Source organism: Choloepus didactylus, chromosome 3 (assembly GCF_015220235.1).
Source record: "Choloepus didactylus isolate mChoDid1 chromosome 3, mChoDid1.pri, whole genome shotgun sequence".
Lineage (NCBI taxonomy): Eukaryota > Metazoa > Chordata > Mammalia > Pilosa > Megalonychidae > Choloepus > Choloepus didactylus.
The window spans coordinates 16,240,701-16,526,957 of record NC_051309.1 but is presented as its reverse complement, the minus strand read 5'-3'; the positions used below and the strand labels follow the sequence as shown (position 1 = coordinate 16,526,957).

Below are 286,257 nucleotides of genomic sequence, written 5' to 3'. Positions count from 1 at the left end.
AAAAAAATGGGAGCGGCTGTGTTCTAATCAAACTTTATTTACAATAGCAGACAGTGGGCTCAATTTGGCCCATAGTCAGAGTTCGCTGACTAATGGCAAACTGCTCTAATGGCAGGTGCTTCTTGGCAGTATCCTGGACAATTGGGCATCTTCTAATGATAAAATACCACCCCAAAAGGAAAATGTTCCTGATTCGTGTTCAAGTCACAAGACTGAGTTTATATTCATGTACGTGAAAAGAATAGATCACAATGCAGATATTGTTGGTTGGCAATATTCAACGTGACTTATGCACAACAATAGGCTGCAGTGTCAACCACGGCAATAGCTGAGCATGCTGATTGGCTATTTCAGGGTAGAAGAATGTTCTCAGTCTCTAATGTCAGAGGCAACAGAGCTTCATGGAAAAAGATCTACTTATTTCAGACCGTAAGAAATTTCATGTTTAAGCGCATCAAACAGGGAGGCAAAAGAGTTTGTCCTGGTCTCAGCACTGGATGACCATAGAGAATCACATAATCCTTCTATGCTTCACTTTCCTCATCAGCAAAATGAGGGTTTGGATCATTCATTGAATCCTTTCCTTGATGGCCCTGACACAAGTAATGTTTAACTGGAACCTTTAAAAAGACTTCATAACAGCCTATGACACGACAAAAGGAAATCCATGCAAAGAGTAATATGGACTAGATAACCTATTTTACAGGATAGACTCATTGTCATCTTGCTTTCCATTACAGAAGCCATTCCCTTCATCATATCCATTCTCAGAAAAGCCTTCATAAATACTGAGACTCCACAAGTCCAGGCGAGGAGGGAAAGAAGAGAATGTGGGAGAGAGGTTACCGCAAGCTCACTCTCTGAGTTCACTTCTCTGTTTGTTGATCCAGAGCAAGCCACCCGGATGACGAATAGATCCCTGCCCCCAAGGAGTGCCACCGGGGGACACTCAAGTGAATATAGACTTATAGTACAATAAGGGGAGTGCTAAAATGGACCTACTAACTCACTGGGAAGAAAACTCTAAGCTCTCTTCTAACCCAAAGTCTGTGCTTCTGGAGCCCACAGGAGGTCACACTTTATATTTCCAGCTATGACAGTGGCAACAAGGGCTAATTTATTGGAATGCTGGGTTTCCTTCTTGGTCATCTAATTCAAAAGACAGCAGCATACCTAAGAAGTTCACTTTTGTGAATTTATCCTAAGGAAGGATGGTCTAAACTCCAATTTCTTCTCAAAAAATGTGTCTTTCAAACTACCACCTATTCAATTATCTGAACTCCTCTACTTCCATTTTCCCCTCTTGCTTTTTTGTAACACTGACATTCTTGTGACTTTGAAGGGTGCCATTTTCCATGCTGATGCTCTTAGTACTCAGGTATTTGGCATTTGGCTCTGGAGGCTGGATTGTGTCCTGCCTCTCGGCTTCCACAGTATGACTCATTTTATTCTATCAGACCTACTTTTTTTAGCAGGTCTGGTTTCCATCATAGTACTACAGTTTGTGAAAGATCATGTTACTTGGGTTTTGCATTTCAAATAAAAATATAAGTCAGAACTTTCCCTCTACATTGTGTTAAGAAAATCAATGTCAGTCATTATTGGGACATCTTCCCCCACAATCCCCAGGAGATCTTAAGCTGTCTAGAATATTCAAGGATACCTTCTGATCCTTTGTCCACTGTGATGTTTTCATCCTCTAATGCCACAAAATTCATAGCCATGTGCCCAGAGCTTCTGCATCAGCCTTCAGCTACAGATCTTTGCAGATGCAAATTTTATAAATTTGCAAAGAACTTGTATTGAAGGACAAACAGCAGTCTTCCATAGTGCTTACCAGCTACTTCTTAATTTTGCAGTTTTAGACATTACTTTCCTTCTAGGAATTTAGTTCTCTTCTTCCCTACACATATACACACTCATTCTCTCACCTTCCCCTTCTCTCATCCCCAATGTAGTTATATAGTGATGTCTGGTTTACTCAATAGTTAAGTGTTTGACTGATTTCATGTAAATATTATTCATAGCTTATTAGATTTCCCTTCTTGAGAAACTTTTTTATCACCCCCTCAATGCTTTTTATTGCCTTATATTTAACTTGCTTAATTCTACAGGTAATTGTGATAGTTTGGAGGCTATATGTACCCCAGAAAGGATCACATTCTTTTGTTTTGTTTTGTTTTTTTCCATAGTAAGGATTTTTTTTTATTGAGATTGTTCACATACCATACAATTATCCAAAGATCCAAAGTATACCATCAGTTGCCCACAGTACCATCATACAGCTGTGTATCCATCACCACAATTAATTTTTTTTTAATTTTTAGAACATTTTCATTAGTCCAAAAAAGAAATAAAGACAAGAAAAGGAAACTCAAATCCTCCCATACCCCTAACCACTCCCCCTCCATTACTGACTCATAGTACATTTGTTACGGTTGATGAAAGAATGTTAAAATACTACTAACTGTAGTATATACTTTGCAATAGGTATATTCTTTCTCTATATGCCCCTCTGTATTCACTTCTAGTTATAGTGTCATACATTTATTCTAGTTCATGAAATAGATTTCTAATACTTGAACGGTTAGTTAATCATGGACATTGCCCACCACAGGATTCACTGTTTTATACGCTCCCATCTTTTATCCTCCAACTTTCCTTCTGGTGACAATACATGACTCTGAGTCCCGCTTTCCACCACATTCATGCACCATTCAGCACTGTAAGTTATTCTCACAACATGTTACTGTCACCTCTGTCCGTTTCCAAACACTTCAGTTCAACCTACTTAAACATTCTGCTCATAATAAGCAACTGCTCCCCATTCTTTAGCCTCGTTCTATATCCTGGTAACTTATATTTCAAGTCTATGAGTTTACATATTATAATTAGTTCGTATCAGTGAGACCCTGCAATATTTATCCTTATGTGTCTGACCTATTTCACTCAATATAGTATACTCAAGGTTTCTTCATCAACCTATTTTTTTCTAAAGATAGTTTTATTCACACACCATACATTCTGTACTAAGTAAACAATCGATGGTTCCCTGTATAGTCATGTATTTATGTATTTACCACTATCACCACTATCTGTATAAGGACATCTCCATTTCTTCCACAAAGAAGGAGGAAGAGTCAAAGAATATAGAGAGTCAAAAGAAAAAGAAAAAAGAAAGAAAAAAAAACATGACAGCTAAAAAGCAACAAAAGAAAAGACATCATTAAACTAAAGTAGAATAAAAGAGTCAGACAGCATCACCAATGCCAAGAGTCCCATACCCCTCCCTTATGTCCCCCATTTATATGCATTTAGCTTTGGTATATTGCCTTTATTACATTAACGGAAGCATAATGCAATGTTTCTGTTAATTATAGTTTCTAGTTTGCATTGATTGTATTTTTCCCCCAATACCACCCTATTTTTACTACTTTGCAAGGTTGACATTCATTTGTTCTCCCTCATATAAAAACATATTTGTACATTTTATCACAATTGATGAACACTCTAGGTTTCACTGAGTTATACAGTCTAGTCTTTATCTTTCCTCTTTCCTTCTGGTGTCCCACATGCTCCTAACCTTCCTCTTTCAACCATACTCACAGACATCTTTGTTCAGTGTACTTACATTGCTGTTCTACCATCACCCAAAATTGTTTTCCAAACCTCTCACTCCTGTCTTTTCCTATCTGTCTGTAGTGCTCCCTGTAGTATTTCCTGTGGAGCAAGTATCTTGTTCACAAACTTATTGTCTGTTTGTCAGAGAATATTTTAAACTCTCCCACATATTTGAAGGACTGTTTTGCCAGATATAGGATTCTTGGTTGGCAGTTTTTCTCTTTCAGTATCTTAAATATATCACACCACTTCCTTCTTGCCTCCATGGTTTCTACTGAGAAATCCTCACATAGTCTTATCAAGCTTCCTTTGTAGATGATGGATCACTTTTCTCTTGCTGCTTTCAGGATTCTTTCTTTGGCTTTGACATTTGATAACCTGATTATTAACTGTCTTGGCATAGGCTGATTCAGATCTATTCTGTTTGGAGTATGCTGCACTTCTTGGATCTCTAATTTTATGTATTTCATAAAAGATGGGAAACTTTCATTGATTATTTCTCTATTATTGCTTCTGCCCCCTTTCCCTTCTCTTCTCCTTCTGGGACACCATGACACATACATTCATGCATTTCATGTTGTCATTCATTTCCCTGAGCCATTGCTCATATTTTTCCATTCTTTTCCCTACCTGTTCTTCTGTGTGTAGGATTTCAGGCATCTTGCTCTCCAGTTTCAAGTGTTTTCTTCTGCCTCTTGAGATCTGCTGTTGTATGTCTCCATTGTGTCTTTCATTTTGTGTTGTGCCTTTAATTTCCATAGATTCTGCCCATTGTTTTTTTTGAACTTTTCGATTTCAACCTTATGTTTGCCCTCTGTTTTCATTACATGCTTCATCTCTTTTGCCATATCTTCCGTAAACTTTTTGAATTGATTTAGCATTAGTAGTTTGAATTCTTGTATCTCAGTTGAAGTGTAAGTTTGTTCCTTTGACTGAGCCATAACTTTATTTTTCTTAGTGTAGGTTGTAGTTTTCTGTTGTCTAGGCATCTGGTTTCCTTGGTTACCCCAATCAGGTTTTCCTAGACCAGAACAGGCTCAGATCTCAGAAGGGGAAAATACTTAGTATTGGGTTTCCCTGAGGGTGTGTCTTAGAAGATTGACATACCCTGTGAGACCTCTAGCCATTGTGCTTTTCCTAACCTGCCCAGTGGGTGGCTCTTGTCAGCCTGTAGCTCCTGACTGGTTTAAGGAGGTGTGACCCCCTTAGTTTCTGTTTTGGCTGTTTTCTCCCAGGCTCTGGGGTCTGGTTCTGAATGGAACGTGGGTAGTAGGGCTGGGCACCACATCCTTCCTCTTAGGGAAGATACATCCCCTAGGGAATGATCATCAGCATTTAAATCGATTCTTTGTCTCTATCTATGACTCTGCTATCTCCACCTTTGTCTGGGCCAGAGAGCTGTGAACTGAAAATGGCTGTGGGTTTCTCTACTGAGCCACCCAGGTTGAGAGAGGGAAAAAGGAACAGAAAGCCCCCCTTCAGGGTCAGTTCTTGGTCCCCCAAGCTTGCCCTCTGTTTTCACCTGGTCCTCTGGGCTCCCCCTCCCAGGACAGAGAAGTCCTCCACCTCTTTAAGGTCAGTCATCACTAAAAGCCTCTGTCTGCTTGTTGGGGATTTGTAGCTTGTATTGAGCAGTCCACATTTATTAATTAAAACCATAATATATTTGCTTGTTCAGAGAGTGCTGCTATCACAGTGAGGTTTTGCAGTTCAGGCTGCGATGGGGGGAGGGGGCTCCCAGCTTGGGTCCATAGTTTGTCCTTACAAATTTTATGCTGCTATCTCAGGCATTCCTCCCAATCCAAGTTGGTGTACAATGTGTGGACAGTCACGGTTGTCCCCCAGTAGTTATTCCAGATTACTTACTAGTTATTCCTGGTTGTTTATTAGTTGTTCCAGGGGGACTAACTAATGTCCACTCCTCTCTATTCTGCCATCTTCTTGGTCCTCCCTTATGTTCTTTTAAACCATTCCTCTGGGTGTAAACCTATTGTAGGTGGGGCCTTTTGATTAGGCTATTTCAATTGAGACGTGACCCACCTCATTCAAGGTGGGTCTTAATCCTCTTACTGGAGTCCTTTATAAGAGGATAAAACACATGAAGATGACATTAAGAGAACCTCACAGAAAAGAACCCCCTGGAGAGGCTAAGAGAGGACCCACAGAAAAACAGAGAGGAAGCCATTGAAGCCAGAAGCTGAAGGCAACAAAACCCAGGAGAGAATGACCAGCAGACTGGCCATGCACCTTCCCATAGGACAGAGGTGTCCCAGATGCCAGCAACCTGTCTTCAGAGTCCAGGTATCATCCTGTTGATGCCTTGAGTTCAGCATTTTCATGACCTAAGAACTGTAAATTGTAAGTTAATAAATGCTCATTGTAAAAACCAACTCATTTCTGGTATAGTGCATTTCGTCAGCTTTACCAAACTAAAACAGCATCATAAATTCTTTATCCCTCTCAATATTTCCATCAATTGTATTTATGTTGGAGACCTCTTTATCCATAGTTCCCTTTCAGTTCCAATCTGGACTGGGAGTTTTCTAAGCCTGTTGCAAAACAGTCCTCCCTAGATATCTCTTCCCACCACCCTGGGAACCCCTCCTCGCTTTGCTGAATTAAATGGACTCTCTCCAGAATCCTATATCTCTACCTTCATACTTTATTCCATTTTTGTTGTGAATCACATCTTTCTTAGAAAGGGTGCATGGGAGATAAGATTTTTCAGATCTTGAATGCCTGAAAATATCTTTATAGCATACATTTGGATAATAATTCACAGGATATAGAATTCCAGGGTGGAAGTAATTTTTTTTCCAAGTTATAAAGTAGCTCCATTGTCACCTAGAGTCCCAAGTTTGATGTCATCCTAATTCTAACCCTCTCTATGTGTACTGATTTCTCTCTCTGAAAGATTTTAGGATTCTCTCTTTTTCTCCAATGTTCTGAAATTTCATGGTGATTTGCCTTAATGAAGGTCTTTTTATTATTATTAATTTATTCTTTGTAGCAGGCCTTTTTAAATCTGGGAAATTTTGTTACACTGTTTCCATAGTTTCCTTCCCTCTTTCTCCTCTGTTCTTTCTTTCTGGAACTTGCCTCATTTAGATGCTGGATCTTCTGGATTGATTTTCTTATTTTTTACCTTTTCTCTGCTTTTTCCACTACCTTGTCTTTGTTCTACTTTCTGGGAGATTTCTTCAATTTTATCTTCCAACAGTTTTATTGTATTTTTAGCATTTGCACTACCGTATTTTTAAATTTTCAGGAGTTTTTAAAATATTTTCTGAGTATTCCCTTAAAAATAATTTCATATATGTAATATTTTGTCTTACTTTCCTAAGGAATTATTATGATTGCAGTTTAATTTTCTTCCATTTACTCTGTTTTCTTTCTTTCTTTCTTCCCATTCTTTCTCCCTTTCTTTCTTTCTTCCCTTCCCCTCCTTTCTTTCTTTCTTTTCTTTCTTTTTTTCTATGTCTGTCCTTTTCTTTCCTCCCTCCCTCCCTTCCTTCCTTCCTCCCTCCCTCCCCCCACCCCCTCTCTCTTTCCTTGTTTCTGCTTGTTTTGGCCCCTGTCTTTCATATTAGATGTTTTCCACAAATGTCAGACAATCCTCATTTGAGAGTGAGGCATTGAAAAGCTGCCTGGGGCCTCTGAACATGGGCAGGGCTCACCAAGTGGTGGCTTTACTAGGAAGTGCTGGGGCTTGGACCTGTCCATTATGGGTGGGGGGGAGCTCTGCCAACTCTCAGTATCTGTAGAATTCTTCCTTTCCCTGGGGCTTGCTGGTTTCTTCCCAGAGAACTCCTCCAATCTCCTGTAAGGGTCTATAAATTTGGCTGCCGGCATTCTTAGCATAGTTGGGAAAAGAAGCTGGGAATCTCTCAGTTCATTATATGGGCTCCCAGTTAACTCCCCATTGTTTATTATTATGCTCCTACCTGTGCCCACCCTGTGTTTCAGGTCCCAGAGCCCAGAATCTGTCTGGTAACTTCTCCAGAGATTAAAACTGCAGCCTTCTACAGAGGTGGGGCAGGATACTTGCCTAGTTGGGGAAAAGATCTAGGTCTCTAACCCAGCTTCCCTTAGGGCTTTGCACACTTCTTGCTGTCAGCTCCATGCATTCCCTGCCTTCAGTGCTACCTGGGCCTTCTCTCCCTGAGCCTTTCCAGGGTTCTGTGACATGGACTGCTTCCTTCCTATCTTGCTCCCTGCAGGCACTTAGTGTCTGGCATCCTTGGGCTACGTAAGGCCATTACCATCAGTAAATCTGCCTTTTAGTCTTTAGGACTGTGTTGATATCTCTCGATCTGCTTCAGTTGCCCATCTCATTCTCTTGGATACTGTAATTTCATGCCTTTAAAAAAATCCCCTTAAAAAAAAAAAATCCCTTTACTGTCACTTTACTGAGAGTTGGGAAAAAAACAGTGTAAATACATATAATTGATTTGTTACATTAAAGTTGAAATTTCTACAGACATCATTTTTAACAGTTCCATAACATTCATCAGGAGATACATTACATTTCCTCAACCATTCCTCAGTTGTTGGACAGTTAAAGTGCTGCCCATTTTTCACCACTAAAAACAACACTTTTGTGAATCTCTTCATGCATGAAGCTGTTTCCAGTTTGGAAAAAAAAATATTATTTTTAAAGATAGATTTCTGGAAGTATAATTAATGGCAAATTTCAAAGGCTCTTCACAATAACTTTTCAAAATAGTTTTATCAGTGAACATACCCGAAAGCAGAGCATGAGAGCACCGCCTCTCTCCAAACTCACTAGCGTGATTCTTGCTAATTATCCCTCTTATTTTAAATTAGGGCCACATTAGAATAGAAAGTGTTTTTGGTATCTTCTTAAAACAAGATTCTCTCCATGGGAGGAATCAAAGGTAGAAAACCTGAAGTACAAGAAAAATTATGTGAATCGCTTGGATGACTTAAAGAAGTGCTATGAAATCAACAAGGTGCAGAAAACAAATCCTGTTCTTAAAAGAAGACTGAACAGTAAGCCAGTTTTGTTTTGTTTCTTCAGACAAGCAGTTTGACAAGCCCTAATCAGGCATAAAAGGCTAATGAATGAGACTGTATAGGAAGGTAGGTGCATTGCCTAGAGCCCTATTTTATGCTGCTTCTCTCAATTTTGAAGGGGTTTTCCAGAGGCAACTAAAAAGCCTGGACCTTAAGTATCAGTAAAGCCCAGGGGCTTTGCTACTATTCCTCCCACCTGTGGCTCCCGAGCCTCAGTTTTCCCATCTGTAAAATGGGATTACCGATACTTTCCTCATAGGATTACTATAGACATACAAGAGACAATGTCAGTGAAGGCTTCTTGCTCAGGGTTTTGCTTATGAAACTGAATGATCACTTAGCCCCTTTGCTTTCCCTCCTCAAGGATGTTTAGATTTGCAAAGAAAGAGAAACTCAAGCCCCATTTAAAATAACTATCATTGATCCAGTGATTCCTTTGATTTTAAAAAATCAATGTCTATAATATACTGGTATCTTAAAGGATTCGTTTTTCCTTTCCCCTCTCATTTTCAGAATGCCACTGCAACACTTTACTTATAAATTAAAAGATTTTGCCCCCAGTTTCAGACATTCTCCAGTTTTTATCACGTGTCAGTGAATTTATTAGCAGGCCACTCCAGGCTTGCTTTTGCTATTTGGTTTTGTTGTTGTATATATAGTGAACAAGGCAGCAAGGCACAAAACAATAACGTGCCTGAGTTTCCTTCTCAGAGCTCAGGAAACCACAACGATGGTGTGCCAGGAGTGTTCTGAGAAGCTAGAACTTAGAAGGCTTAAATCAGATGTGGCTTTAAAACCTCCTATTAAATTTCACTTGAGTTATTTAAAAAGTAAACTGTAAGTCTACCATGCCAGAGAAAGCAGTATTTTATCAGGAAGCCTAAGGCAAACACCCAGATCACTCAAGCACAGCTGGGAAAGCCTGAAATATAAATGGCCAGATTAGATACTACTATATCATAAAGATTGTGGTGCATTTCCAAGCTAAACATGGCAAAAGGCTCTGGGCACCCAGGAGTTAACAGAGCTGGATGTGAAGGAAAATATTGGTAAAGACAATTTTTATGAGCAGTAAAAGACACTGTGTAATTCCTGGCATGAGACATGATAGATGGACTTGTTGGAAGATTTATATGGCTAATCCTGAGCTGAAGTAGAATATTCAAGTACTTGCTGGCCATGGAATGAAAAACTTTTTTGCCAAATTTAGATATAATTTTTATGTGTATTTCATATACATACTAATTTATGTAATATCGTATCTTGTATCAAGGCTTGCTACCCAAAATCAAGTATATAATATAAAATGCAGGGGGATTGTTCTCATTAAAGCAACCAATAGAGTGTGTGCTCCCCATCTTCACCCCATCCATACACCACCCCTCTATCCTTTTGGCAGGCAGAACTCCCAGGATGGAGTCTTTGTAAAATCTTCCTAAGTCCACCTAGAGCTTTGCATGTGGATTGCTATTTATGAGCTTAAGAGAAAGAAAGAGAAAGAGAGAGAAAGAAAGAAAGAGAGAGAGAGAGAGAGAGAGAGAGAGAGAGAGAGAGAGAGAGAGAGAGAGAGAGAAGGAAAGAAAGAAAAGAAAAGAAAAGAAAAGAAAAGAAAAGAAAAGAAAAGAAAAGAGAGAGAGAAACAAAGAAAGGCTCAATAACGTACAATCAGAAATGTCTGCTGGAGTCTCCCAGAGTCCAAATCTTGATAAGAATGAAACCTGTGTTTCATGATCTATAAAAATCCAAAGCTTTCAAAAAATTGAGGGGCAATAACATTCTTCACCCAGACAAAACCTCTGCTTCTGCTTAAACAGTGTTCTGCACCAGCCTAATCCAGATGTGCAATTCAAACCTTGCTCAGTTTCAACAGCAATGACAATGACAACAAAACAACTCACATGAAATATTTGTGAGTGCATGCATATTTAGAATGGTTTATATCATGGAAAAACAAGCTATTTCAAATTGACATTGGACCGTTTTTGGTTTTAGGATACCCTTTGGCTATTTCAGCACCATGGAATTTTCTCTGTTTACTTCACCCCTTGCTGTCACTCTGACTGACTCCTCTCTCTCTGCTCTCCTTCCTTACTCCTCTCCTTCCCATATTTCAATTTTTGAATTCTTCCACTATTGTGCATGCAATCCTACTGTCTCCATTCCTGACTTTCAAAGTCAACCCCAGGTAAATTTTACACATGCAAACTCATCATATAGGACCCAGTTCTTGCTTCCCTGGAGAGGGGTTATTCCAAAAAGCATCATACTCATTCTAGTTAAGTGAGCAGCCCATCCTGGCTGGCTGCCATCCAGTCCCAGTAGAGCCAGGCAAACCACACACAAAAGACACTCTCAAAGAAACTCACCTGCATGCTGCTCTCTTCACACCTTGCTTCCCTTGTTACTCATGCTTTCTCAAACTCCAATCCCTCTTCTGCCTTTCCCCTTTGGCTCAGTGCACCAGTTCTCTTTCTTCAAGCTCATACACTGTCTTTTTCTTTCTATACCCCACACTGATCTCATGGACCCACATGGTCTAGCCTAGTCTCAGTGTCACATCTAAACACCTTATGGCTACAAAAAATAAATGGGTTTAATTCTAATCATGCATCTTTTAAAGAACTTTAAAAATTATCATATTCGCAGCCTATTTCCGTGCTTTCTAAAATGATTTTCCTTCCCTTCTCTCCTCTCTGTTACTCTCATACTGTCCCCTCCTGAGTATTCCAGAGTATGTGAGTCTAAAATCCTTAATGCCAACTCTCTGCTCAAATACTTTGAAAGCCACAAGGCTCTTTTATTTATTTTCTTTCCCTCCTACTTCTAGGACTTGTTTCTTTCTTGCCATTTCTACAACACAGAATCTCAGCAAATCAGCCGATGTGATGGTTTGAAGCTGTATGTACTCTATAGAGATCATGCTCTTGAAGCGGGTCCATTGCTATGGTGGGCGGGACCTTTTGATTAGGGTATTTCAGTTGAGGCTTGCCCCAGGTGGGTCTTAATCCTCTTGCTGGAGTCCTACATAAGAGATGAAATTCACAGATGCACAGAGAGAAGCTGAAGGAAAAAAGCCAAAGAAGCTTAGAGAGAAGGACAAACAAAAGTTAGGAGAGATAGATGCTAAGAGAGAAACATGCAGACGCTCAGAGAGGAAGCCACTGAAGCCAGAAGCTGGAAGCAATGAAACCGTGGAGAGAAGGGAGAGACCACAGATGCACCGTGTGCCTTCCCACGTGACAGAGGAGCAGAGGATGCCAATTCTCGTCCTGCTGATGCCTTGATTTGGACATTTTCACAGCCTCAGAGTTGTTAACTTGTAAGTTAATAAATCCCATTGTAAGAGCCATCCCATTTCTGGTATATTGCATTTCATCAGCTTTAGCAAACCAAAACAGTGGGCAACAAGAACACTTCTTAAAGGGTGGAGAAGGAGAGATAGGCTGGGTTGCATTCTCCATTTGGGTTTCTGCCTCTCTATCTCTCAGTCCCATAGCCCTGGCATTTTTTTTAAACACAGAAATTTAATTAATCAGTTTATTTTTTAAATATTTTTATTTTTAATCATAAACTTTATTTTTAGAGCAGTTTTAGGTTTATAGAATATGCACATGGAGTCCCTATCTCACTTCCTCACCAGCCAGTTTCTCCAATTATTAACATCTTGCATCAGTGTGGTACTTACGTTAAAAGTCATGAACCAATGTTATTAACTCATGTTCATAGCTTACATTATGGTTCAGTCTTTGTGTTTTATAGCTCTCTGGGTTTTTTTTAATTCAATTTTATTGAGATTGTTCACATACCATACAATCATCCGAAGATCCAGAGTACGCAATCAATTGCCTGTGGTTCCATCATACAGCTGTGCATCCATCACCACAATTAATTTTTTTTATCAAATTTTAGAACATTTGCACTACTCCAGAAAAGAAATAAAGACAAAAAAGAAAACTCAAATCCTCCCATACCCCTAATCACGCCCCCTCCATTACTGACTCATAGTATTGGTGTAGTACATTTGTTACTGTTGATGAAAGAATGCTAAAATACTAACTGTAGTACATAGTTTGCAATAGGTATATTTTCCCCTATATACCCCTCTATTATTAACTTCTAGCTATAGTGTCATATATTTGTTCTAGTTCATGAAAGAGATTTCTAATATTTGTACAGTTAATCACAGACATTGTCCACCACAAGATTCACTGTTTTCTATATTCCCATATTTTAACCTCCAGCTTTCCTTCTGGTGACATCATGACTCTAAGCTTCCAATTTCCACCACATTCACACACCATTCAGCACTGTTAGTTAATCTTACAATATGGGCTACCATCACCTCTGTCCTTTTCCAAACACTTAAGTTCAACCTAGTTGAATTTTCTGCTCATAATAAGCAATTATTTAGCTTCATTCTATATCCTGGTAACTTATATTTCATGTCTATGTGTTTACATATTATAATTAGTTCATATCAGTGGGACCATACAATATTTGTCCTTATGTGTCTGACTTATTGCATTCAATATAGTGCCCTCAAAGTTTCTTCATCAACCTATTTTTTAAGACAGTTTTGTTCACCCATCATACATTCCATCCCAAGTAAACAATGATTCCCTGTATAATCACATATTTATGCATTCACCATCATCACCACTATCTATACAAGGGCATCTCTATTTCTTCCACAAAGGAGGAGGAAGAGTCAAAGAAGGTAGAGAGACAAAAAAAAAAAGAAAAAGAAAGAAAAAAAAGGGCTACTAAAAAGCAGCAGAAGGAAAGATAGAATTAAACTAAAGTACAATAAAAGAATCAGACATCACCAATGCCAAGAGTCCCATACCTCTCCCTTATGCTCCCCTCTTATAGGCATTTAGCTTTGGTATACTGCCTTTGTTACATTAAAGGAAGCATAATACAATGTGTCTGTTAACTACAGTGTTTGCATTTGTTAGTTTTTTCCCCAATACCACCCCATTTTTAACGTCTTGCAAGGTTGACATTCATTTGTTCTACCTCATGTAAAAACATATTTGTACATTTTATCACAATTGATGAACACTCTAGATTTCACTGAGTTATACAGTCCTAGTCTTTATCTTTCCTCTGTCATTCTGGTGTCCCACATGCTCCTAACCTTCCTCTTTCAACCATACTCACAGACATCTTTGTTCAGTGTACTTACATTGCATGCTACCATCACCCAAAATTGTTTTCCAAACCTCTCACTCCTGTCTTTTCCTATTTGTCTGTAGTGCTCCCTTTAGTATTTCCTGTAGAGCAGGTATCTTGTTCACAAACTCTCTCATTGTCTGTTTGTCAGAGAATATATTGAACTCTCCCTTATATTTGCAGGACAGTTTCACCAGATATGAGATTCTTGGTTGGTGGTTTTTCTCTTTCAATATCTTAAATATATCACACCACTTCCTTCTTGCCTCCATGGCTTCTACTGAAAAATCCCCACATAGTCTCATCAAGTTTCCTTTGTATGTGACAGATTGCTTTTCTCTTGCTGCTTTCAAAATTCTCCCTTTGTCTTTGATGTTGGATAATCTGATTAAGTGTCTTGGTGTAAGTCTATTCAGATCTATTCTGTTTGGAGTACGCTGTACTTCTTGGATCTGTAATTTTATGTCTTTCGTAAGAGACGGGAAATTTTTGTTGATTATTTCCTCTATTATTGCTTCTGCCCCCTTTCTCTTCTCTTATCCTTCTGGGACATCCATGACATGTACATTCATGCACTTTATTTTGTCATTCAATTCCCTGAGACATTGCTCATATTTTTCCATTCTTTCCCCTATCTGTTCTTTTGTGTATAGGATTTCAGGTGTCTTGTTCTCTAGTTTCTGAGTGTCTTCATCTGCCTCTTGAGATCTGCTGTTGTATGTCTCCATTGTGCTTTTCATCTCTTGTGTTGTGCCTTTCATTTCCACAGATTCTGCCAGTTGTTTTTTCAAACTTTTTATTTCTACCTTATATTTGCCCAGTGTTTTCTTTATAGCCTTCAACTCTTTTGCCATATCTTCCCTGATTTGGTTTTTGATTTGATTTAGCATATTTCTTTGAAAATCTTTGTTTTTTCATTAAATGAAACAGTATCTCAACTGTATATTAATTGAGGTGTAAGTTTGTTCCTTTGACTTGGCCATATCCTCACCCCTTCCAGTGTAGTTTGTAGTTTTCTGTTGTCTAGGCATCTGATTTCCTTGGTTACCCCAATCAGATTTTCCCAGACCAGAACAGCTCAGGTCTCAGAATGGGTTATATTCAGTGTCAAGTTTCCTTGAGGGTGTATCTTAGAAGATTGACAGACTTTCCTGTGAAGCCTCTAGCCAGTGTGCTTTTCCTAACCTGCCCAGCAGGTGGCACCTGTCAGCCTGTTGCTCCTGACTGGTGTAAGGGTGTGTGGTCCCTTTAGTTCTCATCTTAGGTTGTTTTTGTTTTGGCTGTTTTCCCCTGGGCCCTGGGGTCTGAGTTCTGAAGGGAAGGCCAGAAGTAGAGGTGGACCCCACCTCCTTCCTCTTAGGGAAGATACACGCACCTAGGGAGTTATCCTCTGCATTTGAATTGCTCCTTTGTCTCTTTGACTCTGTTAACTCCATGCCTGTCTGGGTCAGAGCACTGCTAACTGAAAATGGCTGAGGTTTCCTGCACTGAGCCACTTGGGTTGAGAGAGAGAAAAAGGGAAAGAAAGCCACCTTTCAGAGCCAGTCCACAGTCACCCTCCCCACCCCCCCAAATGTTTTGCCTATTTGTCAGAGAGAGCACCTAGTCTTCTGGGCTCCCTTTTCATGGGCACAGGCATTTTCTGACTCTTTAAGGACAGTCATCTCTAAAGGCCTCTGTATTTTTCCTTCTTTTTAATTAATTTTTTTTTTCTGTCAGCCCCACCTCCTCTCTACTATGAGCAACCTTGGGGTACTTTGCTCCTTGTTAGGGGTTTGTCTGTGTTTGTAGCTTGGATTCAGCTGTCCAAATTTGTTAATTAAAACCCCAGTTGGAGTTGGGCTGAGCTATGTTCATTTGCTCCAGGACTGCTGCTTTCTCCTACAGTGAGGTCTTGCAACTCAGCCTGCCATGGGAGGAGGGGGATCCCAGAGCACTTCCACAGTTTTTACTTACAGATTGTATGCTGCAATCTCAGCCATCCTACCCATTCCAGGTTGGTGTGCGATCTGTGGACAGTCATGGTCACCCCCCAGAAGTTGCTCCAGATTATTTGCTTGTTGTTCCTGCTTGTTTATTAGTTGCTCCAGGGGAGTAACTAAATTCCACACCTCTCTATGCCATCATCTTGACCCCCCCACCACTGGCCTTTTCTTTTGATCCTACAGCACTCCTCCATATCCTTCACAGAAAGCCCCTTAAGCTAAGGCCCAAATCATTAGCAAAAGCAAAATTTGCCTTTCATTTCTGCATTTAGAGAACACTAAAAACACAATACCTTATCATGTAGAGCAGAAAGAATGAAGGAAGGGGTGGAGGAAGAAAATAAGTTACTCATTTATATACTTACCCATTACTAATGACCCTCACATTTGGTAGGAAGTGGGGACTGCCCATGTGTGCTCTGGATCCCTGGACAGGGACTTCCTAACACCTGTGAATTGTTCCATTGAGTGTGTCCTGGCCCCACAGACAGACCCAGAAATTAAGAGCCTGCTTCAGAAGCTTAGCAATGGAATGATAAGGTCTTCCTAGGGTGGTAAAGGGATGAGGGGCAAAATTTCTTTAGTAAAAGGCGCAACTGAACTGGTTCTTGTATGAAGAATTCAGTTCACCAGGTGAAAAAGTGAGGCCAGCGCATTACAAGGAAAGGTGATTTTCTTTGCGGGAACTGTAAAGGGAGAAAAGATCCCAGTGGGTGGCTGACAGGTGCCATGGGTCCCACTTGGACAAGTGGTACCCTTTGTGAGCTCAATAATTCCCTGGACATTTGTGTTCTCCCAACATGAGAAGACTGCTCAGGATTCTGCTTTCTTTTGTCCCTCATTGTTCTCCCTTGCTATTTTTAGCAAAAGTGTGCCCATTTGGTGGAAACATGGAGAACTGCAATGGAAGAAAGTGTATCAGTGAAATGTGGTTTATCAGGTTAGTTTGCATAAATCATATTTGAATCAGTAGTACTGATTTAGAACTGGTTGGGAACTTGGCAAGCATCTTAACCAACTCCCGGTCCTCCTGGGGCTTTGGAGATGGGCAGAACTGGACTGGAATCTCCAACTCCCACCACTGGTCATGTGACCTGATGTAAAATCTGTAAAATAAGAACAGTGATATCTAATTCACAGAGTCTCATGAGTGCCCAATCAGAAAATGAATGCCAAGGGTTTAGCACAGCTCCTGGCACAAAGTAAATGCTCAGAAAAATGGCGACCTTGCCCATGACGTCATGACCTTTTAAAAGATGAGATAATGGAGACCCCATTAGGTAGCTCATTTACCTTCTAATGAACACCCATCCAACCCACTGTTCCTGAAAAATTCTCCTTAGAGATGTGTTCCAGTGAAGAGCTGATATGGTGAAAACCGACTCCTCCTGATTGGAGTCTTCTGTGATGGAGTCCACTACTCTACTCCAGCAAACACAAGAGCAGAGATGTGGGGGCCCAGAGCTCCTGCTCCACCTCCCTGCTCTGCAATGGAGGTGAGGCAGCCACTGAGCAAGCTGGAGTTCATGGATTCCTATTGAGGGGGCGGGGGGAAGACATCCTGGGCTGCTTGCAGAATCTCTATTGTTGCTTGCAGATAAGAGCAAGGGCAAAAGCAGACTCAAATTTTCTTAAAACTTCCCTGAGAAACACAATCCTCTTCTCCTCGAGTTTCTCATGCAGGAAGGAAAGCAAGAGTATCCCACAAGGAGTAGGAAGGGAGTAAGAAACTGAAGCTGTAATGGGAACTTGCAGGGAATTTAACTTGATCTTGTGTCTTTCAACATCTCTCCAGGCCTACGGAGGCTCTCACAGCCTTCCCACCGAGGCTAGTCTGTATTTTATTAAACCAAATATATCCAAGCTCCGGAAGAAGAACTGCTCCCCGGCAGAACGCAGCAGTGTGCAATGCACAAGGCGGAACCTCTTCCTTTCTGGGAGCGACTTTGTGAGGCAGCACCAAAGGAGACAGCAAGGAAATGTTTATGATTTGTGTTTATCTGTGTGTTTGCACCCTGCCTTGTTTCACAAGGGATTTGAAGCAGCTCACAGCAAATATATATATATATATGATATATATATTTATATATGTAAAAGAAATAAAAGAACACAGTAATGCCAACAAAACAGATCTTATAGAAATAGGAATTGAAATATTGAAATGGAAGGTCAGAACAGATGTAAATTGGAAGAATTCAGGATGATAGAGACAGGGGATTGAATACACATCACTGGGCATAAATACCACCACAGACAGCCCAGAAGCTTCTTGGAAAGCGCTTGCAGCTGCCCCCTTCTTTCCTCACTGACTGCTTTCTCTCTCCTGCTGCTTTCTCTTGCTTTTGTGAGATACCAGTGGGACACTGTGGTAAGGTGGCAAAAGCCCTGGATGCTCTGCCCTTTTGTAGTTAACTCTCTGGGCCTCAGTTTCCTCGTTTGTAAAATGTGTGAGAAAATCAAGAATAAGGGAAGCCAAAAACTTTGCTCACATTTTGATGAACCTATTTTCCTCCCCAAGAGATCCGAGAGAGAAAGAATGAAAGGGACACCTCCCTTCTCCCCCACTCCTCCCAGGAAGGCACACTCCCTGTGTGCCTAGTTTCCAGCTCCCCAGGAAGTGTGGGGGCAGAAACAAGAATGTGGAATGTGAATCCCTCTGAATTAGAGTGGGCTGCCTGGCATATGCCACCCTTCCCTTGCCCTGGCTTTTCATTGTAAAGTCTAGGGGAAGGGACTGAGCAGGCAGCAGCGCTGTCCAATAGAAATATAATGCAAGTCATACATGAGTTTTACATTTTGTAGTAAATGCACTTTTAAAAGTAAAAAGAAACAGGTAAAATTAATTCTAATGTTATATTTATTTCACCCCAGATATGTAAAATTTTATTTCAAGCATAAAAGTAATCACTGACATATTTTGCATTTTTTCATACCATGTTCTCTAAAAATGGTGCATATTTTTACAGTTAACCCAATCTGGACTAGCCTCATTTCAAGGGCTCAGTACCCACTTATGGCTGGTGACTTCCACATTGGACAGAGCAGGTCTCACAGGAAAGAGGATGAAGACTTCTGTGCTCCGAGGGGACAAAGAGGAGGAGCTGGACCACACACGACACCAGGGGAGGAAGCTGTGGTCCCCTCTCAGATATTTTTCCAGAGATGGCAGCTCCTTGGATGGAGCTGTGTAGGGACTCAGGGAGAGAGCCAGGCACAAAGCCCTGGGACTTCAGGGGGCTCAGGGAAGGTCTTGGGGTGCTGCATTGATGTAGTGGAGGGAAATACGTGCTGTGAAGCATGTCTCTGGGGTTCCCTGGGAACAGTGATGCCCTAAAAGATATTGAAGGGACAGCATTTGGCCTCACATCATTATGTGCTGAAGAAGTGTGATTAGAACAGCAAGCAGCGTGGGCTGATGACTTCTCTCCTCCCCCTTGTTTATATGTCCTGAAGCCCCAGGATGTTCCAGGGTGAGCCCTGTGAAGCAGCTGCTGTTGGACATCTCACCAACCCTGGCTGACTGAATTTAGACAAATTTAGAAACGTGTGACATTTTATCCACCTCAGAAGTTACAGAGTCATTTATACCTGTTGTATATCCTAGAGTCCCCTCTCACATCTTTTTTCTTTTTTAATCCACAAAACAGGAAGCTTTCTGTGGATAAGATGTGCAGCAGGCCACTCCCACCTGACACCAACTTTTGGTCACGCCCTGCCTTCCTCAGGAACTCTTCACCTCAAATGTGTCGAAACACTAAAAGCATTGAGGACACTTGGCATTCATGGGTCTCTCATGGCTCCACATTTTTCCTGCTACTTTTATTTCATACAAGATGAGGGGAGTTAGAGCAGCCACAGAGTAAGTGGTGCTCAAAGAGTGGAAGAGAAACGGCCAAGGTAGGACGTAAGGCCTGAAATTAAGGTTCAATATTAGGGGCCGCCTTGACATCCACGAATGGCCTAACAAGTGCCCCTGCCCACTCCTCTCCTGTGGATGAGGTTCCCTGTTCAAACAAGCCTCCTTATCAAATGGACCAAATGCAGATCCTGCTTATCCCCAAGTAGCGGGTTCCATGTGCCTGCCAGCCACAGAATTAAACAGCTGAATCACATCCTGTCACGGGAACCAGAGGGCAGCTCATCCTCTTGTTTCTATATAGCCTGCCTCTCCTGTTGGTTTACTCTATTTCTGAGTGCATCCTCCCTGCCCCCCAAAGCCATACGCATGATTCATAAACTGCTGCCAATCTCTTCTGTCTGGTGTCAGATCTCATGTGTTCAGCCATCCCCATAACTTAGGGCAGGAATCCCTCCCTCACCAATGGGATGGAGAGGGGATGATCAAAACAAATGGTGTTGAATTCCCTGTGCCTCCACCAGCCACCTTCTGTGGTTGCAGCCATCTATGGTGAGAGAATAGTTCAGGCAAAATCATTCTTCCCTTTTAGCTAGAGATCTGGTCCTAAAGGCTTGTAGGAAATTCTCTACTGGTAAGCTGGAGTGAATGAACCTGGAATGAATGCTGACATTCTCTTACCCTATTATCTTAAGGCCTAGATGAGTGGTTTTCAAATCTGCACGCACAGTAGACTCACTTGGGTAACCTTTAAAAGATACTGGTCCCTTTTTCTACTCCCCAGAATTCTGGCTTGATGGATTATTTTGGGTTGAATTGTGTTCTCAAAAAAGATATGTTCAAATACTAACTCCATGTACCTGTGAATGTGATTTTATTTGGAAATAAGGTCTTTAAAGATGTAGTCAGTTAAGAAGAGGTCAGACTGGATTGGGTTGGGTCCTAGTCCAATAGGTGTCCTTATAGGCAGAGGGAAATTTGGACATAGAGAGAGACAGAGTGGAGAAGGCCATGTAAAGATGGAAGCAGAGATTGGAGATTGGCTGCATCTACATGTCAAAAAAAACACTAAGGATGGCTGACAAACTAGAAACTGGGAAGACGCAAGGAAGGATTCTTGCCTGCAGGTTTCAGAGGAAGCATGACCCAAACCCTTGATTTCAGACTTCTAGCTTCAGAACTGTGAGACCATACAGTTCTGTTGCTTTAAGCCACCAAGTTTGGGGTACTTTATTCGGCAGCCCTGGGAAACTAAGACATTGGTCTTGAGGTGATTTTAATGAGTGACCAAGGCTGAGAACCACTGATCTAAACCCAAAGCGGTGGCCTGCTCCTTTCTCTCACCCTTGTTCTTACTAGCTTTCCTCAAAACAAAAAAGCAAGAGTGACTCCTCCCAAATGGATGGAGTCCCGGATCCATTTTACATCGGTGACCAAGAGGGTTAATGAATGAGAATAGTGCTTCTCAAACTTTAACGGACATACAAATCACATTCTGCTACAACTCAGCAGGCTGGGTTGGGAGCTAAGAGTCTGCAGTTCTCACAAGGTTCTAGCTAAGGCTGATGTCATTGGCCCACACTTCATATCGCATCAGGGTACATCCCATGGAATAATGCATCATCTTTCTCTTCACAGTCAAAGCATCACTCATTCACATTCTGACCCAGTTGTGCCTTTGGCTTTGAACATGTCAGAGCAGTCCTACTCAGGGTTGATCTAGAGAAGTTCCCCTGGATTTTCTAAGGGGAAAATTTTCTAAACTCAGTAACTTTACTAAAGATTGTACTGGGTCAGAGCTGGAGGTTGCATCCACAGAGCACTGCATTGGCCATCTCACAGGTCCATCCACCTTTCTCTGTCATCTCCTTGCACCATCCCCAATCCCACACACAAACTCCAGAGTCATGGCCAAGTTCTTCCCTGGTCTCAGCCAAAACAGTTTCACCCATGTTCAGCCCACTTCAAGATCTGCCTGGCTTTCTAGCCCATGGGCTTCCCCATAGTCCTTCCCAAGAGAAAATCAGGTCCATGGCGTTCTCTCTATCTTGTTGCACATATGGCAGAGCAGTTCCGGTGGAAGGAGGAAAAGAGAGAGGGGGCAGTGGAGGGGTGAGCTGAGCCACCACCACTCTCTAAAGCTCCAGTTAACTCTGCAGAGGCCCCTAAAGGTGAGGAAAATTTCCCCTTCAATAGAGTCATGGCTAATACTTGCTCTGTGTGGTGCCAGGCTGTGGTCTAAGTCAGGGCTGCATTATGACTTTTGCCTTCATGGACCCCTTCCTCCAAAAAAATTCCTTTCATCCAATTATACTTACCTGATTAAAATTATATATATATAATATTTATATACAAAATTTTATTTTATGACTGCATTGGTATAAAGATGACTGTATTAACATCAAGAATGAAAACATTTTTTCAACCTAAAGGTTCATTTTTTCCCTTCTGATTTTAAAAGAAATGGAAACATTTTCCTGGGTCCCTAAAAGCATTGCAGGCACGAGGCATGTGCCCGGTGACTCTAATGCATCAGTTGACCTGCTTCAGACACATCCGTGCTCCTAATCCTTGCAACGAGCCCATGTGGAAAGTTCTGGGGATGTCCCTATTCTACAGGTGAGAAGACAGAGCACAGAGAGGGTGTCAGCTGCCCCAAGTCACACAGTAAATGGTGGAGCTGAATTCAAACTCAGGCAACCTGGCCCCAAGGTCCCAGTCATAACTGCCTCTCTCTTCCAGGTGGTAGGGACAGTTCTTGTACCTTCACTTCCTATTTTCCAATAAACTTTCCCAGGACAGCATGGTGTTGTGATGCACGATAGAAACCCAGACAAAACCCAGACTTGTGTTCTATTTTTGCCCCAAAATAGCTGCTTTAGTTCTCCCCCAAAAAGCCAACTCACTAGGATTCTTGGTTGTTTGATCTGTCCAGTTGGCACAGGGAAATGTCCCATCCCTTTATTCACGAGGTCACTGTATGGATCACAGTAAATGAGCAAATGATGGCAAATACTCCCAGTATATTACAGCTACCAATAAATGTTAGTTGACTTTGAGCTGATGTAGGGTTGCTTTGCAAGGCATATTCATAACAATAGGAGTGACAGTGACAACTGCTATTTATCAAGCGCCTTATATGAGCAGGTGTGGCACTGCCCACGTGACCACATCCACTCTTTAAAGCCTCACAATCACTGAGTCGGGTGTACATATCACAGTTACACCTCCACTTTCACAGATGAGGAAATAGAATTTGGGAGGGGTCGAGGGAAGCTGTTCAAGGACATAACATGGAGAGCAGGGCCAAAATTTAGATCCAAGCCTGGTGTCCCAGATCTCTTCACTTGACGGCACTGAACTGCATTTGGACATTATCATTATTTGAGAAAGCTGCAGTCATACTACTAATCATGTCTAACTTGTGCATAGGGTTCCTACTTGCCAGGCACAGCTTTCCATGCTTTATTTACATGGATTAACTCGGGGGATCCTCACACCAAACCTACAAGGAAGTTGCTGTTATTATCCCCATTTGTCAGAAGAGGAAACTGAAGCACAGACATTTAAGAAGCTTGCCTTCTCCAGTCAGGCTCCCCAACAGCAGACCACCCTGAAATGAGGATTCATGGGCAAGGGATTTATTAAGGAAATGCCTCTCGGAAAGCCAGTGGGGAGGGGCAGTCAGACCTGGGACGGGAGGGAATCTAACCAAGGGTAAGCAACAGGCAGAGTCCTGCAGGGCTGGCGTCAACCTGATGCTCTTCTGGCCTGTATGTTAGCTCAGAGTTGTCCCAACCCAAGACAAAGAGGCTGTGGTTTATACCCCCACACTCATCACCCAGGGGATCCACTTCAAAGGGTGTCCAGGCCTGGGGCAGGACACCAACCTGCTCCCTACCCTTGCCCAGTTCTGAGTAGTGCAGCCAGGATTTGGGACCCAGGCAGCCTGGCTCCATGGTCCATTATCATAGACGCTGTTAAATTTATCTTTAAAGAAGAAAGGCGAGGAAAAAAATAGAACTAATACTAAGTGACAACTCTGAAACATGGGCTGCCCTGTCTTGGTGGCCCACGCATGAGCACCTGCCTAGCCTGCTGCCCTGAGCTCATTAAGAAAGAAAAAGAAAAAAAAAAAAAAAAAAAAGTTGAATTAATTGAATCCCACAGAACTAAACAGCTATGGCGCGGGGCGGGGGGGGGGGGGGGGCGCTCCTAATTTATTTATGCAGATTATATGTTTCTGCAACTGCTAGCATAGCACCAGCAGACTTAAGCATTTATTCAAACAAACCTGTGTTTTAGAGTTGTTACAATACCTGCAACTTACAAGATGAGCATAATTATCCTATTTTTACAAACTCTAATATGATTTCAATTGATGTCACTAAGTTTTGATTGAATTTACTGCTGATTAGAGTTGATGATCTCTTTGAACAACAAGAAATTATGTCTCATTCAGTTCATTAGCAAGACTGGTATTCAGTTTATGAGCCATAGCACCAGTGGCAATTATCAAGAATAATTGATTTCTAATGTGGATATATTAATTACATAGATACAGGAAAATTAAAATATTTTACCCTGCCAAATACTATTGTGAAAAATAAACAAGCTGTAGACCTTGGACAAGAAAGTTAGCTTACTCTGCCAATTTCCCTTCATTCTTCCTGGGCAAAGCGTGCATCCCGATTTTGTGGTATGGCACAGGGATACTACAGAGAGTGGCCCTAGATGGCATGGCTTGGAAGAGTGACCCCCCAAGTGTGGTAGATTGAATTAGTACCCCAACAAAAAGACCTGTTCTTAATCCATGTTCCTATGGATGTGAACTCTTGTGTAAATAGGACCTTTTGAAGATGTTACTTTTAGTTAGTATGGCCCAACTGAAAGAGGGTGGGTCTTAACCCTATTACTGAGTCTTTTAGAAGCAGAAGAAAGTTGGACACAGTCACAGAAGGTCACATAGTAGCCTAAAGCCAGACGTCAGCAAGTGTCATTTGAGTGAACCCATTGTGTGTATTTGTCATAGCAACCTGGCAAACTAAGACAGCGAGGGAAAGTGAAGGTGACCCTGAAGAGGGAGGTGAGGAAGAAGATGGATATGGGAAGAGAAAAAAATTAAGGTCTCCATCTCAGCCAAAAACTAAAAGGATTGTGTCATGTGGAGGCAGCTCACAGGAGAAGTCATTCCAGCATGCGTTCATTCAGCAAATATTTATTGAGCACTTACTACGTTGGAGACTGGGGTTAAAGTCCTGACATGCAGCTGCCCTCATATGTTTACAGCTTAAGGGAAGTCAGGAATCACCCATAGAAATACCTAAATAAGTATATAAATCTAAGTACTGTGAAAGAAAAGGATAGGCTTCTATTAGAGGGTGACAATATTGAGATTGGATGTGGGGGGTCAGACAAGGCCTCCCTGGGAAAGTGACATTTACTCTGAAACTTGAGGGCTAAGAGGAATTTGATAGGTGAAGAGAGAGAAGGGGAGGATTGTGAATGAAAGTGGGGAAGACTTTGGAGAAAATAAAAAAAAAAAAACTATTGGAAATGTAAAAAGGAGAAGGGAAGTGCCCCCTTGATGAGCTTGCAAGGTTGTGGCTATTTGGCACTTACAAAGAGGGCACTGTGGCTCTTTAAAATTAAATTATTAAATTATGCGGTCGCAGTTGACTCGTCTGGGGGAGGGTGGCGGCCGGTTGCTAAATCCTAGGCTCCCAGGATTGCTCCGAGGGTACCGGCGGCGGGGACTCTTTCCCGGAGGCGAGGGCGAGGCGGGGGACTTGGCCAGGTCCCCGGCGGGAGGCGTGCAAAGTATGGAGGGCGGCGAGAAAGGAACAGGCGGGACACGTTTCTTTTAGGATGAAGAAAACCAAGAGAGAGAGCTTTATTGGGGGAGAGTACAAGCTTATATGGGGCGGTTTAGAGGGTGGGGTAGCTGTAAGGGTTAAAGGCTTGGATTGGTTCTGAGAGGACGCGGAAGCTGTTTGTCACGGGCAGGAGTTGCTCTGGCAACGGTGCATGCGCACTGGTGGTGGGGGAGTTGCACTGGCAACGGGGAGTGTCCGGGCAAGATAAGGGGGTGGGGAAAAGGCGGTTCCCTCCGGCAAGCCTCCCCTAACATTGGTATTTTGGGTGAGGAAATGGGGCCTGCCTCCGGCCTCACTTTCCCAGGCCCGGGGGGCTGTGGAGGGCGCTGTCACCCGTACCCACTACCCTCCCCAGGGGTGGATCCGGTCCCCCAGCCCAGGCCCGCCAAGTTGAAGCACGTAATCAGTGTCCCGCAAAATTATTTAATTTACTTTTAGTTAATTTAAATTTAAATAGCCATCTGTCACTAGAGGCTACCATACTGGACAGTAGCCTTAGAGGCCCTTGTACCAGTTTGATGTATTATGTCTCCCAAAACCATTATCTTTGATGCAATCTTGTGTGGGCAGACATATTAGTATTGATTAGATTTTGGAAGCCTTTGGGTGTTTCCATGGAGATGTGATTCAATCAACTGTGGACAAGACTTTTGGTTGGATGATTTCCAGGGGGGTGTTGCCCCACCCATTCAGAGTGGGTCTGAATAAAATTACTGGAGCACTATACAAGCTCAGACAGAAGGAGCAAGCTTGCTACAGCCAAGAGGGACACTTTGAAAAATGCACTGGAACTGAGAGAGGACCTTCAGCTTACAGAGACATTTTGGAGATGGCCTTTGAAAGCAGACTTTTGCTCTGGAGAAGCTAAGAGGGAGCAAATGCCCCAAGAGCAACTAAGAGTGACATTTTTGAGGAGCTGAAGCCTAGAGAGGAATGTCCTGGGAGAAAGCCATTTTGAAAGCAGAACTCTGGAGCAGACACCAGCCACATGCCTTCCCAGCTAACAGAGGTTTTCCAGATGCCATTGGCCATCCTCCAGTGAAGGTATCTGATTGTTGATGTGTTACCTTGGACACTTTATGGCCTTAAGACTGTAACTGTGTAACCAAATAAACCCCCCTTTTATAAAAGTCAATCCATTTCTGGTGTTTTGCATTCCAGCAGTATTAGCAAACTAGAATAGCCATGATAAAGACTGTGAATTTTATTCTAAAAGTGGTGGGACAACCTGAAGGTTTTGTAAGCTCAGGAGTGCCACAGTCTCATGTATTTTTCAATACAATTTTATTGAGATATATTTACATACCATATACTCCTTCCAAAGTATGCAATCAGTGGTTCACAGTATCATCACATAGTTGTGCATTCATCACCACAATGGTGTATACTTTTAAAGATTGCTCAGTCCTTGGAGACAGCTAGCCAGCTGACTCACTCACAGGGCCACTCACTCTTTGGGAAAATAGAAAGGGGCATTGTCAGATGCCTCTATCAACCAAGGATACCATATTATACTGCATGTTTGTTGATCTAAACTTGTGCCTATAAGGAGAGAATATGGCTTAAGTTCATTGCCTGACTGTAGTGATTCAAGTATAGTGATGCTCAGGTGAAATGCAAACTGGACAAAAAAAATGCATTTTTGTGTTGTCCTTAATCTCAACTCTTCAGACCAGGGACAGAAGGCAACAAGGCCCTCCACATTTTGCAATGATGCATCATTCTGGAAAATGAAGAGGTGCATTTTAACCCAGGTTTACATTTTTGAGCCCACAAATGCCTTGACATGTGATGAATCAAGATGCCTAGTAGTGGACTTCATGTGCAGGTACAGCCCAAGTTCGACCTTGGTCAGAAAGATTGAAATGCCCCAATTTAGTGGTCAAATGATCCATAATGGAGTCCTTCTGGATTCAAATCTGGACAATGCCAGTGGGATCCACTAGCAGGTAGCTGAGCCCAAGAGACAGGGCTAGTGTCTGGACCTCAATTTCAGCAATGAGATTAAGGGAGACAATAAGGCCAAGCAGGAACCCAAGGCCCGGGGGTGGGGGTCAGGGGTGATTTGCCAAGACAGGCACTTGGACACTGGATCTAAAAAACTGATTTAAAGGCATGTTATATGGCTTCTGATGATTATGTTAGCAAACAACTGAAAATCCAACTCAATGTTGTATAAGCTACTAAGAAACTGCTTAGTTCATAGAAGCATAACTCTGGTGGGGAAGGGAAGATTTCATTGGATCCTGCAACTCATTGATGTCTTCTTGGATCCAGGCCTCACTTTAAGGTTAATTCCCCTTATTGTCACAGGATAATAAATATGGCAATAGTTCATATTTATTGAGAGCTTACCAAGGATCTCTAAGCACTTGACATAGAAATCCAACATATACTAACCCATTTATTCCTCATAATGAGCCCATGGGTTGTTACTGTTAGTGATCCTATTTTACAAATGAGGAAACTCAAAAGCAGAGAAAAAATATAAGTAACTAGCTCAAGGTAACAAAGCTAATAAATGATCTTGATAAATGATAAACCTGGGCTCTCTTCCTAAGCTTGGCTGCCAGTAGCAAGTGGGCCTGTTTAGTTTTCTGACTGTAAAGCAAATTCCATACAATGGGTTGGCTTAAACAACAGAAATGTATTGGCTTTTGGCTTTGAGACTAGGAGAAGTCAAAATCAAGGCATCATCAAGGTGATGCTTTCTCCAAGAAGATTGCGGCATTCTGGGAGATTTTTGGTCCTTAGCTTTTCTGTCACATGGCAATGTACTTGGTGGTCTCTCCTGTATTTTCAGTTCCATTGACTTCCAGCTTTGGGCTGGTCCCTTGTAGCCTTCCCTCTCTGTGTGCTTCCCCATAAGCCCTCCAGTAATGTAATTAAAGCCCATCTTGAATCAGTTGGTCCACATCCGAATTGAAGTTACAATATCAAAAGGTCCTACGTACAATGGGTTCACACCCACAGGTATGGATTAAGCCTAAGAACATGTTTTTCTGGGGTACATAGCCCCAAGCCACCACAGGGCCATCTGCTTCTTCATTTGTGTCTGGTGGGAGAGAGAAAGTAAGACTCCTAATGGCTCTTTCTCTTAAAGACAAGGAAGAAATTTCCCAGAATCCTCCAGCAAATATCTTTCCCCATTCTTCAGGCATAATTTGGCCACATTCTCATCTTAACTTGTCATTGGCAAGAAGGGAACAATATGTGATTGGCTTGAACTAATCAGGAGCTGCCTTTAGAGGTGGAATGATACAGTTATTAGGGGGTCCACCCAGTGTCCACTAAGGTGGGCTTCAAATGGGAATTTTTATTATATGACCACAATAATCTGGTGCATCAATAAAATTTCTCTTCTTCTTTGGGCTTGCCTTCATTTAGAGTCCTTAAGAGTTTCAAGTACTTAAGAAAAAAGTAACAATCAAGATCATTTATAATTCTAAGGTTTTGGTGATCTCATTTTCTAATACCCCAACCAGGAACTGTAATTTCATCATGCTTGTTCTTACAAACAAAAGCATGTTTGAGATTGAAACCATTGGGGAAACTCCAAGACGTCTGGTCACAAACTTGTTTTGTGACAAAACAAAATAAACTTGTTTTTGCAAAGAACCTTCTGAGTAAGTATATAGACACAAATTGGTGGTATGTCTTGCTAGCTCCTACTTATTTTGGATAACAATTCCCCCAGCTCTACCCCAGATAATAGCTAATAAGCTTACACTCTTATATAGCATGCACTATGTGTCAGGCACAGTTTTAAACAATGAGGATAATAGTAGTATTGACGTTGTGACATCATGAAAATAAGCATTATACATACACACACGCATATACATACATATGTATATAGAGAATTTGTGTATATATGTAAATAAATTTCTCACAATGTTTATATTATTATTATTCCCATTTTCAGAGTTTAATAACTTTTCCAAAGCCATACAGCTAATGAATGGCCCCAAGTTCTGTGCTTTTAATCACTGGGCCATATGGTCTCTACAATTAATGTTCCAAAAAGGAGATGCATGAACTTAGCATATTGGACACAATGGTCTGAGGGTAGGTCTCTAAGCCAGACTGGCCCAATAATTGAACCTCAGTTTATGACCATTATGTGGATCAGACTGTATGGATGTCATCCAATTTGGGGTAAATCAGAATCTTTCCCAGGAGTTTTTGTCTCTTTAGAGGCCAGGGTGAGACAAAGCAAACCAAAGAACTTTGCAGTAGGAGAGAATGATTCCCAAAGGCAGAAAGAACAACAACAACAACAACACACACACACACACACACACACAAAACAAAAAACAAACAAACAAAAAAAAAACAAGAGGGAGAACGATGGAATCTTGGTGGAACTCAGATCCCTCAGTCCAGTCCCTGAGGGATTTGCTCTTCCTTCTCAAGGCCTGGATTCCAGCTCTTCCTGTGATTCTGAGAGCAACTCCAGAATCTTAACCTGGTTCCAACTGGGTTCATGTCCTTTATAACCAAAGGTTGCCCTATAGGAAGGTGACTGACCGGAATCCTGCAGGCCCACAGAGTGATATGGAGTGCTGAAAGTCATATTAATTAAGTCTAAATGCTTTTGCTCCCTGAGGGACTTTGAGTATGGTGATTAATGTTCCTAGGAGTCATTCCCTCAGCAGCTTCATAACATTTGGATATTATCTGAACTCATTGAATTTACGTCTTCAATATTTAATTTGATCCATTGCCCTCAATGGCACACAACAGAAGGTAGATGTTTTTCCACCTTCAATAAGCTTTTCATTAGCTGCCCATCAGTCTGCATTTTTCAGTGCTACCCCATTGCCCTCTGGACCTTTCAACCAGGTGCCTACTTAACTTTAATTTTTGGTAATGACATGTCTATAATTAAGAGGCTATATAAAAATCTGGAATATCAAGGGGTGTTCTAGTTTGCTAATGCTGCTGGAATGCAAAACACCAGAAATGGATTGGCTTTTATAAAGGGGGGGTTTATTTGGTTACACAGTTACAGTCTTAAGGCCATAAAACGTCCAAGGTTATGCATCAACAGTTGGGTACCTTCACTGGGGGATGGCCAATGACATCCGGAAAATCTCTGTTAGCTGGGAAGGCATGTGGCTGCCATCTGCTCCAAAGCTCTGGTTTCAAAATGGCTTTCTCCCAGGACGTTCCCCCCTAGGCTGCAGTTTCTCAAAAATGTCACTCTTAGTTGCTCTTGGGGTGTTTGTCCTCTCTTAGATTCTCCAGAGCAAGAGTCTGCTTTCAAAGGCCGTCTTCAAACTGTCTCTCATCTGCAGCTCCTGTGCTTTCTTCAAAGTGTCCCTCTTGGCTGTAGCTCCTCTTCAGAATGTCACTCACAGCTGCACTTCACTGAGTTCCTTCTGTTTTTCAGCTCATTTATATGGCTCCACTGATCAGGCCCACCCTGAAAGGGTGGGGCCACACCTCCATGGAAATTATCTCATCGGAGTTATCACCTACAGTTGGGTGGGGTGCATTTCCATGCAAACAAAGAATTCCAATCTAAAGGGCAGTGATAACATCTGCCCACATAAGTTTACATCAAAAATAATGGCGTTTGGGGGACACAATATATTCAAACTGGCACATTCTACCCCCTGGACCGCAGAATGACATTATCTTTCCATATACAAAATACATTCACCCCACAACAATATCACAGAAACTTAAATCATTTCAGTAACAATAGTTAAGTACAAGATCCCATCAAAATCAATTATAGGTGTGGTCAGTCCAAAAGCATAATTCCCCTCTAGCTGTGGATCTGTGAACTTAGAACAAGTTATGTGCTTCCAATATACAAAGGAGGGACATTCATAGGATAAACATTCCCATTTTCATAAGGAGAAAGAGTAAGGAAAACAGGATTAACAGGACCAAAACAGTTCCTAAAACCTGGAGAACAAACTCCATTAGATTTCACAGTCTGAGAGTCATTTACAGAATGACACTGCATCCTTGGGGCTTGAGAGAACGGGAGTCTAACCCTTCCTAAGGGCCTTTGTGGCAGCCCTTTCCTCTCCAAACCCTTAGATGAGTACTCCAACATATCCACACATTGGGGAGACCACCTTCTCAGCCCCACCCTCCTCAAACATCAGGGCAGCTCCCAGATTCCCTTCCATCTCTGGGGTACACGCTCAACCCCTTCAGAACAGTGAGGTGGCAGCCAGGCTCTCCCCAATTCCCTGGGAATGTGCTTCACCCTCTTTGGGGCTTGGGGTGGCAGAACATTTCCTGAGCATCAAGGCAGAAGGCCCGCCCTCGACCTCCAGGGCAAACTCACCCTTTCTATGCATGTGGGCTGCTCCGCTCTCCCAGCCTGACACCTCTTGATCCCGGACCTCAACCTCCATGGTTCTGTCTTTGAAGAAAATTTTCCTTCAGTTTATTCCTTGTCTGTCTCCTCCAGTCCAGACCAGCAGCATCTCTGCCTATAAAGATCTAGCAAAAATTCTGTTGGCTTCACATGAAGCATGCAGGGGTCAAAGTCGTCAATCAGACTTTCCACAAATCCTTTCTGCTTAACTCCTTTTCCAATCTTGGCTTGTACTGAAATGGCAGCTGGGATCAATGTTTGGTTACGTCTTCACGTTGGGCTGTAGCTTCTGGGATTCCACCCCCTGGAAGCCTGTGATTTTCCAAGCCATCTGCTTCTGGTTTCTTTGAACTCAAGAGTTCAGTTCTAAGTTTATCTCTTTCTGCTCATATTTTACTATAAGCTGCAAGGAGAAGCCAGGGTACATCCTCCACACGTAGTCTGGAGATTTCCTCAGCTAAGTATTCCAGGTTGTCACTTTCAAATTCTTCCTTCCATCTGACACCAGGGCTCAATTTTGTCAAATTCTCTGCCTCTTTAAAACAAGGATCACCTTTCTTCCAGTTTGCAACAACACATTAATCATTTCTGTTCAAGGCCTCGTCAGAAGTATCTTTAGAGTCCATATTTCCACAAAGAGTCTCTTCAAAGCAGTTTAGGCCTTTTCTATCAAGCTCCTCACAGCTCTTCCAGAATCTTCCCCTTATCCAATTAAAAAGCCATTGCAACATCTTTGTATTTGCAAACTCAGCAGCACCAGCGCTCCACTTCCAGTACCAAAATCTGTTCTAGTTTGCTAATGCTTCCAGAATGCAAAACACCAGAAATGGATTGGCTTTTATAAAAGGGGATTTATTTGGTTACACAGTTACAGTCTTAAGGCCATAAAGAGTCCATCAACAAAGGGTCCCTTCACTGGAGGATGGCCAATGGTGTTTGGAAAACCTCTGTTAGCTGGGAAGGCACGTGGCTGCCATCTGCTCCAAAGTTCTGGTTTCAAAATGGCTTTCTTCTCCCAGGACGTTCCTCTCTAGGCTGCGGTTCCTCAAAATGTCATTCTTAGTTGCACTTGGGGTGTTTGTCCTCTCTTAGATTCTCCAGAGCAAGAGTCTGCTTTCAAAGGCCGTCTTCAAACTGTCTCTCATCTGCAGCTCCTGTGCTTTCTTCAAAGTGTCCCTCTTGGCTGTAGCTCCTCTTCAAAATGTCACTCACAGCTGCACTGCACTGAGTTCCTTCTGTTTGTCAGCTCATTTATATGGCTCCACTGATCAGGCCCACCCTGAAAGGGTGGGGCCACACCTCCATGGAAATTATCTCATCAGAGTTATCACCTACAGTTGGGTGGGGTGCATTTCCATGCAAACACTCAAAGAATTCTAAACTAATCAGCACTGATAACGTCTGCCCCCACAAGATTACATCAAAGATAATGGCATTTGGGGGACGCAATATATTCAAACTGGCACACTCCCCAAGTCTTGATACCCTAATGGGGAAGTAACCAGAGGCAGAAAATCCTCATGAGATAAAAAGGAAAACTGACCTGCTGTAAGACAGGAGGGTCCCAGAGCTGAAAAGTGTAAGGAAAACAGGACACTAAGTGAGGGAGAGAATTTAAACAAATCATAGGAGCTGCAGAGAAAATTCTGCATAAAAACAAACAGAACATGTCAGGATTCCCAGAGAAGGAACAGAGGAAAAGCTTTCTTCTGGAGGTGAAACAATTGCATATAAAAATGGCAGTCTTAAAAATCATACCACATGTCCAGAGCAGAAAACCTGAGAAAACCCAAAATATTAAACATGGGCTATTCTCAACATTCAGAAAAAGTTGGACCAAGCATTAAAGAAGATTCTTAACACATAACCAATCTACAGTAAAACCCTAGGCAGGAGGGAGACACTGACATTCAGAGTTACCACATCAGAATAATCAGATGCCCAGACATTAGCAAAAAATTACAAGTCATACTCAGAAACAAGAAGACATGGTTAAGTCACTGGAACAAATTAAAACAACACAGACCTTGGGACAACTAACCAAAGAGGTTCAAACAAATCTTCTAAATTAATTCAAAGATATGAAGGAAAATGTGTATAGAAATAAACCAAATACAGATATAGAGCTAAAGGATATTAAGAAGACAATGTGTGAACAAAAAGAAGAATTAGAAAATTTAAAAAGAAACATTAAAATTATGGGGATAAAAAGCACAATAATGGAGATAAATAATACACTAGAAGCATACAACATCAGATTTGAACAGACAGAAGAATCAGTGAACTAGAAGACAGGGTGATATATATCACACAGTCAGAAGAACAGATACAGAAAAGAATAGAAAAAAATGAGCAATGTCTAAGCAACTTGTGTGACAGCATGAAGCATATCAACATGGGCATTCCATTAGAAGAAGAAAAGGGAAAAAGGGTGGAAAGAATATTTGAGGAAATAATGGCCCCAAGTTGCCCAACTCTTATGAAAAATATAAATATATATGGGTCCAAGAAGCACAACATACTCCAAACATAAACCATAATAGACCTACTCCAACACATCCTAATCAGAATGCAAAATGCCAGAGATAAAGATAGAATTCTGAAAGCAGAAAGAGAAAAGTGATTAGTCACATACAAGGGATACTCAGTAAGACTAAGTGCCAATTTCTCAACAGAAACCTTGGATGTGAGAGGGCAAAGTCATAATCTATTTAAAGTACTGAAAGAGAAAAACCACCAGCCCTAAATGTCTTATCTACTAAAACTGTCCTTCAAGAAAAAGGAGAGAGGATCTAAGATGGCAGCGTAGAGAAGAGTGGAAGCTAGTTAGTGCCCCTGGAACAACTAATAAACAGCCAGGAACAATGAGTAAATAATCTGGAATAACTGTGGGGGGACAAATGTGACTGTTCGCTCATACACCAACCTCAATTGGAAGGAATGCCCAAGATTGCAGCATAAAATCTGTAAGTAAAAACTGCAGATCCAAGCTGGGAGCCCCCTCCCCCACACAGCCTGAGCTGCAAAGCCTTGTGGTGCTAGAGAGAAGCTCTCTCCCAGCAAGCAAATATAGCCCAGCTGAGCTCTCACTGCAGTTTTAATTACCAAGCATGGACTGCTCGCTACAAGTTATGAATCCCCAACAAGCAGGCAAAGGCTTTGGGTGACAACTGACCTTGGAGAGGCAGAGGGTGGCTGCAGACTGGCCCTGAAGAGGGCTTTCTGTCCCTGTTTCAGCTCAGTGGAGAAAGTCTCAGCCAAGGGTGGAGATAGCACAGGCAGAGTCTATTCAAATGCTAATTACCTCTCCCTGAAGGCTTATCTTCTCAAAGATGAAAGGGGTGGGACTCAGCTCTACTACCCACCTTCCATTCAGAACCAGATCCCAAAGCCTGGGGGAAAGGAGCTACAGGCCACATCTCCTTACACCAGTCTGGAGTTACAGGCTGACAGGCACCACCTGCTGGGCAGAAGAGCACAGTGACTGGAGGCATCACTGGGTGTACCAATTTTCTAAGACACACCCTCAGGGAAACCAGATACTGAATATTTCTTCCTTCTGGGACCTGAACCTGTTCTGGTCCGGGAAAACCTGATTGGGGTAACCAAGGAAACCATGCCTAGACAAAAGAAAACTACAACCTACGCTAAGAAAAACAAAGATGGAGAGAACCTAAGATGGTGGCTAGGAGAGACAGGGCAAAAAACACCTCCATGAAAAATACTAGATAAAAGCCAGAAAGTGACCCAGAACACCAGCAATGCATCAGCTGGACAAAGTCTGCTAAATCCACGGGGACCATGCACTTGGTGAAACCGGGAGTCTGGGTTCTGAAACGAGTGAGTAAGCCTGCTGAATATCCAGCAGCCATGCTGCAGTTTGGGGAAACCATGGGTTGGTGTTTGGAGGCAGACTGCTTCTTTTTTAAAAAACCCAAAAGCACTGCAGTTATAGCAGTGAGAACTGCCCAGTGAAGCATGGCAGGAATGGGCTGTGTGAATGCCTCAATATCTGGAGTAGAATATAACCTTTCGCACACTCACTGCTAATTGTCTCAGACTGAGGAAGGCAGCGGGGAGCCAAAAGGGGAAACTAACCACATCCCTTGCAACCATCTTCCCAGTGGGCTGGGAACGCTCCTGCCTGGCACTGGCGCCGCAGCCCAGAGCCATGCCAAAAAACCACGTGTGACAGGAAGTGTTTCCAGCAACACACGCACATGCCACAATATCAGGTGTGGACAATAGCCTTTCGCATACCCACAGCTAATTGTCCCAGAGCTGGAAAGGTGGAGCTGTATGAAAAGAGGGAAATTAACACACCCCACACAGCCATCCTTACAGCAGGCTAGGAATGCCCCTACACAGCCCAGTGGCCCAGAACTTCCCTTGAGGGATGGTGCATACTTGTGATGTAGCACAGCCTTCCCTCAGCAGAGGCACTAGAAAGGCATGGCTTGGAAGAGGGACCTACTCAGAAATCCCAGGGACCATATGCCAACCAAGGACTTGTGGTTTAGCGGCAGAGACAATCTGTGGTGAGACTGAAATTAAGGTTTAGACTCTTGCAACAGCTTTACAACTTGAGGAACACCTGGGAGGTTTGATTGTTAAAGCTGCCCTCCCTCCCTAACCACTCAGACACATGCCCCACATTCAGGGCAGACAGCACCAACAACACACCCAAACTTGTTGCACCAATTGTACCCCACAAGAGTCAGACCCCCACACACCACAAAGACAAACTTGGGGAGAACTGACTTGAGGGGAATAGGTGACTCGTGGACACCTTCTGCTGGTTAGTTAGAGAAAGTGTGCACCACCAAGCTCTAGATCTGACAAATCAGAGATTAGTCTTCAATAATTCTATGTATCCTAAAAGAACCCTATCATTTGCTATCAAGTAAAGCAAATGCCAAGAGGCCATAAACAACAGAAAATTTTAAAGCATATGAAAAAAACAAACAATTTGGATAACCCAAATCCAAACACCCAAATCAAAAGATCAGAGGAGACACAGTGCTTGGAGCAGTTAATCAAAGAACTAAAGACAAACAATGAGAGCATGGCATAGGACGTAAAGGACATGAAGAAGAGCATGGCACAGGATATAAAGGACATAAAGAAGACCCTAGAAGAGCATAAAGAAGAAATTGCAAAAGAAATAAAAAAAATAGATGATCTTAGGGAAATAAAAGAAACTGTTGACCAAATTAAAAAGATTCTGGATACTCATAGTACAAGACCAGAGGAAGCTGAACAATGAATCAGTGACCTTGAGGACAACAGAACAGAAAATGAAACAACAAAAGAAAGAACGGGGAAAAAAATTGAAAAACTTAAAATGGACCTCAGGGATATGATAGATAAAATAAAATGTTCAAATACAAGACTCATTGGTGTACCAGAAGGGGAAGAGAATGGTAAAGGTCTAGAAAAAGTATTCAGAGTAATTGTTGGGGAAAACTTCCCAAATCTTCTACACAATATAAATACACAAAGCATAAATGCCCAGCAAATTCCAAATAGAATGAATCCAAATAAACCCACACCAAGACATATTCTGATCAGACTGTCAAATACTGAAGAGAAGGAGCAAGTTCTGAAAGCAGCAAGAGAAAAGCAATTCACCACACACAAAGGAAACAACATAAGACTAAGTAGTGACTATTCAGTGGCCACCATGGAGGTGAGAAGGCAGTGGCATGACATATTTAAAATTCTGAGAGAGAGAAATTTTCAACCAAGAACGCCAACCAAGAATACTTTATCCAGCAAAGCTCTTCTTCAAATTTGAGGGAGAGCTTAAATTTTTCACAGGCAAACAAATGCTGAGAGATTTTGCTAATAAAAGACCTGCCCTACTTGAGATACTAAAGGGAGCCCTACCAACAGAGAAACAAAGAAAGGAGAGAGAGAGATGGAGAAAGGTTCAGTACTAAAGAGATTCAATATTGGTTCATTAGGACAACCTAAGATGGTGGCTAGGAGAGACAGAGCAAAAAAAATGCCTCCATGAAAAATACTAGCTAAAGCCAGAAAGTAACCCAGAACACCAATTCTAGCAATGCACCAGTGGACAAGGTCTGCTAAATCCACAGGGATGTGCTCTTGGTGAAACCAGGAGTCTGCATTCTGAAATGAGTGAGTAAGCCACTGAATAGCCAGGCAGCCATGCTGCAGTGACGGGGAAACCGACGGTTGGTGTTTGGAGGCAGACTAGTTCTTTTTTTAAAAAAAAAAAAACCCAAAAGCAGCTGCAGACATGGCAGAGAGAACTGCACAGTGAAGCATGACAGGAATGGGCTGTGTGAATGTCTCAATATCTGGTGCGGAAGATAGCATTTTGTGCACCTGCTGCTAATTGTCTCAGAGCAAAAAAGGCAGAGGGGGAGCCAAAAGGGGAAAAAAACACACCCCTTGCAAGCATCTTTCTGGTGTGCTGGGAATGCTCCTGCCTGGCACCAGAGCCACAGCCCAGAGCCATGCCCAAAATCCAAGTGTGACAGGAAGTGTTTCCATCAACACATGTACATGCCACAATATCGGGCATGGACAACAAACTTTCATGCACCTGCAGCTAACTGTCCCAGAGCTGGGAAGGCAGAGAAGTGTGAAAAGGTGGAAATCAACATGTCCCACTCAGCCATCTTTACAGCAGACTGGGAATGCCCCTACATGGCCCAGTGGCCCAGAACTTCCCTTGAGGGATGGAGCACACTTCTGATGTAGCACAACCTTCCCTCAGCAGAGGCCCTAGAAGGGCACAACTTGGAAGAGGTACCCACTCAGAAATCCCAGGCACCATATGCCAATACCATGGACTTGGGGGGCAGCGGCAGAGACAATCTGTGGTGAGACTGAAATTAAGGTTTAGACTCTTGCAACAGCCTTACATCTCCAGGAAAACCTGGGAGATTTGATTGTTAAAGCTGCCCTCTCTCCCTAATGCTCAGACACATGCCCCACATTCAGGGCAGACAGCACCAACAACACACACAAACTTGGTGCACGAATTGTACCCCACAAGAGTCAGACCCCCACACACCACAAAGACAAAAGCTGGGGAGAACTGACTTGAGGGGAATAGGTGACTCACGGACGCCATCTGCTGGTTAGTTAGAGAAAGTGTACACCACCAAGCTGCAGCTCTGACAAATTAGAGATTCGTCTTTGAATAATCCTGCATATCCTAAAAGAACCCTATCAAGTAAAGCAAATGCCAAGAGGCCATAAACAACCGAAAATTTTAAAGCATATGATAAAACCAGATGATATGGATAACCCAAAACCAAACAACCAAATCAAAAGATCAGAGGAGAGACAGTGCTTGGAGAAATTAATCAAAGAACTAAAGACAAACAATGAGAGCATAGCACAGGATATAAAGAACATGAAGAAGAGCATAGCACAAGATATAAAGGACATGAAGAAGACCCTAGAAGAGTATAAAGAAGAATTTGCAAGAGTAAATAAAAAAATAGGTGATCTTAGGGAAATAAAAGAAACTGTTGATCAAATTAAAATGTTTCTGGATACTCACAGTACAAGACTAGTGGAAGCTGAACAACAAATCAGTGACCTCAAGGATGACAGAATGGAAAATGAAAGAACAAAAGAAAGAATGGGAAAAAAATTGAAAAAAATCGAAATCGACCTCAGGGATATGATAGATAAAATGAAACATCCAAATATAAGACTCATTGGTGTCCCAGAAGGGGAAGAGAATGGTAAAGGTCTAGAAAAAGTATTCAGAGAAATTGTTGGAGAAAACTTCCCAAACCTTCTACACAATATAAATACACAAAGCATAAATGCCCAGCAAACTCCAAATAGAATAAATCCAAATAAACCCACACCAAGACATATTCTGATCAGACTGTCAATACTGAAGAGAAGGAGGAAGTTCTGAAAGCAGCAAGAGAAAAGCAATTCATCACATACGAAGGAAACAACATAAGACAAAGTAGTGACTACTCAATGGCCACCAAGGAGGTGAGAAGGCAGTGGCATGACATATTTAAAATTCTGAAAGAGAGAAATTTTCAACCAAGAACGCCAACCAAGAATACTTTATCCAGCAAAGCTCTCCTTCAAATTTGAGGGAGAGCTTAAATTTTTCACAAATAAATGCTGAGAGATTTTGCTAATAAAAGTCCTGCCCTACTTCAGATACTACAGGGAACCCTACTGACAGAGAAACAAAGAAAGGAGAGAGAGATATGGAGAAAGGTTCAGTACTAGAGAGATTCAATATTGGTTCATTAAAGGACAATAAGAGAGAGAGGGAAAAAATATACCTGACAAACATAAAACAAAGGATAGGATTGCTGATTCAAGAAATGCCTTCACATTAATAATGTTGGATGTAAATGGATTAAACTCCCCAATTAAAAGATATAAATTGGCAGAATGGATCAAAAAATATGAACCATCAATATGTTGCATTCAAGAGACTCATCTTAGACACAGGGACATAAAGAAATTGAAAGTGAAAAGATGGAAAAAATATTTCATGCAAGCTACAGCCAAAAGAAAGCAGGAGTTGCAATGTTAATCTCAGATAAAATAGACTTTAAATGCAAGTATGTTATGAGAGACAAAGAAGGCCACTACATACTAATAAAGGGGGCAATTCAACCAGAAGAACTAACAATCATATATGTTTATGCACCCAATCAAGGTGCCACAAGCTACATGAGACAAACACTGGCAAAACTAAAGGAAGCAATGGATGTTTCCACAGTAATTGTGGGAGACTTCAACACATCACTCTCTCCTATAGATAGATCAACCAGACAGAAGACCTATAAGGAAACTGAAAAGCTAAACAATCTGATAAATGAATTGGATTTAACAGACATATATAGAACATCACATCCCAAATCACCAGGATACACATTCTTCTCTAGTGATTACAGAACTTTCTCCAGAATAGGTCATATGCTGGGATATAAAACAAGCCTCAATAAATTTAAAAAAATTGAAATTATTCAAAGCACAGTCTCTGACCACAGTGGAATACAATTAGAAGTCAATAACCATCAGAGACTTAGAAAATTCATAAACACCTGGAGGAAACAACACACTCCTAAAATAAATGGTTTCTAATGTAGAATGTAGGGGAACTAGTGATAAAGAGCAATTAATGAAGGGGGAACGATAACCCAATAAGAACAGATAAGCTATCATGGGTAAATTTAACATTCTGGGAATGCCCAGGAATGACTACGGTTTGTTAATTTCTGATGGGTATGGTAGGAACAAGTGCACAGAAATGTTGCTATATTAGGTTATTTTCTTGGGGTAGAGTATGAACATGTTGGAAGTAAAGTAGTTATTTTAGGTTAGTTGTCTTTTTCTTACTCCCTTGTTATGGTTTGTTTGAAATGCTTTTTTATTGTATATCTTTTTTAAAAAAATGTTTTATATAGTTAATTAAAAAAGATAATTTAAAAAACAAGTGAAAAAAATATTCAGCACCCCCTTGAGCTGGTGGAGAATTGCAGGGGTGTTGGGCTTCCCCACCTTGATGGTTGCTCATGTGCTCACAGGCATAGGGGACTGGTGGTTTGATGGGCTGAGCCCTCTACTATGGGACTTGCCCTTGGCAAGACTGTTTCTGCAAAGAAGAGGCTAGGCCTGCCTATAATTGTGCCTAAGAGTCTCCTCCCAAATGCCTCCTTGCTGCTCACATGTGGCCCTCTCTCTCTAGCTAAGCCAACTTGGCAGGTGAAATCACTGCCCTCCCCCCCTACATGGGATCTGACACCCAGGGGAGTGAATCTCCCTGGCAATGTGGAATATGACTCCCGGGGAGGAATCTAGAGCCAGCATTGTGGGATGGAGAACATCTTCTTGACCAAAAGGGGGATGTGAAAGGAAATGAAATAAGCTTCAGTGGCAGAGAGATTCCAAAAGGTGCCAAGAGTTCACTCAGGTGGGCACTCTTATGCACAATATAGGCAACCCTTTTTAGGTTCTAAAGAATTGGGGTAGCTGGCAGTAGATACCTGAAACTATCAAACTACAACCCAGAACCCATGAATCTTGTAGACGATTGTATAAAAATGTAGTATAATGAGGGGTGGACAATGTGATTGGGAAAGCCATATGGACCACACTCCCCTCTGTGCAGTTTATGGATGGAGGAGTAGAAAAATGCAGGGAAAAAAAAAGAAAAAAAAAAAAAAAGGAAGGCACCCAGTGTTCTTTTTTACTTTGGTTGTTCTTTTTCACTTTGGTTTTTATTCTTATTATTTTTTGTGTGTGGTAATGAAAACGTCAAAAATTAATTTTGGTGATGAATGCACAACTATATAATGGTACTCTAAGCAATTGAATGTACACTTTGTTTTTTATTACTGCATAGTATCTCAATAAAAAATGAATTTAAAAAAAAAGAAAGAAAAACAAAGTTATGGCCCAGTCAAAGGAACAAACTTACACTTCAACTGAGATACAGGAATTGAAACAACTAATAAGAAATCAGTTCAAAAAGTTTAAGGATGATATGGCAAAAGAGATGAACTGTATAATGAAAACACTGGGCATACATAGGGTAAAAATTGAAAGTTTGAAAAACCAACTGGCAGAATCTATGGAAATGAAAGGCACAACACAAGAGATGAAAGACACACTGGAAACATACAACAGCAGATCTCAAGAGGCAGAAGAAAACACTCAGGAACTGGAAACAAGGCACCTGAAGCCTACACACAAAAGAACAGATAGAGAAAAGAATGGAAAAATATGAGCAACATCTCCAGGAACTTAAGGACAAAATGAAAAGCAAGAGTGTATGTTTCATGGGTGTCCCAGAAGGAGAAGAGAAGGGAAAAGGGGCAGAAGCAATAATAGAGGAAATAATCAAAGAAAATTTCCCATCTCTTATGAAAGACATAAAATTACAGATTCAAGAAGCTCAGTGTACTCCAAACAGAATAGATGTGAATAGGCCTATGCCAAGACACTTAATAATCAGATTATCAAACATCAAAGATAAAGAAAGAATCCTGAGAGCAGCAAGAGAAAAGCAATCCATCATATACAAAGGAAGCTTGATAAGACTATGTGTGGATTTCTCAATAGAAACCATGGAGGCAAGAAGGAAGTGGGTTGGTATATTTAAGATACTGAAAGAGAAAAACCACCAACCAAGAAGCCTATATCCAGCAAAACTATCCTTCAAATATGAGGGAGAGCTTAAAATATTCTCTGATAAACAGACAATGACAGAGTTTGTGAACAAGATACCTGCCCTACAGGAAACACTAAAGGAAGCACTACAGACAGAAAGTAAAAGACAGGAGTGAGAGGTTTGGAAAACAATTTGGGGAGATAGTAGCACAGCAATGTAAGCACACTGAACAAAGAAGACTGTGAGTATGGTTGAGAGAGGAAGGTTGGGACCATATGGGACACCAGAACAAAAGACAAACGATAAAGACTGGGACTGTGTAATTCAGGGAAAACTGGGGTGCTCATCGATTATAATAAAAGGTACAAATATATTTTTACATGAGGTAGAAAAAATGAATGTCAACATTGCAAGGTGTTAAAATAGGGTGGGATTAGGGGGAAAATACAATCAATGCAAACTAGAGACTATAATTTACAGAAACATTGTATTATGTTTCCTTTAGTATAACAAAGGCAATATACCAAAGCTAAATGCATATGGGGAGGTGGGGAATAGGGGAAGGGTATGGGACTCCTGGCATTGGTGATGTTGTCTGACTCTTTGTTCTACTTTGTGTTGATGCTCTTTCCTTTTGTTGCTTTCTAGTGTCAAGTTTTGTTTTTTTGTTTGTTTGTTTTTCTCTCTTTCTCTTTTTTTTTTCTTTTGTCTCTCTGCCTTCTTTGACCCTTCCTCCTTGTTTGTGAAGGAGGTAGAAATGTTTTTATATAGATAATGGCAATGGTGCTGAATACATAAATACGTGATTATACAGGGAACCAATGATTGTTTACTTAGGACGGAATGTCTGGTGTGTGAGCAAAACCATCTTAAAAGAAATGGGTTGAGGAAGCAACCTTGAGGACACTATATTGAGTGAAATAAGACAGACATATAAAGGCAAATATTGCAGGGTCTCACTGATATGAACTGATTATAATATGTAAATTCATAGACATGAACTATAAATTACCAGGATACAGAATGAGGCTAAACAATGAGGAGCGGTTGCTTATTATGAGCAGAATGTTCAACTAGGGTGAACTCAAATATTTGGAAATCGACAGGAGTGATTGTAGCATGTTGTAAGAAAACTAACAGTGCTGAAAAGTGTGTAAAGGTGGTGGCAAGGGTAAGCTCAGAGTCACGTATGTCACCAGAAGAAAAGTTGGAGGTTAAAAGATGGGAATGTATGAAACAGTGAATCTTGTGGAGGACAATGTCTGTGATTAACTATACAAATATTAGAAATCTCTCTTATGAACTAGAACAAATGTATGACAGTATAGCTAGAAGTTAACAATAGAGAGGCATATAGGAAAAATATATATACCTATTACAAACTATATACTACAGTTAGTAGTATTTTAACATTTTTTCCTCAACATTAACAAATGTACTATACCAAAACTATGAGTCAATAATGGAGGGGGGCATGGTTAGGGATATGGGAGGATTTGAATTTCCTTTTTTTGTCTTTATTTCTTTTCTGGAGTAATGAAAATGTTCTAAAAGTTGAAAAAAAATTAATTGTGTTAATGGACACACAGCTGTATGATGATACCATGGGCAATCGATTGTACACTTTGGATTTTGAATAGTTGTATGGTATGTGAACAATCTCAATAAAATATATATATATGTGTTTGTGTATATATACACATATATATATGCATCTATATATAAAAGGAGCGTTTAAAACAATCACAGATAAACAGAAAATGAGAGCATTTGACATCAAAAGACCTGCCCTATAAGAATTACTAAAGGAAGTTCTTCAGGTTGAAGGGAAAAGACAGGTAAAAGTGGCTGGGAGTAGTGTGAAGAAGTGAAAATCTTTAATCAAGGTAATTAAATGTGTAAAAGCAAAACCCAATAGTGCTGTACCCTCAATATATAATTCTACTCTTTAATTCCCTTTAAGAGTTAGAATGCAATTGAATAAGAAATAATCATATTTCCTGATAATGAATATTCAAAGAATAAAGAGATAATGTGAGACAAAAACAACATAAAGAAGGGAAATGGAAGGATATAGGAGCAGATAATGTGTATGCTGTTGAAGTTAAGTTGGAATCTTTTCAAATTAGTAGGTGATAGACTTAGAAGGCATAATACAAACTCCAAGATATCAACAAAGAAAATATCTTAAAAATATACCTAAACAGAAATGAGAAATGGATCAATGAGATACATCACAAAAGATCAACTATGCAGAAAAGGAGACTGCAATAAAGGAAGAGAGATACCAAAAAAAAAAAAAAAAAAAAGATCTGTAAGACATATAAAAACCAAAGGACAAAGTGGCTGAAGTAAGTACTGCTTTTATGGTAATAATATTGAATATTATTGGATTGCATAAAAAGGCATGATCAACCATATGTTGTTTACAAGAGACTCACCTTAGACTCAAAGACATAAATATGTTGAAAATGAAAATATGGAGAATGATAATCCATGCAAATAGTATTCAAAAGAGAGCTGGGGTAGCTATACTAATATTGACCAAACAGATTTTAATCAAAAGTTGTTACAAGAGACAAAGAAAGACACTATAAATTAATGAAAGGGTCAATCCACCAAGAAGAAATAGAATAGATATTTATGCATCTAAGTGCAGTGCCTCAGAATACATGAGCAAACACTGGCAAAACTGAAAAGAAAAATAAGAATCTTCTACAATAATAGTTGGGGATATCAATACACTACTTTTATCAGGAGACAAAACATCTGGACAGAAGATAAAGAAACAAAGAACTTTAATAATATGATAAATGAACTAGCCCTAAGTGACTTATACAGAACCCTAAAACAGCAAGATACACATTCGTCTCAAAGTTCACATGGATCATTCTCCAGGATAGACTACCTTCTGGGTCCAAAACTAGTCTCAATAAATTTAAAAAACATTGAAATTATACAAAGCACTTTATTTGACCATAATGGGATGAAGCTGGAAATCAAAAACAGGTGGAGAACTGGAAAATCCACAAATATATGGAAGTTAAACACTGCACTCTTTAAAAAATCAATGGATCAAAGAAGAAATCACAAGGGAAATCAGTAAATATGATGAATGAAAATTAGAACACAACATATCAAAACTTACAGGATGCAGCAAAGACAGAGGGAAATTTACAGCCCTACATGCTTACATTAAAGAAGAAGAAAAGGCTGGTTACTGCAAAGGAGAGGCTATGTCTCCTTATAATTGTGCCTAAGATCTCCCCCAGAGAACCTCTTTTGTTGCTCAGATGTTGCCTCTCTCTCTCTAAACCCACTCAGCAGGTAAACTCACTGCCCTCCCTCCTAAGTGGGACATAACTCCCAGGGGTGTAAATCTCCCTGGCAACGTGGGACATGACTCCCTGGGATGAGCCTGGACCCAGCATCATGGGATTGAGAAACTCTTCCTGACCAAAAGGGGGAATAGAAATATCTGAAACTGTAGAACTGTAATCCAGTAGCCTTGATGATTGTGTAACTATATAGATTTTATGATGTTACTGTGCAATTGTGAAAACCTTACAAGTGACACTCCTTTTTTCCAGAGTATGGACAGATAAGTAAGAAAATGAAGACAAAAATAAAGAAACAAATTCCATTTATTTCTCACACAATCCTTTGAGGTAGTTCTATGATTATCTCTCATTTTATAAATGAAGAAATAAAAGTTTAGTTACTACATGGAAGAGTTCAAATCCAGTCCTGACTGATTTCACAGGTCAACTCTTTGCAACTCTGCCCACCTTCAAGGAATGAACTTTGACATCTCCACCTCATAAATTCTCCCCTAATCTTATTCCAGTCCTCACATGTAACCTCATTAAAAGCACAAATCAGAGCAGATAAGTCTCCAGCTCCAAACCCTTCCAGGTCCTCCCATCACGTTAGACTAGAATGCAACCTTCCCAAACCCTCCAAGTCTGAGCAAACCCTGCCTTGCTTACTGTCTCAACCCCTTACCACTCGCCTTGCTAACCTCACTCCAGATACACCAGCCTCTGCTGCTTCTTGGATATGCCTAGGTTATTCCCACAGTAGGCCCTAAGCACTTGCTGCTCTCTCTGCTCAGAATGCTCTTCCCCTAGATATTAACAGGGCTCACTCCTTTGCATCATTCACTCCTTGGAGTCACCTTCTCCAACCACTCTGTCTAAAATAGCCCCTGCTCCTCCCCCAGCAATCTCTACCCCTTAACCCTGATAATTTTTGGTTCATGGCACTTATTACTGCCTGCATTATACTATTTGTTTATTTGTTTACTAGCTCTTATCTGCTCCCCTCACTGGAATGCAGCTCCATTATTGCAAATAATGTTGCCATGTTCACTGGCAGACCCCTGGCACCCAGAATACCACCAGGCACACAGCAGGCAGAGAATAAATATTTCTTAAATGGCTGAATGAATAAATGTTACCCTATCACCAGAACAATTTATATTATGGGGGCATTATCAGTAGAGGCTGAAAGCCTGAGTCTGAAATTGTGACCCTCATTTCTTATACACAGATGTTCAAGTTTCCCATCTAGTGATCTCACATCTTCTCATGGCTCTTGGCATGTTATGCCAACACCCAGGCAGTCATCCTGGAAAAGTCTGGGATGCTCTTATATCAGTATGTGTCATTTGCAATATCCAGCAAATACCAAGTATCCAAAATCACCAAACAAGGCTATACTTATTATAAAATCAAGGGGAATTCAGGATGTTAATGTGATGGAGGCATGATGCAGAGTGACGGAGAAAAGAGTAATCTAGGTCAAGGTGGGCAGAGTACAAACCTTAAGGTGGGAACCCAGTCTAGGTTGATCTAATGAGGCTTAGGAAACCCAACTGTTAGAGACGAAAGGAACCTACTCTGGAGATCCTCTGACCCCTTGCTATTCTAAGTGTGGCTCCTGGATAGAAGCATCATATCACCTAGGAGCTTGTTAGCAACCCAGAATCTCAGGCCCCACCCTGCATCTGCTGATCAGACTCTACCTAACAAATCCCCAGGCAGTTCATGTGCACATTTAAAAGCATCCCTCCAGCCCATTCACCTGGTGACCCAACATCTCAGGTCTTTTGCTTGGTCTTCTCAGCTGCATCTTGCTCAGAGTTGCTATTAAATGCAATTTTTGTTTCCCACATTTAAAAACCTGGGAAATTTCATGAAGAAATCTGATCCTCACTTTCCTTGAAATGTCAGAAATCTGGCAGCCCTGGGTGTATGCCACATGGTACCCAATGACCTGGGGGGGCAGCTGCTGCCCTGTACATGTTCCCACCCTATGACCTCACACCCAGCCTACTGCCACCACTGCTTGCAACCTCTCATCTAGTCCAGCAATCTCATTTAACAGGAAAGAAAAACAGGATCAGAAGAGTTAAGCATCTTGGCAAAAGATTCACTGCTAGTATGGTACTCATTTACTTATTTTATCCTGCCTGAGAAATGGATAAGTAAATTTATTGGTACCTTGAAGTGGAGAGAACTGAAGTGCTCTACAGAAACTCATTGGGTCTTTTAAAATAAGCAAAGAAATAAACAACAAAAATATCCCGATCCTCTAAGGCTGGCAGAAGAGAGCAAATCTCCCCATGTGGAAGGGAGGCTGGAGGCTATCCCCCATGGCTGCCTGGGGAAGCAAAGACCATCCTGAGAGATGGCCCATCCTGTGGAGACTTACTCAGGCCCACTTCACCATTCCTGAGGAAAGGGAAATCCTGGGAACTAGAGAAACATCCTCTGCAAGTGGAGTTGACCCCTTCACTGACAACAAGGGAAGACTAAGGTGCAACACTAAGAAGTGAACCAGTGGACACAGAACAATCAGTGGTTTACCCAAGCTCATAGAAGGGGCAGAGATAAAACTGAAGGATGCAATTCCAAATCCCAAGCCCAGACTAGGTTGCTGCACCATATAATCATGGACTACTTTTATATACCTGGATTTATCACGCTCCCCACTTCCTAATTGCTCACTCTCAAAATTAATGATAATAGTAATAAAAATAAGCCATTTGTAGTAATAAAACAAGTTCTGAAACAAGAGGTCTAGTGATTCACAGATTATACAGAACATTCACATACATTATCTCCTCTGAATGTCACCATTAGTATGATTACTCTCTGTGGTGGCTTGGAGTTGTGAAACCCAGAGAAACACGTTCTTAAACTTCATCCATTTCTGTGGGTGTGAGTCTATTGTAAGTAGGGCCTGTTGATGAGGTTACTTCAGTTAAGGTGTGGCCCAACACAATAAGGATGGGTCTTAATTCTACTACTTGTCTCCTTTACTAGAAAAATGAAATTCAGATGCAGAGAAAGCCGCAGGGAGCAGCCAAAAGCTGGAAGTCAACGGAACGCAGAAGACAAGCTAGGAGAGGCCGCCATGTGCATTGTCATGTGACAGAAAAGCCAAGGACCAAGGATTGCTGGCAGCCAGCCCCAGAACACCACAATCTTCTGAGAGAAAGCACTGCCCTTTGACGATGCCTTGGTTCTAGACTTCTCCTAGCCTCAAAACCATGAGTCAGTAAGTTCCCTTTGTTTAAGCCAACCCATTGCATAATAATTGGTTTAGCAGTGAGGAAACTAAAACACTTTCCCATTTCACAGATTAGATAATCTGTTCAAAGCCACAGAGCCCATATATGCTGGAACTGGTACTCAGACCCACATAACGTGACTCTTCAAAAGCACGTATTTCTGTAAACATGTGAAAACAAGATAACAAAAAGGAGAATATGATGTTACTTACTAGCCTGATGAGAATCACTGAGAAGACCATGTGCAGTGCCTGGCTTTGGAGAAGATTTAAAGCACATTTAAGAGCTCATGCTCAGATTGGGAAGACCAGAGTTCAAGCTTCAACTCTGCCACTCACTAGCTGTGGGAGCTTGCGGAGATTATTTAAACTCTCTAGGCTTCGGTGTCTTCATGCATTAAGTAGAGTTAATACCAGCACTCACTGAGAGTCAAATAAAACCATGTAAGTGCTTAGCCTAGTGCCTAGCACATAAATAAATATTCAATGAATAAGAGCATTTATTATACATCAGCCCCAGAAAGAAAAATAACAAAATGCGTCACCTAGAAAGACCTCAGAGGTTTATAAACAAAAAATTTAGGTACAGAGTAAAAATGGAGAGTGAAGTTGTATTCCTCTAATCCAGCAAGAAGAGACTCCAGGGGGAGTAGAAATTGTGATGTATAAACAGCTTTGAGATAACAATATAAATTAATCAGGGGAATTATTTTTCTTTTTAATGCATTTAGACTAAGAAGCAATGGCTTGAAGCTACAGAAGGAGGAATTTTGAGTTAGATACAGAAAGACAAGAATCTGCTCAGCAGGGAAAGTAATTAGGAAATAAAATAGATTCCCTGGGGTTACGATTGAGGAATATTTCCTGGCAGTAATCAAGAAGGAATGAGGGGAAGAGGATAAGGCAGAACTTGATTGCAAAATATCCATCGATTAGGAAGTGGGAGAGTGGATAACTGGCTGTTTCTACACCTTTTAAAGGATCCACCAAGGAATCAATCAGCAGTTATTTATGATTGCCTTTGAACTTGGTGCTCGGTGAGGTCCTGAAGAAAGACCTCAGGGATCTTGCAATCTAGGAGAGACAAGAAATTTCCTAGAAACAGAGGCTTGAAATGTGTGCAAAGGGAGGTATAAGTGCCATCTAACCTGGTTATCTATGTTCACCCTTGGATAGCATGCAACTGGTTTCTTTGTTTTTGTTCCTCTCTTGACAAAAAAAAAAAAAAATGACAATTTTACACTGTCACAGAACAAAACACCTAAGTTAGATTTAACAATTGATATTGATTTTTAGGTGGACAGTTTAAAAGCCTTGGTGATGACACTGAACAAGGTGTTATAGTGGGATATTATTTTGGTGGGGACAAGGTGGAAAGAGAATATAGGGAGCATCTTATGCACAAGAGAAAAATAGGAAAAGTCACAAGACAAAACTTTGTATAGCAGACATTCAGCTGAGAGGAAAAGCATGTAATGATTTCAAAAATTTTTACTGGGAGTGAGACTGAGATCCTTCTTGGTGTTCTTGGAAAGCCTTGCATAGAAATTTAAATTGCTTTGCACTTTTTCTTGCATTTGGGAGTGGCGTTTTCTTTGAATGCAACTCTGTGCAACCTGGTGGAGGTGTGGGGTGTGGACTGGACAACGGAACTCCCTGGGAGCCAGAGGGCCGTCTGGCTCATGCTGCAGCTTTATAAGCATCTCACATACACCTTTGTTCAGGACCTGCTGTGTGTGGCACGAAACCTAGGGGATAAATCAATCCCAATCTTAAATGAATGCTGCAAATGAAATGGTCTCCAAACAGAGACAGCCAATTCACCCATCACGCATAAATTTTGACTTCATTTGAAATTGGAAGAATCTTGCAGATACTTCTTCCTGATTAACAAGGTCATAAATCCTAGGGATTGGAGGGATAACCAAGCCTTCTCTGGTCTCTGAAGTCTAATGCATTTCAGAACAACATCTATCCCATTCATAGAAGTCCCAAAAATTTTGTTTCAGGACCTCACAAACTTATTGCAGAAATTCATACCCTACTTACTCAGAAATGTTTTCTAAATTATTCCTGAAAGCACATCCTTTGGTTGAGACTCTATTATCTATATCTTCATTATAAATGTAAGAAGGTGTTGACAAGACTCAAAGCACCATACAACTATTTCTAATCAGGTGAGGAAAATGCTTTCCCAGGAGTCTGTTACCCATATCAAGGTCTGCAGAACAAGTCAATGAATTAATGAATTCAGCAATTGTCCTACTCTTGATGCTAACTCCTTGAAGATCTCTAAGCATAGTGGAAAAGGGATGGCCTGAGGACACACGGTCCCCTCAGGGGAATGTCCTTTGTCCTTGGCAGGCAGCATCAAACAGAAAGCAGCGCCTGGTACATGGGGTAAGAGTCAGAGACTTCCAAAGCTGGACAGGTCCTTAGAAGTCTCAAGCCGAGGGTTGTCCTTACGTGTCAGAGCATATCGAGCTCTGCTTACCATCATTCAATAGCATCCTGGGTCCTAAGGGCAAAGTCCTGCTCCCAGCGGCCAGCAAGGTTGTCCAGCCCAGGTCCCTACCTACCACCTCGGTGCCACCTCCATCCACCCCACCCACTCACTCACGACCACTCATATTCGCCTGAAATCTGAAGCCAGTAAGCAAGGTCTAATGAATGAAACCCAGAAGCTACTCATGGTTCTCTGCAGTCTACAAAATCTCTCCAGCTTTACAAGTCTTTTCATGTTTTGTTTCTGCTGCTCAGAAGTTCCCTCTGCTTCTCCAGATGGCAAAGGAAATGTCTGCTCAGTCAGCAAGCACACTCGCAGTGGCATCTCCCTTAACCACAGCCATCCCTCCCACATACACACCTTCTCTGGAGCCCTGTGGACTCCTGTCCATAGCACTAATTCCATTTTCTTATAACTGTGTGTTCACTTTCCTGTCTGTTAAGCAGGAAGGAATTTTCCTGATATCCACCAGAGATGGCTGACATAAAGACAGTTGACAGAGTACAGACTGATTTAAGCATTTATATTAGGCCCCACATACTCAGATGAGACGTTGACAAGTATACACCAATTGACCTGGCATCCCTTTCCTCTGGACGAAAGTCAGGCTCATTCATTTATTCATCAATATGTATTTGTTGCATGTCATCTATGTGCCACCATGTCAGTTTTCAAATCACTTCGAAGCTTAGCAGATTAAAAAAAAAAAAATAGGGGCTTAAAACATGGACAACCATTTACTTGATCACCATTCTGTGATTTGGGCAAAGCTTGGTGGAGATAGCTGTGTCTGTCCCAAATAGCTTCATCTGGGGTGGCTCTACTGGGTCTGGAGGATACTAAGTCACTTCACACCCATGTCTGGTGCCTCAGGTCAGTGGCCAGAAGGGCCAGGGTCTAGCCTTTCATCCTCCAGGCTTTTCTGAGAAGATGAAAGCAAAGCCTCTTAACACCTGAGCTCTAAAACATGAACATCACTTCTGCCACATTCTATAAGCCAACACAAGTCACAAAGCTGATCTACATTCAAGAAGTAAAAAATACTATGAGAGCTGCAAAAGGGTAGAATGCAAGGCAGCGTAACTCACTGGGAACCATTAAATAATGGTCTTGGACAACCAGGCAGTTTTTTGGATACTGAGACTACATTGATGAATAAGACACAGTACGTGCCCTCAAGGAGCTTGAATGGGGGAGTCAATAAATGGGTTTGTAGACAATTACTAAAGGCTAAACTAGGTTAGACACCTTATTCAGTATTGGGAGTCAATGTATCATGAAGTGTAACATTTATAAAAGAATAGTATGGTTCTCTTTGCTAATGAAGGGCTGATGGTGGTGTGGGAAAAAAGAATACTTGCTTTGTCTTTACAGAATGCATACTGGATCCTGAGAACCTTTAAGACATATGGTCTCTCTTCAGCCTTCTCTCTCTCCAGAGGTTTGTCCTTCTCTCATGGGCTGAAAGGTTTGCACTCACCTTTATATTATCCAGCATCAGGTACACATACCCCTGGAAAAAGATTTGCTGCTTCTCCTGTCCTGCTGCTGTGACATCGCATCAGATTTAACTAATATATTCTACATTTTACCATCAAGGTCTTTACAACAGATCTCTCCCACTAACTTGGACTCTTGAGAATCTGGTCAAAGCTACGCATCCCATCTAGAAAATTGTATATAAGCATATGCATACCTTTCTGCTAACAGTTTCAGGGGGACACAGCCCTCCAAATCCTGTGTAAGGAATCATTGCACTGATTATGCTTTTTTATCTCTGCATATCCATTACTTTGCACAATGCCTGACACATGAATGAGTGAATGAATCAATCAATATTTCATGACAACTCCTAACATCTCTTTCTCTTTCCTCTGGTTAGAACAGAATGAGGGCCACTTCTTCCTGAAATGCACATTGTCATCTCAATGGTTAATCAAGAACAAGGAGGGAAGGATTGCAGAAGCATTCAGTCAAATCCTTCAAGCCAGCCATGAGAGCCAGGGAGTCTGTGCATTTAGATGAGCTTTCTCTTCAAAGTAACTTGCCAATCCTTGTCTTAAACCAGATCACTGCCTAAGCCTGTGTCAAGGATGGGAGCTTAGGTGCTGGTCACATGATCCCACCTCTTCTGCCTCCATTTTTCCCATCTGACAGAGGAGCTTCATTGGGTTTAGTGCAGCAGGGGGAATATAAGAGCTGCCAGAAGGAAGGCAAAAATATCGATCACTTTCAAATTCTTTCCTGATGCAGGGGGAGACAAGGGGAGGCTCTGAGCCCTTTCTTTAAATAAGTGAACCACAAATACAACAGGCTGGATTCAGGAATGTTGTCCTAGCTTGGCAGGCTGATTGTTCAGTGGTGCCTTTTCTTTTCTCTTCCTCTCGTCTCCCTGCTCCCTGAGAAGCAGACAAGGCTTTATGGACTGGATTTCATTAGTCCTCAGAAAACCCTTGGGCATGGGCTGGGGGCAAGACAATGAATCTCTTTGTGCCTGAGAGACCATGTCCAGGAGAGGAAGAGTCTTGCCAAGATCACAAGATTCTCATCTTCCAAATGCCAAGGACCAGGCTCTAACCTTAGACCCACACTTTTCACCTTGTCTGTTAGATGGCTGAAGGTTCCACAGGGGACTCAGGGAAAATGGTGGCACCCAGTGGGTGACTTGGTAGAGGGAGCTTTAATCCACACATATTCTACCTCAGTTGCCCCAAATGCAAGGGTCCCCAAGTAACCTATAATCTAATAAGAGCCTGGTGTTCACTATGCACTTAAAATTTAAGACCAGACCCTGGCTCCTCCTTTCAAACCACATTATTTCCCTTAATTCCTCTTATATGGAAACTGGAACCACCATGGCCAAGGGCAAGGAGAGGATGAAGAGAAGGGGCTCAGAGGACCGTCTTAGAGCTGTGTCTGTATTAGGCATCTGTAGAAAGGGTTCAAGTACTGCTTCAACAAAGATAAAAAAAACATCACTGCCCTCGATTTCCAAAAGAAGACCAAATTTGGCTACAAACTATATTTGACCAGGATCATAGAATTCTTAAATTACAGCACTGCTCAGAAGGAAAACAGCCAGTGATTCATAAACTGGCTGGGAGGGAATGTGGGGTAGCCCAGTATAGATAAGTCACATCTGGGGCTTAACTGTCATTTTTAAAGTTTGCTGATTCAAGAAATTGAAATACCCTTGTTTAAATGCGCAGCCCGTATCAAGTGTTTTGTATTCTTCTCTCAAACTTAGTCTTATAGAATAAAAGACCCTAGAAAACTTTAGTGTTGCTATGTCTCAGATTCTTCATTTGTAAAATATCTATTAAATAAGTTTTCAAGGAATGGGGAAGAAACTATTGAACCACTTTGTATGAGGAGGTTCAAACTTTTTAAACTTCCTTCTAAGGAAGTGAAATTGGTTGTGTTCCATCCTCTATTCCTCTGACAACATGGAACTATGATCTTGATATATTCCTAACATTTATAGAAGGAATGAAGAAGTTCTAAAATTGCATATAAATGATTGAAACATAGTATAGTATTGTGGAGTGTCTACCTTGTGATCCAGTTGTGAAGCAACAATAATCAAAAACTAGTTATGGGATCAGTAGGTAAAATGTCAAAAGAATGACAGAAGGCACCAATTAAAGAAAGTAATTTCTCATGGAAACATGTCGTAAGATTCTAGATCTATGTGCAAAGGGACCATTCTATTATTTATATCTACACTTTTATTGGTGAATTTATGTCAATAAAATCACATAAATTCATTCTCATTAGGTATAATGAGTTCATCCAACTCAACTAATAATGTGGACCATCTGTCAGGGTGCCCTTCCAACATGCTTCTTTCAGTGATGTCACAGAGCTTGGTGATTTGGACCTCCTCAAGTACTCCAGGGGTTCAAGGTCACCAAGCTGGCCAGCACACAATTCCTAAGAGACACATCTCCAACTTGCTAATGTGGACCCAGTCATGTCGATTAAGCCACATACCCAAAGTGTATTCTAAACAAGTCTAGTCCCTTGGAATGTTAGGGGAAATGAAAGAAGGATAAAAGAAGGAAGGAAGGAAGGAAGGAAAGAAGGAAGGAAGGAAGGAAGGAACGGACGGAGGGAGGGAAGGAGGGAAGGAGGAAGGGGAGAGAAAGAGGAAAAAGAAAGAGAAAAGAAAGAAAAAGAAAGAGTAACAGAAAAAGAGAAGGAAAGAGTTTTTGTTTTCTATGGCTGCCATCCACAAAAACAAATTTATTTTCTCACAGTTTTGGAGGCTAGAAGTACAAACTCTGTAAGAAAGAATCCTTCCTTGCTTCTTCCTAGCTCATGGTGGATTACCAGCAATCCTTGGGCTTCATCCCTGCCCAGTCATTATACTATGCCCCCCTGCCTTGTGTCCTGTGTCTCTTCTGGAGTAAGGGCCCACCTTACTCCAGTATGGCCTCATTAACACTTGCCTGATTGCACTTGTGATTATCCTATTTCCAAATAAGCCACATTCTAAGATACTGGGTATTAGAACTTTAATGTTATCTCTGGAGGACTCAATTCAATCCATAACAAAGGAAGGAAGGAGGGAAGGAAGGAAGGAATCCCAATGAACTTTTATGTTTGTCAAACACAGGATTAAAATTTATTGCAAGAATTCTCAAAACCTTTAAAAAAAGGTTTTGCTTTGTGACTTTCCAAGTGGAGAATTGGATATTCTGTTGAGTCATCGATTTACGTGGCATGTTGGAAGGACTGATGGTCCATGAAAATCACCCGGGAATAAATAAATAGTCCAGTCCTGCTTGCTCTTTTCACTGAGTATGATGACTCAAGTCACTTTGTTCTTTATTCAGTCCCCAGCAAAGCCCTCAACAGTCCACACAGTAAATACTTTAGACATTATGAGAAGAATACAGAGTTATTGCCTTCCTCAGTGACCTACCTGACTCATCTTTGACCTTCAGCAGTTGGCATGGAGTGTCCATACAGGACAATGCAGTAAGTTGGCACCAGCCTTCAGTTCTCAGTCAGAGTTAGCAAGTGGGGAAGAGCTGGAGTGAGGCTTTAAGCCTTATCTTCAGGCAGTGCCAAGGTTAAACTGGGGCATCTTACTCAGGCATCAGGTATCAAGTCCAAGGAACAGAAACAAGACAAAAAGCCAAGAGTTGAGCAAGGGCAAGGGGCAAGAACTGAAGATGAGCAAAGAACCAAAGAAATTCTGGGAGTAAAAGGAATGGCTCCATGGGATTGCTGAGAATGGATCTGGGGAACAGAGTGAGTGAGGGGATCAGTCTGCTTCAAAAGCCCAGGGTGTGTGCTCACAGCTAAGGTCTTGAACAGTTTCTAAACAAGGCAGGCTTATGTCAGGGGCCCAGGCTCATAGGCTGGTGAGGTCTGGAATTGCTCTAGCTGTCACAGTCCTGGAATCCTGCAGGTCTGTTGAACAGAATCCGTCTAAGAGCACTGTGCCCGTCTTAATTTCCAATTTGGCTCCTGATAAGCACTTCAGTTCCCCATTGAGTTTGGAGACTGACAACCTGCCTTCCCCCCGCCTGGCCCTCTCCCTGACCATGAATTTGCTTCTGTGCCCCAGCTGCCAGAAAGAATCTTGTGCAAAAACAGAAAGACCATGTAGACCGAGATTATTGGCATCCTCCTGACTTCTGCCTTCCTGCTGCCTGGAGACTACTTAGGAGGTGAGGGGGCAAGAGAAGATCCCAACAAGAAAATGAAGAGCATTAATCTGTAAGAGACTAACATAAGAGTTTACAGCTACTTCTTGCTCATCGCTCCTTCCATTTTTGTCCCTGGACAGTGGTATTTTTACCTGAATTAAGACATTACTGTGGAACGACAAAAATTCACTTAGTAATTTAGCATCTTTAAACATATTTTTAATGATCCTTCAGCTGACAACTTGATTAGGTCCTCTTCCAATTTGCAAAGTAGTTTTAATGGCCATTTCAGTTATTCACTTTTTCAATTTCTGGGAAATAATGCAAAGAGGCAATATCACATATCTATTCTAGAAAGCTGTATCAGATAACTCATCTAGTATTATACCTGTAACTTTTTCACTTAGGGGCACTTTGTTTAACATGATATACTGGAAAAGGGTTTGGAAAAAAGAATACTGTTTATTTTCATCAAACTTTGCCAATACAATATTTTTGATAAATTTTTTTTTAATTTTACCCTGTGCTTTTAAAACATCTTCATCTAAACCTCAGAAATAAGGATATAGCTCATTCAATCTATGGATAATATCTACTGTAGGACTGAACAGGCAAAACTGGTATTTATTTTTAACTAATCAACCAAGCCTGACTTACTTTCTATCAGAAGAAAATCTGGCTTCATTTTTCAAACTAAATAAATAGATTACTGTGAAACCCTAACAAACATTTCACTTTTGAATTATAAATCTAAGATAGATAATAAATAGGGAGATAGGTAAAATGGATGATAGACGGATGGATGGGTGGGTGGACGGATGATGAATGGATGGATGGATGGATGGATGGATGGATGGATGGATGGATCGATAGATAGATGATAGAGATATAGCTTTGCCCAAAATTTATTACCTGGATGAAATAAGGCATTGCCACCTTTGATATTCACAGGAGTGAAATGTATTTCGAGTAACAGTCAGGGATTTCAAGAGGTAAGTTCCTTACATGAAAATTGTCACCACTCCTCCTGTATTCAGAGCATCCTAATGTGGACCAAAATAAACCATTTCTAACACAATACTTTGTTGTTGACAGAAAAATCTACAAGACCAGGGAAATCACAAAGCCCTTACACAAGTTTATAGCATCTTGATTGAAAGAAGTTTCAGGGCAACAATATCTTGCACAGCCTCTTTGTTGGTGCCCTGGAAGGATTATACTAGTGTATCTAGGTATGGCTTCCTTTTTATGCATTCTGCTTGGGATTTACTGGGCTTTCTGAGGGCAAAAAAAATGGCATATTTCTACCACTGTCCATTTCTCCCTCCCCATCCTTCCAGAGGCTCAAAAAATAGTTCTCTTTGCTCTTTCTTCTGTAGAATAGGTTGTTAGCTTTTGTGGTAGTGGTATTATTTTGTCTTGTTTTGTTTTCTGTGTGTTTGCTCTTTTTTTTGTTTGTTTGTTTGTTTTTGGTTCATCCACTGTAGTTTTTGTCCAGTAGAGGATAGTGTAAGAGCTATCCACCATTCTGCCTATCCCTGTTCAGGCCCAGTTCTCAGTCTTCCATTCTTTGCTACATGATTCATTAAAAACAACTCTAGACTTCTAGGTATTGGCAAAAATCTCCAGTGCAAATGCTGTTTGCTTACCCTGTGGATTTGTGTTTCTTGACATTTCTGAATGTTGAAGAATTCTTACTTTCCTGTAAGTGTATCATGCATTACAAAAGATAATTTAAAACTCAACAATAAGAAAACAAAGAACCCATCAAAGAAGATATATGGATGGAAAATAATCACGTGAAAAAATGCTTAATATCATTAGTCATTAAAGAACTGAAGAATTAAACAGTACTGAGATACAAACTACACATCCATTAGAAGGGCTATAATTTTAAAAATTGACAATATGAGTTGCTTGTAAGGATATGGAGCAACAGACTGTCATTCATTGCTGCTGAGGATGCAAAATGGTACAGTCACTTTGAAGTACAGTTTGTTAGTTTTCTTATAGAGCTAAATATAGTCTCACCATATGATCCAGGTGTGGTGGCTTGGAGCTATACACTCCAGTAAAAAACATGTTCTTAATCTTTATCCCACCTACGGGTGTGAATGCCTTGTAAATAGGACCTTTTGATGAGGTTACTTCAGTTAAGGTGTGGCCCACCTCAATCAGAATGGGTCTTAAACCTATTATTGGAGTCTTTTATAAGCAGAATGAAATTCAGATATATAGAGTGAAAGCAACAGGAAGCATTCAGATGCTGGAAGTCAACAGAATCCAGAAAAGAAAGGAAAAGCCAGAAGAGGCTGTCATGTACATTGCCATGTGACAGAGAAGCCAAGGATTACCAGCAGCCAGCCCTAGAATGCCACAGTCTTCTGGAAGAAAGCATTGCCTTGATGATTCCTTGAGTTTGGACTTCTCTCAGCCTCAAAACTGTGAGACAATAAATTCCTATTTTTTAAAAAACAACCCATGCATTGTATTTGTTTTAGCAGCCAGGAAAAACACCCAGCAGTCAAATTTCTAGGTATTTATCCAAATGAGCTGAAATTTATGTCAATACAAAAAACTTCATGTGACTATTTAAAGATGCTTTACTTATAATCACCTAAAATTGGAAATAACCAAGATGTCCTTCAATAGGTAAATGGAAAAGCAAGTATGGTATATCTATACAATGGAATATTATTCAGCAATCGAAATAAATGTGTTATCAAGCTACAAAAAGATATGAATGAATCTTAAATACATATTGCTAAGTCAAAGAAGCCAGTCTAAAATACTATGTCCTGTGTGCTTCCAAATATATATATGATATTATGGAAAAGACAAAAATATAAGACCAGTAAAAAGATAAGTGGTACCAATGGTTCAGGGGAAGGGGAGGGAGGGCTTAGTAGGTGAAGCACAGGGGATTTTTTAGTTTGGTTAAAATATTTTGAATTATAATATAATTGTGGATACATGGCACTATGCATTTGTCAAAACCCAACTGAACATCACTACAAAAAAATTGAACATTAATATGTGCAGTTTTTTGAAAATCATTTATGAGGTCAGGAGAATCCAGAATGCAAGGCAGAAGGAGACAAAACAATCTAAAGCTGTTACAAATGTATGAAACAGCCTCACTGAAGGTGGAGGGGTGATAATTTAAATAACTATGGAAAAGGATGGTGTCTGTAAAAAAACAAACGAACAAACAAACAAACAAAAAAAACTGTACATAAGCACTATACTTTATTTGATAAAGTTGTTTCTCCCAGCGTAAGGGTTAACAATTCTGAAGCCACTACACATGTATTATGGAATTGAACAAGTAAATGAATGGTGGGTGGTAGGGGCTAGGTTTCTCACTGTTTGGAGGGAGGTAACAGACAGGGGAAAAGGCTAGACTGGTTCATGTGGTCATGGATTACAGTTATAGTCATCAGTATGAATCTAGGTTTACTTCATAAGATACAGATAGATACATATAGAAATATTTATAGACATGCATATGTTGGGGATTGAATCATGCTCCCAACAAAAGGCATGTTCACACCCCAATCTCCAGTCCTGTGGGTGCAAACTTATTTGTAAATAGGACCTTTGAAGATGTTGTTAAAGTGGGTCCAAACTGAATGGGTTTGGGCCTTATCCAATATGGCTAAAGTCCTTATAATCAAAGAGAATTGCATTTGTGAAAGAAGCCACATGAAGCAGCCAGAAGCTGGAAGTCAATGGAACCCAGAAGCAAAAGGAGAAGATGCCTCCATATGCACCACCATGTGATGAAAAAGCAAATCAACCTCAAAGAAGGCCAGCCAGCCAAAAGATATCAATCTTTGGAGGAAGCAAGCCTTCTAGGCTCTGAAACCATAAGCCAATACATTCCTGTTGCTAAGCTAACCCATTGTATGGTATTTGCTTAGCAGATAAGAAATTAATACAGTGTATATATGTGAGTTAGTGACACATCTACATGTATTTCCTGGTTCTCTCTGTTGAGAGCCTATAGGCATTGACACCCCAGTAGCAGCACGCACACCCAGCACCCAGACATTGGTGTCTAATACCATTCTCCAATAAAAGAAGCAAGGGCTCCTTGGAGAATTGTATGACTCTAGGTTTGGAGCAGGAAATACACAGGATGTGTCTGGAGCAACTTGTTTTGCCAGATAGTAAAGAAGTGCTCAAAAACAAAACAAACAAAAACAATGATGAGGGTTTGTCAAAGGGACACAGGAGCCTATTGAAAGAGCTCCCACTGGTCAAAGCTGGATCAATTTCAGCAACAAAATAAAGTCATATTGGATTACAACCCAACATATAAAAAAAAGTCTGTCTATACTGATATAAGTAAATGATTAAATAAATTAATAAATGGGGGAGAAGAGACAAATCTGTGCAGAATAATTCCAAATAATTTATGTAGATAATCTGTCCTCAAGGTGGGGGTGGCATAACTCCCCTCCTTAAGTGTGGACTGCACTTAGTGACTTCCTTCTGAAGAGTATAGTACAGAAAGTGGAGGAAAAGAAAAGTAAATTTACAATGAAGAAACCTGGAAAATAATAACTTGGCAGGTGATCAAGGTCAACATTAACAGTTATGTCTTGTTGATAGTAGGTACTCTTGATATGATATGATGAAGATGGCATTTACCTCTATGGGCTTCCTCCTAAAACCTTAACCCCAAATATATTCATGAAAAAAACAGATAAATTCCCATGGAGGACATTCTACAAAATACCTGACAAGTAAACCTCAAAACTGACAAGGTCATCAAAAATAAGTAAAGTCTAGGAAAATCTCACAGCCTAGAGGAGACTAGCAGATATGACAACTAAATGTAATATGGTATCCTGGATTATATTCTGGAACAGAAAAAGGGCATTAAGTAAAAATTAAGGAAGCTGGAATAAATTGTGGACTTTAGTTAATAATAGTATATCAATATCAGTTCATTAACTGTAACAAATGCACTATGCTAATGTAAGATATAAATAATAGGGGACCAGGGTACAGAGTATATAGGAACTCTGTATTATCTTTGAAATTTCTCTGTAAATCTAAAACTGTTCTAAAAAATGAAGTTTATTAATAAAATACTTTAAAGTAATTCATCCAAAAATTTTAAGCATGTTATACAGGCAGAAGCTTTACCTAGCATTTAGTCTCCCATGTTGCCAGAGATGGATATTCTTTATTGAGAAATTTCTCTATCATGTGGTTTGCCCTTGGTTGGGGTCAACAAATCATCCAGATGGCAAACCCCTATCTGCTTCACTTGGAGGCCACCTTCTGCAGGGAATTCAGATGCAGGACCCACTCTGCTCCCTGGGTGCCCTTCAGAGGGGAGGCTGTCAGGGTCACAGCTCCACTATGATGGGGACGCTTCTTCTTCCCCTGCCTGGGCCTATGGTCAGGGCTGAATTGAGAGAACTCATGGGAGTGCACTGTGTAAGCTAAGCATAAAAGGTGAGGGCCTGTCATCATTCAGCTAATTTTCCTGTGGATGAGTAGCCTTCATGTTATAATTTGTAGGTAGAAATAACAAGGTGACTTATCTGAAAGGCTAAGCTCCTATGAGTTCACAAATAGAGGGTAGCTGGTCCTGCATCAAAGAAAAGAACACAGCTCACATTTCTGTGTTGATTTGGCATTCAAAGCACTTTCTAGTACACTATCTCTGGGATCCTTAACAAAAACCTGTGTAATAGGGTATGTTAATATTCTGCTTTTTGCAGTTGTGTAAGAGATGTTAAGTGACTGGCCCAAGAGAGTACAGCTAGGAAATAACAAATTGTGTTTTAACACCAGTGTTCAAACTCTAAATCCGTATTCTTTCCACTACATCACAATCTCTCTCCTAACAGAAAACCGTGAACTCAGTCCTTGGCAGCGTAATTACCTGAAAAGAAACATAATGAAAATTTTCTAACAGTTTGTTCCAGTTTGCTAATGCTGCCATTATACAAAACACCAGAAATGGATTGGCTTTTATAAAGGGGGTTTATTTTGTTACAGAGTTAAGTCTGTAGGCCATGAAAATGTCCAAATTAAAGTATCAACACAAGTACGCCTTCACCGAAGGAAGGTCAACAGTGTCCAGAAAACCTCTGTTAGATGAAAAGGCATGTGGCTGACATCTGCTTGCTCCTAGGTTGCATTTCAAAATGGCTTTCTCCCAGGATGTATCTCTCTAGGCATCTGGGGGGTGTTCTCTTAGTTTTTCCCAGGCAAACTCTAGACTAGCAAAAGTCTACTTTCAATGGCCATCTCCAAAATGTCTCTCTTAGCTGCAGCTCCAAAATGTCACTCCTAGCTGCTCTCCAAAATGTCACTCTTAGCTGCTCTGAGGTCCTTCTGTTTGTGAGCTTTTTATAGGGCTCTAGCAATTAAATCAAGACCCACCCTGAATGGGTGGGGTCCATATCTCCATGGAAATAATCCAATCAAACATTTTGCTCACAGTTGATTGAGTCACATCTCCATGGAAACAATCAGTCAAAGGATTCCAACCTAATCAACACTAATACATCTGCCCCCACAAGACTGCATCAGAGAGCATGGTGTTTTGGGGGACATAATACATCCAAACTGGAACACAGTTGAATAACAGATTCTTGATCTTCCACATTGCAAACAACATTCCTGGGCCAGGGGTACAGTAACTGAAGAGTCTAGTTTCATATGTAGCTCATTAACTCATGCACTTATCTTCCATCCATCCAATCTTTCATCCATCCATTCAGTCAACAAATTATAGATCTATCATGTGCTGTTAAAGTTCTACTGTTGTAGGCACTGAAAATACCCACAATGACCTTGGCCTCACCACCATCATCATCATCATCAGTTTCATCTCTATTACTTTGGTTGTCTGTATGTAACATGTGACAAGGTGGGGTGTCATTAAGTTCAAGATTATGGAACCTAATAGGTATGACATTGATCACCAAGGAACATAAGAAATGAAATTCATGGGGATAAATGCATTTGATGGGGGTGCACTGGAAGACATTGTGATATTCAAACTAATAGGATTGTATAGACATTTTCTTCCTGAGTGTGCAGGGGCATGTATCTGGTTTTTTCTGATGTCCAGTAGGAATGAGCTGAGCATTCTGCATACAGTGCTGTGGGTTTGTTTGACTTGCTATACTGGCACATAGTAGGTCTTCAATGATTGTTGATTTCCTCTGTTTCCCTTGATCCAGGGCAAGATGTGTAGGGTACTGTTCTAGCTTGCTAATGCTGCCAGAATGCAAAACACCAGAGACGGATTGGCTTTTATAAAGGGAGGGTTATTTGGTTACACAGTTACAGTCTTAAGGCCATAAAGTGTCCAAGGTAACACATCAGCAATTGGGTACCTTCACTGGAGGATGGCCATTGGTATCCGGAAAACCTCTGTTAGCTGGGAAGGCATGTGGATGGCATCTGCTCCAAAATTCTGGTTTCAAAGTGGCTTTCTCCCAGGACGTTCCTCTCTAGGCTACAGTTCCTCAAAAATATCACTCTTAGTTGCACTTGGGCTATTTGTCCTCTTTTAGCTTCTCTGGAGCAAGAGTTTGCTTTCAAGAACCATCTTCAAACTCTCTCTCATTTGCAGCTCCTGTGCTTTCTTCAGAGTGTCCCTCTTGGCTGTAGCTCCTCTTCAAAGTGTTACTCTCAGCTGCACTGAGTTCCTTCTGTTTGTCAGCTCATCTATATGGCTCCACTGATCAAGGCCCACCCTGAATGGGTGGGGCCATGTCTCCATGGAAATATCTCATCAGAGTTATCAACCACAGTTGGGTGGGACAACCTAATCCAAACGTCCCAACTTAATCCCCACTAATATGTCTGTCCCACAAGATTGCATCAAAGAATATGGCTTTTTCTGGGGGACATAATACATTCAAAACAGCACAGGAACTTTCCAGAGTAGCTGTTTTAATTTGGAGAGTAATTTAAATTCCTTGGAAAAGAGAACCACAAAAATGTAAACTCTTCTCTGTCCCCTTTTCTATCTAAATAATGCCTCCTACCTCTCTCTAAGATACCATGGTGCATTGAATTATGCAGTCTGATAAAAGGCATGTTCTTAATCTTAATCCCCATCTCTGTGGGCATGAACCCATTGTAAAAAGGACCTTTTGAAATGTTATTTTTAGTTAAGGTGCAGCCAATCTGAATACCAGTGGGCTGTAACCTGCATTTCTAGAGACCTTATTAAAGCCAGGAGTCAGAGACAGTCACACAGCCAGAAGTTGGACATCTGCAGATACTGAAAGAGCAGACACAGGAGCTCAGGAACTTCACCATGTGATGGGAGGCAGAGATGCAGCAAGGATTGCAGAAAGCCAGCACCGGAATGCTACAGACTTGGGAGAGAAAGCATGGCTTTGCCGATGTCTTTATTTCAGAGTTCTAGCCTCCCAAACAGTGAGATAATGAATTCCTGTTATTAAACCAACCCTTGTGTGGCATTCATCATAGTTGCCTGGTAAACTAAGGCAGATGCAGATCAAATGTGACCTCTGTCCCTTTGAAAAGCATCATCCATGTGTATCTGCTCTGTAACCTCATGGGACACACACTTGAGGAACACCTTGGCCTCTGCAGATACACATCCTTCCCTCCTAGGGTTGTGGATGAAACATCATGCTTCTAGCTTAATTGAGCCCATTCATTTTTAAACTAGATCTTATCTCCATTTGTGCACTCAGTATAGAAATTCTCCTCTCACTCCTATCTTAACACTTTCTCTTTCTTACTGAATCATCCCCAACACCAAACATGATGTTATTTCCTCTATCTTCAAAAAAAAAAAAAAAAATCTATGTGTTATCCCCACTGCCCCATCCACCTACCTTTTATTTATCTCTGTCACATCTGCCCCTTCCCACAAAGAACCTCCTTCAGCCAACAATAGCCACCCTTTACCTCCAGGAGGTGTGGGAATACAAAAAATCTGGCCCACTGTCTTGAGGTGGTACTAACTTTGTGCTGCAAATGTTTTCTAAAGCTTTGCTATGAGATCAGACTGAAGCTACTTGTCAGTGGAGGACACCATTGCTGCTTAGCTTTTCCCCTTGATGTATTCTGTTTCCTGCACTCCCTTTCTCTGAAGAGCATTCCACCAACAAATCACTTGACTAAGAATACCCATCACAGGCTCTGCTTCTAGGCAACCAACTCAAGGCAGTTGGTATCAAGTGGGGTCATCCCAGGAAGCCTCTGACAACAGGATTCTGAAGGTGAATCTCTTGCAGGCTGAACGGCAGGGAGGACCCCAGCATTGGTGTTAGATGGGCCATTGATAGTTCCTTGCATGTTCTAGCACTATAACTGCGAAGACTTTTACCATAGATGAGCTGGGATGGGATACAGTTGGAAGGAAATGCACCAGGTACAATCTCTTTGATATTTGAGATATGTAGAAGAAATAATAAGAATTGTGGGATTGGGTGGCTACTGCTGAACAACATTGATTCATTAAAAAGAGAAAATTGATTATTAAAGACAGATTCACATTTCTTAATCAACAATTTAAAGCAAAGTGTGAGACTCATAGAGCCTTGTTGGCAGCATTTAAAGACTTTCATCTCCTAAATACAGAAGACAGACACTGCCTAAGATCAGCCACAAGGATTCATTGGAAGAATGAAAGAACTTCAGAGAAATCTGAATTATCAGCTTAAGCAAATCTCCTATTAAAAAAAAAAAAAGTTAGGACCCTGATACGAAACTAGTGGGACCCTAATAATTGAAACGAGGATATCTGGATAGATATATTTGAAAACATTGACTCTCCAGATTCCCTTGAAGCCTCTGGCCCACCCCTTTTTTTGGTAGATAAAGATCTCCCTTGCTTTAAAACTATGCAGAGACCTCAAATGAAGCAGGTGCCTTATAATACAATGCTTGCCCTCATCAGAATCACTGTCATCCTTTTCTTCCTGCCACCAGACCCACAATTAGAGTCAACTCTAAGGAGGCAGGACTAGAAAAGGACTTATACCAAAGGAACATCAGGACCAGACTATCTTATACAGCCAGGAACCAGAGAACATGACCGCGAGTGGATCATAAACATGCTGGACCAAGCTAGAAGAATATAAAGCTGAATAATGGAGAGTTTGTCAATACAGGGCACTCTTCCATAACACAAGATTTTACAACCTGACGGTGGCCCCAAGTGATGGTTCTAATATACCATGAGATGACCTTTGGAAGCTTGAAAAAAATGCATTAAATGAAGGAGATATACCAGAACAGCTATAGACAACTATGAAGGAAGCAATCAAGAGGTTTAAGGAGTGGGAATGCTAGAATGGACCAACTATACAAAACCAGAAAATGTACCAACTAAATATGTTCTTTGGGAGAGCCCAGGGGACACTTTTTTGTTTACCAAGATGATAAGAAGTGCTCTGGTGAGATGGTCACAAGTACCATTGAAAAATCGAGTAGTAGTTGCCCTCTGTTAGGCAGGGCTTTTACCGAATTGGGCTCCCCAGTAGCAATTAGGACACAGGATCCTGGAAAAGAACAGGCCAAGTGGTGGCAGTACATAACAAAAGCAAAGAGAACCTAATTACCATAATGGGCAGCAAGTCTGGAATGGCAGCCAGGGGACCTGACCCACAGAGCTTGTGAAAATGGCTCAGAGAATATGATATTCTTAGAGGCAGAATAGAAGGGTAATCAGCAAGTGCACTGCTTAAAATATAGACTCAAAAATGTTCTAAGATCTCCAAGGCAGCAATCTATTGCCCCACTGGGAAGTCATCATTGCCCAGTTTACAGATCTGAGTTCTCAGATTCCAAGCCCAGTGACTGAAGGAAAGATCAGATCTCCATAAACACACACACACACACACACACACACACATACACACAAAACACACCCTGAAACACCACAGCAAGTGTACACAGTAGTGATTTTCCCAGTCTTGAGAAAGAAGGTGAAATCTATTGTAAAGGAGGCTATGCAAAGAACTTTGGGCCCAAGTGATTTGTCTACAGCTTAGCTCAATAAAGATGGAAACCCCCAAACCAAGCATCACACACTAAGAATATCTTCATAATCTTAACACTAAAAGATTGTGAAATTCTAGCAGCATTTAAGTACTGTGTAATACCTTGTGCTTGAATAGGCTGGCTAGCTTGTAGGAAAAGAACACTCTATCCTTTTTGCTTTATTTAATAGCATTTTAAAGAACCATTTATTTTACATTTTAAATAAAATGTCAACTTGGAAAAAAAAAACAAGGAAGCAAACAGGGACAACAGAAACAATGGAAGAATTGCGGCCACTTAATCAGATAACAGTACATTGGGAAAAGGGGTTTACCCAGATCTTTCAAGGGCTGTTGGATACAGGGTCTGAATAAACGCCACTACCCAGGGATCCAAAGTGCCTTTATTGTCCCCTGTTAGAGTAGGGGCCATGCCGTCAGGTACGTAATGGAATCCTGGCCCAGCTCCATTTCACAGTGGACCCATTGGATCCAAAGACTCAGCCATTGTCATTTCCCTGTTTTCTGAATGCATAATCCCTCCTCTACTGCTACAAATGTTGGCAGCCTCCCCCTTCTCCAATAAACTTCTTCACTCAAACAGGACCTGCTTGCCCAGAACACTATACCCCCTTAGGGATAGCCCTCTGTCAATGAAGGACTGCCATGAGGTACAGTGTTTCAAGGCTTGGCAATTTGTGCTCCAGAGCTTTTCCATGGGATCAAACTAGGACTAGTTTCCAGTTGAGACCACATAATTTCTTAGCTTGTCTCCCCCCTCCGCCAGCCTGCTTTGCTCAATCCTCTTCTCTTATGAGCCGTTCCCGGATAAATCATTGGAACAAGAATACCTGTTTCAGACTCAGTTCCTAGGAAATCTTACCTATGACACAAGGACTTTTGTCAGTTTTGTTAATTATGCATCAAAGTGTCCAGAAAAATGCATGGTACCTGATAAGCATTTAGGTAATATTTTTGAATAGAAGCATAACTTATCACACTGAACTGTCTTGCTGGGTTTGCTTGACATCATGTATTCCTTCAGTAACTTATTTTATTTATTTAACAGGCCTTTGTCCAGCACCTTCTGTGTGCTAGATGCTGTGCTAAGTATTGGAGATACAGAAAAATATAGTCAACATCCCTATCCTGAAAGCACCCTCAAGTAGACAAGTCAATAAACCAACTCCGTGAGCCCAATGTAATAAGTACAGAGAGGGCCTAGATCTTCCATTTCCTTTCCCTCAAAAAGAAACAGAACTCTGGCCCACAGTAGGCACTCATCAAATAAAAGAATAATTTGAAGCAGTTTCTTACAGCTTTACGCAGTGAGAGACCTGGTTAGAGCTTGTTAGACTTAGCATCTGTTATAGCCCAACAACTTGGAACTGCCCATAATTCCCTTTTCCCCCCCAGTCTGCTTCAATCCTCCATGCTTCTGCTCATGTTGGGAAAACCATTCCACTCGGCTTCCACCAGCAACCTTCTATTCAGCACTTAAAATTCAGTTCTGGTGTCACTTTCCCAGATCATTCTGAGACCCTATTCTACCCTGAGACAGATTAGTGCCCTTCCCTAAAGACCTGTGCTAGCCTTTTCCGTTGCACTTGGCATTTCACACTAGGATTATCTACCTTGTACCTATCTCTCTACCACTCAATAATCAAGTTGGGGACTGTGTTCCCAGAACCTGTCAACCGAATTTTTTAACATCCAAGGGAGAATTTGTGTATAAAAAGGAATATTGACCAGGGCTTGGGTTTTAAATGATAGTCATTTTCTTAAAATTTTTTCATTCTAAATCTATTTTTTCCATTAACCTTTAAATTCAACTTTTAACTCCACTATGTTCCTATTAAAATTTAGTAATTTTCTGTGAAAATTCAAAATCCTCTCATTTGTCTTATTCTTTCATTTCTGCTGATTTGACTCATAAATTTGACAGATTAACTTTCCATAAACATTTGAACATTGTTTTCAAATTTTATCAAACAAATTCATATTAAAATCATAGAAACTTTATAAACTTAAGAAATTAAAATCTGCCATATAATCTAAAACTTAATTAAATTCCCTTAAGCATTTTAACTATGAGCATAAATTTAAAAATTTCATTTCCCAAACACTTCAAACACTCAACCAGGCAGACTTACAAACCTGAAACAAAAATCTTCCCTCAACAACTTTTCTAACTCTAATAAAAAGGAATTTATAAAATTAGATCAGATCCTCTTTAGCATTTTAACATCTTCAAAAGTAACGTGGTAGTATGAAACTGTAGGTACCCCACAGAGATCATGTTCTTTTAATCTATTCTTTTGGGTGTAGACCTATTGTGGGTGGGACCTTTTGATCTAGTTGTTTCAATTGAGATGTGACCCACCTTATTCCAGTGGGTTTTAAGCCTCTTACCAGAGTCCTTTATAAAAGACAGAACAATCTTCAGAGAAGCTAAGAAAGGACCCACAGAAAGCAGAGAGGAAGCTGGTGAAACCAGAAGCTGAAAGCAACAAAACCCAGAAGAGAAGGACCAGCAGATGCAGGCTATATGCCTTCCCATGTGACGGAGGTGTCCCAGATGCTGACAGCCTGTTTTCAGAGTCCAGGTATCGTCCTGTGGATGTCTTGAGTTGGACATTTTCATGGCCGAAGAACAGTAAATTGTAAGTTAATAAATCCCCATTGTGAAAGCCAACCCATTTCTGGTATATTGCATTCTGGCAGCGTTAGCAAACCAAAACAAGTAATGTATAAATTTATTAACTTAGCTTCTCTTAATCCTTTAAGCAAATATAATTCGTTAAAATTTCCTAACAATTTAATTAAAATTTCAAGTTGAGATTCTCTAGAAAGTCAGATTCTCTTAAATGTTTCAAAAATCCTACAAATTATATGCTAATAGCACAACGAATCCAAAACTTTTTGCTACACTTGTATAATTAGTTTACATGAAGGTTTAAATACCAAATTTATTTCTTCATTTCTTGATTTTATACTTTCCCAGGATTATGAAGTCACTTATCCAACTAAAAATAGAATTATCATCTCGGGCCTACCACAGCTTCTGAAATTACAGATTCACAGTTCTCAGAGAGTTGAGATTGCAGCTGCAAAAATAAGGGGACTGGTCGAAGATTTGAGACTGCACAACCTGAATCCAATCATGAGGAAACAATCAGACAAACCCAAATCAAGAGACACTCTTCAAGACAACAGATTTGAGCTCTTCAAATATGTCAGTGTCTTAAAAAAAAGAAAAAGACAAGAAAGAAGACCAAATAGAAGAAAAACGGTGCCATAAGGGCAATATTGGGAAAAATGGCTCAATCATATTGCAGAATCCTCCAAAGGGGACACACTGCCACCAATGCTGGGACAAGGGATGTCAGTGAGCCCCACAGGTGCTGTGACTCTGGGCTCTGACAGCGTGGCTGTCACCGTGGCCACCGTTGTCCCTGGAGGCTGGACGTGGTTGTCATAGATGTTGCCATTTACCACTAGAAGGGAGACCTGGCTATCTCGGTTCTTTGCATCAATAGCTCACCATCCAATGTCCAAGACATTTATGTCCAATTAGCTGAATCTAGGATAAGTTGGAATCTAACTTCCGGCTTCTGCAAAGGAGGGTAGACTCTGTCTGCTATCATCAAGTTGCCTAGGTGAGAGGTTTCCGCACTCACAGGAAGCAGGTTTAGACGATGGAGAGAAAAAAGAGAAACGACTTTCTGTCCAACACACAGTGCGCCTGACACACAGCGTACCCCTCTTGAATTCTGCCTACTACGTCTAAGAGGACTCAAGTCATGCCTTCCTACTAGGATTTACCTCTGCAACCTCGGTGTCATCTTGTCCCATTTTTAAGGCAACTTCTTTCCACTCTTCTCACAGATTTGGAAAGACAAAAGTCTGTCCAGCTCTTCCCCACCAGTTACAGCTAAATATTTTTGCTGCCTAACCTGTTCATTGAATTCTGTGACTCCCTTCTACCTCCTTCCCCACCCCAGTGTCCTTTCCAGCTTTCTGCTCAGTCTTCTCGATCATCTGTTGTCAGGACCTAACACAAGACGTGGAAGGACAGCAGGACAGCAGTCACTTAGACACTGTAAATGAATGAATGGGGAAGTGAAGAAGGAGTGAGTGAATGAACAAACTGATGAATCGCACAAAAAATTACCTCTCTGGTTAATAACGGCATAAAGCACAGATTCTGACTCAAAACAGTGACAACATAGACACAATCCCAAAGCTTTCCTTGGAAAATCTTGTCTATATTCAAACATGCGATTCGATTTCCCCTTATCTTCATTACTTTGTTAAGATTGTCCTCCCACCTAAAGCTGCTGGGTCCACGGGGGAGTGGGGTTGGGAGAGAGGATTTTCCTTTGTTCCTGAATGTGTTGAGCAGAGACATGTCTCCAGTCTCTGCCATGGATGATGACAGAGTCAGCTGAAGATTTCCCTCTTGCAGCACTGTAACAGTGACTTTTTAAATAGGAAATTGTAAAGTAGCCTTAAAATGTAAACTTCAAAGCTGGAAATAGGCCATAAGGGAAGCTCTTATTCTCACAAAGGAGCAATATGTAAATGTAGTCTGAAGCAGTATGTAAATGTAAAGTTTGCACCTTTCACAGGTATCACCTAAGTTCCTGAAGTAAACAAGAAATAACTAAATTACTGAAGTTCTCCCAACCTGTTACATGTTAACTAAAATGATCAACTCCCTTTGTCTCTTAATGAGTTTAGCCAATTAAAGAATCATTTGGGAAGATTGCCCCAAACTCCCAGATACAGATAAGCCTTTTGTCCATCACTCTTGTTGCATGCTAATTAAACAATTCTCTCTCTTTGTCTCTGAACCTGGGTATAAAACCCAATTAAAGAAACACTTGGGGGAGGCAGATTTGGGAAAGCTTGCCATCTTCCCACCAGCGTAAATAAACAATCTTTTCCTCTTCGGCCTGGTTTGATGTGACTTCTATTGGTCATGTGGAACAACGAACCCAGATTTGGGAAGCGCCCCTTTTTACGGCACCACGTTTAGCTTCTTTCCTCCCTGTGACAGCCCTCTAAGAAGGAATAACAAGCAACTAACTTCATCTTTACTGTGGCACACCAGCCAGACACTGAGCCAAGAGAATAGGCTGGCTCATTCACAGAACCTGATTTTTTTAAAGGAAAGCAGGGAGAACACAAGGGGTTAATGTTTAGGGTTCAGAATCAACACAGAGAAGCCAGTCTCTGGGCCAGGTTCCCCACCCCTCCCATCTTGTTTTCTCCTTTTCTCCATCTTCCCTCTGTGGCCAGGGACCTTGAAGCCTAAAGGCTGAAAAGCCTATTATCACCAGATAGAAATGTAAGTAAACAAGGTATTACAATAATGAATTCCACAGCAAAAGGCTGAAGAGGGAGAAGGAGCTCTTTGCTGCAAAGGATTGAGCTGGAACTGGGCCATTTTCCAGCTATGATAACAATAAGCAGGCTTTTGTTGGTTTCCAGACATGTAAATCAAAAAGGATACTTGCAAGACAAAAAATGGAAAGGGGCAAACCATTTATTCACCATTGATCCTCAACCTGCATTCCCAAATTGACTCTAAGTCTGAGAAGCTCTAATCCTTCAACCAAACAGAAGGAGCTAAAAAGACTGGATTTGAAAAGCCCACGGGAAATGATATTGGCAATAGCTTCTCGTCAAAGGATTTGGGGAGGTTAAAACGAGATGAAAAGGAAGGAAGGGTCTCAAAATTAGCCTCAGAATATGTGAGAAACATGAGGCTGGAACCTGCTGAACTACCTCCTTTAATTCTCCTCTTCTCCATGGAGGTTTTAAGAGCCAAATCCGGGGATTTCAGGGGCTGCCACTGGTGTGAGAGGGAATGTGGAGCTTCCATTGGTGAACTTCAACTCCAAATTGTATTAGTGTTAAGTGACAGGGATGCCACTTGCATTTGATGTGCAGGAGCTGACTGCTTCTGATGTTTTACTAACAATTTGGGTAAATGTGCTGAAACCAATATGTTCAGCCAGGTGCTGAGCAAATTTAGCCCAGTGTAGAAGGGGCCAGTACAAATCCGTATCCCCAGATGGAAGGTGCCAAGTTACAAATTAGTGCAATTCAAACAAAAGAGGTTTGACCAAGGGAGAGCTTAAAGAGCTCAGAGGGGAAATTAGATACAGTTGCCTGCCAGTTCATTGGAAAACAAAAGCATACTTAATTATTTTATTCCAGTGTTGTTTTTCTTTTTTTTTTTTTTTTTTTTGCATGTCTATGTTTTTTTTTAAATAACTGGTTAGTGCTCTCACTACTCCAGTTTGGCCCTAAACTTCCCAAAATTATAAGCAAGCTCTCTGCCACAGTGATGTGTTAACTAAGAAGGATTTTTTTTTTTCTATCATTATTAATCTGGGACCAGGAATGAAATTCCAAGTGTATTCAAAATCAGAACCCTATTTTTTAACACCTAAGTGTTATCAAAGAGATATATCAGTGCAGTGTGCCATCATGTCTCTGTATTCCACTCTGTTTATTATTTCCCCCAAAAAATAATTTATTTTCAATCATAATTAACTAAAGAAATAGCTTTTTAGCTATGATAATATTATATAATTTTGTCTCTCTGTAGGCATGTAGAATCACAATAATTTAGTCATTTACCTCCCAGGTTGGGGCTTTTGCCCAGAAATAGAATAGTAGTACTTTTAGAAAACAAAAGCAGAAATGTTGTACTCTGTCAATGGTAAGTCATTGACTATAATCCACATATAAAAGACAAAGAGGGAGAACCTAAGATGGCAGCTAGGTAAGACAGAGCAAAAAAAACACCTCCATGAAAAATACTAGATAAAAGCCAGAAAGTGACCCTGAACACCAGTTCCAGTGATGCACCAGCTGGACAAGGTCTGCTAAATCCACAGGGACTGTGCACTTGGTGAAACTGGGTGTCTGCATTCTGAAATGAGTGAGTAAGCAGGCTGAAAGTCCCGCAGCCACACTGCAGTGTGGGGAAACTGGGTGGGGGGGGGTGGGGGGGTGGGGGTGCATTTGGAGATGGGCTAGTTCTTTAAAAAAAAAAAAAAAACCAGAAGCAGCTGCAGTTATGGTGGCAAGAACCATGCAGTGAAGCACAGAAGGAGCGGGCTGTGCCAACCTCTCAGTGCCTGGTGTGGAGTATAGACCACTGCTGATTCCCTCAGGGCTGGGGGGCAGAGAGGAGAGCCAAAAGGAGAAAGAAATCATGCTGCTTGCAGCTGGCTCCCTGGTGGGCTGGAGACACTCCTGCCATGGGCCAGACCCACAGCCCAGAGCTGCTCCAGGAACCCCAGTCTGATGGGGAGTGTATCCCATGACACTGCGTACATGCCACAATATCGGCCGTGGACAGTGACCTTGGGTGCACACACAGCTAGTTCTCCCAGAGCTGGGAAGGCAGAGCTGTGCGAAAAGGAGGAGGGGGTGTTGAGATGCCCCATTGAGCCATCCTTTCATCAGGCTGGGAGGGCCCCTGCACAGCTCGGCAGCCTGGGGCTTCCGTTGAGAGATGGCACACATTTATGACATAGCACAGCCTTCCCTCAGCAGAGGTCCTGGAAGATCACAGCTGAGAAGGGGGGCCCACTCAAAAAACCCAGGGATGCTACGTCAATGCCAGAGACTTGTGGGTCAGTGGCAGAGAAAATCTGGGGCAAAACTGAAATGAAGGCTTAGACTCTTGCAAAAGCCTTGAATCTCTGGGAACACCTGGGAAGTTTGATTATTAAAGCTGCCCTGCCTCCCTAACCACCCAGACACACATCCCACATTCAAGGCAGACATCACCAACACCCAAACTGAGTTCACCAATTGAACCCCACAAGAATCATTTCCCCACACACCACAAAGACAAAGTTGAGGAGAACTGACTTGAGGGGAATAGGTGACTCACAGACAGCATCTGCTGGTTAGTTAGAGAAAGTATGACACCAAGTTGTAAATCTGAAAAATTAGATTGGTATTTTTTATAACTTGAAAGAACCCTATAAAGCAAAGCAAATGCCAAGAGGCTAAAAACAACAGAAAATCTTAAAGCATATGATAAAACCAGATGATATGGAGAACCCAATCCCAAATACCTAAATCAAAATATCAGAAGAGACACAGTACTTGGTGCAATTAATCAAAAAACTACAGTCAAAGAATGAGAGCATGGTGCAGGATATAAAGGACATGAAGAAGAACATAGCACAGGATATAAAGGACATAAAGAAGACCCTAAAAGAGCACAAAGAAGAAATTGCAGGAGTAAATAATAAAATAGAAGATCTTATGGAAATAAAAGAAACTGTTGGCCAAATTAAAAAGACTCTGGATATTCATAATACAAGATTAGAGGAAGTTGAACAATGACTCAGTGTCCTAGAGGACCACAGAACAGAAAATAAAAGAACAAAAGAAAGAATGGAGAAAAAAAACTGACAAAATCGAAATGGATCTCAGGGATAAGATAGATAAAATAAAACATCCAAATTTAAGACTCATTGGTGCCCCAGAACGGGAAGAGAAGGGTAAAGGTCTAGAAAGAGTATTCAGAGAAATTGTTGGGGAAAACTTCCCAAACCTTCTATACAATATAAACACACAAAGCATAGATGCCCAGGGAACTCCAAATAGAATAAATCCAAATAAACCTACTCCAAGACATATTCTGATCAGACTGTTAAATACTGAAGAAAAGGAGCAAGTTCTGAAAGCAGCAAGAGAAAAGCAATTCACCACATACAAAGGAAACAACATAAGACTAAATTGTGACTACTCAGCGGCCACCATGGAGGTGAGAAGGCAGTGGCATGACATATTTATAATTCTGAGAGAGAAAAATTTTCAACCAAGAATACTTTATCCAGCAAAACTCTCCTTCAAATTTTAGGGAGAGCTTAAATTTTTCACAGACAAACAAATGCTGAGAGAGTTTGTCAATAAAAGACCCGCCCTACTTCAGATACTAAAGGGAGCCTTACCAACAGAGAAACAAAGAAAGGAGAGAGAGATATAGAGAATTTTAACAGACATATATAGAACTTTACATCCCAAATCACCAGGACACACATTTTTCTCTAGTGATCATGGATCTTTCTCCAGAATAGACCATATGCTGGGACATAAAACAAGCCTCAATAAATTTAAAAAAAAAATTGAATATATTCAAAGCACATTCTCTGACCACAATGGAATACAAATAGAAGTCAATAATTTTTGATCTGTGACTCCACTATTTACTTCCTACATGATATAAAATACACAAACTCTAATGACAAATCAGTGCTTTTGGACTCAGTGTAAGATATGTAATTTTTGACAAGAACTATATAAAGGTGGAGGAATGGAGGAGTATAGGAACATAGTTTACGTGTCTTATTGAAGTTAAGTTGGTATCAAAGAAAAACAAGATTGTTATGGATTTAAGAGGTTAATTTTATGCCCCACAGTAAACACAAAGAAATTATCAGAGAATATGACCATAGAGATGAAAAGTAGAGTATGGATTAAGAGAAGTGGGGGAAGGGGCAATGGAGAGTTAAGAAATGAGTATAGGGTTGCTGTTTGAGGTGAAGGGAAATTTCTAGTAATGGATGGTGGGAAGGTGATAGCATTACAACATTCTAAATGTGATTAATGCCACTAATGGAATGCTAGGGAGGGAGTGGAATGGGAAGATTTAGGCTATATGTATGTTTCCACAACTGAAAAAAAAAAAAAAAAGACAGTCTAAACAGATGACAATTGAATGCCAAGGATGATCCTGGATGGGATCTGAAGATGGAGGATGGAGGACAGGATGCTCAAAGGGACACAGTTGGGACATAAGAAAAAAAAAAAGGAAATATAGAATGTAAGCTTTGCATCAATGTTGAATTTCTTGAACTTCTTAGCTGTGCTTAATGGGATTGTGTAAAAGAATGTTCTTGTTCATGGGAATTGTACATGTGAATTATAGTGTTTGTTCAAGGATGTGTGCAGCTTGCTGTCATATGTTCAGAAGACAGAGCAATAGATGATGGATGACTGATAGGGAGGGAGGGAGGGAGAGAGGGAGGGAAAGAGAAATGGTGGTGTGACAGCATGTTAAAGTTGGTGGATTGGGGTATCGGCGGAGGGGGGTCAGGGTATGCTGGAGTTCTGTGTATGGGTTTGTATTGTTTTTTGCACCTGTTCCTATAACTTTGAATTTATTTCAAAATAAAATTTAAAAAATAATAATAATAATATGCAAAGATACAAAATATTCAAAGACCCAAACTTTAAAAATGTAAAATATTAATTTGGAGGTGACTTTGGATCATCTTAATGAAGATCATCATTCAGACTAGTTTTCATTTTGCTTGAAGTCCTCCTCATTCCATTGAAAACATGATCTATCGCATAAAGAGAATGAAGAAGCTGTATATGTGTGGATGATCACATATTTAGAAAAGATTTTTTACTGCAAATTGATACTATTTTCTAGGCAGGAAAGTAGTATTGAATAAACTGAATATTCATTTTAATATACTGAATATACTGAGATGTGCTTTATATAATTACTGTTTGGCCAGGACTTCTCTGTGTTGGAGGTTTGTGCATGTGACAATTTTTGCCCAAGTTAAGCTCCTACTATACCTTTTTCTTAGTTTCTGATTTGCTTAATAATCTAGTCTTCTTATTCAGCATCACAAATAATTGGTTTGTATGTTATGTTAGTTGTGACTCAACAAAGTCTTAAAGGGTTTTCTCAATTTTAATACTTGCTCTTCTATAGTGATTAGAAAACCATTTCAGTATTCCAAATATAATGCCTTTGAAATACAGTGTTAGAGCCTCAGAATTGTTAGAGTGAACTGGTTGATCAAAGAATGCTGCCAGTCCTGGCCCACGGTCCAGGTTTAATAAATATTTGATAAATGGAAAAAGAAAAAAAGAAATATATCACAATTTTGTTTACATCTATGTTCTCTACTTATGCTAATATGAGTTTATAGTTATTATTCTGATAGCCCAGATTTGTATAAGTGTGTTTGTTGTTCTGATACTTTAAATACTTTCTTTTAATCTGAATGTATTCTGAACTACCATATTAAAGCATATGAATTAAAGTGATTAATTAAACATATAAAACATAGGGTTTAACCATATATCTAATAAGATTCTCATATTCAGCATATATAAAGAAATCCTACAACTCAACAATAAATGGACAAACAACCCAATTATAAAATGGGCAAAAGATATGAATATAAATTTCTCCAAAGAGGAAATACAAATGACTAAAAAGCACATGAAAAGATGTTACTCTTCATTAGCTATTAGAGAAATGCAAAACAAAACCACAGTGAGATATCTTACACCTATAAGAGTGGCCATTACTAAGCAAACAGAAAACTGCAAGTGTTTGAAAGGATGTGGAAAAATAGGAACCCTTATTCACTGATGGTGGGAGTGTAAAACGGTACATCCACTGTGGAAACAATTTGATGTTTCTTCAGAAAACTAAATATTGAGTTGCTCTATGACCCAGCATTTCTGCTACTCAGTATATACCCAGAAGTTCTGAAATAAGGAACATGAACAGATACTGGCACCCCAATGTTCATAGCAGCATTGTTCACAGTTGCCAAATGACAGAAACAATACAAATGCCCATTAACAGATGAATGGATGAACAATATGTGGTATATACATAAGATGGAATATTATGCAGCACTGAGAAGAAATGAGGTTCCAAAGCATGTGAAAATACGGATGAATCTTGAAGACACAATGCTGAGTGAAATAAGTCAGGTTGAAAAGGACAAATAGTATATGATTTCACTAATATGAACTAACTAGAAATAACTCAGTCTCAAAATGTAGAATGTAGTATACCTAGAAATAGACAGAAGTTAGAGAAAAAGAACCATAATCTAATATGTTCAGAAAGTATAATGAGATTGAAAATAAAAGCTTGGAAACAGAAAAAAAAAACAAAAAAACAAAGAGAAGCAAGAATGCTGAGGCAGTATGTTAACCCAAACGTCCTTCAACAGATGAGTGGATAAATAAAATGTGGTACATACACACGATGGAATACTACGCGACAGTAAGAAGGAACGATGTCGTGAAACATATGACAACATGGATGAACCTTGAAGACATAATGCTGAGCGAAATAAGCCAGGCACAAAAAGAGAAATATTATATGCTACCACTAATGCGAACATTGAAAAATGTAAAACAAATGGTTTGCAATGTAGAATGTAAGGGAACTAGCAATAGAGAGCAATTAGTGAAGGGGGTACGATAACCTAATAAGAACAGATAAGTTATTGTGGGTAAATTTAATGTTCTGGGAATGCCCAGGAATGACTATGGTTTGTTAATTTCTGGTGGGTATGGTAGGAACAAGTTCACAGAAATGTTGCTGTATTAGGTTATCTGTCTTTCTTATTCCTTTGATGGGTTATAGTCTGCATATTTTCTTGGGGTAGAGTAGGAACATGTTCAAAGTAAAGTAGTTATTTTAGGTTAGTTGTCTTTTTCTTATTCCCTTGTTTTGGTTTGTTTGAAATGTTTTCTTATTGTATGGTTTTTTTGTGTTTTTTTTTGATATAGTTAATAGTTAATTTTTTTAAAAATGAAAAAAATTTGCAGAGCCTCCCAAGTTGCTGTGGGAGAACGCAGGGGTGTTGAGCTTCCCCATCTCGATGGTTGCTGATGTGCTCGCAGACATTGGGGACTGGCTGTTTGATATGCTGAACCCTCTGTCATGGATCTTGCCCTTGGGAAGCCTTTTTACTGCAAAGGAGAGGTTAGGCCTGCTTATAATTGTTCCTAAGAGCCTCCTCCCGAATGCCTCTTTGTTGCTCACACGTGGCCCTCTCTCTCTAGCTAAGCCAACTTGGCAGGTGAAATAACTGCCCTCCCCTCTACGTGGGATCAGACACCCAGGGGTGTAAATCTCCCTGGCACCGTGGAATATGACTCCTGGGGAGAAATGTAGACCCGGCATCGTGGGATGGAAAACATCTTCTGGACCAAAGGGGATGTGAAATGAAGTGAAATATGTTTCAGTGGCTGAGAGATTCCAAAAGGAGCTGAGAGGTCACTCTGGTGGGCACTCTTACACACAATGTAGACAACCCTTTTTAGGTTTTAATGAAGTGGAATAGCAAGCAGTAAATACCTGAAACTATCAAACTACAACCCAGAACCCATGAATCTTGAAGATGACTGTATAACAATGTAGCTTATGAGGGGTGACAATGTGTTTGGGAAAGCCATGTGGATCACACTCCCCTTTGTCCAGTGTATGGATGGATGAGTAGAAAAATGGGGAGGGGGGGACTAAAGGAAGAATGGGGGGTGCAATTTGGGTGTTCTGTTTTTACTCTTTTTTTTTTTATTCTTGCTTTCACTTTTTCTGGTATAAGGAAAATGTTAAAAAACATAGATCGTGGTAATGAATGAACAACTATATGATAGTACTGTGATCAATGGATTATATACTTTGGATGATTGTATGGTATGTGAATAAATCTTAATAAAAAATTTTTTTTAAAAAGGGTCATTTCAGAGTAGAAAGTAGGGAGATCAAGGTCAAGGCCTTCAAGAGTTATTCAGGACCTAGGGCTTCTCAAGTTGGACAGAAGGACTGTAAAGTGGTAACCAGAATTCCAGGGAGGAAGCTGAGGTGTAGGGCTCCATTCCCAGCAAAGAAATGAGAGCAAAGCAGGAAATTATGGCTAACACCCACCATGATCCCCAAGAGATATCTTTTCACAATCCCATTTACAAATGATGCTTGATTTGCATCATGTTTTTAATTCGTCTTTTCTTTTCTTTGATAGAAAGCATGCTATTTTTGTATGTTCTCAAGTACATTGAATTTACCAATGTTTCTAAGCAATGTTTCTAATAAGCATGTCCAGGATGCTTTTAAAAGAGCATAATGTACCTCAAATAAATATTTTTAAATATATAAGAATATATTTTGTCTCATCTTAATATTGTTATCCTCATTAAAATTCAGTATTTCACAACTAAATTATAAGTAAGAGGATATTTCCTGGTTAAAACATTTAAAAACTTCAAAATTTTGAGAATCAGTTTTCAAATAAGGATATCAAAACATTTTAAAATGCATATCTTTCCTTGTATGCCTGCTTATCATTCAGAGTATGCTGATTACTGACCTCTAAAAAATTATTTTGAGTTTAGAATGAAGGTACCTTCCTGGAAAGAGGATTTCAATTGTTTCTACCTTCAGGAAGGTACCAGTCCTTCTTTGAAGGGCTTTTACCTAATTAACTCTTGTTAACCAGTGCAATCTCACTTTTGAGTAAAGCAAAATTACTGATCTTGGACCTTAATTCCATCTGCAAAATTGCTTCACCTCTGCCTTATTCCGTGGGCTGCAATTAAGTCACAGTTCCCACCCACACTCTAGGGGAGGGAATAAAAAGGTCACCGACAGCATCAGGAGGGAATCATCCCAGCCTCCTGCCATCTGGTCACCGTACGGGGTCACCCAGCCTCCTCAAATCCACAGTGCAAATCTGCACAGAACACATATGCCTGTGTCCTCAAGAGTAGCCTATTTTTCTTTTTCTCCCTTCTGCTACTCTCACAACCAAAGCAGTTATTAATCAAGTTTGCTGGTGTTGAGGTGAGGGGAAATGGGCTTACTAAATGACTACTGAATCATTACATAGATATTTCTTTTTTAGTTTCTAGTGTATAAGAACAGCCAGAAGGAAAAACCTGAAATTGTGGAACTGTAACCCATAGTGTACTTTGAAATTTTCTTTATAACTACCCATTAAACTATATTTTGAAATTTATCAATTTTCTTGTATACATATTTCACAATAAAAAGTTTTAATTAAAAAAAAAAAAAAAAAGAATGCTGGGGCAGTATGTTAATGTTATTTATAATGCCACTAAAATTCAATTTGTAACCAAAAACATTGTGGCACTAAACTCCCTGGGGGTGGGATTGCAGAAGGGATGGACAAAGGCAGGGGGCAGGGCACAGGAACTGGGTCCCGTGCACGTGAAACGGTTCTGGCTAAAAGTATAGAAACGGCTCAAGGAGGAGGCTGTAGCCTGCGGTAGAGTGGGGTTGCTAGAGAGAGACCTAAGATGGTGCCGGCTGCAATCTCAGAAATATCAGGGGCCATCGCAAGGATTTGTGGGGGAAACTCGAGAGGCTTATTTGCAAGATGCTCAGAGAGCCCTATGGGAGGAAACTCAAGCTGAACAAGAAGCCTCAGGAGGAAAAAGAAGGGCGATTAGGGATGCAGTCAGAAAGAAGCAGGAATCAGTTCATGCTTACCTTGTAGTGGGGGGTAGCAAGTCTTCATGGGCAATGACATGTGCATGTGTGTGTGAGTGTGTGTGACATGCAGGCTTGTGCATGATTATAATTCAGCAGACTCTTGCAGATGCTAAGATACGGTGTGAACACAGCCTCTGCTCTCTGGAGGCTCACTTTCTACAAGGAGGAAATAATGCATAAATACACAAACAAGATGTGGCTATGAGTTTCACACAGAATTAAAATAGACTGGTAGTGACTAGGGGTCTACGTTTTAGACTGAGAGGTCAAGGAAAGTCTCCCTTAAGAGGTGTTATCTAAGCTAGAAAATAATGACTAACATTTATATACCATTTACCACACAAGGCCCTCTTCTAAGTACCTGTACATTTTAATGTTGAGATGGGTGCTATTGTGAGCACATCCCTTCATAAATAAGGAAACCGAGGCAAAGGCAGATAAAGGAAATAACTTGTCTCATGTCCTTCTGCTAATAAGTGAGGGAGTCAGGATTTTAACCCAGGAAGACTGACTCCAAATCCCTCACTTTTTACCATTACACACTCTCAGTGACATTATCTGAATGAGAAGAGATGTGAATTTTTAGAAGGAACCAGTCATGTGAGAGATTGGGGAAAGAATATTCCAGAAAAAGGGAACAGTGAGGAAAAGCAAGAAGGACAAAAGCTCTGGAGGGCCATAAGTAAGGAAGGGAGGGATGGGGACAAAGGCTGGAGAGACAAGCAGAGGCCAGATCACACCGGGCTTTGGAAACCAGGATAAGGGTTCCGTTCTAAACATGAGGGGCTGTTTTAAGGTGGTATGTGTGTGAGTTTGTATGTGTCTATGGTCTGTTTTAGGTTTTTAAGAACTTTATTTGGCAGCTGGGTTCAGAATGGAAGGGAAGGGAACCAGAGTGAAAAATACAAGTGAAAAATACTATTGGCTTAGATGAGAGTGATCATAATGGACAGGAGAAGAAGGGGTGAGGCTGCAGCCTGGTGTGGTAGATTGAATTATGTTACCCAACAAACACATGTTCTTAATCTTAATCCCATTCCTGTGGGTATGAACCTATTGTAAATTGTATCTCTTGAAGATATTATTTTTAGTTAAGGTGTGGCCCAAGTGAATGAGGATGGAACTTAATCCAAAGTATTGGAGGCCTTATGAAAAGAATCTGGAAGTCAGAGAAGCAAGAATGGAGAAGACATCAAAATGTGATGGGAAGCAGAGATACAAACCAAGGAACCCCAAAGGCTGTCAGCAGCCAGCACCAGAACGTACAGCCTCTGGGAGAAAGCTAGTCTTGCCCTTATCTTGATTTTGGATTTCTTCTAAGCCTCAAAACTATGAGCCAATAGACTCCTCTACATTAAGTCAACCCATCTTGCAGTATTTGTCATAGCAGCCCTGGCAAATTAAAGCCCTTTTATGAAACTGACAAAACACTCTGCTGGAATGGGTTTTGAAAAGAGAGCAAATAAGAATGGCCACTAAGGTCTTAACTTGAGCACCTGGGTGAAGGGTGTCTCCCTTTGCTGAGATTAGGTGTTTTGGGGAGGGTAGTGATGGGAGAGGAAAGGTAGCAAGTGTTGACATAAGCTAAGGTGGTACCGGGATCAAAGGAGATGACTTTTAAGGAGGTACCTAAAGGTCACTTAGAAAGCAGAAGCTATTCCCTCTTCCTTGAGCATCCCTCTTCATGGCCTCTCTGGCCATCCCTATGCATCCTTTAAGATCCAGCCCAGGCACCTCCTCCTCTGTGAATCCTCCACCCCCCACCCCACCCCCTGACAGCCAAATATGGGCAATGAGAGACTTTGTGCCAGGATGCTGAGGATGCAGCGTCATTGGTCCACCCTTAAGGATGATACTGTCTATGGAGGAAAACTGACATGTAACAAACAGATGTAATATGGTCTGAGATAGACGTGTATACAGGTTACAGCTTGAGCATAAACAGATTCAGGAAAATCTTAACAAGGAGTCTGATGCTCCCATTTTCTTGCAAGATAGGAACATGTTTTCCAGGAATATGAGAATGTGTTTGCTAGGAAGAGAAGGCAGAGAAAACTACCAGACAGAGGCAGCAGTATAAAGAAGGTGCATGGGTATGATGCAACAGTGGCACCTTGGGAAAATACTTATTGTTGGAGCTAGATTGTTGGGGTGGGAGTAGAGAGGGATTGGCAGTGCAGCGATAGTGAGAAATGAGCTTGGAGAGTTGGAGAGGTGTGCATGAGTATGTGCTGTAGAAGATGCTACCTGTGGCTTACCCAACATCATTCACCACCTCTTCCCTGCTAATAGAACCTTGACGCAGGTGGCACAAAGATCTCCTGACCTTGGTGTAGGCAGTCCCCTCCCCAGCCTAGGGAACAAATCATGACTGGTCTAAACCAACCTGGTAATATCAATCCCCTTCTCCATTGATTGGCCAAAGAGTAGACGTGTGATCCATTTCTGGTCAATAAACTATAAAGAGAAGTCTTTTGTCACCCCTCCTTCTTCCTTCCTTGAACATGGATGTGGTCCCGGAGCTGTTGCAACCATCATATGCCCATGAGGTGACACATGGGAGAGTTAAAAGCCAACTTGCTAAGGATGGCATCGCAGAAAGAGATAAATACCCTGGGTATTTGATGGCAACACTGACATTTGAATAAATACCGGTCATCGCTTATTGGCAGATTTCTTATCAACTGAGATTAATTAGCTTCTGTGTACTTATTAGGAATTTACTTCTCACATACTAGTTATTATTAGTTAGATCTTATTTTACCAATGGACAAAAGCATACTTACTGAGGCAGATGTTATGCCAAAGTGTTCAGATTTTGTCCTGAGGCCAAAAATGTTTTGAACAGGGAGAAAATCAAATTTGTATTATACACAAATCACCCTGAAAGCTTTGAAGGGGAGAATAAAAGTGTGAGATAAAACAGGCAGGGGGCCTAACAGTTACAAGAGTCCAGGTTAGTGGTGATGAAGACTGAAAGAAGAGCTAGCAAGAGGAACAGCAGGAAGTGAAGAGAAAAAGTGTTAAGGAGACAGAATTGATAGGATGAAGAAAAGGGAAGAACAGAACAGAACCCAGATTTCTAGCATGAACAGTGGATAGTGGAAATATTCCCTGAGAGAAAACAGGAGAAAAGGCAGACTGGAGTGGAGCAGGGAGGGTGGGAAGAAAATAATTCATCTATTTTCAGATAAACTGAATTCACAGTGTAACCAGAATTCATTAAACCTCATGTATCTAAAACTTGACTCAATCATAGAAATGATCACATTTTGTTTGTCTGAATCCATAACCAAACCATGAGCTCCTTGAAGTCAAAAATGAAAATAACAATAGAAACTAACACTTGGATGATGCTTAATTTATACCAGGCACTATTTCAAGCCCATTCATAAGAAAGTTAATCTTCACATCAGTTCTAGGATGTAAATAAGGAAACTGAGGTACAGAGAGATACATAACTATCCCAAGATAATAGGTCCTGTAAATATGCTCAAGAAGGAATGCAGCCCTGCCAACATTTTGAATTTAGACAATTGAGATCTATTTTGGACTTCTCAATTACAGAAATGTAACATCATACATTTGTATTGCTTTAAGCCACCGGGTCTGTGATAGTTTGTTACAGCAGCAATAGGCAGCTAATATAGATTTTGGTACCGAGAAGTGGGGTGCTGGTGTAACAAATACCTAAAAATGTTGAAGTGGCTTTGAAATTGGGCAATGGACAGGGGCTGGAAGAATTTTGAGGATCATGGTGGAAAAAAGCCTAAATTACCTTGAACAGACAGTTAGTAGAAATATTGACATTAATTACTCTGCTAAAGACGACTCAGAAGCAAGTGAGGAGAATGGTAGAGAAAGCCTATATCATCTTAAAGAATACTTAAATTATCATGAACAGATTGTTAGTAGAAATGTGGATGTTAAAGGTGCTGCTAATGAGGGCACAGATGGAAATGAGGAACATATTATTGGACACCAGAAGAAAGGGGATCCTTGTTTTATAGTGGCAGAAAACTTAGCTGAATTGTGTCCTGCAGTTACGGAGAAAGCAAAATTTGCAAACAATGAACTTGGATATCTAGCTGAGGCGATTTCAAGCAACATGTTGAAGGTCAAGTTGTATTTCTTCTTGATGCTCACAGTAAATGAGAGAGAAAAGACATAGATTGAGGGAGGAGATGTTAAGCAAACAGAAATCAGGACTCAATGATTTGGGAAATTCTCAGCCTATCCACATTGCAAAAGATGTGAAAATCAGGGGTTTCACTGTCAGGAAAGCATACCCTAGAGAAAGTCAAGGGTACGGATGGACAGCCTTTTGCTAGTACTTTGGAAGGATCAAAAATCAGTCACCCAGATGAACTCACTGCCCTCCCCCCTACATGGGATCTGACTCCTAGGGGTGTAAATCTCCCTGCAACGTGGGATATGACTCCTGGGGATGAATCTGGATCCTACATTGTGGGATTGAGAACATCTTCTTGACCAAAAGGGAGATGTGAAATGAAACAAAATAAAGTTTCAGTGGCTGAGAGATTCCAAATGGAGCTGAGAGGTCAGTCTGGTGGGCATTCTTATGCACTACATAGATAACACTTTTTAGGTTTTAATGCATTGGAATAGCTAGAAGTAAATACCTGAAACTATCAAACTGCAACCCAGTAACCTTGACTCTTGAAGATGATTGTATAGCAACGTAGCTTACAAGGGGTGACAGCGTGTTTGTGAAAGCCTTGCGATCACACTTCTTTCCAGTGTATGGATGGATGAGTAGAAACACGGGGACAAAAAACTAAATGAAAAATAGGGTGGGGGGTGATTTGGGTGTTCTTTTTTACTTTTATTTTTTATTCTTATTTTTACTTTTTCTGGTACAAGGAAAATGTTCAACAAATAGATTGGGTGATGAATGCACAACTATACAATGGTACTGTGAACAATTGATTGTACACTTTGGATGATTGTATGGTATGTGAATATATCTCAATAAAATTGAATTAAAAAAAATCAGTCACCCAGAGGACTCTTTGAAAAGATTAAGAGGGCTATTCACGGATCCTCTCAGCCATCTCAGCAGAAGCCTGGAATAGAGATGAGACTATCCAGAAAAGAGAAGGAGCCTCTTGTCTAATGGAGTGAATCCCCAAGATATACATGAGAGACCCACAAGGTTCTTGAGAATTTTATATAACCAAAATCCCTGCCAGTTTGGGTTGAAAGGCACAGAGTAAAAAATGAAAGAAGTCTCTCCCTCTTCTAATTCCCAGAACCTATGAATGTTAGGTTATATGGCAAGGGGGAATTAAGGTTGCAGATGTAACTAAGCTGACTTTAAGATATGAATGTTTTTCTGGATTATCTTGGTGATCCCTATGTACTCAATAGGGTCATTTAAATGTGGAAGAGGATAGCAGAAAAGTCAGTATCATAGTGATGGTTCTGTGAGAAAGGCTCAACCAGTCATCTCTGACTTGGAAGATGGAAGGAGATCAAGAGCCAAGGAATATGGACAGCTTCTAGAGGCTGGGAAAGTCAGGGAAATTGAATCTTGTGCCAGTTTGGATGTATCGTGTTCCCCAAAATGCCATGTTCTTTAACGCAATCTTGTGGGGGCAGATGTATTATGTTGATGAGGTTGGAGTCTTTGGATTAAGTTGTTTCCATGGAGATGTGACCCACCCAACTGTGGGTAACACCTTTGATTAGATTTTCACCATGGAGGTGTGGCCCCACCCATTCAGCCTGGGTCTTGATTTGATCATTGGACTCCTATAAAAGAACTCACAAACAGAAGGACCTCAGAGCAGCTGAGACTGACATTTTGGAGAGAAACTAAGAGACACATTTTGAAGACGGCCATTGAAAGTAGACTTTTGCTATTCCGCAGTTTGCCTGAGAGAAACTAAGAGAAAACCCCCAAACGCCTAGAAAGGAATCTCCTGGGAGAAAGCTATTTTGAATCAGAATCCCAGAGGAGATGCCAGCCATGTGCCTTCCCAGCTGACAGAAGTTTTCCAGATGTCATTGGTTTTCTTCAGTGAGGGTACCCTATTGTTGATGCCTTTGCTTGGATATTTTTATGGCCTTAAGACTATAACTTTGTAACCAAATAAATGCCCTTTATAAAAGCCAATCTAATTGTGCCTAAGAGCCTCCTCCCGAATGCCTCTTTGTTGCTCAGATGTGGCCCTCTCTCTCTAGCTAAGCCAACTTGAAAGGTGAAATCACTGCCCTCCCACCTACATGGGATCAGACACCAAGGGTAGTGAATCTCCCTGGCAACATGGAATATGACTCCCAGAGAGGAATGTAGACCCGGCGTCATGGGATGGAGAACATCTTCTTGACCAAAAGGGGGATGTGAAAGGAAATGAAATAAGCTTCAGTGGCAGAGAGATTCCAAAAGGAGCCGAGAGGTCACTCTGGTGGGCGCTCTTACGCACAATATAGACAAACCTTTTTTAGGTTCTAATGAATTGGGGTAGCTGGTGGTAGATACCTGAAACTACCAAACTACAACCCAGAGCCCATGAATTTTGAAGACAATTGTATAAAAATGTAGCTTATGAGGGGGGAGAATGGGATTGGGAAAGCCATAAGGATCACACTCCCCTTTGTCTAGTTTATGGATGGATGAGTAGAAAAATAGGGGAAGGAAACAAACAAACAAACAGACAAAGGCACCCAGTGTTCTTTTTTACTTTAATTGCTCTTTTTCACTTTAATTATTTTTCTTGCTATTTTTGTGTGTGTGGTAATGAAGGTGTCAGAGATTGATTTTGGCAATGAATGTACAACTATGTAATGGTACTGTGAACAATCGAATGTACGATTTGTTTTGTATGACTGCGTGGTATGTGAATATATCTCAATAAAATGAATATTAAAAAACACATCAGATATGCTTAAGCATATTCTAAGAAACAATATTAAATACTCCTAATGTAGTCACACTGTTAAGTATTATTCTTTGTTCTATTTATTCAGTGTTTTTCCCTTTAATAATTAAAAGACACTACTCCAAAAATTACCTCTGTAAGTTACCAATCACATCACCTGAACTATAATGGGACATTTATCTTAGTCACTAACTATTAGAAAATAATCAATTACTTAAATATACAATTCTGTCTAAAAGTGTTGTGAAATAAAATATTTCTACTGTTCTGGTTATTGACAAATCTTTAATAAAATCACTTGCTTATGCTCAGTAAAAAAAAAAAAAAAAGCCAATCCATTTCTGGTATTTTGCATAACAGCAGAATTAGCAAAATGGAACAAATCTCCTTTAGAGAACAGAGGAATGGCTGACTACTTGATTTTTACCCACTGAGACACATTTTGGACTTCTGAATACAAAAATGGCAAGGTGATAAATTTCTGTTGTTTTAAGCCACAAGGTTTGTAGTAATTAGTCACAGCCACAACAGGAAATTAATACACAATATTATTAGTTGTTAACTGCTGTGTAACAAAGTACCCCAAACTTAAAGACTTCAAGTAACAAATGATTGTTTTCTCATAGCTTCTGAATATCAGGAATGTAGGTAAAACCTAACTGGATCCTTTGCTTCTGGTCTCTCAAAGACTGTGATCAAGGGTTGCAGTCATCTCAAGGCTTGAGTGGGAAAGGATTAATTTCCAAGCTCATCCAGATCACTGTTGGAAGGATTTGGTTCCTCAGGAGCTGCTGAACTGAGCTCTTCAGTTCTTTGCCAGCTGTTGGCTAGAAGCCACCTTGTTTCTCAACTTGTGGATTTCTCCATAGTTCAGCTCACAGCATAATAGCTGCCTCCATCACAGCAAGCAATAATAGGGCAAAAGACATGCCACAGTCTTGGAAACCTAACCTCAGAATGACATCTCATCTGTTTTGCTGACTTCTATTCATTAGAAGCAAGTCATTAGGCCCAGCCTGTACTCAAGAGGAGTTTACACAACAGCATGAAAATCAGGAGGCAGAGATCATTAGGGGATGCCTTAAAAGTCCACCTACCACAAACTCCATCCCACAAATTAGAGAAATATAGAAAGTATTGCCTTTAGGGCAGGAAACAGGGAAGGATGCCTACAATCAGCATTGCTATTGAACATTGTACTGGAAGTATTGGGAAAGGACATAAAGCTAGGAATGGAAAAAAAAAGAATAAGGATTTTTAAATGACATGCCAAATTGCAATTGTGGTAGTTTAATGCATAACCAAAAATTTTTTACACCATCTCATCAAGAAATGATGTTTTCCTTTAAATCTGGGTTGATGTATGACTTTTTTATCAATGGAATATGGCAGAACTGATGCTATGTGACTTCTAAACTTAGGTCGTAAATGATCTGAAGCTTCCACCTGTTCACTGGGGCACTTTTTCTTGGAGCACTGAACCATCATGTGAACATCTGACTACTCTGAGACTCTTCTGTTGTGAAGAAGCTGCAGCCTCATGGAGAGGCCACGCACAGGCACCCCAGTCAACAGAACCAACTGAGCCCACGTTCCTTAAACAATCATCCCAACCTAGGTGCCAGATCTGTAAACACAGAAGCTTCTAGATGATTCCAGATCCCAACAAGTCTAGTCAACACCAACCATTTGAGTCTCCCAGCTATGCCCCAAAAATCATGGAGCAGAGAGAGATAAGATATTCCCACCGTGCTCTGTCTAAATTTCTGACCCACAGAATCCATGACTGTAATAAAGCACTTCTTGTTTTCCACCTCTAAATTTTGGGGTAGTTTGTTTTATAGCAGTATTTAACTAAAACAGTCATTATTCACAGATGAGAGAAAAACAGACATGGAAAATCTAAAAGAATATAAATCTCTAAATTCTTAGAGAATTTCAGCAAGATACAATATCAACACAAAAATATGAAAATTTTTATTCACCAACAAGAGTTTGAAATTGTGATTTTGAAAACAATACCATTTACAGCAGCAATAAAACTATAAAAAGTATCCAGGAATAAGTGTAACAAAATGTGTATGACTATTATGGAGAAAATAATAAAACTTTATTGAAATATATGAAATAAGACCCAGATTAATGGAAATATATGCCATATGCATGAATTGAATTGCATGATATCATAAAGATGTCAGTTATAACCAGATTTATTTATGGAGTCAATGCAATTTTATTCAAAATCAAAAAAAGGTTTAGTTAGCTTGCTTTATTTTAAGAACATGTAGAACTTATTCTAAAATTTACATGATTATACATAGGATCAAGTATAACCTAGACACCCTTGAAGAAAAGGTAGGTAAACTTACCCTACTAAACTTCACTACTTACTCTAAATCTATAATCATTTAGAAAGTATGGTATTAGAGATAAGTAAATTAGCTACTGGAATACAATAGAAAGCATGGAACAGAATAGAGACACTAGACTATATAGACACTTGATATATGACAGAGGCGTATTAAAGATCAGTGGGGGGAATTTGAATTATTCATTAAGTGGTGAGTACAATTAGTTATTCATATTTAAAAAAAAACAAATTTGGACCTCTCCCTCACACCATAAATTTATCCCAGATGAAAAAAACTTAAATATCAAAGACTTAACTATAAAATATGTTAGAAGGCATTATAAGAGAATATTTTATGGTTTTGGGTAGAAATTGATTTCTTAAACAAGAAAATAATGAGATAAGACCCACAAAACCTAATGAAAGAAATTAATAAATTCAACTACTTTAAAATTAAGAATATGTCAAAAGAAAGAGAATGAAATAAAAGAATGAGAAAATGTTTGCAATTCATAACTGACAAGGGATTAATATCCAGAATATATAAAGAACTACAGAAAAAGATATTGATCCAATAGAAAAAAATACAAATAAAATATGTGAGCAGGCATAAAAGTAAAAGAATGGAAAAAATAATACCAAACAAAACAAACATTGAGACAAGGAATATCACAAGAGATACAAAAGGGACATTTCTTAACGATAAAAGAGTGAACCAGGAAAATATTTTTAAATCTAAATTTGTATGTACAAAGTAGTATAGCCTCACAGCACACAAAGCAAAAGTTGACCAAATTCAAAAAAGAAATATGTAAAACCACAATCATAGTGGGAGATTTTAACATACTTCTCTTGGTAATCGATGGAATATGCCATAAGAAAAATCAGTAAAGTAAGAAATGAAGGTATGTGGAATGCTGAACCTAACTGACTTATATAGAAGATTGCATCCAAAACAGCAGAAAACATATTCTTTTTAGGTACCATGTAAGAGTTGCCAAAGTAGATCATATAACACATCACAAAATAAGTCTCGACAAATTTTAAATGATTTAAATCAAATCGTATATGGTTTGACCACAGTGAAATTAATCAGGAACAGAACAACAATAGCTAACAAGAAAATCTCCAATTGTTTGGTATTTAAGCTTTAGGCTTTCAAATAACTCATGGGTCAAAGAATAAATCAAAATGGTAATTTAAAATAATTCAAACTGAAAGAAAACGTAAATGCAAGATATCAAAATATGTGTGATGAAGCAAAAACCATTGCCTACAGGAAAATTTATAGCCTTAATTAAATGTTTTGGATAAGAAGAAAGGCTAAAAGTGGATGATATAAGACAATGACAGGAAGGAAATAATGAAGACATAATTTAAAATTGATGAAATACAACACAGATGTACAATACAAAGAATCAATAAATCCAATAGTTGATCATTAAAAAATTAATAAAATTGTTAAATCCATTGCAAGACAGATCAAGGAAAAATGTGACCAACTACAAAAATTAATGTAAGAAAAGAAAATGGTGGCATGACTATAGATCCTATAGACACCAAAAATTAATAAAATATTATGATCCAGTTATAGCAATAAATTTGAAAACAGAATAAATGTGTGATTTATTAGAAAATAATTTACCAAAACTGACCCAAGAAGAAATAAATAATCTGAATAGTCTTTTATCTGAAGTAATCTGAACTAAGTAATTAAAACCTTTACCCAAAGAAAATTCCAGACTGAGATGGCTTCACTGATAAATTATTCCAAATAGTTAGGAAGAAAGAATTCCACTATTACGCAAATTCATCCACAGTACAGACAAAGAAGGTACACTGTCCAAGTCATTTTATAAGGCCAGGTATAAATGGATAACAAAACCTGACAAGGACATTACAAATAAAAAAAAATACAGACCAATATCTCTCAGGAATATATGAAAAAAGTAAACAAAATATTAGCACAACAGATCCAACAACACATGGAAAGGATGATACACCATGAGCACATTGTGTTTATTTCAGGCATATTTAATATTCAAATATCAATGAGTGCAAGCCACCAAAGTGATAGAAAAAAAAAGAAAACTATATGAACTATATGTTAACTATGCAAAAAATTGATGAAATTCAACTTTAAAAACTATTAGCAAACTAGATAAAAAGGAACATCTTAACTTTGATTAAGGGTACTTCCAGAAGTAACTTCAGAAAACATCTTATTTAAAGGTAATATATTCAAAGTAATAGAGCAAGATAAAAAATAAAAGGCATAAGGAGTGAAAAAGAAGAAACAAAATTGTGATTGTGCCAGTTTGGATATATTATGTTCCCCCAAAGCCATGTTTTAATCCAATCTTGTGGGATATGTCGATTAGGTTGTTTCCATGGAGATGTGACTCACTGAATTCTGATACTTTTGATTAGATTATTTCCATGGAGGTGTGGCCTTGCCCATTCAGGGTGGGTCTTGATTAGTTTACTGGAGTCTTAAAAAAGAGCCAACACACATCCAGATGCAGGCTTATGCTTGTAGACACTTGGAGATGCGGACAGAAGGATGCTTGGAGATGCTAAGGTAAGAATCCCAGAGCTTGCCCTGGAGAAGCTAAAGGACCAGCAGACACCAGGCACATGCCTTCTCAGCTAACAAAGTTGTTCTAGACACCACTGGCCATTCTTCAGTGAAGGTATCGTCTTGTTGATGTCTTAATTTGGACACTTTTATGGCCTTAGGACTGTAAATTTGTAACCCAACAACCCCCCTTTATAAAAGCCAATCCATTTCCGGTATTTTGCATAATGGCAACATTAGCAAACTGGAACAGTGATTGTTTGTAGATATGCATATTTCTATATGCGTATATAGAAAATCTAAAAATATATACAGAAAAACTACTAGAATTTATAAGTGAATTTAACAGTTACTAGTTATTAGCTTAATATAAAAATTGATTTTATGTCTAAGTACTGAAAATAAACTATTAGAAAATGAAATTTTAAAAGACTTCTACAGTAGCTTAAAAAATATCAAATAACTAGGAATAATATTTAAAGAGAGAAAGAGAGATGCAAGACCACAAAAATCTATTGAATAAAACCTTTAAAACACCTAAATAAATAGAGGAATATATCACACCTACAGATTGGAGGAAATGTTGTAATGACCAATGCTCCATGAGTTAATCATTATAAATTCAATCACTTTCCCAGCATGATTATTGTAAAAATTGGCAAGCTTGTTTGAATATTTTTAATGGAAACATGGGTTCCAGAAAATCAAGACAATCTTGAATAAAAAAGTTAAAGGATTTGCACTTGCAGATATCAAGACCTATTACAAAACTACAGTAATTGAGAGAGCATAGTATTGGCACAAAGATAGACAAATAGGCCAATGGAATAGAACAGAGTCAAGGAATGGACAGGACAAAAATAAACTCTTGACATGATAAGGTCACTGTGATGCAGTAGGGAAAGACAGTCTTTCAATTAATGGTACGGGGTCCATTAGATAGCCACGTGAGTCCAAACCATAACCTCAGAAATACGTAAGAAATCAATTCCAGATAGAGTGTATCTCTAAACATGAAAAAGTACAACAATAAAGCTTTTAGAAGAAAACATGGGAGAATATCTTCATGACCTTTAAGAAGGCAAAGATTTCTTAAACAGGACACAAAATTCATCAATCATAAAGAGAAAGATTGAAATATTGGACTACATTCAAATTAAAAATGTTTGTTCATCCAAAGACACAATTAAGAGAGTGAAAATGCAAGACAAAGAGTAAGGAAAGATAGAACCAACTAAGGACTTATATTCAGGGTATATCTTACAAATCAATAAGGAAAAGACTGGAAACCTAATTTTTTTAATGAGTAAAAGATTTGATTAGGTCCTTCAGAAAAGGCCAAAGAACATGAAAATTCTCAACCTCGTTAATCATCAGGGAATGCAAATTAAAACCACAGCATTGAGTGACTACCATTAAAACGAATGAAAATGCCAAGTGTGAGGATGTGGAATAATGGGAACTAGCAGAAACCATTGCTGGCAGTGTAAATTGGTACACTTTGGAAAACTATCTGGTCAACTGCATTATTAGTCACAATTCTTCATTTCTCCATAATATAATTATATATCCACAGACTAGCAAAGACCTTGAAGTGGGTGGAGTGATTTTCTCATCCCTTGGATTTGGCCAATGGGATGCTAGTGGGCATAGGATGAACAGAGACATGAAATGTGCTTTTGCAGTTAGACATATCATCTAGGTGCCAGCCTTTTTCTTTGAGAAGAATATGCCTTGGGAGCCTCTGACCCAAGAAGGATAAGAGATATATAGGGCAGATCTGGACTGAATACACAGATTGGAGTCTAGCCCAGCTCAGTCCAGCTTAGATCAGCAGAACCCCATCCAATCCACAGACGTGTGAGTAAAAAATGCTTATTTTTGCATGTTTCTCATTTTGATTTGGTTAATTAGATAGCATTAGTGTGACAATAGTTGACTTATACATGCTGTTCTACTAAAGCTCAACATATGTCTACTCAATGACCCAGAAATTTCACTGCTAATATATCTCCTAAACATATACTCAATAGAAATGTATATGTATGCACATCAAAACCATATACCAAATGTATCAAAATGCCTATTGGAGCATTATTCATAATAGGCCAAAACTGGAAGCAACTCAAATTTTCATTAATTCTAAAATGGATAAATAAGTAGTAGTACATTCAAACAATGAAATATTATATAGCAAAGAAAATGAATGAACTACTACCGCACCTACCAACATAGGTACATCTCACAAAGATAACGTTAAAAGAAAGTTAGACCCCAAATCATATGTAATACATGATTCCATATGCATAAAACTGAAAAACAGGCAAAACAAGTCAGTGGTGTTAGAAGTCAGGATAGGACTTATTTGTGGGAAATAGAAATCACAGAAGCCCGGGGAGGTGGTGAGAAAGTTCTATTTCTTGATCTTCATGGTGTCCATGTGGACAAATTCACGCTGGAAAAATTCATGAAGTACACTTATGCTATGTATACTTTTCTGTACATGTGTTATACCAAAATAAAATGAAATTTTGGATTTGCTCCTTTTTATATTTTAGGTGAAAAAACATTAGATTGTGAATCAGCAGAGTCAACCTCTAGTCCTTCCTTCTCCATGAATTCAGTGGCCCCCAAAGTGAGAAGAGCAAGATCATCATTTGGGATATAGGAAGAAAATATTAGGATAATTATTTCTTTTTTTATATCCTTTCAAAGAAAGGAACCCTTAACTCTTAGTTGATAAACAGTTTGACACTCTCACCATCTCTTTATCCTTATGTCAGAGGGTCACATACCATGTAATGTCCACAGAGCATCCTGGAGTTCCATGATGTGGGAGAGACAGCAGCAAGCTTCCTTGCTCACCCCCTCACTGTCAGCATATTAACAGGCACCAGGTTAATGGGATTTGTGCATTTTATTGTCTAGTTTTAACCAAACTAATCATTGCAAAATGGGGACATGGCTAAAAATATTCCTGTAAAGAAACTATGTGTTGACCATTAAAAATATTAAAAAATAAAAATAACAAACAAGAAACAAACAAATAGCAATTTGTTTACAAACAAATAACAACAAAAATAACAAATAAGAAAATGGCAGATTAGGCCCTTCTTCTCCTGGTATAAATTCTTGGTCAGCCCCATCATTCAAGAGAGAAATAATGGATTAAAATATATATTGACTGGAAATACATATTCACGTCAGTAATGAACTTCACCCCAAGTGTATGGTGTGCCTCAAGAGACTAGTATGCGTGCATTAAACATAGGATGAAGCCATCACAACTAGTGAGACACAACAAATATTGCTCATTCCATCATTACCTCATTTTTTATTTCTATTGTTATGTATACATATGCGCATATGTATAATGAACATACTATGTTAGTATGGTATTCCATTTATATACTGGAAATTCACGCTCAAAATTTTTCATTGGTAGGTGCACAATCAAAATGTTATAGTGTGAGCGGCCAACAAGGTGGAAAACAGGTGACACAAGAAGTGGATCCAGGAAGTTGGTGAACCATCCAAAGAAGAAAAGGCTGTAGTCATGTATCTTTCATTAAACTGTACAACAAAGTCCACTAATGGGTCACCACGTTGATTGTTTTATTGCTTCTCATGAGTAGATTGACTTTTGGATTCAAAGTGGGCAAAGGCCAAGAAAGGCTTTATTTACAACCAGGGAGTCTGTGTTTGGTTGACTACTGCAACAGGCTTCTAAAGAAGCAATTTTTTCACTGAGCTCTAAAAGTAATGAAAACAAAATATGATAAGAACATAAAGAAAAAAAAGAGAAAGGAAAAGCTGAAAGTGGAAAAGAAGAAGATAAAAAGAGCAAGAAAGAAAATATAAAGGATGAAAAGATGAAAGAAAAAGAAAAGAAAAAAAGATGGTGAAAAGGAAGTCTCCAAAAAGGAGGAAATTCCAGGAACTTCCAAAAAGAAGGAAACTAAGAACAAAAATTGAGCTTGAACCACATGACGACAGAGTTTTTCTGGATGGAAATGAGGTATTTGTGTGGCTCCATAACCCAGTTCACTTTAAAACATTTGTCATGTGACTAATTCTTGTCATTAGGGCAGTGATAGCGGCAACCCTTTTCCCCTGTTGGTCAGCAGGAATGAGTAGGTGTTTCTTACCTCAGTGTCAGAGCAGCCTGTTTTGCAGCCAACATTTTGCTCCTCGCCATTGCTGGCTGCATTCTGTTTCTCATCATTTGGCTCTTCACTGGAGGAAGGCATCACTTCTGGTTCCTAACAAGTCTGGCTGCTTCCTTGACTCCTCCAGGACTCTGTGCACACCCTGGGTACAAAGGACCAAACACAGATTTAAAAAAAGATGAGAGAGCTGAAGCCAAAAAGGAGCAGAAGTCTGACAGCGAGGAATGATCAGACAGTGAGAGAAAAGATGAGACAGTGACAGAAGGGGAGGTGACTGATCCCAAGATGAGAGTAGAGATGGGAATGATTTTGGGATGATCACAAAAGAGGAACTGGAGCAGCAAACAGATGGGGATGTGAAGAGGAGGAAGAGGAAGAAAATGATGGGGAAAAACTAAACCTTCAAATGAAAAATCATAAACTGACTATAATTCTGGGACTGAACAAATGCAAGAGGTTGGATTTTCTATGTTGGCCAATCATCAAAATGTACACATGGCATTTGTAGCATTCTTTAAATCCATTTGCTGAAATGTATTTGCCATCGAATTAGTTATAATCAGTCCTTCATTTTATAGACTAATAAATATTATTGATACCGTCTAAAGCCATGAATTAATGCTTAAGTTTTATCCATTGATAATAATTTTACAGTAAATAGATTTCATTCCTTTTGAGAGTTCTCAAAGATGTACTCTCCACAGTGACATTTACATTACTGGCAATTTTTTATAGTTGTATGTCTTTTTACTGTTAGACTAATCAGAATAACTTTTAAAGGGATTAAAAGAGAAAGATTATCATTTCAGATTATGCATAGTATGTAGCCATTTCATAGTTTCTTTAAGATGAAATGCTTGACACCAATCTTACTTAAACTCTTTCAAAACATCAAAGAAAATGGAACACTACCTAACTAACTCTTTCAAAACATCAAAGAAAATGGAACACTACCTAACTCATTTTATGAAGCTAACATCAATCTGATACCAAAACCAGGCAAAGATGCCACAAAAAAGGAAAACTACCAGCCAATCTCCCTAATGAATATAGATGCAAAAATCCTCAACAAAATACTTGCAAATCGAATCCAAAGACACATTAAAAAAATCATACACCATGACCAAGTGGGGTTCATTCCAGGCATGCAAGGATGGTTCAACATAAGAAAACCAATCAAGTATTACAACACATTAACAAATCAAAAGGGAAAAATCAAATGATCATCTCAATAGATGCTGAAAAAGCATTTGACAAAATCCAACATCCCTTTCTGATAAAAACACTTCAAAAGGTAGAAACTGAAGGAAACTTCCTCAATATGATAAAGAGCATATATGAACAACCCACAGCCAGCATAGTACTCAATGGTGAGAGACTGAAAGCCTTTCCTCTAAGATCAGGAACAGGACAAGGATGCCCACTGTCACCACTGTTATTCAACATTGTGCTGGAAGAGCTAGCCAGGGCAATCCGGCAAGACAAAGAAATAAAAGGCATCCAAATTGGAAAGGAAGAAGTAAAACTATCATTGTTTGCAGATGATATGATCTTATATCTTGAAAGCCCCGAGAAATCGATGATACAGCTACCAGACCTAATAAACAAATTTAGCAAAGTAGCAGGATACAAGATTAATGCACATAAGTCAGTAATGTTTCTATATGCTAGAAATGAACAAACTGAAGAGACACTCAAGAAAAAGATACCATTTTCAATAGCAACTAAAAAAATCAAGTACCTAGGAATAAACTTAACCAAAGATATAAAAGACCCATACAAAGAAAACTACATAACTCTACTAAGAGAAATAGAAGAGGACCTTAAAAGATGGAAAAATATTCCATGTTCATGGATAGGAAGGCTAAATGTCATTAAGATGTCAATTCTACCCAAACTCATCTACACATTCAATGCAATCCCAATCAAAATTTCAACAACCTACTTTGCAGACTTCGAAAAGCTAGTTATCAAATTTATTTGGAATGGGAAGATGCCTTGAATCACTAAAGACACTCTAAGAAAGAAAAACGAAGTGGGAGGACTTACACTCCCTGACTTTGAAGCTTATTATAAAGCCACAGTTGTCAAAACAGCATGGTACTGGCACAAAGATAGACATATAGGTCAATGGAATCGAATTGAGAATTCAGAGATAGACTCCCAGATCTATGGCTGACTGATCTTTGATAAGGCCCCCAAAGTCACTGAACTGGGTCATAATGGCCTTTTCAACAAATGGGGCTGGGAGAGTTGGATATGCATATCCAAAAGAATGAAAGAGGACCCCTACCTCACACCCTACACAAAAATTAACTCAAAATGGACCAAAGATCGCAATATAAAAGAAAGTAACATAAAAGTCCTAGAAGATAATGTAGGAAAACATCTTCAAGACCTTGTATTAGGCGGCCACTTCCTAGACTTTACACCCAAAGTACAAGCAACAAAAGAAAAAATAGATAAATGGGAACTCCTCAAGCTTAAAAGTTTCTGTACCTCAAAGGAATTTGTCAAAAAGGTAAAGAGGCAGCCAACTCAATGGGAAAAAATTTTTGGAAACCATGTATCTGACAAAAGACTGATATCTTGCATTGTAAAGAAATCCTACGACTCAATGACGATAGTTCAGACAGTCCAATTATAAAATGGGCAAAAGATATGAAAAGACACGTCTCTGAAGAGGAAATACAAATGGCCAAGAAACACATGAGAAAATGTTCAGCTTCACTAGCTATTAGAGAGATGCAAATTAAGACCACAATGAGATACCATCTCACACCGATTAGAATGGCTCCCATTAAACAAACAGGAAACTACAAATGCTGGAGGGGATGTGGAGAAATTGGAACTCTTATTCATTGTTGGTGGGACTGTGTAATGGTTCAGCCACTCTGGAAGTCAGTCTGGTAGTTCCTTAGAAAACTAGATATGGAGTTACCATTCGATCCAGCGATTGCACTTCTCGGTATATATACCCGGAAGGTCAGAAAGCAGTGACATGAACAGATATCTGCACGCCAATGTTCATAGCAGCATTATTCACAATTGCCAAGAGATGGAAACAACCCAAATGTCCTTCAACAGATGAGTGGATAAATAAAATGTGGTATATACACACGATGGAATACTACGCAGCAGTAAGAAGGAACGATCTCGTGAAACATATGACAACATGGATGAACCTTGAAGACATAATGCTGAGCGAAATAAGCCAGGCACAAAAAGACAAATATTATACGCTACCACTAATGTGAACTTTGAAAAATGTAAAACAAATGGTTTATAATGTAGAATGTAGGGGAACTAGCGATAGAGAATAATTAAGGAAGAGGGAACAATAATCCAATAAGAACAGATAAGCTATTGTGGGTAAATTTAACATTCTGGGAATGCCCAGGAATGACTATGGTCTGTTAATTTCTGATGGGTATAGTAGGAACAAGTTCACAGAAATGTTGCTATATTAGGTTACTTTCTTGGGGTAGAGTAGGAAAATGTTGGAAGTAAAGTAGTTATTTTAGGTTAGTTGTCTTTTTCTTACTCCCTTGTTATGGTCTCTTTGAAATGTTCTTTTATTGTATGTTTTTTTTAAATTTAAAAAAAATTTTTTTTTCTATTTTTCATACACTTGATTTAAAAAAAAAAGTTTAAAAAAGTAGGCATTACAGCCTACGTAGTATGTCTCTATTGTGTACCTTAAAGGACTGCACGATATGTTTAAATTGGATCCACTTGAAATCTCTTCTCTACCTCTTAGCCAGTGTGACTGGGACCCAGTAATGGAAAAAAGTCAAATAAAGTGGGGAATCATAAAAAAAAAAAAAAAGATGAAATGCTTAAACTTGTTCTTTTGATAGTTAAGCTTTTCTTTTTAATTTTATAATATTATACCAGGACATTTCTTTTTTAAGATTCTGAGTTAATGGGGTTCAAAAGCATTTTGTGAAAACATGTCAAATAGTAATAATGCAGTGACACTTTTAGTTTCGCTGCAAATTCTCCTTTTCCAACTTAGGAAATCCAAACTAGTTTGTAAGTCTGATTCAGTAGAAAGATAGTCATCTCCAACAGAGAAAGCGAACAGCATGGTTAGTTAATGCCTCTTTTCATTCCTCCCCATTTCCTTCTCATAATATAAAATGTATTCAGTACATAATTTACAAATAAAACATTTTATTTTAATTGTAACTTATCATTTAGACATATTCTCAATGCTTAAATTTGTAAAAATAAGACCATATAAGGGTACGTTTTTAGAGAAATGCAAGTTTCTCTCAACAGGACATCTGTGATTGATCTTTCTACAACAGCTTCACTTTTGAGCCAATATTCCATGTGTTGAATATGAGTAAAAACTGATCCTTATCAAATAAAAGCAGACTCACTTTAAAAACAAAAAAGGTATATAAACGGAGACTGCTGTAAATGGAAAGACTTTGGGCTAGTCACTAATCCCCTCTGGGATTAAATTTATCTATACAATAAGGTGATTTTTTTCTTGGATCCTTTCCTGTTCTGACATTCTATGAATCCATCATTTCAGGTCAGAAGAGTAATTTCCCAAAATCTATAAAAATGCAAGTTAGAAAGTGGACGAGGAATTAACATTGAACACAAATGATGTGCCAAGCTCAGGGCTAGAGGCTTTGGGGTATATCTCATTTAATCACAGCAATACCCTGAGAGAGATGTTATTCTCCTAATTTCCAGGAAAAAGATTCAGATATAGAAATAAATTCCAGATAAGGACACAGGCTCATTAGATCACACTGGGGAGGAGTTGGGAATTTTAAATCAAGATATGACTGATTGCAAACTTCTTCCCTCTCCATCACATTACCATTCTGAATCAGAATGTGAAACTTATGTTTGGTTCTATGTGGCTTTTATATTTATTTATATGAAATGGTCTATTTTCTTTTCTATTAGAGGTACCAGTGCCCTTGCTAATAATCACTGTTAACTTTATATCCCCAGTGTCTAGTACAGTGCCAGATACATGGTGGCATTCCATAAATATTTGTAGGAAAAAAACTAAATAAATAAATAAAAGAATGACAAGTAGAACATGTTCCATACAAATTAAGATGCAGCTCTTTTGTGAACAGAGGTACTCTCCGACTCTGAATTTTTATTTTGCCATGAAAATATAAATCCAATATGAGCCTTCCTTTAGAAGTATGTTGCTCTGAATACAAAACCAAAAGTTGCATTTAAATCACTTATATCTAACTTTTTATGATGCCATTGGGAATGGTATTCTTTGTGCATTTGCAATTAAAGGGTAGAACAGATGGTGGAAGTTTAGTTTCAAGTGATGGGCCCATTAAAATAACTTATGCTGTTGAGTGATTGTTCACTCGAACAGCTCCATTCATTATATCTGAGTTTGCAAGCTCAGAAATACTTGGGAAGGAAATGGATTTCAGGAAATAATGCTGTAACAAGAGATTTGCTGGATTAGGACAGAAGTCCCACAAAATCTATCCCTTAAGACAAAGAGTAAGAGCTTGCTGGGAATTGCTTTTCAGCCTTTTGACTAAAATCAAGTGAAGAGCTTGCTGGGGCATTCACTAAATAGGATACTTGTTTCATTGACCATCCACCCTGGAAAAAATCCTTTTTAGGAATGACCTTTGCAGAAGATTGAAGGGAATGAGTCAACAGTATGTTACGCTCCCTTGAAACCACAATTTTTCCCCTTTTCTGTGTTCTATAAATGTGGGTTTTACTAGAGAATTGTTTAGTTACAAAAACAAATGTGAAAACAGTAAAGGGGGAGAAACCCCTAATGTCAAAATCAGGGTCTCAAAAAGAGTTGGTTAGGAGCCAACTGAAAGAGCTCCTTCACCTCTTATCACCAGCCTCACAGTGAGGAAGTTTATACAAGGAGCTGAGCCAGACCAAGCCCTTTCTAACTACTAAGCTGTCTCGTGTTTGCCTAGGTTTGGTTGGCCAAATGGTGGAATGGAACACACCTTGGATTGGAAGACAGGACATCTGGGTTCTGGAAATACCAGCTGTCTGAAGGTTCTAAGTACTACATGCTATGCAGGGAAACTCAAATATATCAGTTCATGTATTTTCTCAACAACCCAGTGACATAAGTAAGACTGTCTTCATTTTTCAGTTGACAAAACTGAGCAAGTCCCCAGCATGGTGCCTCTGGATACAAACCCAAGTCTAGTGACTCTGAAGTCTTTCTTCTACTCACTGTTTCACACTCTCATCTCTGTCACAATCTACATGAAAATTCCTTTTAGATAAAATGAAGAGCCTTGGCTGAAAAATATTGAAGGTTCAGTCCAATTATAACATTCCTTGATTATCCCATGACATTAAAAAGTGGACAACTCTTATAATACTTCATCAAAAGTTGTTCCATAAACATCAACTGAATGCAGGGTTGCAAGCTTGGTGACAAGCATCAAGGATGCCAATGCAGATCAGATATGACCACTGCCCATAATTGGTGAGGGTCATGACTGGAACTGAGAGTGTGTACAAGTGGGTAAGTTGAGGAGAGATAATAAAGGGAGTATTTGCAATGAAGAGGAAAGGGTTAGAGGAACTAACAAACAATTGTGCAGAACCCAGAACTGAGCAATGGTGAGAAGCAGTTTACCCCCAGGCCTGAAAGGGTAAGGGTGGATGGGATTACCAGGACCAGAGAAAGTAGCTGTGTGGGGAAGGGCATCTCACAGGAGTTGCTGAGACCTTCAGACAACCTCTAATGAATTGGCATGAAGTCAAATTTGCAACCCCCCCCCCCTTCCTAAATCGTATCAGTGTGGAAATGTTAGTAGTTCATGGGTTAGATACCTAGAGGCAGCTAAAGCTGTGAGAGAAGATTCAAAAGTAAATGCTAGGAGCAGAGTCATAAACATGGTGATGTAAGACATCGCCTGGAAAAGACTTCCCTCAGAATCAACTAATAATAGGACCAATCCCACATGATTAGAACTCTGGAGGATGATAGGGGCTGGAGAAGGATGCCACAAATGCTGAATTGCAGAAACAGAGGAATAATTTCCAACTTCAGGTAGGGAATTTTATTCCTGGACCTGCCATTCTGGACCCCTCTCCCTTACTTGGTCCTGCACAGGTTGGGAGTCTTGCAGAGGCAGCCCAGCCCAGATCCCTCCTGCTACCAAGACAGAATATAGAATCACTAATAGGAGCGAGTTGGAATCTCACGCATATCTAGGCAGAGGGACCCAGGTCCATACAGACCCAAGCCAGAGCTGCAGTACAGCTGTTGGCAAGAGGTGTGCTCACTCAATCCAGTCTCTGTTCACCGGACCACCTAAACACAAAATGGACCTTTCTGGATTGACCCATTTGGTCCCTGGAATGGAGTAAGCTATCAGGGAAGAAGTTGGAGGCAGAAAAGCCTCACAGATAAAAAGGCGGAGAGGGGAGGGAGACTGTGCTGCTGTAAGACAGACCAAATCCCAGAAATGAAAAGTGTAAGAAAAAGGGGGCACTAAGTGAAAAATAATAGGAGCTGGGGAGAAATTTCTGCACAAAAACAAATAGAAAAATTCAAGATTTCTGGAGAGTAGGAATAGAGGAAAGGACATTTTCTCCTGGAAGTGAAACAATTGCACAAAAAGTGCAATTATAAAAGTTATACCACATATCCAGAATAAGAATCATATGAGGAAGAGCTGAGAAAATCTGAACAGTTAAAAACAGGCTAATCTAAAGGTCCAAAATAAATTGGATCAAGGGTCAAAGAAGAGGCTTACTACAATCAAGCAACAATAAAATCCTAGACAAGAGGTAGAAAACAAGTTCAGAGTTACACATCAGAATAATCAGATGCCCAGACATCAGCAAAAAATTGCAACCATACTAAGAAACAAGATTAAAAATTAAAACTTCACAGGAAACACATAATTTGGAACATCTAATCAAAGAAGCTCAAACAAATCTCCTTAATCAATTTAAAGAGGTGAAGGAAAATGTGGAAAAGAGAGCTAAGGATATTACAAAAACAATATGTGCACATAGAGAAGAATTTGAAAGTTTAAAGAAACTTAACAGAAATTATGGGGATTAAAGGCACAATAATGGAGATTTAAAATACACTAGAGAGAGAACCTAAGATGGCAGCTAGGCGAGAGAGCAAAAAAACACCTCTGTGAAAAATACTAGATAAAAACCAGAAAGTGACCCAGAACACCAGTTCCAGCAATGCAGCAACCGGACAAGGTCTGCTAAATCCACAGGGACCATGCATTTGGTGAAACCAGGAGTCTGCATCCTGAAACGAGTGAGTAAGCTGGCTGAAAGTCCGGTGGCCACTCTGTGGTGTGGGGAAAACATGGGTTGGTGTTTGGAGATGGACTAGTTCTTTAAAAAGAAACAAACCTGAAAGCAGCTGCTGATATGGCGGCGAGAACTGCACAGTGAAGCGTGGCAGGAACGCGATGTGCCAACACCTCAATATCTGGTGTGGAAGATAGCCCTTTTCCCACACCCACTGCTAATTGTCTCAGAGCCAGGAGGGCAGAGGGGAGCCAAAAGGAGAAAGAAAACATTCCCCTTGCAGCCATCTGCCCAGCGGGCGGGAGACGCTCCTGCCCGGGGCTGGAGCCATAGCCCAGAACCGTGCCAAGGGTCCCAATGTGACAGGGAGTGTTTCCTGAAGCACCACACACATGCCACAATATCAGCCATGGACAGTGGACTTTAGTGCACCCACAGCTAACTGTCCTGGAGCTGGGAAGGTGGAGCTGTGCAAAAAGGGGGAAATTAATACGCTCCATTCAGCCATCTTTACAACAGGCTGGGAATGCCCCTGCATGGCCTGGCAGTCCAGGGCTTCCCTGGAGGGCTGGTGCTCACTTATGACATGGAACAGCCTTCCCTCAGCAGAGGTCCTGGAAGAGCACAGCTGAGAAGGGGGGCCCACTTGGAAATCCCGGGGACCCTACGCCAATACCAAGGATTTGTGGGTCAGGGCAGAGACAATCTGTGGAAAGACTGAAATGAAGGCTTAGACTTTTGCAACAGCCTTAAATCTCCGGGAACACCTGGGAGGTTTGATGATTAAAGCTGCCCTGCCTCCCTAACCACTCAGACACACAACCCTCATACAGGGCAGACAGCAACAACACACCCAAACTTGGCGCACGAATTGAACCCCACAAGAACCAGACCCCCACATACCACAAAGACAAAGTTGGGGAAAACTGACTTGAAGGGAATAGGTGACTCGCGAATACCATCTACTGGTTAGTTAGAGAAAGTGTAAGCCACCAAGCTGTATCTCTGACAAATTAGAGATTCATCTTTGAATAATCCTACATATCCTAAAAGAACCTTATCAAGTAAAGCAAATGTGAAGAGGCCAAAAACAACAGAAAATTTTAAAGCATATGGTAAAACCAGATGATATGGAGAACCCAAACCCAGACACCCAAATCAAAAGATCAGAGGAGACACAGTACTTGGGGCAATTAATCAAAGAACTAAAGACAAACAATGAGAGCAGGGCACAGGATATAAAGGACATGAAGAAGAGCATGGCACAGGATATAAAGGACATGAAGAAGACCCCAGAAGGGCATAAAGAAGAACTTGCAACAGTAAATAAAAAAATAGACAATCTTATGGAAATAAAATAAATTGTTGACCAAATTAAAAAGATTCTGGATACTCACAGTACAATATTAGAGGAAGCTGAACAATGACTCAGTGTCCTTGAGGACCACAGAACAGAAAATGAAAGAACAAAAGAAAGAATGGGGAAAAAATTGAAAAAATCCAAATGGACCTCAGGGATATGATAGATAAAATAAAACATCCAAATGTAAGACTCATTGGTGTCCCAGAAGGGAAAGAGAAGGGTAAAGGTATAGAAAGAATATTCAGAGAAATTGTTGGGGAAAACTTCCCAAACCTTCTACACAATATAAATACGCAAAGCATAAATGCCCAGCGAACTCCAAATAGAATAAATCCAAATAAACCCACTCTGAGACATATTCTGATCAGACTGTCAAATACTGAAGAAAAGGAGCAAGTTCTGAAAGCAGCAAGAGAAAAGCAATTCACCACATACAAAGGAAACAACATAAGACTAAGTTATGACTACTCAGCAGCCACCACGGAGGCAAGAAGGCAGTGCCATGACATATTTAAAACTCTGAGAGAGAAAAATTTCCAACCAAGACTACTTTATCCAGCAAAACACTCCTTCAGATTTGAGGGAGAGCTTAAATTTTTTACAGACAAACAAATGCTAAGAGATTTTGCTAATAAAAGACCTGCCCAACTTCAGATACTAAAGGGAGCCCTACAGACAGAGAAACAAAGAAAGGAGAGAGAGATATAGAGAAATTTAACAGACGTATATAGAACATTACATCCTAAATCACCAGGACACACATTCTTCTCTAGTGATCATGTATCTTTCTCCAGAATAGACCATATGCTGGGACATAAAACAAGCCTCAGTAAATTTAAAAAAATTGAATTTATTCAAAGCACATTTTCTGACCACAATGGAATGCAAATAGAAGTCAATAACCATCAGAGACTTAGAAAATTCACAAACACCTGAAGGTTAAAAATGAGGGGGAGATGAAAACATTCCCAGATAATCAAAAGCTGAGGAACTTCATCACCAGTAGATCAGTCCTATAAGAAATGCTGAAGGGAATTGTGAAGGCTGAAAGGAAGAGACACTAAACAATTGACTGAAACCACATGAAAAAATAAAGATTTCCAGTAAAGATCACATGGTAAATATAAATACCAATACTACTGTATTTTTGATTTGTAACTCCACTATTTACTTTTACAGGATCTAAAATACATAAACTGTAATGACAAATCAGTGATTTTGGACTCAATGTAAAATATGTAATTTTTGACAAGAACTACATAAAGGTGGGGGAATGGAGGAGTATAGGAACATAGTTTATGTGTGCTATTGAAGTTAAGTTGGTATCAAAGGAAAACAAGATCATTATAGATTTAAGATGTTAAATTTAAGCCCCATAGTAAACACAAAGAAAGTATCAGAGAATATGACCATAGAGATGAATAGTAGAGTATGGGTTATGAGAAGTGGGGGAAGGGGCAATGGGGAGTTAAGAAATGAGTGTAGGGTTTCTGTTTGGGGTGAAGGGAAATTTCTAGTAATGGATGGTGGGAAGGTGATGGCATTGCAACATTCTAAATGTGATTAATCCCACTAATGGAATGCTAGGGAGGGGTTGGAATGGTAAGATTTAGGCTGTATATATGTTTCCACAATTAAAAAAAAAAAAAAAAAGACAGTCTAAATAGATAATGACAATTAAATGCCAAGGATGAGCCTGGATGGGATCTGAGGATGGAGGAGAGGAGGCTCAAAGGGACACAGTTGGGACATAAAAAAAAAAAAAAAAGGAAATAGAGAATGTAAGCTTTGTATCAATGTTGAAATTCTTGAACCCCTTAGCAGAGGATTGCATAAAAGAATATTCTCGTTCATGGGAAATGTATATGTGAGTTATATTGTTTGTTCAAGGATGTGTGCAGCTTGCTCTCATGTTCAGAAGACAAAGAAATAGATGAGGGATGATAGGGAGGGAGGCAGGGAAAGAAAGAAACGGTGGTGTGACAGGATGTTAAAGTGCATGGATTGGGGTATTGGGGGAGGGAGGTTGGGGTATGCTGGAGTTCTGTGTATGGGGTTTGTATTGTTTTTGCAACTGTTCCTGTAAGTTTGAATTTATTTCAAAATAAAATTTAAAAAAAATACACTAGAGGCATACATCAGCAGATTTGAGTAGGCAGAAGACAGAATCAGTAAAGTAGAAGACAGGATGATAAAAATCATGCAGCCAGAAGAACAGATGGAGAAAAGAATAGAAAAAAATTGAGAAGTACCTCAGGGATTTGTGAGACAGCATGACATGTACAAACCTACACATCAGGTGTGTCTGATGAAGAGAGAGGAGAAAAGGAGCCAAAGGAATATTTGAGGAAATAATGGCTGAAAATTTCCCAACACTTATTAAAGACACGGATATTCATGTCCAGGAAGCACAATATACTCCAAACAGAGTAAACTCTAATATACCCAATTCAGTACACACACAAAACAGAATGTAAAATCCCAAAGATAAAAAGAGAATTAGGAAACCAGCAAGAGAAAAGCAATAAGTCACATACAAGGGATACTCAATAAGACTACGTTCTGATTTCTCATCAGAAACCACAGAGGTGAGAAGGCTGGGGAATGATATATTTAAGGTACTGAAGGAGAAAAACTGCTGTCCTAAAATTCTATACTCATCAAAACTGTCTTTCAAAAATGAGGGAGAGTTTAAAATATTCACAGGAAAACAGAAACTGAGAAAGTCTGTCATCAAAAGACCCACCCTACAAGATTTATGGAAGGGAGTTCTGCAAGTTCAAAGCAAAAGACAGGAGACAGTGGCTTGGAGTAGTGTGAAGAAGTGAAGATCTTCAGTAAAGGTAACTAAAAGGGTAAATGCAAAACCCAATAGTACTGTATCCTCAATATAATATACAATCCTACTCTTTAATTCCTATGAGTCAGAATACAGTTGAACAAGAGAAAAAGAGTATTTCCTGATAATGGACACACAAAATATTAAAAAGTAATCTGGGACAAAAACAGAATAAGGAGGGTAAACAGAGGGATAAAGGAGCATGAACATATATGTTATTGAAGTTAAGTTGGTATCTTTACAAATTAGTAAGTTATAGATTTAGGTTGTGTAATACAAACCTCATACTATCCACAAAGAAAGTATTGCAAAATTATACAGAACCAGAAATGAGAAAGATAACAGACCAATACAAAAGAAAAGATTAACCACATAGAAAAGGAGGCTGCATTGAAGGTGAGACAAAAAAAGTTGACACATAAAAATTGGAAGAGAAAATGGCAGAAATAAGTACTGCATTTACAACAATAACACTGAACATTATTAGATTAAACTCCCCAGTCAAAAGATGCAGACTGGCAGAATGGATAAAAAGCATGATCCAACCAAGTGTTGTCTACAAGAGATGTACCTTAGACCCAAAGACACAAATGGTTTGAAAGTGAATGGATGAAGAAAGACATTCCATGCCAATAGTAACAAAAACAAAGCCAGGGTAGCTATACTATCAGATAAAATAGGCTTTAAGTTAAAAGCTATTAAAAGACACAAAGAGGGGTACAATCCACCAAGAAGAAATAACAATCATAAATATTTATGCACCTAACCACAGTACCCCAAACTACAGGAGGCAAACACTGATGAAACTGAAGAGAGAAATATACACCTCAACAATAATAGTGGGAGATTTCATACACCACTCTCATCAATAGATAGAACACCTAGCAGAAGATCAATAAGGAAACAGAAAGTGAATACTGTGATAAATGAATTAGACCTAACAGACATATACAGAACACTGTACACCAGCACAACAGAATACACAGTCTTCTCAAGTGCACATGGATCATTCTCCAGGACAGAAAACATGTTGGATCACAAAACAAGTCTCAGTAAATTTAAAAAGACTAATTATACAAAGAATCTTCTCTGACCATAAAGGAATGAAGCAGGAAATCAATAACAGGCAGAGAACTGGAAAATCTGCAAACATGAAACTTAAATAACACACTCTTAAACAAATAGTGGGTCAAAGAAGAAATTTCTCATCTGTTGATGAGAGTGGTGTATGAAATCTCCCACTATTATTGTTGAGGTGTATATTTCTCTCTTCAGTTTCATCAGTATTTGCCTCCTGTAGTTTGGGGTACTGTGGTTAGGTGCATAAATACTTATGATTGTTATTTCTTCTTGGTGGATTGTACCCTTCTTTGTGTCTTTTAATAGCTTTTAACTTAAAGCCTATTTTATCTGTAAATATCTTGAGAGAAATGAAAACAAGAAGACAACATATCAAATCTTACGAGATGCAGCAAAGGCAGTACTGAGAGAGAAATTTATAGCCCTAAAAGTGTACATTAAAAAAGAAGGGGGGGATCCAAGATTGTGGATTAGGAGAGACAGGGCAAAATTCTCCTCTGTGAAAAACACTAGATAAAGGACAGAAAGTGCTCCAGAATAGCAGTTCGAGGGTTCCACAGGCTGGGCAGGGTCTTCTACACCCATAGTAACTGTGTACTTGAAGAAACCAAGAGACTGTGTTCAGAGACGTGTGAGTATTCAGTCTGGAAAGCCACCAGGGAACCAGCAACCAGAGTTGCAGTTAAGCACAATGAGGAGAAACCAAGAGACCATATTCAGAGACGTGTGAGTGTTTGGGCCAGAAAGCCACCGGGGAACCAGCAGCCAGAGTTGGAGTTGAGTATGATGGGGAGAAACCAAGACACTGTGTTCAGAGGTAGGTGAGTGTCCAACCCAGAAAGCAGCTGGAGAACTGGCAGCTGGAGCCTCCATAAAGCATGGTGGGGAGAATCTTCCACAGCCCGGGAACCCACCTTAGTATCTGGCATGGGTGACACCCTTCACACACCAACACCTAAGAGCCTGTGCCAGTTTGTATATTTATGTCCCCCAGAAAAAAGCCATATTCTTTAATGAATTCTTATGGAGGCCGATGTATTAGCATGGATTGGGTTGGAACCTATTGGTTCAGTGTCCATGGAGATGTGACCCACCCAACCATAGGTGATAACTCTGATTGGATAATTTCCATGGAGGCATGGTCCCACCCATTCAGCATGGGCCTTGTTTAGTTTACTGGAGCACTGTATAAGCTCAGACAGAAGGAGCTCATAACTAGCTGGAGCTGAGAAAGACATTTTGAAGATGGCTGTTGAAAGCTGATGCAGATATTTTGGAGAATGCCATTTTGAAACACAACCTTGGATCAAGCAGATGCCAGCCATGTGCCTTCCCAGATAAGAGAGATTTTTCCGAATGCCATTGGCCATCCTCCAGTGAAGGTACCCTTTGTCGATGGACACTTTATGGCCTTAAGACTGTACATGTATAACCAAATAAACCCCCTTTATACAAGCCAGTCCATCTCTGGTATTTTGCATTCCAGCAGTATTAGCAAACTAGAACAGAGCCCCTGGGCCAGGGATGGGCCGTTGCAGAAGATGGATGATCGTGGAAGTGGGTAGTTTCCATGCCCTGAGCAGCCATCTTTGCAGCTGGCTGGGAGACAACCCTTTGCAGCACAGTGGCTGAGAGCTTCCTGGAGGGAAGTTGGGGTTCAGCTGGCTTGTGACAGCACACACTCTTCCTTCATGGAAGTCTGAGGTGTGCACAGCCTAGAGGCAGGGGTGCCACACAGAAGTACCAGGAGCCCTCCATCAATCCCAGGGACTTGTGGGCCTACATCAGAGAGGGACTGTGGGGAATCTGAACTGAAGGGTTAGAAGCGTTCTGCAGCCCCAGGATATTTCACCGGCAGCCCCGGGAACAACTGAGAGTACTGTGTCTTAGAGCTGTTTCCCTGTCAAACTGCACAGGGCATGTTGGTCCTCACTGCACACAGAAAATTGGTGCACTGATTGGACCTCCACATGGTTTGGGTCCCCACTAAGTACAAAGATGAAGTTGGGGAGAAATGGCTTGAAGGTAAAAGGTGGCTCAGGAGCACCATCTTCCAGAAGGTCAGGGAAAGTGCACTCCACCAAGCTGTAGCTCTGCCAAATTATAGAAAATTGTTTAAATAAGTCTGCATATCATAAAAGAACCCTATCAAGATGAGCAAATGCTAAGAGGCCAAAACAACAGAAAATTATCAAGCATATGAAGAAACCAGAAGATATGGATAACCCAAATGCCCAAATTAAAAAAAAAAAACAGAGGAGACACAGAACTTGGAGCAATTAATCAAAGAAGTAATCACAAACACCAATACATGGCTCAGTATATAAAGGACATCAAGAAGACCCTAGAAGAGCATAAAGATGAATTTGCAAGAGTAAATTAAAAAAAAAAAAAGTGGATCTTATGGATATAAAAGATACTGTTGATCAAATTGAAAAGATCTTCAGACACATAACACCAGATTTGAAGAAGCAGAGGAACAAATAAGCAAACTCAAAGATGGTGTGTTGGAAACTGAAAGCACAAAAAAATGATGGTGAAAAAAATCAAAAAATTTTAAACGTATCTCAGGGAAATAATGGACAATATGAAGCACACAAATATAAGAATCATTGGTGTTCCTGAAGGGGAAGAGGATAGAGGACTAGGAAGAGGATTCAAAGACTTTGTTGGGGAAAACTTCCCAACCTTTCTAAATGACAGAAATATACAAATCATAGATGCCCAATGAACCCCAAATAAAATAAATCCAAATAAACCCAGTCTGAGACATATTCTGATCAGATTGTCAAATGCTGAAAAGAAGGAGAGACTTCTGAAAGCAGCAAAAGAGAAGTGATTCACCACATACAAGGGAAACAACATAAGACTAAGTAGTGACTACTCAGTGGCCACCATGGAGGTGAGAAGGCAGTGGTATGACAAGCCTAAAATTCTTAAAGAGAAAAATTGTCAACCAAGAATTCTTTATCCAGCAAAGCTCTCCTTCAAATTTGAGGGAGAGCTTAAAATTTTCACAGACAAAAAAATGCTGAGAGAATTTGCTAAAAAGAGACCTGCCCTACAAGAAATACTAAAGGGAGCCCTATCAGCTGAGAAAAGAAAAAAGGAGAGAGAGGTCTAGAGAAGGGCACAGAACTGAAGAGTTTTAGTAAGGGTACCTTAAAGGAAATAAAGAGGGAGTTGAAAAAAATACATCTGACAAAGAAAAACCAGAGGATAAGATGGCTGATTCAAGAACTGCCTTCACACTAATAACATTGAATGTGAATGGATTAAACTCCCTAATTAAAAGATATAGATTGGCAGAATGAATTAAAAAATATGAACCTTCAATATGTTGCTTACGAGAGACTCATCTTAGACCCAAGACACAAAGAAATTGAAAGTGAAAGGATAGAAAAAAATATTCCATGCAAGCTACAGCCAAAAGAAAGCAGGTGTAGCAATATTAATCTCAGATAAAATAGACTTTAAATGCAAAGATGTCATAAGAGACAAAGGACACTATATACTAATAAAAGGGACAATTCAACAGGAAGAAATAACCATCATAACTGTCTATGCACCCAATCAATGTGCCCCAAAGTACATGAGAGAAACATTGGCAAAATGGAAGGAAATAATAGATGCTTCCACAATAATTGTGGGAGACTCCAACACATCACTCTCTCCTATAGATGTATCAACCAGATAGAGGAACAATAAGAAAATTGAAAACCTAAACAATGTAATAAATGAATTTGACTTAACAGACATATATAGAACATTACATCCCAAATCACCAGGATACTCATTTTTTCTCTAGTGCTCATGGAACTTTCTCCAGGCTAGATCATATGCTGGGGCATAAAACAAGCCTCAATAAATTAAAAACATTGAAATTATTCAAAGCACATTCTCTGATCACAATGGAATTCAATTAGAAGTCAATAACCATCATAAATCTAGAACATTCATAAATATCTGGAGGTTAAGCAACACACTCCTAAGCAATCAGTGAGTTAAAGAAGAAATTGCAAGAGGAATTGCTAAATATCTACAGATTAATGAAAATGAGAGCACAACATACCAAAACTTATGGGATGCAGCAAAGGCAATATTGAGGGGGAAATTTAAAGCTCTAAATGCGTACATTAAAAAGGAAGAAAGAGCTAAAATCAAAGAACTAATGGAACAACTGAAGAAGCTAGAATATGAACAGCAAACTAATCCTAAACCAAGTAGAATAAAGAAATAACAAGGATTAAAGCAGAAATAAATGATATAGAGAACAAAGCAACAGTAGAAAGAATCAATAAAACCAAAAGTTGGTTCTTTGAGAAGATCAACAAGATTGACAAGCCCTTAGCTAGACCGACAAAATCAAAAAGACGGAAGACCCAAATAAGCAAAATAACAAATGAGAGATGGGACATTACTGTTGATCCCAAAGAAATTTTAAAAATCATAAGAAGATACTACGAACAACTGTATGCCAACAAAGTAGATAATTTAGAGGAAATGGACAATTTCCTGGAAACACATGAACAACCTAGACTCACCAGAGAAGAAATAGAAAACTTCAACAAACCAATCACAAGCAAAGAGATCCAATCAGTCATCAAAAAGCATCCCACAAATAAAAGCCCAGGGCTTCATAGGGGAATTCTACCAAACTTTCCAAAAAGAACTGACACCAATCTTACTTAAACTCTTTCAAAACATTGAAGAAAATGGAACACTACCTAATTCATTTTATGAAGCCAACATCACTCTAATACCAAAACCAGGCAAAGATGCTACATGAAAGGAAGACTACAATATAGACACAAAAATTCTCAACAAAATACTTGCAAATCAAATCCAAAGACACACTGAAAAAATCATATAACATGACCAAGTGGGGTTCATACCAGGCATGCAAGGATGGTCCAACATAAGAAAATAAATAAATGTAATACAGCACATTAACAAAACAAAAGGGAAAAATCAAATGATCATCTCAATAGATGCTGAAAAAAGCATTTGACAAAATCCAGCATCCTTTTTTTGATAAAAACACTTCAAAAAGTAGGAATTGAAGGAAAATTCCTCAATATGATAAAGGGCATATATGAAAAACCCACAGGCATCATAGTACTCAATGGTGAGAGACTGAGAACCTTCCTCTAAGATCAGGAATGAGACTAGGATGCCTGCTGTCACCATTGTTATTTGACATTGTGCTAGAAATGCTAGCCAGAGAAATCTGGTAAGACAAAGAAATAAAAGGCATCCAAATTGGAAAGGAAGATATGGAACTGTCACTATTTGCAGATGACATGATCCTATAAACAGAAGTTCATGAAAAATCTAAAAGAGAGCTACTAGAGCTAATAAACAAGTTCTGCAAAGTGGTGGGGTACAAGATCAACAAGCAAAAATCATTACATGCTAGTAATGAGCAATCTGAGGAGTAAATCAAGGAAAAACAATCCATTTACAATAGCAACTAAAAGAATTAAATATCTAGGAATAAATTTAACCAAGGATGTAAAGGACCTGTATTCAGAAAACTATAAAACATTGCTAAAAGAAATCAAAGAATACCTAAATAAATGGAAGGACATTTTGTGTTCATGGATTGAAAGACTAAGTATTGTTAAGATGTCAATTCTACCCAAAATGATTTACAGATTCAGTGCAATCTCAATCAAAATCCCAACAGCTTACTTTGCAGAAATGGAAAAGCCTATTACCAAATTTATTTGGAAGGGCAAAGGGCAATCCCCTACTAGGTATATACCCAAAATAATTGAAAGCAGAGACTCAAACTAATATTTACATATGGATGTTCATATCAGCATTATTCACAATTGCCAAGAGATGGAAGCAACCGAAGTTTCCACTAATCCATGAATGGATAAACAAAATGTGGTCTATGCATACAATGGAATACTAGTCAGCATTAAAAAGGAACGAATCTCTGGTTCATGTGAACACACGGATGAACCTTGAGGACATTATACGACTGTAATAAGCCAGACACAAAAGGACAAATTTTTTTTTATCTCATTGATATGAAATAATTAGAATAAGCTAACTCAAAGAATCTAGAATATAGGTTACCAAGTGCTTGGATGGGGGTAGGAAATGGGGAGTTAATGTTCAAAGTGCACAGAATTTCTATTGAGTTGATTGTAAAGTTTTGGAAACGGATGGTAGTAATGGTAGCACATCATTGTGAGTGTAATTAGCAGCACTGAGTTATGTATGTGAAAGTGGTTAAAAAGGGAAATTTTAAATTGTATTTATGTTACTAGAATATAATTTGAAAGATAAAACCTAGGACTCTCCGCACAGTGAACCCTATTGTAATTAAAAGACTATATAGTTTATAGTACAATTATAAATATGTTCTTTCATTAATTATAATTATAATTGATAATTGTAATAAATGTGCTACACTAATACAACATTTTAATAAAGGTGGCATATTGGAAAAATATATACTCTAATGTAAATGACGGACTATAGTTAATACTACAATTATAAGATTCTTTCATCAGTTGTGACAAAGGTACCACACCAATGCAAAGTATTAAAAAGGAGGGCAGGCACTATACGGAAGCACTGTATTTTTACATGATTTTCCTGTAAACATACAGTTTCTCTAAATAAAAAAAAAAATTAGGTGAATGCTAGCCCTCAGTATTTCTCACTTTGACTTCATAGATTCAACAAGCATTTATTGAGTGTCTACTGTGTACCAGATTCAATCAAAGCACTGGGATTACAAGAAGTAATGGTAAAGCCCAGGAAATTAACAAATAAACAAAGGCCTTTATGATACAGAATGAAAATTATAATAGGATTATGATAAACACACTTCCAAAAATATATTAAAGCTAATCCAAAATAAGCTTCCAGGAGAAAGGTACACACGCATTGAATCTTGAAGGAAATAAGATTGTGTAACTTGAGGAAAGGGAAGGAGGGTGTTCAAACCAAAACAGTAAAATGTGTGAAGACCTAAAGGTGAGAAACAGTATGAGTTTGAGGGCCTGCAGGTTCTTTTGGAGATAGAATGTGGCATCACACCTATATAAGTCCTAGCTGAAGTCATGAAAGTGAGAAAGAGCACCAGGAAGATTATATAAGGATAGAAGAAAAAAGAAGAGTTACAAACTATAGGGCCTGTAGTAGGCAGAAAATTGCCTCCACCACCCCACCCCACTGCACCCCAGAGATGCCTGATCACTAGAACCTGTGAATGTGTTCCCTACATGACTAAAAGAGCTTTGTAGGTTTGATTAAGTGTCTGAGATGGGAAGATGATCCTAGATTATCCAGCAGGGCACAATGCAATCACAAGTGTCCTTATAAGTGAAAGAGGGAGGCAGAAGAGCTAGAATCAGAGAGAGGTTTGAAGAGGCTATGCTGCTGGCTTTGAAGATGTTGGAAGGGGCCATAAGCCAAGGAATGCAGGAAAATACAAAGAAATAGATTCTCTCCTAGAGCCTGCAGAAGAAACACAGCCTTGTCAATACCTTGATTTTAGCCCCACTAACCCCATGTTGGGTTTCTGACTTCCAAAACTGTAAGATAATAAATTTGTGTTGGATTGAGCCACTACCTTTGTAGCAATGGGAAACTAATACAGTGGTCACAGGATACTGTGCAGTCTGTTAACAGACTATAGTAAACTGATTGGTACTAACAAGGAAAGATATTTAAGATGTATCATTAATTTATAAAAAGTTGCAGAAATATGCCTATGTAAATTGTTTTTAAAACTCCATAAAACCAAACTATATACTCATGGATTGATACAGGGATATAAATGCACAGAAAAAGTCTAAAATGATTCCTAACAAGCTGATAACAGTGGTGACTTCTGGGGTACAGGGAAGGGCCTCAGGATTACAGGTGCACACCAAAGAAAACGTTGATTTCATCTGCAGTGTTTAAATATATAAATAAAGATGAAATTAATCCATATTTACTAACATGTATCTAACTAAATTAAAATAGAAGTTTTCTGTGGGTACATATCATGTACACAAAGGCTGAGAAAAAACTCAAGAATGAATCTCACCAAAGAATAACCCCTTCACCTCTTCACTTTATCTCTTCAGTGCACAAAGAGACCAAGGATAGTCTTTGAGGGGAGCTTTGGCTTTATCTGAAAACAATGACTGGTTTATAAAAATATATTCATGCATTTATTGTGTAATATTTTAAATAATCATAATTTTGAAAATATACTTTAAAGAGTGAAGAAAACGGCCCAAGCACAAAACTCTGGGGCAATATCCATTTTTTTATGTTCCAGGGAAGGAAGAGGAGTGGGTAAAAGAGACTAGAAGGAACAGCAGTGGGAGGAGAGAACATGAAGAAAGTCTCCAGAAGTTTCCAGCATGTTAGGTGTTGCTGTAGTATTAAAAGTCCTAAGAAACTATCCATTGAGTTTAGCCCTCAGAAGGCAGAAGAATCAATGGGAAAGTCAGAAATGATGAGTGAGAGGATAGCTAGGTGTTTTAAGCAAACTGTAAAAGGAAAAAGAGAACTGTGGGAAGCCAGAAAGAACCAAGGGAGGGTTTTCTAAGATGGCAGGGCCTTGGGGGTATTCTGATGCTGACGGGAAGGAGACAGAAGAGACAGAAGCTGAGCAGTCGGGAGATAATTCATGGAACCAGGGAACAAGGTGACTGAGGAAGCAAGAGGGGAGAGTGCAGTAGATTGAAAATGTCCCCCACAAAGACATGTTCAAGTCCTAACCCACAATCCTGTGAGTGTGAACTCATTGGTAAGCTGAATTTTTGAAGATTCCATTAAGAAGAAGCCAAACTGGATCAGGATTGGCCTCAGTCCAGTATGACTTGAGTCCTTATAAGCAAAGGAAATTTGGACATGGAAATACAAACCAGAGGAGACAGAAGGAGACATCACCATGTGATGGAGGCAGACTGATCACCAGCAAGCCACCACCACTACAGACTCTGGGGAGGCCATGGCCTGCCAATACTTTGATTTTAGACTTCCAGCCTCCAAACGGTGAGCCCATCAATTCCCATTGTTTAGGCCAATGTGTGGGTGATATTTTGTATGGCAGCCCTGGCAAACTGTCAGAAGAGATCTAGTGGACAGGTCGTGGAACATGGTAACCCTTTCTCAGAGCTTGAAGGCAAAGTCATGTGGATAAATTAACATGCAAGGCATATCCGTGATCATTATTAGCCAAGTAGGAGTCAAGTCTGTGAACCAAAAGTGGGGAGATGATTGGGTGGGAGGTTTAAGAAGAGTGGAGAGGTTTCAACACTAGAAAGAAGTGGAAAGAGAGCGGTCTCTAGAAATGTACAAGTGTTGCCAGGTAACATCAAATCCTAGGTGAGCTCAAAGAGCAGGAACCCACGCAGGCACTAGTCCACACTGGGGAGACCTCAGCAGCAATGCCCAGTGGCCAGATGGTATTCAGAGAAGAAAGCTGGTTAGATGAATCCTGGGATGGGCGTTTACAGCTGCTCAAGTCAGCAGTGAACTATGACTCTTCCCACTTTCTGGGCCTCTGTAATTAACCAATCACTACATTCTGTTGAAGCCAGTTCCTAAATTTCTCTTCAAAGTGTCCATTTCTCTCCCTATGCACAGCTATTGCCCTCCTTCAAGAAACCACATCACACACAGATTACAACAGCCCTCTCTTCAACTCTGACCCTATATTCTGAGTCATCATGCTAAAAAGTAAATCTGATCACATTCTAAATCCCTTCAATGGCTCCCCTTTCGCACAGGACAAAATCCAAGCCAAACCTTCCCCAGGCTTCTCTCTCACCATCCAGCGCTCAAACTTTCTAACCGTGCTGAGTTACCTGCAGTTTCCCAGAGACAACCTTGCCTCTGAGCCTTTGCCTGTTCCCCCTCCCAGAAATCGTCATCTTCTGATTCTGCACTGGGTAAACCCCTGCTCATTTTTCAGGTCCCAGAGGAGACCTCATTTCCTCCACAAATCTTCTCTGGCTTCCAGTTCTGAATAGATGCCTTCCTATATGCTTCCTTTATCACCCTATACTTCCCCATCATCACCTTATCTCACCAGATTGTAATTGCAAGTTTCCTCATCCATCTCCTGCCATGGATTTTTTTTTTCAGTTTCCTGTTCTTGTAACACTTTTTTTTTTTTTTTCAGTTTCATTGAGATATATTCACATATCATACAATCATCTATGGTGTACAATCAAACTGCCCACAGCACCATCATATAATTGTGCATTCATTACCCCAATCTATTTTTTGAACATTTTCCTTATACCAGAAAAACTAAATAAAAGTAAAAAAAGAACACCCAAATCATCCCCTGCTCCCACCCTTTTTTTCATTTAGTTTTTGTCCCCATTTTTCTACTCATCTATCCATACACTGGATAAAGGGAGTGTGATCCACAAGGTTTTCACCATCACACTGTCACCCCTCGTAAGCTACATTGTTATATAATCGCCTTCAAGAGTGAAGGCAACTGGGTTGCAGTTTGATAGTTTTAGGTATTTACTTCTAGCTATTCCAATACATTAAAACTTAAAAAGGATTCTCTATATAGTGCGTAAGAGTACCCAGCCAAGTGACCCTTCAACTCCATGTGGAATCAATCTCTTAGCCACTGAAACTTTATCTTGTTTCATTTTGCAAGACAATGTTCTCAATCCCACAATGTCAGGTCCAGATTCATCCTCGGGAGCCATATTCTGCATTGCCAGGGAGATTTACACCCCTGGGAGTCAGGTCCCACATAGGAGGGAGGGCAGGGAGTTCACCCACTGAAGCGGATTAGCTAGAGAGAGAGGGCCACATCTAAGCAACAAAGAGGCACTCAGGGGGAGACTCTTAGGCACAATTATAAGCAGCTTTAGCCTCTCCTTTGGAGTAACAAACTCCACAAGGGCAAGCCCCAAGACAGAGGGCTCGGCATACCAAGCCATCAGTCCTCAATGTTTGTGAGAACATCAGCAATAATCCAGGTGAGGAAGTCCAACCCTCCACACCTTCCCCCAGCTCCCCGGGGTGACCCTGCATACATACCCTTATTCTCTGCCCAAATTACTTTGAGACACATCGTCACTTCACACCAACCCATACAAACCTTCTAGGTCTCACCTCCCATTCAAAGCTCCATGCAGTCATGGTATTTTAACAAACTGTATGAGTTAAATTGTTTAGGAAATATAGATCCTGCACCAAATGAACATCTCTTCCCTTGGTCTCACATGGAATTTGAAGTTTTAAAATACAGTCACTATTGTTCTTTACCCTTTGGCCCAATTTGCCCTAGTCCTAACTAGACCTGCTTCATTCATATCTTTAGTTGAAGTCTGGACTCCCTTTCAGCTTTTTTAACTGTTGCTATATGTGCTAATACTGACATTCATATCTGCCGAGCTCTAGCTCTGAGTTTCAGGTGTCACAAAGATGCCCAAAGTTCCAGGGATCAATCAGGTTATACAAAAAGGGATCAGCATCTCAGAATCTGGAGACAGCCACTACAGTTGAGAAATAGATGTGACTGGTGTAAGAGCTTGCAATATAGGGACAATTACAATAAGCGTTCCCCTAATAAGCTGTGCTCTAAGATTCAATTATGAGTTTACACATTGTAGTTAGTCCATGTTGGTGAGGCATTATAGTGTTTGCCTTTGTTTTTGGCGTAGTTCACACAAAATGCGGCCTACGTGATCCATTTACTTCTTTGTGTTGCAAGTCTCATAGCTCCACTCCTCGTCTCAGTTGCTCAGCATTCCATTGTATGCACACACCACAGTTCACCACTCTGCTCCCCAGACAAAGCACCCCCAGGCCACCTCTCCTGCCATTGGATTTTGAGCATCATGAAGACTATATTGTGTCTTCTTCACCAATGGAACCCCAGCACCTCACACCATGCCTGGAAAACAGTACAAATGCCATAAAGATAAATATTTTTGAAAATCTGGCCTCCAAATCCTGAGGTTTTCACATTAGATGCTCTTGTCTGTAGCATAGAAAGTTAAAATCACGGCATACATATATCTGGGAAGAGGGTTTATTCATGACAAGCTAATGAGCCAACCACTTAGTATCATTAAACAGGCAGCATTTATCCCATTTCGATGAAGGATGTGCCAGGTTTCTTAATATCAGTGCCAAGTGATTTCTTAATTAACTCACAGGTACTGTCAATAGGAAAGTCCAGGGTTGATTATAAATGAGAATTAAAATAGGAGAACTGCTCCCTCCAGACTTTTCAAAGCATCCTGTAGCTATTATATAATAAAGGTAATCTTTGAGTAAGGTTTATATAATATCTAATCTGCTGTTAATCCCATTCGATGTATTTTTTTTTCATTTCAGGCATTGTAATTTTCATCTCTAGGATTTCAATCTGAATCTTTCTTTATTCTGTCCATGTCTCTACTTAACACGCTCAGTCTCTCCTCTAGATTCTTGAACCTATGGAATAAAATTGTACTTCTTTGTAAGTACCATCTATTGTCCTTATCTATTACTTCTATCATCTGTGCTATATCTGGTCCAGTTTCAATTGATTGATGTTTCTTTTCATTATGGGTCATTTTTTCTTGGTTCCTTGTATGCCTGGTCTTTTTTTTTTTTTTTTTTTTTTTTTTTTTTTTTGGGGGGGGGGGTGATACCTGGTACGGTTAGTTTTCTCCATGATTGAGGCAAGGCTTTTATTCATGAATGCTCCGTGAATTATGAAGTTTTCTGCTTTGGCTGTTGGGAGCAGCCATATTTTCAGCACTGCATAAATTCTGAATGTTGTTCTTCTAAACTTTTTGAATCCTTGGGAGAGTGGGGAGTCCCTCCCTGGCCTTGAGTAGTTTCCTCACAGGCATGAGCTCATCAGCCTGAATACTCGATGGGGACCCTCTGTGGATCTCAGGAGTTCTCTGCATGTGGCACTCACCTCTTGGCTTCTCTGGGCCCCCAGCTCTGTCTGCTGGGCTCTGCCTGGCTTCCTGTTTCCTTTGCTGCGGCTGGAGACTTCCACATAGACTTGTCCACTCTCTAGGCCTGCTCTAGCTGTAATCTGGGACTTCCTTTCACCGCCTGTCAGTTGGAGTCCCTATTAACTGGATCTCATTTATTCCAATTTCTTCATTTACACTCTTGTTTTCCTGAAGAATATTTTCTAATAGCTTCATAAGCATGGATGTATGAGATAAAAATCTTAAGTCCTTTCCTGTCTGAAAATGTCTTTAGTTTAAATTCACTTTTGATTGATAGATGACTTAGTGCAGAATTATATGTTCAAAATAATATACCCTCAGAATTTTGAAGCTATTGCTGTTTTCTAGCATAATGCCACCATTGAAATTTCTAATGTCATTCTGAATCCCATTTCTTTATATTGACTTGCTTTTCGTCTGAAAACTTTGATTCTTCTCATTTCCCCTGGCAATCTAAAATTTCTTGATGTACCTTGCAATAGGTCTTTTGTCACCCACTATGATAGGGATGGGGTGGGCCTTGCCAATCTGGAGATCTTTTTGTTCTGAGAAATTTCTCTGTACTATTTCTTTGACAATTTCCTCCCCATTTTAATTCTGTTTACTCTTTCCAAAATTCCCATCTGCTGAACATTAGATCCTCTAGATTGGTTCTCTAATTTTTCTTATATATTTTATTTTAATGTTCACCTGTTTGATTTTTGCTCTAGTTTCTGAAAGCCTTTTTTGACATTTCTACCAAACTTTTTTTTAATTTAATTTTTCATTTCAGTTATTATGTTTTTGTTATCCAAGGGCTATTTCTTTTTCTCTTATTGTTTGTAATGTCATCCTGTTCTTCCTACTTATATTTCTGGACATTCATAATAAAAATTTTAAATGTTCTTTTGTTCCCTCCATTGTCTCTCTTTTTATGAGTTTCTTTTTGTCTCTGATATTATCTCTGACTCTCATGTTGGCATTTTTCTTAAATAGCTTAAGTATATAGTGATACCTCAAATTTGAGAATGAGGCACAAAAACTTGAGGGGACCCTCTCTGCCAGTGAGACTCTACCTGGTCAATGTGTCGATACCTGTAGCAGTTTTCTCTTGAACAATTCCGTCTCTCCAGAGAAGAATCATGTGATCCCCTGTGTGTGTGTGCGCGCGTGTGTGTGTTGGGTGGGGAGATGGAATACCCATTAGTGATGACGTTCTGGAGGCAGCTCAGGGGGCAGGGACGTGGGCAGAGTGGCAGGGTCTCCCTGCTCCATACACACACTTTTACTTAGCCCTTCTCATTTCAACCTGAGGCCTCACCACTCCATTCCCCTCTGACTGGTGTCCCCAAGGCCTGAGACGAAACCTCTGGTTCCCTGTGGAGGACAGGAGAGGGGCTGTCTCCTGGCAGCACAGGTGGGAGTTCCTTAGGTTTTGCTGCTCCGTTACAGACTTAAATGAATTCTCATGTTTTCAGCCTTGATCCTCATCCCTGCCTTCAGCATTTCATAGTGTTTCCAGTTCAAAACCTGCAGGGGAAACACACTCTGGCTTCCACCCTCATTCCTCTCTGTAGACTCCCAGGCATCCTCTTCCTCTACTCTTCTGACAGTAGGTTGCTGATCTCACATGCTGTTTTCTTCTCTCCCACGTCTCCCTTTATTGTTTTATTCTTTTACTTCCATTTCAGTAGAGATCCAGAAAGGAACAGAGGTAGACATAAGAATTCAGCACCACATTTCCTAAACAAATTACATGCATTTTAATGCTCACAACAACCCTGAGATGAGTAGTAATTATCCCCATTATATAGATAGGGAAATTAAGGCTTACAGATACTGAGGCATTGACCTAAGATCACAAGGCCAGTGGGTGGCAGAGCCAAGATTTGCAACCAGTTCTGACTCCAAAACCATGACCTTAAACATATGAGATATTGCTCTGATTTGAAGGGTGGATTTGTGGGTATCCAAATCAATCAGTTCTATGAATCAGTGTGTATCCAGGTCCCCAAGTCTCCTGCTCCCAACCTCATGTGGATCGCCAAAGTCTTGTGGTCCACGTGTAATATAATCCCATGGGATCCTCCTTGACCTCCAGTGCTCTGCATTCCTAGATTACACCCCCACTTGGATACCCACTGAACGCCTTTCAGACTTTCTGCTGTATTTCTCTAGTTCAGTAACTAACCTTGAGCAAATCCATGTCCTGGGCGCTGTGTGGAGAGATGCTCCAATGGAGCAAACAGGGGCTGGCTCATGTCTAATCAGGAAGAGAAAGCCCTGGGAGTAAAATACAAAGGAGAAAAAGCAATTTTTAATGGTGCACCCTATAGAAAAGAGCCTACTTTAGCTTGAATTTCAGATAAGGCCTCCCTGAAGAGGTGATATTTAAGCTGGTACCTGTGGAGTTCATTTATGCATTCTTTCAACATATATTTGCTGAACATCTATTATGTGCTCATAAGAAGAATAATTCAGACTTACGTGGGGGCCTTCCATGTGCCAGGCCCTGTTCTAAGTGCTTGATGTTGGTTAACAACCCCATAAGGCAGATTTTATTATTTTCCCCATTTAATGATGATAAAAGAGTCACAGAAATTTTCAAATAATTTTTTCAAGTTTATACATCTAGTGAACTTTACAGCTAAGATGCAAGCATTGGGTGCCAGGGTCAATGTACTCGAACACTATGCTGGGAGATGGGGTGGCCATGAGGGTAAAGGAGTCCCATGGGGTCCCTTCCCTCATGGGGCTTATATTCTAGTGATGAGAATGAGACGAATTCAGTTATCACACAGAGGGGACAGAGACACACCGATGCCATGCCTTGTCAGTATATAGAATGGAGCATCTTGGGGGCAAGCTAACTTGGGGAGAAGTAGAGTAGGAAACACAGTCTCCCCAGCACTTACTACCCCACAGACAAAGCTGAACTGGATCCACTGCAGAAGGTTTTCCTGAAGAGAGGAAGGGAGACCCACTGCACCAGCTGCATGATAAGCCTTGAAAAGTCTACAATGAGGAAAGCTATGGGCCTTCAAAACCTTGCAGATTTGTCTCCCTTCATCAATCCAGCAGAGTGGGGTCTGGCTTCTGGACAAAAACCTATGTGTGGTTTTTCAGGCCCAGCCACAGGCAATTACAAAGACTTTACCTGGCAGGCCTCAGAGGAGAGGGGGCAGGGCAAAGGAGAGAGATGCCCTCCCCACACCAGACTTGGTGCCCAGCTGGCACATTTTGGTCTCTGAAGGGAGCTGCAGTCAAGGACTCAGGCCCCCGCAGCCAGGTCATGCTCTTGGGCATATCTGCTTTCCTAGCCTAGGCATCTCCACTCAGAGCCCTCTCTATCAGGGGCTCAAAACTAATACCTTCCTCAGGTACCTCTGCTGAGAACTTATCAGAGCAGGAGAAGGAGGCCTTGAAGATACTTTTCTCCACTCTGACCCAGTACTCAATGCTTTTCTACTCCTAGCCTTTCCCCACATTCCCTCCTCCCAGCCCCTGGCACATAAATCTTGCAAGGGCTTTTTTCAGGGCATCCACATCAGTAAGATGACCCCTACATTTAGGCTGATCCTTCTGACTCTTGCCCAGTGCCATTCCAAGGGGAAAGGGGAACAGAGCAGTAGCTGGCCCTTTCTCAGGGGTTAACCTCTTGCTTATAGAATCATAGTAAGTGATTAGAGTCTTGACTGTGCATTTTATTTTGGCATGTTGTCTTAATAGGCTACGTTTAACACTTGACAGCTCAGCTCAACTCAGCTCAGGGCAGTGGGGATTAGAAGGGAGGAACCACACATGGCCAGCTGAAAAACCTGAAAGAGAGCAAGGGCTAGAGTGTGGTGGATGAGAAGAAGATGGTAGGAGAGGGTTTGGACGGGAAGGCAAGAGCCGTATGATGCAGGAATGGCTGGGTCATGGAAGCAGGTTTGGTTTTCAAGTCACTGAAGATCTGACTTTGGTTTTAAGCACTCCTCCCAGCTGCTCTAAGGAGACTAGGTATGAAAATGGCATTAGGGGAAGCAGAGAGACCAATTAGGATGTAAAAGATGCTGGAAGTCTGGACCAGATGCCTGGGAGTGGAAAAGCAGGAAAGTATTCAGATCAGACACGTATTTAGGAGGCAAAGTGGACAGTCCTTGCTGATGGATTGGATAGTGGAGTTGAGAGAAAAGAAGGAATGAAGGATGACTCCTAGGTTTCTGTCTCAAATAGCTGAGGAACTATAGTGCCATTTGATGAGACAAGTTGAGTGACAGCATGGAAGTGAAGATAGATTGGGATTTCAATTTATCCTGAGCCAATGCATAAGTGGGATTGGGAAATACTGGTGCAGAAGCTCAGGTATCTTCTCCCACAGATTGCTACAGGATGCCAGTTGGGTCAGCTCACCCTTACACTTAGCTTGCTCAGAATGAGACTAGAGAAACAGGACTCTGTGAACTCTGATAGGCTGGAAACCAATAAAGCTTAAATGAGTATATACCCCAGACTCCTCTGGGTCACAGAGCAATCATTACCCCTCTAATGTATGACCATTTCCCTCACATTTTTAATGCCACTTCAAGGATATCTTACATTTCATTTCAGATCTGCCATTTTATCCAGCTGGATTTCTTTTCAGTTCAACCCAATTTTAACCCTAATGTTCAAGTTATTTTTTCCCATTACGCCCGTAAATGGAAGCAAATCATACCATCTTGTATAAATGCAGCTGTTTTTCTCTCTTCTTTCTGTTCATGTTAGATGAAAATCTTCTTTCTTCTTTTTTATTAACAGCACCACCTCCTCCCCGCATCCTGCTGAGTTCCTCACCATCAGCTATTTTGCGTCTCATCTCCTGTGCTCTTTCCTGCCTTCTTCAAGGAGCCCCTGCAGAGGTGTTTTCTTATATAATCAAATTATAGGTCAAATTCATCAAAGGCATAGCACACAGGTATATTTCTTATGAACATTTAAACTAACACAGTAAGTAACACATTCTATTTTTAAGTGGGAACATTGGTAAATAATGGTATTCTTTGATAAAGGAAAATGAAGAAAGAAATATAGTTTAAAAGTATGCCAAAGCTCCGTGTTAAAATGAAAAGTTGCACAAATGTATGGTGCCATCACCACCATTATTATATTCATGTTTGGATATTACATACTATATAAAGTATCTTTATGTTATACTTAAGTAGCTGATTTCAATACATTTCTATAAATGTCTTTTGAGTGCCTAGTATGCAATATGCACTTTGCTAAGCACAAGGGATGCAGAGATGATAGAAGATGTCCCTCTATGGCAAAGGAAAAAAGCAAAGCAACAACGCACATAAATAGATAACCTCAGTGTAAGAAATGCAAATACTATAAGGGTGACAACAGCAGCAAAACCACCTACAATGTCAGCTGCAGTGGTAGTTACCTCTAGTTGAATACCTGCTTACAAACAGATGTTGTCAATCATGCTTTACACATGTAATCCCATTTATCCACGTGGTAACCACACAAAATAAGATTATGACCCTCATTTTGTAGAAGAGAAAATAAAAGTACAGTGAGGTTCGGTAATTGGCTGAAAGTCACAAAGATAAGAAGCAACAGAGACAGAATGAGAAAGTTCTCTCCACCGTGAAAATTAAGATTTCCCCACTTCCACCGTAAGTGAAGAGCATTGTGGAGGCACCGAAATCAGCCTGCAATGGAGGGAAGAGCGGGTCTTTGAGGAGGCCTTCCCAGAAGTGGTGACACTGAAGGTGTGATTTAAATATTGAGTAGGCATGAGCCAAAAAATGAAGGGGAGAGGGGCAGCCTAGCAGTAGAAAAGCACAAAGAAATGGAATGGCATGAGGTAGGACACTATGATTGGAAGATCAGGTTTGGGGAGATAGGGCTAGGGAGAGATGGGGCCAAATCCAGATCACATTTGGCCTTAGGTGCCACACTAAGGAATCTGGACTTGATTCTGGGAGCAGTAGAGCAGCCTCAAGGGCTTTCAAGCCATTGGTGCATGTGGATTGATCTGAGTTTTAGGAATCACATCATCAGCGGAATGGAGGCTGGATTGAATGAGGCAAGAAAAGTTACTAGGCTATTGTTATAATCCAGGCTTCAGAAAGCAGGGTTAGGGTAAAAAGGCTAACTCAGTTTGCACAAAGCTCTTCACATGTGTATCTGATGTCCCAAAGCAGCGGCTGGGGCCATTTGCAGGAGCTCCCCAATCTGGCATCTGCACCCATCATGCTTGCTGTCTTAGTTTCCCAGGGCTGCCATAAAAAGTATCACAAATGAGGTGGCTTAAAACAACAGAAATTTATTATTTCACAGTTCTGGAAGGTGAAGTCTGAAGTCATGGAGTCAGCAGAGCCATGCTCCCTCTGAAACCTGCAGGGGGGTGTCTTTCGTTGCTTCTTTTGCTTCTGGTGTTTGGTGGCAATGTTTGGTTTGCCTCCTCCATCTTCACATGGCCTTCTCCCAGGTGTCTGTCTGTCTCCAAACATCCTTCTGCTTATGAGGACACCAGTCAGATTAGATTAGGTTCACCCTAATCCAGACTGGTCTCATCTTAACTAACAACATCTTCAAAAGATCCTATTTCCAAATAGGGTCACATTCACAGGACCACAGTTAGGAATCCAAAATACCTTTTTAGAGAGGCACAATTAAATCCATAATGCTTGGCCTGGAATTCACCCTTACTCAACTCATCTATTCCCATTTCCTTCCAGGTTACCTGAAACTCCCGCCATATTGCCTTCCCACTGAGACCATCTGTCACTCAGCCTCTTTCATGCTTTCATAAATTTTCTACCTGGAGCATCTTTTTCCTTCTTCCTTATCTGGAAAACCACCATCCATGGATCAAGATTTACTTCCTCCTTTTACCAATGTCTAGAAAGAGTCACTCTTTCCTCTTATTTCCTATGGTACTTTGTACTTTCCTCTATTATATCACATTTTACATGGTAATAGAATATTCCTCTCTGTCTTATTCATTACACAGTGAGTTCCTGGCTACACAGACAAGCTACGCATGTGCAAATGGCAGCCTACTATTCACATTTTCTGGAGCTTGCTTTTCTAATTTAATATATCTTAGTGATCATCCCATAAATATATATAAAGAACTTCCTCATTGTATAGAAGAACCAAAATTTATGTAACAGTTCCCTTCTCATGAACATTTAGGTTAGTTCCAATCTTCTGTAATTATAAATGATGCAAAGAATAACATTGTACATACATTGGGAGCATATAAATTGGATAAATTCCTAGAAGTAGAAGTGCCCGGTCAAAGAGTACAGGCATTTGTAGATTCAATAGTTGTTTCCAAATTGTCATCTGAGAAGTTGTGCAGATTTGCACTGCTGCCAAATCATCAAGTGTCTGCTCCCCTGTGGACCAAGCAATATCCAGTTTTTTGGATTTTTGCCATTCTGGTAGGTGAATGATGAGATTCCGTTGTGTATTTAATTTGCAGTTCTCTTTTTATGAGTATGTGAAACATCTTCGCATATGTTTTATATCCCATTTATATCTCTTTTTTTGTCTGTCCATATCCTTTACCCATTAGTCTTTTGATTGTGGGTCTTTCTATTACCATTTTCTAATTAGCTCTATATCTGGGATATGAGTTGGAAATGTTTCATCTAATTTTTTGTGGTTTTGAGATTGCTTAGAGTTTTCCTTTGCACTTTCTCTCTGTAGAAAGGGAATGAAGTTGAATGAGCCATTTCCAAAGCTGTAAAACTCTGGGTTCCCACTGTTTGGAGCTTGTGGTCTTGCTAAAAAAGGACAGCAATTTCTATTAATAATACATGCCAAGTATTAGAAAGAAAATGCATCTAATTGTGTGTTACAGTTTTCTCTTTCCTTAAAAAGTAAAAAAAAGCAAAGAAAATATTTTAAAAATTATTTGTTCTGAAGAATGATCTTCATAAGGTTTTCTTGAGGTTTACACATGCTTCTCTTTTACTAAAGAGGTCTCACTTGGAATTTTTTTAAAAGCCAAGGAAAAGATGCTAATCTCTTATCGCAGACAAACATGCCTATGATTTTTGTCATAATACTTGTACCACATGACCTTAGAAAGCTGCCACTAGGGATTACATTTCAAGAGCCTATTTTTTTCAAGGTAAATGAACTCCTTTGGAAGTTGATTTTTTTATTAAATAAAAGGTAGAAATGACAACTTTGCAATATCAGGAAGACAGTGGATTGTTTAGGTAAAAGCAACTCTTATACCAAGCCCTGACGTAGGATCATATTTTATCATTCTAAAATCCATTCATGAGGAGCATTCCTGTGTGCATTTAAGTTGAAGGTAGTTATGACGAGAGTTCTTCAGTTATCACAGCATGTAATGTAGCAGGTAAGTGTTCCAGAAATATTTGCCAGTTGATATACTTTGCTATGCATGGTGTAGTTTCTAAGAAAACAAGTGCTCTTCATCTGCAACTTATTACTATGAGACTTGCAGAAGAGTACTCCTAGAAACTTTCTTGCCCCTTAAATATTGATGAGGTGACCAATGAATCACTTACACTGATCATTTAACACAAGGAACTGCATCAAATCCTCCCAATGACCACTCCATCAGAGATGGTCCCTGGTGCTCTGTGCAGCACTTCACTGCAGCTAGAGGACAGTTGGACACACTGCCCACACATCACATCTGGCTTGCTCCTGGATTCCAGGGTTTCCCACATGGCCTAGGCCTGGAGACCTCAGCTCCCACTGACCATGCAACCTCCAATATTGCTGGCCCAGTGCCAGCTATGTCATGCTCTCCAGTCATACAGACTGTTGTAGCAATGGCGGGCATTGCACAAGCCTTGCCATGTTTGGCTGCTGCTGCCACCTCCATCCCCTTCAGCAACCACCAGGGGTGCTGAAACCTGCTCTGACACCTGCCACTGCTGAATAATGGCACTCCTTAACAAATACCCTGCCACGCCTAAAAAATGTGAATATTAAAAGTGATTTTCCCATAAGAAATTATGACAATGGTCTACATTTGACAAATCTAAGCTCCCTTAACTCCTGCCAAAAGGAAGTTGCTATCGTGTGTGGTGGGCATTGGGTGACCATCCATCACCATTGCTCAGGACTGAGGGGTTCCCCAGGTCATGAGACATTCAGTGGTAAAACCAGGAAAGTCCCAGGCAAACCAGGATGAGCTCATCACCCTAGGAGGGCAAAAATGCAAAAGCCACCCCTCTTTGCTCACCTCTCACCCTCTAAAGTTTGTGCAATTAACAAATGAAACTATCATAACAAAGCATGTGTGGATGGAAGTTGATTCTGAAAAAAGCACAACTTTATTCATTTATTTTAGCATGTATGTTGAGCACTGGCTCTGTGCCAGGCACTGTCCAAGCACAGGAGGTCGGAGGAGAGCAGAGCATGTGAGATCCTCACCTGCATGAGAAAGACAGAAAATACATACATGACACCAAATAAACAAACAGGGTGATTTGGAGGGCAGGGTGACTGTTCCAGTTTGCTAAAGCTGCTGTTATGCAAAATAACAGAAATGGATTGGCTTTTATAAAGGAGGTTAATTTGGGTACAAATTTAAAGTTCCAAGGCCATAAAAGTGTCCAAATGAAGGCATCAAGAAGAGGATACCTTCACTTAAGAATGGCCAGTGGTGTCCAGAACATCTCTGTCAGCTGGGAAGGCACATGGCTGCTGTCTGCTGATCCCAGGTTGTGTTTCAGCTCCTCTCTCAGCTCCTGTGCACCCTTAGCTTAGCATCTCCAAATGTGCTTCTCTCCACAACTCCAAGAATCTCTAAACATCTCTAAGCATCAGCAAGCACCTTTCCAGAAGTCTCTCTCAGCTGTTCTTGGGGTGTTTTGTCCCCTCTTAGCTTCTCCAGAGCAAACTCTGGGCTAGCATTTCAAAGTGTCAGCAAGCATCTGGGTCCATGTCAGCTTTTTAAAGGACTCCAGTAAACTAATCAAGACCCATGTTGAATGGGCGGGGCCAAATCTTCATGGAAATAATCTAATCAAAAGTATCACCTACAGTTGGGTGAATCAAATCTCCATGGAAACAACCTAATCCAAATATCCCAAAAGATTGGATTTTGAAGCATGGCTTTTTGGGAGACATAATTTATCCAAACTGGTACAGTGGACCTAGACAGAGAAATCCAGAAAAGCCTAGCTGAGGAGGTGACTTTTGAGTTGGTACAGAATGAAAATGAAACAGATGTGGGAAGAGCTGGGGAAACATGATATAGGAGTGGGACCTACAAGGGTGAATCCCTGTAGGGAATTGGATTCAAGGGAAGATCCAAAGAAGAAGGGGAGGAGTTCAAACTTATACAAAAAGATTTGACAACCATTGAGTCATCTTAACTCTCCCATTATACAGTTATGAAAACAGAAGCTCAAGTAGATTAAAATTATTTTCTAAAGGCTACCCTGCATCAGTGTAATGTGACTAATGGTGACCTTTCTGAAATCCAGCTAGTTAGCTCTTCCTACACCATGATGCCTCATTACATACTCCTACTGGTTAAATATTAAGCTTCCATAGATATTCAAAATCTGTGCATGACATCAGCAGGGAGGTAGATAAAATGATTTCACTCTGTGGTTGGAGGGAGTAGAAAAAACACTCAAATCCTTACCAAATCCTTCCATTCCATTCAGAGAACTACACAGTCAGTCAAGATTCTCAACCAACCTAAAAGCAGTTCTAAATAATACTTTTAAAGAAACTATCATTAAAAAATCCCAAAAGACTGATGGAAAAGGAAATGATGTCTAATACATGATGACTATAAATAGTTCCTTCAATTTTGTAAAAAACAGGCCGAGTTTCAAGGAAGGTTTTATGGATAACATAATGCTGGGGAGTGGATATATACGTATATTTGAAAATATGTGAAAGTCTGCTGCCATGTCCATCAGAGTCTGGACAGGTCTGCTGGGGCCGTCATGAACAGAAAGTCCATAGTCTTACTGGGAGCATCTGACCATGAGCAGGCTGAGTAATCTCTGGGCGTGTGCTTGCTGCCAGGGCCTGTTGGGTGGGGTTTCCATCCACACACACTCAGACTCAATGCTCATGAGGCGGTCAACCCCAGACTCTCCCTCTTTTTCTTTTCCAGACTTCCTGAGCTTCCTTTGTGTTCCACCCCACTCCTCACCCCATAAACTCACCCCTTAGAGCTCCAGATTCATGTTGCCTGAGTCCTGTATGCTCAAGTCAAAGACCCACCATCTAGAGACTCCTACTAGGGTCTCCCAGAGCTTTCAGGGAAGAGCTTCTTCAAGACAAACAGACTTTTCTGGCACTAATATTGTATGCCTCTGTCTTGGGTTGAATTGTGTCCTCCAAAAGACATGTTGAAGTGCTAACCCCTAGTATCTCAGAATGTGACTGCGTTTGGAAATAAGGTCATTGCAGATGGAATTAGTTCAATTACACAAGGTCATAGTGGAGCAGGGTAGGGCCATAATCCAATGTGACTGGTGTCCTTGTGCGAAGGGAAGAAGCCGATGTGAAGATGGAGGCAGAGATTGCAGGGATGTATCCACAATTCAAAGAACGTGAAGGGATGCCAGCAAACACCAGAAGCAAAAGAGACCAGGAAGTATTCTCCCTGCCAGTTTCAGAGAGAGCATGGCTCTACTGGCACTTGACCTCAGGCTTCTAGAATCCAGAACTGTGGTACAATAAATGTCAGTTGTTTCAAGCCACCTAGTTTGTGATACTTTGTTACAGCAGCCTAGGAAACAAAGCCCTCTTTTTATTGAATACTTTGGATGCACTATTGAACTAAAAGATGTTCTCCCTTCCCCTAAAGATGAGAATTGGAAAGAAGGAAGAGTTGAAGAGAACTGTTTTAGTTTGCTAAAGCTGCTGAAATGCAGAGACCATAAAATGGGTTGGCTTTTAGTAATGGGTATTTATTAACTTACAGGCTTACCACTGTGGGGCCATGAAATGTTCCAATCAAGGCATCAACAGGTGATGCTTTCTACCTGAAGACTGGCTATAGGTCATCTTGGACTCTACCGTCATGTGGCACATGGCGGCATCTGATGGTCTCTCCCTTCTCTCCCAAATTTCTTTGTTTCCAACTTCTGGCATCCCTGGCTTCCTCCTGAGCTTCTGTGTCTTTTGCTCTATCTTCTGTCTCTGAATTTCATCCCCTTATAAAGGACTCCAGTAAGAGGGTAAAGACCCAGTTGGTGTACACATCAACTGAAATAACCTAATCAAAAGGTTCCACCACAAGAGGTCTATACCCACAGGAATGGATTAGCTTTAAGAACATGATCTTCTGGGGTCAATAAAGCCTTCAAACTAATATAAGAACCAAGAACCCCAGCCCTTCTCCATGGCACATTTTACCTGATGCTGCCTTGCGGACCTCTTAGCTTACGTCTTCCCTGATCTGGCTCTGTCAATTGCTGCAGCTCTAATTTATTTTCAGAATTTCTCTCTGTTGGCCTGTCTGATTGAGGCCTGATTATGTTTAGGATTCAGCCATCATGAACCTAACAGTTCATCACCCCCTGGATCCAAAGGGAGGGGGAGGCTGGGAACACTGGTACCAGGACCCCAGAGGGTTAATTTTATGCAATTCTCAGAATTTGGTATCCCCTTTATATGGCACCAGCCTCTTTCTCCCAAGCCAAATTGGCAGAAATAGGACAAAAACGGCAGTCAAAAAAAAAAGTAAATTGTTGCAACTGTCTGTTAAACCACATCATGCAGTTTGAAAATAAAGCTTCTTATTTTTAGAATGCCAGCAGAATTGTTCCGGCTCTGCCCCTGCAGGGTCAAGAGCGGCCTTGGGCTCTAAAACCCTGACCTTGAAAAGAAAACGTTTACATTATAAATGCACTGGCAGTATGAAGACTATTCTATCGTGGAGTAGCCAATGGGAGGCTAAAAGTTCAGAAGCAGCTTTTTCCTTTATTCTGAAAGGCCTAATCCACGGGGCTTTCACAGCGACAAAATCAGACTCTTAGCAGTAATTGTGCATGGGTTCTGGCTGTAAACTTGCATAAAATCTGAAATTTCACACAACCTATCCTGTTCTGGGAATTTTACCACTGATCATCAGGAAACAGCTATTAGAAGGGTTTGGCGGAAATCAGACCGTGTAGGCCCTTGGGTGAGCAAACTTGCCAGCAAAACACTTTGCAAGTCATCCCTTCTGCCCAAACACACACAACGCTTCATGCTTTGTCAGGCTGGCAAGTGCTGCAGAGGCTCACACATTCTGAGGTTGTTGACTTTTAGAAAACAGACTGCGTTGACTTTGGATAGCCAAAGTCTGGTCAGCCTACTAGGGCTTTCTGATATTCTCTTAACATTCCAGAGAAAAGGGAAGTCCCAATGAGATGTGTTGGCTTATTTCATGTGTCTCAATGGAGTGTCAGTTGGAGAACTAGTCCCTTCTGTCCAGCTGGCAAAATGACAGCTGATGGCTGGAAGCAAGAGGAGGCTTTAACCCATGGGGGGTTGGAGGCAGGGGGTAGATGGAATTCTCCAATTTTTAGGACTGTCTAAAGTTGGAATGAGTCGAGTTCAGAGGTCATGGTCGGTTTGTCACCAAAGATGTCCAAGGAACTTAATCACTGATGACAAAGGAGGTCTCTTTCAGTGACATGACCCCCCAGAGTAGCCTCTGCTGGCACATCCAGGACAGATTTGTGAAATGGAGTCACATGTGTGGGCCAGGATGGGGCATTCACCTCTCTAGAGTCAGTCTCCTTAGAAAGTTCTACCTACGTGCCAGGACTATTCTAAATGCTTTAGCATTATTAAATCATTTAGGAGGTAGACATGCTTATCATCCCTACTTTACAGATGAGGAAACTGAGGCACAGAGAATGAGTAACTTTCCATAGGTCACAGAGCTAGCCATGGCTCTCTACCGCAAGTCCGCACTCTTAACCCGATACCATACTCTTAGAACGGCCTCGCTGTCTGACTGTCGGTGACCCCCACTCCCCTTACCAGGGGGTGTCCCATGGGGAAATCAGGCATTGCCCAACTTCAATTTCATAATTGCAACTCCCCCCCCTCCCCATCCCTCCCTCCTCCCCAGACTATGAGAAACCCCAAGGCTATCCTTTCTGATTGATGATACGCCCTTCAGTCATTTTATTTTTCAAACACAGCCCCTTGCAGGCACACAGGGCATGGCCCCACCGATAGCACCCAAACCTAAAGGAATGAATGGTTTGATGTCCGTGTAGGCACATTATCACATATATTACTTTTGTTTCTAAGATTTCATTTAATAAATAATAGTGGTTCAATATTGAAAACAATGCAAAGAAAATAGTAACGGTAAGAATGAATGCAAGTTCCTGTTGCTCCACGTTCTTGCCAGCAATTGATATTGTCAGTGTTCTGGATTTTAGCCATTCTAGTAGATGTGTAGTGGCATCTCATTGTGGATTTAATTTTCATGCCCCAATGACAAATTATGTTTGAATTCTATTGCTGCTATAACAATTTACCAGAAATTTATAGCTTAAAGCAAGACAACTTTATTTTCTTACAATTGTGTTGCTTAGAAGGTCACCATGGGTCTCACTGGACTAAAATCGGTGTGACCAGGGCTGGGTTCCTTTCTGATGGCTCCAGGGGAGAACCTGTTGCCTTGCCTTTTTCAATTCCTGATGGTCACATGTTATTTCTTGGCTTCGTCTCCCCATCCTTTATCTTTAAAATCAGCAATGTAACAAAGATCTGACCCTTCTTCTGTTATCTTTTTCTGACTCCAGCTGGGAATGCTTCTCTGGTTGTAAGGGCGCTTATGATTAGATTATGCCCATCCGACTAATTCCAAATAATCTCTCCATCTCAAAGTCCTTCGCTTTGGTTGCATCTGCAAAGCCCCTTTTGCCATGTACAGTAGCATATTCACAGATTCCAGAGATTAGGACATGGACATCTTTGCAGGACCATTATTCTTTCTACACAAATGATGCTGAGCATCTTTCAAATGTTTATGTGCAAGCTGTGTATCTTCTTTAGTGATGTATCTGTTAATATATCGTTTGTCCATTTTTAAATTAGGTTGTCTGGTTTTTTATTGTTAACTTTTAAGAGTCTTTGTATATTTTGGATACACTCCTTTATCTGATATTTGTTGTGCAAATATTTCTCCTAGTCTGTAACTTTTCATTTCATTCTCTTAATAGTCTTTTGCAGAGCAAAAGTTGTTAATTTTAATAAAGTCCAACTTATTCACTAGTTTTTCATTTATCATGTCTTTGGTGGTATATCTAAAAACTCATGACTAAATCCAAGGTCATGTACATTTTCTCCTATATTGTCTTCTAGAAGTTCTGTAGTTTCTATTTTACATTTAGGTCTGTGTTCTATTTTGAGTTCATTTTTGTGTGAAATGTAAGACCTGTGCCTATATTTTTCTTCTTTTTTTCCTTTGCATATGGGTGTCCAATTTTTCCAGCACCATTTGTTGAAACTGTGAAGTCTGTGAGAGCAGGGATTATGTTTGTCCCATTTACCACTTGATCCACACTACTTAGCACAGTTCCTGTCACTTTGTAGGTACTTGATAAATACATGGGGAAAGAATGAATGAGCATATTACAGAGAATAAACTTCGCCCACTTCACATTTGTGTCTACCTATTTTACAATTTTTCCTAAAGCTACCTTCTACCCAAGAAATGTATTCTACACTTATATATTTTGTTAAACTCTCAGGCAATTCTGTGTCTATTTTATAGTGTAAGACTTTCAAAATGAAGAAATGTCTGTGTAATTCTTGTTTAAGGCTCTTTCATTCTCTTGCCACTACTTCCCTGCAATGGTGACCTTTAAATTTAGCCTGAGTGTAAGTGGGGTTGTCAGAACCTCAGGTTACATTATGCAATGCAGCTATTTGTGCCTTTTAAAGAAGATGTAAGTTACAACATGGACTACACAGCAGGCGAGTTACCCTGATGATATTCTCGAAACCTCAGCAGCCAGGATTAAATCTAGAAGTGGGTCAACAGTCAGGAAGGCACATCCTTCTTGGAAACCAGTTTCAATGAAAATAAGCCCTCATATATCCTTCCAGAAAATAAGTAACCCTTGGCTTGTGCATGGCCTTGCTTCTTTGGGCCATCAGAGAGAGGGTTGTATTTGAGGGAGACACACGGCATTGTGCCTGCAAGACTTATTTTTCTCTTTCAAGGGCTGCACCCGGAGCCGTGTACTGAGATCCATAGTGAATTGTGGAATCATTGATTGTTCCATCTAATTTGAGGTTCAGAGGGCTCCCAGGCAAGCAGGAGCCATCCCCTGACATTTCTTGCAGCTCTTTGATTAGCTGCCCCCATCGCTTTGTTGATAAACAGCTCAAAAGTTGAGCTACGAGATTCACACAGACACTTCCAGCTCTGAGTCATGCAGCAGATTTCTTTTAGGTAGTCTCAGAGCCAGAGCTGCAAGGACTAGAAGTGGGGGGTTGTGCAGAGAAGGAAGACAGGATCAAGCCCCAGTGATAAGGCCAGTCCTTCTCCACTTGCTGCTCTGTTACAATAAACAAAGGCCTCTTGCTCTGCTCCCAGCCCAAAAAAACATGATACAAGCTGAATTCAGAGAAGAAGGATCAGAAGCAAAGTACTGAATGATGGCACACACACATGGAAATCACAAATGGAAAAAGAACCAACATGATGCCTAGCTTGCTCCTTAGAGAACTGCAATGTGGTATTATCCAAAGGACACTTTTCTGGGCTTTTGACAGTAAACCAGTCCAATTTAACTAATAATGGACCTTCCTAATTTTATAGTTTTCTAACATGTGCCTGCAGACATGCAGTGTCATCAAATAATAACAAGGAGCATTTGTTGGCTACCTACTATGTTCCTGACACTATTCTGAGTTCTGTACATGTATTAGGTAGGGCCATGGAAAATTGCCGTTTCCTTAGGCCAAATGTGGCTAGATACTGGCAATTTAATAAGCTTCCATCTAATGTCAACACTTTTCATTATCACAACCATCCTCTAAAACAGGGACTGTTGTTTTCTGGAGTTGTTTCTTGGTGGTGGTTAAAAGCAGAGGTTCTCATGGTTTTCAACTCTTACCAATCATGTGATATTGAGCTGTCAAATGTGCCTTAGCTTCCTTCCCTGTAAAGTGGGACTAATAATATCACTTGCTTCATAGGATTATCAGGAGGATAAAATGAGTTAATAAATGTAACATTGCAAGGCATGTAAATGCTCAATAAATATAGATCATTATCCATAGCTCCACATAAAGGGATATTTAAGGTCCCCTTGGTTCTAGAAATACCCTCTGCAGTGGATATTTGATGGCTTTGCCTGCCAAGGACGTATTTCCTCTTCTTTGGAAAATCACCCCAATCTCCCTTTCAAAGAGCTCATCCTAGTTATAGATACACGTGAGACTCAAATTAGGACACTCACTCTCTTCTGGATCCAGTCCTTTCCACGTCTGTGCTCTTCTGCTTTTCCTCTGATTCTGCAGCTACTCTGTGTCCTTCAGATAAATTTCTTTTTTGCAGAGTGGAGTCAGGGAAGGTGTGAAAGGGAGGTAGAGGAAGTAATCTAGCAGACAGCAAGTTAAGTTAGCAAGTTAATTGGTTCCTATTGGTTGCAACCAAAGGTCCTTGGCATATGTATCCTTGGAAATAGGCACTGTAACCAGTTTTCCAAATAATGAAACTAGCTAACATTTAAGGACTCTTCATCTAGGCCTTTGCTATGTGTTTATGTTTAACACATGGCAGCAAGCAGCAACAATGGGTGTCATTATCTTCGTTTCACAGATGAGGACACTGAAGACCCAGATTCTCATGCTAGCTGGTTCATTTAGCTGCTGTGTATCCTGGAGCAAGTCTCTGAACCTCTCTGAGCCTCAGAGTACTGATGTATGAAATGGGATTGGTTACTGTGCCCACCCACAGGGTCATTGTGAGAATCATATAAAATGTTGGATGTTAAGGCACTTCGTAAACTGGCTAAAATGGTCTGTAAATGTAAAATCGTATGATTTCCTTTGACCAAAGAATGCACTTTAATTCCCCTTCTTGGTGCCTAATTTAAGCCAGTTGTTCTTATTTCTACTTTGAAAAAGAAAGGCAGTTTTCTCTAAAACTTATTACAAAGCCACAAGATTCAAAACAGCATGATACTAGCACAAGGACATACATATAGACCAATAGAAGCAAATTGTGAGTTCAGAAATCAAGCCTCACAGCTAGGGCCAACTGATTTTTGACAAGGGTACCAAGTCCACTCAATTGAGAAAGTGATCAATAAAGGGTGCTGGGAAAACTGTATATACATATTCAAAAATGAAGGTGGACCTCTACCTCACACCATATACAAAAATCAACTCAAAGTGCATCAAAGATCTAAATATAAGAATTAAAATTATAAAACTGTTAGAAGAAAACATAGGGAATTATCTTCAGTACATTGTGGTAGGCAATGACTCCTTAGACTTTATACCCAAAGCAAGAGCAACAAAAGAAAAAACAAATAGATAAATGGGACCTCATCAAAATTGAAAACGTTTGTGCATCAAAGGACTTTGTTACAAAAGTATAAAGGTACCTACCCAATGCAAGAAAATATTTGGAAACTACATATCCAATAACGGTTTACTATCTAGACTATAAAAAGAAATCCTACAAGTCAACAACAACAAAAAAAGACAAACAACCCAATTTTTAAATGGGCAAAAACTTGAACAGACATTTCTCCAGAGAAGATAAACAAATGGTCAAAAAGCACATGAAAAGATGATTGACATCATTAGCCATTAGGGAAATTCAAGTCAAAACCACAGTGAGATACTGTTTCATGTCAACTAGAATGGCTACTATTTAAAAAAAAAAATGGAAACTAACTAACAAGTGTTGGAGAGGATGTGGAGAAACAGGACAGTGGTTCATTGTCTATGAGAATGTAAAATGATGCAGCCATTGTGGAAGTACAATTAAGTATAGAATTGCCTTATGACCCAATAATCCCACTTCTCGGTATATACCCAAAAGAATTGAAATCAGGGACTCAAACAGATATCTGCACACCAGTGTTCATAGCAGCATTATTCATAATTGCCAAAAGATGGAAGCAACCAATTGGCAATCAACCAATGAATGAATGGATAAACAAAATGTGGTCTATGCATACAAAGGAATATTATTCTGCTGTAAAAAGGAATGAAGTCCTGATACATATGACAACATAGATAAACCTCAAAGACATCATGTTGAGTGGAATAAGCCAGATACAAAAGGACACATATTGTATGATCTTCCTGATAAGAAATAATTAGAATAAGAAAATTCAAATTCACAGAGTCATAAACTAGAATACAGGTTACCAGGGGCTGGGGTGGGGGTAAGGAATGGGAAGTTAAAGCTTAAATTGTACAGAATTTCTATATGGCTGATGGAAAAGTTTTGGTAATGGATGGTGGTGATGGTAGCACAACATTGTATATGCAGTTTAAAAAAAAACAGATATATGACTGTACAACACAATGAACCCCAATATAAACTATGGACTGTAGCTAATAGTACAATTATAATAATATTCTCTCATCAGTTATAACAAATGTACCATACTAATACAAAGTGTTAATAATAGGGGATATATGTAAACTCTGGATTTGATGCATGATTTTTCTATAAACCTACAACTTACAACTTCTGTAATAATATATATCTACTTTAAGTAAGCCAGGGGAAAAAAAAAAAAAACAGATTTCTAACTTAAAGCCCCAACTAATGCTCACCCCAGGATAATGAGATACTTTTCCTTGGAAGCAACAATGCAACTCCTTGGATTTCCCTGTGGCCTTATTCCCTTTCTAGGCCAATCATGGCTGAAGCTTTTATTCTTTACTTTTCTCATCATATTTAGAGCCCTTTTCTCTCCTTTCACTCTTATTTCCCTCCTGTCTTTTTAAATCTCCAAGCTCCCCAAGGACCAATAAATGCCAGCATGACTACACACGGTCTTGTGAGGGTTTTTAGTAAATTAGCGATTAGATCCAAATTTCTGTATTAGAACTGGGATTCAAATGAAGTTTCCCAAAGTCTACTGGGGATTATATAAAGCAAGAATAATGAAAATTAGTGATATTATTTACAAATGCCAGTATTTTTAATAGATAAGTAATACAGGGGATCAGACTGCAATATATTAGCAATGGATGAAAAAGAAAACATGAGAGGAAGACAAGTATAATTCCATCACAAAGTCCCGATGAATATTCTTATTGGCCCATAGTGCCATCTTGTGGACCATTTTTAAATAGGGCTTAATTTTCTATTGTGATTGCCTTAGCTTGACTAGTCCTAATCATGTGTAACATATATTTGAGCCTGAGAATGATTTCCTGATAACCCAAGAGAACGCAGATCATCACAGTTGGTAGAACTGGTAGATCTCTCATCCTTGGTTGGCATGGTTGACCAGTCATGCTTTGAAAAACCTTTCCCCCTTGGGCATCGTTGGTAGTTGAAGTTCATGGCTCTCCTCTCTGGCAATTTCCTTCTGGCCTCCTTCACCAAATCCACTTTATCTATATGTATCCTAAGGTCTGTTCTTTGCCCTTGCAGTGGCTTTTCACCTTCTGCTTGGTTACATAACCCATAAAGAACCAGCAGGCAGCCATGGACCATGGATCTTCGCCACAGAAAATGGCACCATGTGAATCCTTTCTCTCTTTCTCTCTCTCTCTCTCACATACACACACACACTCAATTATACACACATGCTTACACATTCACACTAACAATTTCAGTGTGTTCACAAAGCTCATAACTCCATGCTTAGAACCTTAGCTTTACAGTACTCCCTTCAGGGATGTGATGAAATTCTGAAGTTGTAGCTACTGCATTCATGAAGACACGTCTCAGATTCCCATGCACTTTTCTACATTCAGCCCTTCATTCCCAACTGTCCTCACTATATCTGATTTAAATATCCTCTCCTTTCCCATAGCTAAGCCTTTAGTCATGTAGATCCCCTCTCATAGAATGCTTTGGGTACAATTCAAATTCTGTCCACCAGTCAAGACCCAACAGATAAGCTACCATTTCTAGGAAGCCAAGCCCTAATACAGAAAATTAAACTTTCCCTTTTGTAATCTCCTAGACTAATTTCTCTTCTTTGCATAAAATATTTCAGACTTTCCACAATTTATAACTGCCCAGGTAGATATTAAGTTCTTGGAAAGGAAGAGAAACATGACATTAATTGAAGATAATATGATCATCTACAAAAAAACTCAGTCACAAGCTATTAAAACTAAGACATATTGATAATATTGGCTTCTCTAATACCAGATGAAGGCCCTTACCTTGTAGCTGTTTTGTTAGTATCTGTGAACTTGGAAAATGGTTTAATTTCTAACTCTGTACCCTCCAATGTGACCATGAGCCAAGCAGTTAAGCTTTTCAAGCCTTGGTTTTCATCTGTAACTGAGGTCTGCTAGTTCTAACATGTGGCATTGTTGGGAAATTTAATGCAGTGATGCATGTAATGCAATTTGTATATTAACTGGCACAGAGTTGTACATCAGAATATGCCTGTTGAATGAAAGAACCCTCAGAGAAGGAAAAGTAGCTGAGATCACTGTCCGCACAAAGTGTCTTCCAATGATTCTGGAGATAAGAGGTTTGTCCCTTCTTTTAGTAATTGATTAAGTGGTTCCTAAATGCTAGATATAGTGCCAAGTATTAGAGCTACAAAGTTGAATCAGCAGTCGGCTCTAATGACTTGCATCCAGTCTTTGAAACCTTTCAATCCACATTGGGACGACATTCCCATGAGGCTTTTTTTTTATTAATCATATTTATGAAAGTAATTTTTTAATTGTTTCATTTAGATCTGTTTAGCCAGCCTTTCAGTCTGAGCTGGCAGTAGTAAGACTAATCTGCGACACTTGCTTTTCAGTTCCGGAGCAATAATGGTTTTACCAGCAACTGCCAGTTGTCCCTGACACAGCAGAAAGGGCACTAAAGTTGGAGATAGAGGGTCTGACCTCAAAGGACATGTGCTTCCCTCCAAATCACATTGCCCATCAAAGAACAGACCAGGACTTCTGCCATTGATTGAGGCTCTCAAAGTGCTGAGATAAACTATTTGATGTCCTCCAACAGGGTTTTTTGTGCAAGAATATTCTAGTCCAAAGTTCATAGCTTTAATTGAATCTGTTTATTTTACAAATTTTAAATTTTTTCTTGAGTTCTACCATATTGCTTGTCAGACCACACCACAGTATGTTGATCCAGTTAACACTACCATTAGCTAAAACGGAAAGTTTCCCATTTCCTCACATCCTTGCCAAAATTTAGAATGCGTCAACAATTTGAATTTTGCAATTTGATAGATATAATATGGTGCTCATTGCTGTTTAAATTTGCCATTTCTCTGATTATGAATGAGGTTGAGCTGTTTTCCAGTTCTCGTAAGCCAATCGAGTTTCCCATTCTATTATTGTTATTCATGTCCTTTAGACCATTTTATTGGATTTCTTGCCTCTTTGTTGTTGATTTGAAGGAATACCTTGAATATTCTAGATATTGATTTCATTCATAAATTCTCCTATTTTTTCCATTAGTTTACAGATTTATGCTTAGCATTTAAGCCTCTAATCATCTAAAAGTCCCGTCCCCTCTCACCACTTTGTTTATGTTTGAGGTAGAAATCCCAGTTTATTTTTCTCCATAATATGAGACACTTTCCCAACATCAGCTTCTTAAGAACCGGTCCATTTTCCATTTGTCTTGCCACATATCTTATATATCAAGTCCCTAAATATATGTGGACCTACTTCTGAACTTTCTATTCTGTTCCACTGTTGCAGGCAGCTGATTATTCCCATACAAGTAATGTTTTTGTCACCATGGCTTTGTAGTATGTCTTCATATCTGCTAAGGAACTCGCCTTAATTAATCTTCTTTTTAAAAATTGACTAAGCTATTCATGAATTTTTAATATTAACCACAAATTTGAGAATGAGCCTATCAACTTCCTCAAAAAAATAATGCTGGAATTTTTTTGAATTGCATTTAATTTTAAATTAATTTTAGGAGAATTGACACCATTACAACTTTAAATCATCCATTAGTGAACATAATGATACATTAATTTATTCTAGGCTTCATCTATGTCCTTTAATAGACCTTTAAATTACTCTCTGTAAAGATGTGTATTCAGTTTTAAATATGCTATTGCATTTTTCTATTGTGAATGTTGTTATTTTTCATTATACTTCCTAGTTTATTACTGCTGGTAAAGAGAAACATTATTAATTTATATAATTTGATACAGTCTCTGTTAATATTATTAATATATCATTAGTTTTAATAGCTTGTGACTCTGAGTTTTTAATGTAGATTATCATATCATCTACAATTAATGTCATGCTTCTCTTCCTTTCCAGTCAATAGGTTTGTATTTATTTTTCTGGTAGTAGTACCCAGGACCTCCAAAATCTTGTTCACAGTAGCAGTGATAGAGGGTTACATTCTCTTTTCCTGATTTTAATGGGAATGATCAAAAGTTTCTCCATTAAAGATAATGTTTGCTGTAGGCTTTAGGTGCATAAACTTTAACAAGTTTAGGAAGTTCCAGACTAGTCCAAGTTTTCTGCGACTTTTTCACATAAATACACATTGAATTTTTTTTTACTATTAATTATAATCATTCTCCTTTAGACCTCTAATTTTGTGAATATTTCTTGTGTCCGCAAAGAATGTTAACTATATATACTTTGCCTATTTATTACCTGCTATCAAAATTTTTTCTGTTAATTGAAAGTCATTCATTCTACTTTTAAAGTAGTTACCCCTAATTACCAAGCCCTATACTGTGTTTAGTTTTCACAATAAAATTCTTAAACTTAGAATTAACTTTATTTTCCCCAAATAAGGTAGTCTCTTTAACATTCTCCCCTCTCACTCAGGCTCTTTTTTTTGGAGGGGGGGGGGTTGGGGGGCAGACTATAGATTCTACTAACCAACTCATCTATTTCAACTATTATATGCTTCATATTGAAATTATCAGGTGGGTTATTCTTTTTTTTTATAGGTACAGCCCTCTCTCCATGTTTTCTCCAACACTTTTACTCCTATGTATATTTTTTCCTAAAATTTTATAGAGTTATATTCATATACCATACATTTATCCACAGTGTACAGTCAGTCATTCATGGTATCATCATAAAGTTGTACATTTATCACCACAATCAGCACTTGAACATATTGATTACTACAAAAATATGTTTTTTTTTTGTTTGTTTAGTGAATAATAAAAAAGATGATAAAAAGAAAAATAACATGTCATACGATACAATATAATAGTTAAGGACAGGAAACAACACCACTACCAAGAATCCCATATCCCTCCCTTCTATCCCCCTCTCATACACACTTAGCTTTGGTATATTGCCTTTATTGTGGTATATTCCATTTATTAATGGAAGCATATTACAATGTTACTGTTGACCATAGATTCCAGTTTGCTTTGATTGTGTTTTTTTCCAAATATCATCCCTTTTTCAACAGTCTGCATGGTTAACATTCATTTGCTCTCCCACATGCAAGTGGGTTATTCTTTATTACTACCTGTTCTGGCTGTGATTACCAATTCCCTCCACTATCCCTTCGAGGATATGTATTACACTTACTTAAGATTCTTTTTCTATTTGCTCCATTCATTCTGCATCATTCAGTATAGGTTATTTCCAGTCGCTTTTGTTGTTGCTGGTTATTTTCCTTGTGAGCTCATGTTTCCCTGGGATTCTGAATTCCATCCCCAGGTCATCATTGCAAGAGCAGAGTCTAAAGTCTAGCCCCTAATTGCCCTCCTGGTGAATTTAAGGAGAGGGCAGAGAGCCTCTGGCATTATACATTGTTCTCAATCCCTCCCCTTTACCACCCCTACCAGGCAACACAGGTCTGCAAAGAATCTCCCTGGACCTCTGCCCTGGGTACTACAATCCTGTAATCTAATCATTTAATCCTTGATATATAAAGAGAGCAATAGACAGGAAGTTTTCCGTAACCTCTCATTATTTGCTTCTCACCCTAGCTAGGTGTGAGTGTCATTTCTCTGCGCTGTCCAGCCAGGGCTGAGCTGACACTGCTGTTTTTCTGCCTTAAATTGGCAGAAAAAAAATGGGAGAGAGACACAAACACAGCAAAAGAGTTTCTTCCAGATGCAACACCTACCCTCTTCCATTCTAAGCTGCCATTTCTCCTCCACACTGAGGCCCGGCCACTGGTCAATGCTGGGAGTATCTCATGGTTATTACTCATAGTCTCAGATCCATCAGTTTCTCTCTTGCTTCTGTGGCATTTCCAAGGATGGTTTTAAGGGAGAGAGATAGGGGCCATGTTAATTTGCCATCTTGTCAGAATCATCCTTTGTCTTAAGTTATCTTCTAGACACCTCAGTGTCTAGACTCTTGGTTCATCAGCTATTTCTGATTTAGGGAGGAAAAAAAAGTTTTCACAATTCTTACAATGGAGGCACAAGAATAGGTAATTAAAGCTAAAAGCTAAGTTAAAAAATATCTTTTAGAAAAGATTAAGCAGTTATAGAAAAATTAAGACAGTGACCAATGATGGTTTTCCAGGTACTGATTATTGTTGAAAACAAAAGGATGCTTGTTAAAGAGCCATAGCTGCATTCATTTTTCTTCCGACATTATTCAGTTTATACTTTGTTATGGCTCTTCCTCATGTTCTAATGTGATGGAGCCCTGGGGTGAGCCTTGCGCTTGTCACTAACTGAGTGACCTTGAGCAGGTTGCTGGGCTTCAGTCTCCATCTCAATCAAACAAGGAGTTGGACCTCAATCAAACAAGTTGTCCTGTCCAAGTGCTCACCAAATACAATATTCTGTGAAATGGTTGTTGTTTGTCATGGAGTGACAGTGAGTGTACACAGTATATTCTTTGAAAAATTAAAGGAGCTAAATCTCCAGGAAAGTTTGCCCTTATTTTCTCTAACATTTATTTAACTCGCAGATAGATGAGACAAACTACAGTATTTGAAATGATTCTGCAGTTGAGTTAATTTTATAAACCTGATGGTGACATTAGATTTATAAACAGACAAGCCATTTGACCCTAATGTCTAAATTTCTAAATGAACAAGGAATTAATGCATTCTGAAAATCCCTAAAACAGGTCAGTAGAATATACAAGAAGAAACAAGTGCTCTTTCGATTTAAGGAATTGTCTTAAAAAAAGAAAAAAATGAAGGGGTTATAGAAGCTCCTCAAAAAAACTGCTCTCTGTAGGGTCCAATGCCTCTGTACCACCATTTTCTCTTCTCATGGAAATTAACATGAGATTAACCACCTGTACCTCCGGGAAGACAAACCAAGAACTTTGGCCCTTTCTGAGAGATAGGGTACACCAATACCCACAATAAAGAAAGAACACATAAAATGCCCTGTTAAAAGTCCCTTTGGTTTAGAAATCATGCTTGCATGCTTTAAAAATGAATCCATGTATCAATGAATGAACTTGTTAGTTTAAAATAATTTTAGATTTACAGAAAAGTTGCAAAGATCATACAGAGTTTCCATATACCCCACAGCCATTTCCCCATTGTTATCATCTTGCATTTCCATAATACATTTGTCAAAACTTAGAAACTAACATTGGTTCATAATTTTTAACTAAGTTCCAGATGTTATTTTCATTTCATTAGCTCTACCATTAACATCCTCTTTCTCTCTCAGGATCCAATCCAGGTTACCACACTGCATTTAATTGTCATGCTCCCTGGTCCCCTCTGATCTGTGACAGTTCTCAGTCTTCCTTGGTTTTCATGACCTCGGGAGTCTGGGGAAGTACTGGCCAGGGTTCCTTTAGAAATTCCTACAGTCTGGATTTGTCTGATGTTTTCTTCATGATTAGACTGGGACTATGAATTTATTGAAAGTACGCTAAGTGGTAAGTGGCCCTTCTCCTCACATGATATCACTGGTGGCTTAACCTTCATTACTTGGTTAAAACAGTGTCAGCCAGGTTTCTCCACTGTAAACTTACTATTTTTCCCTTTCCCTGAACTATTCTTTGGAAGGAGTCACTAAGTCTAGCCCATACTCAACTGCGGGGGATGGATAGGGGAGTAGGGAATTAAGATCCAACTCCTGAATGGGGGATAATCTACATATTTTAGGGGGAATTCTCCTTTATTCTTTGCTTTTTTGATTTATCTGTTTATTTTATTTCATTTTGTTTTTAGCCATATGCTGAATTCTATCATATGTTACAGTTGTCCATACTAGCTTGAGAGAACCTATTGTTAAATTTTTGGAAATTCTGCAAGCTGATTGATGTCACGTTGGTAGCCTGAAATCAGCCATAGTGGGAGTATTTACACCGTGGATATTGGCAAACACTACAAATCAGGACTTTTTTTTTTCCCCAGAGAGATCATTGTTAAACAGTTATCAGCATACTTCTGTATATATGCCAAATAAAATACCAAAAAAGGCAAAGGAAGTTAGTGACTAGCTGTCACTATGGGTCCTTTATTTCTCCCCTGATTGAAACAGAAAAACAGAGTGAGAACATCTCCCCTCTCCGCTCTACACCTGATGTCACTCTGTTGTGTACAATAAGGCCTGGGAGCAGGTCCTAACCTTCCAGAAACATTAAAATACTTTCTACTGTCCCACACCAGCTTCTAGTAAAAGGTAGGAACAGCACAAATTAACAATCTAAAGTTTAATTTAACGAGAACTAGATGGAAAATAAAACTTTCTGGCAGGCCTCAGTCTTTGAGGTCTTGCAATTTCTTCTATTATGATTTAAAACAATATTATGCTCTTATCACAAGAGAAGAGCCAGTTCCAACTAAGAGGACCCTACATGTAGAAGAGCATGTAGAATGTTTGAGGATGGTGCTTGATCTGATGAAGAGAAATAACTATCAAATCCTGTTTCCCTGGGAAGGTGCACTCCTCTGCAAATTCATCAGGCAGGGCTGATGACGATGGCAACAGTGGCAGCTAGAAGGATGAGCTAGAAGCCAGCTCGGGGCAGCAATTCTCAAAGATAGCACATGGCAAACTGCAGCCCCACCACTCAGAGCCCACTACAGACCTACCAAATTGGAATCTCTGACATCCTGGTGCCCAGGAATCCAAATTTTTAACAATCTGCCCCAGTTAATCCCAAAGGAGAAACAAGTTTGGCATCAACTTTTCCAAGATTCCTCCCAACTCAAAATGGTACAGTTCCTTAAAAGGTGTACACCTCCACCTACAGGTGTCACTCAGTTTTGCAACAACTCAAAATACAACTCAATACACAGCAATTACCAGGTGTTCTAGTTTGCTAATGCTGCAGAATGCAAAACACCAGAGATGGATAGGCTTTTATAAAACGGGGGTTTATTTCACTACACAGTTACAGTCTTAAGGCCACAAAGAGTCCAAGGTAACACCTCAGCAATCGGGTACCTTCACTGGAGGATGTCCAGTGGTGTCCGGAAAACCTCTGCTAGCTGGGAAGGCAGCTGGAGTCTGCTCCAAAGCTCCGGCCTCAAAACGGCTTTCTCCCAGGACGTTCCTCTCTAGCAAGCTTGCTCCTCTTCAAAACATCACTCCCAGCTGCACTCCATTTCCTCCCCCCCAAGTCAGCTCCTTTATAGAGCTCCACTGATCAAGGCCCACCCTGAATGGGCGGGGCCACACCTCCATGGGAACATCTCATCAGAATCATTACCCACAGCTGGGTGGGTCTCACCCCAAGCAAATCCAACCATCACCAAAATGCCCGCCCCACAAGACTACAAAGACAATGGCATTTGGGGGACACAATACATTCAAACCGGCACACCAGGAGACTTGTTTTGATGAGATGTAACATGAAACCTGAACTCATTTACTTTTATACAATCACCACCTTCAGTTATACTCTTTTAGAATGTCCCTTTGAAATCTTTTATTGATATCTTAGGAAGATTCCCTAATTTTCCAGACATATTCAGTTACTAAAACTTTGATACAATTGAAAACTTCACACTCAAACACTATTTAAATCTCATCTTGTCTCTACAACCTGGCATCACCACCACCCAACTCAGGCCAGATTGGTGTCATAAAGGATTAGAAGAGAAGTTGAAGGCATGATCAACTCATTCCTCCTCCACCTTAGTTTTTTAAAGTGGAAGGAGCAATGTGGTCAGCCTTGAGACATAAATTTCCTTCTCTTTCTTATTTTTGTCTGGCTCTCCTGAAGTTGTTGGGAAGTGGGTTGGAAGGATCCTTGCCCAAGGGGTGGTGTTGGAGATAGGGCCATGTATCTTAAAAATGACCTGTTCAAGTCTTAACCTGCATTCCTGGGGTGTGAACCCATTTGTATTTAGTATCATATGTGTTAAGGTGAGTCCGAGTGTAGACTCATTTGTGACGAAGATCCTCGAAGATCCTGGTTAGATGAGGCCAGATTGAATCAGAGTGGGCTTCAATCCATAGGACTGGAGGCCTTATAAAGAGAGGAAATTCTTATGCCTAAGTAGTTATTTTGCCAAAGCAGCTAGAAGTCAGAAGAAGCCAGAGAGGAGAGAGAGATCACCATCTGATGGAGAGCTACCTCTGATGGCTACCTACCCTGGGAGAAAGTTTGGCATTGCCAACATCTTGGCTTTGAAGTTCTAGTCTCCAAAACCATGAGACAATAAAGGCTTGTTGTTTAAACCAACCTGTTGTGTGTTATTTGTCATAGCAGCTCTGGCAAACTAGGACAGGAGGGGTTCAATGGGTTCCTTCATATGTAACTACTGACTGTGTGGTGGAGAGGTGTCCCTGTTTGGCTCAGATTTGGACTGAGACTAGTTTTCTAAGGGACAGTGTTTAGCTTCATCCTGACACCCTCTATCACTGAGGACATCCTCAGAGAGGCGCATGTCTTTCCCTCGGGCCTGCCTGTCACCCACTATCTGAGCATCCTTTCTGAGTGGGGTATCATCTTACTTGACCAGAGATCTTCTGAGCAGCTGCACTGCTCCTCTTCTCTCCTTCTGCTTCCTTCACATGGAGTCTGAGGATCTGTGGGTTCCTCTGGGTCATTGTCTGAGGAAACCAGAGAAGTTGTGCCTCCCATTCTTTTCTTCCTATGTACAGAACACCAAAGAACATACTTGCCCAGCTGGCACAGAGGGCTCTAGCAGGTCTCCTGCCTTGAAGAATGTAGAGGCAAAAGCAGCAAATGGAATCTAAAGTGGTCACATGTCCCTCCAGGGGACATTCTATGCTCTCCCAAGAACTCCTCACCACTGCCCACTCCTCTCTGATGGTAGCACCAGGTAGGCCTACCAATTTCCCTGCACTTCATCAAGCTTGCAGCCAGGGAGCAACATGGCAGTCTGTCCTTCCTGCAGATACCTTTAATCCCTACATGTGGCTTTCTTGGACCATCCTCTGGTATGGCTTATGGGGGAGAGAAGAATCCGTCTCCTCCCAATGACCAACAACCCTGGACTTGAGTGAAGGGGTGGGACTTGGCTAAGAGCAGTAAGGCCAGTTTGCCACTTCTACATAATCCCCTGGGCAGGAGGCACAGGCTGCAATCAATGGTGGGCAGCTTTTTTTAGAATGGGGTGAACTCTGTATGTCTTTGTCTTCGGCCTTGGGTCCCAGTCACTGACAATAGAGGCTTCAGGAAAAATCCTAATCCGTACTCTGTTACTCAGTTGTATCACCATGAGGCTGACTGTAGGAAGGACATCAATCCCCAATAGGTCAGTCTACCATTGTATCCCCCATGTTCAACACGGTGAGCACTCAATAATACAATAACTCCTCTAAAAGGGAGGGCAACTCCCCGCTACGTGGGACCTGACTCCCAGGGGTGTAAATCTCCCTGGCAATGCAGGATATGACTCCCGGGGATGAATCTGGACCTGGCATCATGGGATTGAGAACATCTTCTTGGCCAAATGGGGGACGCAAAATGAAACAAAATAAAACATCAGTGGCTGAGAGATTTCAAATGGCATCAGTAGGTCACTCTGGTAGACATTCTTATGCACTATATAGATAACACTTCTTAGGTTTTAATGTATTGGAATAGCTAGAAGTAAATATCTGAAACTACCAAACTGCAACCCAGTAGCCTTGACTTTAGAAGACAATCGTATAACAACGTAGCTTATAAGGGGTGACAGTGTGATTGTGAAAACTCTGTGGATCACACTCCCTTTATCCAGTGTGTGGATGGATGGGTAGAAAAATGGGGACAAAACCTAAATGCAAAATAGGGTGGGATGGAGAGGGGGGTGATTGGGTGTTCTTTTTTTATTTTTATTTTTTACTCTTATTCTGATTCTTTCTGGTGTAAGGAAAATGTTCAAAAATAGATTGGGGTGATGAATGCACAGCTATAAGACGGTACTGTGAACAGTTGATTGTACACCCTGGATGATTGTATGGTATGTGAATCTATCTCAATAAAACTGAATTAAAAAAAAAAGGGGGAAGGGTAAGCTGAATTTGGTTCTCTATTGGAAACCAAATTAGAGAACAGCTTCCATCCTTTTCCTTACATTTGCGCTGAGAGATTTTTCTGGGAGGCAATGGCCACTCAGCAACTAGGACTCATAGTAAGAACAGCAAACAGGAACTTGATCAAATGCTGTAAATGGCTTTAAATCCTTTAACTCCCCTCTGCGGTAAGTACTATTGCCCCCACTTTATAGATGAGGAAACTGATGGTTAGATATGTTAATAAAATGCCCATTCATCAAGTTTCTTTTCATAATTAGAACCCACAAAGTTTTAGTTTCAGATTCTTCAGAATAAGGATATTCACTAGGCTTAATTTCACACAACTCCATTTAAATGGTTGATTGCCCAGAGTTCTGTGTTGAGAATGCTGAGGCCCCATCTGAGTTCAGAGGAAAAGACCAGCCCAATCAATTAATTATGCTGCAATGAGAGAAAAAAGGTGTGTATGCGGAGGGGGTGGGGGGAGATGCTATCCCTGATCCAGGGCATCTGTGTTTACTTTTTTCTAGCCAAAGATGGAAGTTGACAAAGTACATCTTTCATCTCCCTCTAACGCCTTATTTCCTTCCCCTTTCGGGGGCTCAGTTTCTAGCTCTTTCTCCCACTCCCATTTTAATATGGATGACTTTCACGTCAATGTATAGCTGTCTGTCTTGTCTCTCTTTCCCTATGGACATTTGCATTTAATCTTTAGACTCATTGGCTTATCTGCTAGAGAAGAAAAAGTGTACTGGACCTAGAATCAAATCACCTGAGTTTCAGTTCTATCTCCTGCAGCTAATACCTGAGTGATCTTGTAAAACTAACTTAATATTCCTCAGATTATCATGACTTGTCAAACCTACCTCCAGGGTTGCTCTGAGAATTAAACAAAGCAATGAAACTGAATGGTGATATGAATCCTTATTACCGGGCCATGACAGTATCTGCTGTCGAAGGCAGTTGAGAACCCAGTGAGAAGTTGGAAGAGATATTCTCCTAACTGGTAAAGCCTTTCAGGGCCTCTGACTTTAGACTATGTGGGCAGCTTTGAGGAATTAAATTACAGTGGTCAAGAATTTCAGCTCCACCCCCTGCTAAATGTCTGATTTGGGACTTTCTGTGTCTCTTCTTTCCTGTCTATGAAATTCAGTAATGACAGTTGTTGTTAGGATTAAATGAGACAATCAAAATTCTAACACTGCCTGTAGTAAGTGCTTGGGTTGAATGGTGGCCCTCCAAAAGACAAGTCCACCCAGAACCAGTGACTGTGGCCTTATTTGGAGAAAAGTTCTTTGCAGATGTAATTAAGTTGAGAATCTCAAAATGAGATCACCCTGGATTATCTGGGTGGGGACCCCATCCAATAACAAATATCCTTATAGGAGGAAAGAAGGGGAAGGACACACAGAGGGGATGTCCATGTGAAGATGGGGACAGAGATTGGAGTGATGCATCTACAAACCAAGGAACACTGAGTATCACCAGCTACCACTGGAAACCAGGAGAGAGGCATGGAACAGTTTCTCCTCAGAGCCTCCAGAAGGAACCAATGCTGGAAATACCTCTATTTTGAATGTCTGGCCTCCAGAATTGAAAGAGGATAAATTTGTGTTGTTTAAGCAGCCACAGGAAACTAATACAGTACTTTATTTTTCTACCTAAGCTTCCCTTTCTCTTTAGTTCTGACCAGAACAATCTTCATCATGACTTGGGGAACCAATTACTAAGCAGGAAAAACTTGCTGAAGGGATTGGGATCTTGAAAGGTGAACACCCCCATCCTGGGTACTCGTGTGTCTAAGGCAGTTCCCAAATCTGCTCCCATGGTCCCTGGGTGGCAAACTCGGTAACCGCTACTCCAGAACTAGGGAATGAACAGGTATAAGGGCTTGTCTTGGCCATTAATTTCCTCACAAGGGGTTGCCATGGATTGTGACAGGACTCTGACCAGGATCAGTGACTTAGTAGAAAGAATACACTTTTGCAGAAGCAGACCTGAGTTGTTTTTGTTTCCTGGTTTTTTTGTTTTTTCATTTTTGGGGTGAGGGTAGGAATGGGCAGGCAGAGTTTGAACCTGAGTTTGAGTGGTTGTGTGACTTTGCACAAGTAACTAAACCTTTCTGATCCACTCTGGCAGGCACTCTTTGTTGGCTGATCCTAAATTTATTTTCATCTCCTATCTCCCTTGCCACCTTTCCTAACCTCCTTTGCAGCTTGATGTAGCCATGTGGCAATATTCTGGCATGTAAGCAGACTTCTGCTAGGATTGGAGGGGGGTGGGGAGAAGTTCTGAGGAATGTTTTACTTTAACACTTAAAAAAAGAAAAGAATGTAAAAATGAATATAACACCACACCTTGTTCCTTCCTCTTGCCTTGAATGCAGATGGATAACTGAAGCCCTGGCAGCCATCTTGCAACCATGAGGTAAAGGCCAAGAGAATGGCACAGATGTCAACTGTAACATTAATGAGCTCCTGAATTGATACCAAAATTATGTGAAAAAAATAAACCCATTAGTCCATCCACTGTAGTCAATTTTTCAGTTTTTCTGTAGCTAAAAGCAGTCCTAGCTGAAACAATCAATTCTGTATCTATAAAATGAGATTGCTCAATTCATAGGGATATTGAAAGAATTAAATGAGATCCCATATGTAAGTCACCTTGAAACTAATAGATGTTCAATATATGTTAGACCACAGAGACCAGTTCTTTGCCTTTCCTCTTACTTCCCCATGCATGAATTTATTGAATTGTTGTCTTAGCCAAAAGTTACATCAGCCACCATAGTTTCCACTCTTCTTGTGGTTTCCCATTAACAGTTGCATAAGCAGGACATAATACAACAGAGTGGATAAGAGAGTAGACTCTGGGGCTCAAACTCCAGGTCTGCCACTTATTAGCTATATGACACTGGGCAATAGTTTAACCATTCTGAGTCTCAGTTTATTCATCCGTCAAATAATATCAATATCTGAGTGGCGTGGGAAACATTATAAGAAGTATCATGCCTAAAAGCACAAGCAACAAAAGAAAAAGTAGATAAATGGGACCTCCTCAAAATTAAAAACTTTTGTGCATCAAAGGACTTTGTCATGAAAGTGAAAAGACAACCTACGTAATGGGAAAAAAATATTTGAAAACCACATATCCAATAAGTGTTTAATATCCAGAATATATAAAGAAATCCTATGACTTAGCTGTAAGAAACAAACAACCCAGTTGAAAAATGGGCAAAAGACTTGAATAGACATTTCTCCAAAGAGGATGTACAAATGGCTAAAAAGCACATGAGAAGATGCTCAACATCACTAGCTATTATGGAAATGTAAATCAAAACCACACCCACTAAAATGGCTACTATTAAAAAGTAGAAATTACAAATGTTGGAGAGGATGTGGAGAAATAGGAACACTCATTTGTTGCTGGTGGGAATGTAAAATGGTGCAGCTGCTGAGGAAGATAGTTTGGCAGTTCCTCAGGAAGCTAAGTATAGAATTACCATGTGAACCAGCAATCCCACTACTACGTATATACCCAAAAGAATTGAAAGCAGGGACTTGAACAGATATTAGCACACCAGTGTTCATAGCAGCATTATTCACAATTGCCAAAAGATAGAAGCAACCCAAGTATTCATCAATCAATGAGTAGAAAAACAAAATGTGGAATACACATACAATGGAATATTCTTTAGCTATAAAAAGGAATGAAGTCTTGATGCATTTAACAACACGGATGAAACTTGAGGACATGCTGAGTGAGATAAGCCAGACACAAAAGGACAAATACTGTGTGATCTTACTGATATGAACTAATTGTAAGAAGCAAACTCATAGAGTTAGAATCTAGAATACAGTTTTCCAGGGGATAGATTGGGGGTAGATAATGGGGAGCTGATGCTTAATTTGTACAGAATTTCTATTTAGGTTGATTGTAAATATTTGGAAATGAATGGTGGTGATGGTAGCACATTATTGTGAGGGTAATTAACAGCCCTGAATTATGTATGTGGAAGTGGCTGAAAGGAGAAGTTTTGAGTTATGTATTTTACTAGGATGAAAGTTAGAAGACAAAACATGAGACTGTAACAGTGAACTGTGTTGTGGACAATGGACTGGGGTTAATAGTACAAGTATAAGAATGTTCTTTCATGAATTATAACAAGTGTACCACACTGATACAAGGTGTTAATAGGCTGGTATCTGGGAAAAAAGAAAACACCTAATGTAAACTATGGACTATAGCTAATAGTACAAGTTTAATCATTTTTCATCAATTGCAACAAAGGTACCACACTGATGCGAAGTGTCAACAATAGGAGGGTATATAGGAACGCTGTATTTTTAATATGACTTTTCTATAAACCTACAACTTCTCTAATTAAAAATAATAATTTTTAAAAACATTATGCTAAGTGAAAGAAACCAGCCACAAAGTACTACATACTGTATGATTCAACTTATATAAAATATAAATTTAAATAAATCTATAGAGACAGAAATAGATTAGTGGTTATGCAGGGCTGGGAAAAGATAGAGGGATTGAGATGTGATTGCTGAGGAGTATGGGGTTATTCTTTTCTGCAGTAATGAAAATGTTATAAAATTGATTGTGGTAATAAATGCATGACTGAGAATATTAACTAAAAGCCACTGATTATACACCTTGGATGGAATGATGGTATGTGAAAATATCTCAATAAAACTGCTTTTAAAAAAAGGAAAAGAATTGAAGAAACAGTTAAAGTGCTTGGGAAAAAAAAGAAAGAAAAGAAGTATTATGACTACATAGCATCCAGCCCGTGGCAAGCAGTCAATAAAATTGACGGCAGTTAACTCCCACTAATCTGATAGTGCTAAGAGGGTGGAAACCATGTCTGACTTTTAAACTCTGATCCCTAGTGCCAGGCATGCAGTAAGCACACAATGTAAATTGGCTGAATGAATGAACACGTGTTAATGGGACAAGTTGCTATTGAAAAGATTGTTCTATCCTATCTTGTTTGCCATTGTGCCCAGACATCTAAGATAGTTCCCAGCAAATTGTGGGGAATCATCATTTGTTGAATGAATTTTTAATCACAATGTCTCTAATTATTTAATGGAAAGCACAGAAAGATGGTGTTCTGGTTTGCTAATGCTGCCATTATGCAAAATACCAGAAATAGATTGGCTTTTATAAGGGGAATTCATTAGGTCACAAATTTACAGTTCTAAGGCCATTGAAGTGTCCAAACGCAGGCCTAGGCATGAGGATTCCTTCAATGAAGGGGGACCAATGGCATCTGGAACACCTCTGTCAGCTGGGAAGGCACGGGGCTGACGTCTGCTGGTCTTTGCTCCTGGGTTGTGCTTCAAATGGCTTTCTCCAAAATTCTATGGGCTTCTGTCTTCACTCCTCTCTCTTAGCTCTTGTGCATCCTTTCTTCTTTCTCCCAGAACATTTCTCTCTAAGTGTTTGTGGGTCCTCTCTTAGCTTCTCTGGGGCAAACTCTGGGTTTCATCTCTTAGCTTAGCATCTCCAAATGTCCTTCTGTCTGCATCTCCCAGCATCTCCAAGCATCAGCATGCATCTGGGCCTTTCAACTCTTAGCTTCTCTCTTAAATACTCCAGTGAACTAATCAAGACCCACCCTGAATGGGTGGGGCCACACTTCCATGGAAATAATCTAATCAAAAGTGTCACCCACAGTTGGGGAGTCACTCTTCATGGAGACACTCAATCAAAAGGTTCCACCCTAATCACACAAAATATCGATCACACATAACATCCTCTCTCCTATGCTTAAAAGGCTTAATACTATCCCTATTAATAAATCTGCCCCTACAAGATTGCCTTAAAGAACATGGCTTTTCTGGGGGACATAATATATCCAAACTGGCACAGATGGGATACAGAAATATAGGAAACTTCATTTTATGGACTTTTCAGAAACACATCTGTTTCATTAATCTGGATTTACCCAGTCTTTATGTGCCCCACTTTGGCAATTAAATAGAAATAAAATAATTGTATAGAGTTTCTTTCTTATGCTGAAGACAGCTGATGGTAAAAGTTATCTTGATAAGCCACTTAACATTTTCTTTCCACTTTGACTTAAACAAATATCCTTGTTGAACAGCCTGAAATTTTAGGCCTATATTCAAAACTTGCCTTTAGCCTATATAATGACATCATTCTTGGCATTTTGTGAAGTTCACAATCTTATATAAAAGATTATTCAGGTTCACTAATTTTTTTCCTTCTGTCTTTTCATTTGTGAATAATATATACGTATCTCTCTTCTGGCTTTTCTAGCAGATTTTTTATATTTGAAATGTTATCAGAGCATCTTATGAAGGGTGATATGACCTATCAGCAAAATCACTGTTCTCTATTTATTTGAATTGAATTATTGCCGCTTAGCTTTTAAAATATACTGTCTTTCAAAAAGTTTAATTGTTCTACAATTACTTCTCTTGTCCTAACATAACTGCTTTTTCTTTCTCTTTAATTTTTCATAAACTGGCCTAGAAATTTTCCTAATCTTTTAATTGTTCTGAATTAAAAATAATATTAGTGATTCTCTTTAATATTTTATGAGAATGAAAAAGAATAATTTATGTATAGTCTTCAGTGTCCACATTTTGGCTGAAGAAGCAACAAATTTTTATTAAAGGAAGGCTGTCACCATCACCTCTATGCAATAATTTTAAAATTCCTATTATGAATAGGCATTAAATTTAAATTAAACCTGGAACTCACTGCTTATCACAAGTAGTTCCGAACATTCCATATCATTATAATCATACTTCATATTTGTATATCTCTTTTGAGTTTGCAAATGCATTTCACTCATCAAATTTAGTCAACCTTACAACTCAATTGCCTTATCAATTTCTAGATGAGGGAACTGAGGGTCAGAGTGGTTATCCACTCTTACTCAAGTTAATTCTTCTGACATCAGCTCACACCATTATTTTTCCATAGCTGTCCAAACCAAAGAATGGAGGGACTTTAAAGGCGAATTGATAGAAGAATAAGTTGGTCATGGAAGCAATAGACCTGGAGTTGAAGTCAATTTATTCCAGAATATGTTGAGTGCCCACTAGGTTCCATGCCATTGTGTTCAGTTTCGGGGTACAGTGGTGAACAAGACAGACATGGTCTCTGACCTCAATGAACTCCCTCTCTAGGGAAAAGAGCAGTAAATAAACAGGCATTCGCAATAGAATCCAAAGTGCTGTGTAAAGGGAAGCTTGTGCTGTGGAAATCCTGTGGAAGAAGGAGATGATACTTGAGCTGAACACTGTGTAGGGAGGAGTTAGGATGGCTGGAGCATCATGGCCAAGGAGGTGTGACAACGATGAGAGGGTTGAGGTATGGAGGGACCAGAACACAGAGGATTGTGCTTGCCCAACTGAGGAGTTGGAGTTTTATCCTGAGGGCACTGGGGACCAAAGAAGGATTTTTAGAAGGGAAGTGATGCATAAAGAGCTCTATTTTTCAAAGCTCCAGCACTCAATGTGTGACCTCAGCCTCCACTGATAGGTTTAAATGAAGCAAAGATATGAAACCATTTAGGCTGACATGAAACAGTTGCTCAATGAATACTGGTTTTGCATACTACCTTCAGCCTCCAAGTCCAACATCTGCTTTCACTCTTCTCAGGTATGACATCAAAAATAAAGGACATGATTCTTGGGAAATAAAGCTGTCCTTCACAAGAAAGAAAGGAGGGTTGTCAACTTTATTTTGATATATATGTATGTATTGTATATGTGAGATATATATACACACACACGTACACACACACACATACATTTCATTGTCCTCATTTTTCTCATTTTTGCTTCATTGTGGCTTGGTTTTGATTCATGAACCAGTATAACAGATGCTGATGATGTTGCCCCATATCCCTCTTCCGAGGAGGACAACTCCTGGCACTGTACAGGGAAGCCTGGAAAAGCCAGGGGATTAACATCCTCAGGGCAACCTTCAAACCAGAGGGATGGAAGTTGCTCGAAAAAGATCGAGCTTCCCTATCCCTTAGTGGGACAATTTTGAGGTGTGTTCTTCATTTTTCCTCAGAATCCACAGTAGGATCAAGCCCCAGAGGCCCACAGCAGCAAGCTGCTGATTAACTTACCCTTCTTGTCTATTCTCCCTTCCTTTTCTTGCTTTCTTCAATTCCACATTTGTACTTTCTGGAATCATCTCCAAATAAGCTAAGGGTCTGTTTCAAGGAGATCCCAAACTAGAACAACCAACGTTTAGGAAGCGTTAATTAGCACAACCTAATTCCCTGCCCATCTAGAGTCTGTGTACCTCAAGGTATTTTCTGGAACAGTCCTGACTTGCTCCTGGAATCCCTAAACCAGAAGATCCCAGATTTCTGATCAATCAAATGATTCCATGAGACAATCTCTGACTAGGGGGAAATTTCCCTTGTTGCATCTGTTGTGATCTTAGCTAATCTGCTTTGAGGGTAGTCATCAGACTGCCTTTCCATCTTTGAAGACTTTTACTCTAATGTCTCTGTGTGAACAGCAGAAGCCAGTTGTGCTGGTTTGACTCTGTTATGTACCCCATAATAGACTATGTTCTTTTAATCCACTCTTGTGTGGGCAGACCAATTGTGGGTGGGATCTTTGATTAGGGGAGTCATAGGAGAGAGGAAAGAGGAAGAATAAAAAGATGCACCCCCCACTCTAGTCCTAGACTGGTATAAAGAAAAGTTAAAATGACAGCCAAAGACACAGGCCTGTTCTTATTTCCCCTCTCTGGGTTTGACTGGGAGAAGTGAGGGTGCATCCAAGAAATTAGATGTTGCCAAGGGAAGAGGATGCTTTCCAATTTACACTTGAGACTCTGCCTCAACACCAACGTCGAAGGAATATTTTCTGAGTGCCTTCACTCAGGCACTGATCAGGCAGTGATCGAACACATTGGGGAAAAGATCATGTTCACTCTCCTCATGAGGCTCATGAACCATGGAGAGAGACAGACAATAAGCATAATTCCTAAGTGAATTATATAGCATGGTCTTCAGTAGGGTTCTAAAAGTATGACTCCACCTGCTATGTTAAGAAGAGACTCTAAAGGGGCCTGAGTTTAGGAAGCTGTTTTAGTAATTCAGGCAAAAGATGCTGGTAGATCCAAAGAGTGGTAGTACTGGAGGTAGTGAGAAGTCATAAGATTCTGGTTATATTTTGAAAATAGAACCAGCATGAGTTTCTGTCTGATTGGATGTGGGAGAGGAAGAAAAATAGGAGAGTCAAAGAAGACACCAGTGTTCTTGACTCTCAAAATTAGAAGGACATGGCTGTTGTTACCTGAGATGGGGAAGGCAAGAGAAGAACAGATGTTGGGGAAAGATCAGAGTTCAGTTTTGGACTTGTAGGTCTGAAATGTGTACTAGTCATCAAAGTGGAGATATGGAGTAGGAGAAATGCATCTAATTTGGTGAGGCATGGAAAATCAGATGACTGAGATGACCTTTCCAGGTAGCAAGAATGGGATGCAGCAGTCCAAGCACGTCCTCAAAAAGGGATTCTGAAGGGAGCTGAGGTGAGAGCCTCTATCCTTTCTGTGAGGCCCCCATGGCCAAGGGCTGGATGTGGAAGTGGTAGGAGCTCAGAGAGGTCTACTGCACAAACAAAAGCTGAGGTGAGGCCAAATTGGCCTAGAAATACCACGAGGCCATGGGATAGCAGATCCAGGATCCACCAGCAGAACACCCAGGGATAATCAGCAGCCTACAAGAAGCCACCAGTCCAGGGAGCAACCTAGTCAACATACTCCTCAATAGGCCTTCTGAGGCTTCAGATGTGTTTGAGAAACTCATTTCTTTTCAACTTCCATTAGGAGTTAGTCAGATTACTTCTTAAGTCCAGAACTCTGGAGAAGAGAATAGCTGTTACCATGAATTCAGACATTATGCTCACAGGTCTCTGGAGTGTTGGAAGTATTGTGTATCAGTCAAGGTTCTCCAGAGAAACAGAACCAACAGGATATATTATAAGGAATTGGCTCACATGACTGTGGAGGCCGGCAAATCCTAATCCCATAGGGCAGACTGTAAGCTGTAAAGTCTGGTAAGAGAGACATGGAAGTCTTGGGTCCAAATTCCGTAGGCTGGAAACTCAGAAGGAGTGAAGGGTGTGATGTTGAGACTGGATTCCTTTTTCTCAGAACCCTCAGTTCTTTGCATTTAAAGTCTCCAATAAGACTGGCTGAGACCCACCCACCTTATGCAGGATAATCTCCTTTACTTAAAGTCAACTGATTATACATGCCAATCCCATCTACAAAACATCTCCACAGCAACAACTAGACCAGTGTTTGACCAAACACCAGGACACCATAACCTATTCAAAGTGACACACAAAATTAACCACCACGTATTGTTTCACCCATTGTTTTTTCAGGTGGAAAAGTGAGGCTGAGAGAAACCCAATGATCTGTTTAAGGGCAAGTACAGAGTGCTATGTGTACCAACTAAAATATTATAGAGACAGATGATTAGATTAGTAGAGCTCAAAGGAAGGCATCTGGAAGCAGAGCTTTCAGTCACTATTACAAATTCTGCCCCAAGTAAATTTAAAGTCCCAGGCCCTTTGGGCTCTCTGCATAAGCTGGTAAAGTGGCTTCAGTAGCCCAAGGCAGTCCTCAGAAGAAGAATCCAGATTCTTCAGGCTGTAGAAATAAAGTACTCTGAAGCTGGGAAAGAGGCTCACACACATAGTAAAATGGACCCAAGGGGATCTGGGCAGAGCACTGTGTCCAGCAAGATTTTTCAGTTTTGAATGTGTGCTGTGCCTGGTATCACCTAATTTATTTCTCTCAACCACTACGTGGGATGGGGTGGCAGACTGCTAGTTGCCCCCCATTATCCAATGTCCCTTTTTCTCTAGTAGTTCAACCCTCCCTTATTTTAAATAAGCACACAGGTGCCCAAAATAAAGATGTTAATACCCAGCTTCCTTTGCGGTCGATGTGGCTGTATAACTAAGTTACAGTACATGTGAGCAGACTGATTTGTGCAATTTCCAGGCAGTCTGCTAAAAGGAAGGGGTGTGCCCTCATCTTCCCTTTCTCCCTTTCCTGCGGGATAGACTGTGGATGCAGTGGGGACCAGTCTTGCTTTTCACAGACAAGGGTAACCCTGCCCAGGGATGGCAAGTGGCAACACAGAAGGAGCCTCAATCCCTGATTTAGGCTGTTAGGTGAAGGACCAAAGATCCCTCTGTCTCATCCAAAACACAGTTCTTTGGGGTCTACAGCTGTTCAATCTTTATCCCAACTAATACCAGTAGATTGCTATTATTGCCATTTCACAGATGAGGAAACAAATGCTCAGATAGCTAGCATGACATACATGCAATCACAGCCAAGAATGGACCAGCCCTGCTTAGCTCCAAGCCTACATTCCTTCCATTATACTACTTTGCCTCAGATAATGTTTAGGGGATGTGTATGCATCTGTGAGTGTGTGTGTGTACACATATGTGCACATACACAGATTTGGATCATTTTATCAAATTAACCTTTCTGGAAAAAAATGAAAAATTTAGAGATTAAAAATAAGTTAATTGCAACAGGGCACTCGGAGGTTTGTTTGTTTTTTTTAAGAATCTTTTTGTAAAGTGAAGGCTAAGTCTCCAGCTGGTCTTTATGCACACTCAGATTTCCCTGTACTACACTTTGTTTACTCAACACAAATTATACACATGCACACATACACACACATCTAAGTATGTTTCAGTGGCCTTGATGGTCTGTGCTATTTGTTTTCAGGCTTGGGTTATTTCATTGGGGGAGGGAGACGTGTAGAAGAGAGGAGGAAGACAGGATGGAAAATTTACCCTGCTGAATTTTTAAATAAAATTTCCCTAGACCAATCACATTTGCAGTTTAAATTGTTTTTCTGTTCCCTGGGTGGCTTAGAAACTAAGGAAACATTACAGTGATGATGGAGTAAACTGAAACATTGGTTTAGAACTTAAAATGAGAGCTTAGGAATGACCGTGAGTTGAGTGGGAGTGTATTACTGTACTTCCTTAATTCTGCCATCTGGCAAGGTTTTCCATGTAATTAATGAAAGACCATTGTACAACATTACCAGAAGGCAAACAATTCCAATTACCAATAGAGCTAAACCATAATTACAATGCAAATGATTTCAATAACGGAATGGAATGGAATATCTGGTCATTACAGGGCAGACAATTCACAGTGTTAATTGGGGTTAGTTTGTTTTCAGAAAGTAAATAATATTAATGGTAAAACAAATCCAAGCTAATATTAGGTTTGATTTTGCTTATAATTAAGGGGAATGGTCTACTTCTGAAATTATGTTTACATTAAAGAAAGATGAACTATACTTTTTTCAGGCTTTTGTATACGTAAAATTATTTGGATTGAAAATACTGAAGAAAAAATGATGCTGAGATGGGATTTAGATTTCAGGGAAGAGATCAGCAGTTGAGCGTCTGTGAGCTAGTAGAGAGATACTGAAATAGACAAATTTTAATTCCCAGAGTTGCCCCAATATACTGAAGGAAGGAGTTCATTGCTGAGAACCTGGAAAGAGGGAAGAAAAAAAGAGAAAATAAGCTGCTGGTAAGTCACCCTCTTAAATATATTTTTCCTCTCCATTCTCTCTTTCATTACTCACGTTTAAACTTACATGACTATCTACTTGGTCTATTATACTGGTTTTCAAACCATTTTCCTGCCCACTCCCTCCTCCTCTCCATTCAAACTTTCCTCTTCCCCATTCTGTACTATATTCAGTAGAAAATTCTGAGGTCCTTTCCTCCCACAACTGAAGTCTAAAGGCTACTATAGGCTCCTTTACCAGAACCTTCCTCTCAACTTTCTGTGCAGCCACTGGGAGGGCACGTGACCAGAGTTTGGGCAATCAGACTTGTTCTCCCAATATGCCGAATTTTGAATGGTCTGCAGCAAGAGTGCACACATACGAAAGACAGCTTATTACCCCAGAAGCAGTGCTCTGGATTTTGAGGAGCTGCTATTTAGGCTCTGTGATGGTTGGGTTCATGTGTCAAACTGACCAGGTGATGGTGCCCAGGTGTCTGGTCAAGCAAGCACTGGCCTGTTACTGCAGGAACATTTGTGGCTGGTTAATAAACCAGAAGGCTGATTTATTAAATCATCAGTCAACTGACTGCACCTGTGACTGATTACATCAACAAAGGGTGTGTCTTTGCAATGAGAGAATTCAATCAGCTGGATTTAATCCAATCAGCTGAAGACTTTTAAGGGAGAAGAGAGAGAACTTTCACTTCTTCTTCGGCCAGCCAGCCTCTCCTGGGGAGTTCATCGAAGACCCTCATCAGAGTTGCCAGCTTGCTGCCTGCCCTATGGAATTTTGACTCATACATCCTGCCCTACAGAATCTGGACTCATGCATCCTGCCCTACGGAATTTGTACTTGTGCATCCCCACAGTTGCGTGAGACACTTTTATAAAATCTCATTTTTACAGATATCTCCTATTGGTTCTGTTTCCTTAAAGAACCCTAACTAAAACAGTCTTCCTTAATGGACACAACTTCTGTTGGCAGCTCCTCCCATCCTATTTTTAAGCCAGATGCTCCGGCTTCCCTCCCATTCCCTGATCCACACAGCATCACTCTAACAAATTTCCTTTTTATGTTATCTTAGCCGGAGTTCATTTTTATGGCTTTCCAGAAAGGACCCTAACTGGTCCATCTCTCCTAAGAAATTTAAGCCAGGACTACATGGCATCCAGTGGTAGGGTGATGGGGCTATCTGGTAAGTTGGAGCTATTTCTGAAGTTTACTTCTGGTCAATATGAAAATATCCTGTGAGAAGGTGATGTGATCAGAAGCAATGAAAGTAGTGGTAAAGGATGCAAGCTCCAGAGCCAGACATTGTGTGCTCAAATCTCACTTTCTCTACTTAATAGCTGTATGCCTTTGGGCAAGTTGCTTAAAAGTATAATGGAAAGGGTAATAATATGTTGCTCCTAAAATTGCTATGAGCAATGAATGACTTAAACATACAGAATTCATGGAGCAGAGTAAGTTATTTATTATGTGTAAGGTATGATTATTAAGCCTTCTGAAAAATAGCCAATGTGGTAAAAAAAAATCACATGATATTCTCATGATGTTACCATTATTCATTTTTTTCCAATTTTCTCCTGAACTTTAGAGTCTACTGTACCTAGATTTGACTGCCCCTGTTCCTGATAGAATGGAGTTAAGCCACTAAATGTCAAAAGACGTTTGTGTGTAGAACCTGTGTGACCAAGTCCTCCTTCTGGCCACACAAGCCTGCCCAGCACCGATGCTCAGGTAACCACAGAGAAGAGGAGCTGTGAACTCTGCTTCCACAGGCCCCACTGGCTCGGGAAAACCATGTCCCAGGGAACAACTGCTTGCAGTTGCTTGACAGGAAAATCTCAAGCCCAAGACCCCAAGTCTCCTTGCTGGCCCTGACAAGTGAGTCAGAGGCCTTCCAAGCAAGCCTGAGCTCCAGGAAGCTCCCTGCCCTTACCCTCTTGCTTCACTTCTCCTAGAGGTTTGGGCTAATACCCTTTTCTGCTGAGACCAGGTGAGACAGCTCCTCAGCCCTGTCCAGAGCACTTTCTTGGGCTTCCCACAAGTAGCCAGTGTCTGTCAGGGGGTAACAGCACCCAGTGCAGATGAACTTGGACCAGCTCCTAGAAGCCAAATCTATGGGGTATCTATGGTCTGCCTAGTGTCTTCCTAAGGATTCAGAATGTGAGGACAGTGCCACAATCAGTACTCAGAATGAAACATTTCACTCCCAGCTGTCACAAAGAGCAGGGAATCAAAAAGCCCATGGATCTCCCCCCAAGATTCCAACATACACTGTATTGCATTTGGGGAGTCCTAGCAGATGAGGGGTTGGGGGTACAATCAAGGCACAGTCATATTTCAATGCTCGTCTGAACCAGAGGACAGCAGTGATTGAACAGAAGCTTGCCTTGCCCAGTCATGTTCTGAGCCCGAAAGGTGGGGTCTGAGCCACCCAATCCCATGGTGGACACGGGAGTGGCACCATCCTGTTCCAGTTTGCTAATGCTGCCGGAATGCAAAACACCAGAAATGGATTGGCTTTTATAAAAGGGGGTTTATTTAGTTACAAAGTCATAGTCTTAAGGCCATAGAGAGTCCAAGGTAAATCATCAACAATCAGGTACCTTCACTGGAGGATGGCCAATGGTGTCCAGAAAACCTCTGTTAGCTGGGAAGGCACATGGCTGTCGTCTGCTCCAAAGTTCTGGTTTCGAAAAGGCTTTCTCCCAGGACATTCTTCTCTAGGCTACAGTTCCTCAAAAATGTCATTCTTAGTTGTTCTTGGGGTGTTTGTCCTCTCTTAGCTTCTCAAGAGCAAGAGTCTGCTTTCAATGGCCGTCTTCAAACTGTCTCTCATCTGCAGCTCCTGTGCTTTCTTCAAAGTGTCCCTTTTGGCTACAGCAAGCTCCCTTCTTATGTCTGAGCTTATACAGTGCTCTAGTAAACTAATCAAGGCCCATACTGAATGGGCAGGGCCACACCTCCACGGAAACCATCCAATCAGAGTCATCACTCACAGTTGAGTGGGGTACATCTCCATGGAAACATTCAAAGAATTACAATCTAATCAACACTGATATGTCTGCCCCCACAAGATTGCATCAAAGAACATGGCTTTTTCTGGGGGACATAATACATACAAACCGGTACACATCCCCTGGCAGTAAGTCATCTTTGGGGTGGACTGGTGGCCCCCCAGTGATGCCCTCTCTGGGTGGAAACTCCCAGGCCCTTGAGTGATAGCTCCTTTGGTTCCCCACAGCCTCAGAGACAGACTGTGACAGAAGTTTGGGCTGAAGTTGATACACAGCTCACTGGATGAGCAGAGGCTTGGGAATGGAGTAGTGGCTAAATCCTTCAGCCAAAGGCAGGGCCACTCAGGAAAAGGGCTGCAGCTGAGGGTCTCCTGTGGAAGGACCCGGTTACAGGAAGGCAAATCCCTGCCGACACAGGGGATGCAGTATGGAGTTTGAAGGCAAACCACACGTAGAAGGCCCACTTTTAAGGGCCCAGCATGAAGCTGTGAAGAGATTACCACTGCACTTGCTGGGCTGAGCCCAGTGTGTTCCAACAATAACAGGTGGGCGTGGGTCTCCCTCCACAATCCAGGCACTCAGAACCTAGCACCATCCTAGCAAAAGGAGCCACGAAGCTGAAATCCTGAGTTCTGAGCAGGCTGTATGTTGGGGTCAGTCCTCTGGCTCCACACGCGGCTTGCAGCAAAGGGCCATGTCAGCAGAACCATCACCACAGCCACCTCCACTCGCCCACTTGTGTAAACATAGGATAGGGATGGAGAAGAAATTCACTTAGAGGGTGGGGTAGGAGGACGTTTAGCTTTAGTGAGGCGCCAACCTGCCTGCCTTTCCTTCAAATCAAGGGACATTGTCCCTTATTCACCAATTTAGCTCCAACCCCTTGGGCAGTGCCTGGCATCCAGCAGAGGCCGGATAAATAATTGGCCAATGAACATTTCCAAAAAATATATTTTTTAAGTCTTCAGTGGGAGACTATGGGAGAAAGACATTTTCCTTTAGTCCTACTAGGCTCAGTCTACTTATAGGCAAACAATATTACAGTCAAAATCTCCTTTTCTCAACCTGAAAGTTTTTCTAATTATTGAGGAGATAAATTTATAGTTGAAAATATAACACACAAAACAAAATACAGTTAAATGTATAAAGTGCTCTGTGGGAAATGAACCTTCCCATGTTTAGGGGTAAAACTACTATGATAGTGTGTTACCCATTTCCATTGTATTGGTTTAGAATTGCCCACCTCAAACCAGACTGATTCAAAGAAGGTCTGCCCTAGGGCTTGTCCTCCCTGAAATAAAATCTTTCCTTTATCTGAATCACCAAATCCCCACAGTACAGTTTGGTTTGGTTGTTTTGGGGTTTCACATTCTGCTTTTTAGGTTTTGCTTTTAAAAATAATACAATAAAGCAAAACAATGCAGAAATGAAATAGAAACTGAAAATCCTTCCAACCCCCAGTACGGTTGGGATTTATCTTATAGAATTTCTTTACTTTCCTTTTTATTGTAATATTTTTTCTGTAAAATTTGACTTGCCTCCTCCTGCCCTCCTGCTGCCCTCCAACTATTTGGAAGTCTGTGGGAGGAAAATAATGTGCTTAGCTCACTTTTGATTCACTGAAGCACTGGTGAAATTACAAGTTTGAATTGAACCACAAAGAAGGTCTTAATAAATGCAGAGCATGGGGACTGGGACAGTACCTGACACTTAAGAGGCAAATTAGAAGCGTTTGTTGAATGAATGAATGATAGGTCCATCCTCTGAGATTGCAAATGGATGGACTGAGATAAATTCAGGATTAGTAGAGGTTCTGAATAATAAGTTTCAGAGAAGAAAGAAGAGGAGAAGAAAAGAAAAATTAGTTTCAGTGACTATTATCTTCAGCAATGCTGCTAAATATAAGCTGGTACAAAACAATACTTCCCCTTTCCCAACTTGTTACACTTTCTCCCTCCTTAATCACTAAAGCTTCTTCACACACACACACACACACACACACACACATATACAATCCTGGATTAAGCGTATTCATGTCTTATTTAGATTTTTTAATATATATTTTCTTAAAGAAAATTGGCCTCTATCTTTCCTTTCTCATATTGTCCTTTCTGTTTTTGAAGTGATACCAACTTATTTAAATGAGCTTAGAGCTTTCTGTCTTTCTCTAGTCACTGTTAACAATTTACATAAATTAGGAAAATAGTCTTCCTTCAAGATTTGATAGAATTAGTATGTAAATTGTCAGATCCAGGTGCGTGAGAAACCATATGTATATCTGTGTGTGTGTGTGTGTGTGTGTGTGTATGTGTGTATTTCTTAGCATTAACTCAATTTCTTTAATTGTAAAAGGACTTTTCAGGTTTTTCATAATCTCTTGAGTCAATTTATTTTTCTACAAGTTAAATGGACTATTTCCAAATTTATAAGTTTGCTTCAAAGTATTGCAATAGTTGAATCCCATATTTTCAAAATTTTGGTGTTTTCATTGTTATTCAGTTCTAAATATTTTGAAATTTTCATCATAATTTGTTCTTGATATATACATTATTTATTGATAAGTGTAATTTTTGGATTTCCAAAATATGGGGCATTATTTTTAGTATTAATTTCTAGTCTGATTGCTTTTTTAGTCAGACAACATAGTCTGTAGTATATGCATGTTCAGGTATCTGCTGAGACTCGTCTTGTGGTTTAGTATATGTGTATTCACCAATGGATGGGATCAGGCTTCTATTATGCCCATTTTATTGCATTGTTCAAATTTTCTAAATCCTTAAAATAATTCCGAGAGAGATTTGTTAAACTCTCCCATAATTAATAAGACTGTAGCCACTTCCCCTTGAAATTCTTTCAGTGTTTGCTTAAATACTATGGAAAACAATGCCTTAGGTACAGATGGGTTCAGAACTATTCTAGTTTCCTGGGGAATTATTTTTTTATTATATGGTCACTCTCTTTATCCCTAACTTTGCTTTTACCACTATGAAAAGAGCTGTCTGATATGAATTGTTTTTTTTCCTTTGTCTTGAAAAGGACTCAAGGAGGGTGGTTTGCCCTTGACCCCACCTCAGGCAAGCTGTCCGCACTCGTCAGCGCTGGCATCCCTCGACTTAGGTCAGGCCCTATAGAGAGGGAAGGCAGAAGTAGGCCCTCTAATTTCTGCCCTTTCTTTCCTTATCTGGGGTGCCCCGTGCAGGGACAGGAGGAGGCCCCCCAGGCTGGGTGAATAAAACCTCGGTGATAACCACTACCTCAATGACTTCCAGATCCTCCAGAGCTGAGGTTCCTCTCTTCTGGTCAAAGTCTCCCACCCCAGCCCCTCTGCATCCCTGCTCAACCCTATCCAGCCCCCTCACCCAGGAAGAGGAGCCTGTCACAGAGCCCAGGACACCGGTGGCCATCGAGACACTTCAGCCAAATCTCGGTTCTGCCACCAAGAAGCCCCGTGGAGAGGGAAAACCTCTCAGCCCATCTGGGTGCCTGTTTCTTCTGCAAAGTGAGGGAAGCACATTTTTACAACTCTGAGGTCATTTCTAGCTGAGGGAAATGCTATGAACCTATGAGTCTTATTGCAGTAGTGACCCTGCTTTTCACGTTTTGGATTGTATTCAAACCCTATGTACTTTAATGAAAAATTAAATAAACAAATCCCCAGAATTTGGCACAAGAGGGTACAGTGATGGGTAATAAAGAGAGGTGGCCTGGGTCATAGAAATTACGTATTGGGACGGAACCTGGTGAAGGAGGAACAGCTTTCTTTAAACAAACCATTAAAACTAATGATGAAATTCTTTCCCAGGAAATCCCCCATTTTTCTGAAGTTCTACATCTCTAATTTTGTGAGCAAAGCAAGCTGTATGAAAGAATAACACATTTCAAAAGTATGCCATACCTTTGAATTGTCTTTTAGTGCTCCAAAGATCTAACAAAAATAACTTTATCTCTGTCTTCTAAAAAAAGGCTGAAAACGTACATATTATATAGATTTCCTATTTTCCAGGAAGTCTGACCTTATCAGTGCTTTCACCCTAAAGTGTTCCACAATTTGGGAGGATTGTAAAGCTTACCAAAATTTAAGTACTCAAGCACAAAGTCTGAAATCACTTGAATAGCCCTCCTGCTTCCTTATTGCCAAGCCTATGGATTTCACTAGGTGGCAGCATGTAATAACAAATAATGCTATTACACGCTAATAAATAAAACCGAAAAGCCGCTTTAATAACAAATGTCAGACTCACAAAGATTCTAAAACAACAAAAGAACTTTAGGGAGTTGCTGTGCTTCAGCTTAACTTCAAAGCACAGTCAATTTAATAGAGGCATCTTCTTCTCCACACATTTACACATTCTATTTTACATAAAAATTCCTGGGACTAAGGTATGGTAGACAGAAGCGTTTCAATTCTTTGAGGCAGGGTCTCTTCATTAACATTTTACTAAAGGAAATTAAGCTCACCTTTAAGCAAAGAGACATTTCAATAGCTATTAATGATCACTTATTATTAAGCCATTCCTAAGGTCAGATCTTGGATTTTATTTGAAAATTAATGATCTAGAAAAGATAAACACACCAATGCAACTGAGAAGTTTAAAGCCACAGGTAGCAGACCATCATGTTTTTGGTTGGTCTGAACAATGTGTGTGTGTGAGAGAAAGAGAGAGGGAGAGAGAGAGAGATTTTAAACAATTGCCTGTATTCACAAAGGAGTTGAATAGACATTTTTCCAAAGAAGATGTATAAATGGCCAAGAACTATATGAAAAGATGCTTGACATCATTTCCATTAGGGAAATGCAAATGAAAACCACAATGAGACACCACTTCACACCCATAAAGATGGCTATTTTTTTTTAATGGAAATAACAAGTGTTAGAGAGGATGCAGAGAAATTAGAACACTAGGTGCATTGCTGGTGGAAATATAAAATAGTACAACCATTTGGAAAGCAATATGGCGGTCCCCCAAAAAGTTAAATGTAGAATCACCAAATGACTCAGCAATTCCACTTCTAGGTATACACCCAAAGAAAGTAAAAACAGGATCTCAAATAGATGCTTGTATACCGATGTTTATAGCTGCATTATTTCCATGAGCCAAAAGGTTGAAACAACTCATACCTCCATCAACAAGTGAAAGGATAAACAAAATGCAGTACCTACACAATGAAATATTATTTGACCATAAGAAAAGACAGAGTTCTGAGACACGCTACAGTATGGAAGAAACCTGAAAAGCTACACTCAGTGAAATAAGCAATACACATAAGGACAAATATAGTATGGTGTCACTTATAAGAGGTATATAGAAATAGCAAACCCACAGTGACAGAAAGTAGATTGCAGGTTAAGAGAGGAAAAGTGAGGGGGTGGGGAAAGGTGAAGTGTTGGTTGATGGATGCAGAGTGTAAATAAAATATTTTTGAAAACTGCTCATATTCAAATTTAAGTTGTTTCATACAAAAATCCTGATTCCTGGCTTCTCTGGAGCAAACAACATCTGCCAACACTGAGCCCATATTTTCACATGCAATGAAAGGCTGAAATCAAGTGTTGGCCATCCCACTTCAACTATCGAAGAGATTTCCAATTTGCATCATTTGTTCTGACTCCCTATTATTTCCTAGCTGAATTAATTTTCTATCATTGTGTAACAAATAACCACACATTTGCCTTAAAATGACACCAATCTATTGACACACAGTTCTGTGAGTCAGAAGTCCAGGCTCGGTGTGCCTCAGTTCTCTGCCCAGGGTCAACAGATGTAAACCCACAATGTCAGGGGAGCTGTGTTCCCCTCTGCAGCCAGGATCTTCTGTGTTAGAATCCAGTTCCTTATATTTGTAGGACTGAGGTCCCCATTTTCTGACTGGCTGTCAGTCAGGGATTGCTCTCAGCTCCCAGAGGCCACCCACTTTCCTTACCAGTGGCTCCTTCTATATTCAAAGCCAGCACTGGAGAACTTATTACATGTTGAATCCCACTTGTGCTTCAAATCCCTCCCTTCAAGAAAAGCCCAGTCCCTTTCAAGGCCTCACCTGATTGTGTGAGGTCCACCCTAGTTAATCTCCCTTTCTTAAAGTCAACCATACCAAACAACATAAGCTAAGCACAGGAGTGAAATCCCATCGCAGCCACAGGGCTGTTGGATTATACAGGCTGTGTACACCACAGGGTGACAATCTTAGAATTCTGCCTATCACATTGACCAAGAGTCAGTTTGTCATTTATCATCAAATTTGCACTGTTTTCTCAGAATAGAGTTCACAAGAAATTTCTAGGCCTGCATGTCTACCAAAACTTGAGAAAATGAAAGATAAGAAGGCCATGTGGTTCAAGTCAAAAGGAAGGAAGAAAGGGTGGGGGGGGGGGGGAAGAAAGGAAGAAGGGAGGGAGAAAAGACGGAAAGAAAGAAAAAGAAAAAGAAAGAAAAGGAAATATTCCTCCATGTTACATGTGAAAATAAATTGGTTTTTCTGTTGTCATTGTTTTTTAGACTCATACTCCACTATTTATTTATTACTTGGTAAAAGAGTATATATTCCTATATCAGTACTTCCAAAACTCTCTATGTTAACAACACCCCCACCCTCATGGCTATCTGTCAATGGACTAATACTTTTGTCAAATGCACTAGAAATAAAATGATTTAACTGATTATGTTCTTACATGTTGGGACAATATTAAATTGCTATGAAAGTTTCTAAAATTTCTGCATTTATCTTACTAAAAGCTGGAAACAAACAGTTCATGGACAGTTACAAGTTCAGTGACCACATAAACATATTAATGACTTGATATCAAACATATTTTAAGTGCATATGTTTTGTAGTAACAACTTACATATATTTACACAATTATAAGAGCTAACTTTCCTTATGAAATTGTCACATGATACTGCCAAGTGTTTTTCTAGCACTTTATACCTATTATCCCCTCTAATCAGTAAAACTTACTCTATGAGGTGGATTCAGTTATTATCCATTTTCATGGCACAGATAATTTGAGTAACTTGCCCACAGTCACACAGATAGTTTGATTCCAGAGCTTGGGTCCTCAACCACACACTCTGGCCATTCCTGTGACAGACATGTTTGCAGCCACTAGGGGTGCTGGAAATTATACTTGATTTGGGGTCAGGCTCAGGGATCAGGGTTCAAACTACAACTCTGCCACCTGCCAGCTACGTGACATGGGCCAACTTAGTTCACCTCACTGAGATTCAATATCTTCTTATTTAAATTGAGTATTAGAATATGCAACCTGCTGGGATATATAGAAAGAGATGGTTGCATGATTTAATGTAGATTAGTGCTTTACAAATTATCAAATTCTCCTCAAGTACAAATTAGACGTACATATCACTTCAAAAAGGCAATAAATATTGGCATAGTCTCTAAACAATGTCCTACAGAATGCTTCCTTTCAAACATGCTGCATCAGTCAGGGCTCAGCTAGAAAAGAGAAACCAGGCTTTCATACAGAGGGAATTGAATACAGGGATTTGATGGAAGAGTTGAAAATCCAAACAGAGGTTAGAGAAATAACCCAGAGATAATCAGATTACCTGTCAGGGTTCCACAAGAGAAACAGAACCAGTAGATCCAAGAGAGAAAAAAAGAGAGGGATTTATTGCAAGGGATTGGTTTACACGATTGTGTTAACTGCTAGGCAAGTCCAAAATCCATACAACAGGTCACCAGGAAGGGTGGTCTGGAAATTCTTGGGCAGGAGCTGAAGCTGCAGCCCACAGGCAGCTTCTTAATGCCTTTCAACTGATTGGATCAGGCCCACCCAGATTGTTGAAGATAATCTCCTTTACTTATAGTCAACCGATTGTCAGTATTAATCACATCTACAAAACATCTTTTCAACAACACCTAAAACAGTGTTTGATTGAAATTGACCATCACATTTTTGATTGCAGGAACCTGTAACAGTCCTCAGAATGGAGGAACCAAGGGGTGATGCGGTGTGCTAGACAGAGTTCAACTGGTAGAGATGGAACCACATGGGAGCTGCCTGGTAAGAGCTGAGGCCATGGAGGAGACACAGTAGGTTGCAGGGACACCATGGGGGAGGGGGAGGGCAGATGGAGATAGGGAGAAATATCTAGCTGTTCTCTTTACATTCTCCAGTCTTCCACCATTATTTACCATTGGCCAAACCTCGGGAAACCAGAGGACAGGGAAGCCTGGGAAACATAGTTTGCTGTGATGCTGAGCAAATCAGACAATATGGAGAAATGAGTGGGAATGGGACTGATGAAACCTCATAAACCTAATGAGATGAAAAGATAATGAGCCCTTTCCTTTCCTAGAGATGCTTAAAATTTGGGAGGCACTCATTTTCTTGGGAAAATTTGAAAGAATCTCTTCAGAAACCAAAGGCTAGCCATGTCATTCCCACCTTTCATCCATTCAGTAAATGTGTAAGCTTTGGTAGGGATAAGGCTTCAGAAGAGGGGCTGTGTGTGTAACATTAAGGTGCCTGGATTTTATCCTGTAGCCTATGTGACTCAAAATGTGAATCACTCACATTAGGATTATCAGAGCATTTTAGAAATAACGACTTCTGAGCTCCCTCCCACACCTAATTTAATCAAAACGTATAGGAATGGAGTCCAGGAATGTGCATGTCTAACAAGCTGCCCAAAAGCTTCTTAGACAAAGCAAAGACTGAGAACCACTGTAAGGTATCAGTAGGGAAGTGACGTGATGAGATTTAAGTTTCAGAATACTAACCAACCAGCCTTATTGAACAATTTCTATGCTCTAAGCGTGTCATACATATGGACTCACACGCTAATGTCTGTGCAGAACGCAGCTGATTTGTTGGCTCCAGATACAAAAATGGTAAGTAAATGTCAAATGGTGTTTCCCAATTCCAGATATGTAAAGTAACATCCGAAGGCGATGAATCAGAACTTCATTACACAAGCATTTGATTATTTGAGGATATCTGAACACACACCATTGAATGAGAACTACATATGGTTTACTCAGCTACGCCTTTGAGCATAGTTGTGCATAATGTCAAAAGAAAACTGGGACACAAGTAGCCATCAATATAATGGATTTATTGAAAGAGGATTGTTAACAGGGAGATCTCAAACTGGAGTAAGAGTCTCAAAATAGTTAGCAAGTCACATTAGCTTATAAAGACAATTAGGGAACTTCTAAAGGGGAAATTGTAAGAACTGGTTGAAATTTAAGTTCCTTATTATAAAGGAGCATCTTACAAAGTGGAGGATAATCACTCTCTAGTTAGCACAGCATATTTGTCTGTTCCTACTGGACTGAAACCAGCTCATTTCCAATTGTTGCTTAAACTGCAACTTTTTCAGGCTACATTCTATTTTACCAGAAAGCCTCAAAGTTCCTGTCACTTCTCAGAAAAGAGGGCCACTCCTGGCAGGCCAATGCAGGCAACCAATTTACCCTGTTTAGCAGTAAGTGCAAATAATAGTCATTGAGTTTCTGGCACTGTCAAGTTCCTGACATAGTAGCAGTTTCCTATGGCCTACATTATCCATGCCTACCTGCACCCACACCATCTGCCACATGTGTTGAAATGCTCTCCCACTGTGGTCAGGGCGCTATGACCTTGACCTTGGGTTTAATCATGTGACTTTGCTTGGCCAATAGGATGCTAGCAAACATGACCCAAGCAGAGGTTTGAAATGGGGATACCACTGGGGTTTGTTCTCTCTGTACCTCTGTCATCACCATAAGAGTGTGCCTGAGCTAGCCTGTTAGAAGAGGAGAGCACATGAAGTAGAGGTAAATCACCCCAACGGCACTAGCCAAAAGCAGCTTAGAGCAGCCAGTTTACTCCAAATGAGTGAAAAACAATTTCTTATGGTAGCATATGCTGATGATTTATGCTTGCTTGCTGTGCAGCATAATTGTGATGATAGCTTTCTCTATCAGCACTCTTTATTCCCATTCCATTGCATATTATTGAAACTCTTAGTAAACAGTGCTTGGCAAATGTTTCTGTCCAGTCAGTATCTTCTTCTTTAATTGTTTGCATTCCACACTGTCCTATAATCATCTTCTATATTCCTTGAAAAACTACAAACTATTGAAGAGAGAAATGAAAGAAGATCTAAATAAATGGAGAGCCATTTTCATGGATTGGAAGACTCAATATGGTTAAGATGTGAATTCTAGCAGTGAAAATTCTAGTATGCATTTTGTAAAAATTGATGAGCTGATTCTAAAATTTATATGTAAATCCAAATGGCATAGAATTGCCAGAACTATTTTGAAAGAAGAATTTCCAAACTGAAAAACCTACACTACCTGATTTCAAGACTTACTCAACACTGCAGTAACCAAGAGAGAGTGCTATAAGTGTAAATATACACATGTAAGTCAGTGGAATAGAATAGAGAGTCTAAAAATAGACACAAACATGTGCAGGTCATTTATTTTGGGGGAAATCTAAGATATATCAATGGGAATAATCTTTTCAATAAATGGTGATGAACAACTGATAGCCATATGCAAAAAAATTAACTTGAACTCTAACTCACAGCATACACAAAAATGAGCTCAAAATGGATGAGACTTAAACATAAAAGCTTTAATCATAAAACTTCTATGAGAAAGGGAGAAAATCTTGGGAATAGGCAAAGATGTCGTAGCATAACATAGAAGACACACCATAAAAGAAAAATTGGTAAATTTAACTATCAAAATTAAAAACTCCTCTTCAAAAGACACTTAAGAAAATGCAAAGAAAATTCACAAACTGTGAGTAAATATTCACAATACTTATATCTCACAAAGCACATGTATCCAGAACATATATAAAATCCTTACAACTCAATAATGAGACAAACAACCAAAACAAATGGGCAAAACATGTAAACAGACACTTTACAAAAGAAGATACACAAATCATTAATAAAGTAATGAAAAGACAAAGAACATCATTAGTTGTCAGGGTAATGCAAACTAAAACCAAAATGAGACACAACTGCACACCTATTAAAATGGCTAAAATTTGAAAGACTGACTATATACTGAGTATTGACAAAGATATGAAGCAACAATGTTGGTGGAGAACATTTTGGCAGTTTCTAATAAATTTACTTACCATCTATCTCCTTCCTCAACATGTACACAGAAGAAATAAAAACGTATGTCTATGCAACATGAAGGTACATAGCAGCTTTATTTATAACAGGCAAAAACTGGAAATAACCCAAACATGGGTAGATAGGATAAACAGATTGCTGTATATTCATACAGGGGACTACCACTCAGGAATAAAGAGAAGCAGACACTGATACATGCAACAAGTTGGATGAATCTCAAAAATATTATATGGAGGAAAAGAAGGCGGACAAATGAGTTTACACTGCATGATATCATTTACATGAACAGTCAAAATTGACATGCAACTCCATACTAGAACAAGCAAAACTAATCTATACTAACACTGAGATTGGGTGAAGGGGACACTGAATGCAAAAAGGTATGAGAGAACTTTGGGGTTAATGGAAGTATTTCACATCTGATTGTGATGGTGATTACACAGGTGTACACATTTGTCAAAACTCCTCTAATTGTACATTTAAAGAGGGGAGGGGGTAATTATTTTATGTAAAGTATACTTCAATAAAAGTAACCAAGTTAGTGGGGCCAGAGGTGGGTGGAGGTGCATGGGGCAGAGCAGGGAGAAGGCCCAGTAACTGCATCAATGTAGCTGGTGCCTGCAGCTTGCCTTTAATGCATGATAGGTGGGAATCTGATTGGTTTATTGGATTAAGGGCCTGGCACTTGCCGTTCTCCCATGCTTTCTGCTTGAAAATGTATTCATGATTCAATACATACAGCAAAGAATTCTCAGTCTCTCCACCTGCAAATACTCAAATTTCACATTGTAATCTGCTTTTCTGCATTGTTTTACATCTGCTTTTCTTTCAGTCAGCCTGACTGCTGCACTAGTCCAAACAGCAGGCTAATACTAATGTAGCCATATATATATATATATATATATATATGGCATGTGCTGCATATATATATATTGTGTCCCCCAGAAAAGGCCACGTTCTTTGATACAATCTTGTGGGGGCAGACATATTATTGTTGATTAGGTTGGAACCTATTGATTGAGTGTTTCCATGGAGGTGTGACTCAATCAACTGTGGGTAAGACATTTGATTGGATACTCTCCATGGAGGTGTTACCCCACCCATTCAGGGTGGGTCTGAGATAAATCACTGGAGCCATATAAAAGAGCTGACAAACAGTAGGAACTCAGAGCAGCTACAGCTGAGAGACATTTTGAAGATGGACATTGAAAGCAGACTTTTGCTGACACTTTGCTCCAGAGAAGCTAAGAGAGGACAAAACGCCCCAAGAGCAAGCAGACACCAGCCACGTGCCTTCCCTTAACAGGTTTTCCAGGTGCCAATGGCCTTTCTCCAGTGAAGATATCCTATTGCTGATGCCTTATCTTGGGCACTTTATGGCATTAAAACTATAACTTTGTAATCAAATAAACCCCCTTTATAAAAGCCCATCCATTTCTGGTGTTTGGCAAAATGGCAGCATTAGCAAACCAGAACACAGCATATGTATGTGTGTATATACATGTGTGCATGTAGACCACTCCTGTCAGCTATAAGCCTAGCATAGCAGTCTCTGGGACTAAAAAGCCTAATAGCCATAAAATATTAAGTGCAGAGACTAACACATATTTATCTCTAGTAGCTGCATTTTCACCAAATGAGCAAGGTTTGGGGGAAGGTGGAAAGGGTAGGGAAAATACACAAGCAGGAAGACTGCCTTGGGAAAAATCCAGGAAACCTGTTCATTGAGATAGGAGGGAAGCAGGGCTTAAAATAGAGGTGTTTGAGGGAGATGGTACAGAATGTGTAGCCTTCTGTCTCTCTGCATAGCAGGTGGTAGGGCAGACAGGGTGAAATTGGGGCATGAGGAGAATGGTAAAGTTCTTCAATAGTCATTGTGAGGAAGGGAAATCAAGCCCAACCTACAGACAAATGGTACTCAGTCTGCTCAGAACCAGCTCTGGTCAGAAATCCTGGATTATGATGGTGCCAATGGCTCTTGGGTCAAAATTCATCTCCTCTGAGGGCCCAGGTTCTGCTGTCTGCCTGTCTGTCCCATGCAGGTATTTGAGCATATTGGCATATTGAAAATGCAAGAGAATATATATTTTTACAATGTGTAAATATGTGTGTATATATGTCAAATATACCTACACATATACCTGAAAGGCACTGGGTGGTGGGACTGAGGAGATGTCACTGTCTTTGTGTCACCGTATGTCTAAGCCTTCTCCTTTCCAGTTTCACATCTCGTATTCCTGCAACCATTCCTCAAATAGCAGTAGTTTAGCCATCCTGGCAGCTATCTCTTGCAAATAGATAAATAGCAGCAGAAAAGTAATCATTCTTCACGTTACCTTATAAAAAGTGCTTTCACATAAGCTATCCGTAGGTGGATCATGGAACCCATTTGTGCAAATCAGCTTATACAGCCTTTCACTTGGAGAGGGACCTAAATATATGCAATCTCTTTTCCCTTTCTGCTCACCAACTGTAACTTCCAATCTGCAAATCCTGCACATGATGTCACATTTTCATGATATAGTTGTTAAAATAGTTGCACAAAGATATGTGTAACTCAATTCATTAGTAGGATTTTTAAAAATAGTTTGTGACCAGGGACTTAGTTATTCTCCAGCTCTCACATTGATCTTCAAATAAGTTGCATTTATTCAAATAAGATTGGGTTTCTAGCATATCAGTCATAAACATTATTACTAGGGTGGAATTGAAATTCAGTATCTAGCCTTTATTGAGAATGATGAGGATTTCATTAGAATAAGGATAACTAATAATTTATTGTCGAGAGCAGCAACAGCTAGGGCTGATGCAATTGGCAACTTACCCACATAGCTCCAAAAACAGCTCACCTTTTATAGACCCACGATGTAATACTAGCATCCTTCTCCATGCTGAGCTGCCAGTGTTTTTCCTTTGACCTGACTCATTGACAGATCATTATTTTCAAACACTTGTTCATGTGCTCAGGATGGGAAGTGAATTGGAGAACAGCTCCCACAAAATATATTCTTTCCCCTTCCAACTCTAGTTATGTTGCATTTTATTTAGGGGACAGGGCTGCTATTCAGATTCTAAGCACCAGTGGAGCCGAACCAGATGTTAAAATAGTGAAATTGTTTTTGTACCAGTTGGAAAATTGCTGCTACCCTATGAAGACATCCTCACCCCATACTCCCTCCTCTTCTCTGATCCCTCACTGGGACACCTCAAAGGCCTTCCTACAATTTCTAACAGAGGGATAAGGCTTGGCAGAGTGGAGACCCTTAGGACCTTGGTATAGAGCTCCCACCAGTGCTAAACTCATTTCATCAGTCTGTGCCCAGGCCATACTGATTGCTAAATATCCTAAATTTCATACCTAGCTGGTAGGGGAATGCTTTGATCTTTTTTTTTTTTTTTTTTTTAACATGTGGAGGCACTTAATCAGCCTTTTTGTTGAAAAAAATAAGAAATAAGAAGCATAAGCATTTTTATAGCAGTCTACAATTTTAACATTTCCAATACATCAATCTCTTCAGTCACTATGCTCCAAGCACTGGGATAGTATTTACACACACACACATACACACACACACCATTTATTCCTCATGACAACCCTGTGACTTAGGTGGCACTATAATATTTTTTAGCAAAAAATCATGTTAATATGAGCTAACATTATTCCATGTGCTACATGACAGGCAAAATGCTAAGAACTTTACATGAATTAGCAAATTTAATCTCTATGACAATGTTAGGAAATACATGCTTTTGTCACACACATACACCCATAAAGAGAAAGTCCACTGGGACTGGAAAAAGTTAAGTAACTCCCTTAAGGCTAAAGAGCTGGCAAGGAACAGAGTGAGTTCTCTCATCCAGGTTTTCCAATACCAACTTTTTCACTGTTGTTTCCATTGTTCTATGCTTCCTTGCACCAGAAGTTGATACTGGCAGAAGTATTAAGAAATAGGGCCATTGTAATTTCTAAATGGTTGAAAGTGTTTTGAGCTCTAACTTTCAGTTTTAGTACTAGCATCTTATATATTTCACATTAGAAAAGTGATGCATTCATACCAAAAGTCAACTGATTTCTAGATGAAACTCTCCCCAATTTCTCTTTGGTAATTCTCATCTTTAAAGAATTAGCATTTTTACCATCCTGTAGGGAGTCGTTATGTGTTTTTCTTATAAATTTTATTTAAGATAAAAAAAAAAACTGAATACAGGAATAGATGCAGATGAGAAGTGGTGCTTTTTAAATGTCTCTAATACTCTCTAAGGCTAATAGAGACAGCTGTCCTAGTTATGATAATGGTGTGCCTTCCAGGATCCATCCTTAGCTCTCACAACCTACTTCCCATATCCACCAGATTAAAACATTCACCATATCCAGTACACAGCCTCTGACACTTTGTTCTTTCTTTATTCTTTCCCATAACAATATTTACTGAAATCTTCATCCACCTATTTAACAAGTGTTTGCTGAGCACCTACTATGCACCAGGCAATGTGCTAGACTTGGGGAATATGATGATGAACAAGAAGGTGAGCAAGAAGCTACGTCCTTATCTGAAAAAGCTTATATTCTAGTGGTGGGGGATGAATGCCACCAATAAACAAGTTAAAATTAATAAACAAAATAATTACCAATTTTATGAAGTGCTATGAAGAAAATAAACAGGGAAAAGAAATGGAGTAAAGGGTGTAACAATGAGGAGGTGAGCTTTGAGATGAGACTAAAGGATGAGGATGATCCAGGCCTGCAAAAAAAATGGGCAGAGAGGAGAGCAAGTGCAAATGTCAACACTACTGAGGAGCAGAAGAGAGGCCAGTGCTGGCCACATCCAGTGAGCAATGGAGAATGAAGCCAGGCCATGCAGGGCTTTGTGGTACAAAGTTTGAATATTATTCTCCCAGAGAATGTAAAGTAACAAGGAGGAATAAATGAATTTTCTGTCTACTATGGAGAATGGACTGAAGAATCAAAGCAGAGAGATGATGATGGCTTGGACTAAGAAGGTAGCAGTGGAAATGGAGAGAAGTAAAGGATTCGAATTCTATAGGAACTGGTTGTATTGGATAAGGAAGGGTGGGGGAAAGGACTATGGTCCAAGCAACTGAGATAAGGAAGAGAGGGGTTAGGAACAGGTTGCAATCAAGGATTTCCCTTTTGTATGCATTAGTTTTCAATAGTTTATTAACTATCCAATTGGAGACATCAAGTAAGCAGTTGGATATACAAGTCTTGAGTTCAGGAAAGAGAACAAAACTGGAAGTGGTAAATTTGGGTATCAATAGCAGATAGATGGTATCAAAACTAAGCTAATATATACGAGGATCTGCTTATTTAGACACTAGTTATGAAGCATGCTAATTCTCTGATCTTGAGTAAATAACAATCCCTTCATGCTTCCATTTTCTCATCTGTAAAATGGGAATGAACGTACCACTTTATTGGATTATTGTGAGGACAAGCACTCCACAAGTGCTCTTCTCCCACAACCCCCTTCAAACTCTTTGGTCCCTTCCTTCCCCTTGATGACTCCTTGGACAGATTTCATAGCCATTGAGTCAATTTTATTTATGAAGAACCTACTTATTTTCAGGTGTTAAAAGTTCTAGGACAACCTAAATAAAAACATTTTTCATCCAATTAAAAACTTTTCCCTTCCCCAGCTCAAGCCTGAGTTATAGAGCTCAGATATTCTGGTTTGCTGATGCTGTCATTATGCAAAATACCAGAAATGGGTTGGCTTTTATAAAGGGGGTTTATTTACAGTCTGAAGGCCAAGAAAATGTCCAAATTAAGACATCAACATGCGTACATCTTCAATGAAGGAAGGCCAATGGCATCCAGAAAACCTCTGTTAGCTGGGAAGGTACATGGCTGGCATCTGCTGATCATAAGTTGTATTCCAGCTCCTCTATCATCTCCTGTGCATTCTTAAAAATGTTGCTCTTGGGGAGTTTTGTCCTCTCTTAGCTTCTCCAGAGCAAACACTGAGCTAACATCTCCAAAGTGACAGCCAAAGTCTGCTTTCAGCAGCTGTCTCCAAAATGTCCCTCTCAGCTGCTCTGAGGTCCTTCTGTTTGTGAGCTCTTTAATAGGACTCAAATGATTAAATCAAGACCTTGAATAGGTGGGGTCCATATCTCCATGGAAACAATCCAATCAAATGTTTCCCTCTTAGTTGATTCAGACACATCTCCATGGGAACAGTCAAAGGATTCCAACCTAATTAACACTAATACATCTGCCCCCATAAGACTGCATTAAAGAACATGGTGTTTTGGGGGACATAATACATTCAAACCAGCACAGATATAAACAGTGGGAAGAGTGGGAGTGGTCTGTTCTTTCACTCTCCTTGTTCAACTCCTGCCTCCACATATTCTATAGACTATTGGGTCTGCAAGGGAGAGGGCGGGAGTATTAGTGGAAAGCAGTTAAGTTTTAACTTGACTGGCACCATTGTAATCTGGCATCAGAGACCTCCAGGTGCCAAATCTCAAAGACTGACTTTCTCTCAAGGCGCATTCCCGGAGACCCTAGGCAAACCCTCTATCAAGGACCTTCCATCCCACCTGACACCTTGTCCCAGGAAATGCACTCACTTTCTAGCTCTGACTTGGCATGTCCCCTCCAATCACTAGGGTCCTCAACCTTTGAAGGAAGGCCTCTAGGATATAACTGTTTTAAGACAAAGCCTGGATATCTTCCAGGGGGTCAACTCAGGCATCTTTGCTCCATCAAACTCGGGATAAACTGGGCAGTTCTGCTGCTGCTCTAAGTCCTCATCTTCCATCTCAAGCAGCTCAGGTCAGCCTTGCTCCTTCAAAATTCCCCAGGGAAGAGAAAAGTGCCAGCCGCTACGTCCCCCAAACTCAGAGGAAGCAATGACTCCAGACTCTCCCAGTAACTCTCCCTCTCCATCCAGTCCTATGGGCTGATGTGGCAAGCCTATGTGTTCTCACAGTTCAGCGAACAGGGAGTAAAATATCAATATGCGCTTCCAGCAGACATCTGTCTTCCTGGGTTCTCTTTGAGGTAAGCCCTAATTTGGCTTAAAGGCACAAATCCTCTTTCCTTCCCCAGAGTGAGGAAGGGGGAGATGTCATAGTCTTAGACTTATAAATCCCCTTTCAAGCATCTTCCCAAGCTTTCTCTTATATAGTTGAAGGTGGTTAATGGAGTTGAGAGGCAAAAGTTCAGTTTGATCATCTTTTGGTAAATCCTATAGAAGTGTGTCTAGTGTTTCTCTTTATAATGTGGGGAATTTGTCATACATTGTCATCAGTTTTGGGCTTCAGACAAAATTCCAGGAAACAGAAAAATTCCCATTTCCCATGATATACATTTTATTTTTAAAAAACTTTTAATATCAAATTTATCAGCCTATTATGAACCCATGCATTATCTATTATCTAGCCCATAAATCTGAAATCTAAATAGATTTCAGTAGAATGACAGGACATAATATTGCTTCTTGTTTCTATATTTTTATAATATCTTGGTTACCTATAAAAATAAGCCATTATAAATATCTGTATTATAGGGAAGTTTATATAAAAGGTCATCTGATTGATGTTTGTTTGAGGGAGGGTATGATAATTAATTGCTCCTTCTCTTCAGAGTTCAGAATTAATTAATTAATAGAATCGTATGGATGGAGGCCAAAACCTGAGCCATATAATTGAGAAAGACTGTGGTTAGATCAGAGACTATCACTTATCCTGTAGTATATTTAGATGGTCCACTACTTTCTACTACTTCCTCCCACTACCAACCCAGAAAGGCAGCCCACTGCATCCAGGAAGATTAAAACCTGTCCTCATAATCCTGGCGGCAGGAGCCATGAATGCTTTTGTTGGCTAGTAGATGCCTAAGCAAGAACCAGATGGCCTATTTTGAGCAGAGTCACAAACAGAGAAGTAGCAACAAGTGGAGGTCCACCTTTCCATGCCTTTCTAATCAGAATGGTGTAAGAGGAGAGAGGGGCTAAAAGTGTTCCTTGAATCTTTTCCCTTCCTTCCTCCTCTAAGGACAGTGAGGATGAGGGATAAGAGTCCCCCTCAATGGGAAGAACAAACCACCATAAACATACAGACTAGAGAACAATCACCTGGAGGTGGAAAACTCCAGGGAGGGTAGCGTCATGGACATTCATTTGCTCTGAGCCGGTGAGGTGTGACTTGTAAAGGAGGAGGTGTACAGGAAGCATCCAGTCAGAGGAAGAGAGTGAGGGAGAGGAGGGGGCAAGCCTTTTGTGCTTGGGGAAAGGTGAGTCATCCAGATTGACTTGAAAATCAAGGGTTTTGGTGGAGAACAGTGGAAGACAGCAAGAAGGCAGTCTGGAGCCAGGTTGGGGAGGAGCTTGATTATAAGCCAAGGAGTATGTACATTACTTGGTCGGGAATTGGCAGACAGTCAAAGTTTTGAGTAGGAGAGGAACATATTTATGGCAATCCTTTACAAAGATTAAGTGGACAGCAGGGTGCAGAATATATTATTTGGGAGAGTTTAGAAGCAGGAAGATCAGTTAGAGGCTCCTATATTAGTGGAAAGTAGAAGTAACGTTAATTAGTGTCATCTCAGTAGGACTGCAAGGCAAATACCATTTGTGTATTGCTTTAGACTTTACAAAGTTCTGTCTTACTTACCTCATTTGATACATCAATTGTGGGAAGTAAATGGCTCGCTAGACACACTGTAAGACAGACAGTTTGCACTCAATTAATGTTCCTTGAGCCGACACTGTGAAGGAGTATCCTAAAGGACTTGGTGACTATACATTGGAAGGAAGTCAAGTGGGCAGTCAAAGACAACTCATAGCCTCTGATAAGTAGAATAATTCATTTATCTAATATTTGTCGAGCTCTTACTACATGCAGCTGCTGGAGTTACAGCAAAGAGCATGACAGACAGACCTTATTCTCAGGGAGTTTATATACCAGGGAGAAAAGATAATATATATGTAAGATAAATATGAAATATGTAAATAAATATGAAATAACAGGTGATGAAGGAAAACAGATGAGGGTATAAGGATAGAGGGATGGGGAGGTGCTTTTTTAGATAGTGTAGTCAGAGAAAACTTTTTCCCAGAAGTGGAGCAGAGACTGGAAGGGAGGAAGGCAGTGAGTCATAGGAAGACCTAGCAGAGGAGTGTTCTAGGCAGACAGAACAGCAAGGGAAAAGCCCAGAAGTGGGCATCTGTCCAGTGTGTTCAAGGAACAGTGAGGAGGCCTGTTGGGGTGGAGCAAAGTCAACAAAGCAGAAGTGCTAGGAAATGAGAGCAGAGAAGTAAGCAAAGACCCAACAGTTAAGAGCCTTGTAAACAAGGTCAAGTACCTCTGGCCATTGTGTGGAGGAATTACTTATAGAGGAGCAAGAGTGGATGTTCAAAGACCAGTTAGAAGGCCCTACAGGAGTTCAGGCAAGAGATGATGGTGGCTCAGATCAATGGGATATTGTTAGAGAAGATAAAAAATGGCCAACTTCCTCATATAGCATCAGATAAAGCTTATTTGATTTGCTATTGAATTTGATGTAGGGTGAAAGGAAAAGCTAGAAATTAATGATGCCTTCAAGGTTTTTGGTCTGAGCAATTGGGTGAATGGCGGTGCCCTCATTGAGATGGAGAATAGTGAGTGAAGAAATCAAGCTCTGCTTAGAACCTGTGAAGTTTGAAAAACCTGCTAAACATTCAAGTGGAGGTGTTGCCGAGGAAAGATATGAGACTGGAATTAGGGGGAGAAGTCAGTATTAGAGATATAAATTTGAGATAGCTATGTCATCATCAAAAATAGAAAAACTAGGAAGGACAAACTGGTTCACATATTTTTCAATATTTATTAAGTACTTACTAGGTACCAAGCCTAATCCTAGGCCTGAGAGTTCCAAGATCAAAGGCACAGTCCTTCTCTTTAAAAGGCTGATACTTTAGCTGGGAACACAAACAGGTAAACAACCCATTACATCACAGTGTGGTGAGTTCTACAGCAGAAGCATCTAGGAGGTGCCATAGAGACAACAGAGAAGCACCTGACCCACAAGAACAAGGAAGTCTTGTTAGAGAAGGTGATACCCAAGAGAATTCTTAAGGATTGAAAAAGGGTTGTCTAGGCAAAGAAAAGGAAAAAAAAAAAAAAGAATCCAGGCCCAGGGTGGAGGGAATTTCTAGTTAAGAGAATATAATTTTGGACTGCATGGAGGCTTGCAATAGCATGGCCTATTCATGTCACTGTGGTTATTTAGATGTGGCTGGAGAAGAGGGTGCTTGTGAGGGAGCGGTAAGAGTTGTGATTGGAAAGTAGACAGGGGTTAGATCATGAATGTCCCTTTAGGCCACACCAAGGAGTTTCATGGAGAAGAGAACAAGGTCAGTATTAGAAAATCTGAGTTTGAAACACAAAAGGGACATGTCCAGAAAGTAACAGAACATGTAAGATAAGATCTGCATGGAAGGTAAGGACCAGATTTATATTTTTATTTATATCTATATATCTGCAATATTTGATACTCTCCCTCAAAGAAATCACCATTGAAGTCATGGAAGTGAATTAAATATCCGCATGTAGAAAGTGAAAAAGAAAAAAAAAAAAAAATAAGAGGAGGAGGCAAAGGATAGAGCTGTAGGCAATGTCCATAATTAGATGACTAGAAAAAGAGGACAGGCCAGGAAGGATATCAGGGAAAGAATCGTCAGGGACATTTAAAACTAGAAGAGGACTTTTTGTCACTGTAGTCAAGAAAAGGGAAAGACTCACAGAGACTGTAGTCAACGAGGTCAAACACTGAAAGATATTTAGAAGAGTAAAAACAGAGAGAAAGCCATCAAATTCAGTGACCAGTGGTCCCTTAGTGATCTATTGCGAATAATTTGGGAGAAAGCAGGAGGTAGAAGTCAGCAGCATGGGGTTGGAGATCAGATTTGAGGAAGTGAAAAGAGAGAGGGTAAGCCTCCAGTCCTTCATTTCTAAGCCTACCCCATTTTCGTGCCTGGCATCTGCCTTTTGTACCCAACCTTGACTTGACCTTTTTCTCCTGGCTTTCTGTCCTGTTCTCTTATTCTCAGTCTACTGTGCCAGTATGATGTAATCAGCCACTAGTGAGCCATAAACTGCAGCATCAAGTAGACTTTGTCACACAAGGAAATGGATCAAGTATTACCTGGGCTGAACCATGTGCTGTCATAAATTCTGAAAATTGAACAATCTCTATTTAAGGGCACTTTCAACCTGGAAGAATCTTCCCTAATCTGTAACAGTGGTTACCCTTATTCAGGTTCTTCTACATGCTTCCTACCAGACCCTCTCACTTACAAGGACCCTAGCAAAGAGCCTGGACTCTGGAGTCAGAAAGATCCAAATTCCAAGGCCAGCCCCACCATTGACTTACTAGCTGGGCCACCACAGCTTCAGCCTCAGTTTCCCCAGGAGTAAGATAGGATTAATAATAATCTTGGCCAGTGGTGGTGGTGGGTGCTTTTTCATTTTTTCTATAAACACTCCTATATTGTTTTGGGATATTGTTGGTTTACAACAACAAAAAAAAGTGTGTTGGTTTTCAAATTTTAAACATTTGGGTCAAAAACAAAAAAGAATATCTTCCATTCCCTCTAATCTGCTGAGGTACCATTTGGCCAAAAGCATCCATATTTCTTCTTTTTTTTCTTTATCCTTTCCTCCCATAGTTCTTTGGCAGCCAGAATTAACTCAATGGAAATGTTGGCAAACTCTCAAGTCAGACATTTGCTCTCTTTAATGTCATGGCCATTTCTAGTTAATTGCCTTCCTATATCAATTGATATCTTGCTTTTAATGTAATTGGATCTTTGCATATCCAGAGCCAATTATGCAAATTAAAACAATGACTCCACTCAATAACTACAGTCATTATGAAAATAAGTGAAGCTAATCAAAGCCCCATCTTAATAATTTTCTTTTTAGAGAACAACAGTTGAAATGAGTAGAATCGAGAAAAGAATAATTGGCCACTTATTCCAATCCCTGCTATTTATAATAGTAATAAACATCACAAATAGCAAACAAAGTAAGCAAATATTTTCAAATATGTAAAAACACAGAAGTCGGCCATGTGTATGTTTTTAAGCTCCCCAGCTTTCTGAAGTCACCTGTTCGTAAAAGTCCAAGTTACAGTAGACAAGGAACTTATTTAAGAATGTTAGATAGCTCCAGAATCTCTAGGAGGGCCGAAGAATCGTGCTTGGACACTATTGAACAAAGAGCAATGCTAATGGGTGAGGAATTGCACTCACTGGTTTGAGATTATTGGGAGAGATTAATAAAGCTTTGGGTCCTTCTGCACATTATAGTTTCTTTTTTAAAATAATAAAAACCTTATTACCCAACACTTGCCCCTTTCTTGTCTTAGCTCTCAAGGAAGGCAGAGCTAAAATCAGAGCTCACTGCTGTAGCTCCCCTGAAGGCCTTGGCACCTGCCACACTGCTAAAAGAAGGAGCATCTGTGTCAACAACTGCAGGGTGTACACCACACTTCTGTAAACAGAATTTTATAACCCAAAAGGAGACCATCCTACCTATTTCAGTGGTACTTGAGGCTTTGTTCTGTCCTCTCTTAACTGCCTGCCTCCTTTTTTTTTAACTGAAAGCTATTGAAGCAGATACAAAGCATAGGAACCAATAATGAATTCAACTCTTGTAAATTTGCTCTTCTCCAAACTCATTCCTCTCACTTTCTTTCTTTCTCAGTCACTCTTATCCACAACTAAAAAACCCTTCTCTCAATTCCTTTAGAGATTATGCTAAGCGCAACAAGGAGAGATGTGTAATGCCACGAAAGAGGGCATTTGGGCTCTATCACAACTCCCATAAAGGCATGTTCAAGGCTTAATCCTTGTTCCTGTGGGTGTGAAATGAACCTATTTGGAAACAGAAACTTTGAAGATGTTATTAAATAGGGTGTGGGCTCATTTACTAGGATCTTTGAAGATCCTATTTAGATGAAGCCAAATTGAATCAGGGTGGATCTTAATCCCAGTCACTCCTATGACTGGAGTCCTTATAAGGTAGATGAAATCTGGAATCAGACAGTAAGTAGAAGCCAGAAGTCAGAAAAAGCAAGAGAATGAAAGCCATTGCCATGTGATAGTGGCAGAGATGCAAGCCAAGGAAACTCAAGGATTGTTGCAAGTCAACACCAGAATACTACAGACTCCAGAGAAAGCATGGATTGTTGAGGCCTTGATTTTGGACTTTTAGCCTCCAAAACCATGAGTCAATAAATTACTGTTGCTTAAGCCAACCAGTGGGTGGTATTTGTCATAGCAGCCCTGGCAAACTAAGACCGAGGGTAAAAGGGGGGTTGACCATTAGGAAGTCCTGTGGGAGCTGAGACATGCAGGAAGGGTGCAGCTTCCCCATCTGTTGACGCATGGGTGACACGGGGTGCACATACATTCCCACTGCTACATGGCAGGTGGACTAAGTTTGAGGGATACACAAACCACCATGGGACTACAAAAAATGAAACAACATTACCAGTTGTTAAGGAGAGGAAGGTCAGCAGAGTTTCTCTGGGCATCTGACAACTGATCTGTGCCTGAAAGGTAAAAAGTGAGTTACCAAAGGGAGAAGGAGAAAGAAGGAAATCCCAGACCGAGAGCCCTACGGGCACAGAGAAGTGAACACGATGGCAGTGCTACAACCAGGTAAGCACAGATTACCTGCAGGGCTGTGGCAGAGACAAGGCTGGGAAGAGAGCCTGGACAAGCTTGAGAAGGTTCAAAGGACCATGGAAATTGTCCCAGTGGAAGGTGATTTGTTCAGATCTATGGGCTATAAAAACCAATCTGCCCACTGTGTAAGTTAAAAATCAGAGAGAGGAGAGGTGAGAAGGCAGCAAAACCAGTTAGGAGGCTTTTGAAATGATACCTCACACTTAATTGTGTACTTATTACATTCCAGGCCCTGTTCCAAATATTTTACACATTTTATTTCACTAATCCTCACAACAGCTGCATGCAACTAATACTATCAGGCATCCCAAATGGCAGGAGGAAACTGAGGCTCAGGAGGTTAAATAAGTTGGCCAGGGTGTCAAAGCTAGCAAGTACAGAGCCAGGAAGTCTGGATCCAGAGTCTAAATGCTTATCTCCTTCCCTATTCTGAAATCACCCAGGGGAGAAATGTTGAGGGATTATCTGAGGAAGTAGTATTGAGAATAGAGTAGAGGAAACAAAAACATTTGCAAGGTGAATGTAGGTGAGGCAAAGAGGTAAGTAAAAACAAACTCTGGTGAATGAGGTAATAGGGATTAGAAATAATAAGAGAGAGCCAGCAGTGTTAGGGATGAAAAGAATATTTTAGTTTAAGGCATGCTAAGTTTGCAGAGATTGGGAGCCACCTCATGAGATATCCAGCAGACACCCACAAAAGTTCATTTTACTCCCACCTTCACCTTCCCTCCTCAGTGATGAGATGCTCTCCCATCTTCCACAGCTCTGTGTCTTCATATTTGCTCTGTCCTTTGCTCTATCAAAGTCTCTTCTCAAGAAAGTGTCTGGTGTAGATGTCCTTTATTCATTAAGTCAGTGAGTTCTCCCTTATTCGATAGCTTTGATGTGAAATGGGGAGCTTTATCCCTCACATAATGAGAGTTCAAAGTTAATATTAAGTCGGTGTACAAATATTTTCAAAGTGGTGTTTTTTCCACACCTCAATTGCATGGTAAAAATCAAGAGGATATAATAGAGGGGAAGTTTCCTGGTACCCATGAAGAGCTTACCCTGATTAAACCTAAGAGGGTAGCTCCACCTCTCAGGGCAAAAGCAGACATCAGAACAGATCAGGGTCTCTCATTACTTCAACAGCTGTGACTGGACTGGGGTAGTTCCCACTGTGTATTCTCACAGGGCACAAAGCCAGAGGGAATAGAGAACGTGTAAATGGCCAGCTAATTCCCGGGAGCATTCAGATCTTTCAAAATGTGCTTGTTGAGGGATTACTGTTTCAAACATCAAACAATTGTTCTCTTTCTCTCTCTCCTTCTCTCGTAGTTGTTGTTTTTAAGCAAGTCATTGACAGATGCAAAAGGTTTTTCGTTGTGCCACAAGCTGCAATAGTGGAAGATAGGAAATGATCCAAATGTCTATCCATGGGGGACTTATAAACTATGACATGTTCCCACAAAGCTGTATATTCAGCTTTGAAGAATGAGGAAAATCTCTATGTACTGATAAGGAGTAATCTCCAAGATGAGTCACTAGGTGAAGAAGCAAGGTGCAAACCAAGGGATGTAGTATGCCACATATATATATCTGTGTGTGTTATATTAATGCTTATATTTGGAAAAAAAAAAAGAAAAGAAAAAAATACTAGAAGAATAAACCAGAAACTAACAAAATTGTTACCTACAGGTGGCTGAGGCAAATGAGTAGAAGGCACAGGAGGGAAGCAAGACTGCATAAGGCATAATTTTGACTTTGGAATCATAAAAATGTTATACATATTCAGAAAAGAAAATCAAATTTTGAAAAAGCAATGGGAACAAAGCTCAGAAATTAAAAGTAGATGCTTTGACCACAAAAACAAGCCCATGGGGAAAAGTCAAACCAAGCCACCACCAAGAAGGACGGCTCTCTGAATAAAGGAGCATCTGGTCAACCCTCTACATGGCTCTCCAAGAATGGGTGTAAGATGAGAGTGAAGGGCAAAGGCAAGGGAAAGACAGGGATGTGGATAAAGAAAGGGGGTTGGTGGGGGTCCAGGAGAGAGGCCAAGAGGAAGTGACAAGAGAACAGCAAAGGGGGGGAAATGGAGGTGAGACACCTCTTCCCCACACCACCTCATCTATCAGTCGGCCAAGAGCTTCTCCTCCCATCTCCCCAGAAATCTTTGTCATGAGCCAGTAATATTTTTTTAAGTTAGGAATATTTTTTTCTGACAGTCTTAGTAATAGAGGGGAGACCACTCTTCTCTATTAGCCTTTTCACTAGTGTGGTAGGGATACTACTTTCAGATTAGCTGGACTGTGTCATTTTTTCCTTCTTTCCTTCTATCCTTCCTCCCTCCCCCACTTGAACCTGTGTGTTCTTTGCCTCAGGGAGCAGACATGGCCTGGTAGAAGACAAAAGTCGTTCTGTCAGACATTCCCACCAAGGGAGAAGAACAGCTGAAGTCCTGAGAAGGGCAAATCCCTCTCTCATTCTTGGCAGAGAGGAAAAGACCCACGCCAGGAGCATAGACATGGCCAGGATCCTCTGAGCAGCCTGACAAGGTCCCTGTGCGCCTACAAGCAGAAAAACAGAGACCCACTCAGTGTGAGGGGCTGAGCAAAGAGGTCTGGGGTGGGCACAGGGAACAAAAGCCACATGGGCCCCCACCCTCTCTTCAGCTCTGAACAAGATCCTGGAACTGTGATACTATGTCAGGGAGAGAGAGAACCCTGGGAAGGAGTGAGGTTCCTCTCCTGGCCTTTCCTTGCCTGTCCTCTTTCCAACAGCCTAGCACAACCTAAAACAGAGTTTATATTAAGTTGGTTCACAGATATTTTTAAGTGTGGCTTATTGCACACCTCAATTTTGGGGTTGAAATTCATACCCAGCATCTTTGGATCCCATGCAGAGAAACAAAAGTAGGGTCATCGCAGGCTTTCCCACCCTATAAGGGTTGTCGGTGCTGGGTTCCAGAGATGAGGGCACATCAGTGAATCAAGAAGCAGCAACGCAAGCACAGACAGAAGCGTGGAGAATTTGTCAGGGAAAGATACAGATTCTGATTGGCCGATCCACCTTTATTTTATTCATATACCTGGAATGAAATGCCACTGAGGTCAAACAAATATGTTTGATTCAAGAATAGTCAACAAAATGAATGCCCCGTACTTTGCCCTGAAGGCAAAAAAGAAAAAACGAAACAAAAAAAAAAAAATTAATAAAACCTCAGAACAGGGGCAGGGTGGAAGGGGATGCTACTAAAAATCTGAAGGGATTCAAAGAGAATGACCTTTCTTCAATGCCTTGGAGATTTGAGGGCAGACTTCAGTTGCTACATTAGGAAACAAGTTTTCTTTCAGGTAACTGCAGTCCTGAAACCTATCCAGCTTCATAAACAAAGTTAACCTTTGGAGCTGTATGAATTGGCAGATGAAACAATTACACTTGGATAAAAAAGACACATTTCATAAGTTCAGTTGACCTCATAAGGTCGTTATAGGTTCTCAAACAAAACAAACAAGAAAAACAAACACACAAAGCACTTGAAGGCAAACTACCAGTCCTGCTTACCTTGCCCACCTTTCACACAGTACTACAACAATCTGATTACGTGATGAACTCACCTACGGAACCACGAGCTCTGCCAGGGCTGGAACTCTGTCTCTTCATGTTTTAGCTCCCAGTCTTATGACAGAACCTGGTCCTAGCAAGTGCCCAACAAATATGGAGTGAAGCGATGGATGGGTGGGTAGGTGGGAGGTCAGAGGATGGACAGGCGCATGATGGAAGTGTTGGCTACTGCCCCATTATTTGTGAGACGACCCAAGTTTTGCACTAACTTGTGCAGTCTCAAGACAAATGGGAGGAACAGGTAATAGGCAGGGACATGGCAGAGAATATTTTTTTTCTTTTATCTGACCCATGAGTGATGGTAAACCCCTACTTCACAACTCAAGGTGTCAACTCAAATCTGATTTCATGGGCAAAATGTGACAGGGGAACTTCCTCAAAAGCAGTAATATTCAAGGGTCAGAAATGATGGTAGGGTTGTGGGGTTAGGGTGACAGATAAGATCACCTTGATTGAAGGTTTTGTTACATGCTAGGCAGGTAGTAACAGTCCAAGGCAGAGCACAGGCCTGGAAGGTGTCAGAGGGTTCATCAGGGCACCCAAGTAGAAGCCAGGTAGATGATGCTTATGTTTTGTTGGTCACGTGGCTGCTGAGGACTCAATGGATTTGGAGCTTTAGGCACCAAGACTAAAGCCGGATCCTACCTGCTGGAAAGGACTGAGTTCTTAAAGTGCTCCTCAGGGATCCCTTCCAACTCTCGTGTATGTTCATCTACTCCTCTCCAACCCACCAACACTTAAACATGCTCGAGCCTGTCTCATATTAAAGAGAAACAGATAAATCAGTTGACAAACAGGTAAACAAACTTGCCTAGTGTTGTATTAAGTGTCTCCACTTCACTTCCTTCTCAGCCTCTGTATATGTCCGGCTGGATATGCCTTCCTCCACTTATGAACTTGCTCCCTCTGAGGATAGGGATGGCCTCATTATTGCTAAATCCAAGGGACCCCATTTCAGGGCTCTCTTATGTGCCCTCTCTGTAGCATCCAGCATTGTTGCCACTTCCTCTTTCTTGACTTGACTTCCATGACCACATCCTCTTGCTGTTTTCCTCCTAACTCCTGCTTCCCCTTCATGGTCTCCTCCTCTGCACATTTCTTACCAGAATGTTGACGCTCCTCCTAGCTTACCTGGGTGTTCTTCTCTCATGCTATACACCCTCCTGGGAGATGTCATCCATTCCCATGGCCTCGATGAGCCACACAAATGACCTCCAAATCTATATTTCATCCCCAGTTTCTCTCCAGATTGCCAGACCAAATACATGCACCTACTTGCTACACGTCTCCCTTTGGGTGTCCCATAGTCTGAAGTATGCCACTTTGATGCTGTCATTTGCAGGCCATTTTGATCTAAAGGTCCAAAATGAAATTGACAGTGACCAACCCAAGATACAGTAAAATGTGTTACAGTTGAAAAGCCGACTGGAGAATCATATCTCATTGATGAAATTAAAAACTGCAAAACTGTCTCAAGAAAATATTAGGCTTAGTTCAAAAACAATGGAAAATATATCTTACAGTAGCAAAAACAGCAAGTGGTATAATTCATTATTGCTCACAAATTGATGAAAAAGTAAAAAAAAAATTGATAAAACTTTCAAAGTGCAAAATTTGATTCAGTAAATTTCACATGTTAAAGATAGTGAATCTACAAGAAAACTTATCATGGAAAAAGCTATAATCTGTAAAAATTTGACATGTGTGAAAAAAGTAGTTGATAAATCAAAACTTCATTAAAAAATGTAAACAAGAAGGATTTCATCCTGATGAAAATAATGTTAGTAAAATAAAAATGAAAGTGGAAGCAATTTAAACATGCCATAGAGAAGGTAAGCCAAGGAATTAAATAGACTTAAGGGAGCTCACCCTGGAACAGATGTTTGCCACAGACTTCATCAGTGTTGATAAAGTTCTGACTAAAATGTTTATAACCCAAACCAAAACATCATGAGGGTCAAAATACACAAGAGCTTAAAATGACGTGAAAATGTCCTGCATTCCAAATGGGTACCTGAAACCCCAAAGTTTTCAAACTGGACTCATTTTTTATTCCCCTCTATGCCCCAACCTCTGGTGTTTCCTGGCTCAGAGAATGGTATCCCAACGTGAGTCAAAAGCTCACACATTTCCCCTAACTCCCCTCCCTTCCTTACCACCCTTTCCCACCACATCTGATCACATCCTGCCTTTTCTGGTTACTAAATATCTTTCGGTACGTTCAAGTCACCCTAGTCTCACTGTGGCTCCTGCTTTTTAGGCTGCCATCACCTCTAAGCTACACACATGGCCAATTTTGAAATGCAAATCTGTTCATAGACTCCTCACAGGTTTCCCCGGCCCAGTACCGCCAACCTTGTAAGGCCTCACTCCCACCACCCCTCTCTACCATGCACTCTCTGGGGCTGGAATTTGCCATCCTCTCTCTGGCTCACAGGCATCTCACATGCTTCTCCTTCTACCCCAAATAATACTGCCTTCACCTCACCCCTATAATCCCTGTGCTGGTGAATTCCTACTCATTCTTCAGGAATTGTACTGCATATATCTAGCGACTTGTCTTCTCTCTGACTAATTACAAAGTTCTTAGGACAGCACAGGGTCATGCCTTTTTTCACCATTATGTTCTTAGTGCCAAGAAAGTGCCCGATGTGTAACAGGCCCTCTGAAAATATTTGTTGAACTGGTGGATGCATCTTATTTAATCTTCACAACAACCCTGCATAGCAGGTATTACTACCTACATTTAATGATGCTCAAAGATGTTAAATAACTTGTCCAAGTTCCCATAGCAAGTAAGTAGTAGGGAGGATTTAACCTATATCCAGTTAACTAAAAAGTATGTGTTCCTTCTATTCCATCTTGCTGTGCCTTTCACTTGGAGGCATCTAAAATGCAGATTTGGGGAAACAGTTCCTACAAATATAGCAATGAGAGTCAATGGGGGAGGATTGCATTAGAAAATAATAACACAGTAGGATCATGTAGTTGTAGATGCATGGACAACGGATGCATACAGAAAAAAGAGTGACCACAGGGAAAGGGAGGTTACAGAAAACTGTGAGCAGTGATATTTGAGCAAGGGTTGAAAGGCTAAGCAAGAGCATGACTGGCCAACAAAGTTGGGAACAGAATCTGGGGAACTCACAAAATGAGTTTAGTTTTCTTACCCATCATTTGCTGTGTTGGAATAAGATTAAGAACTTAATATTCTCTCTGAGTGTAGTATAGATGACAAAGCTGCTAATGCCAATATTTTGACATTTCAAAACACTAAAATGATTAAATGTACAAGAGGATATAAATGCCAGTGAAGATGACTTCTGAGAAGCGTCAAGCATTAGGCTAAAAGCATCTTTCTTAGACGCCACCAGAGTCCTCGAGCAGGCCATGATGGATGTATTTCTTCATGTCTTATGCCTCATCAATGTATTCTGCTGTGTTCCAAGTGCCAATTAAAATTGTGTGCCGGCTGCCAAAGTAAAACTGCTTACATTAAAATAAGAAGCGACTAAATTAAATGGCTCAAAACAGAGAGTCTTGTTCCGAGGCGGGGGGGGGGGGGGGGGGAGCTAAGGCTGAGACTCCAATGTAAAATTTAATAAATAGTGTATTCTTCTTGACGTCTGCAACTCTTCAAAATCATCTAGAACTTTAAAATTTATAAAAAGCAGCTTCAAAATCATCATCCCATTTTATCCTTTCAATGTGCTGAAATAGTTTGATTTGGGATTTTGAAGTTAAATGTGATATGATATATGTGAAGAATACAATGTCATTAAAATACATCTGTGATTCCCTGTTGAAAAACCTAATTCAGCATCTTAAAGCAAAACAACACAAATTAAAAAAAAACTAAAAAACAAAACTGAACAATACTTATTTTACAAATGTTAAAATTTCAGAAAACATATGTTGATAAAATTCCTTGAACTAGATATTGGTCAAGGACATTGAGAATAACACTTAATACATGTAAAATCTCAATAAACACAGGTTAGTGGACTCTCGCAACACTGATGGGTAGAAGTACAAGGAAATCCTGATATACATAAGGCTCAAAAAGACTATGAATTACTCTTCAACTTGAGATGGTGGCCCAGGGGTAATGTTAGCACCAATGATAAACACCATAACTCTGGTGTAAAATTTCATGGGAGAACAATACTGTGAATAATTTTTCAAAATAACAGTAAAAGAAAAACATGTATTTTGGCTTTGGCAAGCATTATTTTCTTGGGACAGGAGAGTGAGCAGGAACAGTCTGGAAGAGGAATGACAAATTAGGGGATTAAAAGGTGATTTAACCCCCAAACAGAAACTTATTCTTGAAGTTCCGCTCAAACACCAGGCATTTTCCTAACTTTCTGTTCCAACCCAACTCTCAGTGGCTCAGCCCTAAGACCAAAGAACACGCCAAGCACGGAGTTAGACATGAGTTTAATCAGGACTTACGGACAGGAGATGGCTTCCCGGTGGCAGCCCACAAAGGAAAAAATGCTTTGCAAAGAGCGTGTGTGTGTGTGTGTGTGTGTGTGTGTGTGTGTGTGTGTGTGTGTGTGGAGGGGGAGGGTGCAGGGGTGGTGGTGGTGGTTTAAAGGGTTAGGACAAAGACATTCCATAGGGTGTGAGAGCAGAGTTTTGGCAGGGTCTTGGGACAAAGGGATGTGGAGATTTGTTATCAGTGATCAGGGGAAGGGAGTTTTAATGCTTTGTTTACAATACCATTTGCACATTCTCCCCACCACCACCACCACTGGGAGGACTGAGGACCTTTGACTTCTGTCTCTGACAAGTACGCAATAATTTAACTTTCACTATGGAGGGAAGGGCCCTTCCCACCCCACCTCCTCCCGGCCATGGGTCCCCACCCTTTCTCACTTTGCACACACCTTCCATCTGTTTATAAAGTCCTCCTGTTGCCTTCCTAGCCCCATTTGCCACCTGGCAAACACTTCCTTCTAAGTGTCCCTGTCTCCCACTAGGCAGATTAAATAAATCTCTCCTTTGAACTCCACGACACTTCATTAATCCTTCTATTGTGGTACTTACCAAGTCGCAATGTAATTACTTCAGGGACAGGAAACACATCTCATTTATCTTTGTAACTCTAGGGCCTTGCATAGTGCCTGGCATATGAAAGACAGTTAACAAATGTTCACTGAACAAGAAATACTAAGGTCAGTTGATTGAAGGTAGGCAATTTAAGATAAATATTACAATTAAGATTAGGTTACTTGAGTTCATCAAAAGGAAATAATAGTACAAGCTTACCCCTAGCCAATATCGAGCTCCAACCTAAAACAACCTGAAACTCCTATAATCACATTAATTCTAAAGCTGAGAGGAAGCTTCAAGACCAGGTAGACCACCCTGTTACACAGATCAGAAACTAAGGCCCAGCACTTGTCCCAGGTTGTAAGACTACAGAATCCTAAGCCAGGCCCCCTGACTCTAAGTTTATTTCTTTTTGCATTATACCCTGATGGCTTTCCATCCGAAGACTTTTTCTAGCCTACTGCCATTGTTTGAGATTAAATTCTATGGTTAGTCTCAAACAAATACTTCACCCACTTTGGCATAGATTAAAAAAAAAAGATTATTTTGAGGAAACCATCTGTTGGCTAGAAACAAATGTTTGCATGGGTGAATTCACCTGTATGTTTATGTACATCCCTGAATGATTAACAGGCATTGCCTTCTTGTAAAATAATCGTTTTCAAGAAAATACATACTCAGAGAAGAAAAGCCCCTTCTTTTGGCAAAATACCCATAATACAAAGAAACATATTAACTCACAAGCGAGAAGCCAGTTATGTGTCCATATATCAGAATACCATTCATAAAATACTAGTGAAGAGAACAGATCATATCGATTAGGCTTTCTCTATGGAACATTATTAAAATGTTAGAGGGGGAAAAAATGGCAGATTTGGAGTTGACATTATGCTGCCCCAAGTCAATGGAATCGACTTCTTTTTGGACCTTTAACTATTTAACATGAGATTGATGTCATTGGCTACGTTAAGATAAAGAACAAAATGTAAAAGAGTACATATTGAGCTTGTAAAAACAAAATCAAATTGCTTGACACATCATGTTGTGTAGAAAATTGGTACCTAAACAACCAGGTCAGATCATAAATACCAGCGCCATAATAAATAGTAAAACTGAATATTTAAAAATGATTTGCGGCACTATAAACGGATTTTTTATACAATCAGTGTTATTACGTAGCTCAGATTATGCATGGAGGGTCAGAGTGGAAGTTAAGAGGTGAAAAATAATGATCGGCATCTGATTTAGCTTCAGTTTTTTTTAGCAATTAAACATTTATGTGTGAATTTTACAAGCTAGGTTTTTAACCCAGCATACATGTCATCAGTGGGCATATGCTCAGCAGAATGTGAAATAATGCTAGTATCAGCTTAGGCAAAGCATAATTAGGAGGATAAAACTGGCCCAAGAAAACAATGCTTGCTAAAGCCAAAACATATGGTTCCTTTTTATTGTTATTTTGAAAAATTACCTACAGTAGTGTTCTCCCATGAAACTGTACATCAAAAGTTATGGTATTTACTAAGCACTGATATGGAAAACCAGCAGGTAAAAGTATGTTCATTATTTGAAATCAATACTTAATCAGAAGATGTCAGAAACAACAGAAAGCATTTTACCTAAAAATATGAACTTAAAATATTGAGTGAAATATAATAGATGCATAGCAAAGAGCATCTTGAAAAGCCAAAGGCCTTGAAATCAGATTCACAAGTTTCCCAAAACTTGGAAAGCAGAAACCCAAAAAATAAAATTAGTTTGAGAACCTGAAAATGTCTTACGCATGTGAAATAATTTTGGTAATCAAGACAAAAGGTAGATATTTAGGTTTTCACAGCACTTTAATAACAGATCGTCATAAGACCCACACAGTGCATTCACTTTCAAAACCTCAGAAATAAAAAAGAAAAAGAAATGGAAAAAATATTGGAGTAGCAGCACTGATAAATGAGAATGAAAGCTAATTATGAAGGAAGGAGGGCATGATTGCAGCCTAGAACTTAAAGGGCATAGAAGTAAAGAGAAAAGTTACTCAGTTATCGTGTTCCATGACAGTTCAACTAGAAACACTAGAACAAAGTAAAAATCTATCCTAAATATCATGTGAAATCTTCTGATTGCCAACTATTATATTAAGAGTGGCCAAAAGAAATAAATTCACCACTGGGGAGTAATTAAATTAGGACAATGAAAAGTTCTGAAAGGCAAAATCCAAAAGGACTAGCAATGTGAACATGATGATAAATAAAATCTCTTCCGCTTTGTGAATTCTAAAACTAAAGCCTTTGTGAGCTGGAATCATAAAGAAGGATTTTGACAGTTATAAACAATTTTACTGGAAAGTCTGAGTTCACTTTGAAAATAGATTCTTGTTAATTAACTTACTTAAATGAGTGAAACTGTTCTAAACATAGCATGTCTATATTTTATCTTGATTATAAAAAATGAGCAATGCTCTTGCTCCTCAGAAAGAGAAATCTGGAATGGGAAGCTTGCTAAGTCATCACCCTGGTCCCTTTCAACAGTATTTTGGAATTTTCCAGAGATTTTAAATTCAATATGAAATATACCCCATATTCCAACCATGGAAAAAAGGTCTTGCTAGCCAATAATTCATGGATTTATATTCATACACTTTTATTACATAAACAGAATCTACTTTTAAGTCTTCAAAACACAGTATCTTTTGTAAAACATCCCTTTTTTTAACAAAATATAATTTTCAATAGGTCCTGTTTGGAATGGTTTCAGTCATATATTCTTGTGCCAGAGAACTGCTTTTAAAAATTAGATTTTGCTCATGACTCTTTTGGTTAAGTTTTAACCGGTATAGGAGAATCAAAGGCACACTATTCAATTTGTGCTACATTTTCCAGAAACAAACTGAGTTGATCTCCTTTAGAAATCCATGGAACAAACTCGAGAGGATAAAACATAATATCAGTCCAAAAATGACAGAAAATATTATTACTAAAATGCAGATATTCAAGAAACTCACATAAATGTAGTATGAAGGCTTGCTCTGGGCCTAGCAGTATGTTTTATTTCTTTACATCAGTTGCAAAGCTGTTCAGTTTTGTTTTTTTTTAATAAAAGTAACTCTTACTTTCCTTTTGAAGGCAAAATGGTGAATGAATTAAATTCATTACATTTTGTCAATTAGACGTGGTATTTATGGTTCAGAAAACAGGTTATGTACTGCTGAAATAAATTTTCAACTGAGAAATACAGATGCAAATTTTATACTCAATTCCACGAAGCGACTCTCTAAGGATTTCATACTTTTCTATAAATCTTGATGGTGTAGGCATATCTAGTTATTTTTAACCCAATGGTATTCAAGAATCTAAAAAGGAATTTGCATAGATTTTATCACCAAATGTCAGAGCAAGCAGAGACCATCAGGGTCATCTAGCCCAGTACTCTACAGTTGGGAGAATGAATTACAGAGAGGTCCTGTGTTACCTTTGTCAAAGGATTCCTCAGTTGGAGAGTCAGACAGAACCCAGGCTTTCCCTTGATGTAGGATTCTTTCAAGTTATCAAAGCACTTGATGTTTTTATTATTCAGGGAATTTTGACCATAGTTTAGGGCAATATACTGGAAGTATTACCAAGATATAAATTGCTTTGTGATTGAAAAGTGAAAACTACTTAGGGGAAAGAAAAAGGATAGGTATTACCCTCATTTACCAAAGAGACACTGAAGGTCACAGTGGTTATTTTCCCAGGGTCACAGAGCTAACTGCATGGCCAAAACAGTATTGTTCCCAGGGCTTGTTAACTGTAGACAAGCATTCTTTATACTACATCATGCTATTCTGGGGAGGAAAGAATGCAGATGTTCAAACTGGAAAACAGCATGTATTTTAAAACTCTTCTTATTTCATGTAATGGAGGACCATAATGATTTGGTTTGGGCATTAAGCAGTGAGAGTCCTTAGGCTTCTTTAAGATAAGCTGCCAGAGCTTACATAACAAATTCAAGGTAGTTTGCTTAGTCACAAAATCATAATTATTATATCTTCAATTACTAAAATATGAAGTTATTAAATTTATTTTTAAAAATTTTGTATATTAGACTACTCACCAAAATTCCATTCTTTTAAAATATATTTTTTATTTTGCAGTTTGTCAAAATACAATAGCCACTTGGTGGATATTACAACTAGAAGGTACAAGTATATACAGTTAAAACTTAAGAATACATGTAGCAATTTTACAAACTCTTAATCGAATTATATAATTGTTACGCATATTAACAATCTAATTTTGAATATATAAACCCCTTTATTTGTTAAGAAAATTTTAACTCATTGAACTTGTTCCCTTCTCTTCATTTATAAACTCACTTTCATCACTTTCCTCTATTTAAATTACTTGCCACCAAGGGGTATTTCTTTCACTAGCAGCTAATTCAGTGAAAAAAGTGTTGAAAGAAAAAGTGTTGAAAGAACACCATGTCCTTATTTGTTGAAATAATGTTTAAGTTGAATTACTGTTGCTCATTGTCATCCAAATCTTGTCTTTTATATTGTAACTTAACTGAAAGTTATTTTAATGGTGAGTGCTGCCATGTTTTTGAAATATTGTTTCTTAATGGTGATACTATAAATCTAAGTCCGTATTGTTCCTTTTTACAACTGATATAAAGAACATTGATATTTAACTGCCACTTATTTTCCTCAGAAAACTGGTCGTTCTTCCATGCTGTCTAACTGTGTCTTACCTCATTTATTTGTGGCTTAATATTCTGAAGATTTAGAATACATAAAACATTTTCCTTGTCTTTGAATAGGTTGCAATAGATTAAATTAGGTCAAAGAAAACCTTTCATATATAATCTGTTGTTTCACCATCCATTTATCCATACCAAAACAATGGAATAATCATTAGTGATTGTTTTAAAAATGCTTTTTTGGTATGTTGGCTTCAATTTGTGTTTTTTTGAAATTGTGCATTTTCACAACACGTCAACAAAATAATGCAGCTTCAAGTAAAAAGTTCCATTGAAAAGAAACTCCAGATCCCTCCGTTTTCCCCACAATTCCACTTTACTCTCCCTGCTCTCCATAACACCTTCAGTAATAGCCTGAATGCAGAAGCTGATCCCTTCCTCTTTTTGCTATTGGGATGGGCACAGCCTTTGGAATACTGCTTTCTCCAGACCTGTTAAAGAAAATGAGTAACCCATTCCTACAACTGGCTGCCTGGGAAACAGAATTTGGGATCCTTTTCCTTCCAACTCCTGTTGAGTTAAAGGGGTGGGTGTGGGAGGGCAATAAGCCAATAAATTTGGTGAGACAGAAAATGGGAACTGACATAAGCCATAAAATCCTACTTCCTTAACAATCATTTAGCAAATAATGGAAATGGGAATGCTTTTACACTAAAATATAAAAGGATACTAGGATTTGAACTGAAAGGAACCTTAGAGGTCATAAAATTTTCAGTACCTTTTAATTGTTCAAAAAGATTCTTAAGATTTGACCAGAGCATTTGTTTTCAAGGAGGATGATCACAGCACTGTTTGGAAATGTAATCCTATGAGGCGTCCCTATTTTCCAAAGATCAAGGCAGTTTCCAATGCTGCATTGGTACCTCCTTCCCAGCACCCGGAGCCAGCTCCCAGCTGCTGAGCGTTTTTAGCCCATTTCGGTCCCTGCTGCCTCCCACCCTGCTGTCAGACTGCCAGGTGGCTGTGCTCAACCTGCTGCCCAACTAGAGTTTGCAACCAGGTAACTCGCTAGTGAGGACCGAACTCTAAGGATCTCTCTGATGCACCACGAGCTGTTTATAGCTTCTCTCTGGTTCTCATGTTTAGATTCAGGGAAGTTTCCAGACAGCTTAATGTTCAGGGAGGAATTACAGTTTCCCTCTTACTAATCAAAAGCACATATGAGTTCTAAAGTTGGCAGAGGAGAATCGATGTGCCCGCCCCCCAACCCGAGCGCGCAGCAATCACGAGGGGAAGCGGATGGCAAAGGTTCCCGGCCCCTTCTCTCAGCATCCTCTGTGGCGGGTGCTCTTGCTGGGTGCGGAGCCACTCGCTAGAGCTGGAAAGGAGAGGTCGGTTCCAATAAAGCGGTCGCCCGGGTGATGGAACAAGGGCACCGTGGTGGCCAAGAGCCAGATACTAACCCTAATCCCGAAAGACAGTTTAGTATGTCCGTGGGCGCAAGATACTCTCCCCGAGGCTGAGTCCTTCGGGCCGGTCCCAGCCCCTCCGCTCCCCCACCTGTTGTGAAGCTCCCACGAGCTCCTTCTTGCCCGAGTGCTTTGGAAAGTGGCATCGGAAACCCAGAAGCTAGGGAATGTGGCAGGCGGTCATAAATATGCAAAAGAGATGGAGCCACACTAACGAGCCGGCTGCGGTCGGGGACCTGGAGCCGGGCCCCCGCCACCGCCGCGCGGGCGGTGCCAAGACCGGGCGGGTGGCGCCGGCGCACTCCGGACACCAAGCCTCCAAAAGCGGCCCGGGGCGGGCGGCCGGACACCAGGCAGACGGCAGGCAGCGGGCGCCGCGGCCGCCGCCCTCGGACTCCGCGCCCGACCCTCCGCCCGCCGCCGCCGCCGCCGCCGCCGCGCCCGGCCCGCTCCCTCCGAGCCTCCGACCCGAGCACCGGCGGCGCCCGCTCTCCCCGGCCACGCGGCCCGCCCGCATGGAGCCCAGCACCGTGTCCCGGACAGCCGAGCCCGCCCCGGCGCGGGAAACCACTTCCCGCTACGGCGAGGGCCGGAAGAAGATGGCCGCGGCCGTGGCGGCGGCGACGGCGGCGGCGGCCTCGCACGCGCCTCTGACGCCAATGGTGCGCGCCGGCCGGCGGGCTGCGGATGGCGGCGGCCCGGGCTCCGGCGAGGGGCGGGGCGAGGCGGGGAGGGGGCCGGCCGGAGGCGGAGGCCGGGCGGCAGCCTGGAGGGAGGCGGCGGGGACGGTTTGTTGTGCTCGGAACATGGCGGGTGTCGGCGACGCGGCCGCCCCGGGAGAAGGCGGCGGGGGCGGCGGTGCGAGCGGCCAGGAGCGGGACGGCCGCGGCGAGGCGGAGCAGCCGGGCGGCAGCGGCGGCCGCGGGCCCCCGCCGACGCCTCAGCACACGGAGACGCTGGGCTTCTACGAGAGCGACCGGCGGCGGGAGAGGCGCCGCGGCCGCGCAGGTGAGGCGGGCGGGCGGACGGACAGCGCTAGGCCGCGGCGAGGGCGCCGAGGCCGGCGCGGGGAACCGTGAGACCCTGGCCTGCGACCCCGCGGCCGCCGCTGCCACCCGGGCCGCCCGGGCTGTGGGCGCGCAGAGCCGCCGCGGTGGCTCCGCAGCCACTGACAGCTTCTCGGCAGGTTCCGCTCGCGGCCGCCGACGCCCCCGCGGCCAGCGCCAGGCCAGGTGTGTCCGAGTCGGAGGGCTGTGGCCCGTAGAGCTTCTGTCCCGGCTCAGTTTACTGCTTTTACAGGTGTGAAAAAAAGAAAAAAGAAAAAAAAAAAGTACCCGGGGAATCTGCACTCCTCGCTAACGATGGCGAGCATCTCCCTCACCCAAGGGAGCTCAAAAATGAGAGGCGCCCGGCTGATTTCTTAATTATACTCATGCCAAGGTGACTTTTTTGTTCTGTATCTTAAACAAGCTTGAGCCGTAGAAACCTGTTAACTTTCCTCCAAATATGTGTTTTCACAGCCGCAGCTAACAGTGTTGAAATGACCTTGAAGTTCACTAGTTTTGCCCAGATCAGAAATATTTAGCACTCCGCAAAATAATACCTGTGAACTTCTCCTAAACTGGAAACTTAAACCACTTTAAAAAAAAGAATAGCTGCCTAAGAAAAGATGCACATGTGAGCCCTACTTCAGTGACTGGTTTTAATCATATTGTTATAATATTACACTTCCTTTTAGGATTTTGCTCTTGTTTTAAAAGCAGTTTTGAAATGGCAGTTGTGTATTAAACGTGAGAGAAAAAAGAAGGTTTTGAGATGTATGTTGCGTTGAATATAGAGTGATCACAACATTTAAAAATTCTTATGTAATTCTGAGTTTTGAACAGCAGCTGAAAACCGTAAGTCAATTAAATGTTTTCCAACCAAAAAACGATACTGGTGCTTAAAGGGGCTGTATTAGCTGTTACTTCCTGCAGTTCATGCGAATAAATGTGTAAGACTTAGGATTTACTGACTATTGATTGCACTTGGGTGTTGAAATTATAGGTGTATTTAAATGCTGTAAAACTGATCAGATGAGATCCTAATTGATTCAGTAATTCTCAGAAGTAGACATAGGTTGAAAAGGTCTGAATCCTTGAAAAGTTAAGTACACACTGTGATACGTTTGGTCTTTTTCATTTAACTACTTAAAAGCTCCCAGTCCTGCTTTATTTGGTTTAGTTTTCAGTTAAGCACTTGCTTGAAACAATGTTTACTTTCCAGATTGTCAGGATATAAGTAAGACAACTTACTGTATCTCTCCATTGGCTGTCTTTTATTTCCTCAGACTTAACTATTAAAAGCTAGCTGATGCAAATAGACAGTTGTTGCCAAATTTCACTATGATTTCTTAAAAATATTTCTGAATTTCAGGAAACCAATATTATAAAAGCCTTTTGTTTGTTTGTTTGCATGGACGGAAAATGAAGTTGTCGGGAGCCTTTTGGTGGTTGGGCCTTAACCAGGCTAACCTGGTTCTAACATTCCTTCCAGGCCCTTCTGGAGTGGGGATACCTGGAGGACCAAGGACTTCCATAAGACTTTGTCACTCCACACACTCGTTCTTCCCCAACATGGTTTTCTGAGCTATAACATGTTTAAAGCATAGTCTCAGGGAAATGCTTCCAGCCTTAGCTATAGAAGTGGCACTCATTTTTTTCCCAACTCCATCGGTTATGTATAAGGAGAGATGACAGTGCAACTCTGTCACCAGGTCACACCAACCTTGGGGACAAGGATTTGGGTGAGAATTCCAGATGTATTTCAACCAAGTCACCAGCCAGTGTTGGTGTCCTGGCTGCGCCTCCATGTGGGAACAGCACCCCCCCCCCATACACACACACAGGTTCACACAGACACACATACTCACTAGTCACACAGCTCTTGCCTCTTGCAACTTCCACTCGCCAGCTCTGATGTCACAATTGAAGGAGGCTTCCCTACCAGAGATTAGAATTCTTTCAGCCAGACTTAAATGCCCAGGCTGCCAAATGGCATGTGTCTAGACCCTAATCCTCCAGCAGTGCTCCCTACCCTCTCTGCTCTGTGAGCTTTCCTTTCCCTCCTTTCAAGAATTCATGAAACATTCTCTAGGAGTTGACCTGGGGCACAGGGCTTTTGAGTGGCACCACCTTGAGTCATGATGAAAAGCACTTCTCCCTGAATCAAACTAGTCTTCCAAGACTGCTGCTCACTCTTAATGTGTCATTTGTCCATTTTTAATGTTCTTGGTGATGCCTCTTATATTCTCCTGCCCCTGACCTTGAGCCGTGGTCCTCCTCTCCAAATTAGGACAGCCTTTATCATTATCTTTTTTGAAAGTCATAATCTTAGTTCTAAAGTCCCCTTTTGTCATTTCTCCCAGTGAATTTAAGGCTCTTATAAATAAGACTTTTATTGGCCTGTCCTAACAGTCTAGAATTCCCTAAATGAATATACAGATTAGATAATAATTTACACCGTCCCCACCCAAGTAAAATAAATCAAAATAAAGTATGGTTTGAGGTTCATATTTTTATTACCTGTCCTTGTTCATTTATATGGTTAGAAAATATATATGTATATTAGTTTGTGTATATACAGTTGTATATATACCATATACATGTATCTGCATCAAGTGTAAGCTTTTTTCTCTTTATAGACTTCTGTCACTTGATTCTCAGAACTTTTTCTTTGCCTTGTAGATAACCTGGTAGCAGGCTGAAACTGTTCTCAGATGCTAGTACTTAACCTTAACGTGGAAATGAATGTCCCACTCCTTCCTATTTCCATTATCTCCCGGAGTGGGCATTCTGTACTGCACTTTTGCTAATGTGGTCGCCAAGCTTGAACCCTGGGTATAGTGGTTATTAACTGCAACTGCAGATTCATCTCTGCTGTTTTCTTTTTAACCCACTCTTTAAAATACTATGAATTCCATTATTGTCATTTTTGATATAAGACCAGATAATACATACATACATATATATATATATATATATATTTTATTTATTTATTTATTTATTTATTTTTTTTTTTCGCTTGTTCCCCACTTCACTCGTGTGCAGAAAATCCAGGTGGGAGAATTTCTGTATAGCCATTTTCCCGTTTAGAAGTCCAGGTCTAGCAAGTAAACTTTGGACCAAAAATTAGGCAATTTGTGTTCCTGGCTTGTTTCCGTCATTGAATTGCTTTGTAGACTATGCACAGAATGCTTGCCTAATCCATTTGTCTCTCTTTCATAACGCCACCACTAACTAGTTAGTATCTGAAGTGTGTAAGCTGATTTGTTACCGTGGAAAACCGTGAGTGAGAATGAAACAATACCTCTATAATGCTGGTGTCGGAGAATGCATAGGAGTGGGTATTGCTTGTAAAACAAAAAAGCCTAAAGATGTCGGTGAAGAAGATTGTTTCAGATTGTAATAGTGCCATGAGGTCTACTTTTTTTTTCCTTCTCTTTTAATAGCCACTCTACATTTAGAGCTTAAACTTTGGCATTACCCATCACGTTTTCATCTGTTTTCTGCCTTTAACCGTCTTTAGACTGCTTTTGTAATCTCCACAAGAGAATGAGCAGAGGCAGGGAGAAAGATTGAAACCCAGAAAAACCAATTGATCTCCTTTTTAGCAATTCCCACAGAAGATTTAGAGTGAGACAAAGGTTTTAAGTATTTGTAATCCTTATTTCCTATTATTTATGTAATTGAAAATTTAAATTCTTCTTAGAAAAATCATTTTTATTAACTAATTTTCATTTAACCAGTCTTCACCTTCTGTAGAATATGTTACGTGATTATTTCTGTGGCTCCAAACTTATCCTGATGGATTATTAGAGGCTGGCTGGTTCTGAAATTATGCTCTAGAGTCAGTTTCTCATTGCAAAGGAAAATAAGGATAATTGTCAAGTTGGCTGGTGGGAAATCATTTGGAGTAACCACAGTCCTGATGCAGATAAAATAAAATCAGCTTCCTCTCTGCCTACGAACTATTGCTCTGCTCTTAAAACTCTCAATTGCTTTACTTGTACTGTGTAAGCTAAGCAAGCACTAAAAAGTTACTTATTTTGATCTTTGACCAGTTCAGTATCTTGGCTTTTAAAACTATTCTTCAACTAATTTACCTTCCAAAATTCAGCTCTAGCAGCTCATATGTGGTTCAATTTGGAGAATACTTCTGGAAAGATGATTTATAGTTATAGCTTTGACTGTCAGATTGATATTTTCTCCCATTTTTGGTCCTTTGGGCAAAGTCACTAGGTTTTATATCAGTTTTCCGTCTGTAAATTCATGAATGTTCTACCTGTTTTTACTTTCCCAAATGTAACTGTTTATAACAGTTCTTTGAGGGTCTTGGAAATTTGAATATACTGTATAGTTTGGTGCCTTTGCTTACATTTGATTTAGGAAGATGGGATTGGTGTTGTATTGATTCCCACAAAAGCCAGTTACTAATTGGCATTATAAAAGGGTGTGCACCTGTATTTGTGTAATAAGCATAGATTTAAAATTTTAGTGTAACTTTAGTAAGGTTTTTTAAGCTTTAGGTTATTTATGACTTGGGAGCATTGCATGTTTCATAAAATTTTTCAAACAGTTAACCAGTATTACTTTCCTTTTTTTAATGGTCAGTGCTAATTTAAGAAAGATACATTTGGACATATTGCCAAACATATAAATCTATTTTTGATTATTCATTACTTTTAATTAACACTTTTTTACCCTGGGTTCTTATCTCTGAAAAAACCGTTGCAGAAGATAACATATTTTTTCTTTGGGGGGGCTGTGTATGTGTGTGAAGAAGCAGCAATTTATACTGTACTTTTTCTCACTATAAGACATTTTATTGGCTCACAGAATACTTCCATGGTAGGAGATGAATATTGATTAATGATATATTAGAGGAATTGATTTGGATTTATAGTTGGTGTCATTTCCCTTATATTAAATGTTCACATTTGATAAAGCTTTTGTTCTCCTAATACACAGGCATTTGTGGTATAATTAGTAAAATATTTCTTCTTTTAAAAGGCTTTAATGAAGTTATTTCTTCTTTATGAGAACTGAACAACTGAACTAAAATTTGTTGACAAAAAAAATTGTCAGTGTTCAGAAAATATTTTTATTATTTTACGTTGGGAAAAGATTCGCTCTTAAAATAGAAAGATAGTTATTTGGCATAACACGAGAGGGACTCTTTTGATAGGAAGATATGAAATACCACCAAAACAGGAAAAAGTTAAAGTACGCTTAGCTAAGCAGAGTTCTTGGATTGAAGAGTGGTACCCAGAGGTAAAGAACAAATAGCCTTCTTAAATAATTAACCGAATAATGTGCCCAAAATCAGGACAGATAAGTTCATATGGGTTTGTAGCTTGCTAGAGAATAATGTTTAAAAAACAGAGACAGCAAAGGCAAACAAAAACACTGAAACATAGCCATACTTCAGAAGAAGAATTTGAGTAGCATACTGCGAATTATGACAATAATCAGGAAAAGTGGGAATGGACCAGATAAAGCGCCAGGCTAACAATAGATCATTCCATAAGTCAAAGTGTTCCCCTTTCTCCTTCAGTATAAATCAAAGGGCTCTTTCCGACTTGCTGAGTCCAGATTTTAGGGCCAGGTCATCTTCTTTTGGTATGATTGTCAGATAGATTCATGATAGTTACGGCACAGGGGAGATGCTGGACTTGACGTTCAAAGATCTAGGTTCTATTCCCAGTTTACCCCTTACTTTTCTTAACTTCAGTTTCTTCATTTGCAAAATGTGATGATGTCTTAAACTTTAGAGATGGATTAGAGAGTCCAGGAAGAGAATGTTTAGGACAAAAAGAAAAGAGAAAGACAGAGAAAAGGTGACTGAGGACACCTCAGAGAGATGTAGAGAAGAGAATACCAAGAGCATCAAACCAGCAAACACCTAAGGGTCGTGTAGAGGAGGAGGAACTGCTACAGAGACTTAGGTCAGAAAAGTCTGTGATTCAAGAGAGAAGAGTGCCAGTGATGGGAAGGTGAGGGTAGAGGGAAGCCCCAGGGTCAGAGGCTGCTCAGAGACTATGATCCAGTGACCTTTGGGGTGCATAATTTAGAGACCCCAAGGATCAGTGAAAAATGATGTGTGTGGAGTCACTTCTGCTTTCTGAGTGTCCTTTCACGTCTCTCTAGTTTTTACATGAAAGTTTTGATATGTATAGACTCCAGCTGATCAAAACATTTTTTCCCCTTTCTCATTGGAAGACTGACTTAACAGAGTATGAATATAATTTTTGACCTTTGACTACTTTTGGCTGTTGTTTGCAGCTCAAAAGGCTTTCTTTCCCCTGCTTCAGACAGTAGAACAACTTCTGGTTCTAGCCAGCCTGGAAGCTTTAGCAAGTTCCTAACCAAAAGTTTTATCTTACATGGATTTGGTTATATGAATACCTTTTAATCTATCTGTTGATAGAGAGCTCGCATCTTGTATATATTGAACTCACGTGACTTCAACCATACGTGTACTGAAAAGAGAAAGCCTGCTGTCCATGGCACATTTGATGACTCTGGCTGCCCCTGCCTAGGATAGAGTAGGTGAAAGTCTGCTTTTCCCTCTGTCTGTCTCAATTCCCAGATACCTGTCATGGTTTCCCCAACTCTCCAATAGATGATGATTCTGGTATTCAAAGAAATGTTTTGTTTTGTTTTTTACATAAGCAAGCTACTTGATCTGATGCTTAAAGGAATAGCAGTCTTTACAGTGCTAGAGGTATTAAGCTGTATTGGACCCATTGAGAGATAGTAAGTCTGTTTTTAATGTATCTTTCTAAGGAATTTTCAGTGTTTTTTTGTTTCTGTTTTTTTGACTAAAAACAATTTTCCCCTTACACGCACACTTTAGATCCTAGCACTTATATAAGATGCAATTTCTTAGATAAACATAAATGAAATGAACTTTACCTCTTTGTCATTGTTTGGAGGAAACACCAATAGTACGTTTGGTTAAAGGACCACAAGGTTGGTGCAGAGCAGAGAGGACAATTTTAAACATTTTAGTATCCTAGGTTTTGGAAGAGAGTTGGGCCTACTGGAGGGGGAGAGTAGGAGGGTGTGTGTGGAGCGAGAGGTCGTTGAGGTGACCGGCTGTCAGGGCAGCGTGCTGCATTGGAAGTAATTGGCGTCAGGTATCAACGACTTGAGCTTTCACGGTGAGTCTGCCAGTTGTAGCCAGGTGGAAAGTATTTAACACCCTTTGGCCTTAGGTTTCTCATCTTTAGATGAGGAGATTGAGCTTTTCCATGAGCTCTAATAGTCCTTGACCCTGTGGATGAATTTGCTTAGGAGGTGCAGAGGAAGCAGGTGGGTGAATGGTAAGACCCAGGGAAAGGGAGGCTTTTCAGATGTGGTTGAGGTTTACTCTGTGTACTGCTATGATTATCATCATATTGGTAAGTCTTGAGATGGGAAATGACATTATTTAGACACTTCTGCCGCATTTCTGAGGCTGAACTGAGGAGAAGGAAGACGTTTCACGGATATCTGTGTAGTTTACCCAGGATAGTTCTTGGACTGAAACAATGCCTGTTAGGCGATTTGGCTCCCTTTTGACATAATCAACATCTCTGTTTTATGTATTCTTGATATTTATTCTTTTCCCCTCCTTCATCTCTTGTGTCACCACTTATAAGACCCTGAATTAGGCTCTTTCAAAAAGCTTCTCTTACTGTTCTGGGTCATGGTAATCATTCCCTTTTGTATTCCTGTGACATTTTCAGTTCATGCCACACAGAGCAGCAGTTTTTTCAAGGGTTTGCTGATTTTTCTGTGTAGTTATTCAGTTCTAGGCACAGAATTATAGATGGTTTTACTCTCCTTTTGTTTTGTATATGTATTACCTGTGGCCCCAGCTGGCATGTAAGTTCTTTGATAAATACTGTTCTTTTTGTTTTGTGTCATTTTCTTTTCCTGTAGAGCTTTCATTGTTGAGGTTCCTCAGTGCTGAACTAACAAGAGGGTACTTCCTTGAACATAATGAGGCCAAGTATACAGAAAGAAGAGAAAGAGTGTATACTTGTATGCGAATACCAAGAGAATTGGAAAAGGTACTATTTTCTTTCATTACTGGACGTGATTTTGAAAGTTATGTCAAAGTGATAATTATGGAAAAAATTGTGAAAACCTGAGTTTTTAAATATTGGAAATAATTACTTTATTGGGGAGTAGGAATTCCCACATCAGAAAAGGCTTTAAAATGTTACATTTTTGCATATAAAAAAGATCCAGTGATATAATATTAACAGATTTTTATCAAAATCTTAACTTTGTAACTTATTTAACATCCTATTTCTGTTCCTGCTCCATCCAAATAACTTTTCCCATGGAATTAATCTCCACTTCTGTGTTCTTTTAATTCTCTTCAGTTTTGTTTTACTAGAAGCAGACATTTTTTCCATTCAGTATGATAAGTTATTTAATATCAGCCCTTTTTAAAGGTTTTAGTTTCTCAGAAAGCCCAAATATTTAAAGACAGAAGTGACAGTCTCTTCAAAGAAAAAGACAATTTCTGTTTTTAACCTTCATTGAAGAAAGCATCACATTATAGGGTAAACATAGTAACAGAAGCACTAAATCTTTACGTACCTTATTCCCTTAATTGTGTACTAGCCTATAAAGACCAACTGAATGTGACAAAAGAGCTGCTTTTTCCTCTTTTGTGCTGTGGTAGAGTTGGTCAGTCTGAGCAGTTCCAAAATTTCTTGCTAACGGGAGATTTAAGAAATAATTCAGCTTTTAGCTATATTGAAGCATTATATCTTCATATTTTTATAGTAACGTAAGACTTATAATATTCTGATCATTCCGTAGGGTCATACTTTTTATTTAGTGTATATCAGCAGAATTTTGTTGGTTGGCTTTATCAGTGTATGAGAAGTATGGGCCCGGCTGGTTTGGCTGAGCTTTTTTTTTTTCCTAACAACCCATCAGTTTGGTAAAAGGAAGACATCCAGATGTTGATCAACAATTTCGGAAATGTTGGTTTACATAGGTTCTTGATGGAATGTCTCATGTTGACATTTTAGGGAGTTCTGTACTGGGAGTGATTTAGAGAACTAGTGAGCAAGCACATATTTGAGAGAGAACAACTGTATTGCCTTTGATCAAGGTTTTCTTTTAAAATGCTTTTAACCTGCTTCTCAGCGCTCACTGCGTTCCTTCCAGTTCTAAAGCAATGACGGGGAAGTGAGGACACAACAGAGACCAGCTGCAGGGACAGCCCGCGGGGACCTGTGTTCCTACACAGGGCAGGGCCAGCCTGTTGAGCTTTCACCCACCTGGTTGCAAGCCTCTGCAGGGGATTTTTTTCCCACATGTCTGAGTAGTTCCAGATTCCTATTTTTCTCTGAGAAGGACACAAAGGAATTTACCTGAAACCCACAACTAAGTTTTATGGACACAAGCAGAGTAGGAAGATGCCTGCCTGACCCCTTTTGTTACCTCTTCTGTGGCAGAAATAACGAGCAGGGGCAGCATCCACTCGTAATTCTGTAGCTCCACAGAGGCAAGCCCACTGCACACGTCCTTGTCTCTTCTTTAACAGCAGCATTGCAATGAGAAGCATCATTCCTGGGTAGATTTCTCACAGAAGTTAGTAAACATTTCATGTTTGTTACTGTGAATATAAATTGTCTTCTGGAAAACGCCCACAGGTCTTGATGAGACTTGTGCATAATACAGTGTTTTTCAAACTGGGGCCCATTACCGGACCACTAATGGGTCCCATAACCACATGGTGAGTTGTGATGAGTATTTATTTCTAATAATAGACTAGAAAAAGTTTCAGCGTCCATTGCCTGTACTGAGGGTAAGTCTTGTTCCATGAAACTTTAGCTTCATTTCTATGTATGTAAAATGTGTAAGGCCCCAAAAGCTGAATTAACACTGCTCATACACAAATTGTAACAATTTTCTAATCCTATTTGTTCTCCATGAGAGAGGCTTTGACTTTAGGCTTATTTAGGAAAATTTGATTTAGTCTCTCAGAACATTACTTTAGAAGCTTTATAGCTGAAAATCTACAAAAAAGATGGCATATTTTTCAGTCTAGAGCAATTTCCCCTTAACTTCTGTCTAAAACTAAGGAATGCATTGAGCAAAGCAGACTTAGGTTTCAGTGTAAATCTAGGCTTAAATATCTCTCATAACTGAATGAATTTGCTCTAATATCTTTAAGGCCTTTATTTCAGATCAGCCAGTGTTCACTTAAGGCTTTTATTGTAATAGTTGAGAGGCTTTTCAGGTTAATCTGAATTGGTTTTGATTGGCTTCCTTTTTGAATACCTTACTCGTTTTCTTTTCTCTTTTTTGTTAAATACTGTGATATTTTCACCTTGAATATTAAAGAGCACTTTGCTTCTACATAGATTGCAAATACTGTAAAACACATAATTAATGTTTATGCTTTAAAGTCAAGGGAAAAGTTAACTCAGTGTCTCTTACTGAACCTGTTTACTAATGTTAAAAAATTCCAGAATTTTTGTCTAATATTGTCAATGGGTAAACATCTTATATTGACATTTAATAGAATTGAATGGCTTATATATTTAAAATGGTATTTCCAGTTACTGGTACTTTTTTCACACTTGAACTTCTCATTCTAATGTATGGATATAAAATTTTGGTGTGTTTGTTTACTTTTGGTGTACATTTATTCTCTTCTACTACAAACCCCTCTTCCTGTGCCCACCCCTTGGGTTTTTGTCCCAGATCTGTTACTAGTTTCTTGTGTGGTTCACTTAACCTTTGGGGGCTTTGTTTTTCTCCGCCATTTAATCAGGAGACTGAACCATGCTTTCTCTGCACTCTGAGTTGAGAGGCAGCTTGGCAAAGTGTTTAAAGAGCATGTGCACTAAAGCCAGACTGCCAGGGTTTGAGTCTTGGCCCCACAACATTAACTGTGAGGCCTTGAGCAATTCACTTACCCCTTCCCTGTACCTTCATTTATCTCATCTATAAAATATGCATATATTAATTACATGGTAAGCCCTATATGTGTTTTAAAATATTTTGCAGTCCTTCACTTCAGCAAATTAGGGGAATGCCCTGCCTCAATAGAGCAAGAGAGATTTTTAAAAGTAAGGAGGCACAGCTGATGGGTTTCTTATCCGCAGCCTGCATGCCATTAAATGTCTCTTTGCAGTAGGGGTAGCTGTCATCTTTGGGGTGTGTACAGCAGGAGGTGATTGGGAGAGTCCTGGTTTTAAGAGTTCTCCAGCCATGTTTTTTTTTTGTTTGTTTGTTTTTTAATGCAATTTTATTGAGATATACTCACTGTATAATCCATCCAAAGTATACAATCAGTGGCTCACCGTATCGTATAGTTGTGCATTCATCACCACAATCAATTTTCAAACATTTTCATTACTCCAAAATAAAGGAAAACATACATAAAAAAATAAAAGGACACCTAAAGCATCTCCCCCCATCATTTATATAGTTTTGTCATTATTTTAGTACTCATTTGCCCACACGCTGGTTAAAAGAAGTATCGGTCACCAGGTTTTCACTGTCACACAGTCACACAATAAAAGCTATATCGTTATACAATTATCCTCAAGAATCAAGTTTTCTGGATTACCATTCAACAGATTCAGGTATTTCCTTTAGCTATTCTAATACACTAGAAACTAGAAAGAAATAGCTATATAATGCCTAAGAATAACCTTCAGATTGACTTCTCACCTCTATTTGAGATCTCTCTGCCACTGAAGGTTTATTTTGTTTTATTTCTTTTCCCCCTTTTGGTCAAGAAGTTTTTCTCAATCCCACGATGCCAGGGCCAGGCTCATCCCTGGGAGTCATGGCCCTCGCAGCCAGGGAGACTTACACCCCTGGGAGTCAGGTCCCATATAGGTGGGAGGGTAATGAGCTTGTTTGCAGAGTTGACCAGCCCTGGTTTTATCTCAAGTGACTCTCTTAATTTCACTGCTTTCCTCACTATTAAACTTGTCTTTTTAACGAGCAAGGAGAACGATTCTGTAACCCTCAGCCCTCTTGCATTGCTGGCCACAGGCAGAACGAGCCTCCACAGAAGACTGTGTGTTCTTCCCTTTCCTTTTAGCTTGGAGTAGAGCTTATCTCTTTGATGAAGGACTTGGCCACAAAGGATAACTCTCCCTACCAAGCCTCCTCGAGTCCAGCCTAAGCAAGCATACAGTATGGACTGGATGCTTGGTGAAATCAGAACGGGGGTTCCCAGTTTCCTAGAGAGGCAGTTCCCAGTGAGCAATTTCTCACTTGTTCATACACCACTTTGACTTGGCCAATTACATCCCACTTCTGCCATCCATTTCTGTATTGATATAAAAATAACGTCTATTAATTAATGGTTAGGCACCAGGCACTGTCCTAAGCACTTTAAATTTGTAAGCATTAAATGCCCCCCACAAGATCATGAGATGTAAGTGTTTCCTCCAGCTGCCCCACTGTGGCAGTCCTGTATTGACTTCCAGGAAGGTTTCGCCTTCAGCTCATGTTTCAGTGGAAGCATGTACTAAGCATGTACTGCATTTTGACCCCATAGGAACAATTTACCTTGGCCCTTATACAAAGTCATCTCCTATCCAAGGACTAATTTTGTCATCTGTGTGAATCTCAATCTGTAGTAAATAGTAAAGAATTGCTCATCATAGAATTATCTAAAATTCCCTGATATATTAAATGCTAATCTATAGAGATACAGAACACTCATTCACTGAATTATAAATTTGCTCAGTCTGTGTTTTGAGTGCTTAACTATGTTCCAGGCACTTTTGCAGTGTGGAAGTATAGAAATGAATATAAAACCCAGCTCTTAGTCTAATAGGGGATGTCAAATATGTAAATAATTGTAATAGAAGATACAAAGGCATAAGTGTCATTAAAAAGTATAAATAAAATGCTACCAAGAATTTAGAGAAGGGAAAGTTTGCTTACAAGACAAGCATGAGGAAGAGGATCAGGGCAAGATTTGTGAAGGTGATGGCAAGTAATGAGAACAGAGGTAGATTTTGTACATGTATTGTAAGACATGTATGTAAGTGCATGGGGTAGGGAGTGGGTTTGCTAGGTAGATGCAGAAGTGGGAAATTGATGGGGACGCACATGGAATGGCAAATGTACTCTGGATGGATAGGTTGGATCCAGGTTACAGAAAACTTTTAGTGGTAAGGCTAAGGAGTTTAGACTCTAGACTTTGGGATGAACCTTTTAAGTTGTATTTCTTAGGAATGCTTTTGACTGTATCTAACAAAGACACTAACTAATAGTGGCTTAAACAAGTAGGAGGCTATATTTTTGTAAGAAGTCTAGAAGTAGGAGGAGGTCTCAGTTGTTCTCGCAGATTAATGAAGCTATTATGTATTCAAGTCCTCTTTATATATGCATTTTGCCATCCTTGACATATTGGCTTTTTTGCTTGTTGCCTTTTAATAAAAAGATGACAGTTGTGATCCCAGGCTTTACATGCTGCATTATCATCAAAAATAAGGGTGACAGGTAGTGTTAACCTTTTTTGACTTTTTTTTTTTAAATAAGGAATGTAAAGCTTTCAGAGGGCCGCAGAATACCTCCTTTTATGTCTTATTGGCCAAAGTGAGTGTTCCGGTTTGCTAATGCTGCTGTTATGCAAAATACCAGAAATGGATTGGCTTTTTTAAAGGGGGTTTATTTGGTTACAAAGTTACATTACAGTCCTAAGACCATAAAAGTGTCTAAACTAAGGTACCAATAGCAGGGTGTCTTCACTGAAGGATGGCTGATGGCGTCTGGAAAACCTGTCAGCTGGGTAGGCGCATGGCTGGTGTCTGCTCCAGGGTTCTGGTTTCAAAATGGCTTTCTCCCAGGACATTCCTCTCTAAGCGCCTGGGGGTCCTGTCTTAGCATATCCCCAGGCAAACTCTGGGCTTCATCTCTTAGCTAATCATCCCTCTGTCTGCGTCTCCAAGCATGTCTAAGCGTGAGTGTCAGCAGCCTCTGGGACTGTGTGGCTCTTTTTAAAGGACTCTAGTAAACTAATCAAGACCCATGCTGAGTGGGCAGGGCCGCACCTCCATGGAAATAATCTAATCAAAATTATCCCCCACACTTGGGTGAGTCACATATCCATGGAAACAGCCTAATCCAAATATCCCACAAGACTGGATTAAAACATGTCTTTTGGAGGGACATAATATATCCAAACTGGCACAATGAATAACAGTGTTCTCCTCTTCCCCACATTCCACACCCTACCCCCAACCCCCAGCCACAAAGGAGACAAAACAATAAACATTTTGCTTTACCAACAGAGAGAGAAAAGGATTGGGAATGATTATTGGGTTAGCCACCTCAGAGGTATTTGCTTCTGAAAAAGTAATATAGCAGTCTTCAACAAGGATTGGCAATAAGAGAAGCAAGACAGATATCAAGATTTTTCTATGTGCATAGACTTTTCTATGAACTAAAATTTTCAATTGATTATTTACCTCATAAAATATCTCGTGTTTAAATGCTTCTGATTCTTATTGAGATTGTTATTAAGCCTTTCATCAAAATTACTTTTCCATGATTACATGTTTTTTAAACCTTATCTATCATAAAAGGTAGAACTTAAATGAAAATATGTTTGAGACTTTTCATTATCTTGTAATTCTATGCTTTTTGGCAATCCTTTCATTGCCACCATGCTTTGTACATTATAGGTATTTAACACATTTTTAAAAATTGAATGTAACTGCTTAATCTTAAGTGGAACTAATGTTACCAGCTACTTAATTGTTTTAAGAATCTTTTTATAAGCCTTAAAATTGTCAGGTTGAAGAGTAGTGAGTACAGAATATTGTTATTATTAGGCATAGACTATCATTACTATTGAAATGGAGAAAGGTTACTGTGACATAGTGGATATATTTGGGAACAAGCATCAACAAACTTAGCTTTCTCATCTCAGGTCTGCCAGTAAGTATTAGCTGAGTGTCCTCATAAAGTCCTTTAACCTCTTCTGGGCTTTACTTCATCTAAAATTAGAAAGTTGGACTAGGTTGTCTCCAGAGGTCTAGTAATTGATGACTCTGTGGATAAATTTGCATAAGAGGAACAAAGGAAACAGGTGGGCCAATGGAAAGGGAGTTTTTACATATCTGGTTAAGAAACTTAGTTCTACATTGGGGGACGGGGGTGTGTGAAGAACATTCATGAAAAATAAGCCAAAAAGTTATTTTCAAAATAATGAACTTAATCAAAATATCAGAATATCATAGGAAAGGTTATGCTGTTTTTCACCGTGGGGTATATGTTAAGAAGATACAGTAGCAGTAATTTGTTACACTGTTATTTCAACAAAGTAGTCCTAGGATTTCTGTGTGAAACTAATAAAGAGTACTTACTCAGACCCCTATTTGTGGCAATGATTTCTCTGGCATCCTACGCGGTTTCTAATTTAATCAGCACTTGTTTGGCGAATCATCCCTCTAACTTCTCATGGTGCAGCTCTTGTTTGTGACACACCTTTGCTCGGTTGTCCTACCATGCAGCTGCTGCAATGCAGGAAAGCCAGCGGGCATCCTTGGCAACCTCAGGTTGTGTTCCTCCTGTCCTTTCCAAGGCTTGTCACTCTGCTTGTGGCGGGGGTGACAGCAGCTTCCACGTGCCTGCTGCAGCTGCCCTGCCTTTCTTAACTTTCTCCAAGGACAGGGCCCGTTCGGCAGCACCCTCCGGCAGTGGGGCCCAGGGGTGGTGGGGAGCAGCCCAGGCCGCCAGGACCTCCTTAGCATGGTGCAGGTCCCTGCCACCTGTTGGGCACAGAGGACCCATCAGATATTTCAGGGACAAGCCAGCCAAAAACCTAGGGCTCTGCCTATTCATTGATGTATTTAAAAGACAGTTTATGAGCTTGGCACTGTGGGACTACGTTTATGTTTTTTTAATCAGTCATTAATTTCTGATTTCTGTCCCATTATCTTTGGGAACAATCTTAACTCTCTTCATCTCTATTTCTGTCATCCTGTCAGGCCACTGTGAACTCTCACTCAAGACTGTTAACTTGCCCTCTCCTCTCAGCTTATCATCAGCCTGCTATAATGCTGCTGCTGTCACTCCCTACAAACTAGATCTGAGCTTAGAAGTGTAGGAACTTAGCCTGCAGCAGCTCCCCTTGGCCGGCAGCAGCTGTCAGGCCTCTGTTCCTTCTTGTGACTCTCAAATCTGCCTGAGGCACAGCCACCCTCATGGACCATTCCTCCCACTGAACAGGAGCTCTCTGTCTTTTCTGTTGCATGCAAAATACCAAGTAAAAGTTCCTGTCTCCTGGGGTGTTGTAAAGGTCAGATAAGTGAATGGCATTCACTTACCTAGAGCAATGCTGGAGTCATTGGTCATCTCCTAGAATGTGTGAAATTCCTGGATGCGTGAATTTTAGAATTCGGATGAATAAAAAATATTTTACATAGGGATGACTTTGAAGCTGCAGTAATTGCTTTCAAAGACAATAATTTGTAAACTTTCTTGTTGATAACCCATTTCTCTTGACATTTTTCTGATAATGGATCACTACATATGGGTTTGTTGAGAATGTTTGGAACACAGGATAAAATTTTGAGCTCCTTGGCAATTAACTGAAGAACACTATTATCCTTCTTCTATAATTATATTCTGGCCCCACAGCCTACTTGGTTTCACTTGTGCACACTCTTCTCTTTATTTGGAATTCTTTCCTCTTTACCTTTCCTGGCAAAATCTGGTGCCCACCTTGTCTCCTCTTTGGGAGGACTTTGCTGACTTGCTCCTCCCAGCCCAGGCACACATTCCCCAGGGCTGCCTCTCCTCAGCTCCCCACACCCTGCACAGATCCTGTCTGGTCACCACTGTCTCCAGAGCTCAGTCACTCCTCTGGCACTTACTGCATGGTTTGTGTTTGTCCTGCTCACTAGATTATGAATTCCTTGGGGAAGTGTCATTCCTATTGGCCTCTTGTCCCCTGTGCCAGTTTGAATGTATTATGTCCCCCAAACACCATTATTTTTGATGTAATCTTGTGTGGGCAGACGTTATCAGTGTTGATTAGATTGCAATTCTTTGAGTGTTTCTTTGGAATGTGCCCCACCCAGCTGTGGGTGATGACTCTGATTGGATAATTTCCATGAAGTTGTTGCTCTGCCCATTCAGGGTGGGTCTAAGTTGAGTCACTGGAGCCATGTAAATGAACTGATGGACAAAGGGAACTCAGTGCAGCTGTGAGTGGTGTTTTGAAGAGGAGCTGCAGCCAAGAGGGATACTTAGAAGAAAGCACAGGAGCTGCAGATGAGAGTTTGAAGATGGCCATGGAAAGCAGACTCTTGCTCTGGAGAAGCTAAGAGAGGACAAATGCCCCAAGAGCAACTGAGAATGACATTTTTGAGGAACTGCAGCCTAGAGAGGAACATCCTGGGAGAAAGCCATTTTGAAACCAGAACTTTGGAGCAGACGCCAGCCATGTGCCTTCCCAGCTAACAGAGGTTTTCCAGACACCATTGGACATCCTCCAGTGAAGTTACCTGATTGCTGACATGTTACCTTGGACTCTTTATGGCCTTCAGACTGTAACTGTGTAACCAAATAAACCCCCTTTATAAAAGCCAATCCATCTCTGGTGTTTTGTATTCTGGCAGCATAAGCAAACTAGAACATCCCCCAATGTAGAATTTTGAAGGATATGCTCTCTGTTCTTACAGGAGTAGACCCAGAACTTCAAGAGGGTGGGACTAGGAAAATGAGAGGGAAACTTGGTTTTCTAAGCCTGTTTGCCCCTCCTTTCCAACTAACACTCCAAACCTGTAATGCTCAACTTGCAGGTGGTATTTGGTATTAGTAGTGGAGGAGATGGAGAATTTCCAGAAGATAGTTTGTGTAGTTCCAAGAGGCATATCCCATTTGAGCTCTGCATCACTGGGCTCCCATGACAGTCAGCATTCAGACTCAGAACCCTCTAGTGGGCACCCACATTATATTTATTTTAAAATTTCAAATGGCATTAAAAGGAAAGCAGGAGGTTTTTGTGTTTATCAAAAGGGAAACAGAGTAGCATATGACACTGATTTCATTACATTATAGTCATACCTTGTATATTTCAGGGAAAATTCTTTTAGCCATTACGTAATAATGCTTGACTACTTTATCATTTTTTTGGTCCAAATAAAAAGGAAAACATAATTACCTGTTTTATCAAGGTGCCATACAAATTAACTGAAGATGTAAAAGTACACGTTATTCTCATTAATAATATATACTGAAAGTTTTCAATTCTAATTATCACTTTCAGAGCTAGCAATAAATCTAAGTATGTGAATTTTTATGCTTTTTTAAAGTTTGATTTACTAGATGCCTACTATTTCTGCATTTTTCACAATACTAGGTAAATTGATGAAAGACAAGTTAGCACAAAGAAAATTGCCTTACCCTCTATGCCTAGTAAAAATAACAAGGGAAATCTTTTTGCTCTGCTTAAAACTGCTTCAGAGAGACAGTGTCTGACCCGAGCTTGAATGCCAGTTCCTTTCATCTGACCCACAGCCTGGGACAAGCATTCGGCCTCCAGAGCTGTGGTTTTCTCATGTGTCAGGCAGGGATAATGATGACTGCCTCCAAGAGCTGATAAGAGGATTAAGTGGTAAACACTTACCACTGCACCTAGAATGTAGGAGGTTCTTTGCTCAACTGTTTTCCAATTCTGGAACTGCCATAGAGATTCAAGTGTTTTGCTTGCCCAGCATGCAGCACCTTGTACAGCTCCTGGCTCACTTTGCTCAACACTAGTTTCTTTCCATCCGTCAAGGATGAAGACTTTCAGGATTGCACTTGTTTACTTTTGTATAAAAATTTCTTATTGTCATTTGCAAAGAATTGAAAACAATACCTGTGTATTTTATGAGAAAGTGTAACATGAAACAGTGGAGTGGGTAGGAAGGTGAGTCACATTTCCACGTTTCCAAACTGTGAAAGGCATTTCTGTTATTTTTCTTTTTTATGTGTGTCCTCACATGCATGAATGATTTATTTTCACCCAGTTAAATTTTTTTCAATTGTGGCTATGGCCCTTCTTTTCCGTCCTTTTAATGTTGAGATCTAGTGTCTTCACAGCTGCAGGTGGTGCAGTTCGAGGCTCAGCATACAGTGTGACGTTATTAGTTCCCACTGAGTTGTCTGTTTTAATATGTGAAGGGGAATGCCGGTTAGACTTTTGTTGCTAGTTTTTACCATAAACAATACTAAAAAGCATACTAATACGGATGCCTCTCAGCCAAACAAAGAGAAAGTTATAGCTCTGTGCATGTACTCGTGCTGGTGCTTCCTCCTCAGCCCCCACACCCTCATCTCTGCCCCTCCACCATCCTCTCTACATGGCAAATGGCCCTCATCATCTCAAATGCCATTTAAGAGTGTCTTCTTCTATGCAGCTTTTTCTGACTCTTCCAGGTTGGTTTGGTCATCTCTCTCAGGCTTCCCTGTACCCTGTAGACACAATCCTGCATCATCCTTCCTTATCTACATGCTGTGTCTCTTAGTGCTAAAGCATGAATAAGCTTACTGAGGGCAGGAACCATGTCCCAGTGTCCTCTGTGACTCTGTCCCCGCTGGGCCAAGCATGTTACTTGGCCCATATTAACAGCTTGATCATTGTTGGATGATTGAGTAATGCATTTATCCCCAGTGTAAGCTCATGAGAAAGTTAATCCCATACTCTCCTTCGCAGCACCCTGTCTCCTTACACAAACACACCAAAATACCTGCTGGGAAGGTCAGATTTCTGTCAGCCTCTGCCTTAAGAGTGTAACCAACAGTCCACAAGCAAACCGGGAAAGGCTTCTCAGAAACCAGAGAGTAATAAATAAGGACCATTATCTATCTGGACCTTGCTCAGTCTTTAACCCATTTCTTTGTAAAACAAGAAAACAGATGTGAAACTATGACTCTATACTGACAACAGAGACAGGGTGACCAACTTAACTGACTGTCATGGGAGGAAGATTTTAAAAGTGTCCTCTGCAGCGGTGACCCGGCAGCCTAAGTAGTTGAGTGTTGTGTGTTCATTGTTGTTCACAATGAGTCTAAATTGTTTAAAAAAAATGGGGGTGGGGGGTGGAGGGTAGAGATGAGGGGAACTGTCAGGATCTATGTATAATGATTAAAAAATCTGGTACATATATAGTGTATTTTTGAGACATTCCTGCCAAAAATTAATTTAATTTGTCCTTTCAGTTACAGGTGTAGCTTTTAACTGTTTAGTATATTTATGTAGGTCCACTTATTGACTAATGATACATGAAGTTGTATGTGTGAGGACAAATACACTTTACCCTGTTTGCACATCATACCTACAGAAAGTGCTGCTTTTACGTAGTCCTAAATTTAATGGGCAAATGTGTAATGCTACCCAAAAAACCCACAGGGAAGGGCGTTGCAAGTATATGAGAAAGGGAGAAAGAGAAACCCTAGCAGCTGGTCCTCTTGAATTAAGGATATCGCCCTCTAAGGATATCGTCTTCTAAGTTTGAGTGCACATGGAATTGTATTACAGTTAGTAACCAATTTACATGTTTGTTCTAACATGAAAAAACGGTATTTTAACTAATCTGCATATCACTTTTCCACCACTGAAGGATTCTTATAAACAGGAAATAGCAAAATTATGAAGAGTAACACTAGATTTGAAAAGTTTTCTGCCAAGACCTTTAAAGTTCGAGGAAGTACCAAGAAAGCCACATCAGAGGTTTTATAGCCACAGTCAAGAGCAGCTTGTCTCTTGAGTAATTGGACTTCTAGATGGTAAAACAAAGAATCTGGAAGAACTAAAAACCTGCACTTAAAAAGGACTTTCATTAAAATAAAATTCATATACACAAGTAGAGCTGTTAATTTGTTATTCCCATACCTACGTCACGAGAAGTGAATTTCCCACGAAATTTAGAAATCCCATGAGTGTTTGAACTTTTCATCTAAGTTATATAAAGAATAATTTATTTTACTGTTTTTTGTCCTTCTTTCCTCTTAAAATCCAGCTCATGGTATTTGGAATCTTTCTGTGCTTGGATGCGTTTCTGTATGTGTTCACCCTGCTTCCTTTAAGAGTTTTCCTGGCACTATTCAGGCTCTTCACTTTGCCTTGCTATGGCTTAAGGTAAGTTTAAGATCATTAATTACTCTAAATATTCAAACTATTTCATTAATTTTATGACATGTGGTTTTTAAACTGAATAATCACTTGGATAGATTTTTCAGCAATAGGGAGGGTTCATACAGTTTCATCCACACTTTAGCCCTTAATGTGTACACTAATGATGTTTATCTTTTAATGGATGTTATATAGTATTCTATATTTATACCTCTTACATGCACATTTTTTACCAGAATGGTTTTGAACCAAAACTTTACTTTAGTCAGTAAATAATGTTAATAATGCAAGAGACTGCATGGTCATGAAAAGGGCTGAGAGACAAATTGCCGCTTTCCTAATGCTCCCTGTAGGGCCAGCTAGACGTCCTCTGGATGGTGAGGGCAGGGTTCGAGGCGGCGAGGTGGGAGGTATCAGAGCCTCCGAAGGAGCTCTTACCACACGGCTTCCTCCCTTTGTCCCACTTGAGAACCAGTCTTAGAGATCCATGGAGCCTTAGTTACTGATTTCAGGTAAGACCTCCTCTGATGTGTGAGAGTGGAAAATCCCTCGGAGGCTACTGTGGAAGGGGGAAGACTCGGACAGAGCTGAAACCCAGCCCTGTCAGCACTGATGAGCCGCTGCTGGGCAGCAACCTGTTCTCCTCTAATCCATTTCCCTCTCAGTAGAAAGGGCTTCTTAAGAGCCAGCATCTTCCACCACAGAGACTGGGAGATGTGAAAAGAATACCCAGGGTAGTATCTGGGCCATGGTAGACCCAGACAAATATTAGTTCCCTTTCTTTTCCACCAAAACTAGGAACAGTAAGGCAAACATTTTAAGCTTACACAAATCTTAATGATTCATTGGTCTGAGGGTGAGAAAGAAGTTGGATTTCAAGGTTTTCTTTTCTTCATTTGGTTATTTCAATAGGACTCCACTCTCTTTAGTCAGTCTTTGTAGCATTATCATTGAGTTCTTTTTATAGTTGCCCAAGTTACATTTCTAACATGAATCTCTTTCCTAAATACATTTCATTCAGAAAGTTTTAAGATGCCAAAGTGAACAATGATTTATGAAATGTCATTAAACTGTATAATAGGTGACTGTTCCGTGGTACATAAAATATATAATTAATAAAACTGTTATCAATTTCTAACCATGGAAATTGTGTTTCAAAATAATTGATCTATATACATATTTTTTCAGTCTTTTTTAAAGACTGAAGTCATGGTAGATTCTCTTTTAAAGTAGTAAAGAAGTATATACTTAATATTTTGAAGGCACAGATAACACATATAGGCCCTTTAAAAAGAAATCTTTATCAGTTTTTGTAAGAAAGCAGTCCTTCAGTTTGAATTGGGTAACTTTATTGAGCATCAGTAACATACTTTGAAGAGGGTAAAAAATTCTTTACAAGGTTGCATGTAGTAAAACAATTATAAGAATTCACATCACTTCATTGTTATGTTATTCTTTACATTCCAAAACCTTACTTTTTGGAATAATAGAGAATTATATTACATCTTTTATTAATTACATGATAAACAAAAGAATCTTTTTAGGAATGTAACCATCAGCTTTAAGATCTTTCAAGTCCATCCTCCATACCTTTGGGAGAATTTTTTTTAGAGGCTTTATTCTTATTGGCAAACTTTTAAAGACAATTATAGCATGATACTGTAATATTAACAAATCTTAAGCATACTTTGCTGTTTTATCACTATTGGGTGCTCAATAAATCATTGCATTTTAGTTACCATTTCAGAAAACCAAAATAAAATCTAATAAAACGTTGCTAAATATGAATTTTCATGTGTGACTGCGGGAAGAGGATGGATACATAGTTGTTAAGATAAAGTCAGGTGAAACCACCTAACTTCATATTATGTAGGGATTTTCACATCTACACTGTGAGGTAGATTACTTTTTAGTTCATTTTTTGTTGATGTGCTAGCCATCTGAAAGTAAATGGCTTTCAAAGATATATCCTGTTCTGTATGGCTATATGGTGTTGACATAATGAGATAAAACATTGAAAGGATATTTAACCTGAAAACTTTCTTCTTTCTGGACTGGGATTGCCTTCCTTGGGTGTGGTTAGCACACAGAGGTGTACACTCAGTAAATGACACTGGTGATTTGCCAATTTCCCAAGGGTCTCTTTTATTTTTAGCCTCTTATTTGAAGACCTGCCTTGTCTAGAACGTGTGCCACCTCAGGTTCTGTGCCCCCTGTCATTTGGGGAAGCAGGCACCTAAGTAACATTAGACAAGACTTTCCGTGTGTGTTCTGAAACTTAAAAGGTGTTTCAGGGAGTTGGGGAATCGTAAATCCTGTCTTCCCTATTTCTTTTCATGAGTGGTTGATGGTCTCTGGAACCTACCTCTTAGTTGTTTCAAGATTTCTTTTTAGCACCTAAAATAAAGCTGATTTCCTTTTTATATGACTTTTTTAAGAATTTGCAATCTAAATTAATTTGAATAACACTTTTAAAACAGAATTTTTTTTTCATTTTCAAGGTTTTATAGCTAAAATGACACTAGAGGGCAGCCTGTAACATTATATTTAAGGCACCATTAGGCTCGCCGGAGAAAGCAATTCTTACTATTTCTGCAACTTGGATCTTTGGAAAAATTACATTTTATGGTATCACTAATACATACTTATGATATATGTGAAACAGGAAATGTAGTTAAAATTATAGAACAGAACTGCAGCAATTTTAAGTATCGTGCAGGTGTAAGTCAAATTACACAGACTATGAAAATACTGGCTTAGTGTCTTAGTACCTTAAGTTTAGATTATTTGTTTGTCTCGCCTATAGCTATATCATGTTCCATCTTTTTCAGCAAGCAAAAAGTGCTCTCTCTTTCAGTCTGACTTTATTTTATATTTATCGTCAGAGGGATAAGAAGCAAAGAAGTTGATTGTATTCTCTCTCCCTTTTTCCATTCTTCTGTAATTCAGTCTTCTTTCCTCAAAAGAAGTTCCTGTCTTCCTAATATGTTAGTTCTTTGAAATTATTCCCCCCAAAAAAGGAAAAAAAATACCATGTATTTGTCAAATTAATAAAAATGCTAACCTGCAAGCAGTAACTGTTTGCAGACTCTAGTTCTGTTTGTCAAGATCAGATCAATAATAGAGTAACAGATCAATAATGAGTAACGTTACTGCCGCCTTTTCACACTTGTGGTTAGTGTTCTCACCTCCCCTTCTCGAAGAGTTGTATCTTGTGCAGCATTTGTGAGAGGCTAGTTTTAAAACTGACAGCCCCTAGATGCTGTAGAATTTACTCTCTGAACCTATTTCTGTATCTTCTGCCAACTTGCCATGGTTGTTTTGTTGGTGTGGGGTTTTTTTGTTTTCTGTTTTTGCTGGTACTGACAACTTAAATACACAAAGTCTGCCTTTCACCAGGGCTGAAGGACCAGGGTGATTTCCACAGCCCTTTAAGTAAACGCAGCTGGCATCTGCTCATTTTGCGATGTTGGTGGGGTAATTGTCTTGACTCTGTATTGTGTGCATGTTTTCGGCAAAGGATGCACTGCTTTCATGAGAAGTTTTTACGTTTGTCCTCAGTGATCTTAAGAACACTCAGAAAATGTTTCTAATGGAAAAAAGAGTCTTGAAAAATCTTTGGGCACAGATGTTTGGTTGTAGACTAAACAAGAGAAGGAAATACCTCCAGAGTCTTTGAAAGTAGATTCATTTATGTATTTCTTCTCTTTCCCACGTAGGTTAGTATCATTTTTAAACAAACATTCAAGAAACTTCTTAAATTAGGATAATTTTTTAAATAATGAGGACATGGAAAGCAGAGATAAGTTTTGATTCCTTATGTGAGGTATCTGTTTCTTGAAAGAATGATAGTGTTTTGTTTTTCAGAAAAGTAAATGACTATTTTGCTAAAGAGGTGTTAAACATTATTTTTCCCATTTACTTGTGGAATAAATAATGCCCAATTATATAAGTATTTTTAATTTGTCTGGCATTTTTTGTGAACCCTCTCTCTCCTAAAACTTGTGACTTCAGTTCTCAGTCACATTTGAGATAAAAGTTGAGGAAGATAAGATTATAGAGAAAAATGATATAGTCTGGTACCAAGAACTGACATTTTTGAAAACTTTACTAAAATGTTAGGCAGTGATGGGTGAGTTGAGCAGGTTTAAATATTTGCTACAGTATTTTTCTTTTACTATTAGAGCAAATATGTGCAAGAAAATGTTCCGATCTCCCACCCCGTCTTTAGGCGGAGCTCTTACTTGGTACTTCATGGACTCTTTTTTTTTTTTTTTTTTTAAAGAGGCACTAGTAGTTTTTTTCTTTTGATAGTTTACCCTATGGGAAAGCTTTTGTCTTCAAGATTTATGAATTTCAAATGCTTGAGAGTGTCCTAACCTATTGGATTTCCTCTGTTTACCTTACCTTATTCAAGATAATTCTACTCCAAATTAATTCCATATAAATATATATATATATAAAACATAATTATATTTTTTCTCCTTTTAGAGAGAAGCCTTACATATGGCCTAAGTGACCAATTTCACCACTCTAGTGCATGTAAGAAAAGCTCTTGGTAACTTTCTCTGGGGAAACAAGTATGTCTGTTGCTTCCTCTTACCAGAGCTTATCTGTGTGGCTTATTTGTAGATAGCGATATATGTGTTATTTTAGAAAGCCTTCATAAGCCAGGTTTTATTGTCCCTCGTTTCCTCACCATGACACTAAGTAGCGTAGCAACATTACAACCTTCTCTCTTTCTTTCTCTCTCGTGAATCAGACCGAAGGGAGGAGCTCTTTCACTTCCTTTATAGAAATGGAATATGGTGTCACAGGGACTCCTTGTGGTGAGTAAACCCTGATTTTTCCTTCTGTACTCTTGACCAAATTGAGATCAGTGCAAACGAATATTAATTATAATGCAGAAATAAACAGCATACGCAGAGGTAACCATTTGGGATGGGAGCATACTAAAGAAAATGTGAATCCCTATCCTTTTTTTAATAGCACCCTTGGTTGGTCTTAAAGCTTTGTCCCCATTTATTTACGCAGGATTTGACCCATGATTGCACCTAACACAGGAAAAGCACTCAGAGTGTTCTTTAATTGCACATGACAGTCTAGACGATAGCAAATACTGTATTCCAAGATGACAGCAGTCTGCGAGCTTAGTTCTTTCCATATAAGCAATTTTTGTTTTGCACACCTCACATACTGAAGATAGCTTTATGAAACCAGTTATTTTTTTCTAGTATAGTTTGAAATTATTTTAAAGCCCAAGGAAAGACTTGAATCGTTCAGTTTAAGTTATTATTTTTCCACTGTATGTCAGTCAAACTTAAGATTTTAAAAATTTGGTTTTCCAAGTAAGGAAAAGATCTTGATTTCACAACTTTACTCCAGTTTACTTTAAAATTGTGAAGTGACTTTTCTTTAGAAACTGTGAACTCTATTATATATTTTACATTTTTAATTTCAATAGTGCTTGTATTTCTTCACTCTTTCGATTATATCACAAATTGCTAAAAATGCTAAAAAAGAGAGAGAAAGAAAGATCCAACCTGTGTTTTCTAACAGAATAACTCATACCGATAACCTGACATATTTTAACACCGATTTGAAATTAATTATCCAAGGATTATCCCATTTCTCTTGCTCATTTTTGTTCCTGCCCCTGCTTCCTGATCGTCTTGTGCCTATCAGTTTTTACTTTAACCTTGCATAATTTCTTCTGGAGAAGGGGAGGAAAAAGCCTACCTTCTATTATCTTTCTCTACTGCTTAATTCTGTTAAGTAGTAAATAAATCTATGAGCCTTTGAAAACTGATAGAGACAGTTTAATTGGTAAAATGTGCAAATCCTTTGGGAATATTTGTATGAATAAAAGATAAAATTTAGAGATATAGAGAATTGTTTCATAAGGGTGGTTTAACTTGAAAATTTGTAAAAATTCTGTTGAATGTCTTATTTTGAAAAATTATTTTGAATTCTGTTGAATATCTTATTTAATATTACTCGTCTTGATGGCTAACAGCCAAACCTTTAAATTACATTAGTGAGTTTTTCACTTTATTCAAGTGACTTTTATTATACTGATAAATAGAATGCCTCTTCCATTTTATAATATGTGGGGTAGGGGTGGGGAATTACCTTGTTAATCAAATAGCCTTGACAGAGATCTGTACTCTGGGCTGGGTGTTCAGAAGATGGGAGCTAAAGATCGGAAAAAATGGCCAGAGTGTGCTCAGGAGAGAGGGGAATGGCACTAGGGAAGAGGAAGTCAGGATGATAGAGAATATAGTAGAGACTGAAAAACTTGATCATTGATTTAATTTTGTCCAAAACCCTAACTTCAACTGCTTAGAATAATTTCCCTCATTTGTAGTACCTATTTCAAGATTCTGGTCTGATTTACACAAAGTCTGAACTATCTCCCCAGTTAGGTTGATTGATCCAGCTCAGGGTCTTTCATCTACTTCTAGCTCTTCCTGGGCACAGATAGTCTTCACAGAATTTCTCTCTTTTCAGGACTCTCATAGTATCTCATGTTCTTTCTGTGAATTGATCAGCCAAATTCATACCTACCTATACTGTATCCATTCACCAAATTCATACCTAACTGTGTGGTATCCATTCTTAAAAACAAGAAAGAGATCATATGTCAGCTACTCACAGTAGTGGTGTTACATCGTCGTTACATTGTAAAATAATGTTTCAGGTGACAGTTTGGAAGACTTCATGAAAGGTTGAATGCTACAAAGATCTTTGGAGGAAAAGAGCTCCTTTTCTGACTATGAACAGGCTTAGGAAGGAGCTCCAGAGAATAGGAAACCACGGAATCCCAACTAGAAAATGAGCTTACCTGTTAGAGTGGCTAAAAATGTTGTCACCATTGGTGGAAATGAAGATATTCTACAGCGCCTAAAAAATACTCAGGGCTTTTAAGTCACTGCACAGCACATAAAAGCTGCCATGATGGGGTACCAAGCATTTTCTGTGTTGAGGAATGAACCCGTAATAGAACTAGATAAAGCTTCTTTCCTATTGTCGCCACAGGAATTTTATACCCAGTGAAAGAGATTGTAAATCTTTTCTAACATAGTTTTTGCTATGTCTTGTTAAAATTCTTTTTACAATTTTAGTGTAACTCTTCCTACGCTGACTTCAGAACTAAGGAATGATTCTTCTCAGATTAATTACGAAAAAACTATTTTCAATTCTTGTCACAGAGGGCTAACTTCTGTAATATAAAAGCTGTTCTACAAATCAGTAAGAGAAAGACAAGATGAGATAATTCATAAGAAATATGAATGACTCTTAAGTATATAAGAAAGAAGTTCAGTCTCGCAATTAAAAAAATGAACACTGAAACTACGCTAGGTACCCTTTTCTGCCAGGAAGATTGGTGAAGATCTGAAAGTTGATTCAACAGTTACTATGGGCTTTCTCATACATTGCTAGTGGAAGTGTAAGTTGATACAACCTCTTCCAAGGCCAATTGAACTATTTCTGTCAAAATTTCAAGTAAACATAACTATGAAATTCCAATTCTAGAAATTTGTCTGACGGATATACTTTCATACGTGAGACGTGGCATGTATATTGCATCACAGTTCCTAATTGCAGATGACCGGAAATCTGCCAATGATATGTTAAATAAATTATGGTGCATCCACATGGTGAAACACTGTGTTACCATAAAATAGGAGTTCCTTATGAACCTATATGGAAAAATCAACTCAGTTGTTAAATTAAAAGTTTGAACTGCAGGGTAGTGCCCAGAGTGCTGCTACTGTGTATGAAGGACTGATCCAGCGAGCTCTGTGGCTTTGTAATTAGGTTAAAGGTTTATGTTGTAATTCTGGAAATCTGTTGCTTTAAATCACTTTACCACCTGATGATCAGCAGTGATGAGACACACACTTTTTGTGTTCACTTGTGAAGACCACACGTTTCTAAAAGTAATTCTGGTTTAACAGCTTTATATTCTGTACTTGGGCATGAAATTTCACACCGTAGAATAGCCATTTAGTAATAACTTTCCTAGTTAGTTTGAAGTTTTTAAAAGATCAACCTAATTCTCATTATTACCTCTGTATGCCAGTGTATGTCCAGTACAGATTATTTATTTTGAGAATACGTAAAGTGAAACTCATATTTGCATTACTTCTTGTACATTTCAGGGACAGACGGTTGCTTCAGCCTGCCCAGGTGTGCGACATTTTGAAGGGCGTCATTTTGGTCATCTGCTATTTTATGATGCACTATGTTGATTACTCCATGATGTATCACCTGATAAGGGGGCAGTCTGTCATCAAGCTCTATATCATCTACAACATGCTAGAGGTGAGGGCACTCGCTTTCCCTTGGAGGGCAGTTCCACCCCTCCACCTGCACAGGCATGGCCAGTGGGACATAACTTCCAAGTCCTCCAATACCTCAGGTTCCTGAGAGTCAAGACTACTTTCTCACCAACTCCAGTAGTGGTGCTTCTGGCCTTTAATGTGCACACAGTCACATGAGGGTCTTGTTATAATGGGAATGCTGCTTCCATAGATGTGAGAAGGAGCTGGAGATCCTCTATTTCTAACAAGGTGGTGCCTGGAAGACACTTAGGGTAGCAAGTCCTTAGGGTCCAACATTTCCTCAAGAATAGAAGGTGGTTATCTGCTGCCTAGACATTTTTAACAATACCACCTTTAAAATGTAAATTGTCAAATGATACTGAAAATTGTTTTGCAGAGTCATTGGAAACGCATGTGTTCTTTTTGTAACAACTTGAAACTTATGAAGATGATATATTTGTATATATGTTTGTCATAACAGATTTACATTTTAAAGTGCTTTGAAATTTTTGTACAGCAAGTAAACAAAATTTTCTAATTTCTGTAAGTGCCTACTAAACATTTTTAATACACTATATCTCACTGGAAAGTAGTCAGCATGTGAAAATCTGCATTTATTCAAAGTTCATTCATTCAGCAAATATTTAATTGTCACTTCCTTCATGCCAAGCTCTGTCTTAGACCCTGGAGATACAGAGGTGAGCAAAGCAGTTAAAGCCCCTATTGTCATAGAGCTTATATTCTAGAGGTGGGGAGAGAGACAATGAGCAACGAGATATTAGGAAACAATAAATACTATGATGAAAAAGAGCAGTGTGATGCCATGGGGGACTGGGGGGTCTGGGAAGGCCTCTCTGGGTGCGGCATTCCAACTGACTCCTGAATGATATGCCCTCCTTTTTTCTTTTTTATGTGCCTCTTTTTATTTGTTATACTATATGCATAGAGATAACTGAAAATGTCTTTAGGAAGTAAATGTTATATTTTATATAGTAAACCACAAACAAATTGCAGCTACCATTGTTTACAAATACTAGGTGTGAACAGAGTGGGTCAAATGATGTATTTGTCCTAAAGGATTTAATTTTGAATCTTGAGTTTGTATTTAAAGAGCTAAAACCAGAGAAACGATGAATTTTGAGGTGCCTTCATTTTATTTTTACACTATATAAAACTTTCCTTATTACAAACATACGTAATTGGACAAAGTCTAATTCAAATTCTACAAATATTTGAACACTCGGTATGTGTTAGAAAATAAAGAAATATTAGTTGTTAAGTAAACAAATATTCCTTGCTCTGGGAGTTTACTTTCTAGTGGGGATTTTAAAAATCACATCTCCAGTGTTTGAGTTGGTGCTGAATTTTAGTAACACATTTAAAGAGGAATATTAAGAAATGTCTTTCCAATAATTTTTTTTAGGTAGCTGATCGTCTGTTTTCATCATTTGGGCAAGATATATTGGATGCTCTCTATTGGACAGCAACAGAGCCTAAAGAAAGAAAAAGAGCCCATATAGGGGTGATTCCTCACTTTTTCATGGCCGTTCTTTATGTCTGTATCCTTTTAGACTTACCGGAAAGTCCAGCAGTGAACACACGCACTTGTGTACAGTAAAGATTAATGTGAAGGATTTTAGAATGAAAAGATAGTGCTCATTTATATGTACTTTGCCTTTAAATGTAAATTCATATAACATTTTTGTGTTTATATTGGAATTCTTTTTAATGTTGTCTTTAAACCTTTACATTCTTTGTTTAACCTTGGACTTAAAATGTTTAGAATTTGTCTAGAAATAAAATATAAAGTAGATTGGGGAGGAATTAGAGTACATGCTTCACTATGTAAGTAGTGCATGCGCACATATGCGTGTATCCATACTCATATATTCACACATGAAGTCAGAGCTCATTTACAGAAACTTGTCATATGTGTTTTTTTCTTAATGTTTCCGAAAGAGTGACACTTGAGAGAAATTTGATTATACTTAGGAAGTTAAGGGATTAGTGGAAAGATTTCTGTGAGAATGAAAGCTTGTTTAGATATAATGGAGTATAAGTTACTATTCTATATAAATCAACACTTCCATGTTTTATATGAATATAATGCTGCAACTTGTAGATGTCCTCAAAAACAACATATGAGAAAGTGGTAATTAATAGGCATTTTTTATTCTTATATTCCATATTTGTTGAACAACCAGAGAGGAAAATCACTTCCAGAATAATACTAGTTTTTATTTTCCTCTTCAGAAAGCAAATTCTGTTTTTGCAGAGTATTTCTCAATCACTTCTTTCAGAATTTTCATAGTGTATTCCATTTATTTGACAACCTTTTTTGGAAGCCATATTTCCCAAACACTTTGCCAAGTACCAAAGGTACCAAAAGATTTTAAGACAACCTCTATTCTGTTGGTACTTGCAGTCTAAATAAACAGATGCACAAAGGTTAATTTCTACTTATGTTTGTTTCACATGGATAGTATACATTTTATTCTGTCAGATTTATATCAACCATAGCTAATAGGGAAATCATGAAGATAATAAAATACTTTACATAAGACTTGATTTTAAAAACATAGTCATCATTTCCCCCATTATTAAATTTCAAAATTTTTATAATATTATCTCTTAATATAATATGAAAAGACCTAAGTTTTTGCCTTAACATCACTTACTGATAGTTTTACATGCGATTCTTATAATGGTTCAAGCAACAACTCTCAATGTAGCATTTAATTCACACAACAAGTCATTGCTTACTATCATGATGTCTAATAATGTAAGTATGAGATTTTATTTCACATTTTTGATACAGGCATTTTAGTGGTGATACCCTGAATAGAATAAAATTCTTTGTTCTGTATGTTAATTATTCCCCAGGAAGAGTTAAATTTCTTATGTAACATGTCCATTTTAAAACTGTTGTAAAGACGATAATTCTGTTTACTATTTCAGTTTGTTGAAATTAAAGGAAGTGTTTTCAAGAAGTTTGAAAAGAACAATCTCTTTCAAATGTCAAATAGCGGTAGGTACAATTCAATTCTGCTTGCAGCTCCATGAAATAATATCTTGCAATTTATTCCGAAACTGTCACATTTCCTGTAGTGCACTATGTATTTCACTTCAGCTGTGTTTTCTCTTACTGTATCTTTACTAGACTTCTTTATTATCACTGATTACTGTAATCTCAGAATGTTTAAGATAATAAAAACAGCTAACATTTATTTGTATAGCACCTTACTGTACTTCCCAAAAGTTTCTCATTAATCTAGAAATTTCTCTGAAGCAAATGATATTATTCCATTTTTTAGATGTGGAAACTGAAACAGAGAAAGTAATCCAACTTTCAGCTGTGAAATACAGAATTATGACTTCTTAATGTCCTTCATCTTTTTATGCATATTTTCCTTTATCTCCTTGAACTGATTTAGGAGATTTGTTTGAACATCTTTTAGATGTTCCAACTTCTGAGTCTCTTCTGAAGTTTCAATTTGTTCCCTTGTCTGAGCCACATCCTCCTGTTTCTTAGTATGGCTGTAATTTTTTGCTGATGTCTAGGCATCTGATTATCTTGATCAGTTAACTCTGGAGTTACCATTGTTAATTGGCTTTGTGTCAAGGCCAATCTTTGGCTCTTGGTCTAACTTATTCTAGACCTTTAGAATAGTCCGTGTTTGTGCAGATTTTCTCAGCTCTTCTTCATCTGATTCTTGCCCTGGATATGTGGTGAAATTTTTAAGATTACACTTTTTGTGCAGTTGTTTCACCTCCAGGAGACAGCTTCCTTTCCTCTGTTCCTTCTTCGGGATTCACGATTTGGTCTCTGTGTTTGTGCAGACTTGTCTCCCCAGCTCCTGTGATTTGTTTAAATTCTTTCCCTCAGTCAGTGGCCTGTTTGCCATACACTTTTCAGTTCTGGGACTCATGCTATCTTACAGCTGTTCAGTTTAACACCCCCACCCCCTTCTTTTTCCTGTGAGGTTTTTCCTCTGTTTTCTTCCCCATTAGAGGATCCTCCCCGGGAAGCCAGATTGGGTCCATCCAGAAAGGTGGGTCCCTTCAGAAAAGTCTGTTTTTAGGTAGTCCAGGTGACCGAGTCTCAACTGAGTGAGGGCAGAGCAGTTCTTGCCAGCTTTTCTACTGCAGTCTCTGCCTCTGTCTCTTTTTTTTTTGTTTTGGCCCTACGGGCCCTTTCCTGTACAGCCCTCCTCAGTGGCTTGGGTTCTGCCCTGGGTCTCTTGGGACTTGGGTCCCTGTGCCTGGATAAGTGTGGGGTACTAACTCGCTGCTGTGAGTCACTCTACAGTCTCTCCCTGTGGTGGGAGGGGCCCAGGCCAGGCTGCCTCTGTGTGACCCCAAGCTGCTCAGGACCAAGTGAGGGGAGGGGAGGAGACTGGCTGTCCGGGATGGAATTCTCCTACCTGTGATTTTTCTGTTTCTTCAATTCAGCATTTGTGGAGTCATTCTCCATTCTCTACCGTCCTCCAAAGTTCTAAGTTGGATTTATCCTTTTAGTCACTAAATCTCTGGGATTGCTTTTTCAGGGGATGTCTTATGTCATGTTGATGATGTCACTCATTCCATTTCAATTACATAGTATCAAAGACTCCAAGAAAGTAACAGCTTAAGAAGTGAAATGTGTAAATAGGCCTGTAGTGGGAACTCAATTATCTGCTTTCTTAAAAAATTAATTCAATCTACACTTTTGCTCAGAGTATGTAGTTATTAACTTATTGTAGTAAAATATCATTATGTAATCTAACTTAAGACATTTTTTCCCCTAAATTATATATGTACTCAGAAATGCTCTTGTAATGCCCGTTCTTTCTCAGAAAAAGGATGCATCAGGTCAATGCCTGTTATGTATTTACTGTTTACCAGATTGTAACTAGTTTAGGATGCAAAGGTTCTTTATTGCTCAGTCTTCTATTTTATTCTCTGCTTCTATTTTTTTCTGCTTCTGTAATATGAAAACAGTTCTCATATTTCTTCAAAGGCCATTGGAGGAATCTAATGATCCAATTGGAGCCGACTTATTGAAAACTAGAATTTCTATACTGGAATTATGTTGACTGAAGAAGTCAATGGCTTGCCAATGTAGCATATCCTTTATATGCAATGATATATTTATTTTATGGACATTTTATACATAATAGAATAATTCCATTACTTTCCGACTAAAGGAAAGAATTGTTATGAAGGCACTGTGGTATTTATATGTAGCTGTTTTTTTTTTTGTTTTTGTTTTTGTTTTCAGATATTAAGGAACGATTCACAAATTATGTGCTTTTGCTAATAGTATGTCTAAGAAACATGGAACAGTTTTCTTGGAATCCAGGTAACTAACTCTCAACAAATACAATGTCTTGCAATTTTACTCTTGAACCAAAAATCATTCTTTTATATAGAATAAAATGAGTACTGCTGAAGACTTCAGAAGACTTTGCTGTTCCTGGGTATTTGAAATGCCTGTTGGAATAGAATGGGTTGAGTGTTCTCTCAGCAGCATGGTAAGATACTATATCATGTGAAATAGACTTTGGCCTGTCATTTCCCATAAACCTCACAGCCTCTCTAGAACAATGTGCTCATTGGGGAGTGTACCCTGCAGAGCACTGCAGTGTCTAAGCTCCTCTGATAGTTGTTTTGTGTTTTTTTTTAAACTATAGAGTAGTATGGTGTTCTACACTTAGGTCTTTTCATTTTAGGAGTTGACCAGATGAGCCTTGGTTTTTCCTGACGTGTTTGTCTTCTGCCCATTAGTTAACATTTTTAATAGAGATAAATAAAGATAATATAAAGCAGTTAGTTTTGTTGCCTATATGCATTTTTTTTTAACAGGAGTTTAACAAAAAGTTTTAATAAGAAGAATGTACATGATCCAATTATTACATCACAAGTAGAAAAGGCTTTTGTGGGAGGGGACATATGGAAACAATTGATTTCTCTACTGAACACAGCCATGCTTTATACTCATTCCAAGGCTTCTAACATGATACTATTTCCTTGTATTACCACTATTTCAATATTGTTCTGTTGCCCACTAGTTGCCATCTCCACATATTCATGGATCGCAAGATTCATAAAGGGATCAAATCCCTGCAATATTCCCTGGACATGTCTGCCACCATTTAATTTCAGTGATAACTTCTTGTCCATAAATTTTTTCAACTCAGGCAGATGAGCCTTGCTCATGGTGTCCACTCCGCAGGCTTAGCAATGCCTTGAATCAGCACTTATATGCATCTTTGAATCAAGACTTGCAAGAGACTGTCTACTGGCAGAAGGTTTTGGCGATTCCACGAGTTTTCATCATCCATTCAGTTGGCAGGCATTCACTGCGTATCCGCTGTGCCAGGTGCAAGGTGCAGCACCGTGGTAAATGTAAAAAGTACTGAGACATTTGAAGGACTCACAGACTAAAAGGACAGCAGACTGGTAACTCTCATGCAGTCTGCTAAATGCTGCAGTGAGCTAGATGGGAAATAACCACTGCCAAAGTATCACATAACACTCCCGAGTATCACAGGGGATTTTTGAAGGCTTTATGTGTCTAACATTTTTGTACCAACCTGTTCTTACGGGAAAAAATTTTGTTTTCTATTTCCTTTATTGCCTCTACCATGCATGTTCCAGGCATTTAGTAACTTCTAGTTAATTTATTTTGGTTCATTGCTGATTTTCAGGTAACTGTGAAGAATCAGAAAGAAATATGAAATGAGACGTACTGTCTTGGAAATATATTTCCAGAGTTATTTTCTTATAAAAACCATAAGACCAAGAAACATATCTGAGGATGGCATGAGTTCTAATCTCAATAGATCCAAAGACTACTAAACTTGTGATGGGCAACCCCCCCTTCACACACATCTAGAGTCTTTGTATACCTGGATTCTTCTGATGAAGCTTAGTTTTATTTGTTTGTAACTGAGTGGGTCTGTGTGGATATGGAGCCCATGTGGGATCAGCAATCCCAAATAAGGGTTGTTATGTCAAAGGACAAATGATCCATAAGCCTCCAGATAAGTAGATTTTTGAAGTCATATTCTCATTTGTACTGGATATGCTGTGACTTTCAACAAATTATCTTGGCAGGCAGTATAAAAAGAACACTTTCTTTTTCTGCAAATTCGTGGTTCTTTCATCTTTTTTTTTTAAATCTTTTAAAAAATGCCATCTGTGGAAACTTGGCCTAAGTTCCCAAGCTCATTAGTAACATAAAAATAATACTAGCTGTCCTTTATTTAGTGTTTACTGTCTGCCAGGCACATTGCTATGCCCTTTACAGCTTTATCTTATTTAATTCTCATAATAATGAACTAGATACTTTTATTATTCTTATTTATAGATGAGGAGGCTGGAACTGTAATAATTAAGAAACTTGCCCAAGATCATGTCACATTACAGTAAGTGGCAGGGTTTACCATTGAATGAGGTCAATCTGACTTCCAAAGCCTCCACGTGATGTCAGATACAAAAACTGTCTTGAGTTGTTGGCATGTGGTTGCCCCAGCCACGTCATTTCCACCCCACCCCAGCTGCTCAGCTCCTGATGAGCTGCCGTGCGTCCTTCCCAACATTGCTAACCATCTTTTCCTTGCTTTGTCCCGCTCTTTGGCCTTTTTCAAGGTCTTAGGAGATTATCTGTTTGTGTTTTATATCAGATACTTGAAACCAAATTAACATTTTAATCAATGTGCAAAAGGTGAGCAAATTAGGAAATTATATCTGTGTGTCAGTAAAATAAGTGATTAATGTTTAAATCATAGTGATCAAAGAGGAAGAAAATTGCTCAGTTGAATTCATCACATTTCAACTAGCCATCCCGCTGAGGCAGCTATAGAATTAAAGGGTTTCTTAAAGAGCCAGCTAATCCCAGTCATCCCACCAGTACACAGGTTCCATGAAGCGGGGTCTCGGCCATCACCGTGCCCCCAGCTGAAGTAGCGCTTGCCTCTAGAAAGTACTGAATAAATATTTGTTGAGTGAATTATCCTTTAACTTGATAAAATATGGCTTTTTTTGATAAAGACTATAATTGATTGAATGATAATTCTGTCATCATTCATTAAAAATATAGTTTTGTCCTGTGGAAATTTCAGATTTCTCTGGTAGGGCATGATATTATGGATTCCATTCGTGTGAATGGATTTAATTGTCTCTCTCTTTATTTTTCCCCTGTGCTTTATAGATCATCTTTGGGTGTTGTTTCCAGACGTCTGTATGGTGATTGCATCAGAAATTGCTGTGGATATTGTAAAACATGCCTTTATCACCAAGTTCAATGATATTACTGCAGATGTATGTATTTTAATGAACGATTCAGTATTTAAAGTTAACTTCAGCTTAGTTTTTCTACCTTTTAGTATTATAATGTGGAATTATAAATTTAGGTATATGGTATATAGGAAGATAAAAGATTACTGTTTTAGGTTAGAATTGTGATTGTTAAACTTATAAAAATTATTTCACTGCTTGAAAGTATTTTATTTCAATATTAAATACAGTCCTAATTCCGTATTTTTGGGTAAGTGTAGATCAGCCAGTAACTCAGTAGTTCAGGTCAGAGTATCATTAACTCGAGATCATTATAAATTGTTCATACTGTCATAGCATATTTACTTATTAAAGTTTTAAAAATCACATTGTTTCTAAAAATTTTGATTATCAAAATTTTTCTTTCCTACTGGGTTTTTAAAATACACTAAAATTTGAATTTTTTTTCCTCAGGTCATGAGTAGATTCATGACAAGTGCTAGAAGACAAGAAACAATTTTCTGATGAAAGTATTTGATGAAACTTTAAAAGATTTATTTTATATTGTAACCACATACTCTGTAGAATTTCTAGAAATAGATATGTGGCTTTAGGCTCCTTGTATGCAAAGCATTTGTATTTCTCATTCTTCCCCAAATCCAGAAATGGATATTAGTTTCAACATTTTTATAAATTTTATTGGGTTGTACTCTTAATAAATAGTCTTAGTATGATACTTCCTGTTTTATTTTAAAGGCAAAGATTTAAAAACTAATCCAACTGCTGCTGCTACAACATGATGATTTGACAATGGGTTTCTGAACACACTTTAATATGTACTTTAGTAAAATACAGTTTTGGATTTTGTAAAGTGCTTATGAAGCACTTTCAGTCTTTACTCTCTGGGCTTCCTTGATACAGAATAATTCCCTTAGGTTCATTTTCTCAGTATCTAAAGTTAAAATTAATAGTCTTGGTTCAGAGATTTAGTGCAGTTTTTGGTGGAAATGGTGACATACAAATGCCTTCATAACCATCACATTCTCTTACTAGGTTTAGTATCTTGCCTAGCATTCATTTTTCTAAGATGGCATTGCTATGGTTAGATACACAGTAATAATAATTTTTAAACTGTTCATGTATTTCAAATTTTTTAACTGTTTCATATATATGATTTTACTTAAAATATATACTTTTCCAAAAATTCTGAACTCTCATCATCATAATCATTACATATTTATCCCTCTTTGAATTAGAAAAGAGAAACTTTAAAAGGTTTATGAAAGTAAATCGTTCAGGGTTGGGGTTGCTGATTGAGGCTGTTTTACCTTTAACAATACAAAAACAAGTAGAAAAACTCTACCCAGATGTCTGAATTTGGTGAAACAACTTGATCAGTACCTAGTTCCTGGTTAATTACATAGACAGATCATTCTTACCACAAAGTCAAAAAACTTACACATTATATATTTGCCCTATATTGCTTAATATTTCATTCTTATTGTCTTTAGGTCTACAGTGAATATAGAGCCAGCCTTGCTTTTGACCTTGTTAGCAGCCGACAGAAAAATGTGAGCATTATGTGAAAGGCATTGTATGAAATTAACTGTACAGTGGTTTAGTTAGTGTGTAATATTAGTTAAGGAAAAGCTACAAAATCTTAAACTTTTACTTATCTCTATTCTCTACTGAATGTTTACAAATTAAATATAATTTGTAACATATTAAGTAGTATATGATTTTTGCAGCCTGTAACAGTAATGTAACTGTATTTAGAGCTACTTATGGACATTTAGACTTCACCTCAGATTCTGAGTTACATAATAGGTGCCAGGTTCTCTTCTCCTTGGTTATAGCCCTACCTGTTGAAAACATTTGCTAGTGATGAGTGAGTATACTTTTAAAATGCTGTTTAAACCCCATAAGTCTGAATTATTTTCTGCTTTCTCTTTCTAGGCGTATACTGATTACAGCGACTCTGTTGCACGGAGGATGGGGTTTATTCCTCTCCCACTAGCTGTTTTAGTAAGTCTACATTTTTTCCTTTTTTATGTTAGTGATAGCCACAGTTATAAAATATTAATAAATGGGAATGGAATATCAATAAGTTTGTTTCAAAAGGCCTTTATATAAAAATTAATAATAAATGACATGGAAGAAAATTATTGTTTTTATATGGCCTTATCCTTTTGGCTTTTGAGCCATCTGATGGATAAGTGATATTAAGGAATTGTTTTTACATACTGGCTTTCATAACAAGAGAATACTCTTTGTCACTTATTCATTAGGATAAGATTTTTCTATTTAATGTCAGTACCTGGTGGTGAGCATTGACATTGTCACTGTAATGCCTGCTGATAGAAGTATATGTTAATCCAATATTTTGCAGAGGAATTTGACAGGATTATGCTTTGACCCAGTAATTCCAGTTCTAGGATTTATCCTCAGGAAATAAGTTACAAATGACATATAATGATTTATCAGCAAGGATATGCACTGCTGGGGCATATATGGTAGTGAAATTTTGGAAGCAAACTAAATAGGTTAAATAAATTATGGTATCTCCACATGAAGAAATATTCTGATTCCATTATAATTACTAATTTTTTTTAATTTTTCAATATTTTTACAATGAAATTTTCTGCTGTTATCAGGAAATATCACATTATTTTAAAAATAAAAATAGCACTGAAATTTATGAAATAATTTCATCAGCTTGAACTATTTTAATGACTTGCTCAGTACAGCCTTGCAGATAGTCACTAGCCCACATCAGAGCTGTAATAATGTTAATTAAGAAGATTTGCTGTCTACACCTGTATTTGATTATGTTCTTCTTGACTACCTGTGCTCACGTCAGAAAAGATCCAACCATCTGTTTGCCAAAAGGACATCTAGAGTTCTACTAAGGTGCAAAGTCTCATGGAAACAACTAAGAAAAGTATAAAGAAAATGTAGGTTATACCAACCTACATCAAACTGTTTATTTTACATAAACAACTTGCCTGGCTTTTTTTAAATAGTGGTTGATGAATAGGTTTAATATTATTTAAATTTTATGTGACTCTCCCGATTACTACATTGTAAATATTTTCAATTATATTAATTGCTTGTTTGTTATATAGTAATATAGCTTTCCTTTGACTAGTTGTATTGCCAAAAACCCTTATGGAAAATCTCCTATATTTTCAAAGGGGATTATTTAATTATGTGATAATTCAGTGGGCTTCCTTTTGTAGTGCTTTGCTCTTAGAGCTTCATGGTGGCATCATAGCTTTGGCAGATAGCTGGGGGCCTTGAGAAATATACTGAGGCCTTAGTAATTAAATTAATTCTTTAATTAAGACATAAGGGTTGCAGTGTTTCGTTCTAAGTAATATTCCTAATGTTCCTAAGGTAATAACCTTAGGACCTAAAATGAACTCATATCTAAAAGAATAAAAGAAATGTATTAAAGTCTCATGGAAATTAGACTTTGGGCTCATGTGTCTTCAGGTTAGCTAATATTACTCCAGATAATAATGAAGTCATTTAAGCTTAAATATGATAAATTTGTTTGTTTTTCATACTAATGAATAAAATCCTAGAGCCACATTAACTTTTACCACAAATATTTATACAACATTCCATTTCCCTTTTAGGGATTTTGACAGAGATTGTTCAATTTTTTTTAATAGTGAAACTGTTGTACATGACAGTCCATTCCTTCAACCTCCTCCCAATTGTTCTTTTATTAAAAGCATATTTAAAATGTCTTTTAAATTGTATGTTATGACACTTTTTTAAGGCACCCTAGTAGACTCTTCCATTTAATGATAGCGTGATGGTACTGGATAAGGCAAATCATTTTTCCTGATTTTCCATTTCCATATAGCAGTGCCCCTAGAACTTAATGTATGGGCCCAGCTGCACCTGGACTCTATAAGCATTTCTCCCCTCCATAGGATCCATCAGATTTATTCAGCAGGATTCCAAGGATAAGTGCTGTTACACCTTTATTTCTGTGAGATAGGTAAGAAAATGGGTACTTAGCCATACTTTTCCAAAAAGACACAGAAATTGTCCACCCTTCACTAATTCTGTACTAGTATTTAGTTTTTTTAAATCTCTTAAGGTTCCCCTTTCTCTGGGCTCCCTGCAAGTTATTGGGGGGTATAGTCAAAAGCAAAGGAAAAAGGAGCAGGGATAAAGAGAAATGCCCATTAAATGTTTCTGGCTCTGTTAGGGAGACATTGCAAGACAAATTCATCTGTACTTTCCAGCATAACTATTCATTTAAAAGTCAGCTGATCTGCATCTCCATGAGGTACACCTGCATGTGTCATTCATGAACCTGGGTGTAGCGACTGACTTCTGAGTCAGCGCAGTGGACCTGGGGCATCAGCCACAGGCCCCCCAGATTGGCCTGAGCAAACCCGGATCCACCACAGAAGGGTTCATGGGCAGGCTGGTTCTGGTATGAATGCACAGATCGGTTACTGCCCACTTGGCTTTAGACAGAGGCCGCAGTCACAGTCGTGTGCCTAAAGTGTTAAAGTCAGCATGGAGAGATCTTTTATTTAAATATTTAAATATTAACTAATAACTTTGTGGTTGTGTGTTTTCTTTGTGTGATTTTGTTATTTTGGTTTGTTTCTGGCTAGCTCATCAGAGTGGTAACAAGCTCAATTAAAGTGCAAGGAATCCTGTCTTATGCCTGTGTCATACTCTTCTATTTTGGGTAAGATTATTCTTGAATCTATTTTTGGTTAAGAGGAAAGTATAAATGCACGACGTCATGGAATTTAAGACCACCCAACTCATAGTGCTCCCACCCTTAGCTGCATGTACTCCAAGTGTTTTTGTTGCTTGGTTACATCATGGTTAAATTAAGTACACTTGTATTTGGTAATAGTATTAATAGTGCTTTGTATTTTATATTAATCTTTAGTGGATCATTTACTTAAATAACCTTTTTGCTTAGGATTCCAGTTTCACCTATATTTCTTTTATGAACAGTGTATTGTGAAATAGATTTTTTAGAAAATCTTCACTGGAATTTCACTCAGTTAAAACATGAAGTCCATAAATGCCAATTTTTATAAAGATAAGGGAAACCTTGAAAAAAAAGCCTGCTATTGCAATCAGTCATTTTTTCGATGTTTAAAAATATCATTGAACTTCTAGTATGTTTGTCACATTTAATCATTTAGCATCTTGAAGCCCTATGTCCTGTAAACCCACAGGTGATACAGAAATGTAGTTTCCATGCCTGTGACTGGTTGAACTTTGCCTGAAGCTCATGTAGTTTACATTCTGGTTGGGGAGACAGACAGTAAACAGGTAAAGAGCAAAAACAATTTAAGATGGTAATAAACAGGATGAAGAAAATAGTAAGTAAAGCTATAGAGAGTGATTTGGGAAGCAGCTCTAGATCGGGATCTCCAAGAAGGCCTGTTCTGAGGAGGTGAACTGAGAACTACAATGAAACAAAGGCTCAAGCAACCTAAACACCTAGGGGAGGCATTTACTGCCACGTAGAAGGAACAGCGAGTTCGGAGGCCCCAAGGTAGGAAATATGTAGCATTTTCAGAGAGCAGTGAGTGTAGAGAATGGGGAGGGGTATGGCCAGCAAGCTGGCAGGGACCAGATCGTGCAAACCTCACCACCTTGGATGTGCTTCCAGCCTGTTGAGTTGCCATTTAGGGGCTTGAGCAGGGGCTGGTGTGATCTGAGGCTTTGTGAAGACTGCACAATCTGCAGCGTGGAGAATGGATGGGAGACAGTGGAAACCAAGAGACCAGTTGGATTTGTTTTGCTCCTGTATAATTTTGTTCCATTTGTAGCATAAGGAAAATATGGCATTATTCTGTCATGTTTTTGTCATCTGCATTTGTAAGTATAGTGTTTTAGGTATACTCAGAATATTGAGTTATATTTATTGTTTATGATGTCCTTGTATTATCTATGTAGATAGGATTAAATTATTTTTGTATATCAAATAAAATACAGCACATATTAAAGACAGTAATGCTATGTCAAAAAAAGCTTAAGAAACAATTGCAAAGAAATCATTTACTAACATTCAGTACATGCAACATAAAATGGTTTTTGTGCCATTGTTAGTTTTCCTTTCGCAAAATGTGAATTTATGATAAAGTAGCCCAGCCTTGCTTTAAATTTGCTCACTAAGAAAGAAAAAAGGGAATTTTCACCCCTCACTCGCTTGCAGTGTGGTACATCAGGAGTTACGCCCAGACAGTGGTATTCTCTGGGAGGGGTCAGAACTGAATATCTCAAGAGGGAAAAACTGGGGAGAGAGTCAGCAGAGCAGTAGTGACTTCAGCAGTCGATTCATGCAGATTCTTCCCTTAGAATGAAGTCTGGTTTCCAGAGACATCTGTGGTGTTGCACTTGTGTGTTGTGAGTGTGCGTTCAACCTTGTTTTTCCCCAGTGCCTAGGAAGCTTCTGTGGAAGGAGCAGGTGAACTCCCTCGTTGTCTGCACAGAGCATCGAGGGTCATGGCTGCACTTCCTGTCTCCTTCAGCCCCCGTCTTGGGCACTGGCCCTTCGTGGTGTGTTCAGGGAAGGCCTCTCTCTCGGCAGTTCCCAGTGCAGTTCTGATTAGACTGCATCCTGTTTTCCATTTCAGTGAGCATGGAAGTGCTTCACTGTGTTACTTTTTTCAGTTTTTTGCCATTGGAAAACATGAGACCCCCCCTTTTCTGCTTACAGATTCTCAAACTGTGCCTTCCAATTCTTCCTTGCATGCCTTGGTTATCTGGTAGTACTGCTGTAATTGCTCCCACCTTTGTTTAACAAGCTAATTATTCTAGGGATTTTCTTTAACATAAAGCAGAAAATGAAGCGTGTATGTGCTGCACCTGAAAACCCTTGTTTAGTTATAATTGCCTGTGCATAATCATCCAAAGTGGGTGTCCTTTCATCTGAATTATTTCCAGTTCCACAGACATTCGCTTCCTCCACCCACTCTCCTCTCCCCACACTTCTCATTACTTCTCTGTGTGAATGGTCCAGCCAGGCAGACCTGCTCACTGACCTTTCCACTTTACTGGTCTATCCCAATTATCATTATGTTGGGGTGATCCCCAAACTCCCTTTTCCCTCCTTCAAAATTTTTTCTAAAAATCACCTTGTCCGCAAAGCCATTTTTACTCACTAGCTCCATTAAACCCAAGAATCTCCCTTCAGTAAAAAACATACCAGAATTCAGCTGTACTTCCTGATGTAAAATGCTGTCCTTTTTTCCCCACCACACCCAATTTCAGTCTCTCGGCCTCCACCTTTCTGCTGAGCTGTGGAGGGGAGGCTTGCTGGCCTGTGCCCACACTGAGCAAGCAACAGTTGACCCAGCAAGCTCCTGCCTTGTGCCAGTTGTGGTCTAGGGACCAACAGAAAAGCAGACAAGTCCCCTGCCTTCGGGGGACTTAAATGCAAGTGGGAAAAATAGACAACAACCAGAAAAACAGGTAGATTAAAAGTGACAGTTGACTGAGTGTTACAGAGAAAATTGAAGTGGTGTAAGGATTTGGGGAATGAGGGTGGGGGCAGCCTCTCGGGTGAGCTGATGTTCACGTGGAGATCAGGATGGAATGAGGGAGAGTGTCATGCAGGGTGGGCTGCAGGTAAATTCAGGAGTCTTTCAGCCATGGGACTATGTGAGGTCTTTGGTGTTTGCATTCTTAGCTCTTGGAATGGAAAGGCTGAGGCAGTTACGCAAACCCTATTTGCTTCTTTAACCTGCTGCCAAGCCCCTCCTCAGACTTGCCTTCACTGACATAATTTCATGTTATTTCCAGGATTTCACCTCAGGCATAGAAAGAGCCATCCACTTCTTAAAAACATATGTATCTTTTGGCCCAGAAAGTCCACTTATATAATTATTAAGCTCTCTAGGAATTTACCTTAAGGAAATACAGGTTTACCTATAACTTTTTTTGTAATCACAAACTTTTTATTAAAAGCAAACTATTGGAAGTAACCTAAATATCCAGAAATTGGGCCTTGCTTTTTGGGTTTTTGTAATATTATAACCCATACAGTGAAATATTATAGGGCCATTTAAAATAATGTCACTGAGGAGTGTTTACTGCTAAGGCAAAATATTAATGATATGTTAAGTAAAATAAAATTGGGTGATGTTTCCGTGTGCCAAGTACTGTTCTCAGCACCTTACACGAATCATCTGCTTGGTGGAGTAACTGGTCAGATAACTTGCCCAGGTGCGCACAGCTTCTAAAGAGTGGAGTCAGGATTGGAACTCAGACACCTGGACCCCAGAGTCTACACTCTGGCTCTTAGCCCCCGTCCCCACTACCTGGTAAAATAGCCTGTGTCACATGACCCCTTTTCTGTACAGTAAAAAATACAAGTGGATATATACTCCTAGCAGAAAAGACCGAAAGATACACCAAAATGTCAAAATGATTATCACTAGGGTGTGGAATTGCAAGTTATTTTTATTATGTTCTTTTTTATTCATCTGCATGTTCTAAATGTATTTGCTTTGTAAGTAATGTTAAGTAATTCAGTACCAGGAGAAACTTTTTAGTGGTGTAATTTGTTCTTATACAGAGAACTATGGAAATTATCAAAATTCTCTTTTTCCTCCATGGTAAAGAAGCCTCGGGAAGCTTGGGCTTTCCATAAGGAACTTCTGCATCTGAAACACAGGTCCTCTGATTCTGGGTTCCCTTCTCTCCCCTAGAGTCCTCCAGCTTCTCTTTAGTAGATGGCAGAAGACAGCATTCACGATCTTTAGATTCATTACAACAGTGGCTGTTTGTTTTGCTTTGGATTTAGGTTGATATCCCTGAAAGTACTTAATAGCATTGTGCTCTTGGGAAAATCGTGCCAATATGTGAAGGAAGCCAAAATGGAAGAAAAGTTGTTTAATCCTCCCCCAACCAGCACTCCCGGCAAACCATCCAATAAATCACAAAACAAATGTAAACCTTCTCAAGGTATGTTATGTATATTCCATGCATTCTGAAGAGTTCATTATTTGTCTGAATGCTACTTAATAATGATCACTATTGAGTCAACATTTAGCAGTGCTTTAAAAATTTGGTTTCAGTTTGAGTTTTTTTTTTTTTAAATTATTGTTATATTTTAGATCTTATCACAGATCCACCTGGTACAGTGATCTGAGTTTTACATTTATTCATTCAGTGTTCAGCAGGTGACTACTGAGTACCTGTTGCCTGCCAGGTCCTGGGGATACAACAGTGGAGAAAAATAGGCTACGTCTCTGCCCTCGTGGAGCTCGGTCCAGACTGGCTGGGGTGGGGGAGATAAGTCCAGTAGTGAACATCCTTGCCATGTTGGCGGCAGCAGAGGCCAGGGTGGCTGGAGTGGACCGAGGATGGGGAAGGGACTGGAGAATGGGCGCAAGGGCCAGAGAGGGATCTGGGTCATGTTGCAGGACCTGGGCTTTTACTCCTAGTAGGACGGAAGCCATTGCAGAGGAGTGACATGATTCAGTTTACATTTTAAGAGGCTAATTCTCAAGCGTGGTAGGAAAATAGGCTTAAGAATGTTGAGCCTGGAAGCAGAGGTGAGGGAGGAGGCTGCCTGGCTCAGAGCAGGGTGGTGGTGGTGGCAGTGGGGAGAGCAGGCCAGATCCCAGATAGATCTAGAAGACACAGGATTTTCTGATGAACAGGTTGTGCAGTGTGAGGAAAAGAGAGGGACTTAGGATGGCTCCAGGGCTCCTGGCCTGAAGAATTGGAGGAAGAACTGGAACAACTGACTTTAATTTTTGTCATTAGATAGCATTTCTTTTTTCACAGATACTCATGCATACATCTTTCAGTTGAAATAGTTGTTTTTTTTTTAATGTGTGGAGCCAGCTGTGTGCCAGGTACGGTCGGAAGTGCTGGGGATACAAAGGTAAATAAGTCGTGGTCCCAGACTGACAGGGGAGACCCACATGAGCGGATGATCCAAACAGAGGTGGGCAAAATTACACACCGGGGTTTGGAGAGGACAGGAGAGGGGCTCTTCCTGGAGGTGATGAGGCCGGAATGAAGATCTTGAGGGGTGAGAAGAAATACTCAGTGAAGATGGATGGAAATGGCATTTCAGGAAAGGGATTAGCGTGAGTTAAGTCACAAATCATGAAAAAGGATCCAGCCTGCAGAGAGCTAGAAGCTTAGTAGTCCTAGAGGGCAGAGTTTGCTGTGGAAGGACACAGGGAGTGAGCCTGACGGGGGGGGGCAGGGGTCGAGGGCGGGCCCTGCTCGTCGTGCCTGCCTTTGCGGGGAACTAAAATAAAATAAAAACTTGTATACTCGCTTGAAAAAAAATTTTTTTTCATTTTAAATAGCATATAAGTAATATTAATAATTTGAAGGTTGCATTTGTTTCTACTAACTAGATAATTCATAGTGGGTCTGTATGTGTTCTACTGTGCTAGGGTCCTTTAACACTGTACCTTCCAGGAGCTTCCAGGCTAGTTGAGGGGGTGGAACCTTTAGGTTCAATTGTAATACAAGGCCACTGAGTCAGGAGCAATGCGATAAGAGTTGTATTTAGAAAGAATGCCTGAGCAGAACACGGTGAGAGATCGTCCAGGGCTACTGCAAGTCAGGCAGCCTCTGATTTGAGACTGAAAAGAAGGGGCCGACTCAAAGCATCATATTTATCGTGTTCTAAGAGAAAGAGACAACAGTGGGGGGTGGGGGAGCAGGGAGGGCAGGAGGGGGGGGTCCCGGAGGTGGGGTGTGATTACTGTCTAGATCACGATGATGTAAAATCTCATCAGGTTATACACTGTAAATATGTGCAGTTTATGGTATATCGTTTTTACCTCAATGACGGTACTCTTACAGGGATTGAATGTATGATTCAGAGATTGTTGGGTCCCAAGGTCAGACTCCAGGATCCCTGAGGAACCCCTAAAATAAACATTTGAGGTTTTGTTTGTTTTTACCTGAGTTGGACTCCCTGGAGTGGGTAACGCTGAACTAAGTCTCATACCTCAAATAAGAGGTAGAAACTATCAAATTCTACTTCGACCACCCGCTGATGTCCTGAATGCAGGAGCCAATGCTAATTTTTCAGGTCTGGCAGCAGTCATATTAGGACTTGTTGTATAGGAGGGATTTTGTTATATAGTTCTGATCCGTCAAATTGTGTGATGGTGTATTTATGTGATGTGATCCACATAATAACCTTGCTTTTAAATTTTTGGATTAACAGAGATGATGTAGCCTCCAGGTTTCATTATATATTATGTCTGTTTATACAGCGTGCTGTTTGGTTACCATTTGCTTTATCTTACAGTGTGCCTAATGGACACTAGCAGTACCATTATATTGGTAAGCTCATATTTATTATAAACTAGGGGGAGTCCTTTGCTAATTCAGTATATCTATTTTTCCACAGAAGAAAACCCGTCTGCTTCAGTCACTAGCCAGCCTACTCATCAAAAGGAAAATGTGATACCATTACTTGTGACAAGCAATTCTGACCAGTTTCTGACAACTCCAGATGGTGACGAGAAGGATATAACACAGGAAAATTCTGAACTAAAACACAGATCCTCAAAGAAAGATTTGTTAGAGATAGACAGGTTTACAATTTGCGGAAACCGAATTGACTGACTGAATTCTGTGGCTGCATGTGCTGAAGATACTAAGCAGCAAAGCCTGTGTGGCCAGGGTGGACAGATGCTAAAAATGGCACTTAAATATTTATTTAAAAACTTAAATTATTAATGGCAAACAGATATTAGGGTCTTTCTTCCAGTAACGTGGTTTCGTTGAAAGTCAGATCAAGAATAGCAGTGACCTCCAGCCCGACTCTGGGAAACTTCTTGCGGATTGTGGGAACTCCCTCCTCGTGGCAAAGCCACCACGTCGCTTCGGGAACCCAGCTGAAGGACCGTCCATCACCTCTGCGTTGTCAGCCTGAGCTTCCAGAACGTCAAGTTTGCCTCAAGGCTTCTTCAGTATAAGGATATACCTAGAAAACTGTGAAATTCTTACCATGACATTACCTTTCCAGTCTCACTATTTTCATAGATAGTTTTCAAACTTGACTTCATTTGCCAAAAGCATTAAAAAAAATTCATTAAACATAAGTCAAGATAAATATTCTTAATCACCAGAGTAATCCTTGAAGATGTATCTGAACTAATGAGAATAAAAGGCTACCTTAAATATGACGTGATGCATAATAGCATTTATAGGAAAACAAAACAGGACCCCAAGCCACTTAGTTTATTTTTTAAAAAATCAATTAAGGAAGGTTATGCATCACTCAGCAAATTTTTCCATAATTTTACAGTTTACTCTTTAAAGCGACTGTGAGTTGTGTGTTGTTTAATTGCAGCAGATAAGATAGAAAATCCCTTACAAAAAGACATGTTTTATACTGTAAAAGCAGAGCAGTGTTAACTTTAAGAATTATTAACTGGTTTCGCTTTAAAACTAATTGCTTGTTATAGCTAAAAGGATATGATGTTGAATAGGCTGAAAAATTGTTAGTGTGCAAAATTCACAGGTGTCAACTTTAGTTGGGTCTTTTAGATAACAGTTTAAAGTAAATAGTCTTAAGGAGATTGAGCAACATCATCTTGCTTGGTCTTATAAAACACATTACATCTTTCTGTGTGGCACGTCTGCGTTGGGGGTGCAGGTCTGTTGGGGTGGGGTCAGGACTGTGTGGGGAGAGTACCTTGTGTGAAAATCAGTGGGTGTGTTGGATGATGCGCTGGGTGTGGGAAGTTGTGTATGGATGTGGGGGCAGCAACCAAAACACTTTTTGGTTCTGTTTGAAATTGAGATACCATGTCAGTCTAATTACTAGTTTGTGGCCTGCATCATGGGACAGGATGTTTTCCATTGCATTTTATCTTGAGAAACCATTCTGAATTTTTATAAAATTTTTACAACTTCTGTTTTCAGAACTGTCCAGAAGACATTACTGTTAACTGTAATTTCCTTTGATGTTTTGATTTTGAAGGTCACTTCTTGTGCAAATGTTTCAGGCATATGATAAAGTAAATTTTAGGTTGTCTATTTCATGGGTGAAATATAAAGCAAGCTTAATGCTTTGGCTTGTTCATTGAAATACAAAAGTGAATTTTAATGTTTTGCATTAACTAAAGAAATCTGAAGATTGATATTCATATAAGGTAAAAGAGGAAATTGTATGGAAATGCTTTTGTGAAACCAGGAAGTATTTTAAGTTAAAAGTGAAAAGTCTTTTAATTGCTGTTTGTATGTTTCAGTGAAGTCCCATTTTAGAATTATTATTGTTTTATTCATCCTCTCTTTCATCAGCGAATGGATCAGTGTCCCTGGTGAATGGGAATAGTTTGGTGAAAACTTTGCCAAACATAACCCTGAGGAGAGCAAGAATTTGATTGGGATATATCTTTGAGTTCAGCTTGAATTGTTGTGTTGTCATTTTCATAAGATTTTCATTTCCTTTGCAGATGCAGTAGGGAGTTCGGGATGATGTTTATTTCTTCTGTTACAATGATATTCAGTACTAATTTTATAAGTGCATCTTGTGTGAAACTCAATAAATTCAATTTTATAATCTTTTTTAAAAAGGTCATTGAGTTTATTTAGTGTTTACTGTTATATTTGGTAGACTGTATTTCCCATTCTTTAGCAAGAATTCATTTCTAGTTTACAGGTGGTGAGACTGTCTTAATCTGAATTATTCTTTTGTCTTAATGGTGGCAAAAGAATTTTTAATTTTGCCTTTGAAGAAAATAGCCTGGGCCTTGATCAGAGACCATTTAACTCTGCAGGTAAAGTCATTTACATTTTACAGGTGTTGAATGTCACACGATGTGCTTTTCACATCTGGGAGTCAAGCTAAAGAGAGTGCTTTGGTTTAAAAAATATCTGGTTGAGGCACAACATGGGAAGACCCATGTTAGCTTTTCCTTTGGAATAGAAGTATAAATATTAAGTGTCATTCATGAACTTTACCGAACTTTCTTGTGGACATTGGCCAGCATTTAGACTTGATATTCATTATACATAAACATGGAAGAAACTTCTCATTAGACCTCAAAATTTATCCTGCCACTCTTGGTAACTCAACAAAGGGGAGATAAATTCAAAAAATAATTTAAAATTACTACATTTTGCTATGTTTTCGTTTCCTCTATTTATTCTTTCAACAAGACCTTATTAGTCACCTCCCATGTGTCAAGAACTGTTCTAGTTGCTGGGGCCAGCAATGGACAAGACAAAAACCTTGCTCTTCTGGTCCAGGCTGATGGAAAACAAGTTATGAAATAGTTCCTGCCAGCCACAAGTTGTCTAATGACCAGATGATCTCTTCATTTCAGTTCTAAAATAAATATAACTCTTAAGATTTTTATGTAAATCTGAATTTTTTTTCCTATTGGATTTGCATAAAATAACTATGTAGCAGTTTTACAGTGTTCCCATAAAATAGAAATATGAAAGTACTTTTTCACTAAATGGTGACAACTACTAGTGGTCCATCAGAATCTGTTCTGTTCCATAAGCATAGAGCTGTAACTGAGCGTGTAGTTGCCTAGTAGGGAACCACATTTCCCAGCTCCACTTGCTGTGTTACATATAGCCAAGAAACTAATTCTCACCAAGGGGACATAGGTTGAAGGGATATATGCCATTTTCAGACCAGGGCCCATGTTTTAATCAGGGAGACAGAACCAATAGGCGATATGTAGATATGTTTATGTATATTTATGTGTATATATATAATGTAAATATTATAAGATTTTTTTACAGGAATTGGCTCATGCAACTATGGGGATGGGCAAGTCCAAATTCCATAGGGCAGACCACAAGCTGGGAACTCCAATGAAGGATTTTGATGATTTCCCCAAGAGAAGCTGGCAGGCTGAAGTAGAGATGAAAATTCTCTCTTCTGACTGCTGAAATCATCACTTCTCCTTTTATGGCCTTTAGCTAATTGGATGAGACTTCTCTCGTTGATGGCAGTCACTTCAGTTGATCATAGATGTAATCAGCCAAGCTGCAACCAAATTTCTCATGATTTAAATCTATGAAATGTCCTCACCGTAACAATTAGGCTAGTGATTGCTTGACCAAATAACTGGACACCAAAACCTGTCCAACTTGACACGAATTTAACCATTATGACCCACAATACAGTGAGTGGGCCCCTCTACTTTGTCTATCCCCTTCTCACCTGCTGGAACCCAAAGAAGGTGAGAAGACCTTGCCCCAACCATGCACATAAATGCACAGCACCCAGAGATTGTCAGAACCAATGGGGAGAAGGAACCTGAGTTCTTGAATGCCTCTGCATAGCAGAGTTGCCTGTCAAAACACTCAAACTGTACATGGGAAAGAAAGTCTTTTAAGCCACTGAAATCTGGAGGGTCAGTGTTACAGCTATTAAGCCCACTTTAATACACAAGGAAACTTGAACTATTTAGAGTTCTTCGCATAAACAAAGTCAGGTGTTAGATGCAATTCATTAACATGCTTCTGAAAATACTCTTTGGAGGCTCGTACTTACTATTTATTGTTTGTAGGGAAAAGGATATAGATAGCCATGCCCCACTTACTCAGAGAACAGACCCCAGCATCCTTGACCATCCTGAACTGAACCTTAAACCGACTAATAAGTGGCAAAGTCCTATTTGTTCACAGGCTTTGCCTTATCAGACAGATATGCCTTGTCCCTTATGTCTCCAATAAGTGTGTGTACAGTAAGAGTAAGTTATAAGCACAATCTAACAGCAAGGAGACGTGGAAGCTAAGGGAAAGGGAGAAATCAAAACAGTAACAAAAACATGGCCATTTGGGCCAGTTAGTGTGCGGTTCAAGGCTCCACGAAGTGATCACTGAAGGCATCCTTATGTCACAGGCCAATAGGATACATGGCATTCATTAAGTGCCTGAGACATTAAAGTGGGTTTAGATTGTGTTAGTTTAATATGATTAAGGAGGAATGTGTACAACTGACAGGAGGAACTTGTTCAAGAAGAAATAGCATCCTAAGGAAGTCTGTCCTGAGAAGTGTGCTTACAGGAAACAGCTAATGTTCATCAGTGCTGAGAAAACAAGACATTACCACTGAGTTTAATAAGAAAAGATGGTGAACACTGTGGCGATTTACTGAAAAGTACATTTTTGTATAGAATGGTGAAGTTGTATTTGCGGTTGTCTGGTATTTTAAGTAATGAAAAACGTGTAGGCATCTGCTTTTAATATACACCTTTCATTGGGGGCAGGTGAAGACGCTAAGGGAAGTCTTGAAAATACATTTGTTTTCTTTTTAAAGGAATTAGATCAGGAATTACAGAATACAGAAGCTCATGTAGGGTGAATAACCTGCAAAGCAAGTAGTTATTTTTGAAACAATTATTTTCAATAAGCACATTCTTATTTCATTTTAGATGTATCTACTTAAGATGTAAAACTGGGGAAGATCAGAAATAGCTATGATGTCAGGGATAACCAGATAAGTGAAATACAAGGAAAAGGCATAAATTTCTTGTTGGACTTGATTTAACAGATACTGAGTACCTGATACATGCCCCGCGAAGCACAGGAATGAATAAGCTAAATTCTGCTCACAGGGCTTATCTACAGTTGAATTGGGGCTGATGGTTAAACAGTCCCAGCAACTAGTCCTGTGCAATAAATGCCGCCATAAACTGGGGTGCTGGTTGGAGCAGGAGAACACCTAATTTCAGGCAGTGACTCCCTTGTTCACCGCTGTAGCCCTGGCCCTGTACAGTTCCTGGCATATAGAGGCAGCCAATAAATACTGAGTGAATGAACATGGGGTGAACATTTGGGCTGCCCTGAAAAAAGAGGAGGAATTTGCTGGATGAGAGGAGAACATAAGGGCAGCCCAGGCATGGCACAGCCCAGGGCCCCATCCCCTTGCTGGGTAAATCTGTGATCGCCTATTAAGTGCCAGCCATCATGCCGAGAACACAAGGAGCAGCTTTGGTCAGAGGCAGGGGTTAGATCTTGGGGAGCTTTTCATGTCTTGTTAAGAATCTTGGGCTTGAACATGCAAGCAGTGTGGGGAGCTGGAGTGAAATTTTAAGTTTGGTTGTTATAACTATCAAACAAGTGAAAAAAAAAGTACTATGTAAACTACAAAATGCTCTGATCAGATCTGTGTTTTAAGAAGTTCATCTGGCAGCCTTAGAAAGGATTGCTCTCTAACAGCTTTCATGGTTTGAGTGTGAGAGCACTGTGCTACACTCATTTTCCACATTCTCACTGAATCCTTATATCTCTGTGAAGGAGGCGCTGTTATGCCCATTTTATAAATGGAAAAACTGTGGCTTAGAAAGGTTACATAACTTGTCCAGGATCACACAGCTGGCAAGAAGCAGAGCAGAAATTTAAATCCCTTCGCTTACTCCAAAACCTGTGCTCTCAATTTCTGTTACATGTTCTTTGTGGGAAAGAGGGAGAATCGGAGGCAAAGAGACCCCTTCAGGAGGTGACTTCAGTAATTCAAGCCAGAGTCATGAGGACTTCTGGATGAACGGCATGGTGCCCTTTTGGCTCTTGGTGTTGAGGGTGAGGATGTTGTTTTGGTTTACTAAAGCTGACAGAATGCAATATACCAGAAATGGACTGGCTTTTAACAATAGGGATTTATTAGCTTACAAATTTATAGTTCTAAAGCCATGAAAATGTTCCCAGTTAAAGCATCCACAAGATGATACCTTCTCTGAAGACAGGCTGCCAGCAAGCTTGGGCTCCTCTGTATGTCATATAGTAAGGCATATGGTGACATCTGCTGGTCCTTCTCTCTTGGGTTACGTTGCTTCAGCTTCTGTCTTCTCTGTGACTTTCTCTAAACTTCTCTGGGTGTTTCTCTTTCTTAGCTTCAGTCTCTCTTAGCTTCTTGCAGCTTCTGTGAGCTTCTCTTAAATTTATCTTAGCTTCTCTGTGTTGTATCCTCATATAAAGGACCCCAGTAAGAGGATTAAGACCCACCTAGAATTGGGTGGGGTTTTCACATCGCAATTGAAATAACCTAATCAAAAGTTCCCACCCCCAATAGGTCTACACCCACAGGAAAGGATTAACTGGAGAATATTCTTTTCTGGGGTCCATAAAGCCTCCAAACCATCACTATTGTCCAGGATGGTCAGGTAGGGGCCAGCTGGCAGTGTTAGGTGGAGTCAGGCTTGCTGATTTTTTTTTATTTAGAAAAATTACTCCCCTCCCTAAACCTCAGTTTCCTCATCTGTAAATCAGGGTTGATAATATCCACTTCTCAAGGTTGTTGTGAGGAACAAATAAAACTGTGCCTGTACCACTTAGTAAATGGCAAAGCAGTGTGTAAATCCAAGTTGCACTGACCATCACCACCCAGACCAGGCAGCTCACAGCAGATTTGGACAAGCAGCTCAGCCCACCTGGGAACCTGTTAGAAAAGCTCTAGGTGGGGCCTGGCAATCTGAGTTTTAACCAGCCCTCCAGGTGACTCTAGTGCACACTAAAGTTTGAGAACTTCTGGCCTAGAGTCATCACTGTCTCGGATCTGGACCCCAGAATTGCAGGTCCAAAACTCAACTCTGTCTACTTCTCACAACGTAAACATTGAAGAGACAAAAATAGGATTTGGGAGCCAGAAGTTCTCTAACATTTTATTAAAATCTACATTTCATTGATGTCACTTGCTCAAGGTCAGGCAGCGAGATAGAGGCAGAGCGGCCTTCTAGATCTTCCTCAGACTTCAGGACTCCTCCTCTTGCCCCCTCCAGGCTCAGTTGCCACCCCTGCACCTCACTCCCCACCCCCCAAGGAACCTTCCAATGAGTCCCACAGAAATCCTAGAGCTCACGCTCAAGGTGTATTGTGAGACTCCAGGGCTTCAAAGACCAAACAGTGAAGGGCTGAGGAAGGGAGAAAGGGCATGCAGTACACACAGTGGTGTGACTCAGCACCAAAACAGTTTGGGGGAGAGTTTCTCACTTTTCACTGAGCACCTCCCCTGTTCTAGGAGCTGGCGATATAGCAGAGAGGGCAGGCAGGGGCCCTGTCTTTGGAAGTTCACATTCCAGCGGGGAAACCAGAAGAAACATGTGACTAGTTGAGTGTTTTAGAGGGCAATCCGTGCTTTGGAGAAAACAAGGTCGTGCCCTAGTGACATGCTGCCTTCTTGAAACTGGACAGTCAGGGGAGGCTTCTAAAGAGGTGATGTGTGAGCTAAGACCTGAACCAAGAACCTCTTTTGGGCACAGAGATCTGCAATATGAAGCTGCTGAAGTGAGAGTGAACCCAGCGTATTCCAGAAGCAGAAAGAAGGTCGGAGGGGCTGGGAGTGGATGGCAGCGTAAAATGAGCTAAGAGAGGCAAGGAGTCCAGTTCATCCTCTTTTTTTGCTTTCCTGCTGTGTGAAGAATAAGTTCCAGGGGAGCTACATGGAATAAGGGAATCACTGAGGGGCAGATTTTATGGACTAAAGTGGGCCAGGAGCCTCCCAGCCTGACCTTGCACCGTCTCCAGCTCGGAAGTGCAAAGCAGCAGCAGCCCCTGCAGGGATCTGTGAACCTCCAGTGGTGACACAAACGCGGAATGGAAGATTCCGAGTGCAGGCCTGACCCATTTGTTTCTTTAGTGCTGATACCACATAGCACACAAGATCAATTTTTGTCTGACTTTTTGTTTCTCATTAGATATCATGGTGATGGGCAGCCTCCAGGCCCACTGCCCTTCCGAGATGATTCCCAGAGTCAGGCTGGGACCTGTTCACGGGCCACCATGGAAAGCACATTTCTACCAGGGGAAACAAATGACGGGGAAGCACCTGTGACCCCCATGCTGAGTAGTAGGAGACAAGGTTTAGCTGTCACATTGACGGGAGACCCAGCTGGGAACTGGAAATGGAAAGAAGCTGTCAGCAAAATGAAATACAGCCAGGCAATTTCAGATTCTATTTTTAATTGAAAAAGGAAAAAAAAAAAAAAAAAAAACCAGCAAGAAAGAGTATGGTCTTCCCTTGCTAACCTAATGGATATAAATGCAGTATTCATTTTTCCTTCAAAGAAAATAGGTTTAAAGGCAACTGAGATCCTAGGATGATAGAGTTTTACATTGAAGGGAGTCTAAAAGGCACCTAGTCCAAACTCTCCCAGTGTACAAATCTTTTCTCTTGTACCTGTGATGAGTTGTCATCTAACTTTGGCTTAAAATATGGGTTGTAGTTACAATCATCATCATCATCATCATCATCCCTCATCAATACTGCTAATAATAGTAATAATAATGGTTGCTGTCTTGGTTTCCCCACTGCTAAAACAAATACCATGCAATGGATTGGCTTCAAAAACGGAAATTTACTGGCTCATGATTTTGAGTTTAGAGGAAGTCCAAAATCAAACAAGGTGATGCTTTCTCCCCAAAGACTATGATGTTCTGGAGCTGGCTGCTGGTGATCCTGGGGGCTCCTGGACTTTTCCGTCACATGGTAGCATCTTCTCCTTTCTCCTCCAGGTTCTGTTGACTTCCAGCTTCTTGCTTCTCCTGTGGCTTCTCCTGTGTCCAATCTCCTTTCCCCATAAGGATGTCAGCCATTTGGGATGACGGCCCGCCCGCATTCAGCTCAAGTGCACCTTAGCTGACATCTTCAGAGGTCACACCCACAGGATCACGGGTTGGGATGTGAACATGCATTTTGTGGGAATGTGGGTCAATCCCCAAAACTTAGTATTATCATTATTTTTGTGGTGGTGGTTGTTGCTTAAAAGCCAGCACTTATTACCACAGACTACGGTACAAGGTCCTTCTAATTCATTACCTCATTTAATCTGCACAACATCCCAGCAAAGTTCCCATTTTACAGATGAGGAAACCAAGGCTCAGGAGGCTCTTTTCTCAGCACAGTCACCCAGCTAGGGCATCACAGACCGAGCGGTAAACCCAGGCCCATCTGATCAAGAGTGCAGGTCTCTAACCACTGGGCAGCGCAGATTCCTCAGGACAGCCCCAGGCAGGATTCCTAACGACGTGCACAGCAAGCCTTTTCCTCGGCAGCCAAATAGTTTCCTGATGAAAGCATGTTCAGTTAATAAATTTTCCTTTCCTTCTGACCTCCTTTTGTTTCATATTTTCCATATCCTCATATGATTCTGATTCTCCATGGATTGGCTTTGCTGCACCTTATTTTTAGAATTTGTATTATGAGAGGATTGTTTGGTCATCCTGCTTATTTTGTTGAGTCACCTTTCTGTTTTCTGAGGAATCCTAACAGTGTAAATTTACGTGATGCCTGACTTTTCAAATATTCTCTCCATGGTGTCCCATGTCAACCCTGCCAAGTGGGCACAGTGGGAACCATGGTGTCCCCATGCCAAGTAGGAAGCAAGGCCCTGATTTTCCAAGAGTTTGGGCACAGTGCCTGGACGGGGAACAAGGGCACTTGCTTGCTAAACAAGGGTTTCCAGCTCATGGCCAGAATAAGCCCAGCATGGCAGCGTCCAAGCCGAGGAGGGGTGAGTGGAGATGGCAATCTCCTCCCTGGCTCAAGCAATGGCAAATGCCAACATTTTTTATAGCTTTTCTAATTTTCAATTCTTAGGTAATATACATTTATTATATAGGAAAGTCAGAACACACAGTGAAGAAAAGGCAGGGACAGGGAGAAGAATACCTGTAACTTCACCATTTAATTTAGTGCATGTTCTGTCAAACTCTTTCTGATATATAGGTATGTACACGTAAAAATGGTGCAGTGAGACTCCATCATACGTGCTGGTTTATAACAAGCTTCTTTTCCTTTATGTGTGGTGGATATAATTTAACATATTTTCAATGGCTGCATGAAATTCCGTTGTATGAACATATTATAATTTATGCAATCAATTCCTTTTTGTTGGGTATTTGTCTGATTATTTTCTTAGGATAAATTCCTAGAGCTGGTATCACTGAGGTGAAAGCTCCAAGGGACGTTTTTTTTCCCCAAAGGACTTTTGATGTGTGTTGCTGAGTTGCCTTCCAGAAGCACACAGCGTTTAAGTGTGACTGGGGCTCCACATCCTTACCCTGGGTAGGATGATTGTTCTAATCTTTGCCAACCTTACTGATGTGTAAAAAATGGTGCCTACTTCTTAAGGTGTGATTAAGTGTTGTATATCTTTAATAGACATTTTTCATTACTTTTTTAAAAGGAGAAAATGGAGTGGATTGTCTATATTTGGACTTTTTATGTTAAAGTGTTAAATGTACAGAGTTTAAAATTCAAATAATACTGAAAATCTTATAAAGAAAAAACAGCAGTCTCCTTCCCTACCCTTCCCTCTTTAACCTCCACCAAAGTCCCAGTCCTCACAGACAATAACTTTTAATTTTGTTAACTGTTTCTTCTAGCTTTAACATCTATATTTCTACGTTATTTTTATATTCATTCTTTATTTTAATTTTTCTATTGCCGTTTATACAACCTAAAATTTCCCCGTTAACCACATTCAAAATATAATTCAGTGCTGTTAATTACGTTCACAATGTCATGCTACCACCACCACCATCCATTACCAAAACATTTCCATCAAGCCAAGTAGAACCTCTATGAATTAAGCATTAATTCCCCAGTCCCTACAGCCACCACAGCACCTGGCAATGTATGTTCTAGTTTCTGACTCTATGAATTTGCGTATTCTAATTATTTCAGTAAGATCATACAACATTTGTCCTTATGTGCCTGGCTTGTTTCACTCAACATTGCGTCTTCAAGGTTCATCCATGTAGTTGCATATATCAGAACTTCATCCCTTTTTATAACTGAATAATATTTCCTTGTACTTACATACCACATTTTATTTATCCATGTATCAGTTGATGAACACTTGGGTTGCTTCTGTCTTTTGGCCATTGTGAATAATGCATTTATGAGAATCAGTGTGCAAATATCTGTTCAAGTTCCTACTTTCGATTCCTTTGGGTTTATACCTATAAGTGGGATTGCTGGGTCATAAGTTAATTCTATATTTAACTTTATGAGGAACTGCCAAGCTGTCTTCCACAGCAGCTGCAACTTTTTACATCCTCACCAGCAATGAATGAGCGTTCCTTTCTCTCCACATTGTCTCCAACACTTGCAACTTTCCGTTTTTTTTAATAGTAACCATTCTTTCTAATGGATGTGAAATGGTATCTCATTGTGGTTTTGATTTGCATTTCTCTAATGGTTAATGATGTTGAGCATCTTTTCATGAGCTTTTTGGCCGTTTGTATTTCTTCTTTGGAGAAATGGCTATTCAAGTCTTTGGCCCATTTTTAAATTGGTTTGTATCTCTTATTATTGAGTCATAGGATTTCTTTATCTATTCTTTATGTAACTCTTTATATTAATATTGATGTATTAATCCCTTATCAGATATGTGGTTCCCAAATATTTTCTCCCATTAAGCAAGTTGTCTTTTTAATTTCACTTGATGTACAAAAGTTTTTAATTTTGATGAGGTCCCATTTATTTATTTTTTCTTTTGTGGCTTGTGCTTTAGATGTAAAGCCTAAGAAGCCATTCCCTAATACAAGTCCTGAAGATGTTTCCCTATGTTTTCTGGTTCCTATATTTAGGTCTTTGATCCATTTTGAGTTGCTTTTTACATATGGTGTGAGGTAGGGGTCCACCTTTATTCTTTTGCATACGAACATCCAGTTTTCCCAGCACCATTTGTTTAAGAGATTACTCTTTTCCCATGTAGTAGACTTGGCACCTTTGTCAAAAATCAGTTGGCCATAGAAATGAGGGTTCATTTCTGAACTCTCAGATGATTTCATTGGTCTCTTTGTCTGTCCTTGTGCCAGTACCATGTTGTTTTGATTACCATAACTTTGTAATAATTTTTAAGAACTGGAAGTGTGAGTCTCCAACTTCATTCTTCTTTTTCAAGATGTTTATGACTATTTGGGACATTTTTCCTTCCATGTAAATTTGATGATTGGCTTTAATATTTCTGCAAAAAAAAAAAAGTTGTTGGAATTTTTATTGGGATTGCATTGAATCTGAAAATCATTTTGGGTAGAATTGATATCTTAACAATATTAGATCTTCCAATCCATGAACACAGAATGTCCTTCCATTTATTTAGGTATTCTTTGATTTCTTTTAGCAATGTTTTTTTAGTTTTATGTGTAAAAGTTCTTTACATCCTTGCTCATTAGTAGTGTATAGAAACACTACAATTTTTGCATGTTCGTCTTATACCCTGCCACTTTGCTGAATTTGTGTATAAGCTCTAGTAGCTTTCTTGCAGAGTTTTCAGGACTTTCTGTATATGGAATAATGTCATCAGCAAATGGGGAAAGCCTTACTTCTTCCTTTCCAATTTGGATGTAATTTATTTCTTTTCTTGCCTAATTGCTGTAGCTAGAATTTTTACTACAATGCTGAGTAACAATGGTAGCAGTGGGTATCTTTGTCTTGTTCCTGATCTTAGAGGGAAAGCTTTCAGTCATTCTCCATTGAGTCTGATGTTAGTGATTAGTTTTTCCCTTTATCATATGAAGTTTCCTTCTATCCTACTTTTCTATGTGTTTTTATCAAGAGGGGATACTGGATTTTGTCAAATGCCTTTTTCTGCATCAATTGAGATCATCATGTGTATTTTTCCTTCTTTCTGTTAATGTAGGGTGTTACATTAATTGAGTTTCTTATATTGAACCAAACTTGCCTACTTGGGATAAATACCACTGGATCATGGTGTGTAATTCTACAATGTACTAGTATTTTGTTGCATCTATGTTCATAAGAGTTATTGGTCTGTAATTTTCTTTTCTTGGGTATCTTTATCTGGCTTTGGTATGAGGGTGATGCTGGACTTTCAGATGAAGTAGGGAGTGTTCCAGTTTCTTCAAATTTTTGGAATGGTTTGAGCAGGACTGGTGTCAATACCTCCTGGAATGTTTGGTAAAATTCCCCTGTGAAGCCATCTGGTCCTGGGCTTTTGTTTGTCAGGAAGTTTTTTGTTTTATTTTGTTTTGTTGTTTTTTTTTTTCTTTTTTATATCCAAGTTTGTTTATCTGTTTTCACTTACTCTAAGTAACTAAAACAACAAAATATTTGGAGGTTGGATTGCATACCATTGACTTTATTCAGAGCTATACCTTTAAAGAGAGACAGAGTTTCTGCAAAAATGATCTGAAGGCTTATTTTCCCTTATTCTATTTGATTTATTCTGACTTTATAGTCAGAAGAATCTGGACAAGTATGACTTAGCAACTTTACAGTTAAATTCACGAAATATTTTTGAATATTTGAAATTTGGTACTTTTTTTTCAGCTATGGAAAATAAATTGAACATTCTGTATAAACCTTTCAGCAAAAGATTCTTCATTATCCTATGCTGCCATTGACAAAGTCCATGCAGGAATTCTTCATGATACCAGGGACTCTGTTGGCCAGGGAAAAGCATTTTTGTAAAAAAAAGGTTGTCGTATTGGCCTACCCCACCTCGATGGTTGCTAACATGACCACAGACATAGGGGACTGGTGGTTTGATGGGTTGAGCCCTCTACCATAGGTTTTACCCTTGGGAAGACGGTTGCTGCAAAGGAGAGGCTAGGCCTCCCTATAATTGTGCCTAAGAGCCTCCTCCCGAATGCCTCTTTGTTGCTCAGATGTGGCCCTCTCTCTCTAGCTAAGCCAACTTGAAAGGTGAAATCACTGTCCTCCCCCCTGCATGGGATCAGACACCCAGGGGAGTGAATCTCCCTGGCAACATGGAATATGACTCCCAGGGAGGAATGTAGACCTGGCATTGTGGGACAGAGAACATCTTCTTGACCAAAAGGGGGATGTGAAAGGAAATGAAATAAGCTTCAGTGGCAGAGAGATTCCAAAAGGAGCCCAGAGGTCACTCTGGTGGGCACTCTTACGCACAATATAGACAACCCTTTTTAGGTTCTAATGAATTGGGGTAGCTGGTGGTGGATACCTGAAACTATCAAACTACAACCCAGAACCCATGAATCTTGAAGACAATTGTATAAAAATGTAGCTTCTGAGGGGTGACAATGGGATTGGGAAAGCCATAAGGACCACACTCCACTTTGTCTAGTTTATGGATGGATGAGTAGAAAAATAGGGGAAGGAAACAAACAGACAAAGGTACCCAGTGTTCTTTTTTACTTCTATTGCTCTTTTTCACTCTAATTATTATTCTTGTTATTTTTGTGTGTGTGCTAATGAAGGTGTCAGGGATTGATTTAGGTGATGAATGTACAACTATGTAATGGTACTGTGAACAATCGAATGTATGATTTGTTTTGTATGACTGCGTGGTATGTGAATATATCTCAATAAAATGAAGATAAAAAAAAGGAAAGTAAAAAAAAAAAGGTTGGCAAGAAAAGTTGTAATGTAGTCATTAGGTAGCTTTGTCATCTTTAACCTTTTACTTCGATTTTATCTATATATAGTTTTTTAAAGCAGTTTTATTGAGATAAATTCACATACCATACAATCCATCTAAAGTTTTCTAATGTTTCCTAATATATTCACAGAGAGGTGCATTCATCACCACAATCAGTTCTAGAAGATTTTCAATCTGAAGAGGGTTCACTATGTTACACAGTCTCATGTTTCATCCTCTGGCTTTCCTTCTAGTGATATACACAACCCTAAACTTTCCCTTTCAACTACAATTGCACCCATATATCATTGCTGTTAGTTATGCTCACTATAATATGCTCCCATCACCACTTATATCCATTTTCAAACAGATACAATCAAACTTATTCCATATTCTGCACAAAGTAAGCATCAGTTCCCCATTCTCTGCCCTGATTCTATCTTCTGGTGACATATGATCTAGATATTAAACCCATGATTTTGCTATTATATTTAGTTCATATTAGTGAGGTCATACAATATTTGCCCTTTTGTGTCTGACTTATTTCACTCAATATAATGTCTTCAAGGTTCATCCATATAGTCACATGCATCCTGACTTCATTTCTTCTTACAGCTGCATAATATTCCATCACGTGTATACACCACATTTTGTTTATCCATTCATTGATTGATGGACACTTGGGTTGTTTTCCATCTTCTGACAATTGTAAATAATGTCATTGTGAACATTAGTGTGCAAATATCTGTTCAAGTCCCTGCTTTCAGATCTCCTGAGTATATACCTAGGAGAAGGATTGTCAGATCATATGACAGGCCTATACTTAGCTTTCTGAGGAAATGCCAAAGTATCTTCCACATGCCTCCACCATTCTACATTCCCACCAGTAGCAAATAAATGTTCCCATTTCTCCACATCCTCTCCAACACTTTCAGTTTTCTGTTTTTTTTTAAATTCTGGCTATTCTAGTACATATGAAGTGATCTCTCATTGTAGTTTTAATTTGCTTTTCCTTAATAGCTAGTGATGTTGAGTATATTTACCTGTGCTTTTTAGCCATTTGTATATCCTCTTTGGAGAAATGTCTATTCAAGTCTTTTGCCCATTTTTTAATTGCATTGTTTGTCTTTTAATTGTTGAGTTGTAGAATCTCTTCATATATCCTAAATATTAAACTCTTACTGAATATGTGGTTTCCAAATATTTTCTCCCATTGAGTAGGCTGCCTTTGCACTTTCTTGACAAAGTCCATTGAACCACAACAGTCTTCAATTTTGATGAGGTCCTTTTATCTATTTTTTCTTACATTGTTTGTGCTTTGGTTGTAACATCTAAGAAACCAACTCCCACTGCAAGATCTTGAAGATGCTTCCCTGTTTTCTTCTAGGAGTTTTATGGTTCTGGGTTTTATATTTAGGTCTTTGATCCATTTTTATTTAATTTTTGTATAAGGTGTAAGGGATCCTCTTTCATTCCTTTGGATATGGATATCCAGTTCTCCCAGCACCATTTGTTGAAAAGACTGTTCTGTCCCAGTTGGTGGATTTGGGAGCCTTGTCAAAAGTCAATTTACCATAGGTGTGAAAGTCTATTTCTGAACTCTCAATTCAATTCCATTGGTCAAGATACATATCTTTATGTCAATACCATGCTGTTTTGACCACTGTAGCTTTGTAATAAACGTTAAAGTCAGGAAGTAAGAGTCCTCCAACTTAATTTTTCTTTCTCAAGATTTTTTTTTTTTAATTCTTTTTGGGGCCCCTTACCTTCCAAATAAATTTAATTATTGGCTTTTCCAATTCTGGAAAGTAGGCACTGGAATTTTGATTGGGATTGTGTTGAATCTGTGAATCAATTTGGGTAAAATTGACATCCTAACAATATTTAGTTTTCCAATCCATGAGCATGGAATATCCTTCCATTTATTTAGGACTTCTTTGATTTCTTTTAGCAATGTTTTGGAGTTTTCTGAATACAAGTCCTTTACATCCTTGGTTAAGTTTATTCCTAGATATTTGATTCTTTTTGTTGCTATTGTAAATGGAATTTTTTATCTGATTTCCTCCCCATATTGTCATTACTAGTGTATAGAAACTACCAATTTTTGCATGTTAATCTTGTATCCCATCACTTTGCTGAACTCATTTAATAGATCTAGTAGCTTTGTTGTAGGTTTTTCTATACTTTCTATTATAGGCTCATGCCATCTGCAAATAGTGAAAATTTTACTTCTACCTCTCCAATTCAAATGCCTTTTATTTCATTTTCTTGCCTAATTGCCCTGACTAGAACTTCTAGTATAATGTTGAATAACAGTGGTGACAGTGGACATCCTCATCTTGTTCCAGATCTCAGTGGGAAATCTTTCAATCAGTTTTTCACCATTGAGTATGATAGCTGCAGGTTTTTCATATATGCACTCTATCATGTTGAGGACATTTCCTTCTATTCTTATCTGTCAAACTGTTTTTATCAAGAAGAGATGCTGGATTTTTTCAAATGCCTTTTCTGCATCAACTGAGATGATCATGTGATTCTTCTACTTCGATTTGTTAATATAGTGTATTACATTAATTGATTTTCTTGTGTTGAACCACCCTTGTATAACTTGGATAAAACCCACATGATCATGGTGTATAATTCTTTTAATGTCCTGTTGGATTCAATTTGCAAGTGTTTTGTTGAGAAGTTTTACATCTATATTCAGTAGAGAGATTGGTCTGCAATTTTCCTTTCTTGTAGTATCTTTATCTGGCTTTGGTATTAGGGTGCTGTTGCTTCATAGAATGAGTTAAGTAATGTTCCCTCCTGTTCAATGTTCTATAAGAGTTTGAGCATGATTGGATTAATTCTTCTGGGAATGACTGGTAGAATTCACCCATGAAGATATCTGGTCATGGGCTTTGTGCCAGTTCGATGTATTATGTCCCCCAAAACACCATTATCTTTGATGCAATCTTGTGTGGGCAGACATATTAGTGTTGATTAGATTTTGGAATCCTTTGGGTGTTTCCATGGAGATGTGATCCACCCAACTGTAGGTGATAACTCTGAGATAATTTCCATGCAGGTGTGACCCCACCCATTCAGCAGGAGCCTTGATTATTAGAACAGTATATAAGCTCAGACAGAAGGACCGAGCTTGCTACAGCCAAGAGGGACACTTTGAAGAAAGCACAGGAGCTGCAGATGAGAGACAGTTTGAAGATGGCTGTTGAAAGCAGAGTCTTGCTCTGGAGAAGCTAAGAGAGGAAAAATGCCCCAAGAGCAAATAAGAGTGACATTTTTGAGGAGCTGCAGCCTAGAGAGGAATGTCCTGGGAGAAAGCCATTTTGAAACCAGAACTTGGAGCAGACACCAGCCACATGCCTTCCCAGATAACAGAGGTTTTCTGGATGCCATTGGCCATCCTCCAGTGAAGGTACCTGATTGCTGATGTGTTACCTTGGACACTTTATGGCCTTAAGACTGTAACTGTGTAACCAAATAAACCCTCTTTTATAAAAGCCATTCCATTTCTGGTGTTTTGCATTCTGGCAGCACTAGCAAACTAGAACAAGCTTATCTTTGTTGAAGATTTTTGATGACTGTTTCAATCTCTTTACTTGGTTTGAGACCTATTTCTTCTGACGTCAGTGTGGGTTGGTTATGAGTTTTTATAAAATTGTTCATTTCATCAAATTTGTCTAATTTGTTGGCATATAGTTGTTCATAGTATACTCTTTTTTTGACAGTTTGTTTTACTTAAATGTGTATACTCAAGGTACAAGACAATTGCATCTAACATTGTTATAAATAAAAGAGAAATCACATCAGCCATCAAGGGATCCTGAATGAACATCTTCATAACTTCCATTTTCATCACCTTTACTTTCTGGGTATAATTTAATAAGATTATCAATTTGAAGAATAATAATTCCAGCTTCTGCTGCAAACTTCAAACTCTTTAACTATGGTAGGTTCAAACACCCCTGCTTGTTTGTTGTCTTGAGGTTTACTGTTGACCAAATTGAGACCAATCCATTTTAGATTTTATGTTCTGGGTTGACTTGAGCCTCATTATGGAAAGCTCTTAACTTTGCAACCAGATCTGTGGAGTCTTGGGCAGCATTAACTGCCAGTGTATTAGGAATAACATGAAGAGATCTTGCAAATTTTGCAATAGCAAGCTGGCCTCGAGACCCTGTTGGTCACAGAGTTTTTAAGGTATATTGAAGGGCTGCTTCCACAGCACTCCCACCTGGAACCACAGATTTTGATTCCAAAACTCTCTTTACCACACAAAGAGCATCATGTAAAAAGCAATCCATCTCATCACACATGAAATCATTTGCCCCACCTAAGATAATTGTTGCTGATGTACGAGACTTAGTGCTTTTTATTAAAATCAGCTCATCATCACAAATCCTCTCCTGCACCACCTCTTCTGCTTGTCCCAGCATTGCAGCTTCAAAAGTTTCTTCATCTTCCAGTTCGGCCAGGGTTGAGAGAATCGTTACTCCAGAAGCTTTAGCAATGCGTTTAAGGTCTCTTTTTAAAAATTTTCTAACTGCCATAGCACCAGACTCCACAAAATACTTCAGACACATATCGTTAATTCCACCAGTGGTTAGAATAACATTAGCACCAGTTGCCAGGATCTACTGCATTCTCTCCTTGGTGATATCTGACACCCTCTATCTAATTTGGTCTGGTTTTTTTAGGGTCAGTAATAACCACTTATAGCTCAGCTTCACTTCCTTATTCTGTAGGCTGAAGTCAAGGCAAGCAATTTTTGCATTTACTATTCTCTTGGGCATACCCTGAGATCCCACCACACAGTTGAGTGCATAGCCATTAATTAGCATACTCTCCTGATTTCTCCCATGGACTTTCAGAACATTCACAGAATTGACCGGATAGTGAGGCTGGCTGCTTATATCTGTGTACTTAAAATCGCAAGTACTGCATCTACTACCATATTAGCAAGGAAATCACCAACAATTACAGTGATTTTGGAAGACATAGATGTCTTAGCAGCATCAATCAGGCAATCTCTTCCAAGTTCATCTGTGTTAATAATTAGATTTTCACTGATATACTGCACTGCTTCCTTGCAAGCAAGTCAGTAGCCACTGATAACTGATGTGGGATGAATTTGCTGTTTGACTAGTTGAGCTGCATTTTTAGTAGTTCTGCTGCAATAATAACCACTGTGGTAGTTTCATCTCCAACTTCCTTGTCTTAAAGATCAGCCAGCTCACAAAGAACTTTAGCTGCAGGATGTTCTATTTCTAGTAACTTCAGTATGGTTGTATTATCATTAGTAATGTTTACATCACCAATATCATCCACCAACATTTTATTCAAGAGAACTTTTTACACTATTAGCAAAAGAAGCTGCGGTCATAATACACTGGGAGTGGATTGTCTCCCCAGTGCTATGGTCCCAACTATGGACAAAAACCCCTCCATCTTGGCAGTAGGGGAGCATCAAATATCACACCAGGGGAAACCAGTGTCTCATCCTCTAGAGTGGGCAGTGGCCACCACAATGGCAGAGATGGCCTTGAGCAGATGAAAGCAGTACTGCAGGTGCTGCTGGGTAGCCCTGCCTTGGCTCGCCCCTCTGCACTCCTCCTGCCTTGCCATGAACCAGGGAAGGCCATAGTATACTCTTATGATCTTTGTTTATTTCTGTGGGGTCAGTTGTAATGTCCCCCATTTCATTTCTGATTTTATTTGCATCTTCTCTCTTCTGTCTTTGTCAGTCTAGCTAAGCGTTTGTCAGTTTTGTTGATCGTCTGAAAGAGCTGACTTTTGGGTTTGTTGAGTTTCTTTACAGTTTTTCATTATTATTGTTCTCAATTTCATTTATTTCTGTTGTAATCGTTATTTCTTTCCTTCTGTTTGCTTTGGAGTTACTTTTTTGTTCTTGTTCTAGTTCTACCAGGTGTGCATTTATGTCTTTGACTTTAGTTCTTTCTGCCTTATTAATGTAGGCATTTAGGGCTATAAATTTCCCTCTCAGCACTGCCTTCATTGCAGTTTTGATATGTTATGTTCTTGTTTTCACTCATCTGAAGATATTTACTGATTTCTCTTTCAATTTCTTCTTTGACCCACTGATTGTTTAAAAGTATGTTGTTTAACCTCCATATATTTGTGAGTTACCCAGTTCTTCAGCTGTTATTGATTTACAGCTTCATTCCATTATGATCAGAAAAAATGCTTTGTATGATTTCAATCTTTTAAAATTTATTGAGACTGATTTTTTGACCTAACATATGGTCTATCCTGGAGAGTAATCCATGAGCACTTGAGAAGAATGCAATCATGCTGTTTTGGGGTGCAATGTTCTGTATATGTCAGTTAGGTCTAGTTCAGTTCTCATATTCTTCAAGTTCTTTGTTTTCTTATTGATTCTCTGTCTAGACATTCTATCTATTGATGTGAGTGGTGTTTTGAAGTCTGCAACAATTATTGTAGAGATGTCTGTTTCTCCCTTCAGTTTTGCCAGTATTTGCCTCATGTATTTTCAGGCACTCTGGTTAGGTTCATATTTATGATTGTTATTTTATTAATATGTAGTATCCCTCTATGTCTCTTAAAAGAGTTTTGCATTTAAAGACTATTTTGTCCCATATTAGTATAGCCACCTGTTCTGGTTTTCTAATGCTACCATTAGACAAAATACCAGAAATGGATCAGCTTTTATAAGGGGTGTTTATTTGGTTACAAATTTACAGTCCTAAAGCCATAAAAGTGTCCAAGCTATGGCATCAGCAAGAGGTTGCCTTCACTGAAGAATGACCGATGGCATCCAGAACACTTATGTCAGTTGGGAAGGCACATGGTTGGTGTCTGCTGTTCCTTTGCTCCCAGGTTGCATTTCAAAATGGCTTTCTCCAAAATGTCTCTGGATCTCTCTTAGCTTCTTCAGCTCCTGTGCATCTAAGCATCAGGGTCCTTTCTTAGCTTCCCCAGAGCAAACTCTGGGCTAACATCTCCAAATGTCTCCAAGCTCAGCATCAGTGTCAGCACTTAGCTTCTCTCCAAAATGTCCCTCTCAGCTATTCTGAGCTCCTTCTGTTTGTGAGCTTTTTAATAGGACTCCAGTGATTAAATCAAGACCCACCCTGAATGGGTGGGGTTCATATCTCCACCCATTTAATTTAATCAAATGTTTCACCCACTACTGATTGAGTCACATCTCCATGGAAGCACTCAATCAAAAGATTCTGACCTAATCAACACTAAGACATCTCCCCCCACAAGACTGCATTAAAGAATGTGGCTTTTGGGGGGACATAATATATTAAAACTGGCACACTACCCCAGCTCTTTTTTGTTACTGTTTGTGAGGAATATCTTTTTCCAGCCTTTCACTTTCAACTTATTTGTTTCTCTGAGTCTAAGGTAAGCCTCTTGGAGACAGCATATAGATGGATAATATTTTTTTATCCATTTTGCCAATCTGTGTCTTTTGATTGGAGAGTTTAATCCATTAACATTAAATGTTATTACTCTAAAGACAGCAATTACTTCAACCATTTTATCCTTTTGTTTTTATATATCATATCTTATATTTATCCCTCTTTTTACCTTTTTAGTTACCTTCACTGATAATCTGCATTTGTACCCTCTCCTCCAAACCTCTTTCTCCTGTCTTTTCTTTTCAGCCTACAGAATTCCATTTAGTATTCCTTGTAGGGCAGGTTTCTCATTAATGAACTCTCTCACTTTCTGTTTATCTGTGAATATTTAAAACTCCCTCTGGTTTTTGAAGGACACTTTTGCTGGATAAAAATTCTTGGCTGGCAGTTTTTCTCTTTCAGTATCTTAAATACATTGTACCATTGCCTTCCTGTTTCCATGGTTTCTG

At 39.7% G+C, this 286,257-nt stretch overlaps 2 protein-coding genes and 2 pseudogenes across 4 annotated transcripts; 2 read left to right on the top strand and 2 right to left on the bottom strand.

Moving 5' to 3' along the window:
• The first annotated feature begins 69,209 nt into the window (after window positions 1-69,209).
• On the top strand, window positions 69,210-212,909 carry LOC119530207 (annotated as a pseudogene).
• Window positions 212,910-214,122: 1,213 nt separating this feature from the next.
• TAPT1 (transmembrane anterior posterior transformation 1) lies at window positions 214,123-265,642 on the top strand. Of its 3 annotated transcripts, none has more exons than XM_037829438.1 (14): window positions 214,123-214,339; window positions 222,298-222,428; window positions 235,374-235,492; window positions 243,652-243,814; window positions 245,237-245,372; window positions 246,498-246,595; window positions 246,772-246,841; window positions 249,074-249,154; window positions 252,008-252,117; window positions 253,584-253,643; window positions 254,029-254,097; window positions 256,716-256,792; window positions 260,876-261,036; window positions 263,462-265,642. In XM_037829438.1, exons 1-14 carry the CDS (start codon window positions 214,138-214,140, stop codon window positions 263,677-263,679), a joined length of 1,695 nt encoding a protein of 564 aa, XP_037685366.1. In that variant the 5' UTR covers window positions 214,123-214,137; the 3' UTR covers window positions 263,680-265,642. The 3 variants fall into 3 exon arrangements, with proteins under 3 accessions (XP_037685366.1, XP_037685367.1, XP_037685368.1); XM_037829440.1 differs by lacking the exon at window positions 214,123-214,339 and adding an exon at window positions 214,370-214,771; XM_037829439.1 differs by lacking the exon at window positions 246,498-246,595 and having other exon boundaries at window positions 245,237-245,335.
• LOC119529246 (small nuclear ribonucleoprotein G-like) lies at window positions 249,790-250,011 on the bottom strand. The gene has a single exon (XM_037829441.1). The coding sequence runs from the start codon at window positions 250,009-250,011 to the stop codon at window positions 249,790-249,792; it is 222 nt and encodes a 73-aa protein (XP_037685369.1).
• A 16,563-nt stretch (window positions 265,643-282,205) lies between the features above and the next one.
• Window positions 282,206-286,257, bottom strand: part of LOC119530206 — a 5,259-nt pseudogene continuing 1,207 nt past the window's right edge.

What these genes read in the sequence shown, in the direction of transcription:
- TAPT1 (XM_037829438.1), top strand. Translation starts at nt 214,138, where the DNA reads ATGGCGGGTGTCGGCGACGCGGCCGCCCCGGGAGAAGGCGGCGGGGGC. An exon ending in TACCAAGAGAATTGGAAAAG is followed by an intron (nt 222,429 to 235,373) that starts GTACTATTTTCT and finishes CTTAAAATCCAG; the next exon opens with CTCATGGTATTTGGAATCTT. An exon ending in CATGGCCGTTCTTTATGTCT is followed by an intron (nt 245,373 to 246,497) that starts GTATCCTTTTAG and finishes ACTTACTGATAG; the next exon opens with TTTTACATGCGATTCTTATA.
- LOC119529246 (XM_037829441.1), bottom strand. Translation starts at nt 250,011, where the DNA reads ATGAGCAAGGCTCATCTGCCTGAGTTGAAAAAATTTATGGACAAGAAG.